This window comes from Camelus bactrianus, chromosome 18, assembly GCF_048773025.1.
Source record: "Camelus bactrianus isolate YW-2024 breed Bactrian camel chromosome 18, ASM4877302v1, whole genome shotgun sequence".
Lineage (NCBI taxonomy): Eukaryota > Metazoa > Chordata > Mammalia > Artiodactyla > Camelidae > Camelus > Camelus bactrianus.
This window is the reverse complement of record NC_133556.1, coordinates 28400417-28644223: the sequence shown is the minus strand read 5'-3', so window position 1 is coordinate 28644223 and position 243807 is coordinate 28400417. Positions and strand designations below refer to the sequence as shown.

The 243807-nt window shown below is 55.4% G+C and overlaps 5 protein-coding genes across 8 annotated transcripts; 2 read left to right on the top strand and 3 right to left on the bottom strand.

Annotated features, from left to right (window-relative positions):
- Positions 1-14321: 14321 nt before the first annotated feature.
- Positions 14322-105557, bottom strand: LMF1 (lipase maturation factor 1). Of its 4 annotated transcripts, XR_012500397.1 has the most exons (12): positions 105345-105555; positions 94636-94945; positions 86271-86281; positions 63190-63338; positions 49970-50035; positions 40180-40347; positions 24328-24511; positions 23818-23971; positions 23498-23681; positions 22652-22764; positions 22119-22390; positions 14322-21706 (listed from the first exon to the last, which is right to left on the bottom strand). XR_012500397.1 is itself a non-coding variant. In XM_074346630.1 (11 exons), exons 1-11 carry the CDS (start codon positions 105535-105537, stop codon positions 22216-22218), a joined length of 1707 nt encoding a protein of 568 aa, XP_074202731.1. In that variant the 5' UTR covers positions 105538-105555; the 3' UTR covers positions 14322-22215. The 4 variants fall into 4 exon arrangements, 3 of the variants coding, with proteins under 3 accessions (XP_074202731.1, XP_074202734.1, XP_074202733.1); XM_074346630.1 differs by having other exon boundaries at positions 14322-22390; XM_074346633.1 differs by lacking the exon at positions 105345-105555 and having other exon boundaries at positions 14322-22390; positions 86219-86281; positions 94636-94771.
- An 11617-nt stretch (positions 105558-117174) lies between these two features.
- On the top strand, positions 117175-122305 carry SOX8 (SRY-box transcription factor 8). Its single transcript, XM_074346634.1, has 3 exons — positions 117175-117919; positions 119100-119329; positions 120035-122305. The coding sequence occupies exons 1-3, from the start codon at positions 117498-117500 to the stop codon at positions 120772-120774; spliced, it is 1392 nt and encodes a 463-aa protein (XP_074202735.1). The 5' UTR covers positions 117175-117497; the 3' UTR covers positions 120775-122305.
- Positions 122306-201185: 78880 nt separating this feature from the next.
- Positions 201186-202684, top strand: SSTR5 (somatostatin receptor 5). Its single transcript, XM_010946659.3, has one exon. The coding sequence runs from the start codon at positions 201485-201487 to the stop codon at positions 202682-202684; it is 1200 nt and encodes a 399-aa protein (XP_010944961.3). The 5' UTR covers positions 201186-201484.
- Positions 202685-209851: 7167 nt separating this feature from the next.
- C1QTNF8 (C1q and TNF related 8) lies at positions 209852-211319 on the bottom strand. Its single transcript, XM_010946637.3, has 2 exons — positions 211115-211319; positions 209852-210453 (listed from the first exon to the last, which is right to left on the bottom strand). The coding sequence occupies exons 1-2, from the start codon at positions 211317-211319 to the stop codon at positions 209903-209905; spliced, it is 756 nt and encodes a 251-aa protein (XP_010944939.1). The 3' UTR covers positions 209852-209902.
- Positions 211320-215938: 4619 nt separating this feature from the next.
- On the bottom strand, positions 215939-222018 carry TEKT4 (tektin 4). The gene is made up of 6 exons (XM_010946627.2): positions 221403-222018; positions 219228-219298; positions 218707-218850; positions 217821-218043; positions 216989-217143; positions 215939-216224 (listed from the first exon to the last, which is right to left on the bottom strand). Exons 1-6 carry the CDS (start codon positions 221934-221936, stop codon positions 216008-216010), a joined length of 1344 nt encoding a protein of 447 aa, XP_010944929.2. The 5' UTR covers positions 221937-222018; the 3' UTR covers positions 215939-216007.
- Positions 222019-243807: the final 21789 nt, after the last annotated feature.

The window sequence follows — 243807 nt, the reverse complement described above, 5'->3', positions numbered from 1 at the left end:
TCTTCTTGGTTTCTGATGTTGATGGGGGTTTCTGCACTTTCACCGCTGGTTATTTTGTGTGGACACGAAGCTCTGGATTTCTGTGTGTTAATTTCATGCCTCGCTGCGCTCACCTATTGTTTGAGTCCGTTTTCCCCATTGATTTTCTAGGGCCGAGCCTCCTGTCCAATGTGATGGTCATGTGTGGCTGGGAAGTTTACGTGCACATAAAATAAAATGAAGTGAAACCAAATATTGGTTCCTCAGTCACAGGAGCCCCATTTCAAATTTCAGTAGCCGCCTGTGGTGGGGGTGTCCTGTATCAGACACGGAGGGTACAGAGCATTCCATCATCACAGAAAGTTTAACTGCACAGCATTCATTGTTCCAGGCTTTTCCAGGTATACAATCATAGCCTCTGCAAATAGAGACAGTTTCTTTTCTTTTCACTTTTTTTTAATGATCTTCACGAATTTTTCTTATCTGATTGCAGTGGCTAATGCCTCGGTACAATGTTGGCACTAGCATCTTTTTTAGGGGGGTGATGAATTTAGGAAAAGGCATAAATATTTTATTTTGTTAAGAAAATATCAATCAGTTCCTGTTTTCCTTACAGTTTTTTTTTTTTTTTTTTTTTTTTTTTTTTTTTTATTGGGAATGGGTATTAAATTTTGTCAGGGCTTTTTTGTACCTACAGAGGGAATCATGTGGTTTTTCTCCTGGAATCTATCAGTATAGTGAATTTTATGTGTGGAATTTCTGATAGTGAGGCAAATTTGAAGTCTTGGGATAAATTCCCCTTCGTTGTGGTGTATTATTTTCCTTACATGGGGTTGTATTCTATTGGCCAATGTTTTTGGTTAGTGCTTTTGCATCAGTATTCATAATTGATATTGACTAGTGAATGTTTTCTTTCCTACTGTCTCTATCATGGTTAGGTTATCAATGTTCTTCTTGCATTAGAAAGAGAATATAAAAGCATTTTCAATGCTGTGGGATAATTTGTAAAGCTTTGAGACCATCTGGTCCTTAAAGATTTGGTAGAAGTTATCTGTGAAATTATCTAGGGCTGTTGCTTTTTGGGGGGAGGACGGGGTTGTTCCTGGTAACTATTTCTTCCATGAAAATAGGTCTAAGTTTTCCATCTCTGATAGGGCCAGTTTGGGGACTGTATTTCTCTATGAAATTATCTGTTTCATCTAGGTTTTCAAATGTGTTTGTAGAGACTGATGCAAAGTAGCCTGTTTTATGATTTGTTTTGTTTTCATGGTTATTTCCCCTTATGTATTTTGTATATTTGGCTTTCTCTTTTCACAATTAAGTTGACTAATGCACGACCTATTCTGTTAATTTAAAAATCAGGATTTTGGTTTACTAATCAGGACCATTGTTTTTCTGTTCTTTACCTCATAATGCCTATCCTCATTTTTATTATGTCCTTATGTTCTTCACTGATTTACTTGGTTCTTTTTCTAAGCTTTTTGGGGTTGGGAATTTAATTTTTCATCTTTTTGTATAAAAATATTTGATACTATTAATTTTCCTGTGATCAGTGCCTTAAATGTATTTCATAGATTCTGAATAGTAGTGTTTTCATGTCAGTTTTTAGAAGTTCTGTAATTTTAGTTGTATTTCCCCACTCATCCAAGAGTTAATAGGTTAAAAAAATTTCCACATGAGGGTCTTTTTTCTCTCTGTTTTTTGACACTGTTAATAACTTGTGGTCTTACTGTATTGTGATCGGTTTTGTAATATTTCTAGTTCATAGAAATATTGCTGAGTGCCTCCTTTGTGACTGTTAGATTTCTGTGGCTGTGTAACAAATTTCCACAGCTTGGCCTCTTAAGCCATACCTGGTTACCATCATCTCTCAGCTCTCTAGGTAGGAAGCCCCGCCCACCTAGCTGGGGTCTCTGCTCACCTGGAACTCAGGGTTGCCTGAGGCTGTGTGGGCTTCTCAAGCAGGCTCAGGTGGACAGCGTGACGTCTTTAAGGAGCGTCACCACGTCCTGTTTCAGGCCCCGCCCACTCTTGGGGCGTGGTCACGACAGGCTGGGTCTCCAGGAGGGGCCCTTGGGCCTGGGCTGTGGTCGGCAGGGCTCCATCCCCCGGGCCACGCCCTTCCCCGCGCTTCTCACCCGAGTGTGCTCCTCGACCTGAGCAGAGAGGTGAGTGGTTCGAGGTGGACGCCTGAGTACGATGGTCCACAGGTAGTGGCCTTGGCTTTGTGCATGAGCGTGCAAGTTTCACGCGCCCGTTCCTAAGGGCACGTCAGCATCTCCTGAGCGAGGAGAGATCAAGTGGACTGGTGGGTATGTTCATGGGACTGCGTCAGGGTTAATTCACTGCACTGACGGGGTGTCAGGATGGTCCCCCGGGGAGGTCAGTGTGAGCAGCAGGCTGGAGAGCGGTGTACTTGGGGCCACAAGGAGGTGGGGGCCAGTGAGTGGGGTGGCTGGGGGACTAGGGGCCTCAGGCCCAGCAGCTGAAGCTGTGGTGGGGGACATGCTTTTGGTGGGGCGGTAGCAGTGGCTGGAGGTGGCTGTTGGGAAAGGGTTGGGACAGAGTTGGAGGGAAGCAGCCTAGGGGTCAGGAGGAGGCCGTGAGGTGCCTGGGCGGAGGGCCTGGCTGTGTCTGGGGTCTCCTCAGTTGTGAGGCTGTTGGAGTGGGGTCGCGGGCACAAGCAGACTCTGAGCGGGCCGGTTACATGCAAGAACTGGAGAGGGAGGGTCTCCAGAGGGTCACCAGAGGGCGGCCCAGGTGGAGCAGCAAGGGTTCATCCCCTGGGGATGCCTGCAGGGCCAGAGCCGGCCCATCCCAGTGGTGGCTGCACAGCAACTGTCTGGTTGGCCCTGGTCACCTTCCTGCAGGACAGAGACCGGGAGACATGGGTCATTGTTGCCATGAGCAGCGCCCCAGTGTCATCAGGAGAGGTGTTTGAGCCATGGCCAGGGAAACAGCCTAGAAGAAGGTGGGTTTCTTCTTGCCCTGTGTGAATGAGACCAGGACACTCCTATCTGTGTGGCATCTGCAGGCCCACCCTGGGCCCAGGCACAGCTCAGCACTAGACCTGGGGAAAGGTCAGAGGTCAGGGGCCCCCTCCCTGCTGAGCAGTGTGAGTGTGAGGGTGGGCCCTGAGCGGGTGTAAGAGGGGAGCAGGGTTGTGGGAATTGGCTTGAGGGTGGGCTCTCGGGGCCACTGTCCTGTGTGTGAGTATGTGAGGCCTCAGCTTCGTGGAGCCCTTGGGGTCACAGGTTATGGTGGGCTGAGTGGTGCCCCTCAAAGATGTGTCTTTAGAACCTGTGAAGGTGGCCCTGTTTGGAAATGGGGTCTTTGCAGGTGTGTTAAGAGTGAGGGTTGGGACCCTCAGAGCCATAGAGGTCACCTGGGCCGTACCCTCGTGTGCTGATGAGGAAACTGAGGCCCATAGAGGACCACAGCCTGGGGGCCCTGCTCCTGTTCTTTTTGCTCCTAAAACCAAGGTGTGATTGCTTAGTGTGAAGATGTGGTCTGGTGAGTTTGGCGGGTCACATGCCAGCCCTGAGGGCCACTCCGGAGGAAACTGCCAGGGTCCCCCACCAACCCCAGGGTGGCTCTGGAACGGCTTTCTCTGTTGGCCTCCAGGATGACACTGACAGGCCGATGTTCTGATCTTTTAGGGGAAGCACCAGCCTTTCCCACTAAGCAGCTGTGGGTGTGTAGACGTCCTTCCTCAGGCTCAGAAAGTTCTCATCCTAATTTGCTGAGAAGTTGTTATTTTTTAATCACGAATAGATACTGAATTTTGTCTAATTTTTTTCCTGTGTCTATTGATATGATTATGTGGTTTTTCTTATTTGGCCTTTTAACTGATTTTCAATTTTTGAAGCAGCCTTGCGTTCCTGGGCAGTTCATTTCCTATTTCACGAGGGATGTTGATCTGTGATTTTCTTGTTTGTCCTTTCTGGTGTTTGTTTCTGGGACCTGCTGGCCTGGTAACATGAACTGGGAAGTGGTCCCTCCTTTTCTGTTTTCTGGAAGAGATCAGAGAGAATTGGTGTTATTTCTTCTTTAATGTTTGGTAGAATCACCAGAAAAACTGCCTGGGCCTGGACAGTTCTCTTTCGTATTTTTAACTGCAGATTTGATGTCTTTAACAGTTACAGGGCTATTTAGTATATTACATCTTGGGCGAATTTGACTGTGTTTTGGTGGGAGTTGGTCCATTTCATCTGAGTTATCAAAGGAGAAGCACTTCTGCTTCTTACTTTGGGTATGTCCAGTAAAGCCGGGGCCAAGGTGAGTCTTGAGCTGTGAAGGTCTGCTGTACCCTAAGGGCTGCCCAGAGAAGTCAGAGGAGGTGGGGCCACCCCATCACACTGTCACTAAGGCGGGTGGTGGGTAGGTTAGTGTTAAATCACCAAAACCTGGTGGCTTGAACAGCAGACCCTTATCCTCTCACAGTCTGGAGGCCAGAAGTCTGAGATCAAGGTGTCCCAGGGCTAAGCTCTCTCCAGATACTGCAGGGGAGGGTCCTTCCTGCCTCTCCCAGCTTCCGGGGCCCAAGGCGCCCCTGGACTTTGGCTGCCTCCCTCTAGTCTCTGTCTTGTTCTTCATGGCTTCTCCTCTGTGTCTCTCCTCTTCTGTCTCCTGTGAGGACACTGTCATTGGATTTGGGATCTATCCTGGTAGGTCGGATGATCTCACCTCAAGATCCTTAATTTAATCACAACCACAAAGACTCTTTTTCCAAGTGAGGTGACATCCACAGGTTCTGGGAGTTAGGTTGTGGACGCATCTCGGGGTCCACTCCTGAGCCCTCTCTGATGGGCCCCTGGCAGCGGCGCTCCCACCGCCCAGCCCTGTGGGCAGTTCTTTGGTGTGGCCCTCTGTGCGTGGTTTGCCTGGCTGGTACTGGAGCAGGGGTGCCTTCCCTTCCTGGCCCCGATTTGGAACTGCAGGCCCTGAGAAGGCTGAGCTGGCAGCTCTCTGAGCCGAGGTTTCAGCTCAGAGGCTGGGACTGCAGGACCATTAGGGCTGGCGAGTCTTTCCACAGAGTCCCTCAGCTTCTGGCCCCTACCTGTGAGGTGCCCGTGGATTCCTTTCTTGTGGGCTGGTGGGGAGCTCAGTGCTGGCCCTGGGCACCTCTCTGGGAAGGAATGGGACCTCTGCACCTCATGCTGCTCGCAGGGACCTGGGCTCATGCCCCTGCCTTGTTTAGGGACCCATCCATGGGTGTCCGGCTGAAAGTGGACACTGCCTGCCTCTGGGCTTGCCAGCAGTGGGGTGCAGATGGGAGTTTTGGGCGCAGTGACTGAGCTTGCTGATCTGTCTACGCAACTGTGGTGTCTGGGCCTTGATGGTGACGGCCAGCTGCTCCCCGCCCGGGGTGGGGCCTTGTCCCTCTCAGCCCTCGCCGCAGCGGCTGCCACCTCCCCACCAACCTGCCCCAGGGATTCCACAGAGTCCAGGGATCCCAGCGTCTTCCTTTTCGAGGTGCCTGTGGTCTCAGGGGCCGTCCCCTCCTCTCTGGTCAGCTCTGCCCCCTGGCCTTTAAGGCATGACCAGGCTGGGGGCAGGTGGAGCTGACTCAGGAAGGCACAGAGCCCCTCCAGGACATCCTCTGCCAGCCCTGGGACGGAAGAAGGAGAGGAATGAGGTGATGTGTCTTGGTGGTATCAGCGGGCAGACCCATCTTGTGACCTCTAGAGCTTCTGTCTCCCTTGGAGGCCCCTCTGGGCTTTGCCGCCGTTCCTGCCCCAGCACTCGGGGGCGATAGAGGGGAGTACCCTTGATAACTGTGTCCCACCAGCCAAGACCTCATGACACCAGCACATGTGGAAGGAGCCGGTGGGCTGTGGGCAGTGGGGGCTGATGCCTGGGCGCATGGCTGCCACAGCTGCTCTGGATGGGCTGGTCATTGCAGCCCCAGGCCAGGCTGGGGGCTCTTACAGGACCCACCACAGCTGTGGGCAGAAGCCCAGGGGTCCTGCAGCCAGACGGGGTCCTCCTGGTGCCACCCTGGCTCCAGAGAGGGGCTGGTGGACACTGTGCTGTCGGACAGCGTAGGAACGAGTTGACAGGACTGCAGGTGTGGGTGTCAGACAGTGGAGGGCACCCCCACCCCTGGGATGTTGGACCTTCCTTTGGAAGAGGCTTCTGAACCTGGGTGTTCTGAGCTCACCAGAGCTTGTTTCCAGCTGCTTGGAGGCTGCCAGTGGGGCAAACACCCTTGCCAGTGTGTGGGACAGGCTGGTGTGGCTGCCTCTACTATGGCCCCCAGGGCAGAAGGTCAGGTCCTATTTCCAGAATATTTAGCTATTCACACAATTTATGAAACTGTTATTAGTATAACAAGTCATACACACAACTGCATACTTAAGATGAACACATGTGCCTGTGTGCACATCCATGTGTACATGGCTATGCCTGTGTTCACGCCTGTTCATGGGTGTGGACACGTGAGTGTGGGGCCCCACCAGCCTCCAGGATTCCACTGGCTCCTCTTTCTCTCCTAGGGAGGGGTCTCTCTTCCCCAGGAAAGTCCATGACAGGATGCTGCCTGCAGCCCTGAACTGCAATTCCAAACCCCAAACACTCTTGGAAACCATTCCTCAGACATTTGGCAAGAACACGCCGTGCTCTAGCCTGCCCTGCGTCTCTGCTTCCCCCGGGTCCCTGCAGAAACCCCGAGTGTTGATGCTGATGCCTGGGCTGCCCAGGTCCTGATTCCCTCTGAACCCCCAAGCTCACCTGGCCCCAAGGGTGGCAGGTAAGGGACCAGGTGACCCATGTCCTCAGCTCCTCAAGGGGTTGGTCCATCCAGCTCCCCCTGAGAGGGTGTCAGACAAGGTTGGTGCCCTTATGGGAAAGAAAGAGAGATGGGGCGGGTCCCCTCCCAGGCAGGGGGCTCTTCCCCTCCCAGAGTGGCAGCCTCTTGGTCTATCCCTGACCCATCCTTCTGGTCATGCCTCCTGGGAAGGGCCTGTGGTTCCATGGTGCCTGTTATGTCAGTTCCAGTGTCTTCCTGCCTGGACCTGCCAGCGATGGAAGCCCCTTCTCTCTGCACCGGGTGCAGGAGCTCCAAGAGCCTGACCCTGGGCTGCAGGCCTGCTGGTACCTCCTGGCATGGCCACCTGGGGGAGGAATTTGAGGATGAATCTGCGGAAGGGTGTCTTTCCTTCTAGACCTGCCCTGGGCGGGGGCAGCAAGGCACTGGGGGCCTGGGGCCCCTGCCCTCCCCAGTTGTCCCCCCAAGAACACCTAGCACCCCATCCTCCTAGGGATGCATACCCAAAGTCGCCTGTATCTAGGGCAGTGTGCTACCTGGGCAGGGGGGCAAGGAGTCTGGGGTGACTCCTGGCTGAGTGTGAAGGACTTTCGGGGGCAGGTGGGGTCAAGGGCCCAGTGCTTGGGAGGGGGCACTGCATGAGCTGGTGGGGCGGGACCGGCCCCCAGAGCAGAACCAGTAGTCTCGCTGCCCCTCACCCCTGACCTTTGGTGGGGTCACTGTCCCTGGAGGCACCTGCCCACCTGTGCCCCCAGGTTGGTGAGGATGGCGGCCATGGGGGCCACCCTGGGTCACATGCTCTGCATGGCTCTCCTGGGTCTAGAGGTGCTGCCTCCGCTTCTGCAGGGTGTGTGGGTCTCCAGGGTACCCAAAGCACAGGACCATAACCTGGGGGTGGGTCTGGAACACCAGGAATGTCCCATCTCACAGTTAGCCCGGACATCTGAGCTCCCAGGGGAAGAACCTTCCCGCCTCATCCAGCTTCTGGGGGCTCTGGCGTCCCTGGGTTGGGGCTGCGTCACCCGTCTCTGCCTCTGTCATCATGGTCTCTCCTGTGCCTCTGTGTCTCCTCTTAGTGTGAGGACACCAGACATTGTTTTAGGCCCACCCTCACTCAGCATCCCCTTCTCTTAGCTGACTACGTCTGCAAAGACCCTATTTCTAAGGTCATGTGCTAAGGTTCTAGGAGGATGTGAATTTCAGGGGACACTATTCAACCCACCACAGCTGACCTGCTGGCCCTCCCTGGTGGAGCTGACACCGAAGCAGGAAACACTGGTAGTACCCATCCCAAGACTTCCAGTGAAGGATGGGCAGGGGTGGCCAGGGAAGGCCTTTCAGGCGGACCTGTGCACTAGACCCAGGGGATAAGGGAGCCACCCTGCCCGGGACGGTGTACAGTGACGCGGGGGCTCACAGTACAGGCCTCACTTGGTTGATGAGATCCACCAGCGAGTCAGGAGAGGATCTGGGGATGCGGGTGTTGGCTGGGGCTTGTCCCTCCCCAGGACAGCTCATGAGCTCTGAACATGCTGTTCACTTCCACTGGATGGGATAGTGAAAGGGCTGGATGGCCACAGTGCCTGGTGGGGACGGACAGACTGGACGCAGGGACAGTCCAGCCGGCGGCTTGCCCAGCGCCAGCCCTGCAGCTGCACAGCAGCTACAATGGACTGAGGGGCATTGATGGGCACACAGTGGCCCCTGATAACGCGCTAATGGCGCTCCACGTTTTTTTCGTCCAGAAGAATTGTGTAAGTGTGAAGACCAGCGGGGAGATGGAGGCCACTTGATGAAGCGCCTCGAGCCACCCCTTAAAGGAACAAGGCGCGTTTCTCCCGAGGCTCCGACAGCTGGCTCCTTCAGCTCCAAGCAGAGTTATTGAGATGCAAATGTGTGTCCTCCGCAGAGCGCAGCTGCTGGCTGGCGCCGGAGCCCTGCGCCCAGGTGCAGCCCCGCGCAGCCAGCGGGGGTGGCGACTCGGACGAGTCTCCCGGGAAGAACGGAACCATGGACCCTGCGCGGCAGGAAGGCAGGTGAGAGGGTCATCTGGTCCTAAGACATGGTGTCCCTGCAGGTACATGTAGGCCACTGGGGCGGCTGCCAGCTTTGTAAACTTGTTCTGGTCCCTCTGGGTTCAAAAGTTGACTTCAGAAAGAACCAACCTCCTGGGATGGAGGGAGGGGCGTCTGTGGCTTTTGAGTTTCACCTAGCAGGTTTAAAACTTCGGGAACAGAAAACCCTTCCACACGCGGTGGCAGGGTGGGGGTGGGTGAGGGGTGGGCAACCAGCAACTGGAAAGTGACAGTCACAGTGCAAGAGGGAAACCCATCTGGAGCCCAGTGGGCGCAACAGTGTCTTAAACGTGTTTGTGAAGACACACAGCTTGTGACAAACAGTGGAAAGAAAGTAGGGTCTGACATGTGACGATGAAATCAGATTTCTGTTTAAAACATTTCAATTGTGAATTGGAACACATACATAAGTCCACAGAGTGTGAGCTCAGAAAATGTTCACAAACTGAATGTCAGTGTAACTGCCCCCCAGTGCCCCCAGTGTGCCCATGACGTGCCCTTAGCGCCGCGGAGCTGTCCTGCTCGCTCACGGTGCTGTGAGCGTCACATTGTGAATGGAATCATGAGGCGTGTATTCAGGTGTGGTCATGTCCCATCATGTGTGTGCACGACCCCGTCTGTCTCTTCACTCCTGATGGATGTTTTTGGATTTTAATGACAGTGCCGCTGTGACATGCAGTGCATGTCTCCTGGGGACATCTGTCCATGCTTCTGTCATGGATGCCCTACTGTGGCACTGCTGGGTCCTGGGCATGTACAGTGTGAGCTTTAGTAGATGCCGCCAACCTATGCTTTTAACCAGTGTTTCCATTGCTCTATGGCTTTGTCAACACCTGGCATTAAAAGTCTTACTTAGTTTAGCCTGCTGTACTCATATTTCAAGGTTTCTTTGTTTCCTTTTGTTTTCAAAACCCACTAGATTGAGGTGGGTGGTGTACCACAGCTGGCTTGTTCTACTGTGTAAGACCGACCATGCACACCCCTTCCCCATTCTTTGCCGAGTGATGTGGTGGGAGTATTTAGATCATGGAAACTAAAAAAAAATCTACAAATCAGGGCTTTATCCAGGAAGTCAGTTGTCATTTACACAACATAAAATGCACCTATTTTAAGTGTACAGCTTGATGGTTTTTGACAAATGTGTACACCAGGCACCTACCATACAGTTAAGATACAGAATGTTTCCAGCCCCCAAATATTCCCTTGTTCCACTTCCCAGTCAGCCCCAGGTCACCGTGGACCTGTTTTCTGTCCCTGTAGTTGAGACTTTTTTCCTCCCTAGAGTTCTGTGTAAGTGGAATCATATGCTATGTATTCTGTTTCTAAATTGATTAGCTCAGCACAATGTTTTTGAGGTTAAACGTCCATCAGTAATTTGATCTGCTGATGGCTAAGGATTATTTGTTGTGTGGATACAACACAGTGGGCTCATCTGCTTGCCTGCTGCAGACTCCTGGGCTGTTCTCAGCTCTTTGGTTATTATGAATAAACCTGATAAAAACACTGCTTAGTCTCTGTGTTTTCATACCTTGGAGGGGAATGGTTGGGTTGTATGGTAGTACATATTTAATGTTTTCAGAAATGCCAAACTGTTTTTCAGAGCAGTTGTACCTTTTTATATTCTGATCAGTAGTGTATGTTCTCTCCACCTCTGTTTTCTGAAGGTTTGTTTAGGATGATACCGTTTTTCATTCAGTGTTGGCTAGAACTCACCAATCAGGTCATCTTGGTCTGAAGTATTCTTTGTGAGAAGGTTTTAAATTATGAATTCAATTTCTTTCATTGTTACAGAGCTATTTGGGTTTTCTTTCTTTGTCAGTTTTAGTAATTTATATCTTTTGTGGAATTTTTACTTCAACTAGGATGTCAAATTTGTTAGAATAAAGTTGTTTACAATATTCTTATTATCCTTTCAGTGTCTATCGGATCTGTAGTGATGTTCCCTTTTTCCTTCTTGATATTATAATTGTGTTTTCTCTCCTTTTTGCTTAATCATTGCAACTAGAGGTTTATCCCTTTCACGGATATTTTCAAAGAACCAGATTGTGTTTCTTGATTTTGTCCTCTAATATTAGTTTTGGCCCTGCAAGGGTTCTAGTTTCATGCAAAGGCCTTTATTGGGAGTCCTCATGTCATCAGGACAAGGTGCCTCTTCCCTGCAGCCTCGTGTGCACTGCTCTGGCTTTCAGTTTCCCTTCTTGCACTGAATTATCTTTGTTGTGAGTTCAGATACAAAGTTTGTTTTTCCCCAACATTTTTATGTGGTTTCAGCCACAGGGTTTTTGCAGTAGACCAGCTTTATTATGATGAGATTTCTTAAAGAGACAACTTCTAGATTAGAGAAAAGAGAAGAGGTCATAAGAGAAATAGGGGGCCTTAACCTGGAAGCCAGCACAAGAAACAAGAGCCGTGGGCAGGAAGAAAAGAAACAACACCGTCCACTATCTGCACATAAACTACAGGCACAACTCAGAGATACTGTGGGTTCAGTTCCAGACCACCGCAATAAACAGAACATTGCATAAAGTGAGTCACACTAAGGTTTTGGTTTCCCAGAGCATTTAGAAGTTATGGTTACACTATACTGTAGTCTGCTGAGCGTGCAACAGCAGTATGTCCAAAAAACGTACAACCCTAATTAAAAATGCTTTATTGCAAAAAATGCTAACTATTACCTGAGGCTTCAGCAAGTTGTAATCTTTTCTCTGGTGGAGGGTCTTGATGTTGTTGGCTGCCGACTCACCAGGCTGCTGGTTGCTGACGGTTGAGGGGACTGTGGCAATTTCTTAAAATAAGACAATATTTACCACAGTGATTGACTTCCTCTCATAAATGATTCTTTGTAGCCTGCAGTGCTGTTTGACAGCTTTGTACCCATAGTAGAACTTCTTTCAAAGCTGCCATCAGTCCTCTGAAACCCTGCTGCTACTTAATCAACTAAGTTTATATAATATTCTAAATCTTTTGTGCCATATCAACAATCTTCACAGCATCTTAACTGGAGTTGATTCCATCTTAAGAAACCACTTTCTTTGCTCATCCATAAGAAGCTCCTCGTCCCTTAAAGGTTTATTATGAGATTAGAGCAGTTCAGTCACAACTTCAGGCTCCACATCTAATTCTAGTTCTCCTGGTACTTCCACCACACCTGCAGTGACTTCCTCCACTGCAGTCTTGAGCCCCTCAAAGTCATCCATGTGGGTTGGAATCAGCTTCTTCCAAACACCTAAATATGTTGATAATTTGACCTCTTCCCATGAATCACAAATGTTCTTAATAGCATCTAGGATGGGGAATCCTCTCCAGGTTTTCAATTTACTTTGCTCATATCCATTAGAGGAATCACGTCTATGGTAGCTATAGACATACAAAATGTATTTCTTAAATAATAAGACTTTGAAGTCAGAATGACTCCTTGATCCACGGGCTGCAGCCTGGGGGACGTGTCAGTGGGCAAGAAAACGGAATCTTGCTGTACGTCTGCATCAGAGCTGTTGGGGGGCCAGGTGTATTGTCAATGAGCAGTAATATTCTGAAAGGACTTTTTTCCCCCTAAGCAGTAGGTCTCAATAGTGGGCTTAAAATAATTCAGTAAACAGTGTTGTAAACAGATGTGCTGTCATCCAGGCTTTGTTGTTCCAGTTACATAACATAGGCAGAGAAGACTGGACATAGTTCTTAAGGGCCCTAGGATTTTCAGAATGGTAAATGAGCACTGGCTTCAACTTAAAGCCACCAGCTGCTTTAGCCCCTAACAGGAGAGTCAGCCTGTCCTTTGAAGCTTTGAAGCCAGGCATTGACTTCTCATTTCTAGCCATGAAAGTCTTAGATGGAATCTTCTTCCAATAGAAGGCTGTTTCATCTGCATTGAAAATCTGTTGCTCAGTGTAGCCACCTTCATGAATGATCTGAGCCAGACCTTCTGGATAACTTGCAGTGGCTCCTACATCAGCACCTGCTGCTTCTTGCACTTTGATGTTACAGAGACGGCCTCTTTCCTTAAACCTCATGAGCCAACCTCTGCTGGCTTCCAAATTTCTTCTGCAGCTTCCTCACCTCTCTTAGCCTTCACAGGATTGAAGGGAGCTAGGGCCTTGCTCTGGATGAGCCTTTGGCTGAAGGGAATGTTGTGGCTGTTCTGATCTTCTCTCCAGAACACATAAGCTTTCTCCACATCAGCAGTAAGGCTGTTTCACTTATCATCCATGTGTTCACTGGAGTAGCGTTTTTAATTTCCCTTAGAACTTTTCTTTCGCATTTGCAGCTTGGCTGACTGTTTGGTCCAAGAGACCTAGCTTTTGGCCTGTCTCAGCTTTTGGCATGCCGTCCTCACTAAGCTCAGTCATTTCAGGCTTTTGATTTAAAGTGAGAGACGTGTGACTCTTCCTTTCATTTGAACACTTGGAGGCCATTGTAGGGGTTACTGATTGGCCTAATATTGTTGTGTCTTAGGGAACAGGGAGGCCTGAGGAGGGAGAAATGGGGGACAGCTGGTCCGTGGAGCAGTTGGGACATACACAACATTTATCCATTAAGTTCATGGTCTTAGTTTGTGGCACCCAAAACAGTTACACTAGTGACATCGAAGATCACTGATCACACATCACCATAACAAATGCAATATTTCAAACTTTTTCATTATTATTATGAGAATTACTAAAATGTGACACAGAGACCTGAAGTGAGCAAATGCTTTTGGAAAATGGCGCCAATAGACTTGGTGGACGCAGGGTCGCCATAAACGTTCAATTTGTGGAAAACATGGTATCTGTGGAGTGCAGTGAAACGAAGTCTGCCTGTATTAGAACAAGAAACCGCACCTTGCTTTCAGCAAGACCAATGACAGTCAAGGCAGTTTTGAGTGGTGGGGGCCAAGACCACCAGGTACCAGGACTGATTATAAAGCTGTAATCTTGTGCACTGTGTGGACCACTTGTGCAGATATGACCCTAGAACAATGAGCCACCCAGCCCAGAGGCAGGGTTCAGCTGCACCCACCCAGTCAGGTCGGTCCCAGTGGATAGCTGGGACCCAGCAGAGAGAGGTTGGCTCATGAGGTTTAAGGAAAGAATATATATTATCAAAGTGGAGCAAGGCCACTGAGCACCTGAAGAGGAGGGGGCATGACCCCAGCTGTGCCCCAAGGCTTTGCTGAGAAGCCGGTCTGGGTAAGGGTGGGGAAGTGGACTTGCCAACCTGATGCAGCCACGGCCGCCAGTTCACTCGCTTGCCTTTTCTTTGGCTGACTGGTAGTTGCACGTGTGACTGTTGCTCCCTGACCATCAGTTAAGAGTACTCACGGGAGGTCATGTGCATGGACGCCCACTTTCCATCCCACTGGCTAATTGCTGCCTCACGTGAATCCAGACCTATGTACTCAGCAAATAAGGGATGAAACACTTTACCTGCCCCCATGCCCACTGTTCCCACTAGATCTTGGTAGTGGGAAGTCTCCCAGTCCCTGGGGCAGGGAAGTCCAGGGTCTCAGGACACTTAGGAAGCTTTTTTGGTTTTGTTTTATTTTTAAAAATTGAGGTGAAATTGGCTTAGCATAACATCAGTCATTTCACAGTGAACAACAGTGTCATTTAGTACATCACAGTGTTGTACAATCATCACCTCTGTCTAGTTCCAAAATATTTTATCACCTCAAAAGGAAACCCTGTACCCATTAACAGTCACTGTTAGTGAGGACGGTATAGCTTAGTGGTAGAGCACATGCTTAGCGTGCACGAGATCCTGGGTTCAGTCCAAAGTACCTCCATTAAAATAAATTAATAAACCTAATTACCTTCCCCTCCTCAAACAAAACAACAACAAAATAGTCATTCCCCATTCTCCGCTCCCCCAGCCTCTGGCAACCACAAGTCCACTTTCTGTCTTTATAGATTTACCTGTTCTAAATATTCTTATAAATGGAAGCACAAAATAGGTGACCTTTTGTGTCTGATTTATTTTACTGAGCATAATGTCTTCAAGGTTTATTCACATTGTGATTCCTTTTTGTGGCCTGCATAATGTTCCCTTTTATGTTTTATTTATCCATTCACCTGTTAGTGGACATTTGTGTTGTTTCTATCTTTTGTCTATGGTGAATAATGATGCTGTGAACATTGGCATACAAGTATTTGTTTGAGTCCCTGATTTCAGTTCTTTTGGACGTACATCCAGAGGTGGAATTGCTGGATCATATGGTGATTGATTCAGTGTTTAACTTTTTGAGAACTGCTAGACTTTCCCATAGCAGCTGCACCATTTTGCATTCCCAACTGCAGTGTACGAAGGTTCCAATTTCTCTATCTTCTCGTCAACACTTGTTTTTTTCTGTTAAAATAAATTAGAGCCATCCTGATGGGTGTGAAGTGGTATCTCATTGTGGTTTTCATGTACATTTCTCTCATTAAGGATTTTGAGCATCTTCTTATGAGCTTGTTGGCCATTTGTATGTCTTCCTCAGAGAAATGTCCATTCAAGTCCTTTTGAATTGGGGTGTTTGTCTTTTTGTTGCTTAGTTGTAAGAGTTCTTTCAATATTCTGGATACTAGAGTCTTGAGATACATGCCTTTTGAATGTTTTCTCTTGTTCTGTGGGTTGTCCTTTCATTTTCTTCAGTCTTTAGATGCACAAAAGTTCTAAATTTGATGAAGTCCAGTTTACCTATTTTTTGTGTTGTTGCTCTTGCTTTTGGAGTCGTATTTGAGAATCTACTGACAAATCCAAGGTCATGAAGATTAACCTATGTTTTCTTCCAAGAGTTGTAATAGCATTAGCTTTTATGTTTAGGTTTTTCATCCATTTTGAATTAATTTTTAAATATGGTGTGAGGTAAAGGCCCAACCTCATTCTTTAGCTTTTAGGCCCGTTTTTCCCAGCACCATTTGAAAAGACTATCCTTTTCCCATTGAATGGTCTTGGCATCCTTGCCAAAAATCATTTGACCATATATGCAAGGGTCTATCTCTGGGCTCTCCGTTGTGTTTTCTTGGTCTTTATGTCCTTGTGCCACTACCACAGTTCTAACTACTGTAGCTTCGTACTAAGTTTTTAAATCAGGAAAGCAAGTACCTCAACTTTTTTTTTTATTTAGTTTTTTTTGAGGGGAGAGGTAATCAGGAATTAATTAACTAATTAATTAAGTGGAGGCACTGAGGATTGAACTCAGGACCTCATTCATGCTGAGCACGTGCTCTACCACTGAGCTATACCCTCCCCCTCAACCTTCTGTTCAATTTCACTTTCATTATTTGGGGCCCCTTGCAATTCCATATGGATCTGAGGATTGCCCTTTCCACTTCTACAAAAAAGGCCATTGGACTTTTGATAGAGATCTGATCAACTCTGTAGATACTTTGTTAATACTGTCATCTTAACAATATTAAGTCATCAAATCCAGGGACAGATGCCTTTCAATTTATTTAGGTCTTCTTTGATCTCCTTCAGCAATGTTTTGTACTATTCGGTGTATAGATCATTCACCTCCTCGGTTAAATTTATCTCTAGGTATTTTATTCTTTTGGATGCTATTATAAGTGGTATAGTTTCCTTTTAGTTTCTTTTTCAGATTGCTTATTGCTGGTGTATAGAAACACACCTGAGTTTTGTGTGTTGGTCTTGTGCCCTGCAGCTTTGCTGAACTGGCTTATTAGCTCCAGTAGTTTTGGGTGGCTAACTGGCATTCTCTGTATTTGTGATTGTGTCATCTGTGAATATAGTTCTACTTCTTCCTTTCCAACTCCAAAGGCTTTAGGTATTTTCCTTGACTGATTGCTCTGGCTGGACCTCCAGTAGTGTAGAATGGCAGTGGTGAAAATGGGCATCCTTGTCTTGATCCTGATCATAAGGAGAAAGTTTTGTCTTGCACCATTAAATTAGCTGTGGATTCTGACTGATTGATGAATCACACTGACTGATGAACCACATTCCTGGGATAAATCCCACTTGATCATGGTGTATATACAATCCTATTAATATGCTGTTAGATTTCTTTTGCTAGTATCTTGTTGAAGATTTTTGTATTTATATTCATAAAGAAGAGTAGTGTCTTTGTCTGGCTTTGTTACCAAGGTAATACTGGCCTCATAGGATGAGGCAGGAAGTGTTCTCTCCTCTTCTAAATTTTTGGAGTTTGGGTAGGTTTGGTGTTAATTTTTCTTCGAATCCTTAGGAGAATGTGTTAACAAAGCCATCTGAGCCAGTATTTTTCTCTCTTGGGAGGTCTCTGATTACTGATTCAGTCTTCTTATTATAGATCTTTCTGCCTGACCTGAGTCACTTTTTTTTTTTAACAAATAATACATTTTATTTAAGTTACTCAACACACGTACGTTTAAAGTAAACCATTTAAATCAGATGAAATTCAAACTACAAAACCTATAAAACCTATTTAGAAATCAACTTAACTTCTCATGGACACATATTGTACATTATCTTCTAAATTAATTTATCCTTATTTTTAAAAACAATTTTATTAAATTTTTGTCCTTCCAGTTTTATTGAGATGTGATTGACATACAGCACTGTATGCTTTTTTGGCGGGGGAGGGGAGGTAGTTAAATGCTATTAACTTACTTATTTTTTAAATGGAGGCACTGAGGATTGTACCTAGGACCTTGTGCTTGCTAGGCAAGCACTCTACCACTGAGCTATACCCTCCCCCCCTTTTTTTTTTTGTGGGGGAGAGGTAATTAGGTTTACTTAGTTATTTATTTTCAGAGGAGGTACTGGGGATTGAACCTAGGACCTTGTGTGTGCTAAGCATGTACCCTACCAGTTGAGCTATACCCTCCCCTCCTAATCCTTATTTTTGACGGTAGCAACCCCTCCCTGTTGATGGGGTCTCGATATTGGTGGTGAATCGTCTCCGCCGGGTCCATGCTGGTCACTTCTGACTCATGCTGCCCAGCTGGCCGCCCCTTGCCCCCGACCCTCACCGGCGAGCTCTCCCGCTCGAGTGGGGTGCTGCCCCCAACACACCGGGTCCTGGGGGCCAAGCACGAACTGGGTCCCTGGCCTGCTCCGAGGCGCCGCCTGGCTAGGCCAACCTGCAGATGGACACGCTGCTGCCCCCACGGCCCCAGGGAGCAAGAACGCAGGTGGGAAGTGAGCTGGGTGATCCAAGACTCGACTTTCTGAGCTACTTTTAACAGTTGATGCGTCTTTAGAAATGTATCTAATATGTCTAGGCTACCTAATTTGTTGGCTACAATTGTTCATACTGTTCTCTTGTAATCCTTTTTGTCTGTAATGTTGGTAGTAATGTCCCCACATAACTTTTTTGACTTGATATTTACATATTTTCTTTTTTCTTCATCAGTCAAGCTAGGATTTTGTCAATTTTGTTGATTAGGAACTTTAAAGGTCAGTTCATTGGTATATGAGTTCTACCTTACTTAGTGGCTTTGGCACTGAATCCCTGAGGACAAAGGAAGGAAGGTCGTGGTATCCTTGGGCTGTGGGATACAGGGAAGGGGTGGATTCGGGGTCAGGAGAACGGTTGTCATGTTGTCAAGGGAACCCCTCAGCAGAGGGATGCAAGCAGCTGTCTCAGAACTGGGGAAGGTGTCCTTTCCACCAGAATCTATTCACTTCTGAAAGGGGTGTTTATTGATCCTGTGGGTGCTAGAGGCATGGGGTGAGGGGTGCTGGGAGAGGCCAACACAGCAATAAAATTAAAGAAAAAGGTTGCCTCCCAAATCCATTTATCTGGACATTTAAATCCCCACCTCTATCACATGATGTGTTAAGAGGAGATCACAACCTCCAGAAGGCCCACAAGAGCCAAACAGAGCCTGCAGGTTTGGGGGTGGGGTCCTTAGATGCGTCTGAGAAATCAGGAGGAACAGAAAGAAATAAAGCAAGTCTGCAACCTGAGAAGACAGGATGCAAACCTGAAAAAGGCGAAAGGAAATAAACTCATGTATGTGCATGAAATAGCAGAAGAGGGCAGTTGACTGAAGAACCCAAGGCTGGAGCTTCAAGGAGACTGGTGAGGGGCTGAGACAAAAGCCCTGGATGAACATCGGGAGTGGAGGCCCTCCGCCGCAGCAGGGGTCTGGAAGTTGTGGGGGCACCATGGACCAAGCACTCAACAACCGCCCTGGTGTTTAGTGCTGTGCTCAGGTTTTCTGAGTCTTCACAGGACAGTTGCAATAACTGGTGACATTCTTGGACTCAACATGAATTGATTTGGAGATCTTCCTGCTCCTGAAAGGCCACCAGGCCGGGTGGGTGGGGGAAGGGGCCTGACCCCGTCCCGCCAGAGCTGGGAGGCCTAAAAGCACAAAGTGTCAGGCCATCCCCATGTGGACGCAGAGGCCCAGGGAGCCGAGGGCTCATAAATTCTGCCCTCTCAGGGAAGAAGGCTCTGATCTGACCAGGGCTATGAGGAGGGCAGACCTGGCCTCAGCAGATGCTGAAGATGCATCAAAATCATCTCTGAGTGAAAACCTCAAGGCAAAGGAGAAGACACCCAGAGCCCCTAAGATGGAGGGAGGCTCACACACACCCTCCTCCTGGGGACAGGACCTGTGCCCAAGTCCCTCACCCCCTCAAGGTGGGTGGGACCTCCCAGCCCTGGCTCTGCAGGCCAAGCTCAGGAGAGATGGGGCACCTTCTGCAGCAGACAGGGCCCCAGCCAAGTCTGGGCATCACTGCCGTCACCAGGCAGCCTCCCCATCCAGATGTGTGACAGCTGCAGGGGCAGAACACTCTGCAGGGGAGAAGCCCCTAGGTAGGGTCGAGGTCTCAGGAGGGCCGGCATGTCAAGCAGCGGCTTCCAGGGGGTGTTGGCTTGAGAAAGAGTGGGTGGGAAGAACAGACCAGATCTTAAATCCCCAGCCCCTTGGGCAGGTCAGAAGGCCCCGGCCACCCACTGCTTACCCCTCTGGAAAGCCTACCCAGGGTCTGGTGCCCCCTGCCAGTGGGCTGTCCATCCTGTGGTCAGAGGAGACCTCTGCTGCCCCCCCACCGCAGGAAACTTCGACTGACTGAGTTTTAGAAGGTGAAGGCAGCACCTGAGCCAGACAGAAATGCGGTTTTCAACATGAGCCTCTGCTTCTTGTTGAGAAGCAAGGGGGACCCTTGCCCACAGCACCCCCCAGTGCCAGGTGGATGACTCGCCTGGATAAAGCTTCTGGGAATGGGAGCCCAGGCCTCACCTTGTGTCGCTGAGGGCCCCACTCCCTGTTTCTCTTGGGTTGACAAAGAAACAGCAGACTTGCGTGAGATGGGATGGAGAAAGTGTCCGGTGGAGCAGACAAGACCATGTCCGGGCCTTTCTTTCATCAGGTCCACAGTCTGTCCAGCCCTGAGGAACCAGGCCGAGGCCCCCACCAGCATGGAGTCCCACAGAGGCAGGAGAGGTGGCCCCGAGGGGCGTGGGTTGTGCAGGTGTCAGCACCAGGAGCTACCAGTGCAGAGGCTCTGGGGCCCGACTCAGCTGGTGAGTGTGTGGGATGGGGAGGATGCTGGGGAGCAGGCTGGGTGATGGGCAGGGACCCCAGGCTCACACTCAGTGAGACGGGGGCCACGGAGGCTTTGGGTGGAGGGATGCTGCCTGGCTGTCCTCAGCAGGAGGGTGTGGTCTCAGGACAGGTCCCAAGGGTGGGGCCAGTGCTGTTTCTGACAGATGGATGGGCCCTGGGGGACCCAAGCCTCTGTAGGGGTGAGGGGCTGCAAGAGGAACACATCTGATGGGGTCCTGGTTTGTCAGAGGGCCACATGCCCACCCAGGCCTAGAGTCACCTAGGATGTCCCTCTGGGTGAGAGGATGCTGTCTTGTTCCCAGGAGGGGTGGGACTGCCTGGTTCCTGGGGTGCCTCTGAGCCAAGGGAGCCCGTGAATGGGCTCAGGGACTCCTGTGTCACTCAGGCCACAGGCTCCAGCCTTGCCCCTGCTGAACCCAAAGCGGTAAGCACTGCCTGTGTGTCTTGTGGTGGAGTGGGTCCCAGGAGCCTTGGGAGGGGACAGTTGGACAGAGGCTCAGAGAGGAGCCCACACCAGGGGGTGCTGAGTCCTGGGGGCCTCCCCTCCCAAGCCCTGGGTGGCAGTGAGCCCAGAACATGGCAGAAAGGGGACCCACCATGGATCCTGGCAGGGAGCCACCTGTGGTTCTGGGGTTGGAGGGCCACCCAAGCCAAGGCGCAGCATCTCCTCAGGCCTCCTGCCCACCCTGGGCCCCACAGGGGCACCCGTGGTGCTCCCACCATTGGCAGGGCCCCCAAGACAGCCCCCTGGGAAGGGCTGCCCAGGCACAGCAGCTCCACTCGGCTGCCGTGGGCAGACTTGCTGGCTCCAGGCTCCTCATGTGAGGCCCCGTTTGTCCTGTGACAGACACAGGGCGCCTGTTTGCCTGTGAGCAGGAACACGGCCTCTCTGTTGGCACCTGGGCCGACCGGCCCCCCAGGCAGGTGTGGGTGCTCCACACAGACCTACACTTGTGCCCACCTCGGGCTGGCCTCCTGGCCTGAACCACCTCGTTCTCGCCGGGACCCTCTGCAGTGCAGCAGGCGCCCCAGACGGCCAGGGGTGGGTGAGAGTCTGTCTCCTTGCAGCTGCTGCCAGGCCGTAGAGGTTCAGGCTGCACCCCAGTTCTTCCTGCAGCAGGCCCAGGAGGGCCACCCAGCAAAACATTAATCCAGTTCAACCTGTGGCAAATGGGCTCAGAACCGCTGCCCTGGGGACTCATGGGCCCCCATGGTCCAAGCTGGAGGTGAGGGCTCTGCTGTCCCATCCCCTCTAATGCACATCAGGAAGCAGGAGGCTCCAGGTGTGAGACTGGGGGATGTGGTCACAAAGGAGAGGAGGACGTGCCTTGCTCAGGGCCCATGGAGGCGGCTGCCCAAGGAGGACAGAGAACTTCTGTCCATGCTTCTGGTCATGGGTTCTGAGGAGGGAGGCAGAGAACACTGGCTTTTCCGTCACACAGGCCCCTCCTGGATGTTGTGGGGCCCCCAGGAGAGCAGAAGAGAGGCAGACAGGGTTTCCTCTTGGCTACACCAGGTACACAATGGGGCTCAGCCACGGACCTGCCCCATAGATGCCCAGGATCCCAGGTGGGTGCTGGTGGGCACAGCCATGGAGGGGGGACCACGCGGGCAGGTGGTCCTGGGACAGACCAGGGCTGGGAGCAACATCAGGACACTGCTGTCTAGGGGGCCTGGTGACAAGGGCAGGCACCTAGGATGGGGAAGGGCTGGGGGCTTTCTGTGGTTCTCGCTGATGAACCCAGAGTGAAGGGACTTGGGAACCACGGGGACTGACTGTGGCGAGACAGGAAGCACAGACAGCCTTCTTACCGAGTCTGCTTCCCCGGACATCCTTGTGAAGACCCCACTCAGCAGCGGCCCACGGTCTTGCCATTTTATTTCTTGGGGCACAAGTCCTGGGCCGCCTCTAGCTGGGCTCTGGGTATGGCCACTCCCGTGACCTGAAGTAGCCCTTCAGGTCCTGGAGGCTGAGCGGTGGGAAGTAGGGGCCGAGCCTCTTCCGAATCCACCACTTGCCCTCGGCCGCATGCCGGCCCCCTGGGCGGCTGAACTTGTACCTGTAGTGCTCTGCCCGGACCCACCTGCAAGGTGAGGGCAGCACAGGTCAGCTGGCCCCACGCTGGCCAGGAGCCCTCGGAGGGAAAGGCTGCCCAGGGGAAGCCAGAGGGGACCCCGGCCAGATGATGGGGGGGCGGGCAGGGTGAGTTCTCATCCTTCTCAGGCCTCAGGGGAGTGGTGCCCAGGCATGTTTCCAGGGGTTGGGCAGGCCCAGTCCTGGAGCAGACCCCTGCATCTGGGGCAGAAGCCCTGAGAGGCAGCTGAGCTGTGGGGGGGAGTCTTACCTGGGGGGGGCCCTGCCCGCAAAAGGGTTGAAGGCCAGCAGGGACAGTGCCTGGGCGTCGTTAGTCAGGAGCTTGCCGGCCAGGTGGATGATCCACTCGTTGTGCTCGTAGGTCTGGGGGGTGGGAAGAGGACGGGGCACGCAGAGCAGAGACAGCTGGACATTGGTAGCCACCACCTGGGCCCTTGGAGAGCCCTCTGGACGGTGCTTTCTGCTCCCTCTCTCCCTTCAGCCCCACCCTGGCGCCGGCCATGAGTCTGCTGTCCCGGGTGCATCTGACTCAAGTGTGGTTCCTGGATGGGGGCAGCCCTGGGGGCCTGTGCCCAGTTTCTTTGGTCTGGGGTCGACTCCACAGGGGCCACCTGCTTCCTGCTCTTGCCGGTCAGCCGGACATCTGTGGATCGTTCATGTGTGTGCCTGGTCCTGCTCATGTGCCTGGGCACCCCCAGCCACTGTCCTGTCCTTGAGACCTAGATGGGGCAGGGCTAGGCCTGGCTGTTCCAGCACACCTGTCGGCTTCGCCACCTGCCAGCCCAGGGACCTCAGGCAAGTGACTGAGCTTTCCTGAGGCTGTCCTCCTGGGCAAGATGGGATGGCAACTGTCCTGCAGGTTTTAGCGGGAAGACCAGGAGCCTCCAGCCTCGCTCTGACCTGAGCAAACACTCCGGTGATGCTGGCTGCCCCTCCACCTCTGGGGAAGTGCTCTGAAAGCCGCTGTGAGGCCCGGACCTTGGCACCCACAGACCCTGGCAAGAGGCCTGTCCTGGGAGTCTATGAAGATTCCCCATGCTCCTCGTCCTGTGTCCCCGGGGGCCCCCCACTGCCTGTGTCCCCACCAAGTCCTTACCTGGAAGGCGGCGAACCACATGAGCCAGTCGAGGCGGTAGTGGTATGGGGAGATAAGGCACGGCCGCCGCCTCAGGTTGCCTGGCTTGCACTTGAACTCATAGTCCTCCCACTCGGCATCAGGCGAGCTGGCATTGGAGCTGGCCGTGCCCTGCAGGATGACCTCTGTGCGCTCCTTGGTGATGCTGGTGGGTGGGGGGACCAGTCAGGGCCACGCCTGCCCACCCTGGCTGTCGTCCCGAGCAGATCAGGGTAAGGCTGCAGGTGCGGGCTGGCCTCCCCCGCATATCCCCTGCCAGGGTCACTGTGGCCCCGAGGTACCTGCCGAAGGCCCCGTACGTGTTGACGATCCGCAGAGGGTTGAAGGAGCTGTTCATGACCTGCTGGGGGCTTAGCAAGTTGACGACCACAGGGATGCTGAGCCACGTGATCAGGACACCCAGTGCCAGGTTGGCAGTGCGCCGTGCCATGCGGCCTGCCGGGAGGAGGGAGAGAGCCGGGTAAGCTCCTGCCCTAGGCCTGGCCTCTGGGAAGACACCCCCACCTCAGCCCCCTTCTCCTTGAGCCCAAAAGACTTTCCAAGGCTGACGTAGAAACTGAGTCATGACAGTCCCCTCTCGGGCTCTCCTGGCTGTCCTGGGTCCTGGGACAGAGAAGCAGCACCTGAGGTTTCTTCCTTTCCCAGGGACCAGGACACACGGTCCACACTAAGCAGACAGGAGAGCTGCCCGGCGAGGAGTTGCTGCCCTGTCTCCCGGGCCTCTGGGTGGGAGGAGGGCTGGGTGCCATTGACTGGAGAGTTGACAGGCACTGGACACGAAGACCACCCACCACATGTCAGTGGGGCCTGGGGCTCCCGGGTTTCCTCCTCCTGCATCTTCAGGACTCGGTCCTTGAGACCGCCAGGCCCCGCGGGAAACAGGAAGCCCAGAGTGGCGTCATCGAAGCAGGCGAGGCTGGGCACGATGGTCAGCCAGTTCAGGAAGCTCAGGTTCCCGCTGATGATGAGGACCACCTAGGGGGATGGAGAGAGGGACCCTCCAGTGCCTGTACTGCACACACGCCAGTCATGCGGAGGCAGAGGGTCCCTCCCAGAAGCCTGTGCTGATCCCCGAGGTGCCCAGGTGGCTGTGGCCTAGGCCTGCTTCCCTCCATGGGCCACTGGCCCAGCCTCACTCCAGCCAGTCCCAGAGACGTCCTTGTCCCAGATGATCCTGGAGACAGATTCTCCCCAGAGCCTGGTGAGGACCCCTCTTGCCAACACTGGCGGAGTCTGAGCCACACAACTGTGAGATGACAGGTCTGTTTGTGGCAGTTGTTACAGTGACTGTTACTCAACACAGGCCCAGGGCAGCCTCACCCACGAGCCCAGAACTCCAGCCGGCTGGGTCAGCTGTCCTCCCAAGTGTCTGGACAAGGGCCAGACCTACGGATCCTGCAGTGTGTGTCCCTCACTGGGAGGGGTTCAGGACAGGTGAAGGTGAGGGTGTCTGGGGCCCCGTGGCCTGGCTGGTGTCACTCTGGCCCACTCCACAGCCCCTGGACATCAAGGCCGGTGCCCGGGTCCCATGGGAGGTGGACAGGGCTCCCGTTACTCTCCCGGACTAGGATGGGGAAGTCATCGGTGGACGTGACTGTCTGCTGCCCTGTCTTCCACGCCTGAGTGACCATGCTGGAGGCTGGCCGCCAGGTCTGGGGGTGGAGGGTTCCTGGAGGCCTGTGCAGCCCACTTTCCCTTTTTTTCTTAAAGCTTAAAATCCCCTCTTTTATTTAGGAAAAATTATTGGAATATTATTATAATTTTGTTCATCATTTTTTTGTGGGGGTGAGTCTTAGATGTGACCAAAAAGACTACAGAGAAGTTCATCACATAACAGTATTAAAATACATTATATCTAAAACTTTTGGCCAGTAATGTAACACAGAAACTATAACATTTGTTCTTTCGCCTTCTAGCTAAGATTTATCATGTCTTTTTTTTTAAATAGACTTTATTCTTTTAGGGCAGTTTCAGGTTCACAACAGAACTGAGCAGAAAATACAGAGTTCCCACACAGCCCACCCCACCCACACATAGATACTCCCCTACCCTCCACATCCCTCATCAGTGTGGCATATTTGGTACATCGATGAACCAACATGGACACGTTATTATCAACCAAAGTCCATAGTTTACATTAGGGTTCACTCTTGGTGTTGTACATTCTATGGGCTTTGACAAATGCATAATGACATGTAGCCACCACTATAGTATCATTCAGAATAATTTCTTGCCCTCGAAATCCCTTGTGCTCCATCTATTTATTCCTCCCCCCCCCCACCTCTCCCCAAACCCCTGGAAACCATGATCTTTTTATTGTTTCTGTAGCTGTGCCTTTTCCAGAATGTCATTTGGTTGGACTCGTACAGTTTGTAGCCTTTTCAGACTGGCTTCTTTCATTTAGTACTATGTCTTTTTAAGTTTCTTCTGTGTCTTTCATGGCTTGATCTTTTTTTTTTTTTACTGCACATATATTTTATAATTTACATATATGTACTGTTCATTGTTTCTAAGAATATTTAGAGCTTTAGCTTTTTAAACTTGCATAGTTATCAAAGGCTTAAAGCCAAGCACAAAATAAGAATTAACTAAAAAAGATATATACCCTGCTATTAACAGCAACATTTATAATTGCCAAGGTATGGAAGCATCGTAAGTGCACATCAGTAGTTGAATAGATCAGTCTGCTTTCCCTTGGATGCAGCTCAGATGGAGCTCGTTGTCCTGAACTCTCATAGCCACAGCTACCACAAGGATGGGACAGGCCCAGGGCCATCTGCTGGGCGGCTGCCTGAGAGGCCAGTCACTGACCCTCCTCAGAGACCTTGTTGGCCCTGCTGGTTCTGCAGAGGGTCTGGGGTGACCCTGGACGACATGGTCCAGGAAGCACAGATGTGCCCGGACCTGCTGGGCACAGTCCTATGGACTTGGCACTAACCAGATGACCCGCAGGAACTAAGGTTACAGCGTGCGTGGCTGCAGGGGTTTCCATGCCAGCATGTCGTCGGACTGTGTCCTGGAGCTGCCTCCCAGCCAGAACTTCTGGAAGGTTCCTTCTGGCCACTGCATATTTTTTAAGTTGTTTTAATGACTTGAAAATGGCACCTTCAGCCTGATTTTGACCCTACTGTCAAGGGTGTAGGTGGGAAAGCAGAGTGGGAGGGGTCTTCACTTGAGGGGAGGAGAGGCTGCCGGGTTCATGCCCCGCCTCCCTGCCAGGTGCCAGGCTCTCCTAAAGCAGAGGTGGATGTGGCTGAACGCAGCCCTGCTGGCGCCCCAGGCCAACGCCTCTAATCATGGAGCCCAGGGACCCCAGCGCCAGCAGTGTACAAAGCTTCTGGAGGCTCTGGGCCCCTAGAAGAGCCGACAGACCCAGGTGAGGCGACTCCCGGTGACCACAGTGGGAGGGTGAGCTTGAGGCAGGAGACCTTGGGCCCCATGGCCTCTGTGTAAGGGCACATACCGGGACACCCCCGGTGAGGCTGATGCCCCCAGCATGAGCTCACTGGGGATGAATATGGGGGTGGGGGTGTGACAAGACTGCTGAAGGTTCTATAAAGTGATACCACAAGTGCTGGAAATGAAGCTGGAACAGGAGGCCTAGAGGAGTTGGTGGCAACATGGATATAAGACGTCTTCCTTCTGAGTTATTGGTACAAAAGATAAAATGCACCCATTTTAAGTGTGTGGTTCAGTGCTTTTTGACAAATCGCACAAAACCCAGACTATCACACCCCATAAAGATCCCTGGGCCTGTTTGCTTCAATCCCCGCCTCCCACTTGCACTCTGAACCGACTTCTGTCACCCCACAATTCTGCCTGGTGGTGCTGGAACCACCAGTGTGGGCTCCCCTGGCTGAGCTCGAGGCTCTGAGAGGCGGGGACGTGCCGTGGGCGTCTCCTGTCCTCCTTGTGCACTGGCCACCCCTGGGCGTGGCTCTCAGGGGTCTGGCTTCTGTGGCTGCTGAGGCGTAGCTGCTGACTGGATTGGGGAGGAGGTGGTGGTGGAAAGGCCATGTGGGCGGTGGGTCTGGGACCTGAGTTGAGGCAGGGATGTTGAGGCCACTTAGTGTGCTCTCATCCCTTCCCATGTACAGAACAGCTGGAGCCCTGACGAGCCCGGATCCAGTCGTCTGCCAGATGCATGAGCTGCCAGCTGGTGGCCTTTTCCTGTTTGTTGTGTAGTTTTAGAAGAGGTGAAGTTTTACTTTTTCAGGAAGTCCAAGTTATCAATTTTTAAAACCTTTACAATTTGTGCATTTTGCGTCCCATCTAAGCAACGTTTTCCTACTCCAAGGATATAAAGGTCTTCTAAAAGTTTTACAGGTCTAGTATTATGGTTTAGTTCTCTGATCCACTTCAAACTAGTTTTACGAAAGGCACGTGGCAGGGATCACACCAGCTGGCTCCCCGCTCTGGTCCAGGTACCGCCTCTGGGAGGGGGAGGCGGAGGTAAAAGACTCTCAAGGGAGTGGGGCCTCTGGGATGACCTGGGGCCACCAGGGGAACCACAGGCTCTCAGTGCTGGGAGGTGAGAGCACACAGGTCCATGGCGGGCGTGGGGAAGTGTTCAGGGGGAGACAAGCTGCGTCAAGCACACATCTCAGGAAAGTCGAAGGGAAGTGGAGAACAGCACCCCGCCACTGGTCCCGCAAAAAGGTGTCCCAGACGGACTTGAGCAAATAAATAAAACCCACAATGGAAATGGTATAATAGCCTTAGCAACAAGGGGAATGAAGAGAATTTCATGAAGTTCAACCGTCCAACCAAATAGACACATTCCTAGAAAAGAGTAAGACCCAGGTTTTTCTGATCAAGATGGCGGAGTAGTAGGACCACGAGCTCGCCTCTCCTCACGACTACAGCAAAACCACAACTGACTGCTAAACAACCATCAGAGACTAGAACCTAGCAAAAAAGATCTTAAACTGGAAATATAGAGGGAACCACAGTGGGACGGTAGGAGGGGTGTGCTCGCAATATAATCGGGCCCCATACCCCTCAGGGGGAGTGACCCACAAGCTGAAAAATAATTGAGTCGCAGAGGCCCTCCCACAGCAGTGAGAGCTCTGAGCCCCACGTCAGGCTCCCCAGCCCAGGGTTCCGGCAGTGGGAGGAGGAGACCCCAGGACATCTGGTTTTGAAGGCCAGCAGGGCTTAACTCCAGAAGCCCCATGGGACTGGGAAACAGAGACCTCATTCTCTTGTGAAGTGTACACGGAATCTCACGTGCAGCAGGTCTAAGGGCAGAGGCAGTGATTCATAGGAACCTGAGCCAGACCTGCCTGCTGGTTTTGGAGGGTTTCCTGGGGACGTAGCGGGTGGCTGCAGCTCACTCAGGGGACATAAAAGCTGGTGGTGGACATTCCGGGAGTGTTCATCTACATGAGCTTTCCTGGAGGTTGACATCTTGATTGGATCATTAGCACCAAGACCTAGCCCCACCCAACAGCCTATATGGAAGCCTCAGGCCAAACACCATACAGGATGGGAACACAGCCCGCTAGAGGTCCAGGACCAAGCTCCACCCGGCAGTGGGCAGGCACCAGCTCCTCCTGCCAGAAAACCTGCATAAGCCTCTAGTCCAGCCCCATCCACCAGGGGGCAGATACCAGAAATAAGAAAACAACAATCCCAAAGCCTGTGGAAGGAATCCACACACACAGGCCAGACTCTACACTGGGACTGGCTGGACCTGGCCCTTGGGTGACAAGAGAGGAGTGTACTGCTGGGACGCATAGGGCATCTCCCACAGAGGGCCACCTCTCTAAGGTCAAGAAACGTAACTAACCTACCTAAAAATACAAATAGAAATCTAGACAATATGAGGCGGCAGAGGAATATCTTCCAGGCTAAGGCACAAGATAAAATCCCAGAAGAAATAAGTGATGAGGAGACAGGCAATTCATCTGAGAAAGAGGTTAGAGTGATGATGGTGAAGATGTTCAGAAAACTCAAGACGAGTACAGATGCACAGAGCAAAGTTTTTAACAAAGAGTTGGAAAATACAAAGAATACCCAAACAGAGCTGAAGAGTAAAATTACTGAAATGAATAACACACTAGAAGGAAGCAAGAATAAAGAGACTAAATGAGGCAGAAGAACGGATCAGTGAGCTAGAAGACCGATTAGTGGAAATCACTACTGCAGAACAGAAAAAAGAATGAAAAGAAATGAGGATAGTTTAAGAGAGCTCTGGGACAACATGAAGCGCACTAATGTTCACATTATAGGGGTCCCAGAAAGAGAAGAGAGAGAAAGGACCTGAGAAAATTTTTGGAGAGATTATCACTGAAAACTTCCCTAACTTGGGAAAGGAAACAGTCACCCACGTCCAGGAAGCGCAGAGAGTTCCACACAGGATCAACCCAAAGAGGAGCACACCAAGGCACATAGGAATCAAACTGACAAAAACTAAGGATAAGGAGAAAATATTAAAATTAGCAAGAGAAAAGCAACAAATAACACACAAGGGAACTCCCATAAGGTTATCAGCTGAATTTTCAGCAGAAACTCTACAGGCCAGAAGGGAGTGGCATGATTTATCTGAAGTGATGAAAGGGAAAAACTTACAACCAAGAATACTCTGTCCAGCAAGGCTCACGTTCAGACTTGATGGAGAAATCAAAAGCTTCACAGATAAACTAAAGCTAAAAGATTTCAGCACCACCAAACCAGCTTTACAACAAATGTTAAAGGAACTTCTCTAGTCATCAAACTACAAGAAAAGAGAACAAAATGAAGAGAAAAAAAAAAAGGCCTACAAAAGATTGCTTTGGCAATTTAGGGTCTTTTATGGTTCCACATAAATTTTGGAATTGTTTGTTCTAGTTCTGTGAAAAATGTTGTATTTTGACAGAGGTTGCATTGGATCTGTAGACTGCTTTGGGTAATATGGTCATTTTGATAATGTTGATTCTTCTAATCCAAGAGCGTAAGATATCTTTCCATTTCTTTGTATCATCTTCAATCTCCTTCATCAATGTTTTAGTTTTCAGAGTATAGGGTAACCTCCTTGGTTAAGTTTATTTCTAGATATGTTGTTGTTTTTGATGCAATGGAAATGTTTATGCCAGCCATAAAATTCTGGCTTTTGAAGTGAAAAAAAAAAAAAAAAGTGAATGAAGGGCCACAAATGGCAAAAATATCCTTTTTTATGGGTGAGTTGTATTCCATTGCATACATATGCTACGTTTTCTTTATCCATTCATCTATTGATGTGCACTTGGGCTGCTTCCATATTCTGGCAATTATAAATAATACTGCTGTTAATAGTGGGGTGTATGTATCTTTTTGAATTAATGATTTTGTTCCCGGCTATATGCCCATGAGTGGAATTGATGGGCCATATGGTGGTTCTGTTTTGGGGTTTTTGAGAAACCTCCATACTGTTTTCCATGGTGGCTGCACCAATTTACATCCCACCAACAGTGTACAAAGGTTCCCTTTTCCCTACACCCTTGCCAACATTTGTTATTTGCGTTCTTTTTGAGGATGGCCATTCTGACAGGTGTGAGATGGTGTCTCATTGTGATTGATTTGTATTTCCCTGATATTAGTGATGTTGTGCAAGTTTTCATGTTCCTGTTGGGCATGTGCATTTCCTCTTTTGGAAAAATGTCTGTTCAGTTCTTCTGCCCATATTTTAAAAGGGTTGGTTGTTTGCTTTTTCATTGAAGTACAGTTGATTTGAAATACACTAGTTTCTAGTGTACGGCACAGATGGACTTAGAGGGCATTATGCTAAGTGAAATAAGTCAGACAGAGAAAGACAAATACTGTAAGGTATCACTTACATGTGGAACCTAAAAATATATAACGAACTAGTGAATATAAGAAAAAAGAAGCAGACTCACAGATGTAGAGAAGGAACTAGTGGTCACCAGTGGGGAGAGGGGAGGGGGAGGGGCAAGATGGAGGTGGAGGAGTAAGAGGTGCAAACCATCAGGTATAAAATAAGCTACAAGGGTGTACTGTACACCATGGGGAATATGGCCAGTATATTACAATAACTATAAATGCAGTATAACCTTAAAAATTGTGAGTTACTATATTGTATACCTGTATACATATATACTATTGTACATCAACCATATTTCAATTTTAAAAATATGATATTGTAAAATAAATGCATAAAAAAAAAAAAGAGTAAGACTGGAAGGAGCCAACAGCCCTGGCAGCAGAGCAGCTGTCTCCCTGCCCAGGTCCCTCGGCTGGCACAGCTGCGGGGCCCAGAGAGCTCACGACTGACCAGAGCCACATTGGGGCATCAAGGCATGAGGCAAGACACATCTGACATCCCAGCCCCTTGATTTCTGGTTTTCAATTAAAGCTGGGTCTTGATCCCAGCGACAGAGAGAAGGTGAGATCACAGACACCGACCTAATGGGGGTCTGGCGGGAGGAGCCGGGCTTTCGATGGGTCGTGTCAGTTTCACGGATTACGATGGGTTTTATGATGTGTGATGTGAGATGCTGTGGATTCATGGCTCTCCCTGGATTAAGTTGGAAAACTACTTTTCCTGCTTCTGAGCCTCAAAATAATTTCTCATTCTTCACTGTCTATGATGTTAACAAACCGCTGGGCTGGCGGTCTCTCCCAGTCCCCACCAGCCCGTTGGGCCCTGGCCTCTGGTCTGGAGCTGACTGGGCTGCTCGTGGCTGACAGGCTTCGCCCTGAAGTTTGCCGAGAGCCGCTGGCTCCCGACAGTCTGGGAGTGTGGTGCCGCCAGTGGGGGCAGCTCAGAGCCCCCACCCTCCAATTCTCATCTCCCAGACCAAGATTCTGATGCTCCACTAGCTCCTTCAGCTGCGTCAGCAAGTGGCTTGAGGGGGACAGTCACTGAAGCTTGGCTGCCTCCTTGTGCCCCTCTTGACACCTCTGACAACTGCTTTTTGCTTGGTGAGTGGGCTGGTCAGCTGCAAGGGGTCCCCTCTCTCTGTGGCCCAGTTGTGCAGCTGTGGCCACTGAGATCAAGAGTGAGAGCTGGCTGCTCCTCAGAGGGCCTGCCATCCTGGTGTAGCTGACGGGCCACGAGGGTGCCCAGAACACCGCCCTCGAGTGCTCGTCTCTTGGCTGAGATGGTGGCCAAAGCAGAGAAGACACCTCGACCCCTGGCCTGGGGGTTCCTGTGAATACACGGCAGGAGTGTGGTTGAGGAGGACGCCCAGCCCTTACCTGCGTCCCACAGCCCTTGCTTGGGGCGGCGTGCAGAGACCAGCCCACCTGGTCGCCCATCACATGGCCCCTCAGGGCTGGTCTGCACTCAAGCCCTGCAGGCAGCTGATGGGCACCCAGGAGCTGCCCTCTTGGCCTGTGAAGCCATGTCCTCTGTAGCCGCCAGCACCCACCTGCTCCCTGGGATTGGTCTGGGCTGCATACTCGCTCCACCAACGCTCTACCCACTGGAGACACAGCCACCATCATGGTGCAGAGCAAGGCAGCCGGGGCTTCCCAGGGGAGCCCACCTGCCCGAGGTCACCCCAGATGGCCCGCTTGCCAACCGCTCCAGGTGTAGCGAGTGCAGCCTTCACCCCCTTCCAGCCACTCGCAGGCTCTGAAGATCCCAGAGGCATCCAGAGAAACCCAGGGAAGACGCTGCTAATTTGAAGGACCTTGATCAGCAAACAGCATCTATTCATCTATACCCTCATATGTAACATGTACAACATGAAAACCCTACCAGGTGAAAAGCAGAATGGACGAGGCTGAAGTCTGAATTCGTGATTTGGAAGACTGACTTGAGAAATCCTTCCAGAATGAGGTGCAGAAACAGGAGAAGCTTTGAGGAAATGATACAGATCAGCAGAGTCAATGGCTTCACAGTCGACTTCCCAGGACCAGGATGATGTAAAAAACAGAATCAATACTCTCGGGGCAGAAGGAGGCCTGGGCCTCGGGGGACAAGGGATGCAGGACCGGTCACCAGAGCAAGACCCAGGTCCACACATGTTCTGGCTGATTCTTGTTTTTAAGGATGAATCAGACATGAAACAATATAAGCATTTAGACTGAAAAATGTAAAAATGAGAAAAGGGAAGTGAGGGAAGGTGGCCCAGGGAGCGCTGAGCCTCGCCTGGGGGGGGGGTCACCTGCCTGCTGAGCTCCTAGACCCCCACGGTGGTCGCCACTCACCTCTGCGAGCATGAGGACAACAAGGACGCAGCCACTGGCCTGGCTTCCAACCAAGAGCTGAGCTGAGCATGAGGGCTGGTGTGGCCCCAGCACTGGCCGCCCCCACCCAGCATAAGGACCGAGAGCAAGGCCAGGGACAACCGCCCGGGGCCGTTTGCTCCCACATCTCGACCTCCCAGGCGCACACTCCCTCCTGCTCCGCCAAGACTGCACTGAGCGAGGGGGCTGGCCTGTCCCCGCCATCCTCCTTTACCCTTGAGAAGCAGGACTAGCACTCAGGGCCCGGGTCCATGGCCATCTTGCTGCACTGCTCAGTGGCCCCGGGTTGCTCTGACGTTAGGCTGAAACTTCACCAGTGACTTCTGCTTTAGGCCAAAAGGGAGACAGTGGGGCTGGACCCTTCACACAAAGAACTGGACGTCAAACAGATGAAGCAAGTGTCTGAGACCTGGCTGTGGGCACTGCAGGGCCTGACTCAGAGGGGGACCCCAGGAGGGAGAGCAGGGGGCAGAGCCTGAAGCTGGGAAGTTGAGGGGCACAGAGAAGGCGGCACACAAAACTAGGAACTGTGGGTCCCTGTAGCCACTGAGCTCGCAGCCCCGGGGCCTCCGAGAGGCCAGGGAGAACATGACTGGAGGCCAGGTCTCCACACAGGTCTGGAAGACCTTCGAGTTTCACAAACCCATGTGGAGAGCCAGGCATGCAGCAGAGCCTGTGAGGCCCAGACCTGCGAGGCAAGCCCTGTAGGGACAGCGCGTTTAGACCTGCCCAGGAGGGTCTGTGCAAGTCAGTTAGCTGCCGTCAGAGAGTCCAGCACCCAACCAAAAGTTAACAGACACGAAACTGGTAGTAAACAGCCTGCAAGGCACAGACAGAGACCAAACAGGCTGGCAGGAAAATTCAGAAAGCAGGATGTCTAGTAAATAAAGATGTTAAATCTGTCAAAAACTAAGGGATTTAAAAGAAAATGTGGTCATTAGTAAGAGAAATAAGAAAACTACAAAGAAGAACCAGGCAGTAACTGGAGCGTTTAAAAGGTAACACACGATGTGGACAGGCTTTCTAAAATTACTGCCCCTATAGAGGAAAGTCAGCAAATGTGAGGCCAGAACAACAGGCACTTTGTAAAGTGAAGCCCAGGGAGAGGCAGTGCGGAGCAGAGCTGGGTGCCCCCAGGGCCGGGGGGAGAGCCGGCACCAGTCTGACAGACGTGCGGTTTAAGCCCCAGGAAGGGAAGGGTGGCAGAAACAACATGAACAAAATTCTCCTCATTGATGAAAACTGTAAACTCACAGATTAAAGAGCCCAAGAAACCATGAATAGGATAAATGCAAAGAAAGCCACACCCAAGGCACATCCCATTAGAATGCTGAAAACCAGTGAAAAAGGAAAATCGTAGAAGTGGCCAGAGGGGTAAAGTCGCAGACAGAGGAGCGGAGGTCAGGGTCCTGTAAGTCCCCAGCAGAGCCGCTGCCGGGCAGCAACCACAGGCGGCTGAAGGGAAGGCATCCATCAGCAGCCCCTGCTAAGCAGTGTTAAAAACAAATGAAATGTTCTTCCAGCAGAAAGAACTGGACGCACACAGGTCAGGGCATTGGAAACTGTAAACATGGGGGTGGAGAGCGTTAAACAGACAGCTGACTTTAAGTAAAGAGCAGTCATGTGTCATGGCTGCAGCTGCTGGAGTGACGGCTGCGAAGATTTAACAGCCTGTGAGGACCTGTGGTTGCAGTCAGGCACGTGAGCTTGTGGCAGGAAGACCCCACGTGGGACCCCAGGGGCCCACGGGGGCCTTTCCTTCTCTTGTTTCTGTTCCAAACCAGTTATTTTCCACTCAAAACAAGAAATGCCATCGGGGGACTTCTGGCACCTCTGGACCCATGAGGGCCACACTGTGGGGTGTGGAAGCAAGGCTCCCACGGTGATGACGCCACACAGGCTCCCCTGGCTTTGGTTAGGACCCTGCTGTCTTGCTGGCTGTAACCCGAGCCTTCCTGGAGGGACAGATGCCCAGGCCACAACCCCATCTACCTATGGTAAACAGGGGGTGGCACACCCGGCCAGGGCCCTTGGGGGGCCAAGGCAGAGCCCCAGGGGAGGGGCCAGGTGGCTCAACACAGGTAGGGCTGGGACTCTGTGCTTTCCTGAAGGGGCTTCTTGGCCAAGCAGCCGCCCCCTCCCCACCCCTTCACCCCGCAGCCCCGATGCTCCAGCCAGCGCTGCAGCGGGGGCAGCACAGCCTGGGCGAAATGCAGCCTGGTCAGCCTTCTGTTGTGTGATGGGCACCTAGCCCTAAGTACGAAATACTGTGACCACTACGGACGACACTGTGATGTGACCCTATCCTCCCAACCACACGTTAAATACCACACTTGCTCAACACAGACACTTTCTGAAACTCGGCTCCTACCTGTCTAAGAAGACCGCGTGACTAACCTGTAGCCTCACCTCATGGGCATGTGCACTGTCCTGGCCTCATACCCACACACATGGCCCCATCCTCTAAGTAAGTAGCCTCGAAACACATACATGTCCTTCTGCCGTATTCAGGCCACGTCTGTAACAGCACGTGCTGCGGGAACGTCTTCAGTTCTGCTCTAGCAACATGCGCACGTCTGTCTCCTGCAGCCTCAGTGACAGGACTGCTCATACTGTCTCGTACCCGTTTGGAAGTACTGGTTGTCGCCGGCTCAGCGTCGTTTCCCTATACTCGATCCTGTCCCAGTAATCCTGTTATAATCAGGCACTACCAGCCTAGGAGGTGATAAAGCTAAAGGAAATCTGTAAAACGTGCTTTTGCTCACATAAAGGCATCAGGAGAGATTTTTTGTCCATCACGCTGGCGTCTTCATCAGAGGGAGGCCCTGGAGGGCGGTGGGAGGATGTGCAGTGAGGGTGGCACCCCAGGCCCAGGAGAGGCAGCTGCAGATGCCTCAGAGGGAAGGGATGGGCTTCTCCCCTGCTGGACTCTGAGCTCCCACAACCTCACAAAGGACATGCATGCTCGCAGGCAACTTTCTGCGGCCAGGAGCCCAGGGGCAGTTAGCCTGTGACCCAACTTCGGATAGGCCCCTCAGGGTCTGGTGGAGGCAGCTGTAGCGATGGCACCCACAGTGATGATCCCCGGACTCTGTCTGATGTCACAGAGCTAGAAAGATCAGGACGTGGTGGGAGGCGAGGGAGGGGAGCTTGGGATTTGAGCTGTGTCTCTGGACCGACTGGAAGGCACGGCCTGGCGAGTGCCCTGTCCACACTGGGACGAGGTCCAGCCGAGCTCCGACCACTGCCCCCCTAGGGTTCCTTCTCGGCGTTAGAGTGAGGGTCCAGGCAGCGGTGCTGAGCCTCTCCAAGTAGACGACGGCTGCCTCCAGAGGCCGTGCAGAACCTTCCGGAACAGCTGTGCAAACTGAGAGTGGGAGGGGGTGCGTGTGCTCACATCCGCAGCCCTCTCCTGAGGAGTGGGTGGGAACAAACAGAACCAGGGACCCTTGGGGTCATGGATGCAGAGACGGGCGCGCAGTGAGGTGTCCTGAGGAGACCCACGCGCCCCCACGCTGCCTGCAAGGGGCCACTGGCCCTCTCGGCTCTGGGCAGCTGAGGCCTGGCCCGTGGGGGCATAAGACTGGGCCTCAGAGAAGAGCTGCAGCCCGAGGCTGTGTCCTGCCTTGTTCTGGGCATGGTGTGGGTGGGGGAGGGTGGCGCCAGGGACACGCCTGGACCGGGTCTCCCAAGGCGCTGGGGGATGGAAGGTGAGTGTGTGGCTGGCCTTCGGGAATAATGTCCAGGGCTGCAGGTTGGCAACAAGGCCTTCTGAGGTCCAGCTCTGGCCTCCCTGCCGGGTGTTCCTGTGCCACCACTGTCCATTGGGCAGCAGATCCAGAACCAGGTCAAGACCCAGCCATGTGGCCTAAGCTGCTGGGCACTTATCTACACTGGAGCCCTGGGCAGGATACAGACTCAGCCGGGCTGTGTCGTGTTAGCTGGTCCTCGTCCTGAAGCACCATGAGACTTGTGCCAAATGCAGTGGGAACAAAGCAGGGCATTTCGAGGCGACTGGGTCAAAGGTCAATATAAATTCTTCTCAAATCCTATTTTCAAGCAGCTGAACCCTTCCACTTGCAGTAGTAACTCAAACTTCCTTCAGTTATTTTTTCAAGTGATCTGACAATTTGCTTTTTTTTGGCACTTGCCAAAGCCAGGCTTCGGATTATTTGGAGAGAAAGCAGTAGGCAGAAATTGGTCAGAGCAGCCTGGGGGTGCCTGGAGGGTCCCTGTAGGCCCGGTTGAGTTTACAGCCCTGAGAGGGTCCCCGTGGTGCAAGGCTTGTAAAAGCAGCTGAAGCAGCAACTAATTAACTCCCCGCAGCCTTGAGAGTGACCCTTGGTCACCGTGGTGACCACGAAGTCTGGGCAAACCCGGATTCCTGCTGAGACTGCGCCAAGCAGGTCCTCAGAGTAGCCTCAGGAACTGGACCCGAGTTCTCCATTGGCAGAGGAGGGCAGAGCCAGCGGGCTGGGCATCCTGTGACAGTGAAGGGAGGGCCAGCATGAGGTGCCTACAGTGGTAGACATATGCAAGGATGCTAAAGCCTCTGCCTGGAGCCTCTTGCCACCAGCTTGGGACAATGTAGCCTCTGGGTGAACTGTGCGGGGGGGCAGGCAGAGTGCCCCAGCCTCTTGGGTGTGTCCCTCATCAGAGGCTGTTGGGAGCAAGGATCTCCAGCCAGCCAGGGTTCTGCATTCCAGCCAAATCCGGATAGTTTATGGATAAACTGTGGCACATCCAGACAATGGAACAACCTCCAGCAATAAAAAGAAATGAGCTCTCAACCAACGGCAAGACATGAGGAACGTTAAATGCATATCACTAAGTAAAGAAGCCAGTCTGAGAAGACTATACTCTGGATGATTCCAACTATATGACATTCAAGAAAAGGCAAAACTATGGAGACAGTGAACGGATCAGTGGTTGCCAGGGGTTAGGGGAGAGGGAGGGATGAATCTGGGGAGCATGGAGGATTTTTAGGGCACTGAAATAAGTCCGTAAGAGATTATGGTGGACATGCCATTATACATTTGTCCAAACCCACAGAATAAACCACACCAGCGTGAACCCTATGTAAACTGTGGCCTTTAGTTAATAATAAAGAAGCGATATTGGCTCCTTAGTTGTAACAAATGTATCACACTAATGGAAGATGTTCATGATGGGGAAACTCTGTGTGTGTGGCAGTAGGAAGGATATGGGAACCTTCCATACCCTCTGCTCAGTCTTTCTGTAAATCGAAATTGTTCTTCAAAAGGTCTATGAATTTTAAACAAAACAGGGCTTAAAATACTGGCAGCGAAAGCAGGTGAGTAGGTAGGGGGAAACAGTCAAAGCACCTTGAGGCCACAGGTCCATCACGGTGGCAAGGAGGGGATTAAACTTAGACTTTCAGTTAGTTAAATGAGCACATACTCACCTGAAAGAAACAGGGTGTGTAACTTGCTAATTAGGAGATGGAAAATAAGTGGAAGGAGAAAAACCTCAAAAGAAAGCTAAAAGAACAAAAAGAAAACACAAAGATGTGGAAATAAAATGCAAACGCACGAACTAAGATACAGGGACTTGTTACTTAAAGAGTATCCACCCCGCTGGAAAAAGTATCCTGCTCTGTGCCGTCACAAGAGGCAACACCGAAGACAAGGACACAAATCCAGACTCTGCAAAACAGGAGATTACTATGGCTTGTTTCTTGGCCAATACATTTGAAAACAGATGAAATGGACAAATCCCCAGGAAAATACTTGCCACTAAAACTGCAAAAGAAATGGAGACTCTGCATGTCCGGCAGCCACAAGTTTGTCAGTGGCCACAAAGACCCACCAAGGCTGGGTGGTGATGCAGGAGCACCAGCTCCGTCCTGTCTGTGAGGGTGAGAGCGAAACCTGGAGCAGAACCAGGAAATGCCAGTGTGGGGCAGAAAACTGCAGACGAATCTCACTGATAACCATGAAAAACCAAAACAAAATCATAGCAAGTTACACCCAGTAATGTATTCAAACATACACAGCAAGACCAAGTTGATTTGTCCTAGGATGTAAAACTGGTTCAACGTTAGCAATATTAATGTAATTCACTTTACCAAATTAAGGGGAAAAAAGTGATCTCACAACCGATGGAGAAAAAACCATTTGCTAAAATTCAACACCCATTCATTTGGGATAAAAATATCCCAAACAAAAGAAAACAAAAAACTTCCTAGTAAACTAGAAACAGAAGAGAACTTGTAGAAGTGGCCACAATAAACAACCAACCAAGAGACAGCCAGGGCCATGAACCAAGGGTCACCCAGTCCTGCTGCTGTACCCGCTGCCTGGGACAGCACAGCACATGGACTCCCGGACAGCCAGGAACAAAGACGGGGCACTGCTGGGGGGCAACAAGGAACGACAAACACAGAGCGTGGGACATGGGAACTTATGATCCCACCCGAGTTTTCCTCGGGAACCGCAGCGGATGCTCACCTGGAACAGGATCTGTAAGGCCCCGTGGAGGACACACATGCGCCGTCCGAGAAAGACAAAGAAGGGCACCACAAGCTCCAGGAAGTGGTTGCTGAAGGTCTCAAAGTGGTGGAACCACCACGGGGAGCGGTGCAAGAAGTAGGCCATGGGGTTGGGCACCGGCTGTGTCTGTGGGAGAAAAGGAGGCCCAAGTGAGCTGTGCCTGGGGCGGAGCACCACCCCAGGGGACCTGCCCACCCTGGCCCTGCCTCGTGCCCACTGGCTGCCGAGGGCGAGGCAGGCTTCTGGGGAGAGGCGGTGTCCTGGCTGGGAAAGGCACAGGGCGACCTGCTCTCCAGCAGCTCACACACAGCTAAGATGAGCCACCAGGATGGTGACGGTGGGGCCACATCTCTCAACCTTCTCTACCTGCTTGGTTTCCTGTCATTCTGGCACTGACCCCTTCAGGGGACCCCAAGGGCCCTGGTGACATGGGAGCTCAGATGCTGAGAGTCTGTGGTCAGAGCCCTGAGCAGCATGGGCGCCCGAGAGGTGAAGGGACAGCACAGGGGGAGGATGTGGGATCATGGGATCCTCACATATGGTGGACATGGAGGCTGGGGCAGTGGCCCCATGTGTGTGTTCCAGGGAACAGCTTCCACATGTGTGAAGGGTAGGCGGGCGAGGCAGGTCCCCAAGGCCTGCATGTTGACTCAGCCGTGGTGCTGGCCACCAAGAGCCCAGCTGACGGGCCCTGCACCTCTGACCACAGGCTCTATCCTCCCTGCACATGGGGCAGTCCATGAGGGGCCAGCTGTGACACCATATGGAGTTGGGGTGGCCTCAGTGTGGACATCCAGATGTTGGTGAAGGGTACTGTGTGCAGGTACCCTCCACATTGAGCCTAAGGGCTGGACACCAGGCTGCGGCGGCCGCAGACCCAGTGGACCTTGGTGCCTACCCTGATGCTAACTGCTGGCTCCCGTCTGCAGGGAGTGCAAGCCCGTGAAGGGCGCCAGGGTCCGCAGGGTCCCCTCCCCCTAAGGCCTGGAGCCCGGGCCTCACTTCTTAGCTGCCACCACAGTCTGACACAGGCCTCTCGCATGCTGCCCTTCTCCCTCCTGGGGCCTCATGTTCTCCAACACACATGCATGCACACGCGTACACACGTGCGCAGACACCACGGCTGCCATCCACCATCGGAGGGAAAGGCTGGGGCCAAAGAGAGAGATGGTAATATCGGTGGTTCCAGCACGGTTCCAACTTTCAAACTTAGAATGTTTCTGATAATGTTTAAGTGACTTCACTTGAAACATGCTGTTTATATCCTAGCAGAAGTGCCCTCCTGCAGCTGCTGCTGGAGCGCCAACCAGCCCGAGCAGGTGGCGCCCAGCACCTGGCCCTGGGCCTGGCTGCAGCTGACCCTCACCCTCCACCTGGGCACTAGTCAAAGCACCTTGGCCTGGGTGCCCTGGAGAGGGCGGCCTCTGGTTTCACACTTGGGGCAGCGGGGGAGGGACACAGGCAGCAGGAGGAAGTCATGAAGTGGCCGCTGGTGAAGGGCCGCTGTCCCACCTGGGAGAGTTTCCCTGCCAGCTTCTCATTTGGACACGATCTCTGACTTAACAATAAACCCCAGACTCCCGACCTCCCAAACACCCCTGCCCTGCCAGGCCCGTCTCCTCTTACCACAGATGTGTTTTCTGCACCTTTTGAGAGCAGCTGTGGGGACCTCAGTGTGAGCCTCCCAGAAGCACAACACACTGGTCAGGACTGGGGACGGGGGCACGGGGGGGCTCTCCTACCACTGCCAACAATGCCCCTGTGAACAGGAAGCCTGAATCCGGGCCCTCAGCTCCCATCTCTCTACCCTCCTCCGCTAGGCACCGGGACAGACACTGGGGCACAAGCTCCCTGCAGGACATCCCAGGTGTGGGGGAGCCTCGCACTCCCCGTGTCAGGTCTGGGGCTCATACTTGGGGCAGGAAGACCCCAGGGTGGCAGTGCGTCGCAGTTCAGGGTTCCCACCCAGCCTGGTGGTTCAGGGGCATCAGCCAGGGGCTCCCCTCAAAGCTGCCTTTCTCCCCTTTGCAGTTGGAGGCTGTGAAAACCGCCCATCAAACCCAAGCTTCCCGGTTTCAGCTTCCTCTGAGGACATCCGCAGACTGGGCAGCTCCACTGGCCTCTGAGCAGTGGGTTCTGGGCCCGTTGTCCGTCCTGCATCTCGTAGCTGCATCCCCTGTGAGGAGGGTGTCTCTCCTCTGCACTCTGTGGCCTGTGTGGGTGTGGATGCATGGCCGCTGGACTCGCTGGCCTGTAACCTTCACTACCACTCCAGGTGTTTTTCCACTTTCTGGCTCTAAAGATGCTCAGGATCCCCCACCTGCTCCCTGCTGCAGCTTGGGGGCAGCCACTCCTCCAGGAGCCGGGTCCCTGTGCGGGGAGGCTGCCGTTAGAAACCCGGCCTGGGTGTCACTGTCTCTGGGCTCCTCAGTGGGGAGAGCTAGGAATGTGCAACTGCGTCTCACCTGCCCTGCGTGAGTGCCAGCCCAGCCTGCAAACTTGCATTCACCCGCCTTCTCTCACATCGTGGCTGCAGAGGCTCCCAGTGTGTGAATGTGGAGGGTGGATCAGACAGGGAGGGGAGCCCCTCTGGGGAGGGGGTCCAGGGCTACGAGGGTAATGGGGTGGGGGAGCAGGACTATCCTGCTCAAAGGCAAGTGTTTCCTGACGCCAGATTCACCACACGCCACTCAGCGCCTGACTGGAGTGAAACCACTGTGGTCCTAAAATTGGAGATATTCTGGTGGTTAGCAACAATTTCACTCAACAACAGGAAAACACAGCATCAAATCAGTTCCAAATGTTTCAGCAAACAGCACAGTGCTTTCTGAATACAGTGTGTACACGTGTGCACGTGTGTGTGAGAGTGAAAGCAAGGCTGCCTGAAGGTGCTGAGGTCCCTGGACAGGAGCGTGTGGTGGATGTGAGCGCAGACCCCTCTCCCAGCAGCACCTGGAAGGGCGCCCAGCTGGTTCCCCTGGGTCAGGAGCAGCCCCTCCATCACGTCTGGGAAGAGGGACAGTGGACCCTGCTTGCTCCTCAGGGCTGAAGACCTCACCGTCACCAACAGCCACGGGCAGCAGGGAAAGGAAGAGTGAGCTTCGATGAGACAGCTGCACCCCGTCCATGGTGAGGAGAGGCTGGGACCTCCACTCAGAAGAAAAGGGAGTCCAGGGCCCTCTGCACCCCCACCCCAGTAAACAAAGGCAGGCAGGGCCCACTCCAGGTGAGAGATGTGCTGCTGACGTGGATCTGTGGGCTTCCTTCTCCTATTCCCACCCCTTCCCAGACCCAAGTGAGGTGTCCCGGCCATGGGGAGGCAGCTTCTCTGATGGCCTGGAGGTGGGGGTCCCTTGGGCTGAGAGGGCCTGGCACCTGCCAGCCAGCAGGGAAACGCAGACAGTCCTGCTGTCCCCAGCCCTCGAGGCACCGGGGCCAGGAGAGCCATGTACCCACAGGCTGGGGTCCCTGAGGGTGGGAACTGCGGTGGGGTGGTGGTGGCCACTGTGGTGGCCCCAGTGAGGACCTGCAACCTACTGCCGAGGACATGCGTCCACGAGGCCTTTGGCCTTTGTTTTGCCCCTCCTGGGGTTTCTCAGGGCCAAGCCCTCAGCCCCAATCCTGGGACCCAGGAGTGGCTACTGCCCCTCCACCCGAGTGGACAGTGGCAGGCATGGGGGCAGGGCTCTCAGGTCACCTGCTCACAGGGAGCAAGCCCAGTGCAGATCCCAGGACTCGGTCTCCAGCTCACTGTCCCCAGCTGACCGGATGGTCACATCAGTCGAGCAGAAACGCTCCCTCTGATGGGCCCTTTCTGAAGACCCACTCGGAGCCTGTTGGCCTCGCTTGCAGCTCCTGGCGATTCAGGACGCAGATGAAAGAGAAGTGTGTGTGCGGGGGGCCTGTGGGGCAGAGTCTCCTGGTCACCAAGCCTGCTCGTCCTCCTCCAGAGCCGCGTCCTGAGGGGCTTCTCAAGGAACCTGTGCGGGATCCTGTGTGCGCCTCCCAATGGGCAGCCCCCGCTTCTTGCACTGCTTACTGTAAAAGTAAGAAAATACACGGCTCCCCATGCTCGTTCAGAGCTGGGAGGGAAGTGAGTTCCTGCTGGGGGGCTGCAGGAGCACGGGCTCCCCATGGCTGCGGCAGAGTGCGGAGCCCTTCTCTGGAGCCAGGCGGGCTTTGGCATTTCCATCTGTGGCTGGGGCGGGCATCACTGGACGAGGGACCCATCCTGGACTTGTTAGAACGACTCTGTTCTTCAGGGGCAAGTCTCCGTGGAAGGCGTGGACGCAAGGGACTGCAGACTACTGGCGACTCCCCAGCCAACGCGGCCTCAGGTTGGTGAAGGGCCTCAGATGCAGACCTGGGAGGGGTGGGGGGGCGAACATCAGACTTTTAAACAGGGGAAGGACATGACCAAGTTAATGGGCTAGGATTTCACTTCAAGGTAAGGTGGGCCTCCCTGAGCCTCTCTGTGCCACAGACATGAGAAGAGGTGCGGGGCTGTGGTGTCTGCATCTCCCGCAAAGAGGATTCCTTGCAAGGTTTCATTTCCAGAAGGCTGGTGCTGCTGGTCGAGCCATGTTCCCGTCTGCAGGTTTACGATCTGCCGAGAGATGTGTTCGCGGGGGTGGGGCCTGTTCTGTGCTGACCTGACGTCAGCAGGGTCCCCGGGCCTCCCTTCTCCAGCCAGCCCAGTACAGCTTCATTTTTGTTTGCACCGAAGCTGGAAAAACCACCACGCCGTGAAGTCTGGTTGTAAACCGTGGAAGTGGCGACTGGAACATCGCACCCCGTAAAGCTCGGCTGCAGCGCCAGTGCTGCCCGTGCTGCGTCCTCGCCGCGCTCACCTATGGGGCCGCAGCTCGTTAGAGAATAAGGCCCTGTGTCCAGGGCTGCCCTACCAGATCCCTGTAACATTTTACAATTGGTTTCCCTAAAAAGAGACGATTTAAAATAAGAAAAACGTCAGGAAAGTGTGGAGAGTGATAAAAATCGTGTAGGAATCTAGCAGGTACAAATCTGCAGGGAGATCTTCCTGTCAGGGTGCCAGTCCCCTCCTCAGGACAAGTCCAAGGACAAAAATGTTTTCCAGCCAGATTCCCATTTTAGGGACTATAAATAACGTGTCTGGGTTTGAATGAGAAAAGACACTCTTGTAACTCTCCTCTGAAGAACAAGTTTCTTCAAACTCTCAAGTCCCCCAAGCCCGTTTAACACACCCCTGGGCTGCACACCCTCTCTGTTGATGCACAGGGCTGGGAGGTGAGGGTCCGTGGCGGGGGTGGGAGGGGGCTTCGCTGGGCACAGGATGCCGGTGTGTGTCCCCAGATTGCAGGGGAGGGGAGACTGCACCTCTTGGGATGAAGAGGCCACATTGCTGTGTGCTCTCACGTGTGGTGGAGAGTGGCCCCATGGGCACTGGAAGGGGCAGGGCCTTTGGGTGTCGGCTGAAGGCTCCTCGCCTCTGTCTGCAACACGCACACAAAACACCTTCTCACAAACTCAGGAACTGCCCTTGGACACAGCCAGCAAGCTAGGACCCCCAGCCTCTCAGAGGTAACTTGGTCACGGTGTCTGCAAGTTCACATTCACTGCTTTCCCAGGAACGTCTGGATGAGGCAGAAGTTCTCTGGCTTGTACAGCTGTGCCTGGGCACTCAGTGACAGCTGGACAGGCTCAAGGGCCACAAAACCTGCAGGTCACAGGCGGCTGGGCTGGGCCAGTGTTCACACTCAGGTTACGGCAGCTCATCTAGAGCATCAGGACACAATGGCCAGTGTTTCCCTGGATGACGCCCTGTCCCAGGAGGGTGCCTGGCCCCTGGAAGGTGGGAGGGCTCTGGAGTCAGTGTGCTAAGAATGAGAACAGGTGGGTGGGGCCGGCTGCAGCTGGTCACCAACGTCTCTGGTGCTCAGCGCATGAGGTAGGTGTGTCTGGAGACCCAAATACAACCTTAAGCCAGGTGCCCCGTGTGTCCCCGGGGGTGCCAGTCAAACTCCGGGACGCCCCTGCCCGAGGACAGCCCCCTGCTGCTCTGTCTTCCATGCTGGGTGCCTCCTGAGCTGGTTCTTGGGGGGTCTCCTGCCCACCTGGCTCTGCCTGCAGCCCTAAGCTTAGCTGCTCCCAGGAGAGACAGTCCTGGTGCTGACCAACCATTGGGGAAGAAGTTCCAGACACTGCACAGGGAGCTGTTTGCCAGTGGATGTAACTGCTCTGCATGCAATTTCTGCAGATGAGCCCACCTCAGCCAGGCTTTCAGGGAGCCCCCAACTACAGGTCCTGAGGTGGAACCTCTCAGAAGGAAAGCATGGGGGACCCTGCTTCCCTGTGCCCAGTGTGGAAAGCCGGCTCCCCAGATCCCAGAGACTGGTCGAGGGTCCAGTTCAGGCTGTGGAACCGAAAGTCAGTGTTAAATTTCCCCGAATCTCCAGCAACACAATGGAGCTAGATGCCCCCAGAAGCACATATAAAACTGTTGGCAATGTTTGTAGTTGATTTACTTGAGACCCAGCTGAGAATGTTTCCTCTTGTATCAAAACCACGGGGGTCTGTGCCTGGCTCCTTCCTGATAATGGACCTCGTAAAACCTACGTGGACATGGAGCGCCCCACCGCGCAGCTGTTCCCAGCGAGAGCTGGTGTCCCTGCTGCCGGAGCTGGGCCGCGTCCGCGGGTGTTCTGAAACTAGCAGTTGCATGTGCGCCAGGGGACAGCTCACACGTTCAAGGCTTCTCCCTGTGGGGCTGTGGCAGACGGGGCAGAACGCGGCGAGGAGCACACTGGGGACACCGTCCTTGCCCTGTGTGGGCCTCTCGGGTACATCCCATGGGGCACGTGGTCAGCAAGTGCAACCCGACCAGACCTGCACAGAACGCGCTGCGTACTTGCCACGATGCTGGGTCTCCACACAGACCTCGAGGGTTCGCCATGATGCTGCTCAATTTTGAAAATTTCCATATAAAGACATAAAGTCACAACAGCAGAAAACCAGGTTTCAGCAGCAACTTGTGAGCAAACCCTGGGCTACAGGTTACTCCCAACTGCACATAACAGGTGCCCAAGACGCAGCCCACGATGCAGCCACATGCGGGCCACGCCCCGTGGTACCTGCCTCTTGGATGCCATGACGACCGCACCTAGGACTTGATGCCACCTTCAAAAGCTCTCCATGGATGTTATTTCTGTGAGACAAGCATCTCAAGTGTTTCACATAAAAACAGAACATGGTGCTGTCTTTACAAGTCTCAGAAACGACAGTTTGAGAGAATGGAAGGGAATTCTGGGATTCGTCAACTCGTCTTCCTTTGTGATGTGCCAAAGCCCGCCTAGTCCAGGTCCTTGAAATCACTGCCTTGCAAGCCACTTCCCCAGAGTTTTCACAAGCACCTGCCCTACATGGGATACACACAACAGTGGACAGATGGGAGACATGTGGTCGGGGCAGAGGCTCTGAGCATGCGTCCCTCGAACTGCTGTTGTGGACCAAGGGAAACAGGGCCTCGTGGAAGGGAGAAGCAGGGTCCAGCCCATGGGAAGGGGTGGGGAGCATTCCCTGACCAGCATCTGACACCTGCCCTCACAGCCACCAGGCTATGTGGATGTGTTGGGCAGAGTGCTTCCACGGATCGAGGTGGGGCAGGGACAGTGCCTGGACAGTTGGATCTCATGGTCACATCTGCATGGGGGCACCTAGCAGCAAAGGCCAACGAGTCGTAGGTCTGCTGTGGCCAGCAGTGTGGATGGCCAAGAGCGTTATGAAGAAGAGCAGAAGGGCGCTGCATCCCTCCCCCGATCCCAGCTCTCTAAGGTGGGCAGGCTCTCAGAGAGATGACCAGATACAAGCACAGAGCCAACTTCTGGCCCTGTCACAGTTGGGCACGTAGCTCCTGCTCCACGGTCGAGGCTCTGGGGTGGATCCCGACATGCCCTGCAGGTCAGTGGTCCCACGGTGAATGGATACAAAGGCTGCCTCTGTGGGCGAAATGCTGCGGGACTTTACAAGTAACAGGAGTGGAAAGTGATTTATGTCCTGGGTTAAAGGTCAGCTCTGAGTGCAGGACTTCGGAGCAAAACAACAGCGTCACTTGTTTACCTCGTTCACGCACTGGGGGTGGGGGAGAAAGACCAGGCCCAGACCAGCTCCCAGGGACACGGCAGACAGGCCCTCGGAGACCACCCAGCGGCCAGACCGTCTTCACAACCCAGTGACCAGAACACACCCCCTTACAAGCGAGTCGCCAAGGCTTGGGGTCACGGCTTTCTCATGCAAGTGATAAGTCCAGCACAGAGGAGTTTTAAGGTATCAATCTGCAGAATCAAAGTACTCCAAAGAGAAAAAGTTCAGTCTTGATCAGTCTGCACAGAGAAGAGGCACCTGGGAACACGAGTTTGCTGCTAAGAGCATTTTGTGCATCTTGAAGCTAAGTGGGCGAGATGTAAACCCGCTGGCACGTAAACCACTTTTACTTTTCATCCTTCCTGCAGCGTCTGACAGTGGCCATGTGCCCAGGGGTCTTCCTGGTGCCCTCACTAAGCGGCCGGGACTGGGAACAGCCATGCAGGCAGAGAACGGACAAGGACGGAAGCCATCGGTGCACTGCTCCAAGGGATTCCGACCTGTGCATGCTTGGGTGGCCTGTGTGTCTCAGCCACAACAATGGAGGCCGCCTACCTCTTCTCTCGTGGTGCCTGAGGATCAATGTTCCTTCTGATAGGACAGACTGAATTCACCAAAAACTGCCCTTCAGTTACGATGTTATTGCCCACGGGGAAGAGCCCCTAAGGTGGCTCTCAGGCCTGGGACTCACAGGGATGCCCTCTGTGAGACAGCTGCGAGACTCTGCCAGGTGCCTGGGCGCCACACAGGAGGCAGTGCGATGCCCCCAGACACGGTGCAGCCTCACCCGACCCTTGGTCCAGTTGGTGAAGATGAGAAAGACGGCACAGGCTATGGGCTGCCCACACCCCTCACAGCAGACCTGCCTCCCGCCGCCCCCAATGCGCTGCCGGGTCCAGGGTGAGTATGGGCCCAGGGCCTGCTTCCTCATTGCCTCTCAGGGTCAGGGTGCTGGGGCTTGGCTCCTGTGACCTCCCGGGGCCTGGTCGTAGTAATATACCTCAAGGACGGCATCCCCGTCAACAGCCAAGTTCAAGGTGAAACAGAAGCACCAGCAAGATGAGAGATGGGCCTGAATGCTCCTCTCACAGAGGCCCCTCCCTGCTGCTCACTTAGGGCCCCTGGTCCTGCCAGTGCAGCCTCCTCTCTCTTCTCACAGGCCCTGCGGTTCCTGTGGCCCCTGCTGCTGGTGGCCACAGACTGGAGTCCAGGTCACCTAGGACAGACCACGTGGCCCAACTGTCTTTGCCCCAGGGGCACAGACAACCTCAAAGGGATAAATCAAGCGGTTCTGCAATCAGCCAAGGGCACGAGAGAGTTCCAGCCCCTACTCCTGACATCAACCCAGTGCCCTCACTCCAGTTCAGTTTACAAAGTGGCTGTTGAAACAAGATTCCACTGAGGAAAGGCTTTTGGTGCTAGAAGGGGCCCACCCCTCCAAACGGCCTCTGAGGGCTGACAACCCCGCCTGACCCAGATGCCATGGGACCCACAACCTCGGTGGCCGACGCCCTGTCTTGCCAGCCCAGCAAACGGGACCCTCTGCAAGCCATCTGTGACCTGACGCCCGCCCGCCCCAGGAGACAGGCCCAGGAGCTGTGGCAGGAGTGTAGGTGGCCACGCCGCTCACCTCATAGTGGAAGTCCATGCAGGTGAGGTCCCGCCAGCACCGATCCCCACGGATCTTGATCAGACCCTGCCAAGGAGACAGAGAGAAGTGTGAGCCACTTCAGAACCAACACGTAAGAGATGCAATGTCACCTGACACCTGACGTGATATGAGACAGAAAGTTTGAATGATGCTTCAGGAAAGGCACCTTCAGGGTGTCTGATGACTAAAAGTAGCCAATGCAGCTCAAAAGAAGCACTGCCTCCTTTCTGTAGAGTCAGTTCCTCCTGTGTTTTCCTTAAAACCCCGTTTTTAGACTCTGACCTTCATCACAGTAGTGCAACCGTGAGGCTTTGGAAATGGGCAAATTTGCAAAAGCACAAGAACACAACCTGTCTCACACGTCTGGAGACGCCACCTGAAATGTGGAAGGGACAGCGTCCCAACTGCTAGGGTGATGACAGTTCAGAAGCTCTGGTGGCCTGGGAGAGAACACCCACCAGCTACGGCACAGGAGATCCTGGTGCTCAGGCCCGGGAGGGGCTCAGGGCGCTGCCGTGCTGCCCAGCCCACCGAGAAAGCTGCCGCGGAGAGCACAGCCTTGCTGAACGGCCCTCAGGCCAGCTTCTCGGGGACCCTGCCGGACTCCCTGCTGTGCAGTGTCCAGGGTGGCCTGGACAGGTGGCCTGGTCTGCAGTCGCAGGGGCACTCTGCTCACGTGCCGGCACGCATCCCCACCCGCCTGCCCTTGGGAATCACAGCTCCACACGATCCCTTCAGAGTCAGAAGCAAACTGCTCCCCGACAGGACCAGACTGGTGCTTGAGACGCAGAGAGCTCTTAACGTCTGTGTCTCATGTGACGGCTGGACTGGAAGGGGAGAAGCTGTGTCCATAACGAAGCAAGCCTGGATGGCAGTGGCTCCCTTGTGGTGCTGGTTTCTGCAACTGCTGCTGCTCCGGGGCAGGTCCCGTGGCTTTAACCCACACACCCGACCAGGCTGTCTGCGGGGAGCCTCCTCACCGGACGCAGCTGACCGCAGCCCGTGACCACGTCTGCACAAAGCACCTCATAGCAACACCAAGACCGGAGTTCGGTTGAAGACCTGGGGTGGCAGCCCCACCAGGCTGGTGCATACAACTGACCTTCCCGCAAGGGAAGGACTTGAGGGTGGTTGAGGGCTCTAATCCGAGGACAGGACAGTGTGGTGGCCATGGAGCCAGCAAGACAGGATGACTGTCCAGGATGTGAGTCACGGCCCTCTCTGGACTCATCTGGAATGTGAAGCCCACAGGATGGGCTGAGGGAGCAGCCAAGACCTCAGGCCTGGGCCCTGCTGGGCTCATGGACACAGCAACACGAAAAGGAGCAGGGATTATGAAACAACAGAGAAGGTGGAGCGGAGTGTGGCAGCCACGCTGGCTTCTACAGTGAGACTGAATGACAGTGTCCCTGCCGTGCACGCAGGCCAGACACGAGGTAACTGTGCAGCCTCCCAGGGGGTTCACAAATACATCCGAAAGAAACTCCACTATTCACTTCCGGGCACTGTGAAGACCCAGGGGCTGTTTCAAAGTTGGTTTTGGAGGGGCCTGCTGCCTATTTCAGCACCACCTCCCTGGGGTCCTGTACATCCTGCGGTGTAGGGCCCAATCCTAGCATCACGGGAGCGCGTGTGCTGAGGCAGACCTGTGCTCCAAGGACCTGAGGGTTGCTGTTTAGAGACTCACAGGATGAATCACTTTGAGAAGCAGAAAGTCACGTCTCCCTGGAAACTGGGTTTGCTTAGCCCACAGAAGTGCCAGAGAAGTGACTTCCAGTTTGAACTCTGCTATATAGTCCCGTCTGTATGAAAACAGCACTTGGGACAATCAAACGTGTCCTGCTGACCTAGATCTGACCAAGCCCCTGCCCTGCTGATGCGGATGAACCGCTGGTTTCTGATGAAAACGCACCTGCCCGTTCGGCAGGGAAACTCAGCTGCTGTCACACGATGCTCCCCTGTGGGTGCGGCTCCGCTCCCTGCATCCTTCAGAATCCGAGAGTGGTACTCTTTGGAGACTCAAACCAGGCAAAGGAGAAAAAAAACAAAATAATTAAAATGTCATTCAAATTCTAAGCTGATATGAGACACTTAAAAATCTGAAACATTCTTTTGGGAGCGGAAGATAATTACATTCCTCCCCATCTATTGATTTCTCCCTACAATGCAGATGTCAGATTTTCCACGGATTTTTTTTTCTTCCAGAGTAAGTGTCAAAGGAACAAAGCCTTCTTTGAGCCTTTTTCAGCCCAAAATTAATTCCAAAAAAATGGCACAGACAGGCCAGCAACACACGAGTGACCTACAGCTGTCCACACAACCCCTGCTCTCCCTGGGGAAGGGAGAGTGCTGGGATGCTGGAACATTCCGGGGCGACCGGGGAGACCTCAGGCCTTATGGGCAGCGTTTGGGGGCAGGTGCCCACGGGATGCAGAGGGGCTTCTCTGAGGCTCACAGGTCCAAGAACACGATTCTTAATATCTCCCATTTGGAAATGAGAGAAAGCAAGGCCCCACGCCACAGGAAGAACATCCATTTCTGTAACACTGCAGCAGTCCCATCACACCTAACTGGGTAGGGGGGGCTCCCAGACCTACAGCTGTGGAAGAGGGGGTGGCCCATGGGGTCCTGCACCAGCACAGGGGCTCCCTCCACAGCACCCCCATTTTGTAGACACCACACCCCGTTCTCTCACTGTCACAGCCTCTGCGTGATCTAGAGATCCTTTCTTCCTGATGCAAACACAAGTGACTAGTCCCATGTTCCTTTTCCACAAAGGACAAGCCTCTTTGACCTGGGGGTGGTGAGCACTAACAAAGGGTTTGCAGGTGCGGGAGGAGTGGTGTTCCACCCCGAAGCAGGCTTGCTGGTCTGGGACGCGCTATCAGCCACGCTGGGTGGGGGCCGGCGTGCCCAGTCCTGTCTGACCCGGCAGCACTCTGCATCTCTCCTCCGAGAGCTGAGCTGGGCCCATGGGACCCCACATGCTCTGTGAGCAGGCGGAGGGGGATCCCACGTCTCTGGGCACAGAGACCACTGTGTGTGAGGCTCACTACTTAGCGCCCCTATCCACGCAGGTGGTGGGCAATGCGTCAGCTACAGGGGATCCTGTGGGCTGAAACACGCAGTCGCTGATACTGTTTGTGTGAAATTTCACTGTGCCCACTCCCCAAATCCGGGAAAGCCTGTGACAGCTGCCATGACATCTGTCTGTGACAGCCCTGCAGGGGCTGTGCCGAGCAGGTGGAAGGGACTGTCGCAGGTCCTTCCTCGCAGCTATTTCAGGCCTCAGGCACGACCGTCCTCGTGCCATGGCTGTTCCGAAACCAGAAAGAACCACAAAGTGGGTGCGCAAGGCAGGGGTTGGGGTGGGGTCCGCTGAGGGCCACAGCTGGGGCCAGAGGTCAGAGCACTGCAGCTGGCGCTCTCCAGAAGTTCCTGGATGCCTTTGCCAGGCTGAGGAAGGATGACAGAGCCCAGCAAGAAAGTCCCTTTCTTTGGTTCTGCCCACGCTAATGCGATAAAGCAAATTAGAATAATCGCTCTCATCCCAGGACTGGGCTGGCTCATCAAGGAAGTGGCAGCGACGCCCACTTGACTGTGGTCTTGGTGGGGCACGTCGCATTCCAACACCGATTTAATTATGTTAATTAGATTTTACTGCAGGCACTGACTCTGAGAAAAACCCCCGACTGGAAGCCTCCTTTTCCTTTTTACTTAGCTCCTTCTCCTCGCTAACGGTGTCTGGCCTCCTTTGCTCACCTTTCAGCACCAGTGGCTGGAGCATCTCCAGGACCGACATGCCAGTGTGGAAACTGCTTTAAAGGAGTTCACCCACTCGGAGCAGTCCAGGCCTCCGAGGGAAAGCACAGGACCCAAACGCAGACTCCATGGGCTTCCTGGTGGCAGCCTTGATTCAGCCAGGAATTCTTCCCAGCAGAAGAAGAGAGACTCCGTGGGCCCAGCCCGAGGTCCCAGCAAAAATGGGTACAGGTCTGGACAAAAAGAGGGGTGCCTGCTCTCCAGCGGGGCTCCAAGGGCTGCAGTGAATTACGACCCACCTGCTCCTCATCCTCAAGGTGTCTGGAGTTCAATGGGCTGCATCTCACAGCGATCCTCGTGTGAAAAAGCAAACTCATGATGGCTGAGCTACAAGTCACGTGAAACAAAACACTCCCGTCTTAAATGTTCAGTTCCATGTGTTCTCACGGTTGTGCACAAGCAGGAATCCACCCAAAACAGGACACAGGCTTACGCCCCACAGGACATTCCCCATGGCCACTTCCATACCCGCTGGCCAGGAGGCCATCAAGGCCTGCCCCCACCTCCACTCTGTCCCTGGATCTGGCTGCCCTGGGGTATCACACACAGGGGCCGGTGCCCTGTGGGCTTTGGGTCCGTCTGCACTGCTGCCTTGGGGGCTGGACCCCTCTCCTGGCAGAGTGCTGTCCCTTGAGTGAATGCACCACAGGCTACCTGTCCTGTAGATGGACACCGGGTTGGTTCCCAGGGCTTCTGTTTGGGCAGGGCTGCTGGGGACATGTGTGGACAGGCCTCCGTGTGGACATGGGTTTTCACTTCCCAGGAGTGGGAGACGGGCTCACAGGTAGGTGCAGGTCTCGCCTTGTGGGAAACTGGCCAGTGGCTGTTCAGCGTGGCTGCAGCACCCTACACCCTGCCGAGGAACACACCTACGAGGAATCTTGCCACCCGCAGGCGCACCGACTCAGCGTGCTGACATCAGGGTTTCACACTCAGCCCCTCTTGGGCCAACACAGCTTTCCCATCCTCATCATTGCTCCTGTCCCTTCACTGGTGAGTATGTCCAAGGCCCACACCTGCCTTCCTATTGTGTTGTGCATGCTCTTAAGGTTAGTTTTTGGTCGAACCTCTGCACTGCAAATGTTTCCCAATCTGTGGTTTGCCTATTCCTTTTCTTCTTTTTTTTTTTTTTTCATTTTTCAGTTTTACTAGGTAGAATTGTTAACAATTTCATTGCACATATACAACATATTGCGTGTAAATACATATATACAATACACTGCACTTTTTTTTTAGTTTACATATATGTACTAATTGTTTCTAAGAACAGATTAGGGCTTTAGCTTTTTAAACTTACATAGTTACCAAAGGAATAAAGCCAACTACAAAATAAGAATCAACAGAATGTGGTAATACAATCATAAAGGACAGTCAAATGTGCTTACATATATTCAAGAAATTAATCATCTAAGTTATAAATAATAAGTAGTTCATTTGTGTCCTTTTTTTTTTTGGTTCCACGTGTAAATGATATCATATGGCATTTTTCTTTCTTTTTCTGGCCCACTTCACTTAGAATGACGATCTCCAAGTCCATCTATGTTTCTGCAAATGGCATTATTTTATTCTTTTTTATGGCTGAGTAGTATTTCATTGTGCATATGTATGTGTGTGTGTGTGTGTGTACACCACATCTTTATCCAGTCATCTGTTGATGGATATTTGGGTTGTTTCTCTGTCTTGGCTATTGTAAGCCTATTCCTTTTTTTAATGGTGTATTTTGATGATGGAAAAATTTAATATCAATGAAGTATAATTTATCAATTCTTTTTCTTAATGGTTAGTGCTTTTTTGTGCCCCATCCAAGAAATCTTTGTCTACCCCATGGTAATTACCTATGGTATCTTCGAAAAACTTTACAACTCTGGCTTTTATGTTTGTAAAAAAACAAAAAACAAAAAACAAAAAACAAAAAAACTTTTCTTGCCCCATTGATTTAGCCAAGCCCCTTCATTGAAAATCAATCAACTACGAATGTGGGTCTATTTCTGGGAGAGATTCTTTTATGTTTTCTGCTAAGAAATTTTGGTTTTGCTTTTATGTTTAGGTCCATGATCTACCTCAAATTAGAGTCTGGTATAGATGAAATAGCAGCCAAAGCTCATTTTATTCTTCTACACAGACACCCAGTTATTTCAGCACTATTCGTAAAAAATGACTCTTCTTTTTCCATTGACTTGACTTGGTACCTTGGTTGAATATCAAATGACAGTAGAGGTTTGGTCTATTTCTGGTCTCTATTTTCTACTGATCAATGTTTGTAGTTCAGATCAACACCAGACTTCAGTTTTAAATTAAGCTGTAAGATCAGGAAGTGTAAGTCCTCTAACTTTGTTCTTTTTCAAGAGTCTTCTCTTGTCTATGTAAATTTTGGAATCAGCCTGTCAATTCTCACCAAAAAAGATCACTGGGAGTTTGATAGGAGTTATCTTGAATCTCTATATAAAAATATGGGTGAAAGAAATATCTTACCATAATATGGTACATCTGTTTATCATGTAGGTCTTTTAAATTCATTATCAGCAATGCTTTACTGTTTTAATGTATGTCTCATACATCCTTAATCAGATTTATTATGAGGTATTTGAGGGGTTTTGATGCAATGGCAGGTAGTATTTTGAAAATTTTATTTTCTAATGACTTAGTAGTACATGAAGTACCATTTACATTTTGCGTTAACCTTGTATCCAGCAACTTGCTAAATTCATGTATTCACTTTAGAAGTTGGTTTTTAGATTCCACTAGGTTTTCTATATGCATAATCAAGTCTGTGAATAAGTTTCATTTCTTCTTTCGCAATCTTTACACGTTTATTTCTTTTTCTTGTTCTACTGCACTAAGACTTTCTAATACTGTGCTGAAGAGCAGCAGCAAAACAGGCATTGGGCCTGTTTCTAATTGCATGCGAATGCTTTCAGTCTCTCGCCATTCTGGAAGTCTCTGACAGAAGTTTGACTTGGTGCTGCACTGTACCATTTGCTTTTTGCATCTGTTGAGATGATAAATTGGTTCTTCATCTTTATTCTGTTGCTGTAGTGAACTGCATGCATTGATTTTCAAATATTAAACTGACCTTGCATTCCTGTGATAACTGATGTCTTTTTTGATTGCCAGGTTTGATTGGCCAATATTTTGCTAAGGGTTTCTATACCTCTGCTCATGAGGAACACTAGTGTCCACTTTCCTTTCTGTACTGTCCTCGTCAGGTTTTGGTATCACTCTTACACTGGTCACACAACACAATCTGGAAAGTGTTCCCGCCTCTGCTATGTTCCAAAAGAGTTTGTGTAGGTTTGCTGTTATTTCCTCTAAATGTTCAATAGATTTCACTGGTGAAGCCATCTGGGCCTACACTTTCTTTCTGGAATGGGCTTTGATTACAAATTCGATTTATTTACCAGATATGGAGCCATTTCAATTTCCTGTTTCCTTCTGTCTCAGTTTTGGTAAGCTGCATTTGTCAAGGAATTTGTCCATTTCACCTAAGCTGTCATATTTATTGGCCCAAAGCTTTCTTAATATTCCAGGTGACTTTGCAGCAGGATCTCAGTTATCTGAAGACCCTGTTTCCTCACAGCGCCCTTCAACACAGCCTGGCCGTGGCTCCCAGGCCTACTGAAATCTGACCTGAACAAGGCAGGTCCTGTAGGTCTGTATTTCCTCTAGCTGCACACAAGGAGTGTCAGGGCCCCATGGGGTGTGTAGGAGGTGTGAGCACACAGAGCTGTGGGCAGCACAGGTGGTCAGCAACCCTGCTGATGAGGGAGAAGGGACTTGAGGCCGCTGTAGCTTGCAGGTTACATGGAGGTTCACCAAGGTGTGAACAGGAACACACACCTTCGTGCCACCTCAGGGGGCTCGCAAGCTCATCCTCATGCCTGACTCTCCAGACCCTCCTCTTGTGCTGCCTCCCCTCCATTCACTTCTGCCCTGCGCCCGCAGGAAGGCACAGGTGAGGACCCTGTGCAGACCTGCGCCTCTGCTCCAAGGAAGGAAGGGGGAGGGCTCACTTGGGCCATGCCAGCCCTCGATGCAATGCGAGGAAGAAGGGGTAGCAGGGCCTGGTCCGCTTTCTCCCACCAAGAACTCGCTGCTCGCAGCCTGGCCTCAGGACACCCAATGCACAGAACCACCTGCACGTCCCTCAGGCCCCAGCTGAGGCCTGGAGCCACACAGACGGAGCACTTGAATTCCAGTTCCAGTTCCAATTATGCCAATGTGGGGTGACCACCCTGGCCCTCTACATCAATGGGAACAAATAACTAAACGAGAGGAAGCAAGACGTCCCATCACTCAGCGCAGGTGGCGGTCAGCATGGGTGGGCAGCCGCGCCTGAGGGGCTGTCTTGAGTTGCAGCATCTGGCTGGGCTGATGGTCTTTCCAGGGCTTGAAGGCACATGGTGTTTGTCTGGTGCTCAGTGGAGGAAAATCCAGCTTAGTGGGGTCTGCATGTCTCTGCTCTTTGTAGGGCTGATGGGCCATCACCTGAGGCTCCCCCTGCTGTGACCTCTTGTGAGGTTTCAGGAAATAACTTACGTCCTGCCCTGAAACACGTGACTTCTGTGGGACCCTCACCCCACTGCCCTGAGAATTTCCAAATTCCCCTAATCAACCCACACCCCATATCCCAGAGGTGACAGTTTCCCTGGCTTTGCTGGTTCCAGAACCTCCCATACAAGGACTCATAGGGACACCCTTCCGTGGCTGGCTCCTCTCACTCAGAGCGATGCCTGAGGGATCAGCACTGGGTCCCCGTCCTGCTGGCTGGTTTGCTTCTGGGGAACTTGGCACGGGCTAACCCCACCCTCCTGCTGGTGGACTGGTTGGTTGGGGTCTGTCTGCCCCATGTCGACACTCAGCACCCGCTGGTGGAAAGACTTTTCCTTCTCAGTTGAACTGACTTGCTGTCTTGTCTGTGATTTCAGTGTGGGACTTTTTCCAGACTCTGACTCACTCCACTGACACCACTCTTAGCCTTATGCCTCCCCAGCCACCTCGATGGCTGTGTCTTCTGGAAAGTCCTGGATCCAGCTGTGTGACACCCACAACATTACTCTCATTCAAGACTGTTCTGACTTTTCTAGGTCCTGGGCATTTCCACGTACACCTAAGAATCAGTTCATCAATTTCTAAAAAGAAATCCCTTCTAGATTATGTTTGGGGCTGCATGAAATCTACACATCAGTCTGGGGACAATTAGCTGTTAAGCAGTAATGAGACTGCTGATCATGAACATGGACAATCCATCTGTACAGGTCCTCGCTACCTCCTCCCAGCAAGAGCACACGTGGCACACTTCTGTGAAACTTCCCTAAGTATTTCATGGTTGTGGGTGTTTTTAGTGCTACATTTTAAAATTTCATTTTCTGACAGATTTTGCTAGCATGTGGAAATATACTGATTTTGTACACTGGCCTTGTAGTCGTGCACTCCAGTTAATTTCACTCACTAGTTCTGCCGACGCTTGTGATCTTCCACATACATGATCTTTTCGTCTGTGAACACAGATGACTTTACTTCTTCCATTCCAATCTTCAGGGCTTTTATAACTTTTCCTTGCATTACTGCATAAGCTAAGATCTTCAACACACTGTCAACTAGGCAGGAGGAAGGTAGACATCACAGCCCTGTTCCCAGACTTACAGGAAAAATGTTCAATCTTTCACCATTTACTAAGACATTAGCTGTAGGTAGTTTATATAGTCACCTTTCATCAGGTTGAAGAAGTTTCCTTCTATTCTGAGTTTGCTGAGAATTTTCTTTGTTAATTATGAATAAGTATTTAATTTTGTCTAATGTTTTTTCTACATCGATTGAGATGATCATATCATTTTATATCTTTTTTCCTTAAATCTGGTAACTTGGTGAATTACATCTATTCAGTTATACCCAACCAATCTTGTATTCTGGGAAAAAAATCCCACAAGGTCTTGACTGATTATACTTTTCATGTACTCTGGATTCATTTGCTAATAATTCCTTAAGAATTTTTTGGTTGTGCTCTTGAAAAATATTTCTCTGTAATCATCCTTTCTTGAAATATCCTTGTCTTCACTGGCCTCTGAAAACTAAGCGGGAGTGGTTCCCTCTCTCGTGTCCTCAATGAGTATGTGTCGGATTTGCATCGTTTTTCCTTAAATATTTTATAAACCCTCATCAGTGACATCATCTGGGCCTGGAGTTTTCTCAGTGGGAGGTACTTTCTGTTTGTTTTAATGACTCGGTTTATAAAATGAGTCCGCTTTTCTGCCCCTTCTGTGTCAGTGTTGGCAATCTACATCTACGTTCCTCTAATTGCCTCCTTCATGTGCTTAAAGTTGCTCACACTATTTCTCTTTAACTTTTTATCACTTCAGTTCTACTAAGCCACCAACCCCATTTGGATTTCACCAGCTTCCCAGTAGCATCCTTTCTATGAACCAGTGACAACCCAGGGTGATGACACTTAGCAGCCGTGCTCCCTGGCTGACAGCCCCTCAGGCAGTAACAAAATGCTTAACTTTATGACACTTGAGAACACCCATCAGAACGTTTGAAGGATGTCCCTCAACTGATGTTTTCTCACAATTAGATCAGAGGATGCATTTTTGTGACAGAAGTGATGCTGTGTTCCCGGAGATCTTTCTCTGCACCAATACCTCCTCTCTGTACTCTGCCCCCCGCCTCCAGCAGGAAGTCCTCCAGCCTTCCATCACCTTGACTGCCTCCACTTGGCAAGGTCCCCTGGCCCCCAGGCAGTCCAGGGCTCAGCTCAAGTGTTTCCCTCTGGACCCCCATCCCACCCTGTCTGTTGTCTGGTGTGAAAACAGCTGCATTACCACTGTGTCCAGTTTCCAGCTGCTTCCAAAGAAGGGTCACCTGGTTCCATCTCTTCAGAAGAGCTGAGCTCACAGAGGCCCTACAGATGGGGTGGGGAGGCCGCACTGACTCTACCCTGGGCATCTGGAGGACCAGGCCATCCACGGGCACAGTGGCCAGGAGGGCAGCTTCCTTTCTTTCTGCTCGACACCTCCACCTGCATGGCCCAGGATCCCCTCTGAAGCTTGAGGCTGAGCTCTGAAAGAGCCCATCTGTCCTTCAGGGGATGTGAGCCACCACCAGACCACAAATCAGCAGCAGGCCTAAACAGCCAGGACAGCCTGGCTGAGCAGCAGGTCAGGCCTGGCGGCGTGTCACAGGCAGCATCACACTTGCCAGGTCTGCTCACCATCTGTGGATGGACGTCCTGCTGCCGTCACTCCTTTTTATCAAGTCACCTCTATTCCTCTGCTTTCCAACGAAGGAAGATTAATAATATCCAACATGCAGACTGAATCGAGTAATTACACCTTTTAGTGCACCTGATAATTTTTCACCCAGCTGGCGCTAATAGTCAATCAAAACGCCATAAAAGGTGCTTTAGAACATGCTAATGACTTGCCGCCTCTGGGAGGCATGTGGGAGTTTGTGCTCCGCACAGTCTGACAGCTCTGTCACCCAGTGCTCTGCACCCAGCGGGCTGGTGTGCTGCTGGGGCCTCGCCTTATGTGTCCCACCCAACGATGCTGCTCTTCCAGCGGGGTCCCCGAGAAAGTTCTCTGAAACACTGCTGTTTAAAGCTCTCTGACAGAGAATCCAAAATTAAATCCTAGACAGACGAGGAACTGCACACTGCTAAGAAGATCTGTACGGCGACGAGACAGCTCACAGTTTCAATGTTTCATTAAAGGGAGCCATGAAAACAACTCCTATCTTCCTCACTAAATGGAAAAGAGAGTTTAGAGAAAGCATCACACTTTACTGTGGAATCTGGACCTCAGATCACCCGACATGGTACTTCCAAGTATGTACAGCTGCTCACACCCTACTGGGTCGGGAACCTTGCCAACTAGGCCAGTCCCTGATGGTGAGCTCTCCGACCACCATGCACACCTGTCCACCCCTCCTGCTGGTGCTGCCGCTGCCCTACACAGAGCTTGTCCCTCTGCACCCTAGCTGTCTGCAGCGTCCCTGGAGCCCTGGCCATATGGCACAGACGCAACAGTTAACCGAACCACGGCATGACAGCCAATGCCCTGGGTGAAGGGAAGCCCAGGAGCATGGGTGCTGGCAGAACTGATGGGAATGGGAGGCCCCTAGAGGACGCCCGACCTGCTCGAGGACCGGTGTGTCCCCTCCATGGGGCAGAGGCCATCAACTGCGAGCTGAGAGTTGGCACCGGCCAGGAAGCAGGCATGATGGGGGCAGCAAGACAAGCTCCCATGGGCCAAAGCAAAGACAGGGGATCAGATACAGACAGCAGCAGAGGATATGACAGTGTCGGAGGGACAGGGATCCAATGTCACATACAGAAGCCTGGAGTAAATGGGACGTCTGATGAGGAAGGGACGGCCTGTAATTTAGTAAGTAGCCCTTATTAATCACACAGTGAAAAAAAGCGACTTCCCAGGAGGACCAGCTGGGCCTGCCTGAGTTGTGACAGGACAGTTGGACGCTGCCCCCGAGGGGAGAGTGAGAAGGGCCTCCTGCTGGTCGGGACACCTCGGACGCCAGCGTCGGCCCTGGACAGGGATGCCAGCGGGTAGTTGGTCAGGAGCTCACCCACTGCACTGTGCCCTGCTCTTCCACAGGCTTGGGGCTATTCTTCCCAAGAACAACTTACAGCAACAGATAAAAGAAATGAGTATTTTATACTGATCCTAGTGTAAAAGTCAGGATCCTACAAATGAAGAGCAGAGGTGGGAGAAAATGTGCACAGTCACCAAGCCCTTTGCCTAGCGAAGCGCCTCACTCCTGATTTCAAGGTGATGTTTCTGAAAACTTGAAGGTGCAGTCAAAAGCGAGACGTGCATCTTCCAAGGCTGCTTGAATGTGGGAGCTGTGAAGCCTGGTCCCAGGGCCCAGGAGGAGGGTGTGAGGGGAAGAGGCTGAGCTGCCCCGAGCCCAGACAGCTGAGCACCTGGCCTTTAGGAGAGACGCCCCGACCACATGGTGAGGGGTCCGGGAGAAAAGACTCAGCCAGCAGAGGAACAGACAGAAAGGTGTGAGGCCACTCTGGGGTGGGGTCACAGACGATGTCATCTCCTGACCTGTTAACACGCATATCGATGTTTCAGACACTCCACACACCAGAGGAGGGCTGGCAGGGACAGGGCAACTGGGGGGCCCTCCTGCCAGTGTCCCCACGAAATGACTTGAGTCCTGGTTGTTTCCCACAGAAAAGGTCTGGGCTAAGGGCCAGAGGGGCCAGTGGAACATCAAGTGCTCAAAAATAGGCCTCGGACATCACGGAAGCTGCAGAAAGGGCACCACTGGCCTGGCCGGCGGGAGGACAGCAAGGCAGTGACTCGTTTCTAGAACATTTCCCTCCAAATATGAAAAACAGAGGTTCTACTTACCGCTCCGAGCATGATTCTGAAAATCAGCCACCGAAAGCCCCAGAGGACGATGCGGGACGTGGGGGTCCCCCTGGGCAATGGGGACAGAGTCCAGAGAGGGCACAGGAAGATTCCCAGGAAGCCTGTTTCCAGAAGCTGGGACTCCCATCCTAAAATGAGGAAGAGAGCATGACAGACACATGAGCAGCAGCCGGACACTTCCACAACAGCACCAAACTCAGCTTAACCCACAACCCTTAACACAGGACAGTCAGCGACCAAGCCACAGCGCCCAGTGAGCCCCGCAGCTCAGACCACAGCTGCTCTTGCAGAGTGCCCCCCAGAAGCGGCCCGGCCCAACCCTGAGGATTCATCAGGGTGGACACAGGCACTGAGGAGGCTGGATGACCTGGACGGGAGGTTCTGAGCACAGAGCAGGCTGTGGCCCAGGGGGCAGGGGAAGCAGGCGCAGGTGTGGAGCCAAATGTGCACAGTCACCAAGCCCTTTGCCTAGCGAAGCGCCTCACTCCTAGCGAAGCCGCCCCGCCTGCCCCACCCAGGCTCTGCTGGACGTGGGGGGCCAGTCATGCCTCTTGCTGGGAAGTGCACGTGAGGAACACTGAGCTCTCGCCCCCACGTGGAGACGCCCCTCACACCGCAACACCTGGAACACGGTGCTGGTCTCAGGCCGTGTCAAGCCGCCTTGGAAGGAGCCTGCACAACCTCCTCTCACTCCCATACTGACGAACCTCAAAAACATTCTGGTATGTCAAAGACACTTCAGACACACACTACGGTTCTATGGATGGAGGTTCCAGAACAAGCTGCACCGATGCAGGTGGAAGAAATTGGAACATGGCTGCCTGGGGCAGGCGGGGGGTGGTGTCTGCACCCTCAGTGGGGGTGCACTGGCCAGGACTCACCAAAGATACCCTCAGGTCTGTGCATTTCAGTGTTTAGGGCTGGATGTACAAATTTTGACATCTGCAACTTACTCTGAGATGCAGCGAATGCTGAGATGGGGAATGAGCAGACACGTGAGAAGCCGGTAGGGCAAAGGACCAACCTCACAGGATGTAGGTGGTAGTTTGTGGGTTTTCACTGTACAACTATTTGACACTTTTCTGTATTTGAGATTTTTCATAATAAAATGTCGAGGTAGAAATATCATTTACTCTTGGATGCTCTGTGGATTTCTGAAACCCAGTTCCAAATCAGTTCTTCATTTGGAGAGAAACAGGTGAGTCTGCAGCAAAGCAGTGCCTGGGAGCAGCAGTGACACCAGCGCTGACAGGCGACATCAACAGGTGGACCATCGCCCAGCTAGCGTCTCCAGGGACTTGCTGCTTTGCTGAGCCACATGCATCTGTGCTGGGTGCTCTGGGGCCGCCACAGTGTACTCTGCACCCATCTGAAGATGATTCCTGAAGCAGACATAAGCCTGGACAGGGGTGCCCTGAGGAGGGAGCCAAGCGAGGCGGCGGCCAGAGCCCACAGCAGCACCAGGCTGTGGCCAGGCCCCGACTGAGGGTGGGGGAGAGGGCCCTGCCAGCACAGCTGTCACTCAACAGAAGAGGGAAGTGCAGAGCCGAGACGGGGATGCGTCGGTGCCACCCTTCTTTGGGGACCTGGTGTGTGGGACGCCCCCGCCCAACACTGGGCACACACCTGACCTCCCTCAGACACCACGAGGGCAGAAAGCAGGAAACGTCGGTGTTTGGTTTGTTTATAAGACTTCAGACAACACACCCATCGCTTGTTTCGTCTCCTTCCTCCCTGTTCACGGGATGGGAAACCTTTGTGTCACAATATGCTTCAAACTCACCTTTCTTGTCTCAACAGGAAAAACTGAACTTAGTTCCTCATGTGACAGCTTCTCTAGTTTTATCCTGAGAGATCATTTTCATCAAATTTGGACTCCTTTCACATGGGGTGCACTTTACTACATATGTGATTTTATGAGAGCAGAACATGGAGTGACGATCACGGCTCTGAGTGGACCGTACACAAACTTCCACCTTTTGAGAAAGTACCTCAAAAGTCACTTGTTCCGACCCCTTCTCTACTTGGCTGTGAGAAAACTCAGGGGCCACAAGGCCCATGCCTGAGGCCCACATGGCTGCACAAGTAGGGCAGGTGGACACGGGTGTCCCGGGCAGAGCCAGACTACGGAGAAAGCATGGCTGGAACACCCCAATTGCCTGCCGCAGGCATGGGGACCCCGCCTCCCTCGTGCTCCCTGGAAATCCCTCAAGAGCTAGCAGACCCCACGTGGGCATGCGGAGCGGCCCCCAGAGCACGGGCCTGCCTTCACTGTCACCTCACTCTGCACAGACGTGGTGCACAGAATTTTAATGTGCAGCGTGAGTGACACTAATCAAAGTGACATGCAAGTGGCAGAGCCCAGAGACCCGCCTACATGCCAGGAAGCAGGTGCTGGGCCTGCTGTCACCTTAGGGATATACATGTCACCTGGCCCTCCTGCCTCCTTCTGAACTGGGGGAGCCTTCCTTACCCTGCTGGGTGCATCTCCCGCCACCCCGCCCCCAGCTCACCAGAGCTGTTTTCCAGGCCAAAGCTGAGGCTGCCTCCTCACTGGCCGCCCCTCCAGCCACCAGCGCTCGCTGGCACCGCTGGGGAGGAGAGGGTGGCCTGCACCCACCTGCTCTGCTTCCTCTGTTGGGGTCCCGCGGGTGTCAGCAGCTGCGCTGCCGGCACAAGGAGCACCATTGTTCTCTATGGGCCAGAAAAACAAACATGCGGGTGCTGCTGGGTGGTGCCGAGGAAATGCTGAGCCCTCCGCCAAGATGCGCGCTTGTGCACGGACCTCTCCGGAGGGATAGCATCTGGCCCCTTCATGGGGGCCCAGGAGGTTCCACCCATGGGAGGGGGCATCCCACCAGTGGCTTTGGGGTGACAGTGAGCCAGCGCCCAGGAGCCACACTCGCCTGCTGCTGGAACTCTCGCCTCTGTGGCTACTGGCTCTTTTTCCAGTAACGCAAACCAGCCTGGACCAGCCTTATCTGGGGAGCAACCACATGAATGGAAGCGACACCCCAGGGGCTGAGGACCAGTGCCCTGCCCTCCACGCTGGACAGAGGGGTGGCCTTAGGCTGAGGTACAGGTGTGGGCGGCCTCCAGCTTGCCAGCTGTCTCCAGGGACTGCCCCCCACAGGCAGCAGGGCGGAATGGGCCGTTGGGGACGTGCAGGGTCGCCCAGCCCCACCCTGAACAGAGCTAGGGGCTGGCCGTGGTCGGTGGCCTCCAGGTTTGAGGGTGGCCACAGCCCTTTACTTTGCTGTCTATGTGCAGCTTGGGTGCCTGCAGGCTAGACCCGCCGCGGCCAAGCAGACTCAAGCGGGTGGAGCTGGTGGACACTCGTTGCTCTCCTCCTTCTGGCTTGTGTTTCTGAACCCACGGCCCAGGACACATGGCTCGTGTCTGCCAGAGCTGCACGCCAAGTCTGAGGAAGGCCCACGATGTGCTGAATCTGGACTCCGGGTCTGACCTGTGACTCGCAACTCCCTTGCTCCTCCACGCAGCTCAGACACTTGCTCCCCAACTACTCCCACCTACACGTGGTGCTGACGTTCGGCTCTCTCCTTGGGGGCCTAGGAAGATCAGAGAATCCCCCTCCAGGAGGCCTGGCGACATGAAGCACTCAGTCAACGGGAAGCGGGTGCTGCGTCTCAAGATGGACGCGGGATGGGCCTGGCCGCTCCTCGTGGGGGAGTCTCACTGACTGTCTGCTCTGGACGGGGAAGCCGGTGCACCCACTCCGGCTGACGAGGAGGCTCAGAGCAGGCTCTCCAGGTGCCAGGCACTGTGGTCACCCAGAGTCAAGGCTGCACAGGCTAAGCTGCTGCTGAGCAGGGAAGAAATGTGGACTAAAACAAGGTTTCCATGGCGGAGACCACCTGATGGCCACTCTGATACCAACTGAGGCCTCACAACCTCCTCGAAACTCTCAGTTACTTAGAGAGAATAATTAAGTGTCGCAGGCGTGGATTCTTCAAAGATGACAGCACCATCCCCGTTATGAGCAGGAAACCCATTAGCTTCATGGTTAAAAATGGGAAAAGGAGAGAGCACTTCCCTCCTGATGGGCTGTCACTCGCCTGAGCCAGCCCCGCCCCCAGCTGCCCTGGGGAGCACTTGCAGCTCTAAGTCACTCTGTCTGTAAAGGGTATGTCTCTGTCACACCAGCCCATTTTGCAGTCACTGGTGGCAAAGGGCAGTTTTACACCTTGGGGACAAGAAAGTGCCCAGATGCAGTTCTGGGGCCACCGTGTCCCCACAGGTGCCAACACCTTGCTCTGTCGCCAGCATGCCACCGTTAAGCGCAGCTAGAGCCATGGGCAGGTGGGGCTCAGAGACCAAAGAACGAGGTGTGGGGCAGCAGTAGGGGTGCCGTCTGGAGGGATGACTTAGACTTTGGCCCTGGCAGAACCACTGTGAGGTTCTGCATCCTGCTCACGGCATCCGCAGGACCTCACAGTGGCCACATGCTTGGATCAGTGGGCCAGTGGCGGCACTGGGGGAGGGCTGGGAGGGAAGCCCAGGCAGAAAACATGGTCAGCAGTGGTGGGACATGGAGGCAGCCCCAATTCCCTCTGCTGTGACACCCACCAGGTGCTGTTTACCCACTCCCTGCTGCCGCTTGCCGACCTCAGGCAGCGGGAGAGGAGTGTAGACTCTGGGCTGGTAAGCTTGGGTCTGTACTCAACATGTGAGGCCCGAGTTACTGGAACATCTCCGGCCGTCGAGGTCCAGTAAAGTGACTTCTGTGAGTGATCAACACCTGAGAAGTCCCAGCTCCACAGAAGCGGCCGACCTTGGACTGGGCTCAAGTGGCAGGTGGAGAAAGGGCCCCTCTTCTGGGCAGAAGGTCCAGGGGTACAGGATGCGCCCTCCACAAACCCTGACAAGTCCGGTCCTGCTTCTGCTACTGTGTTCCCTCATGACACTCCTGTTCCGCAGAGCTGGGCCTGAGAGTTCTTACTATTGCCACTCGGTGTATAAGGGAGATTCCACTTGAGAAAAACTGTCTTGCGAGAGCACAGACGGTCAGCTGCGTGTGGAGGTGACCCCGCACTGGACAAGCCTGGAGCTCACTCCCTCAAGCCAGCTGGTGCCCTGACTCCCACTGGTGCAGAGCCACAGATTATGGAGAAAAGGACAGGCCTTGCTGTGTTGTGTCTCCCTGAGAGCTGGGCCTGGGTGGGGAGGGACCGCACAGCAGCCAGGAGTGGAGGGAGATACTGTCCCTGAACCGCCAGCCCACCTGTCACCCAGACAGGATCTGGGAGAGCCACAAGCTGCCAGGTGACTGCTACAGACACTGCTCTCCAGAAGGGCACACTCCACCAGACTGGCTGAGACACTTTCCTCTTTGGTTGAGACAAAGCACAACATGAGATCAGGTTTAAAAAAAAAAAAAAAAAAAAAAGGGAGGTTTTCCTTCAGACAAAATCCACCTGTCCTTCACCTGGAAGGGGCATTGGGCTACTGTAAGGTCAGGAAGCCCACCCGGCCTGCAGCCTTACATCCCCCTCCTAACAGTCACCAGGCCCCCAGCCACAGCCAGGATGGCTGCATGTGCACGGGGAGGGGAGGGCATCAGCTTGCCCAAGTCCACACACCCCTTCCGCTCGTCAGAACTGCTTGGCAGAGTTGTCCTCGCTGTAAGGAGAGACTGGGGCCCGTCCTCCACTGTCCTCAGGGCCCAGGAGATACTAACACCAACCCCGCCCCAGAGATGCGGCCACCTCCCCGTGAGAGCTTCTGCTTATCTCCTGCCGGGCCTGGTCTAGAGCCTCCTGTGCCTCCTGCCCCTAGGAATCCTCCAGAACCGGCATGAGGCGGGCAAGTCTCTTAGGACACAAGCCCCATCTGCCCAGTCTCCTGGTCACTTCTCAGGCACATGAGGATTTACACCAGAGATTAGATGGTAAACGGGAGCGCATTTTCCAGCAAGTAAGTATTTCTGAAAGAGTTCATTAAAGGCTTCACGCTCTAAATAAAATCATTGTAAATCGCATGCTACCAATTAGGAAGCATTTAGAAAATTGCCAGTCTATGTCTTAAGGATGTCCTTAGGCACTGCAGGCAATAGGAAGTGACCTGGTGACCCACACAGGAGCCCTCCTCCCACTGCACTTGGTCACGGTGCTGGATAATACTCAGTTGCTGTGGCAACTAGACTTCAGAGCCCCAGGTGTCCCCTGCTGCTCAGATCCACACAGGTGTCACTAGCTAGCCTGAAAACAAAATCCATAGTAATGACCTTAGCTGGCTTTATTGGTTTGGGATAAACACAAGAATGCTTCCTGTCAACGGAAATGAGACTTGGCAACAAAGGTTTTTCAGGATTAATATATTCCAAATATTTAACATATATCAGGCTGAAGGGCACAGGGCCTTACTACTTCTTTGTCTTTGTTTTCTGTGCATGAAAATTAGCTGAAGCTCGTCGCAAAGTGCCTTGTCAGACTCCTAATGAGACGCCAGGCAGTGCTGTCCCAGGGCTGCCTGTGATGACGGGATGTTCTGATTTGGCTTCTGCCTGTGCTGTCCAGGACCCTGGCCATGTGGGACGCTTGAGCTTGAAACACAGCTGGACATGGTCAGGGCAGATCTGGACCCTGCTCTTGGTCAACCCAGGAGGCACGTGTGTCCACAGGCCTTGCACAGAGTGGCCAGCCCATCCCAGTACCACAGAAGGGTGAGCTTCTGCCCCCTCCCCACAACCTTGTGCTGTGAGAGTGGGGGTCACCCTCACTCCTCTTAACCTTGGAGGATGACCCATTTTACCCACAGCTTCTCGAAAGTGTCTCCATATACTTGTGAACACGGTGCCAGCGTCCTCCCTGCTGCCCACAGCAGGCCCATCACACAAGGGAGGGTGGGCCTCGCTTGCAGGAGAGGCCGGCGTGTCTAGTTACTACACAGACACTCGGACTGTCAGAAATGACGGGGAGGGTCAGCTCATCTGGAAAGGAGGGAATTACGCACACTTCTCCACCCGGTAGGCGGTCAGGTCAGAGGTCATGGCAGCCCTTAGGCCTCTGCCTCACTTAGAATGGGGGTCAGTGCCAGGGAAACACCAGTGTTCGTCCTTCCCTCCCCACACCTCTGTTTGTCCCCATGCCTGAAAATAAGTGATCACAGCTTCATAGCCCTGGGAAGCTGGTTGTCTCTGGCCCTCCAGGAAGGTCAAGTGTGATGGGCACCCCACCCCACAGGCCTACAATGGGCAGTGTGAACACCCCACGAGGATGAGGAGGGGAGGGGCAGGCATCTTGGCCACCGAACCAGGACCCAGTAGGCACTTCTGGCAGCCACAGTCTCAATCAGGGTCTGTGTGGTGGCTCAGTGACCCCGGGATGGGTAGTGATGACCTCAGGCACCATGTCCTTGTTGCCACCAGAAGTTTCCAGAAGGACTGGTGTACAGGAGAGGATCAGGTTTCAGGTGAGTCAGCTGATGCATATCATCACAGGAAAATACAATGAGTGACCCACAGTAGAGAGGGTGAAGCCCCACTGACTGCCTCACCCACTTGCTCTGCCCTGGGGTCTCCTTCCTGGCAGGCAAACCCAGGCCCCATAGATCTCTGCCCCCAGTGCCCGTCCCGACTGCCCTCGGGTCAAGTGTCTGCTCAGACACCACCTTCTCAGGAAGGCCTTCGTAGATGTAATGTTTGCAACTAGGCTTCAGTCCACCCTGACACTGCCTCCCAACAGCACTCACCAAGCCCACACACTGCTTATTTCACTTCCTCCTGTTCTCCATTCCTTCTACATCCAGGACACAAGCTCCAAGCAGACAAGGCAAAGCGTCCATGATAAGTATGTTCAAGGATGTAAATGAAAATATGATCATAAGACATAAACAGATAAGAGAACTTGGAAGAGAAACAGAACTATACAAAAAAAAAAACAAATTCTAGAAGTGAAACTATAATTCAATAAAATAAAATTTAAAAAAAATTCCGGAAGTGAAAAATATTTGAAATTTAAATTCTACTTGATGAGCTTAATAGCAGATTGGAGAACAGAGAATAAAAAGGTGGTAAACACGAAGAGAGTTCAAAGTTATTCAAGCTAAAGAAAAGAGACTTAAAAATTGAATAACAAAAGAACAGACTTCCAGGAACTGGTGGAATAACATCAAAAGTTCAAACATATGTGTAATTGGAATGTGAGGAGAGGAGAAAGAAATGGGGCATAAAAAAACTTTGTAAAAAATACTGGCAAAAATTATCCAAATTTGATAAAAGACATAAATTACAAATTCAAAAACCTTAGGGAATCATAAGCAGGATAATATTCTTCCAAAATGCCACGTGTAGGCACATCATAGTCAAACTGCTGTAAACCAAAGGCAGGACCTCCAAAGCAGTGCCAGAAAAGACATTACATTCAGAGAGCTGACATGAGGAATAGCAGCCGACTCCTCGTCAGAAACAATGGAAGTGAGAAGTCAGTGAACCAAACGCAGTCTTGATCCTGATGGGCTGTCTGCTCCGAGATGGGAGCCAGGAATCCAGAAGCTTTTTAGACAACAAGAGACCTAAACTGCCTGCATGAGGAGGAAGTTGAGCGTAATCCAAGAACATTCTGGCGATCCCAGTACAGGTGTGAAGGGAAGAATCACTAATCTCTATTAGCAGCCTCTATCAGGCTGTTTGTCTAAGCAAGGCAAAGGCAGAATGCTATCTGTCATAGAACATGCTGAAAAGGCACTCAATAAAAACAGACCATTTTCTTTTGGACATAAATCAAAGAGGTAAGACTTTGACCTAAGTCCTTATACTAACAACAATGAATGGAAAAAATATTACCCATCATTATAAAAAACCTTGTGGCCTATGGATGAGAAAGCAGGAGAAACTTGTCTAACATTAAGTAAGATCTGCTTTCATTCCAGGCATTTTCATTTCATTTTCCAGAATACTCTAGCTGCCATTCACACCATTAACTCTGTCCTTCCCCACCAGCCACTGAAACCAAGGATCTCATGTGGAAAGGACAGGACACAAGGGTCCTGCGGAGTGGGATCAACTGAGCAGGCCCTCTGGGAAGTTATTGGAGGAGCTTGGCACGAAGCAAACCTTCCCTCCTCACAGGGAGCATCAGGTGGGGACCAAAAGTCCTGTGAGTTCTTACCCAGACTCAACCTTAGAATAGAACAGATTCAGTCTTACCTTTTCCCATTACCTAAATGGGAGTGGTGACTAGTTGGGAGAGAGCACAAGGGGACTTCCTGAGGTGATGGTAATTCTCTGTGCATTGATGAGGGTTTGGATTACCCAGGCACATGCATCTGTCAAAACTAACAACATCTACTTATGATCTGCACATTTCATTGTGGGTGAATTCTTTGTCAAGGCAAATACCTGAACATACACTGAGCTCTTGTTAACAGCCTGCACACTGAATCTTTTTAGGGGCAGAGGCACTGATATCTGGCATTTACTTTGAAATCCATCAAAATATATGATGGACTGACGGGTAGAGAGTTAAATAAATTAGCTAAATAACAAACTAGTAAAATATAAACTGTAGAATCTAGGTGGGTCCAGAGATAGGTTTTTTTTTACTATATAATTCTTTAAACTTTCTCTGTACGCTTGAAATTTTTCATAAATGATTTTAAAAGTCCTATTCAACACTGTAGTGGAGGTCCTAGCTACTGCAATAATGAGAAAAAGAAATAAAAGTTTAAGGTTTGAAGTGAGAAAAAAAAATATGACTGTCTACATAGAAATTAAAAAACAATAGGAAAAAAACCCACAAGAGAATCTACAGAAAATGAGCTCAGCTACTGAATTTAAGGCGTTAACAGAGTGATTGGAAGTGACATTAAATGGAGTCCTCTGGGATGCTTGGGACCAAGTCCTTCTGAAAATTAAGTAAAGGAAAGGGTGATGGGTTTATTCTGACTGCCCTAGAGAAACTGCATTTAGAGCAACTGAAGAGTTGATGAGGAAACATTACTTTGATTAAAAAAAAAAATCCAAGACAACAAATGCAAGCAGAACAACAGAGTTGGAACACCAGCACCCTGCAGGCCCTAGTGGGTGAGTTCAGGCAACGACCAAGGCTACCGGGGCCCAGCGGTGTGGCTGGTGGGGACTTTCTAAGGATGGAGCAGGCTGGGAAGGCCTTCCCTCAGCAATCTTACCACCACAGAGGGGAAAGGCAGGCTGTGCCCCGTGACTGGCTGCAACAAGAAAGTCTCTGACGTGGTCTGGTGCTCTCCAACCAGCTCCTGGGCGGTGGGGGGCCCGGGGAGGGAGTTAGCCCCGTGCAGCACGAGCCTGGCGCTCCCTGACTGCAACACGCTCGTGTCAGAGCTCATCAATGAAATGTGTCGAATCCTCATCTGGACAGATTGACTATAGACAGGGCATTTGTTTGAGACAACCGGCAACATTGGAACGCTGACTAAATACCTGATAGAACTGGTCCTAAGTTTTTAGGCACCATGATGGTACTGTAGTTACATTGCTCTTAAAGGCCCCACCCTTTAGAGGTGTTCAATGAAGAATTTCTAAACGAAGTGACACAATGTACGGGGTTTACTTCAGTAGAGGAGCGGAAGGGGAGTCGGTGAATGGAAGGCCAGTGTGTGCCTGAGGATGGTGGCGTCTTAGATGGCTCACTGGGCACATAAGGTCACTCTCTTTGCTTTCACATTTGCTTGAAATTTTTCATAATCAAAAGTTAAAGAAAAACAAGCAAGGGATTCCCTCATCTTCTGCCTGGACGTTTCAAACTGCCCGCTGGCGCTCTCACAAAACGTAAGCAAATTGTGAAACGCTGCTCTTTACGCTGCCATTTGTTCTAGAAGCCAAACTTACAGTGTATGTGGGGAAAAGTCTTCAAAATACGTATTTAAAAGCTTTCTGGAGAAAATCATTAACCATTTTGGAGGGACACAGAAGATAAATTAAAAAAAAAAACTCAAAAGAATGAGCATGAGTTCTACAGGAGAAGCCATCAGAACAGCTGTAAGTCATCATCCTGGCAGCTGGGGTGACCCGCCTGCAGTGGTTGAGTCTGATCAAACCACTCAGGCATAACTCTAAAAACAATTACAACTCTTTTCCAGGACAAGACAGGAGATGTGTTTTTCCGAGTGACTGGTTTCCCAAGGAGGCTCAGAACTGGAAGCTGAAATAGGGCTGAGACGCTTCTCTGACTGTTTGGACCCAGAGGTCCTCCAACCATAGCCTGAGGTAAAGCGGGATGTGGGCAGAGACCCTGGCTCCACACGCCTGATGCAGTGCAGTTGACCCAGAGCGTGGTAGTTCTGTAGGGCAGGAGGGAAGAAAAGCAGGACCCAGGATCCAGGTGCAGATGGCCACATCCTCAAAGAGAATGTTCTGCTCCAGTTCAATGTTCACATAAAAAAGAGGGTGCACCCACCCAAACGTCCAGTGGTATCAATTGTCCTGAACCCGGGTCCTGAACCAAATGGTCGGGGGGCAGGGGCCAGAATTTCAACACTGAAAATGGTGTCCTAGTGTTTATGCTGCAAGGCTGACACTTGTCCTGCTGTCACATGCAAATGAACTAGGGTGAGACCACCCCCTCCATCCTGCAACAGCCAGCGCTTCTCACCAAATTAGAACCTGAGACACACCGATGTGACAAGACCTTCTTGTGAGCCTCTCAACAAAACCACACACGCAGACTTGAATCGTAGGAAGAAGGGGCCGGGCCACCGAGAGTCCAGAGGAGTACGAGGCCTGGAGAAGTCCGCTGGCATGACCAGAATCAGGTCTTGTTTCCTGTGTCACTGCTTTCATCCTCCAAGCCCTGCTGCCTTTCTTGAGGCAGATCAAATAGCTCTTCCTCAGATGAAAGGACATTTCTTGCCATCAAAAAATACAAAACCCAAGACACAGCACAAATGAAACGGGTAGAAGGACACTGAACTCACCAGGCCCTGAGGAAGTGCCAAGCACCTGGCTGGATCCCGGTGACACCCCCTCCCCATGTCTGTAGACCTGCCGAGCACTGGGCACAGAAAAGGGAAAGTCTTGAGCAGCTTTCTGTCGCACCCCTCCGCCGCTCTCCTGTTTGGCCCACCGCCCGCAGCAGCACATCAGCGAAGCTCAGACCATGAGGCCATCATGACCCCTCCCTGTCTGCTCTACGGTGTGGATGCGCCCTCCAAGAAGCATTGTCTCCAGGACCATCTGTGGGTCCAGGAACCCTGGCCAGTGCCTCCTGCCAGGCAGCAGTGCAGAGAGCAAGTCAACTTTAAGACTGGGCAGAAACTGGCCCCTCCTCTGTGGCTCAATACCCTGCCACCCACCACAGACCTCCACCCTCCCAAGTCCCAGCACACTGGGTCCCCACAGCCCCCAACCCAGATGGGGCCTGAACCCTGCCTGCATTCTGCCTCCACCTACAGCTCACTGAGACCCCTCCCAGAGAAGGAAGCGCCTTTCCACGGGCAGAGGCACTCCTCCCACCTGAGCACCTGGCCAGCAAGTCCCTTGGCCTCAAGACCCCCCCACCCAACTGCCCAGGGTTCTCAGAAGCCTGCCATGAACACCGGCTCCTCATGTCTGAGTCCTGCTCATATATGTTCATTTTTATTTCATTTTGTTAAAACTAACATATTGACCCTTAACTGAAAGCGGAAGTGTTCAGTGAAGATAGATCAGAACTAGAAAGAAGAATAAAATTGTCTGCTCACCCAGAGATAAACCTGGTTAATACCTTGGTCTCAGATTTCAAAACAGATTTGACAGATTTTTAAAGAAGCAAAATGGAATACAGTGCATGTTGCTTAAAACCAATGTTAAAATATCACAAGTGTTTCTTCATATACTGAACGGCACTGTGGTCACCAAATCATATTGTACAAGGACCCACAGAGAAGAGACACACGTATATGGAACTAGTTGCCAGTGGCTGACCCTCTGAAACACCTCTTTTCCTCCCAGCACAAGTAGCCCTCGGTCTGGGCCTGGCCCTGCTGTAGCAGCCCTGCCGGGGAGATGGTGACCAGCCCGCACATGCACAACCATGCTGACGTCTCGTCCTCCAGGGAGGTCCCTACCAACTCATCTGCCCCAGTGGCACCTGTCCCCAATCCCCAACCCCCAACCCATCCAGTCATGAGAAAACACCAGATAAGCCCAACTGGAGGAACGTCCTACCAAATATATGACCAGACCTGCTCAAAACTATCAAGGTCATGAAAACCCAGGCAAGTCCAGAGACCAGAGGGGACGAAGGAGCCATATCGGCTAATGCAGAGCAGGGACCCTGGACTGGAAGGGGCACTGGCAGAATCCAACAGCATCTTAGTCCAGCTGTAGTGACTGGTGCTGTGGTAAGATGTTGACTAAGGGGCTGGACGAGGTGCCCTGGTGACTCTGAACCATCTCTGTAACTCCAAACCAACGTTGAGATCTTTTTAAGGTGTTGTTGACTCATTTCATCAGGATGAGCTGCCTAAAGAATCTGGGACACGGGGCTCTGTCTCGGATGACCTGGCTGAGGCCACTGCCCCTCTAGTAGCCCCCTGGGCTCAGGCCGAGGAGAGCAGACCCCAGACGGCCCTGCGGCCCTTGCTCTGTGGCTGCCTTCCACTCTGTGCTGCCTTCACTTGGGTTCAGGAACTAACTGTGAACGTTCTGCTTAGCAACTCCTGTGTTGGCTCAGGGTGCCATTCCCAGCCCGGGGGCTGATGCCCAAGGAAAGCTACTAGAGCGTCAGTGCACACGATCGCCCAGAAACACGGGAGCACACGCGCAACTGCACCAGCATTTCTGGGTTTGGAGATATGTGCACTGAAAATCAAAGAAAACACGGCATCAGGTTTCTTGATGCTGTGTGCACCCACTACCAGCATGGCCTCCCAAGCTGAGGGTGGCCTGGAATAGGTGTGAGGCTTCTCTCCAGAGTGATGACCGTCTGCCTTCTCATGACAGCTCAGAGGACCTAGAGTCCTCGATTTCAAACACAGGCTCCCCGTGGGCCAGCCGAGCTGTAATTAAGCTTCTCTGTCCTATTATCTGCAGGGACAGTGTGAACGGGGCAAAGCCCGGCCCTCGTGGGGCTGACAGACTGTGGGGGAGGGGCACACAGCACATTCGGAAGATCCAGGGCAGAGGTGACAAGCTGGAGAAGAACAGGACTGGGACTGGGGCTGGGGGAAGCCTGCCTGCAGGGGAAGGAGACTGGGGGAGCACACGGCTCCCCGGGGCACATCCCACAGCAGGAACAGCCCGTCTGAGGCCAATAAGTGTCAACGGACGTCACGCAAAATTGACCCCTGAATCCTGTTGGAGGTCCATCTTCTAAATGCCCAGAAGACAGTTACTGAGGCTGAAACCAAATGGAAAACCTCGTGAAAGGGACATCAATCTGAGACCAGTCAACACACTGGTGATAAATACAGGGGAACCTACTTTAAAAGAGGTAGAACATTTTTGGTAGGAGGATGACATAGCCATTAAGAAGGGATTTGTTATACGCACTTGGGAACCATTAATGATACTAAAACTGCATCGGTGTCTGTCTCCATTCAACGAATCCACACAGACAAGAGCTGCTATTGTAACAGCAACAAAGCATGGCTTCCTCGTTTAAAATTTCTGTTTTAAAATATCAAAGCATTTACAAAAGAAACTGGCACACAGCTGCTGCTCCAGAGCTAACCTAACAATGCTGCTCCCTGTTACTGCGCTGGCAAAGGTCAGGCTTGCCGACGCTGTTCCCCCCGTGCCAACAATGGGGCATTGGAGCCAGGAAGCTCCAGGGACACACACCAGACTCTGGAGGTTCCAGGCCAGCCAGTGGCTGAGATGGTGTCCGGTGAGACCAAGAGCCCTTCTCTGGCTCCTCAGCACTCACTGCAATTCAGGACACACAGGTGGTTACCTGGCAGGGAAGCCTGTCCGCCTTGCCTCAGACAGGCAAATGTTAAAGCTGAAGAAGTAGAGAGAAAGACCCATGTTACCAGCTGCTTTTAGCTGTTTTATATAAACATGATCAATAAAAGGGTTTAAAAATAATCCTCCCTGAGAATACTGCTCCAGACCACAACAGGGAGAAACGCAGTGGAGATGTGGCTGGGTCTCTGGCCTCACCTCCATCACAACGAGGCACCTGCCCTGCGAACCACAAGGATCCTTCAGATGGGGAGACAAACGAAACCTAATCTGGCAGAGGGTTAACCTGCCCACCATCTCCAAATCCAAGGCCTCAAAACCATGTGCTCCTGGCCAAAACAGAAAGCTCCATGAAAGGGGAGAAGGAACTGATAGATTATCTGATGTGTCTGATTCAGTAAAAAATAGTATTGGGAGAAGTCAAGCAGTTGTGCTGGTGAACTTGGAACAAATTGCTGAAACATGATCAGAGATGAAAAACAAAGCAAAACAAAAAAGGAGAGGCAACTATCAACTCCAGAAAAAACAAAGAGTTACTAGGAAAAAATTATTATACTTCATTATTGGCTCAGCAGTCAATAATATTTATGTAGTTATAATAATGTAAAGACTAAATACTAATTTCATAAAAATTGTATTTGTGACATAGTTCAACTGAGATGGTAAGGGGAAGAGTGTTAGAAATGTGGGAGAGTAATGACAGGAAGTACATGGATAACGTCTAAAGGTGATGCATTAAGAACGACTTGTGTAAACATATAACTCAGAAGTGTGAGGTAAATTCAGAAGTGCTGGAGGACACGAAGGAGTCACTCTGAGAATAGGACGGGGAGAGCAGAGGTAAACAAAGGTAAGCTGTTTCTGTTATAAGCTGTATAATACAACTGGAATTTATAATCCATTCACATGTCTAATTTTTCAAAAAAATACTTAAAAGAACAATCTTCAGGCCATATTATCTAGGTGTAGTGTAATAAAATCAGAAACTGCCCAACAAAAAGTAACCTATAAAACCTTAAGTGTTTGGGATTTTTGATGCTTGTCTCTAAACAGCACTTGGCCAAAGAGGCACCAGCATATGAGGGTTATAATACTACCTGCCACTGTCAGGGGACACTGAGGTCTTAGCGGACAGGGCCAGGGACACAGTCAGAGGGGAGTGACCACCTGTCCCCATGCTTTTGTTTGTAGATAAGAAGAATGGAAGATTAATGAGTTAAACAATCAGCTCGAGATCTTAGAAAATAATAAACCCCTTCCTCCTAGAAGGAGGAAGCAACCTGTAAAAAGTAAGAATTAATGAGCCGGAACACACTTAAAAAAAAATCTGATAAATAAAACCAGCTCTTTGAAAGGACCCACATGACTGCCGTGACACCGGAGAAGGGAGGAGACAAACACGCATCATGCAGGAGAGTCTGGGGGCGCCGAGAGGAGGGGGTTGGAGGGGGAGGGCCGGCGGGCGGCACACAGAGCCTAGTCTGTGGGACCAGCAGCAAGTCTCCAGAGAACAGGTGGTGATGAGACTGCCCTCAACACCAGAGAGCCAGCACCAAGAAACTCCATAGTCAACTGCGATACTAATATTGATTATACTATGAACTAAAAAGGAAACACTCATCAAACGTCTACTCACCTTAATAAAAATAAAAGATAAATTAGAAGCATTTCAGACAAAACCCACCTGAATGGGTTCAGGACTGGAAGTATGAGTTACAGCAACAAGATGCTTCTTCAGTATCTAAAATTCTGCATATTAAAGAGGTGAACATGTTTTTAGAAGCAGAAATGGGTAACTAGATGTGATAGAACAAATTAGAACAAGCCAAGTGTTAACCATACGAATAAGAAAAAATGGTCTTAAATACATTTTTTTCCCAGGTTCCACCAAGTAATTTTCATCAGCTATTACCAAGAGAAGAAAGGCCCATCTGGGAAACACTGACCCCAGTCTAATGCATCTGCTTGTGCGCAGATTTGAGCAGGCACCTAAGTAAAGTAGGTACAGACAGGGAGGCGGTTAAGGTGGGACTACCTTCAGTCTCCCCCAGCCCCTTACCTGCTGCTCCTCCTCCTCCAGCAACAAACAGTGACTGCTGGGCAGCACACTCCTGCAACTGGTGCTCCCAGTGACCCAAGAGAGGGGACAGAGAGGAGAGAGAAGGCCATAGCACCAAGGAGGAGGCCCAGGCTGGGGGCAGTAGTGGGGGGCGAGGGGGTTTGAGGCCAACCAGGGCCGCCGACGGTGAGACCATGGCAAACACGGTGACTGTTTCTCTCGCATTGGAAATAACCACCTCTGCTGGCTGAGGTGGTTCACACTCTCCATGTATCACGTGGTGGCCCTAAAAGTCACCCAACTCAGGCTCTCTGTCTGTCCTGAGGAACCGTCACGCAGAACTCACCGTCCCAGGGAGTTGGGTGGAGGGCTGGGGAGGGATCGAATCACCCAAGTGCAGGGACGAGCAGGTGGGTCTGCAGCCTGGCAAGCTCACAGGATGGGGCTGGCAAGGCTGCCTCTGATTATGGGAATAATTTAATCACAAGAAACTGCTTTCCTGGACACTGGGCTGGGGGGAGAATCAGACAAACCATGAATGAAAGCAGAGGATATGAGAACCAGGCGAAGCTTGGTGCCGGGGCTGACAAGGGTCTGGAAATGGTTTGGTGGACCTGCTGCGGCCAAGGCAGCTCAGGGTTGTGAGGCCGGCTAATCGCTTCCTGCAGGCAGGCTCCACTCTGGCACCAAAAGGTTTTAATAAAAACTCCCAATTGGGCCAGTAAACCCCTCATTAAGCTGTTTTTAAAGCATGAATTTAAGAGCGGTAAGGGTCACAGGGAGCATTTAATTTACAATGGCTGGCGAGAGGTGCTGCTGTGACAGGGAACGTAGGGTTCAGGTGTCCAGTCCGACATGGCCCTCGACCTGCCTGGAAGTGGAGTTTGGCGGAGTGAGGCGGCAATAGCAGAGCAGGGCACCAAAGGACAGCGGCAGGTGACACAGCTGAGACTCAGCCCATCCACTGAGGTCCCTACACGTAGCCCAGGCCCTCCATGCCTGCATACCTGTGGCCACCTGCACATCAACTCCCTGCCAGACACCCACCTGTCCAGGACACTGCCACCTGTCCCACTCCCCACCCCGGTTCACCTGTCTCACCTCCCTGGCATGGACCTCCCACTGCAGCCTTGGTGTGTTTAAACGCGGTGATTCACTCCCTGTATTCACTCCCTGTACCCACCACGAGGATGGCTCCTACAGGGATCCAGTGTGTTCCCAGCTCACACAGCATATTCCGGGTAACCCCTTGGATGTCTCTGCTGTGGGCCTGTTCCCTGGCCCTGCGGTTCACGACGAGACTCCAACATTCGCCCAGCCCTAAGGAACAGTCTGGACCAGCAGACACTTCGTTTTCACAATAACAGGATAAAACAGTAATTTGTCCATTGAGCTTCTCACTGAAACCAAGGATCCCTAAAATGTCCAATTCGTAGCCTGATGGGCCTGCAGTAAAACATGAATACTCCTTCCCTGAAAAGGAATATCCCAGGTGGAGCCTTTCAGAATCCTTCCCTAAAATTCCCTCCACACCTCTCCCTCCCCTGCAAGGATGAGAAATAGGGAAATAAGTCCCTTGAGAGAAAACTCCTAAGGAATAAATCAAATGCACTTACGTTGTGCCTTTTAGGAAGGCAAGGCTCCTGGGCTCCTGACAGAGGAGCATCAGTGCTGGGAGATAGAGACAGGGAGGAAGGTGCCCGGGGGTCACCTGCCTGGGGGCACCATCTGCATATACTGAGGTCCCTCAAGATAAAATTAAATCAAAGAAGTTACAAAACCCTCCCAAGGCCTCGGAAGCCTTGAAAGAAGATGGGAAGCCACAGGAAAGCACAGGCTTCCTCATATCTGTCTGTCTGGGTGTGAGGACACTGTGAAATGGCCAAGGCCTGGGGCCGGAAAGGACCCTCAACACAGCTTGGCCAGTGTGGATCGTTCAATGTCCCGCAGAGTCGGCCAACACAGCACCCTGGCCTGCAGCCTACCCCTCTGGCACTCTTGCCTGCCCAGGTCTGGGAGGGGCCTGCCTCTGGGCACAGTCACCCTCTGCTCACCCTGACTTCAGCACACACGGGCAGAGGGAGCCTGCTTCCTGGAGTGTTGACTCCCTGTCGCTTGGCCCGGGGCCCCACAGGAGCACTGGTCAGAAGGGCATGGGCCAAGAACAGCCTCATCCTGGCGGAAAAGGCCAGAAAGCCCTTCCCGGAAGCCCCAGAGCCACACCTGCCGGGTTCCTGCGCTGTTTTCAAATGCAAAGAGGCTGGCATAAAGTTCAAAAAAAGTTCATAGCCCCAGGGTCACAAATATCAAAAAGCACACTTCCTGCAGGGGAGCAGAAAATGGGCCACACTTATAGGGTGCAGAATAAAAGACGTTTTAGACCCATTCTTTGAAGTGAAAGTTACCAAGCCAGGGGCCTTCAAAGTACACAGCAGAGATGCAGCCACAGCAGAGAAGCGAGTCACACAGGACGCTGCGGTTTCCTGCATTCGTGTGGCCTCTCCTCAACCAGCATCACATCCACCTACAAGTGGACGGTGGCTGGGGACCCCATGGTGGAGATGTGGGATGTTCACAGAAGCTCGGACCTCCTGGGAAGTGTTGGTTCTGAATGGAGGGAGTGACCAGGAGGAGGGGTGGCTATGTGGACCCTCTGGGCAGGGACTGTGCCCCATGTCCAGATGAGGGGTCACACCTGCAGACTGCACCCAGGGAAGGTCAGAAAAGATGGGCTGGTGGAGGCCCCAGAAGAAATGACTGCAGGGACTCCTCCAAGCAGCGCTGCCAATGGAAATCTTTCTCCACAGCAGTGGACACCATCTGAGATCTGTGTGGCCATGGGGTGCCTGAGCCCTGGACGTGGCAGGGAGATTGTGGAGCTAGGGAGCAAGCCCCAGGGCCCCGTATTTCCTGCATCTCAGTGGCCTCACACCCATCAAAGAAGGAACAGAATGTAAATGGATGTAGAAAAATAAGTATAAACAAGACGATCGACTCACTGAGAAAACCCAGTTCTTGCTGGGGGCCTGAGGCAGCTGAGGGAGGAAAAGCCCCAAAGGTCCAAAGCCCCTTAGGTCTGGCTCCCCAGGCCCGGCCCAGGGGTCACGCCTGAAGCATCGGTTGCCTTCTCTCCTCTAGGCTTAGTGAGCAGGGCACAGACAGAAGCACGGCAGGTGAGGGTGAGAGGCTGGACCAGGCGTCTGGACGGTCAGTGGGAAACGACCAGCGAGCTGCTGCAGGGTAGACACCACACTGATCCAGTCATATCTCAGGGGCCTCATGAGGGAAAGGTATGGATGACCTCTGAAGTCACAGCCCATTACCACAGGGGCAGAGAAGACTTGTGAAAGACACCCCACAACACCGATGGAAGTGCAGACAGAGCCGCCTGTTTAATTCAGAGCTGGTGGCTGCGCCTCCTGCCAGTGATACCCCTGCTCCCACAAAGGCTCACATGCCACTTCCACGGGGATCCCAGGGCTGTGGAACCCTCGTGCCATGGCCTCACGGCTCGTAGCTCGAGACTCAATGAATGGTACCCACCCTCCCCCTTTCCCCTGCAAAACACAGGACTTTATAACTACCCAGGACCCAAGCCCGGAGGCTGCTCCCACAAGTCAGGCTCTGATACTTTTGTTCATCACAACAACTGGAAAGGAGAATCAAGTAACTTTTACTAAGCAAAGAGGGTTTATCTGAATGCCAGGCAAGGCCGCTTCCCTGAGGGAAGCCTGACCTCAGACAAGCTGGACATGGAGCTCGCACAGCCAGGCTGTGACCAACCATGCAGGCTGGACTTGCACTCAGGACAAGAGAACATTCCCAAGTCGTCCCACTGCTTCTTGCTTAAACCACCAAACCCTGAGCACAGAGACAGAGATCCAGGCAGCTTCCGGTGCAAGGACCGGCCATTTTGCCAACGCTCAACACTTGATTGTTTAATTCGGAAGGTGAGAAGCGACACCGGCCCACAACACCCTGATCACTGTGCTTTACATGTTAAATTAAAACTACTGCTTTGTTACCTGCTTTTCTAAGGCAATTACAAGTCAGAAAACTTTTTATTTACCGTTATCTTAAATCCCACTGCTCTACCTTCCTTCCATCAAGTGGACCCGAACTCCACTGCTGTCCCTCTGACTCCATCCTCTTGAAGAACTCGCTTTGCATGGGGGCTGTGGGGCCAGTCTGCCTGTTGCTGGACAATGGCTCTGCTGGGTGACAGTGGGGCCTCCTTCCTGGGACCTGAAGCTCCAGGTCCCTGTCCTCTGTAGGCAGAGCCTTAACAAGAGTGGGGATTATCATCTTTGTCCCTCTGGATGTCCCTCCTAACTCGGGTCGCAATTAAGATCTTCATGCTCTGCCTCTGGCAGTTTGCTATAATGTGTCCAGGACACGTTGTATGTTAGTGGTCTCTGAGATTCTAAGTCAGTGGCATTTTGCTTTTCATTCATTTTGGAAAATTCTTGGCCTTAACTTCTTCAAATATTTTCCTGCCCTTCTTTTCTCTCTTCTGCTCTGGGTTCCATTACCTTCATGTTAAGTTCTTCATTCTGTATTTTTCATTTTTTTCCATCTGTGTTGGATATCTCAGGTTCACTGATTTTTTTCCCTCAGCTGTGTCTGCTCTGCAGTGGGTACATTTTTGGGGCGTATGTATGTGTCTAGTAGTTTTTTGTCATGTCAACCACTGTGTGTAGAAGCCAGTAGCTACTGAGTTGCACATAATTACCCAGAAGTAAGCATGCACGGCGGGGCAGGGGGCAGGGCTGGACAGTCTAGCCAGAAAAGTTGTTCAGCCCCAAACACAGGCCATGCAGGGCCCGTGCTGAGCAGCCCTTGGCCCTCAGCTGTCTTCACCTCTGGCTGGGAGGCCTCACGTCTGCCCTGTACACGCGTATGCAGTCCTGGGTCATGAGACTGGGCCCAAGTCTGTGTGCAGAACTGTGGTTCCCTTCCCTGGCTCTCTCCTCCCGGACCCTCAGACCAGAGGAAGGCGGGCCTCCCTGCAAAGGACGGGATGCCCCACGCGAGCCTTCAGCCCTAACACGCCTTCCTGGCCTGTCCTTCCCCAGGGCCTCTGGCAGGGAGGCACACACATTCCCACAGAACCTTCTCCTGTCTGGAGCTTGGTCCACAAAACCAAAAGGGAGCTCGAAGCAGAATTAAAGGAAAAGTGACATGCGGATCTGTCTGTCCCGTGGCAGGAACAATGGTAGGACAGCACAGGAGTCCTATCTCCACCCTCCAGTCGATTCTACCAGCAGCAGGTCATCTGCCTGGCTTATCACTATGGCTGGCATGGCTGGTGCTCAACTGACGTGGAAGGAATGAAGAGAGAAGATGGAGGTGAGGCTGCTGCAGTGAGGGGAGCATCTGCAGGAAGCAGAGTCCGTGCACGAGCATCAGAGGTGGAACAGCCACCCAGCTCCCTTTCCGCCCTGCTCAGATCTCAGCACCGCAGACCAACGGGCCGCAAGAACTTCGCCCTGGAACTCGCAGTTCTGCTCTGCTCCCCAAGCTCCCCGAGAACCTGGGCCAGCCCTGCACTAAGCATGCCTGTCCGGGACCGACTTAGGGGAGGCCGTCCTCGCTGCCCCCAGTGGGAGCCCCGGTGCTCGATGGCTCCATGACTGCTCTGCCTGTAGCTTTCCCGCAAAGCACAGCCAGGACCTAAAGTCTACCCACCCAAAACCAAATGCTAGCTTGTACCTGGGAAACCTCCTCTGCACAGTGTGTCCACTGAGGAGGCAGGACCGTCTGGGAGGAGAATGTGGGTCCAGGGGACACTGAGGGGCTCACGTCACCAGCTGCTCCATTCCCCAAAGGGAACGACCTGTGAGGAAGCAATGGGACCTCCCGCACAGGATCCATCTCCTGAATGGAGACCACTGTTAGCAGGAAGGACCTGATACCTGAGGTCCCATTATGGCATGAGGCCCTCACCCCAACAGGAGGCCTGGGTGGGAGGCAGGTCAAGTGCAAACATGCTGTCAGACCAGACTGTGCACCGAAAGCAAATAGGGGGGCCAAGCAAGAAAAGCCAGGAAATGCAGGAAGATACATACCCCAGGTTAATGCTAAACTCGGCATGTGATATCCTAAATGACTGTCACTTACCAAATGAATACCTGAAAAACAAAAGAAAAATGTATCAATTTAGGCATGTTTTACCAAAAAACTTCCAATTTAAGCATCATGTTACCTCATTAAATACAAAGCAGCCCAGTGACTCCAGGACAGTGTGGGGACAGGCAAGAGAGCTTATGACACTACTGAGGCATGAGGTGAAGTGAGGGGAGATCTGCCCAGTTGAATGTAAGCTTAGGGTCCACCCTCTGTCTGTGATTCAACTGGCGGTGGGTTGTTAGTGGTGAGTATGATTTAGTGAAAAAACCTGGGAACAAGTGGACTCATAATTCTAACCTGTGTGTTCAAAGGTCAACTGTACTTGGTTTTCCTGCAGTGAATAATTTCCATCAAACACCATGAAAACGTCATACTCTGGAATCTCCAATTTCAAAGGAGCCCCCCATTATCCCAAGCACAGTTTTTAAGAGAAGCAACTCTAAATGAAGGACTTATCAGACATGTCTGTGGATCTGAGGGGAGTTGGGGGACTGGTCCAGGATGCACCCTGGGGTGGGAAGACGTACTGAGCACAAGAATGCTTATGGACCTGAGTCATGGAAGTAACCCCCAACGTAAGAGAAGGGGACCCGGATGGGACTGCACTGGCCCTGGAACAGCCACTCCTCATATTTGAAGCCTCCGGCCTGCAGCCCACATTAACACCAACGTCCACCAGCGCACTCCAGGGTAGAATTGCCATCAGTATCTTTAACTGACCCTGTGACTGACTATGCGGAATAAAAAGGAGCGAGGCACCGGCACTCACAACACCATGCATGAGCGTCTGCTCCGTGAGAGAAGCCGGACGCGAGGCCTCGCGCTGTGACCACACAACTATGAAACATCTGAGCAGGTGTGTCCAAACAGAATGGAAGCAGACGGGCGGCCAGGGCTGGAAGGGGACATGGCTGGGAGGGTATGAAATGTGTCAGACTAGACCGTGATGGGTCTTGCACACGTTAAATGGTTACATTTTATGGCACATAAATGATGACGTTAAGAAAAACAAATAGCTGTCTGATGAAGTACGTGTGAATGAAAGGGTGCGGGGATGGTCTATTGTTTTGTTTTTTAAAGAAACTCAAGTTCTCCCTGCTCTGAGAGACTTAGATTTTGCTCCCAAACAGTGTGTTAACGCCTTACCCCCACCTGTCTGTTAAGGACAGGCACTCCCTCTCGGAGATGGCCAGCTCACTGACAGCTCATGTCCATGGGAAGGACAGAAATCAGAGAAGCAAGAAGGGGTCTGTGCCGCCCTGCACATAAGCCAAGTGTCCGTAGCGCCTCTGCCTTGTCCTAGACAAGCGACTCCTTCACGAGGCTCTGATTTTCACAGGCCTCTGATTGGAAAATGACACCAGGATCCAGTGACTTCTCATTTTGTGAAAAGTTATCACAGATAAATATTTGTTAAATTACTCTCTCCTGGCTGGGACCGGTTAGTCGTGAAACTGCAGAATCCTCCCACTTCCTTGTCCGGTGCAGAGCTTCCCGAAGGCCTGCTCAGGAGGCAGGGAGATAGGAATTTGTAATGAAGTGTGTTCTAACAAGCCGCACAATTCCTGATGTGTGTATGAATGTCACGAGCCGACGGCCAAACAGCAGCAATACAAGATGGAAAGGCCGCCAGGACACCGCCCTCACCGGACGTGGGACCCGCCACGGCACTGGCAAGCCACATGCAAGGGCAGGGAAGCCTTTCTCAGTGTCTGACGACCACTGCCCCCTCCTGTGTCCCAGCTGAGGTGGCTCTGGGCAGCAGGTGGAGCACTCCCCTGACGAGGACGTGGGGATGAGGGGGCTTCCCTACGAGTGCGGGAACTGCACCCGACAACGCGCCTCAGCTCCGCCCTGCCCCAGGGGACAGGGCCCTGGCATCGCCAAACAATGGAGGGAACGGCACCTTCCTGCTGCCAGGAGCTCGTAAGACTCCAGCAGGGATTTATTTCTATGCAGCAAACATATTCACACCTGTAAGAGTGACTGGACCACAGGCAGGGGCAGCAGAGCGTGTCACTGCGTTTCAGGCCCAGAGCCAAATAAGGTTTTCATTTTCAACAGTCCGAATGCAGCAGCCAGGCAGAGCGTTCCCTCCATGTTTCTGCAGCTTCTGGCATCTGCTCTCGGCACTCTTTGAAATCGATACTCTGTCCCTTCTGCCAGATTGAAGTGCCAAGGTGGCTTCCTTTGCAGGAAGGGACCCCTGGAGCCCTCGACCTTGGTCCAAGTTTAGGGAGATAATCCTTTCCTCTTTGTGGGGGGCCGAGAAGGTAGGAAGAGGAAAGGGCAGCTATACAACCATCCTTAAGAGCAACAAAAAGGTCCTCTAGGATCACCGCCAGGCAGAGCACAGATAACAGAATCAGAAATCTAACTTTCTGGAAAAGTTGATGTTAACGAGAGAAACTGGAGCAGAAGGGACAATGAGGACTTCTGATGTTGTTTTAGCAGGACAGTGCCAGGCCCTGTCAGGTTCTCCTGAGACCACTCCAATTTTATGCAATAATAATTAATGAACTCTGGCCTTGTCTCTCTTTCAGGGTCACTGATTTCCAAGATGTTTAAACTCCTAGAGCAAGAGGACTAGCACCCAGAGCACCAGAGTAAATACGCATGAGTCCACAATGATATGACCAATGCTGAGTAAATATGGGACACGGGACAGACCTGTGCGGAAGAACCTACGTCACCGTGTGCACGCTCTGCCTTCAAGGATGGGCCAACTCCCCTCCCTGTATGTGGGCTGCGCGCCCACCAAATGCGACGTCCTCCAAACAAGAACACAGAGTTGACTTCGGACAAAAAGAAGACCTTGACAGTGGAGATACCTGAAGGCATGACTCCAGCCAGAGGTCAGAGTCACTGTCAGCAGAACCAGCTCCCTGATACATGTGTGGACAACAGCACTACACCTCTGGTTTTCCTCCCAAACCCACCATCACCCTGTCAACAATGAGGAAACCTCAGACAAATCCTGCCGGAGGGACATTCTACAAAATCCCTGTCTGGTCTTCCTCAACACCATCAAGGCACCAGAAACAGAAGAGTCTGAGATGAGATTGTCCCAGTCCAGAGGAGCCCAAGGAGGCATGACGCCAGAGGATTCCTTCCCAGGGAGGGAAGAAGCAAGCAGATGTGAATAAACAACTGTGTCGGTACTGGCTTGTTAAGTGTGACAAGTGCACCGTCTAACATAGAGGATGGTAGCAGGACCGGGAGTCAGGTACACAAGAACTCAGCACTGCTTCTGCAGTGATTCAGTAAATCTAAAACTATCCTAAAAATGAAGTTTGTGAAATTAAAAAGAAATTGATGGAGCTGGGCAGCAACGGAACCTGTGCCTCAGAAGAGCTGCCTCCAATTCCGCAAACAGAGCACAGACGTCACCGTGAGGCTAGCCCAGCATCCCTCCTGCGAGCGCAACACCCAGGGCTCTGGCAATGTCAGGTTCTGGCCAAAACAAGACAACTCACCCCAAAATGAGGAACCCAGCGAGGCACCTGGCTGCTGACCCAGTGCCCAGCTGCCTCCCGCCTCAGCCCGCCTGACAGAGCTGTGCCCCCAGCCAGCAAGGTTTCCTCTATAGAACCAGATGGAACTACATATTTCACAGAGTTGCCCACCCTCGGGGACGACTGTGACTACTGCCACCCCCACCCCAACCTCAGGTACCACTAAAACCCGCTCCTCCACGCTCGATTGTGAATGATGGCAGGGTGTGATCACCAAGCACTGGCTTGGCACTGCTGCACTTGTGTCTCCCTGCACGTGGCCCAGGGGCTCGGGGGGCTTCTCACTGATGGGTCACAGTGGCTAACACTTTCCTCAAGGAGGAAGCTCTTGGAATGGCCCATCACCTAAGCTAAGCGGCTCTTATGCTTCCGGTCTTCCAGAATACTGTCCAGTGTCATCGAGAAGACACCACAGGCACCAGAAAGGCTCCGTCTAGCAGCTGGCTGCCTCCTTCCCTCAGGGGTAGAGAGCTTGACCAACCAAGACGGAACAAAGTCACAGCCTAAGAAAATGCCTCGAAAGAAGTGGGTCTGCTCCTCCTTTTCCCTTCCACCAGCCAGTGAGGCCCCAATGAAGTCCAAGGAATTTTCTCATCCATCAAGAAGCTCTGAACTGCCGGGCCTACTATATGAGACTGTGGAACCTGGGCCCAACGGAGCCCCCCTCTGGGGGGTGGGGGTTGCTCCCATCTCCTATAAGGAGCCTGACAGTAGCCCTGGTTTGAGAGATGACAGGGCCTGAAAACCAAGACTGTGCCCACCCTGGTCCTCAACATGAGGGCAGCAGGTTGGGGGGATGGCAGGTGGGGTGGGGAGGGCTGCAGGTGGCAGGGCAGGTGGTGGGCGGCAGGGGTAAATGAAGAAACCACAACTCACACCTTAGACCTGCCCACACATGGAAACACAACCTTCTAGCTGCCACGCCTTGAATGTCCGAAACCCAAAGGATGCTGGCACATGTGTCCTTGACAAAGCACAGGGGCATGTGAGAAGGAGAGCTGACGGCCACCAGGGACTCAGGGCCACAAAGGTGCTGGCAGCAAAAGAAGGTTCTGGAAACATTTTGCAGGTAAAATCAAGAGGATATGGAGGTTGGTGAAACACAGGGGAAGTGGGGAGAAACATGAAAGAGTCCCAGGTCTCCCCGGGGTCCCACCTGGGGTAAACAGGCAACGTGTGGATGCAGTGACTTGTGGAACTGGGGACAAAGGCACAGCAATGACACAGCCCAGGTATTCACAGGGCCGGTACAGGGCCTGAGCAAGCTGCACAGACTCATGGGACCTGGGAGCAGACTGAGGGAGCAGCAGGGCAGCGCTCTCACTGCCATGGCGGCCCCATGCCTGCCCGCGTGGCAGAGGACCCGGGAGAGCAGAAACCCCGGCGGGGGCAGACCACCGGCGTGCCCCGTCTCGGTTCCCTTCCTCCTGCTAGAGGTGGGAACACTGGGATCTCACCCTCCCTCCCACTGCACCTCCTGCCACCACCAGACAAGGAGTTAATAAAGCCGTCTTTTCTGGCTCCTTTGAAAACACTCGCTTTCATGAATCTGAGGACCTGGGTCATCACCCTGTGAAGCACTGAGTGCATAACTGAAGAAGCCGCTCTCCCCGATACGAAGGTCTTCGACCAGCACCTCTGTGAAGATTCGTCAGGCTCCGCCTGCTTCGCAAACACTTATTGGGACCACATGGGGAAGGCCAGAGAAGGGCGGTCATGGTCCCAGAATGTGCAGGCTGTCGGGGAGAATTGTCTGACTCCGCCCAAGACACTGACATGGGGCCTCCCTTGGTCTCTCTGCAGCAATACAGGAGCCCACTTCTACTGAGGATGTCACAGACACTGGTCTGGGTCCGCAGGAGCAGAGAGAGCACCCACTTAAGAGAAAGGAGAGAGGGGGCCCTAAGCAAAGCACCGGCACACACGAGCAAGGCTGGGCAGGCGCCGTGAGGCCACGAGACCCCAGTGCAAGGGCTGTGGTGCAGGGAGAGATGTGCCTGGTGCCTCTGTGCCCCAAGGGGGCTTCCTGTCCCCACCGCAGAATGCCAGTTGGACAACACTTGAAAGACAGCCCATCAACGGTGTCCATTATCTGAGCATCTCATCCCAAACAGATATCCTTTTCTCTCAAGTTATAAAATAAACGGAATGTGAAAGAACAGAGTGTGTCTAACTTTCGTGCTGGGGTATCACAAAAAGGAAGCCAGACTTCATTTAAGGTGTCATCACTCTCGTAGTAAGTTTCCAGTGTCACTATGACAACCCAGAAACTATCATCTGTCAGGGGAACCCGAGTCAAGGGGGACCTGAATTTGCCTTCCAGGCTGAGGGGCCTGACCATGCTGACAGTCTCATCTGGGGCCCCATACCTGGGCCACAACCAGAGGCCTGCAGTTCAGCTAGGAACACGGACATTTGGCATCAGGAACATGGTAAATAATCCACTGGTCTCCACTGACAGATTATTTTTTCCTTTTACATTTTTCACCTAAAACATCTCATGCATCCTTTCTGAGAAGACATAGTTTCATTTTATTTTGCTTTAGTGAGCTTAAATTAATTTGAATCACATTTTTTTAATATACCCAAGTGAAGGGGAGCAGAACATCTTTTCCAGTGAAAAAATATGACTATTTTCGGCCACGTGTACTCACGACAGGTTTTCAAAACTCTTCCCTGACCAGTACATCCTAGATGTGATAAGGAAATGCTGTTTAAAGTAAAACTGACAGTGGATATGACTTTACTGGTTGCTAGGTGCAGGACGGCACCCCCAAACCACACGTCAAAGAGCCGAAGCAGCCTCCCTGCACCGGGCACTGCACTCCCACTCTTGGTAACTCCAGCTGTTCAAACGGGACACATGCACCTAGAAGTCTCCCTCCTCTGGCATGACTTAGAATCACATGTCCCAAGAGACAGTAGCCTCTTAGACATCAAGAAAAACCCACCCAGAGTCATCTTGTGCTGGTAAACACCCACTGACTGGAGAGGGGGCAGTGACCATGTGTGGCCGCCGTGGAGGTCAGACGCATTGAGGTGGCAGTGCCCTGTGAATCCCAGGTGGGCAGGAGCAGACGGGAGCGAGGGCAGCTTCACCTGCCTCGCAGCTGCCAGATGGGCATGAGGCACACTCCACCTCATGGGTGTCAACCCCTATTTCTACCCTACCCACCTGGGCCTTAGAAAAGAAAATATCATAAATCAAATGTAAATCTCCTCCCTTCAGGAACCCAGTGCAGTTTCTGTATGAACTGAACCCATGGTGCTGACACACAATACTACGTTGCCGGCGACCCTGTGGAAACCTGGTAAGTGACACCTGACACCTGTGGGTGTTTCTTCCGATAAATGCAGCTCATGCCACGTGGCCAATCACACTGAAGTTTCCCAAAGTCTTTGCATAAGTTAGAGCTCTCACCACCAGGTTGTTTGCTGGGCAACAGTAACATGTCCACACCAGGGCCCCAGGAAGCAGGGAGGGCAGCTGGGGTGACTGACGTGCCCTCCTACCTGCAGACTGGATTGGGAGGAGGTGCCTTCTGCTCGCACACCAAGTGTCACTCAGACTTGCTCAGGGACCAGGGCCCAGATGACAGGAGCTGGGAGGGATGCCAGATGGCGCCCAGCCCACAGGCACAGCCCTGGGACCACTCTAAATAAACCAGCAAGTGGCACTGAGGGAGTCAGGCATCTAAGTTAAAACCTACTCGCTGTCGTGGTCCAGGACCTTGCCAGCCCCACGGCCTGAGCCTGCACCCCAGACTGTCAGGCCACCAAATGAAGCTTTCCTCCCAAAGGGCAGAGGCCCCCAGTGGGAACATTGTTGCAGCAGGAGCCCCAGAGGTGCTTAACCTCCTGCTCATCTACACAGACATCTCCTTCTCTGCTTCCTGCTCGTCTACCCAGACACTACCCCCTCCATGTCCACACAGACCCTGACGTGTCTACAGAGACACCATCCCCAACCCCAGAACTTTCCTTACAGAGACCTCTGGTAAGTGATCTTTCCTGAATGCTGGCCTACAGCCTGAAAGAAGAGTGGCATTGCCCGCCCCTCCTGGTCTGACTGCAGCAGAGCACCGTACGGTCCCTCGACTTTCATCTGGGTCCATCCCAAGCCATATACTGTGCTGATGCCCTGTCTTTAGTCCCATATGACTTTTTTGGTTGTCTGGCCTCCTGGAGCCAACACCACCTCTGATCTGCCGGTACTGGAGCCTGTTCTCCCCAAAGGGCCAGCCTGACCTCTGACCTTTGGCAAAGGTTCCTTCAAACACAGGCTGGCAGTATGACCAAAGGTCCATGCTCTGGAGGTGACCTTGGTAATTGCTTATTTTGCAAATTGACATGATGTTTTGTAAACTTTTCTGAATCCTGCTGTTTGCATGTCACAATACATTGCAAAAATCAATCTAATTCAACTCATTATTTTAAGGTTCCTTTGGAACAAGGAAGGAGAGGTGGGAGTAGGAGCAGAAGCAGACCTCCAAATGAAGCCCCACCACCAGAGGGCTCCCAGCAGCCCCCCAGCCACTCCCCCTCCAGTTCACAGCCTCCCAGCTTAGCACACTGGCAACGCAGTCTCAGGTGCGGCCATGAAACTCCCAACAGAATCGAAATTATTCCTAAAGAGAAAGGCTCCTGGATTTTGGTTAACTATGTTCAGTAGCATTTACCATGGCCTAATTAAAATGGTGACATTTTCCGAACTGACATAAGAAGAAAGCTTGTTCAATCTCTCCTCCTGCCAGGAGGCCTCGGTGTGCTCTGGGGGTGACATCCCAAGACCCTGAGTGACCACACATCTGGACTATACGTGCCTCAACCTTCCCTCTTACCAGATCTGCCCCACGTTGACCAAGGACATGTAGAGGACCCAGAGAGCAGCCATGAGAATCATATTGGCGCAGCCGAAGACCAGGATGAAAGAGGAGATACCCAGCCCAAGAAGCGCAAGGGCGTCTAGGTTGGAGTCCATGTGAGACCAGTCCAGCAGCCAGAGGATGGTTGGGGCGTAGCTCACAGCATCCCAGCTGACCTGCCCCCGGAAGTGCCGCTGCACACTCCTCAGGTACGTGCTGCAGGGCAGCAGGCCCCTGTCTCCAATTAGCTGCTTGTTCTGGTGGAGGGCCACCAGGAATGCCACACCTGGAAGAAAAGAAGACAAAAGTAACATGAAGAGGAACACAGTCCTCTGTGGATACCAATGGGCACTTTTTAGATGTGTAGGTGGCTGGGCCAGGCAAGAAGATGAGGAACAATCTGACCAATGGTTTGGACTCCAGGTGTCTGAGCATTTCACAAAATCTTGAGGGTCTTAGAAGACCCAGCCTTAGAAGCCACAATGCACATGTATATGTACACATACCTATGTGTGTTATATCTACTTATACACAATGTATATATGTATATAAAATATACACATTTAAATAAAACATGTGCCTATTTACATAAAATGGTTAGTTAACTATCCCAGAATGAACTCTGCTTACAGAAAATTCACAATAAAACATTCATGTCAGAAAAATAAGAAGGCCTCAAATACAAACTTCCACCTTAAGAAATCAGAAAGAACAAATTACACACAAAATAAGCAGCAGAAAAGAAATGTTTTAAAGGAGGCGAACACCAAAACAAAAGAGAAAGTCAATAAAACTACAAGTTGATTCTTAGATAAGATCAACATAATTGATAGAATTCTAGCCAGACTTATCAAGAAAAGGAGAGAAGATATCAATATTAGAGGTGAAAAAGGGAACATCATTATGGATCCTACAGACACAAAAAGATAATAAAGGAATACCACAAATCTCTCTAGGGTTGTATATCTGACAACTTAGATGAATTAGACGAATTACTTGAAAGACTACCAAACTCAAAAACATTGATGGTTTTTTTCAAAAAACCATCAGTGTAATTCAGCATACTAACAAACTAAATAAGAAAATCATATGATAGTATAAATAGACACACAAAAAAGTACATGAAAGAATTCATCCCTTCATGATTAAAAAAAAAAACTTTCGGGGGGACGGTATAGCTCAAGTGGTAGAGCACATGCTTAGCATGCATGAGGTCCTGGGTTCAACCCCCAGTACCTCCTCTAAAAATAAATAGACAAATAAACCTAATTACCTACCCCCTCAAAAATAACTTTCAGCAAATTAAGAACAGAGGGAACTTCATCAATCTATAAAAGATAGCTATGAAAAACCTACAGCAAAGATCATACTTAAAGATTAGTGACTGAATACTTTCCCCCTAAGATTTGGAACAAAGCAAGACTCTCTCATTACTCTTATTCAGCACTGTATGGAAAATCCTAGCTAGTGTAGTGTGGTAAGTATAAGAACTAAAAGACATATAGATTAGAAAGGAAGACATAAAACTATCTTAAAAAAGTTTTTTTTAATTAAAGTACAGTCAGTTTCAATGTGTCAATTTTTGGTGTACAGCACAATGTCCCAGTCATGCATATACACACATATATTCGTTTTCATACTCTTTTTCATTAAAGGTTATTATAAGATATTGAATATAGGGTGATGGTGCCTTCATAGAATGAGTTTGGGAGTACTCCCTCCTTTTCAATCTTATGGAAGAGTTTGAGAAGGACCAGTATGAGTTCTTCATTGTATGTTTGGTAGAATTCCCCAGTGAAGCCATCTAGTCCTAGGCTTTTTTTTGCAGGGAGGTTTTTCATTGCTAATTGTATTTCGTTTCTAGTGATTGTTCTGTTGAAGTGGTCTATTTCTTCTTGAACTTACCATATGATCCAGCAATCCCACTTTTGGGTGTATATCCTTTAAAAGATACATGCATCCCAGTGTTCATAGCAGCACTATGTATACAATAGCCAAGACATGGAAGCAACCGAAATGTCCATCGACAGATGATTGGATAAAGAAGTTGTGGTATAGTTATACAATGGAATACTACTCAGCCATAAAAAGAATAAAATAATGCCATTTGTAGCAACATGGATGGAACCAGAGATCGTCATTCTAAGGGAAGTAAGCCAGAAAGAGAAAGAAAAATACGATATGATATCACTTATACGTGGAGTCAAAGAAAAAAAAAGACACTCATTCTATGAAGCCACCATCACCCTGATACAAAAACCAAAGACACTACTGAAAAAGAAAATTACAGGCCAATATCACTGATGAACACAGATGCAAAAATCCTCAAAGCTATCTTTATTAATAGATGGCATTATTGCCTATGTAGAAAATCCCAAAGAATCCACAAAAACAAACCCTGTGGCACAAATAAGTGAGTTTTTCAAGGTCACAATATACAAGATCAATATACAAGTCAGCTGTATTCCTATGTATCAGCAATGAACCACTGTAACCTAACTTTTTGTTTAAAATTATAATAGCAACCCCACAAAGTGCCTAGATAAAAAACTAACAAAATATACACAGAATCTATATGTAGGAAACTACAAGACATAATGAAAGAAATAAAAAAAAGATGTAAATAAATGGAGAGATTCATTGTGTTCATGAACTGGAAGAGTCAGCATTATTTAGATGTCAGTTCTCCCCAATTTGATCTATAGATTCAATGCAATCTCAATCAAAACATCCAATAAGCTTTTCACAGATACTGGCAAGTTGATTCTAAAATGTATATGGAAAACCAAAGAAACTAAAATAGCCAAAATAATTCAGATAAAGAACAAAGTTTGAGGACTCTTATTACTCAATTTTAAGACTTACTACAAAGCTACAGTAAGCAATAGTGTGGTACTGGCAAAAGGACAGACACGTAAGTCAACAGAAAAGACCAGAGAGCCCAGAAAGAGACCTACACAAAAACAGTCAACTGATTTTTGACAAGGGTGCAAAGACAGTTTAAAGGAGAAAGACGTTTTAACAAGTGGTGCTGGAACAACTGGACGTCACATGGACAAAGATGAACCTTGAGACATACTTCACAACTTACAGAAAAATTTATTCAAATTGGACCAGAGATCTAACTGTAAAACATGGAAGTATAGAACATCTAGAAGAAAATATAGAAGGAAATTTATGTGACTTGGGTTTGGCAATGAAGTTTTAGATACAACACCAAAGGCACGATCCATGAAGGAAAAAAACTGATAAATTCTACTTTATCAAATGAAAAACTTTTGCTCTGTAAAAGACATTTTTAAGAGAATGAAAAGACAAGTCACAGATTGGGAAAAATATCTCCAAATCACATTTCTGATAAAGTACTTGCATCCAGAATACTTAAAGTACTGTTAAAACTGAATGATGAAGAAAAAGAAAAAGAAAACAAAAAATTCAACAATGAGAAAACAAACAACCCAGCTTTAAATGGGCAAAAGATCTGAACAGACACTGAAAGTCATCTGCTGCACACAAAGAAGATACACAAATGCCAAATAAACACATGAAAAGATGTTTAATATCATTTGTTACTGGGGAAACGCCAATTAAAACCACAGTGCAGTATCACCACACACCTATCATAACAGCCCAAGTCCAAAAAATGAAAATACCAAATGCTCCAGAGGATTCAGAACAACAGGAACTCTCATTTGTTGCTGGTGGGATGTAAACTGGTGTGGCTACTCTGGAAGACAGTTTGGAAGTTCCTTATGAAGTTAAACATAGATTTACCATATGACCCAGCAATTATACTCTTAGGTATTCACCCAAATGAACCAAAAACTTACACTTACACAAAAGCCTGCATGCAAATGTTTACAGGAGCTTTGTTCATAACTGCAAAAACTGGAAACAACATAGACGCCCCTCAGCATTGGAATGGATAAATAAACTATGGTGCATTCATACAATGAAATGATATTCAGAGAGAAAAATGCAGAAGCTGCTGATTCACGCAAGTGCATTTCACTAAGTAAAGGAACCCAGACCTAAAGTCTACACACACTGTAGGATTCCATTCACCTGACATGGGGCAGAACACAGATCAGAGTGTGCCAGGGGCTGGCTGGTGGCGGAGGCAGCCGACTACGTGCACAGGAGAATTTTCAGAAGATGGAACTATTCTGTATGGTACTTGGGTGATGGATAACTATGCATTTGTCAAAACTCATAAAAATGTACATCACAAAAACTGAACTTTAATGTATATAAACTCAAAACAACCTAGCCAGGAGGTCAGGGAATGCCAGGATGGAACGCAGACTGTGACAAATGATCCAACGCCACTGCAAATGTATAGAACGGCCACACTGAATGGAAGGCATGAGGGAGACCTGGCCTAAGTAACTTTAGAAATTGTTTGAGTGAAAATTGTAAGTACAATGGCAAAAGGAACTGTATACAAACACTGGAGTCTAATTGATGTTCCTCTCAGGGGTGGGTGAACAATTTTGTAACTGCTTTGCATGTGCACTGGGGTTGAGCAAATAAACAAACCATGGGAGATGGCGGGGCAAGATTTCTCACTAGCGGAGAAAGGAAGTTCCAGACAAGCAAGAAGGGAAGGACAACACATATCCTGAGTACTGGATTAGAATCGGAGATGTGAGTATGATCGTGTTTACCCTAATATATAGTGAAATGGACACACAGAGAAATGGTCACATGTGACTGTGCACACACATGTATGTAACCTAGCTCTGTCTGCTAAGAGTCTGGAAGCAGTGACATGCAATGCAATGGGCACTCTTGGCAGCCAGATCTAGGTTCTTAACATCACTCTCCAATCAAAGGAACAAGGGCTCCCAGAGAAATGGCTGCTTTTAGAGCTGAGAAATAAGAGAGGAGACTGCAGCATCCTGCAGCACCCTGCAGCACCAGGAAGTAAGGAAGCACTCACAGAACGAAGAACAGAGGCACGGCACAAGGACAAGGGAGACAATTGGGAAGAACCACCACTGACTAGAGCCAGACAATTTGATACCACAATGGTAACAGTGTGGGACCATAACCCAGAGTGTAAACAAACATGGCGACTGCTAAATAAATTCCTTACAGAGGAAATCTAAGTAATACATGAAGATGCCCCCTTGGGCAGGGGGTGGCGGCGCTGATGACCCCTCCCCTGGAGAGCAGGCTGGACCCCATCACTGGCTTCCAGAGGACATAGAATGGATGGGAAGAGTAGAATCTGACGGGAGAAACACCTGGCACACACCTCAACCAGGTGATCCAGGTGAACATAATCCATGATGTGAAAGGGACCTCACCTCTGTGGGACTCTCCTCAAATCACAACCTGTCCAGTCATGAGAAAATACTGGACAAACCAATTGAAGGACATTCTACCAAATATATGACCAGACCTGCTCAAAACTGTCAGGGTCATCAAGAACCAGGGACGTCCGGAGACTGCGAGTGTCATCGCATGTTTACCCTAATATATATTTAAATGGACACACGGAGAAATGACCAGAGGGAGCTCAGGAGTGGTGAGGGCTAACGTCAGGCGCTCCTGGGAGGGACCCAGAACCAGAAGGGGCACTGGTGGAAGTCTGACAGTCTGGAGTTTGGTTAGTAGTTTTAAAAATAAAAGGGTGAATGTTTCTTGAAAGCCTACTATGGGCAGCTCACTGCCCTGTAGGAAGAAAACTGAGACCTGAGCCCACCTGTGAGAGAAGACATCCAGGACGTCATGAATAAAGACAGAGTGCTAGACACCTGGTCTTCTCCCTGCCCCCTTCTTCCCACACCCCTCCTGCTGCCTCCACCACTGGGCAGAAACTACCCAAGTCCACGTGCCACTGACTTTCCTGGTAACGTCGAGGCCATCCCACCGTGGTGCCCACCCAGCCCTGGCCCTATGTGTGTGTGCACGCACATGCATCCAGGTGGAGCCTGTCTCTCCTGACTCAGACTGCTCCTGCACACTCCAAAACCCACTCTGGGCTCTTCCACACAGGGGGACCTAATCAGCAAAGGCTGAACAGCTGGATGTCCCCCCTCCCCATAACCACAGTTCACAGTTCAATGCCATGAAAGAAAAATGAGATTTGGCTTCGCCAATTAAATAGTTTAAAAAAGTAAACTGAAGACGAGCAGCATAGGAAACTTCCAACCTTACCTACAGGAAAAAATGAATATAGAAGGGATTTAAATTTCAGAAGAAAAAAACCTATTTTTCACTCCTGTTACAGAAATGGCTAAGTAGAAAGAAAAAACAATTCAAAAAAAAAAAAAATCACAGGATCTCAAAGCTAAACCAAACAACCAAACTTAGAAAGGCTCAGTCACCCCCACCCTACTCTAGGAAGGAAGGAGACAGCTCCCCCAAGACTCAGCTCTAAGAAGGAAGGAGTCAGCCCCCAACCCAGCTCTAGGAAAGCTTCTCAGCTGCTCCTTGAAGGGGTAACTCAGAGACTGATCTAGAAGAGGGGACCAGGTCACCTTACGCATTATCAAAGATGTCTGCAAATATTTTCTTCAAAAATCAAAAAGAAAAAATTTAGTCTTCTCTCCCCTTCAGATAAAATGCATTAAAATTAAAACAGAATCATCTGCAAAATGTCACTCTCCACTGGGTGGTTTTATTGACTGCGGTTAAAATCTGGGACTTGGCACAATAACCACCAATACTTTTTCTTTAAAGGCGTGTACTATACAGAGCTCAGAAGTAGGGCAGTGTTTGTTTTTTAAACAAACTGGAAGCATTTTACAGAGAAGCTTGTAAAACCAAGCAGAGCATTTCATTAGAATTCATGGGGCCTGGAGGAAAGAACAAGAACTAACTTCCCATGAACTCTCAGAACCGCTGAAAACTTAGAACAGAAAACTACACAAGATTCCAGTATTCTTTTGGTTCCATTTTTTCCCTCAGATTTTCCAGAGAACAGCTAAGAGTGCAGCAAATGCAGGTGTAGGTGGGTCTGCTGGGCCCCGTCAGTCCTGGGCTTGGGCACTGACCCCACCCGACCCCAGGTGACACTCCTCTTGACCACGAGTGTGACAAGGTGCCACCTTTAGAGGGTGCGGTCTGGGTTCATCTCAGACTCTCCAAGAGATCATTAGCTGGCGGGAAAGACGTAATAAACTCCACTACATGTAATGTTAGCAAGGAAAGATGACAAGCATGACACCACACAACGCATCCAAACCAAAAGGACAGTACCGCGAGCTGGCAAATCCAGGAATTAAGAGTTAGGCTGAAACTAGCTTGAGATCCTTTTGAAGTAGAATTTTTAAAGAAACATTATCCCGGGGACTCCACAGTGACAGTCTGGAACCAGGGAGATAAATAATTTTACTGATGCATCAAAAAAATCTTCCGCTGGCTCCAGTGCTCACAGCTCCTTCTGGAGAGCCCTGCAGTGGCAGTCACCTTCACACGGCTTCTGACGATCACGGCAGTCACAGAGGTGCGTCCACGTTGGGAGTAAAACTCCAGGGCCCAGGAGGAGCTCACCTCCTTTTCCATCACATCCTCATTTAGCTTCAGGCTCTGGCCGGAGCTGGGAGTCTTGGTGGGCTGGTGGTCCCCAAATAGGGTGCAGCTGGGACCCACTGGGGTATCTGGACAGACATGAGCCTAAAGTCAGCAGACTGGGCAGACCCAGAAGAGCTCGTCCAGAATGAGGGCAGGAGTCTTTTAAGTCCAAGTGAGCTCACTGAGGCCCTGAGAAGGAATGAGGGAGGGAGCTCACAGAGCCATGCTATTACATGACAGGGACAAGGGTGGCAAGGCAGCAGGCTCGAAAAGCTCCCAGAAGGAAAGCAAGTCCCTATGGTACTGTAATATCATAAGAAATATTTATTTGTTCTTCGTCCTGGTTCCTGGCACAGAGCTCCTAAAATCCTGGGGATTTCCTGAGTGATGGGGTGAGAGGAGCATCTGTCATTCATAACAAGCCCCATTCAACCTCACCCGGGTTTATACCAATAGGCTCTCGGGGGATCGGAGGATGAGGACTGGTTCCCAGGGGAACTTTCAGCCCCACTCCTGACCTCCAAACTCCAGAGGGGGAGGGGCTGGAGACAACTACTCTCCAACTACCAGGGATTTAATCAGTCATGCCTATGTACTGGAGCCTCCCTACAAACCCTACATGAAGGGGTTCAGGGAGCTTCTGGCTGTGAACATGTAGAGGTGCAGGGAGGGTGGCTCCCACAGGGGGTATCAGGGCTCCACACCCCTTTTCTGAGCATCTCTTCCATCTGGCTGTTCCTGAGTCATGTGTCCTGTATGATAAACCAGTAAACAGAAGCAAAGTGTTTCCCTGTGTTCTGTGAGCCATTCTGGTACCCTGAGGTCATGGGCACTCCAATTTACAGCTGGTAGGTCAGAAGCACAGGTGACGACCTGGACTTGTGACTGGTGTCTGAGGTAAGGGGTCTGTGGGACTAAGCCCTCAGCCTGTGGGGTCTGCACTGACGCCTGGCAGTTAGCGTAAGAACAAAGTGATGTGTGGGACACACAGGTGGTGTCTGGACAATGAGAGGATTAGTCAGTGTGAGACAGAAGCCACATCTGGTGTGAGCAGAAGAGATGACAGTGTTTCCCTTTAATCACCTGCAAAAGAGCAGGAGTCAGACTGGGTAAAGACTCCTCAGCACCACAAAACTCCAAGGAACACTGCTCAGACTAAGAACCACAGACCCAGGCATATGGATACTTCCCATGTGTGCAAGGAAGGACAGGACACAGAAGGTTCACCTCTCCACATCCTTTTTTGGAAAGCTGTTTGGGGATACACACCAGCCAAGAGAGAGAACAAACTAAAAAAATAAGATGTGAGATCAGAGGAATCATGACTACAACTCCGAGAGAACCAGGGACCTCAAGGGTGGGCACTCTGTGAACTGAGTGATCAGCTGGGGCACTGACTGGAGAGGGAGGAGGACACAGTTGGAAAGGTATCCCGTGGTGACACAGAGTGATAAAGACTGCAAAAAGTCCAGGAAATTTTACGGAGCAGGAGCTGCTTCCAGAAGACAGAGGATGGAGGTATTAAACACTGTCCCTGAATGCAAGGAGCTTCCGGGGAGATGCACAGATAGGTAGGCTAACAGCAGTAAGGACGCTGTTAGATGTGCAGAGGGTATAGGAAGCACAGGACTGGGGTCCATTATTCAGCTTCCTGGTTAGCAGGCCATGAGAGCAACGATAACCTCCAACATCAAGGGAAATGTGTGAAGAGCCGAAGGGATTGTGGGAAATCCCTGGAACTTAAAGGACTCTGAGGTACCTCTCAGCCCCCATGAGATCTGGAACCCTCTAGAAAGAGATCAATGCAGGATGACTGCCCACCTGCCTGGGCCATCTCAGCCACAGAATCTCATCACTGGAAGATGGGAAACTGGTTCCTTTGCAGAAAAACACTGATTCTACCCCAAATAGAGACAAAAGATAGGGGGGAAATGCATCTACCAAAGCAAATCATTCTGTTCTCAGCACCAGGCTTAAAATACATGCTTGCCCCGGTGGTGCAAAACAGGTTTCATCCTGAATTGAATAGAGCATTCCTATGGAGATCAAAGGCTGGCCCACTCATCGGAGAGCTGAGCTGGGTTTTATAAACTGTGCTCTCTCCAAGCAAAGCCACCAGGGTCTTTCCACTGTTGCGGGGCCAGTTTAAAGGTCCATTGGAGTCTCGCAGATCAACTTTGTCTTGACTCCGTCTTTTGCTAAGAAACAGCTCAAACGTTTAGAATGACTATTTAATCCTGCGGGGGATAAAGCAATACTGGCAAGAACTATTTTTTTTTTTTGCAATAACTTAGCACAACAGGAAGAGCTGAAAGCCGGTACCGGAGATCCCCCATTTTGGTGCAGAGGCCCTCCGAAAGTCTCGCGGCGACAACTGGCCTCCACCACCACGGTGACCCCACAGTGTTTGCTGAAGGTCGCTGTGCAAAGAGCTACATCCTCACCCCTCCTTTCGCGTGCGCGGGAAGGGGCTTAGACTTGAAGCTGGCACGTTTGGTCCCCGCGGCACGCAACCACGGCCCCCGCGCCAGGGACCAGAGCCCTCCGGAACCCACAAGAAGGGGAGCTGCCCACTCGCTCCAGGCCGTCTCAGCCGGGGGCTGCCCACCATCCCCACTGGCCCCCGCACTTCCAGGTTCCTTTGAGCAGCCCAGTTTGGCTTCAGGCACCGCTGCTCGGCTCAGGGAGTTTGAATACTCCGGGCGTGTGGGCCGGACCAGGGAATGCACTCCGCGCTGGGTGGGAGTCCAGCGGTGTTCTGGGAGGTGGGCCTCGGGGCAGGCCACGCAATTCTCTGCCTGGCTAGCACCAAACCCCGCAGGTGAGAACGAACCTGCTAACCAAGCTTCAAAGCTGCCATACGAGGGGAGGACGCCTGAGCCTCTCAGCCGGAGTCGCAGGGGCCGCAGCTCGTGGAACCTGCAGGCGGCAGAACGGAGTCGCGGCCGCACAGACTCCTGGTCAACGCGGGGTCGCCGTGGGGGCCCCACCGGCCCTGCGCTACCTTCATCTCCCCGCCTGGACCCGCCCGATCCGGCAGGGCGAGGAACGCGCAAAGCCGCGGCTCGGCGGCGAACCGGCTCCGGGGGCGGTAGGGGGGTGGGTCGGGGGCAGGGCGCGCGCAGAGGAGCCACACAGGGGGCCCAGCCCGGCGGACTTACAGTAAACGAAAGCGAGGGCCCTCAGGAGCACGATCCTGGTCAGCCAGAAGGTGCCCGCACGAAGGCGAGCCGGGCAGCCCGCGGGGTCGCGCCCCGGCCCTGGCGGAGACCCATGCACTGGGCCCGCTGCCTCGGCCTTCCGCTTCCTCAGCGACTCCTCGGGCGCCGCCATCACCGGGCGGTCAGGACGCATGCGCGAGGAGAGCCTCGCGCCGGAACGCCCCGCCCACGCCGAGAGGCCCCTCCCGCAGCCGGAGGTCACGCCCACTCCGCCGGTCACGCCCACGCCAGGGGGAGTGCGGACCAGGCCCGATCGCTCGCGCGCCCCCCGCAGGCCTCGAGGAGCGTTGCACCCGTGAGGTGGGTGCCTGGAGGACCGCGCAGCGCCCTACCGGAAGCTGGATTGACCCACTCACTCACTCACTCACTCACTCATTCGTTCATTTACTCACTCACTGACTCATTCATTCACTCATTCATTCACTCACTACATCAGCCAAGGTTGCAGAGGCCCTCGATGCACTCCCCTAACCATGTGCCTGTCTTCTTGGGAGGGGCAGAAGGTACTTCAGAAGCAGAAATGCAATGTAAAGGAGACTGTTGGAAAGCGAATGTCTGACCACAAGCCTGGTCAGCGTCCAGGGCAGCTGGGATTTGGTAGCCAAGGACCCCGGAGGGTACTGCACTCCCTCTGCGTGCCCTGGCTGTGTGTGGACTTGAGTTCCTGCAGAGGAAAGGCTAGAGCAGCAGCTTCATCCCGGAGCTCTAGGCTGTCACCCCTTGTATGGGATGTGTGGCCAGGTACCTCACAGGTATCCCCTCACCAACTCCCCATCTCTGCTGTCTGAGGAGGATGCCGGAGTGATGGTCACACAGCTAGTGAAGGACAGTGCAGGCAGCAGCTGGGCCCTAAAATTCAGATCCTCCAGCTTTTTTCCCTCTTCCCCATCATGACCTCACAATTTATCCTCACAGGACAAGAAAGTTCCCTTAGACAGTATTCCTACTGGCTCTCAAGTCTGGGCATCCAGCCACAGGGGAGAGTGATGCACTGAGGATTCAGAGGAGGGAAGAACTTACTGACTAATGACCCAAGCAGAACCCTAGTGAGGACACCAGCAACTCTACATTTTGAAGATACAGGAGAGGTGTCTCTAAGTGGGTGGAATCATAGGCATTCCTCAGAGAAAAGAGGAGGTGTATAAGAGAGTAGGCATTAGAGTTATTAGGTAAACTGTGGGACACTGGAAGCAGATCATTGAGGTAGGTGTGGGTTTTCTTATTAATTTTTTAGAACTCTTTAAATATTAAATATCCTATTCTTGTAGGTATATTGCAAATATCTGTCCTGCGTTTTTTGTTTGTTTTTACATCTTGTTCCTAGTGTTTGACATATAAATTATCAATATTTATGTGGTCAAATGCTCGGTCTTTCTTGCTTGTTTAATTACATCTTCACCACCTATAGTAGGAGCCCCATGAAGTCAGAGACTGGCTCCGGACATAGGATCTCCCAAATTAGGCTGGACCAGCAACTTCTAGAACCCCTCTTCAGCCTCCAGCTCCCACCCTTATTGTTGGTGTAATAGCGTTTATGTGCATCTTAGTGTGATTGTTTTTTTAAAGCTCCCCTTTCTTTCTATGAAAAATCCTTCCTTTTGACCTCATCTGTGAAGTGGGACTTGTGAAATATTTTCAGTGCAGGGTGCAAACACCTTCTGCATCCTGGTGAGCCCCCAGCAGGGAAGCGTGTGCCCTAGGGCTTAACACTTAGCCTTGGCAATGCCCTGCTTCCAGGTCCTTCCACATGAACCTACAACCTGCACCCCCACCCCCATGTTGTTCGGGCGCTGCTTTCGGGATGGGCCCAAACAGCCATTTGGGGAAAGTGGGGAGAATCCAGCACCCCCAGCCCATGCCTGCCCAAGCTTCCCTGGGTCCCCGCCCGGATGTGGGAGCTGTGCAGAGGATGGACTGGAGGCAAGGAAGGACAGCTCTGCTGTCAGGTGTGACCCTGGATGCTGCTTTTCAGGTGGGGACAGTTCTTACAAAGGGCCCTTTGTCCTCAGCTTCCCCTGGCCGGGGCTGCATTGTTCCCCCACCCCCGGAGAAGGGCACAATGGGACATTGTGTAGAGCAGAAAGGGGCCCCTTGTCCAGCTTCCAGCTCACTGGGCTCCGGGCTCTGGGCTCCCTCCCCGGGTTTGCCCAGGGTGGGCGAGGCCATCAGAGAGGTCTGCTGGGAGCTCATGTTCTCATGTTTCCTCTGGGGTCCTCCTTCCTGGGAGCTGACTGCAGAGGTCCAGTCCATCTGAGGGTCTAGAACCATCATAGGAGTGAACCCCATGGAGCAGGGCTTGGCAGAAGAAAGACTGGCCAGTGGCTCAGTTCTTGCCTGTTTCAGCCTGAATTTAATCAAACAAGCTTGGGTGTATTATTCAGCCATAAAAAGGAGTAAAGTATTGATACAGCATCAAGCTCAGTAAGAGAAGCCAGACACACAAAGCCGTATATTGTATGATTCCATTTATATGAAACGTCCAGGATAAGAAAATCCACAGAGACAGAAATTAGATCAGTGGTTCCCAGGAGCTGGGGATGGGGGGTTGAGGGGTGATTGCTAACAGGGACAGCCTTTCCTTGTGGGGAGATAAAAATATTGTAGAATTAGACAGAGGTGATGCTTGCCCAACATGGTGAGTGTACAAAATGCTACTGAATTGTACACTAAAAAGTACTTAATTTTATGCTATGTGAATTTCACCAAAATTAAAAAAATAATCTGCCCTAGTCCTTGTTTTGGAATCTCCTAAGAAAGCACTGCTTTTACCTATTGGAATAGATCACGTTATTTACACATAACTTACACCTTCATCTATAGCAGGGAGCATCCAGCAGTTTTAAGATAATATTTAGATATACGTACATCTTATGCTCCATGAAGGTGCTCCACTCAAAAACAAACCTTTTCTGCAAACCCTGAGCCTCAGGGCTGGAGGCCTGGTGCTGGGATTGCAGGGCAGGGGTGGGGAGACAGAGATGCTTTCCTCTCGCCCCACAGCTCAGCGCCTGCCAGCCACAGGCACGCTGGGGTCTCTACCAAGCAGCCCTTCACCAACACCAGGGACCTGGGGGAGCCTCCTGAGCCTCGATTTTCAAGCCAAAAACTACATGAGAATAAGTCAAGCAGATACAGAAGAGGCCAGAGGTGCCCAGAGTGGGCCTGACTGCCCTCGGCTCTGGTTGCAGGAGGACCCAGAGCTGAGCTCCAACTGGACAGAGCCAGAAAGGGTGGAGACAGGCGGGGAGGGAAAAAAGGGGGTTTCCCTGAGAGGAGCCACTAGTTCAACATGGGCTGGTGTCCTGGGAACCCCTAAGTGGGCTCGCCTGCAGCTCCCCCAGTGCAGCCCTCCCACTCCCAGTGTGGCCCCAGAGCCAAGGCGCACAAGCTCTGGCTGGCGGCACTCCCAGCAGCTGCGGGATGGCTTCACTGACGAAGGAGCCCCATGTCGGCACCTCGTCCAGCTGTCCCTAGACACCCGGGCCTGGCAGCCCCCACTGCATCAGGATGATTGTCCCCAACGTGCCTCTGCAGCTGTCTCTGGCACCCACCAGAACCCAGCGTGGGCCTAAGTCTAATCATGCACCCTTCATTTACCTTCATTTTTCATGTCTTGACATCTGTTGATTGTGGGGGGTGGGCAGGACCTGCTCGTGTTAACATCTGTCACTCTCTTTTGGAGAGGTGGTCAGTTTGGGCTGGCCCTACCCTTATGGTCCAGTGGCCAAAACCCCCTGGTGAGGCTGGCAGGTGTGGGCAGGGGTGGGCGAGCAGGTGCAGACCATTTGCTGGTTGTTCTGGAACCGTGACTCACGGACGGCTGTTCTGCTTGGCTCGCCCATCTCCTCTCCTAGCACCTCAGCTCCACGCCATGACCACTCCCAAGCCTGTACCCCAGAAGGAGATGTTGCCCCATGTGGCCCTCATGACTACAAGGTAGAGAAGAAAGCAAAAAAAAAAAAAAAAAAAAAAAAAATCCCCATGCAATTATATTCTCTGGTTGTAAATCCCAGTGCGGGTAAAGAACAGACAGTTCAGTTATTTTCATAGAATCATATTATGAACTGGAATAAGTCTTGGAAACTGCCTAGGCCAGGAGTCACAAACAGGCCTGCAGGTGAATTTGGCCCACAGAGCTGTATCAATTACCAATTGCCACAGTGATGCCACATAACAAACAAACCCGCAAACCACAGGTCGTTGTGTTGGTGGGCAGTGCTTTCCATCCAGCTGGGCTCAGAAATGCCTCCGTGGTGAGCTGAGGTCTGGGTGGCAGCAGGGCCGTGGGTTGCCGTTAGGATGACTGTGGCCTCTATCCAGCCCCCCGCAGGCCCCACCATTCCTCACAGCCTCTCCCACAGCAGCTTCCACACCCTCTCCCTGCCTGGCTCCTGAAGGTAGCCGCATCCAAGACCCTGGATTTGGCCCAAACCTGCAGGTGCTGAGGGCTAGGTTGGGGAAGCTAGTGCCCAATGCCATCCATCACTAGGTCTTACCTTCCTGTGACCTTTGCCCAGTGATTAAAGCAGACGATTCATTAAAGAGTGGGCAGCATTGCTGTTACAGGCTCTCCTGAAGTGGGAGATGTGCTCTGAAAGTTTCCAGCTTGGAGTGGTGGTGAGCTCCCAGACAAAATACATGACACATCAGGCATTGGCTACTACACACCCAGCATCCTGCATAGGTCAACTCATGAGGGTCTGGTGGGGCCCCTCCAAAACAGATAGGCACTCTGGACTCTGCTGCCCAGAGTCACCCCATAATTTGCCCAAAGCTACAGGCCACAGAGGACAGCATCTGGACCTGTGACCTCGAAATGCCTTCCTTTCCAGAACTCCTTCTTTGAGGAGCCCCACAACCCCCTCCTACACTTTCCACACCCCAAGGGCAGGAGGCAGGGGCAAGGACCGGCACACAGCCCCAGTTCACAAAGCAGCCAGGGCACCTTGTTTTACTTTATTGGAATGCTTTGCTGGCACAAGCTTCTGGAGGGCAGGGTCCCCAGGAACTTCACCTGCTGTCCCAGCACCAATGCAGGCTTGGCCTCAAACCCCAGAAGTTTTTGCGGAATGAGCCAGAGGATACAGAACGCTCTAGGATCTCGTCTCATGGACCTGCACAGAGGCTGTGGGGAGGTTCTTCATCATATAATAGTGATAGGTAATGTTGGAAGCTGCCAGAAATTGCTTCTAACCCCTCGGGTTGAATCATTGCTTTTTTTTTTAATGGCAGTAATGGAGAGTGAACCCAGGACCCTGTGTATGCTAAGAACTTGCTCTACCACTGAGTGTACTCTCCTGCTGAATCATGACTTCTAACTGATGCCCAGGGGTCATGTAATCAGGAGCTTCCAGAGCTGGCTCATCAAGGCCACTTCTGCACCCACCTCTGCACAGCCCACTCAGCGCCTCTGTCCCAGGGAATGGTGGAGGGAGCAATGGACTCTTAGCCATTGCTCCCAATCCACTACCCCCAAGGTCCCAGCTACCTCCTTTGATACTGGCCAGGGCATGCAGCCTGGACAATGGGTGCTCCTGCTCGTGCCGGGCTAGGGAGCCAATTTCTTCTCAAACCGGCACCAGGTGAAGGGGTGGGAAATGCCAGTTTGAATGGCAAAGTTGGCCCACATCTCGATGTCCTCAGGTTCTGGGGCCCAGGAGCAAGTGACTGATGGTCCCGTTTTACACATACCAGGTCCCACAAGGAAGAGGGCCTTAGGGTTTGTAGCCAAGGAGGCTGGGTCTCCAGCCCTTCCAGCTTCCCACGCCAGGCCCAGAGGAACCAAGGAGGAAAAGAATTTCCTGCGGCATCTCTGCCCCAGCCTAGTGCCTCTGGAGGCAAAGCTTCACCCCAGCTATGTCTGAACCCACCATGCCAGCTCTCACCTCACTGCAGAACCACCCAGCTCCATTCCACGACCCTAACGTGCCTGCCTGAGAGCATCTTAATTAAATTGTCCTTCACCATGTTCAGAAAGTCAGTAACTAGGAGATGGTGGAAATCTTTTGACAGAGTGTGTTTTAATTTGCCTTCAACACCACTGGGTCTCTGGAACCTCCCATCGTGGCAGAGGTGGCCAGGGCCTAGCCGGCTGGAGCTCCTTACTTGGAAAGGGGATTTTCTCTGTGACACGTCTATTTCCAGCCATGTTGTTCCCTCCCAGTCACCCTCAACACAGGGCTCGAGCCAAGGGGTTCAACTTGGACAAGAGGCCTCATAAAACCTGAGAGTCGAGCTTGGAAGGAGGAGCACAGGTCTCAGCAGCCTGTTAAGGCTCAGAAAGCTACTTTTCTGTCGTGAGAGTCAGTTTCAACGTCCTGTGTCCCCTCCTGTAGGTGGGCCAAGAAAGCCTTTCCAGGCCCCTTTTCTTCTCAGAGAAGCTTGAGGCTGGGGTATAGGAGGCGAGTAGGGCCCGGGGGTTCAGGAGACTGAGTGTTCAAAATGAGAGTGGAGTCCAGGGCCTAGGGGAGTGTGGGCCCAGAATGGAGCTGAGGTTCAGGGACCCAGGATTCTGGTATCCCCTGGAGCCCTTCTGCATGGACAAGGAATGGAATTTATTGGCCTGTGGGGTCGAGATGTCCAGAGGGAGAGATAGCCTGATGCCGCAGGCATAGCCTGAGTCTGCAGCCCTGGCCTTGGGCCGCTCAAACTTTAGCACTCAAGTTTCCTTTGTGGAAGATGCTGCATGTGCCTGGCCCTGACCTTTTGGTGCTTCCTCTACCCCTGGGACTCTGCCTGGAGATGGTCAGTTTTTGGCTGCAGAGTCACCCTCTGCCCACAATGGCCGCTGGTGGAGTCAGCTCCAAGCCCACTGGCTGGAGAGAGACGGACGGGCACAGCCGGAGGCTCAGGGACTGCTACCAGAGGGGGTGAGTGGAGGCCAGAGCAGAGACCACAGCTGTTCCAACACATCTGTGCAGGCATATCTCCCTGGGCAGACAATGTGCACTTGGGTTAAGCATTGCCCTCTCCCTGAATCCTTTCAAAGGAGAATGTCCACAGCCAGGGATCCGACCAGCTGTCAGTGACTGACCTCAGGCAGGGTGGGTTTATTTATCAGGAGGCCTCAGAACTGGTGAGAAGGTGCAAAGGGATAGCCTGGGGCAGGTTCACCCTTACCTGAAGGCAGGAGGCAGCCTGTGGATGGGCCCACAGAAAGCAGTGACAGGGCTCTGGAACAAGCTGCACGGGGCCAGCACCTGCCACAGACTGGCAGAGAGGGAAGGAATCTGGGAGTGATTGTCCAGTATCCTCTGCATGGAAGGATAAGAAACAGACACACGGCCAGCTTCTGAAGGGACATCAGCCCAACCAAGGGGACGGCTTCGGCTCAAACTAGAACTTCCACGCCAGCTGGCAACTATGTTGGGGAGGGGAGTTTCAGCAAAAGGCCTGGCCCAGAGCCCCAGGAATATGTTACCGGGGATGCTGGACCCCTGGAGACCCCAGGAGACCCCTCTTCTCTTTCTGGAGACCTGACGGGCCCGAATGAGGCTGTCTTTATGGAGCTGCTGCTCAGAGCTGCTCCCTCATCTCTGGCTTGGATGTTGGGTTTCTGAAAGACCGGCCGGTAATTAAAAGTACCAATTAATCTCCGAGGTCAAGCAGGGGTTCCCAGGATGTGATGCCAACTGCCTCAGGCCAGCTTGCCAAGAGGCCCAGGCCAGGGCTGTGGACACACAGGGGACACACCGGCCCTGGGGCTTCTGGGCTCACGTGACCTGCCCTCAATGCCTTTCTCTTAGAGACTGTAGTAACTACAGACATGGCCTCCCTGACTGTCCAGAAGGAGGACCAGGCAGGGGCCAGGCAGAGGACGGACAGGGCAAGGAGTGAAGGCAGGGTGCCCTCCTCTGTCGTGGCATCTAGCCCTCAGCAGCCCCTTCACACACTGACTTCTTGAGCTGGCCTAGCAGCCAACGGGTGGGAGGGCTGGGGGGTTTTGCACCTGGAAAAGGTTTCCATGGAGCTCTCCAGCCCTAGACTGGTCAGATCTCATAGTTACGGGGGGTGGGGGTGCCTGCCACCCCACATCTCCTCTGAAGATACCCTTGGAGCCTCTGCCAGGGGTGTGGGTTGAGAAACATTGTTCACATCAGCTTTCTCAAGCCCCAGGCTGATGGTCCAGGAGCAGGGACCTGGTCCAAACTTGGCCAATTAGATCATCTCCCTGACACTGCAGAGCCCACTGGATGAAGACAGGCGCAGTGGACTGGGGAAGGAGATGACAGGAAGGAAGAGCTAAGAGAAGAGGGGAGCCAGGAGGTGGACTGAGATGTGGTCTAAAGAGCCATCTCTCAAGTTTAAAGTCACTGTGGCCTTGCTCTGTTCTCAGATACCCTGTGCTCTTTGCTGCCATGGGGCCTTTGCACATGCTCCCTCCCCTTTCCGAATGCTTTCTTCTCTGTTCAACTGGTTGGAAGCTTCAGGCCTCAGCTTGCCACATCCTCAAAGCTGCCTTCCTGGGCCACCATACCCTCGGCCTGTGGTAAATGTCTCAGCCTCTTGGTGTGCTCACTGTTGGCCCCCTCCTCAAACTCCAGCATCTCCTGGGCACTGTGTCGTGTGGTTCTGTGCCGTGTTGCCCAAAAAAGCCCCAGCACACAGCAGGAACTTCAATATGGGTGAACACTCAAACCAACCATGGCCACCTCCTCCTCTGAAGGCTACGTCCTAGTGTACACTCAGGGGCTCCCTAGTGACTGAGGATATGAACCGAGGTCAGCACTAATGGATGGGGCCAGATAGTACACTGGCGAATTTTACAGACCTTCAAGACTGCCAGGGGGCTTTGAGGCACTTCTGGGCACCACCTCCCATGTCAGCAGCCAGCCTGAGTCAAGCCCTGCAGGAATCTGCCTTCCCCAATTCTGTGGGTGTGGTAGCCTGCACACATATGATGAGGCTGCCCACCAGCACCCCAATCAGTCCCTGGGGCCATCACTGCAGCCTGGTGGAGTCAAGAGTGGGGCCTAGGACCACAGATGCCACACACTGTGACCCAGGTCTGGCACTGGACTCCCCGAGCTTGGCCTCTATTCCTCTAAGAGTCCTAGCAGTCATCTGTCTGTGTCCTAGGGACTAGGGACACAGCTGTGTAGTGGCCCTGTACGGGTTGGTGGGAAGCAGGGAGAAGCTGCCCTACCTGGGGTACCCAACACAGCCTGTGCTCCGTTTTCCTCAGCAAAGCAGAGCTCTTCGTGGAAACACAGACCCAGTGCCTGATGGCATGCCAGCACAGGGAGTGGTGGGATCTGCTCCCCAGGGCAGGGTTGGGGGCAGGACAGTTTGGACCAGGTATGTCATCCCCGCCTCTGTCGACTGAAATAAAGGCACAACCTAAAAGTTGAGAGTTACGTTTATTTGGTGGACATTTCTGAGGACTTGAACCCCTTCAAGCCCAGGGTGACAGCCTCTCAGATTGCTGAGGGACTGGTCTGCAGAGGCAGGGGAGGAGCCAGGATATATAGGAGCTTTACAACCAAGACCAGGTAGTCAGAACATTAAAAGATTACTGTTAACTAAAGAAAACCAGACATCTCAAGTTAAAGAATTGAGTACTTTTCTATGTGTGGGAAGGCACAAACATCTAGGCTCGTTGAAATCATTCCTTTGATATGCACCGTAGCTATCTAGGGCCAGTGTCTTGTTCTTTGACGTCCTTCAGGGGGCACCACTGGGGGTGGCAGTAGAAGCCAAGCTGCTTGCTTGTCTATATCCTGAGTTGGCAGTAATGGCTGATGACTTGATGGCCACAGCATTCTTTGTTTACTGATACGGCTTGCAGTATTTTTGTTCATACCTACTTCCACCACTTCCACCCTGCTTTTACTTGTATGGGTTCCCAGAGGCCAATAAGTTTGGTGGTGGTTGCCCCTGGGGCAGCCCCTACTTGGGCCTCCCTCAGCATCCTCAGACTGCAGTGCAGGACCCCAAGAGGAGGGCAGGACCTCCAAAGGAAAGCCACTTAAGACCAGCAGGAAGGGTGTTCCTGGCACGTGATGGAGCAAAGGCAGGCAGGCAGGCAGCAGGAGGAGAGGCAAGAGAACAGGCCACTCTTTAGAGGCTAGCTCTTCCTCTGCCGTGGAGGGGGTTGGGGGGACTCCCAGCGCATTATTTACCTTAAAGAGTAAGGCTCCTCGTGGTGGTGTTTTCCTGGAAGGTTGGAGGTCAGGTTCAGACTTGGGGCAAATGGACTAGCCCAGTGGCAAAGAGAGCCCTTCCATCATCCAAAGTTGGTAGGGACCTGGGCAGCCTGGGAGCTGGCCCCTCCCTCTTAGGCCTGGGTACCAGCAGTTTCAGATGCAGGTCTGCAGCATCCTGGGCAGCCCCAAGAGCCAGTTCAGCATCCAGCTGAAACTGGCTCCAAGACCTAGTCTGCAGAGTACTCATTTCTAAGGAGTTCACTGACCAGGCTCTGGGGTACTGGGATGGAACTAGCAAGGGGATACTGTCTCCCGTGAAGGTGGAGAGGGGTGAGGGGGCAGGAGACCCTTCCTGCGAGGTCAGAGCCTTGGTAGCAACCCTTGGATTGGTAAAGGTGAGAGGGGGAGGCCCTTCAGCACCACCGGCCCCTTTTACTAAGGCTGTGGGAGGCCACTCGCCCGGGTATCCATAGCTCTGCGGGAGGCGCGCAGTTGGGGAGCTCAGTGCCCTGGCCTAGGCTCCCCCGGGTCACGTGGGACACAAGCTCGGAGTTGCGCGTGTTCGAGTTGGCCGCCGAAAGAAGGAAGTCTATCGAAGCTCTGGGCCGCCGGTCCTTCGCCTCCCGGCGGGTTTGGCGAAAGAATTCAAGCTGCCCTCGGGGACCGCCGGGCCCACGGCCAACTCGCGGGGGCGGCCTCGGGCGGGGACTCGGAGCCTCGTCCCGGCGCTTGCCTCCAGGGAAATGTCCCCTCTCCGACCCCACCGCCCCCACCAGGGCGGCACACCCCGCCCCCTTCCCTCCTCCGCGGGCGCACCCACCTCCTCCACTCCAGGCGCCCGAAGTGGCCTCCGCCTCCGCCAGACCACCCAGGACCGCCCCGCCGGGCGGCCTCTGTGCCCCCACCCCCCGGGTCACGCCCGGAAAGCCTCGGGCCCCCGCGTCCGGCCACGCCATCCGCTGGGCCGCCCCGGGGACTCCACAGCTAGGGTCAGCCTAGGCCCCGCCCAGCGCTCCCGCCCCCTCTGGCTGCCCTGGCTCATGGAGCCGCGACTCCGCTGCTCTTTCCACGCTCGTGCGGAGACCGGATCGGGGTCCTGGGATCGCCCAGCTCTGAGCCGTGGCCCCTGGGTGCGCGTTACCTGGACGTGCGCGGCCTGCTGACTGGCGCGCTGGAGGCTCCTGCACGTCGCGCCTGCCCTGTGGGCGGCGAGCCGGGCTTATGAAACTACGCGCCGAGCCGGCCCACTCTGGGCCGCAGGCTGGCAGTAGTTGACCCCGGCGCCTCTGGGCTGCGGGCAAGACGTCGGGGCTCAAGGCAGCCTGGTGGGGAGGCTCTTGAGGACCCGCCTCCCTACGCAGCGGGCTGCCAGAGGCCGAGTGATGGGACCGGGGGCGGGACGCACAGGAGAGAGCGCGCAGCGGAGAACCCCGGCAGGCACAAGGCACTCCGGAGCTCCCACCGCTCTCCGTCCCTGCCCCCTTTTTCCTTCCCGCCCCTCCTGGAAGAGGGGCCCTCGGCTTGATGCACAGCCGGGACTCGGGTCCTCTGCTGCTGGGCGCGCCGGCCCCACGTGGTGCGGCGCCGGGCGGGGCGGGCGGGGGCGCAGCGGAATCGCGGCGCTTTCTTTAAGGTGGGGGGAAGGGCGGGGGCGACCAAGCTCCGCCCCCGGGGGCAGTGAGGTGCGCGCCGGCGAATTGGGAGCCGGGAGGGGGGCGGAGCCTTGCGGCCGCCGCTTAAAGAAACTTGTTGCGGGTCGCCCCGCGGGGACTGAGCTCCAGCAGCGGCGGCGACGGCGGCAGCGGCGGGAAGAGGGCCGGGGTCGAGCGGCGGCAGGACGCAGGTCGGGCCACCGCGCGGCGTAGTCTTGTCCCAGAGCGGCTGCAGCGCAGCCGGGCATCGGACCCAGTACACGTCCCTGGTGCGCGCTTCCCAGCGCGCGGCCCCGATGCTGGACATGAGCGAGGCCCGCGCCCAGCCGCCCTGCAGCCCGTCTGGCACTGCCAGCTCCATGTCGCACGTGGAGGACTCGGACTCCGACGCGCCGCCGTCGCCCACCGGCTCCGAGGGTCTGGGCCGCGCGGCGGGCGCTGGGGGCGGCAGCCGGGGCGACGCGGCGGAGGCGGCGGATGAGCGCTTCCCCGCCTGCATCCGCGACGCCGTGTCGCAGGTGCTCAAGGGCTACGACTGGAGCCTAGTGCCCATGCCAGTGCGCGGCGGCGGCGGTGGCACTCTCAAGGCCAAGCCGCACGTGAAGCGGCCCATGAACGCCTTCATGGTGTGGGCGCAGGCGGCTCGCCGCAAGCTGGCGGATCAGTACCCGCACCTGCACAATGCCGAACTCAGCAAGACGCTGGGCAAGCTGTGGCGGTGAGTGCACTCCCGAGGCCAGGGGCGGGGAGTGGGTCCTGGGGTGCGCGGTGCTGGGACGTGGCGCAGCGCCCGGCCTCGGCCCTGCTCCCAGTGGCTGTTCCTAGGGCGAGTCCTAGTGGAAAAACCCGATCTGGCCAGGCGGGACGATCGCGGGGTACTGGGCGGTCTGGGCAGGCAGAGGGGAGTGGGAACGGTGTGCAGCCCCCAGCATATCCCCCAAGTCCAGGAACAGCCTACTCTAGACCAAGCTTGGCAGGCAGAATTGGAGACCCCAGCTGTGAGTGGTCCCAGAGCCCGGAGGCCTGTCTTCCCACAGAGAGGTGGCTTCTGTTTGGAAGCAGGACACAGCTCTCCCTCTACTCTGCCACCCCTGCACCCTCAGCAGGGAAGGAAGGGGATGGCGGAGTGTCCAGCACTTGTGGACACTTTGGCATGATGAGACTGGCCATTTTGCAGGATCTAGGGCAGCAGTAGTGATAGGGTTGCTGCTCTGGACAGCTGGTCCCTACCAAACACTTGGATTTAAAAGGCACAGCTCTTGAGTTCAGGGTCCTGGTCCCTGTTCCCTGCTCCTCACCTCATGAGTGCGCTCTCAGAGCTTCTGTGAATGACTTCAATGCTCCTGTCTTTGTCCAGAGTGGGTGTTGCGGATCGTGGCAGCCCCATGCCTCTGTACCCCTATACCCTGTCTCACAGGCAGTTAGAGGTGAGCTTCTGGAAGGCTATGAGGGGCCAGTGTGTGTTTTGAGCCTCAGTGAGGACTGCTGGGTTTTGCCAGTGTTTCTGGAGGTCTGGGAAGCCCAGCTGCCCACAGAGTCCCAGCTTGGTTCCTGGGAGCCTCACTTTGTCCACAGGGTATTCTCAGCTAAGTCCTGGCCTCTTTCCCTGCCTGCCTTAGAAAGTCCCAAAGGGAGAGGACAAACACAGGCTCACAAAGGAGGGAAGTAAGAGGAGGAAGAAAAAAGTGGGAAGGTTAGGGTCTTGTTCTGGTTTGTTCCTCTGACCTCACTGAATGGCCCCTGTGGCTTGAGTCCTCCAGTCCTTCGAGATGGGGAACGCCTGTCTGATGACCGTCGAGGCTCCCTGGTCCTCCCCAACACCTCACCTAGTGCACAGGCCAGCCCCCTGGAGCATCTCAGGCCCCCTTGCCACCCTGCTTTTGCCCTTCCCCCTGCAGCTTGCTGAGTGAGAGTGAGAAGCGCCCATTTGTGGAGGAGGCAGAGCGGCTGCGGGTCCAGCACAAGAAGGACCACCCAGATTACAAGTACCAGCCGCGCCGGAGGAAGAGCGTGAAGACTGGCCAGAGCGACTCAGACTCGGGCGCTGAGCTGGGCCACCACCCTGGTGGTGCTGTGTATAAGACTGATGCCGGCCTTGGTGACACACACCACCACGGTGACCACACAGGTGAGCTCCTGTGGGTGGGGAGCAAGGGCTCACTCCCAGGGAAGATCCCCTCGAGAGAGCCAAACCTTCCCCATGTGCCCCGAAAAAGCCCCCATAACCCTGAGAGGCAGTCGTTTCTGACGCCCACAGGGGTCTCTTTAGCCTCCTCTGAGAATGAGGGTCTGATAGCTTTCCTTGGTCCATAGTCCTGTGACCTGGGTGTTTTTGTCCTTCTTCTTGAAGATGTTTCTGCTCTCCTCGCCTTTTTGCTGGTTCTGACCTAGGACTCACTCATGCCACCAGCAAGGTGGTCAGCAGCGCAGTTTCAGGGTCAGACTGACCAGGGTGGAGTCCTGGCCAGCCGAGTAGTCTCAGTCAAGCTGGCTAAAGCCATGGACCTGGGGAGACAGGTTTTGTGTGGATAGCATTGCTGCTGGAGACGCAGGGCTTGGCGCTTCCTCTCCTTTCCCCTACCTTGGTCTTCATGATCGGGCCTCCTGGGCCCCAGGTCCTCCCCTAGAACAGCGCTTAACGGAATTTCCTTGGACGAGGAGTGAGGTCTGGGTCTGGCTTTGCTGGAATTTCTGGGAGACATGCGGGAACAAAAAGCCGTTGATTCCTACCTGCGGCAGTTAGCGGGGCTGGTTTTCCTCCTGTGTGCATGTTGCCAGCCCCGCCGCCCCCCACAGAAGGGGCATTCATCCCTGAAATGTGCTCTGTCCCCAGGGCAGACCCACGGGCCGCCCACTCCGCCCACAACCCCCAAGACGGACCTGCACCACGGGGGCAAGCAGGAGCTGAAGCTGGAAGGGCGCCGCCTGGCGGACAGCGGACGCCAGAACATCGACTTCAGCAACGTGGACATCTCTGAGCTGAGCAGTGAGGTCATCGGAAACATGGACACCTTTGACGTCCATGAGTTTGACCAGTACCTGCCCCTCAATGGCCACTCGGCCCTGCCCTCAGAGCCAGGCCAGCCTGCGGCCACTGGTTCCTATGGAGGTACCTCCTATTCGCACTCCGGGGCGGCTGGCGTCGGGTCGTCCCCCGTTTGGGCCCACAAGGGAGCCCCGTCGGCCTCGGCGTCACCCACTGAGGCGGGCCCCCCGAGACCGCACATCAAGACGGAGCAGCTGAGCCCCAGCCACTACGGCGACCAGTCGCATGGCTCTCCAGGGCGCACTGACTACGGCTCCTACAGTGCCCAGGCCAGCGTCACCACGGCCACGCCTGCTGCGGCTGCCAGCTCCTTTACCAGTTCGCAGTGCGACTACACTGACCTGCAGGCCCCCAACTACTACAGCCCATACCCCAGCTACCCGTCTAGCCTCTACCAGTACCCCTACTTCCACTCGCCCCGCCGGCCCTATGCCTCGCCCCTGCTGGGTGGCCTCTCCGTGCCACCTGCCCACAGCCCCCCCAGTAACTGGGACCAGCCCGTGTACACCACCCTGACCAGACCCTGAGGGCACACAGCCGCGCGGAGGGATCAGCTTCTGGGGAGGACAACCTTTATCTCAGCAAAGACAGAGCCTCCCTCTGAGGGCTTCCAGAAGGTGTGCGAGGCGAGGGGAGGAGAGGTGGCGCCTACGTGTGCCACGGCTCCATCAAGTGCCTGCTGGAGTCTGCGGGAAGCCATGCTTTGTAAACGACTCCCTTCCGCTTCCAGATTTCCAAACTCTTATCCACGGACAAAGCCCTCTTTCCCTTCTCTCTCTTTGTGGCAACTGCACCTCTGAAGGACAGCCGTTGGGTCCCTCTCTGAGCAGACCCAGCTTCTGGGTTTTGCATCCCAGTGGATGCAAAGCGGCAGCCACAGCACAAAGGACAAAAAGAGGGAAGAGGCGTGAGGTCTCCAGGTCGCCCGAGTTCTGAGGTCCCAGCCAGCCTTGGCACTGAGAACTCCCCAGGACTAACAACCTGCATTCCCGTGGCGAATCGGCAGCCACAGCCCAGCGGGGATACAGGGATGCGTCCGCAGGAGCACCTCTTGGGACCAGCCTGTTAGACCTGAGGTGTTCCTTATAGTTAGGGTTCTTCCGAGCAAGGTTTGGCTGTGATTAACATTTCTTTTTATTTTATTTTTTTAATTTTTATTTTTGAAGCTTAAATGTGTTTGATTTGTTTGGGAAGCCATTAAAATGTATTTATGTTCTGTATTATTTTATCTTTAATTAATGAAGTAATCTGTGCAGAGAGTAGAATTTAAGACAAAATGGAAGCCAGAGGGCCTAGGGTGAGGGGGCTGGGGCCGGTGTGGGGCCGGTGAGGGTGGAGGCCCTGACTCTGGGTGTTTTAGAGGCTGGCTGCTGGAAGATGTCAGGGAGAGCCCTAGCTCTAGGCCCCCAGGTGGTGGCCAGGACCCCAAGGCAGAAGAAGGGATTTGTCTTATGGTGTCTCTGATCAGGCTGGGGTGCCCTGGCACCCAGCATTAAGTCAAGGCTTAGAAGGCAGGGCACCATTGAATTTCATCCCTGCCCACAACCAACTGTGCCAAGTGGTGGAGGCGGGAATTTCCTGGGACGTGGTGGCTTCAGAAACGCATTAATCTCGGCTCTTAGGAACCAGGCGCCACCTACAAGCTGTGAAACTAAAACCTTCTCCACTAAGCGTTTTTAGAGTCTTAGTTTTAGAAGAATAATACCTGATTTACCTGTCCTGCTTCCGCTGTTTGCTGAGCAACGATAACTGCCTACTTCCTGGAAACTTGTGCCTTTAAAACTTTGTAAATTTAAGTACATCTCAGAAGTTGCTTCTTTTTACTTTTTCTACTTTTTCCTACCTTTTTCTAGAAAAAAAATTTTTTTTTTGGTGTATCTCTTCCTGGGGGTGGGGGCAGGGAACTGCAGCAAACTCATTTTTATGCAATCTATTTTTCAGTGTTGAGTTTGGACTTTCGCTGTCACTTACCTGCTGTGTTTCGCTACTTTCTGACCAAGCAACGCTAACTTTTGTACAGATCAATTTGATAAAATTAAAAAATACATTTTATCTACATGGGCTGCGTGGCATGTGTTGCTTTCTGTAAGCCTGGGGAATGCGGGTCTCTGAGACTGTGGGGTTTTGTTTTGAAGGGGCTTGGCCAAAGCAGGAGTGAGCTCTTCGAGGGTTAACCCCAGGCTCCCCGGGGAGGGTATGGGGTGGGGGGATGAGGCCAGACCACCCTCCCTCTCCTGTGCTGTATCTGAATTTGAACAGGACAGATCTCAGAAGCCAGCGCTGCGTCTTCCTTCCCCTGGGCCTCCTCAGTAGGCAAAACGGGTCCAGATGGGCCAGATTCGGGGCCGCGGTTTCCTCCCAGGCGAATCCCAGAGCTGGTTTCTGGGTGGCTGACGGCATTTTTCGGGCGCTGGCTCAGGGCCAGGCTGGGAGCTGGATAAAAGCCGCCCTGCAGGCACCGGGCAGGGCTGTCTGGTTGGTGGAAAGGGTTTCTAGGGAGAAACGGTTGTGGGAGCAACAGCAAGTAGGGGCAGCCTTGCTCCCCGGCTGGGCCTCCCCAGCACACGTGGCCGGTTCGGGGGCTTCACGGGCCTGGAGGGTGGTGCCCACCTCTGAGCTGTGCAGATGCATCTGGGGGTGAGAGGAAGATTATGCTTCTCATGAGAACCCAGATATGCCAGGCAGCTGCCTCTGCAATCTTAATGGGGTGGCCCCGGTAGGGGGGCATGCACCCCGTCCCCTTGCCTGCCCAGCCGCCTGCGTGGCTGCAGTCCAGGGCGCGTCCCTCGTCCCGCGCTGGGGAGCCATGACCAGGGCCTGCCAAGAGCAGTGTTTGGAAAGAGCTGCCCGGATTTATGAGGGTTCGTGAGGCCAGTGTGTGCCAAGCATCCCGGGTGAGGCGGGCCTGGGAGGGGGCTGCAGAAAGCCGGACTCATGGATGCCCGCAGCCTTTGCAGCCCGCCGCCTGCGTGGAACCAGCCCAGCCTGTCCTGCATCCAGCCAAGGGCTGTCCATGTCCATATGGCCCTCTGAATTCTCACATTGACACCCCAAACCAAGGAAAGCCCCCGGCGTCTAGCTTGCTGACAGAGGAAGCAAGGCCTCCCTTTGCTGCTCTGGGATCTCTCAGGCCTTGCCAGGTTCCCGAGGGCTGGCAGCTCTGCCAGTGTTGTTTGGACTTGGAGGGGCTCCTGCGTGTTAACTCCCGGGGGCCCGGTCTTCTTCCTACTGACCCACCCTGTGTAAGAGCCCCTACGGCCCTGGGTGAGATTTGCGTGGGTTTCTTACATCTGAGCTTTTGAAGCCCCAAGGGAGAGGAAGGACGGCTACACCCATGCCTGGGCCAAGGGCACAGAGATGCCATGCCCCACACTTTGCCCCTCCAGGGCCCTCCCATCTCTGGAGGTTGTGTTGGTGTCCTTCCCTTTGGGAGCATTTCGGGTATTGTGGACTGACCCCATGGCCAAGAGCCCTGGGAGTTGTGGAGTCTCTGTCTCCCCAAATGCTGAATGCCCTGGTTACACTTTGAGAAGGGAGCCAGGGGTGGATGCCCCAGGGGTTAGGGCGGCTGGGATGGGTCCCTGGGCTGCCCCAGTCTTCAGGTTGGCGAGGGTTTTTCCAGCAAGCTCCCAGCTGACAACGTTACTCACAAGATTGGCCTTGCCCCGCCTTGCCCCAAGTCCAAGGGAGCATTTGCTCAAGCTTGTTCAGAGTCCCATTCTCACTGAGACCATTCTATCTGCCCATCCCAGGGACAGGCTGGCAGGAAAAGTTCCTCATTTTTCATTTCCTCACCCAGAACAGAGCACGTTGCCTCTGATCTCTCCTGTTCACGGAGAGAAAGGAAATGGCATTCAAGATCCAGGCCTGCTCCGATGCATCGGAAAAGCCCCTCGGTTCACAATCAGTCTTCCTGGGATATCAGCTTTCAGAAGTGGATTTTCTGTCTGGATGTGCGTTCACGGCTGGTGTGGCTGTCGGCTCCAGAGAGGGCCTATGTCCTCTGAGCAGCTGCCTGGGGGAGGCCCATAGCCCTGCTCACCAGGCCTGTCCCAGGGGTCAGATTCAGGACCCACCCAGCTTGCTGTGACTATGGGCCGTATTTATCGGGACAGCACCCAGGCTGGGCATCACAGACTTGGGGTTCTGGCCTGGTGTGGAACTCAATCTTTCCTCCCCAAAGTCCAGCCTGACCCAGGACTGAGGGTCTCTGTGGATGCCATCTCTGGCCCACCAGGTTTGCAGGGGCTATGGTCCCCAGCATTGGGCAAGCCTGGGGGATGTGTTTCTGGGTGGTGACTTGATGGCCACTGGACAGTAGGCAAGCCCTCACACCATGTGTGGATCGCCTCCTTGGGCATAATCCAACAGGCTTCATGGAGAACCCATGCTGACCAGGACTCTGGAGGCCACAGAGCAAGCAGTACCAAATCCCCTACTCTCACCCTAGGGCCAGTGTAGACCCCAAGACAGGAGAGTTGGGCTGCCTTGCCTGGCACTTGGGACAAGGAATCATTCTCAAAGAAGGAAACTTGTAACCATATGATGCCCTCAACTACAATCACTGTGGCCCCCCTGGCCCAGACACTGCTCCTCCTGGAGGGAGCAGATCTGCAGACATCTTTCCAGGATGGGGCTGCGGGAGGCTTCCAAGGGGACAAGTCAAAGAGGGGAGGAGCAAAATGGGGAGACGCACCTAGGGTTCGGGCCCCACCTTCAAGTGAGGAACATCCTGGAGGAGAGAGTGGGGCGGAGGCCTGACCCTGAGAGCCTGGTGCTGCCTCGCTGGCCCCAGCCATGTGCCTGGGCATCTGGGCTCTGAGCACTGCCCCGTCTTCTGCTTCTTCTGGCTGGCATTGAGGCAACTGGCCTCCCTCTGGGAGCCTCAGTTTCTCCACCTGTAAGATGGAAATAACCCCCTGGGGTGTTGGGGGTACTCAGTGAGATAAGGACCTGTCTGTGACCGAGTATTTGCACAGCAGGGGAGGGTATGGCTCATGATAGCTTAGCAAGCATAAGGTCCTGGGTTCAATCCCCAGTACCTCTGTTAAAAAAATAAATAAATAAACCTAATTACCTCCCCTCAAAAATTAAAAAAAAATTAAAAAGAAAATGGTTAGCAGAGTATTTGCACAGATGCCTGAGAGTAACTCTTGGTGCTGTTATTAGCACCTCCAATCGCGTGATACTGCTTCTTGCTGTCTGCAGAATAAGCTGGTTCTGCTGGTAAGAAAATCAAGTAAAAGTGAAATGGATAGAGAATGTGTATTCAAAGGGCGGGATGCCCTCCTCCCAGCCTCACCTCTGGGACCCCTCCTGCTGCACCCATGTGTCCTCCAAGCTTCCCCTCAGGAAGGCAGGCTGGGCTGGGGGCTGGGAGTTCTGGCACTTGCCCGTTGACCTCCCTGTGCCTCAGTTTCCCCCATGACTATGTGATGGTGACGGCCTCACAGAGGCACCCTGAGGATCAGCACAGGGACACAAAAGACAGGAACCCTTCCTGCTGGCAGACTTGTCCCCAAACCCCTGGGGTCTTCCCTCTGCTCATCTCACTTCAGCCTCACAGTGACTCCCTCAGCCCATCCCCAGAATGGCTGGTGGAGACCTGGGCAGCTTTCCTGCCTCCCCTGCCCAGACTAGGGGGTCCTGTGTGAAACAGATGCCTCTCTCTGCACCCCCCAATCCCTGCTCTCCATAGCCCCTGCCTCCCCCAGGGGGCTGGGGCCAGAATGTGGGGCTTGGTCCACTGAGGCTGCCATGGGAAAAGCGTGGGAACCCTCACAAAGCTCCAGAGACTCCTTAACCGGGGCAGACTGGGAATCTCTCCGGGCAGGAGCTTTGCTCGCCCGGCTCCTCGTGCCAGGGGGCAGCCAATGGCCTCCCCCAGGACCCCGCAAAGGGTTAAGGTGCTGGAGGCCTGGTGGGAGTGTGGGCGTCCCGGGCGGGCGGGCAGAGCAGCCGGGCTGGTGCAGGGCCAAGAGCTCCAGCGAAGGCGCTGCATTTTAATGAATCATTATTGCCGGGGAGGCCTTTGTCTTGCTTTATCCGGTGCACAATAAAAGAATTAATTAGACAGAAAATGGCAGGGCAAGGAACTGACAAGTCATTAAGGGCTGCTGAATGACCGATGAGATGCACGCCGGGGTGGATTTCGGCTCCGGAATGATAATGGCCGGGCGGGTGCTTTGTATGCGCGACCAGCCAGCCTCTGTGCCGCATTGTGGGCGCTGCCATTGTGGCCGGCCAGGGCGGGCCAGCGCGGGCCTGACTCTCCAAAGGCCAAGCAGGCAGCGGGGATCGGCCGACGAAATCGATGTATTAATTTTTGTGTGCAGACACAGCGTAAATATTTGGACGCAGAGGGGACTTCGGGGTGGGCCTTTTGGCCCTGGGACTCGACTTCTCAGCTCAGGGGACAGGGCTGGCTGTGGGGGTGCTCCCCACCCCGTGAGAGGCAGAAGGCAGGGATGGGGGTAGGAGAAGGAGGGAGACGAGAGGAGAGGAAAGAGGAGGAGGTAGGTAAGGCGAGGAGGGGAGAAAAAAAAGAGAGGAGAGGGGAACAGGAGGGGAGGGAAGGAGGAAGGGGAGAGGATAGGGGGAGGGGAACCTTGAAGACCCAGAAGAAACTCTTCCCAGAGCCAGGCTCCGCCATCCTTAGCTGCTGCTGTCATGGTTATTTAGACGTCACCAGGGGAAAAGTGCCACCCACAGATCCGGCTCTCCCACCCAGAAAAATCCAGCTCCTCCAGGAGGGCAGGAGAAGAGAGCCTGTGAATTAGGCCTGCATCGCAGGGCCCGTGGGAGACCTGCCCCTCCCTGTGGTCCCCCTGGGGGCTGGGTTTGGAAACTGCCCAGCTCCCTGGTTTCCTGCTTCTTTACAGCAACTCCAGTGACCCACCCCAACTCCCGGTGTAGTCTTAGGGACAAGAGGGAGGGGGGTCTCCCCTGCCCAGAGTGATAGGAATGTGGGAGAACGAGCAAAGTGTGTCAGCTGGTCAGATGACGCCCCTTCCCCGGCTGGATGTGGAGGGACAGGTGAACACACTGCTGGGACCCTCTGACCAGCTTGAGATCCTGGCAGGAGGCAACGGCAGCCCCAGCTGACAGAGGATGAGAGTGCGAGGATGTGTCTCTTGTCCCAGGACTTAAGCCCAGGCTGGGTGGCAGGGCTGGGTCGCAGGCACTGCTCCTGGGCTACTGAGACCCTCAAAGGATGGGGACTCCTCTGTCCAGAGGGTAGCCTCTTGTTCATGAAAAGGGCGAGTGCTGGATAAGGGGGACTCCACCAAGCCAGGGCTGCAGAGAGCAAAGGCCACACTTATTTCCAGATAACAAGTGTCCTGTTGGTTGTCAGGGCATCCAGACACCACTGAAAAGCACTGCTGATGCTTTTGCAACTTGCCATCCTATGCATCCTATGGTTGTGTGTCCTCCCTCCCCATTTGAGCGCGAGACTAAGGTGGGCCTGACAGCCTGGATATCACCCCTGAGGAGGGGGAGCTTCCCCTCCCTTCTTCCCACTTCCTGGGACCACTTGGGTTCTCTAAGGGACTTGTTAAATAGTCAGGGAGGGAGGGATAGATGAAGGTGGCCAGAGGGCCTGGGTGACCCTGGCTCTAGAAACCTGAGTCTTCTACCTTTTCCCAGGCAGGGAGAGGGCTGTCAAGGCAGGGTCATGGTGCCTGATGTCTGGGGGCTTGGGCCCCCCAGGGTGCACAGCCCTGGACAAGTTAACGGTCTCTCTGGCCCCTCTGTAAAATGGGAAAAATAGTCCCCAACTCCACAGGAACTGTATTCAGGAGCGTGGGAGATGCATGTGGGCAGCGCTTAGCACACAATTTGGTTAGAAGCAGTCACTAAAGACACATCACCCAAAGTTGTCATTGAGATAAAGTGATAGGACTCACACCTCAGCAAGGAATCAGCCTGCTGTACAGGACTGATGTGCTCTCCATCCCTCATCCAACCATCCTTCCTTCCATCCATTCATTTGTCCTTCTTTCCATCCGCCTGTCTACCCACCCACCCTTCCATCCTTCCATTTTGCCATCCATCCTTCCTTCCATCCATCCAGTGACCATCATACACCAGGCACTGGGCTATGAAGGAGAAGGAGACTGACCTGGCCCTGCCCTCTCTCAGTCTGGCAGGAAAGAGTCACACAGGACAAGTGCAAGGGACTGTAGGAACCTATACAGGGAGCAGCCTGCTCTGTGGGTTGTTAGGGAGGTTTCCTCAGAAAGTTGCTTCTCCCTGAGATGTTTCCACCAAGTCTTGCTTCTGAGCAGGGGTCTGGGAGCTGAGCCCTCACCTGGTTCCAGTCCTGGTAAACCGCATCATCTTTCGCTCTTTCACTCAGCCCTTGGGAGAGCTCACCTGGTCAGCTTTGGCTGGCTCTTTGCTTGCTGGACCTGACTGCACAGCAGCACTGAGGAGACCTAAGTCATGCCCAAGGCAGGCTGAGCTGCAGTGGTGAGACGCAGGAGCAGCCCCTCACAGCTATGGGTCCTGGGGCTTGGTGACCAGTAAGATGCCTGATTCACTCCAGTTTCTCCAGACATTTCCAGTTTTAGCACTGACAATCGTGTCCTGGGAGGCCCTCTGTCCGTAGAGAATGAGAACAGTGGTCACTCATTAAACAGGTGTGGGAGGTTCCACACTGCCCAGGACTGTCTGTGAAAACACACACTTTCGGGTGGGAGTGGGGGTGGGGGCAGGGATGGGGCAACCACATCCCCATATGGGCGGCATGCCCCTGGGTGGCCTTACAAGCTCAACAGGGTCAGGGCCATGACTGTGCTTGACCTTCACCCATGACCTCGGCTGTCCTGGACAGAGACCAGATGCTCAGGGAGTGTCTGCTGAGTGAGTGAATCTGTGAATTAATGAAAGAGCAAGATAAGGCCAGTCTCAGCTCTTCCAAAGAGTGAAGCCGGATGAAGGCCCAGTGGTCACAGAAGGGCAAGGCAGCAGGAGGGAGGGAGACCCAGGGTCCTTACTGCTTCCTCTTTCAAAATTTCCCAGGTGGTGAGAACAATTTGTACAGGAGTGGCAGGGAGTGAAAAGGGGTGGCTGACAATGTCAGAGGCACAGAGGAGGCTTCAGGAGCCCTGGGCATCTCTGGTTTGCAGTCTAGTGGTCCATGCATGGTGAATTGTGAAATAGAGATGGTGGTGGTGCTAAGTGCATGATATGGGGAGGGCTGGCTTTCTCTGAGCTATGTAATTTAGGACAGTGACTAACATTAGTGATGGTAACCTTGAGTTATCAAGAAATAGCTGAAGCATTTGCTGAACTCCCTTCTCCAGAAGGGGTAGCACCTGACAGAAAGGCCAAAATTAAGGAGGGAGAACTTCAAGTGCTGGAGAGGACGTAGGGAACCAGGTCCTTATCCTTCAAAATTGCTCCAGTTCCACCTGCTGCTGACATGTGGGGTGCACTAGGTTCTCTGTAGGATGCAAATGCCCTTCGAGTAAGAAAATAAATTATGATCTTTCCAACTCGGGGCCCAGTGCAGCTAGGAGAAGGAGCCAGGCATTGAGGAACCTCCCAGAGGCAGAGATCACCATGAAATACCATCCATATCCAGGACAAGAGTTTCTGTGTCTTGTTTTGGTTTTGTTTTTTAAGGCAGGGCAGTGAGAAAAAAAAATTAGGGAGATTTCTTCCAAAATCAGTTCAAAGTTCTGTTGATTGCTGTCTGGAAAGCAGAGTCTCTGGAAATTTTCTCCCCAGAGTCTGGGGACTCATGTCCTGAAGTCTCCACATTCTGGAACATTCTTTTCTATTCAGCAAATGGAAAGAAAGTGTCCCCAAGACAGGTAAGTGGCTGCAATGAGAGCCTTTTGTCAATTCTCAGGTGTCTGGGGGCACTTTTCCTCCACTGAGGGTGAGGAAGGCAGGAGCCCCCTCGCAGTTTTCCAAATCCCCAGAGAGGATATTGGGGTGGGAAGTGTGGGCCTCTTAAAAGGGGAAACCTACACTCTCTCTGGGGACCTTGGGAGATGCCCATTTAGTAAGGGGCTGGGGAGCAGGCAAGAGTACAGAAGGAGGTAGGGGTCCTGAGGACAGCAGTCATGTATGCAGTGTGCACAGGGCCCCAAGCTGGTCTGTGCTCAGCCAGCATGATCTCAGCAAAGGTCTGAAGGGTCTGTGATTTCCCCACGGTCACCCTGCTGGCCAGGACCCCAGGTTAAGCCCTGGACAGAGGAGCAAAGTGGGACAAAGACCCAGCGGCAGGACGAATTAATGAAAGGCTCTGCTGCTGTAAAGAAGGGCGCCCCACACCTGTCTGCCCTCTGAGCAGTTGGGGGTGACTGGCCTTTGCCATGTCAACGGACAGAAGGGACTTGTGGGCCCAGATGTTCCTCCTGGGCTCTGCCTCCCCCTGTCATGCCGCATCAACCCCGAGCTGTCCTGCAGGGGGACCAGAATGTACTGGAGTTGCCCACTGAGGAAGCATTCTTGAATGTCTCAGTTAGAGGACAATCCTGAAGCTGAGAGAAGTTCTGGACCCCTCTGAACGCCCCCGGGGAGGGCAGTGGGCACATTTGGATGCGCAGGCTGGCCCTGAGGCCAGGGAGGCCCCATAGGCACCCTTGGGAGCTGGCTTGGTTGGTGGGTGAGGGTCGAGTGCACACAGGGGGCTGCTGGACGCAGAGTCTGGCCCAGCCCTGCACCGTGACCACCAGGCTGGGTGGGAGGTGCAGGGACACCAGGCACCCTGAGCAGGAAGCCCTGGCTGGAGTATTTCCTTCCATGAAACACCAGCCCCAGTCCCACAGGCTGGGCAGAATGATGTCACAGGCCAGGCTGAGCGGGGGTTTTCATCGCCTTGGGAATGCCTACGGTATCGGGGATGGAGCAGGCGCTGTCGCGGAGGAAGACAGAGCTGGAGATTTGGGGAGGTGGACGACCTGCTCCCATCTGGCAGGAAAGTTGATTTCTTGCAGAGCAGAGACACAGCCAGCTCGTGGTGCCTTTGGAAAGGAGACAAATCACATCTCAATTGTGATGGGGTGATGGGGTCACGGAGCCCTCGCCCCCGCCTCCCGCTCCGCACAGCCGGGTGTGCATTCGGCGGGGCTGATTCCCCTCACGCGGGCGCCCCGTCACCTGTTCCTCCCATTTGCGAGCTAATTCCGCAGAGTCCGTGGGCGGCGGCAGGCGCGGCAGATCCGGAGTGTGGGCGCGGCCGCTCCCTGCCGTTACAAAACAGCCCAAGCGGAGGTTCATTTGCATGAAGCCCCGGAGAGAATTCCCACCCAAATCCTTCTTGATTTTGAGCCCCTGAAGCTCTAGTCTGTAAAATGACTCCCCACCTCTGCCACCCGGATGGATACTGGGACCCCAGCCAGAGGCCGCTTCCATGATGCCTCCTGGTTCCCCTGGGCCAGGCACATCAGGGAAGGCTCAGACTCAACTTACCTGTCTGGGAAATGGGCACCCAAGTCTGTCTGCCCGGGGCCCTCAGAGGGGCGAGAGAACCACTGGGGAAGAAGAGTGGCTTCCCCCACCGGCGACAGGCGATCCTGGTGGAGCCTAAGCAACAAGATTGAAATGTTGAGTGTGAGATTTGTCTGCAGCCATGGGGTGGAGAAATCAGAGCCAAGAATGCTGGGGCCATGATCTGAGGCTAGGTGGCCCTGGGGGAGGATGCCTATGAAACAAAGACTCGTCTGCCCAGTGGTCCCAGAGACCCTACCCTGGGGCCCTTGGAGGTGCACACAGGCCCCAGGAGCTCTTGGAGCAGGCAGGGGAGGGCACCCTGGGGGAGGTGCCGGAAACAATGAACATGGTGTAGGGACTGGTTCCTGGGTGGGAGTTGAGCACGACACAAATTGCCTGGCCCAGTGGGTGCTCCAAGAAGACATCCCTGGGTGGGGACCACGAGGAGGAGGGTGGAAGAGATGGGCAGGGAGGGAGGATTCAATGGGGAGAGCCCAGCCCAAGACTTTCCTGCACCCAAGACTTAAAGGGAGAGAAATGGGAGAAGAAGGAAGCAGTTGGCTTGGCTGGAGCGGCTGGCACAGGCATTTGCCACTTCCCAGGAGACCTGATGTGGACAGAGTGGGTTACCTGTCTGTTTCCAGAGTGGGGGAAGAAGGGGATGACGCTTCAACCAGATCATCCTACAAGCTGCTACCATTAACAGGGCATCTCTTCTGGGAGAAGGGGCGAGTGGTATCCTCGGCCCCGAATGTGCCCACCCCACCTCTCCCTGGCTGGCCCCTCTCACCGATGGCTCACACGCCTCCTCTTCCAAAATGCCTCCTACACTGCCTCTAACAATAAGCCCAATTGATTATTTCCCCTGGAGCCCAGGTCCCCATCAGCAGTTGTCACAATGGGTGGGACTCCTGCCCACACCCCGTGAACTTGGAGAGTGCAGTGGCTGACCCCAGCATCTCATGCTGGGCACAGGAGCTGCTCATCAGCGCTGGATGGGGGCTCTGGGGGCAGAGTCTGGGTGGGAGGTGCTTGGGCACATCCCTGGCCCCACCTGCAGGCTGAGTTCTGGCACCCTTCACCCCTTGTGATATCTCTCAGATTCCCTGCCTAGGCAGGCGTCTCCCCATTTGGCTGATGGAGGACTGAGGTCTCCAGGTCATAAGGTATAAGGTGGCAGAGACTGGTAAATCCTCTTGGGTTGCTGTCCAGATGATGTAGGGTACAGGGAAGTGTGTAGACCTCCAGGGAGCAGGAGGGCCTTTTCCTTGTGACCCCAGACCTGGAAAACCAAAGTAGTCTTGCAGACTTCTGAGAGCCTGGCCTGGGAGAGACAACAGGAGCCCCCTGGGGGACTCCTGCCATGAACTCTGGGTGACCAGACCCTTCCTGCTGCCCATGGGCTTGGAACCCTCCACCTAGAGGTGGGCACAACTGACACCTCTGACCTCAGACAAAGCAAGAAACGGGCCCAGGTGCTCAGGAGGGCCTCACCTCGGTCCACAAGCCTGGCTGCTCCGGGATCCTCCCTGTGCAGGGGAGCTTACTACCTAGCTGGGCAGTCCCAGGGAAAAGGGAGAACCTGTGACACCAGGCTGGGGCAAGATCTCCCAGAAGCTCCGTGGGGTCCATTCTTTCCCTGCCCAAGTTTCTTAGTGACCTTGATAAGTGGCCAGTCCAAGCTCAGATGCTGGCTCTGTCCAAGGCGAGGCCGGAGGGAGCAGCGCCCTCGGATGGGAGCCCCAGGCCCTGGAGAGAGGCCACCTGTCAGCAAGCTCCTGCTCCTGGACACGCCGTGTCTGGCTGAGAATCGGCGGGACTGGCTCTCAGGCCACGTGGGCTGAGTTTGGGGGTCTGGCTGCTCCAGAAAATCAAAACCACATTTTCTCCCCTGGAGCTACCCAGAGCGTTTTAAACTAGACTCGGAAAACTCATTTGGACATATGCCGTTTCCACCCCGGAGGATTTGATTTCCCCTGGAATGCCAGCAGAAAATCAGCTGGAAACTGAGTTCAGGACAGTGGAGAGGGAAGGCCCGGATCCTGGGCGGGCTGGGGGGCTCGGCAGTCTTGGACATGCCTCTCAGCCTGTCTGGGCGCTGCTCCTCACCTGCAGATGGGGCTCCATGGGGATCAGGCCACAGGACACAGGTGGTCCCTTTATGCCTGGCTCGAAGTCTGCTTCTGGAATGATGGGGACTGCCCCTCCGTGGGGACAGTAGGCGTGGAGTGACCTCCGAGAACAGGGAATTAGTGTTTCCACACAGAGGGGCAGCTGGTTCAGCCACCAGGACCTGCAATGTGACACCTGGGCTGTTAAAATTAGTGAAATCCAAAGCATCCCTGGAAAGCCTGTCCCCAGAATAAACCGCTTCAAAGCTGATGCCTGGTGTGCAATGGCTGGAGATGTGGGCTGGAGCCAAGCATGGAGGCTCAGAAGCCCTTACTCCCCTGGTCCTGGGAGAATAGGTGACAAGGGTCAGACTAATGGGTGACCAAATGTGGTCCATCCACACTTGGCATATTACTCAGCCACAAAAAAGAATGAAGCACTGACACAGGCTACAACACGGATGCACCTCGAAAGCATGATGCTCAGTGAGAGAAGCTAGACGCAGAAGGCCACATAGTGTGGGATTCCGTGTGTGCGAAGCATCCAGAACAGGCAAATCCACAGAGACAGAGTGCGGAGGGGAAGGGGCATGGGGAGCGGCTGCTGATGGGGACCGGGTTTCTTTTGGGGCAATGGAAAACTTCGAGAACTTGATAGAAGTGGTGGTCCCAGCACGTTCTGAATGTACACTTAAAATAGTTAGTTCTATGTTATATGAATCTCACCTCAATAAATTAAAGTAGAAAGACTCACAGCAGCCAAAATGACTCAGATTTGGGGGTGACTCATCCAGACTATTTGCATTATGGTCATTTAGAGAAAAATCTGACCTTTTCCCAAAACTGAAAGACCAAAGTGACATCACCCGGGTGGCAGAGGGCAGAGGCATGATGGATAAGCAGGGACCCCTTCCGCCAGGTGGTTGGTGTCCCTTCAAGGAGGGAGGTCCCCCAAGCAGTGGTGAGGGAGTGGCTTTCCACTTGAAGAAATGAAAGTCCTTGTCAGGGCTGGACCCAGCAAATGCGACCAGAGGCCTGGACCTGGCCAGGGTTGTGGGGCCAGGAGCCTGGACAGCCTTGGCCTTCTCGGGAGAAGTTGGCCTGGAGAAGATGCTACAGAGGTGTGCGAGGGCATGTGGCCTCCCTGGGGGCGTGGACGCGGCTTGGCGAGCACCCAGAGGACCCTGCTCAGAGCCGAGGTCTCAGAGTGAGGAGATGATACTGGAACCAGAGCCTCCTCAATCCATCCCCCCATGTCTGGCCCCACGTGCTGTGTGCACCCCTGGTGAGCACCTCAGACACACACACCCTGCACCTGTCTACCCAGTCCTGTGGGGCCCAGGGGCTTCGTCCTCCTCCCCAAGTCACTCTCCGAGGAGTGGGCAGACCCCAAGGAAATTCTCCAGGCTTCATGGAAAGGGCTGCCTATGGCTGGAGTCCGAGATGGGACCCCTCACACCTCTCAGCTAGGCTGGAAGCCCAGACGTGGCCCCTGAAAGGACTGGAGTAGCCGCTGGTCCCTTAGAGTTCCACTTGCCCTGCTACCCAGACAGCAGCATGAGATAACTTCCTCCCAACCAAAGTTTGCCCATGTAACGTGTCTTTTCACTGTTGTTGGCTGTCAGGCCCCATTAACAGTCTAACAGTCAGGTGGGACGCTGGTGGATCCCCAGGGGGTGCAGGAAGGCCTTGGTCTCCAGGGAGTACTGGCCCAGGGCAATGGCCCCTGGTACTCCAGAGGCTGTGGCATCTCAGGGAGCAGTGGCTCCTCTGTGGCCAGGCCTCAATTTTGCCAGGGTGGGCAGATGGGGCTGGCCTGCATGGCAGAGATGGGCACAGGGGCCACTCCTGCAACAGTGGCAGCGGTGGCCCCTGGGGGCAGAGAGGGAGGAGAGGCTTTCTGGGCACAGGTCACTCATGCCTGTCTGGGAGCTGCCTCTGGTGGGCAACTGTGTACCCTCTGCCTACCTCTGCTCCTGAATGTGGTGTCCCGATCCATCACATCGCTGGTAGTAGTGATGGCTGCTGTGGAAAGGAGACCTTCTCCTCCAGCACCAGCCAGAGCACTTACACTCATGACCTCAGGTGGGGACTTGGTTGTACCCACTTTATAGGTGGGGATACTGAGGCTCAGAGAGGTGATGCACCTGGCCTAGGTGTGGCCCTAGCACTCCCAGGGGGTGAGACAGTAAGTTAAAATTCTTCTCCAGCATCTCCCCACACCCTGCCGTCCTGCATGCCCCCTGGGGTTCCCATGAGCAGAGGCCTGGGATCCCTGGACAGTGAATGTGTCCCCATCTGCACGCCCTGCCCCAGGCCTGGGAATGGGGGGATTATAAGTGCCCTGTCCATGGGGCCAAAGGGGGATGACGGACCTGCAAAGCTCTGAGCCCCTGGTCGGTGATTCTTTTTTTCACCATCACCTGGGATGATTGTCAGAGATAAGCTCTCACAGGCAGAGTGTGTCCCTGAAATTCCTGTGTTGAAGTCTGAGCCCCTCTTCTTCAGGACTGACTGTATTTGGAGAGGAGGATCTTTAGAGAGGTGACGAAGGTAAAATGAGGTCCTTAAGGTGGGACCTAATGAACGTGACTGATGTCCTTAGGAGATCAGTACACAGATACGCAGGGAAGACCACAGAGGACACATGGAGAAGGCAGCCGTCTGCTTGCCAAGGACAGAGGCTCAGGAGGAGCCAGCCCCGCCGACACCCTGATCTGGATGTCCAGCCTCTGGGACCAGGGGAAACACATTTCTGCTGTTGAAGCCACACGTCTGTGGGGCTTGTTTCTGGCAGTCCAAGCAGACAGAAGCCACTGAAGGATTTGCATGTCAAGTGCAGTGTGACTTAAGGCAGCTGCGTCCACATTCTGGGAGAGGTTCCAGAAGCGTCTGTGATCTTGACGTCTACCCATCAGGGTTCCACGCTACCTGTGCAGACCCCCCTTTGCAAGAAGCACAGCGCGGACACACACGGCGCCTGGTCTCACGCTGGCCGTCCCCCAAACCAAACCTTGGCATCAATACCCCAAGGAGAAGCCGCCCCGGAATGTTCCGCCCTGGCTCCACGCCTGCCTGGGCTGCATGGCAGGCACAACGGTGAGGTTCACACTCCTGGTAGGTTTAATACCAAGGTTTCAAGGCTTCTTTCCCCCTCAGAAGCCATTAATGAACTTTTCATGACAAAAACCCTGTTATTTTTCCTAATGTAAAGATGGTGCCCCACGTGGAGCCTCAGGTGGTTTCCAACCCTGCACAAACATTTCAGGGGCCCGCGAAGCGTGGCAGGCATGGGCGACTCCACAAGCCCCCTGTGGGCCACTGGGCCCCCCACTCTTGGGCTGGGTCAATATTGATGCAAATTGAAGCGGGCCCTGGCCAGGACTTCACGGCGGAGGGAGCTTGCAAGGCAGCTGTGGGGCTGCCGCCTGAGGTCTCGGGCCCCGAGCTGGACGGAATCCCAGAGACAGGCAGAGATGGGGTGCTCTGGGCAGAGATGAAGGTTGTGACAGAGATGGAGGCTGTGGGCTGGGATGCGGCTCCAGCACCTGCGTGGGCACCACCCCTAGTCTCACAGAGGCTGATTCCTTTTCTTTGCAAAATCAAGTGAGGGAGAACTTCCCTACCTTATCTCAGTTAAGGCTCAGTTTATAAAATGTCAGTTTCAGATGGGCATCTGGGTTGGTGAAACTGTCCCCATTTCCCTAAGCACCCTGCTTGTCCCAGACCCTGCAGCAGCCCCTGGCCACAGAGGGATGGTCTCTCCAGGGGATGGTCATCCTGACCCCAAATGCGTTTTGGAGCTGAAAAGTCAGTCTCACAAATCCAGGGCTGCGGGGCGGTGAGCTGGGAACTCTCAGTGAACCTCTCTGTCTCCAGTGTGGACATGTGTGTGGGTTCAAGTTCTACCCTTCTCGGCCTGCCCACTGCCTCCTTCCAAATCCTTGCTGTTGGCAGGAAGAAGCAGCCCGGCCCAGTGGCTGCAGACCCAGGCCCATGGAGCACACTGTTACTGTCATGGAGCAGGATGTCATGGGGCATCCTGGAGAGGCCTCAGGTCCACCTGACCCAGCCTGCTCTCTGGGACTCCCCATCTTCTCCTTGCTTACAACCAGAGCTGGAGAGCTCACCCTCTGTGGTGGCAGGCACACTTGGTAGGATGGCTTGAAGCGCAGCAAAGCTTCTCTGATGGCTTCTTCCTTCAGCTGGTCCTCCTGGACACGTTACAAGGCTCCCCGCTCCCTATGCCTGTCTCACCAAGTTGGGACATTCAGGGGCTGGGGGACAGGTGGAGGCAGTGTCTTCAAGGTCCTGTCCAGCAGCAGCCAGCCTGGCTAGAGAGAGAAGTGGGCCTGTGAATGAATGAGTACATGAGTGAATGAATGTATGAATGAATGAATGAGTTTGCCGCAGAGACCGTGAGGCTTCAGAACTTTTTCTGAGGAGCCAGCCAGGGAGCGGGCCCACCCCTGCAGCAGCTCCGATTGGTGGGTTTCTCCAGCCTCCCAGGCGGCCTTGCCAAGTGTTATAAAAATACATCAGTGCGCCAGGCCGCCCAGCGTCACACTTACTGCCGTGGGGTGATAGGTTAAACAAATTCCACCTCAGAATTTACTGCGCCCGCTCGTTCTTGCCTCAGCGCGTGGACCGTATTTCATACAGAAATACCTCCCTAAGTGTCCAAGGGGGAGGGGCCCGGCTTGCAGAAGGCAGCTTCCAGATTTTTATATGAACAAAGGTAGCTGTATAAACGCGCCAAAAACAAGTCTTTTACAGAGGGCCGTTTGTGAACCTTGCTTTCCAGTAACCAGTACACTGGGGGGTAGAGCGGGAATTGTAGCAATTTCATTCGATAAATTCTGTGCAGATTTGAATTTTTGGAAAACGGTGTGGTGAGGGAGTGGAGGTGGCCCGGGGGTCTGTGGTCAGCTCTGCCTCATGGGCTGACCCCTGTCCCTGTCAGGAATGGGGTACCCGTGTGCCGCAGTGACTGTCACCCACGGTTGTCCCAGCCTCATGGACAGTGGCTGTGGGCCCTTTGCTCAATCACCTGGCAACGTGGGAGCTTTGAGACCTGGCCCAGAGCAGGGTGGTGTGGACCCTGAGAGAGCATGAGGATAGTGGTGCAAGTCTCACTTCCCTCTTCTGAGTGGGGACACGGCTTGGTGTCTGGAGACAGAGGGCTGGGCTTGGGACCCTAGAAGGGGAAGCTGATGGTCCCGACATGGGGATACCCAACACGGGGGACCCCTGCCATGGGTCCTGGGGGAGCAGAGTCCCTGGGGGCCACCTGTACTGAGACAGTTGGCGGCCCGATGGCGGACATGAGTCACTGAGGCTCACAGGGCCAGGGCGCCCTGGCAGGGAGGGCCCAGTGGGCGGGGGCCATGCCCTGGCCTGGCCAGACGGGTAGTGTCTCCACCAGGCGCCTGAAATAGCTCTAGAGGCGTCTAGCACTGGGAGGAGAGCATGGATGCCTAGCGGGATGGATGTGCCGGGAGCCGTGGGCAGCCCTGCCAGGCCAGGTAACCAGAGCCTGGCCCGGGGACACCCCTCTGGCCTAGGGACAAACAGCAGGGGGTAGGGGCAGTTGGCTGTCTACACTCCTCCCCATGGGGTTCCATGTCTTCCTCCTACCCCTGCAGGCTCTGCCAGGCCCTGAAGGGGAACCTGGCCAGCTTTGGCCAGACTTCTCAGAACTCCATATTGCCTCCTTCCCCTGGGGCCCTGGGGCGAGGGGGCTCCTGGAATCCACAGTGCTCTGCCGGTCATCAAAGCCCCAAGGGTCTCCCTGCAGATAGGCCCCCGCAGACCCCATCACCCACGGCGCCCATCTCCACCAATAGCTGGGACGACGTGGCTGGCACCCTGCCCTCCCTGCCCCTGGCCAGTGGACTCTTGATCCTCATAGGGGATGAGACAGTGATGAGGTGCCTGTGTCAGTGTCCTGGGGCCATGGAAACCACCCCCACAAACTGGGCAGCTTGAAAGAGCAGCAATTTACCATCTCCTGGTTCTGTAGGCCAGAGCCTGAAGTCAGGACCCCTCACCACAGTCTGGCTCTGTCTGCCTGTCTGTTCTCTCCGCTGAGAACACATGTCAGTGGATTAAGTCCCTCCCTAATCCACGACGACCTCTTCTAACTTAATTAAGTGGGTGAAGACTATTTCAAGGGTCTCATTCTGAAGTTCCGATGGAGGTGAATTTGTGGGATGCTATCCCACCGGTGCAGTGCTTACCTGTAGCCCAAGCAGTTGAGGGAACCCCCAGGAGCTGAAGGAAATGAGCTGGTTGGAGGAGGATGCCCAGGGACCTGCCTCCTGGGGGACTGTGGGGTCTGGGAGGTGGGGCAGCTTGAGGGGGTCCAGATGGACCAGGCAGTCCCAGAGCCCTGTCCTGAACAGAGGTTTGGGCTGTGATTTTAATAAAGGAAGGGGGCAAGTGAGGGCAGAGCCCCCGCGGGGATGAGGGCAGGAGATCACAGGTCTTGCTCGGGGAGGGGGAGGCTGGCAGGCAGCACAGAGAGTTCTGGGGTGGAGTGTGCACAGCTGGTCTGCGGGCTGAACACACAGTAGGTGTTCAGACAATGTCTACGGAAAAGGCTTTGTGGAAACAAGACAGAAGTGTCCGTTTCTAGGCTGGCAAAGGGAAACTTGTAGCCCCAGTAGCCTCTGCCACAAAGTCTCCATTCTCCTAAAACACCCGCAGGACACGTGCCCACAGCTGGGATGCTGAGAACCCGGCCTGTGGGGCGCTCTTGGAGGGACAGGTCGGCACAGCGTCCGCCAGGCGGGTCTATCAGGAAGCAGTGCCTGTGGTGAGGGGTGGGGCAGATGGTGGGGGGGCGTGGGGGCTACACAGGTTGAGGCCCTGGACTGCCCTGCCCGTCCCAGCCCTGTCTGGGCTTCCCTGGCCAGCAGCTGCTCCAGGGATAGCTACTGGCCAGCAAGGCCTGGCCCGAGTCATGCTTCTCCAGGTGACCACTGCCCCATCCGGCGCCCATGTCCAGGATGCTGTTCCCCCAGCCTCCCGGGGGAGTGGGGTGGGCGTTTCATAAAAAAGGCTGGGCATGGAGGGACCTCAGAGGGCTTTCCACTATAAACTCTCAGTGCCGGGTGCCAGACCGTGGCATTAACCCTGTATTTAAAATGCTGCCTGTCACCAATCAGGGCAAACCAGCATCTCCTTGGTCTCTGGGCATTGGGGAAGATGCCTGAGCCCAGCGTATCCCAGGCCAGGTTCTGAAGACAAGGATTCCAGGAGGGATATGATCCCAGGAACACCGGGGAGCAAGCAGGTTAGAGCCATGGGCACTGGGCTCCATCCGTCTTGTGGGAGGAGTGGGCACAGCCCGGAGTTGTCCTGCCTGAGGGAGACGTTGAGGAGACAAAGGAAGAGGCCGGGCCACTGAGGCCACAAGCCCAGGACCACCCAGGGTCCTCAGGAGCTGGACGAGATAGGAAGGATCCTCCCTGGAGCTTCAGGAAGAATTCAACCCTGCTGACATGTTGATTTCTGACTTCTGGCCCCTAGAACTGCGAGAGATTAAGTTCCTGTTTTTTTAAGCCTCATTTATGGTCCTGTGTTCCTGGGTCCTCATCTGCATTGGTTTCCTGCAGCTGCTAGTGGTCACATCCCTCTGGCCTCCCCCTTCATTGCTGGCCCCTTGTCTGTCCCGTGTGGTGGGGGAGGCTCCCAGGGGTTGACTCTGTCTTGCCTCTCAAGGGCCGTAGGCTCCTGGGGAGGAGAGGTTAGCCGGAGGGTGGAGATAGTGGGAGCGAGGCACTTAGCTGGCCCTGGAGGAGCCTGAGAAAACCACCTCCTTGCCAGCCCGACCAGGTGTCCATGAGACCAAGGGCATGACTCCTTCCCTTTCGGGCCAGCGACCTCACTTCCTCTCCCCTTGACTCGGGAAACCCTGGGGCTTGTCTTGCCTTCCCTGCTCACCCTCCTGAGGGTATCACAGCTCCCAGGTTTCAGGGATGACACGCTCTTCTCTGCTTGAAGCTGCTCACCTGGCAGCATAGGCCTGGGCACAGTGTAGGTGCTGAAAGATGCCTGCTGACCTAATTTACCTCCCTGACCCCTATTTGGACGTGCCGACAATCAAGGGGGACGTTGACAACACTGTTTGCCGTGCTGGACCCATGGCCACCTGCGCCACTAGTGACCTACTTTTCTTCAGAATCCATCCATCTTTGAGCTTCAAGTCTGTTTGAAAGAAGACTTTCTAAGGTGGGTTTGTGATGCGCATGTTCTCTTTCCAGTCCATACACACTGAAAGAAGCACAGACCTGCCAGCAAGAAGGGTTCTTACCTGAGGCACCGAATCCTCAGTGTGGGGCTCATTTTGGGGCGATGGAGAAGACTTACTTTTCCCCTCAGTTCACTGATACCCAGGAGACCCTCACAGGCAGGTGGGGCCAGGTCTCAGGGAGGAGGAGGCCCAGAGTGACTCCAGACCCCAGCACCTGAGGCTACAGCGGGGGCCATGCTGGGAGGAATAGTCGAGCTGGTTAAATCAGGTGGAAAATCAGTCTTCAGTGCTCTCCGGTGGCCACCGTGTCCCCAGGAAGGCGAGGATTACCCCGGCGCTGCCAGGCAGCGTCTGTCTGTGTTTTCCAAGGTGATTCGATAGCTGAACAGCTGCTCTGGAATCCACACTTTCAGGAAGGCAGCCCAGGGTCCCCGCAGAGCGCTGGGAGGGTGCTGCCCTGGGTCCTAGGACACGTGAGCTCAGGCCACCGTCCTGGTCATGGCTGTTCGGCCTTGGGGCATCTGGCCAATGCTGCCCAGTCCTGGGGACAGGCTATGCTGGGCCCCACTTCCCTGCCTTTGTCTGTGAGGTTGCCCTGCCTGACATGCCTTATCTACAGTCACAGAGCAGGAGGGGGCCATCTGAGGTGGTGAAGGCCAAGGGGACTGCTCAGTGCCACCCCAGGCCCAAGGCCAGGCATCAACAGTGTCCCAGAGGGAACAGATGGCTTGGCCATTCACGGCTCCCAAAGCTCACAGGAGCATCCCCCAAGTTAGATGCATACACATACACATGCATGTGCACGTGGCCACAGATGCACACACACCTGCACACACTGCCATGCTCCCAGATACACACATGTGTGCACGCACAACAAGGACGTGCACTGGATAGGTGTGGTTCTCATGCCCCTGTGCAGGTTGCAGGCATGTATGCCTGGTTCTTACATGTCCTGTTTTCCCACTAATATGCCTGTGAAGCTGATGCCAGGGTCTTCCTGCCCAAGTGCCCCACCTCCTCTCAACCCACTCAGCCTCCAAGTAGCTCCTCCAGGGCTATCCCGACCTCCAGCGGCTCCAGCGCAGTCCTGGTGGCGCTGGGGACAGAGAGCTGCAGGAAGAGCTGTCCAAGTGCTGGGGGAGCAGAGGCTGATGGGGTGGAACCCAGTCCAGGGCAGTGGTCCAGCTCTGACTGAAGTCCCAGTAGCTGGGGAGGGGCTGCTGCAGCTGACCAGGAACCCCTTACTCCACCTGCATTCAACAGGTGTTTAGAGGGGCCCCACTGTGCTCAGGGCTCTGAGGCAGCTGTGCTGGGAGGCAGGGCCCTGGGTCTGCGGTCATGCTCTGTCTCTGAGCAGCTGTAAGGCCCTGGGCACCGTGACCTGGAAGGACTCTGGGGTGACAGAGACAGGCAAGGGCTGCAGGGATGGACAGCGGCTGGCTTGAGGGACCCACTCACCCTGCAGTGCCCCCAGGGGAGCACGTTCTCACCTGATGAGGTGTAGGCCCTGGAGACCTACCAGGGCTGGGCTTCCTGGAGGGAGATGCAGTGGCCTGAGGGCTGAGATGGGCTGGGAGTCTGGGGTTCTTCCAGGCCTGACACTGCAGTGACAGTTCTCACCGGCAGCCATTCCTAGCTCCAGGGAAGATGGAGGTCAGGGTCCAGACTCCCCACCCCCATGGCAGCCTGAGCCTGGGTGAGTGTCTAGGCCCCTCCCTGGGTCTGTCCACAGAATTGGAAAGGCGAATTGTCCCTGAGTGTAGTCCAGGCATGGGCTTCAGAGCTGGTGGCCCCTGACCTTCTGAGCCTCAGTCTGCCCATCTGAGCAGTGGGATGGCACAATACATGCTGTCCAAGTGTAGGGACAGTGATTAGGGGGTGTCATGATCCCATCAGCCTCAGCAACAGAGACGGTGTCCTGGATGCCTGGTAGCTGCTCCCCCTGGGAGGCTGCTCCCGGCCAGAGCTCTGGGCTGTATGTGTTGGGGCCGGGCCCACTCTCTGTGGCTGAGTCTGCTCAGAGCAGCTGGGCAGGCTGGCCACTCAGGCCAGGGTCGGCGGAGGACAGAGGCCTCCAGGGCCCAGGATGGGACAGGCAGGCATGTAGCCCTGTCGGGGTCCCACGGGCCCTCCATGAGCCCCAGGCCCTGGGCCATGTAGACAGGAACACCCAGAGCTCCCATCACCCATCAGAGCAAGCTGTCTTTCACTGAGGTGGAGCTCACAGGGCGTGGCCTTTTGTGGCATCAGGTGTATGGCATCTGTCATGGGTGTGACTGTGCTGTGTTCCTTCCTGCCCCTCTGTGGAACCCTCTGTGGCACTAGACCCGAGCTTGGTCAAAAGTTTCTGTGGCCAGTTTGCTAGATCCACATGGGCTGCGTGGGGCTCTGGGTCTGGTTCCTGGGACCCCATGTTCCGGGGGGTGGGGTGGGTAGCATATTAGTGTCGTGTGGCTGCTGTACCAAATCCCCAAAAACTCAGGACCTAAAAGCAGAGACATTTTATTCTCTTACAATCTGGAGGTAGGAGTCCCACACAGATCTCATGGGCTGAGATCATGGTGTCTGCAGGGCTGGCTCCTTCTGGAGGCTTCTGGGCAGAATCTGTTTCCTGCCTTTTTCAGCTTTTGGAGGCGGAGGCGCCGCATCCTCGGCTCGTGGCCCCCTCTCCATGTTCACAGCCTGAAATGGCCGGTCGAGCTCTTTTCATGGCATTGCATCTTCCCGGTCTCCTCTTCCACTGCTGAGGCCCCTGGAGATGCTGCTAGACCCAACTGGATAACCCAGGAGAATCCCATCTCAGGTTAGCAATTGGCAAACTCTGTTCCACCTGCAATTTAATTCCCTTTACCACGTTGTGGCATGTAACCCGGCCCTGGGCCCCACACGGCAGGACCCCAGAGACCCCATCCTCTGTGTTCTTTGTTCCCAGTACTACCCATCGGGCCTTGGCACCCCTGGGAACCGCCTCCCCTCCCCCAGCCAAGCCCTGGAGAGACGCCTTCATGCCAAGAACCTGCACCCAGGTCAACAGTGGTGTCGGGTGTGGCCCCCTCCCCAGCACGCATTTCTGTCTTCCACAAGTTGTGTTGCTGTGCAATTCCGGTAGGGGGTGTTAAGGATTGAATTGCATCTCCTTAACATTCCTGTGTTGACGTAGTGACCCCCAGTACCTCCAAATGGGACCTCATTTGGAAATAGGGTCATTGCAGCTGTAATCAGGAGAGGTAAGATGTGGTCATGCTCAAGTAGAGTGGACCCGATCCCAATGGGACTGGTGTCCTTTGGAGGAGGGGTTGTGGACACAGCGCACTTAGGGAGACCACCGGTGAAGACTGATGATTCACTGTAGGGGGCCTAGGAACCACCAGCGGCCAGAACAGATCCTCTGGTGCCCCGTGGGAGTCCCCGGCACTCCGATCTCCCCTAGGGGCCTCCTGTCCAGGAGGTGAGTCTGTCTGGAGCTCTGACATCTGGGCCTGGGCCTGACCAGTTGTCTAAACTCCAGGCAGGAGGGGTGTGGGTAGCTCAGTGGTAGAGCATGTGCTTAGCATGCACGAGGTCTTGAGTTCAATCCCCAGTACCTCCATTAATTAAAAAAAAAAAAAAAAGAGAGAGAGACACTTCTGGCTAGGTTACTGCAGGGCCAAGCAACACCTTCTCTCCAGGTCCAGTAGAGGGAAGTGGGGTGCAAGCAGCCTTGCATCCTTTTGGCAAAGGGCCTCAGGGTTTGCAGGGGTACAGACCCCTGGCCTCTGAGCCGCGCTCCGCAGGAGACCTGAGGCAAGCACATTGATCGCATGATTGGATGCTGGCGTTTGATAATTGGGCAGAGTCCACTGCAGAGGTTCCCAGGAAAGGCAGCAAGCAAGGAGTAGGCTACAGGGACCCTTGGGCCTCCCCCTTCTGGTGGAGCCCCAGCTGGTGGGGAGGAGGCCTCTGATGGGGCGCTAGCCATGGGAAATGTGGCCTCAAGGCGCCTGCTTCCCCCTCGACTTCACCCCAGGAAATAGTGGTGAGGAGGAAGACACCGCAGAGACCACAGTCCGGAGCCCTCAGGGCCTAGGGCTTCAGAGAGACAGGCGCATCTGGACAGTTGCCCAAATCCATGGCATGCATGCTCCTGTGTGCATGGAGCCGGGCCAATGACCGGGAGGGCCCAGGGTCGGGCCAGGAGGAGGGCCAATGACCGCAGGAGCCAGGGTCTCCCCATCCAGGGGCCAAGACACTCCCAAGGCCCTTGGGAAGGCACGCTTCTTCCATAAAATCCTCAAGGCTTCAAACACTCTTTAAACTTTGGTCACGGTGACAGCCAGAAGTGGCCTCTCTGGCCAGCATGCTTCTGTGATGAGCCCTGGACATGCTCCCTGGGGCTGCCCCCAATCCTGCAAATCAGGGGACACCCAGCTGGTCCTGGTGAGAGTCACCCTGTGGGGGAGTCTCCCTCCATCCCCCACCGCCTGGCCTTCAAGAACAGTTTACAGAACATCTTTTGGAAAGGCCATGTATGGCCACTTTTGCTGGTGGTGACTGCTCACATCTCCATGGACACAAATGGGCAAGTGGGGAGGGGGCAGTATGTGAGGAGAGCAGGAAGCCTGTCTGGGTTCTACCATTCACCAGCTGGTGATCTTGGGCCTGCCTTGGTTTCCTCATCTATAAAGCCAGCCGCCAGCCCACATCTGATGGGGACAAACTTGGCTGACACACGAGAAGTGTCTGTAATGGGATCATGTAGCAAAAGTACTGTTATGTGTATGTTTCCATCTTTGCTCTGCCTACTGGGAAGGTCCAAGCAGAGGGTATGACCGAATGGTTCTGGGTGCTCTCTGAACTTCTTGTGTGTTTTTTTTTTTTTTTTTTTTGGTATTTCTTCCTTTCTTCACTCTTGATTCATTTTTTTAATAATCACTTTTCTTAGATAGACTTCACCTATCATAAGGTTTGTCATTTTAAATTGTACAACTCAGCGGTTCTTAGTATACTCACTACAGATCCTGGACCTGAGCAACCATGATCAGAATCAGTTTTGGAACATTTCATCACCCCCTAAAGGAAACTCCATACCCCTCGGCCATCACTCCCTGATCCCTCTTCCCTGGACAACCACTATTATACTTCTGTCCCAGTGGATTTTCCTGTTCTGGACTTTTCATGAAGAGGCAATCATACAGTGTTTCTGTCTTCCTGTATCTGGCTTATTTCACTGAGTGTGATGTTTTTGAGGTTCATCCATGCATCAGTGCTTCATTCCTTTTTATGGCTGAATCGTATTCCATTGTGTGGATGGACAACATTATGCATATGCATTCCTTTGTTGGTGGACATTTGGGTTGTTTCCACTTCCGGCTGTTGTGAATGCTATGAACACTGGTGTGCAAGTTTTTGTGCAGACATATGTTTTCAATTATGTTGGGGGTCTACCTGGGAGTGGAATTGCTGGACCTCATGATGATTCTGTGTCTAACCTTTGGAGGAACCGCCATGCTGTTTTCCCCAGTGGCTGAACCATTTTACATTCCCACCAGCCATGCTCAAGTTTCCAGAACCCACATCCTCCTCAACACTCATTATTTTCTGGGGTTGGTTTGTTTGTTTTGGTTTTTGATTCTAGCCACCCTAGTGGGTGTGAGGTGATATCTCACTATGGGTTTTACTTTGCATTTCCTTGATGAGGGGCAGCGTTGAGAATCTTTTCATGTGCTAATTGGCCTTTGGAGAACTGTCTGTTCAACTCCTTTACCCATTTTTTAAAGTTGGTAATTTGTCTTCGTATTGTTGAGTTGTAAGAGTTTTCTGTACGTTCTGGACACTAGTCCTTTATCAGATACTTGATTTGCAAACATCTTCTCCCGATTAGAAGGCTGTCTTTTCACCTTCCTAATGGTGCTTTTGAAGCACAAAAGTTTTTAACTTTGGTGAGATTAATCTATTTTTAATTCTGTTGCCTATGCTTTTGGTATCTTTATTCATTTTTTATTCAACTGCAATGGACACATTTTGCAAGGTGCCCGAGTCCTTCGTGGGTCCTTTACTGAGGGTGGTAGGGAGGGCAGGCTTGGCTTTGGGCACACATTGTAGTTGTCAGCGGAGCTCAGGGAGGTGGAAGCAATCAGGGAAGGCTTCCTGGTGGAAGAGGCTTGTCCTTCACGCTGCTGGGTGGGACCTTGCTCCTTCAGCCTGGCTGGGTTCCTTTGTGTGGAAGTAGGACCCCAAAGCCTCCCCCACGTGTAGGACTGTCTTCCTCTCCTTCACCTGCCTGCCTCCAAGCCCCTCTTTCTGAGCCTGGCCCCAGAACGGTGAATGGGAGACCATGGGGCTGGAAGCATACAGGGTAATTAATTTTGACTTACAGAAGCTGTATTAAATTGGATAGAAACTGGTGAAAATAGGATTAGGAGAGAAGCTGAGCCAAGAGCAAACAGAAGGAAAACTCCCCGGGCTGGGCCGCCCGGCAGTGCTCTTGAGGCAGGAGGCGGGAGAAGGCCTGGACATTTCTGGGCGATCGCGTCATGTCCAAGGCTCGGCCTCCCCACGCCACCCCACTGAAGGGGCGGCCAGCCCGGGGCCGGGAAGATGGGAACGCAGCAGCTCCCCTCCCTGCGACCGGCTTATCTGTGCTGAGCTCACTCCAGTCTGAGGATTAATTTGGAAACAATTAAAATTCTGTGCAAAACAAGCCGCAGGCTGGGCTGCCCGGGGGCTGGCACGCATGGGGCCCTTTCACCACCAACGCAGAAATCTAATTAGTGCGGGATTAGGTCGGCTACAAATCAGCAAGCAGGGGACTGCTCTCGGAGGGCAGCTGAACCTCAGCGAGGCCCGCCGATCAGGGCCGGCAACAGACCCAGCAACGGTCTGTCCAGGTCGGGCTGGCGTGTCCGGTCTCTGGCCCCCGGCCGTGCCGACGGCTGTGCCCACAGGCACCGCCTGGCCCCTCGGTTGTTCCGCTGCCTCAGCCCACAAGGCTCAGCCATTCGCACCCATATCAACAGGAGGCAAAGCCGTTCAAGTCCCAGGCGGAAGGCGAAGGAGGGGCGGAGGTCCCTGTGGGCTCCCTGCGCTGGTTCCTTGCTCTAGTAAATCCTGCCCAGGCTGGCCTCTTGCTTTCTCTTAAACTGCATTTTTGGGGTCCCCGTCACTCTTTGTTGGGCCACTGAGATACTTGTGGTTGTTTGGCTGGTGTCTGGAGGGGCCAGGGTTTGGCTGTGACAGAGCTCAGTGCTCCTCCGTGGGCATGTGGGGCAGGTCCTCAGGTTTCCTGCCATCCAGGTGCAGACACAGCCAAAGGGATGCCAGAGCAGCTGTCCAGGATCGGCCTCCTGGAGCAGTGGCTGCAGTTCCCTGTGTCCTGGAAGTCCTTGGAGACAGTGGCCCTCTCTAAGGTTGGCCAGAACCTGCCCTGCACTGCGTTTGGGCACATCACAGATCTGGGGCCAGATATGTGGGACTCATTCCTCTCCATACATGAGAACCCCTAGCAGCTATGTGCTTACCCTGTCAACCTGGGACAGAAATTCTGTGAAAGCGCAGACTCTCCCTCTAGGCGAGTGCCTGCCCACCCACATTTTCTCTGTTCCCTCAGGCTTTTCACACAGGTCCTGGGTGTCCCCTGTCAGAATAATGGCCTCTGCACTAGGGTTCGTGAGGCGGAGTGCAAGGACATTCTTCTTTTAAAAAGAACAAAACAAAAACCTTTTTTAAAAAATGGCGGTACTGGGGATTGAACCCAGGACCTTGTGCATGCTAAGCATGACTCTACCACTGAGCTACACCCACCCCTGCAAGGACAGTTTGCAGCTCTGCTCTCGCCTGCATGTGCATGCATGTGTGAGTGTGTGAACACGTGAGCTGCTGTGTTGGGGGTCAGCAGGCCGAAGATCTGTGTGCAGATGTCTCCTTCCCGTCTCGGGGGCCTGAGGGCACCATCTGGGGTGGGGGCGGGGGGCAGTTTCCAGGCATGGCAGCTGGAGGCAGAGGGCTGGGGGCGCTGGAAGGGGGATGAGCAGTGAGGGAGCTGGGACACCCTGTGTTGCCAGCTTCTCCCCTCACCTCTGGGGGCCACACAAAGCTAGTGGGGGATGGTGCTCCTGGTGGCAGGGGACCAGGGCCAAATGACGTCTCAGTGACCAGAGCAGGGTGAGGAGGGAGGGCTGGTGAGAGGTAGGGAGGTCAGGGTAGGAGGATAGCCTTAGATTCCCATTTTGTGTGTGCTAATGAGTTTGAACTCTGGCCCGGGCTCCAGCTCGCTGGAGGGGTCATCCTGGGAGGGGCTGCATTATCTGCATGCCTAGGGGCTCCAAGCGAGCATCTATTGGTCCCTCTGCTGTTTGGAGCCAGACACCACTGGCTGGGGCCAGGGCACACCAGGAACTGATAGATTAATGCAGCTAGCAGCCCCTCCCCACCAGGCTGGCCCAGCGCCAGGGGTGGCGGAGGGTGGACCCAGCAGATGCTACCCCCAAGTTGAGAGGGAGACCCAGTTAGCTGGGTTTGCAGCCAGGCCAATGTGGGAATAGGGGCATGGGAGGCCTTGATCACTGGCTGATACGTGCCTTCTGTGACCTGGTACTCTCTCCACCCAGGAGGAAAACTGGGCTATGCCATGGAGACACCCCCTCCCCCAGGTTTTGCTTCTGAGCTGGGGTGTTGGGGGTTCCCCAAACTTCCACTAGTGACTTATGCCCCCAGGGGCCGGGCGAGGGGTTGACTGGGAAGGCTTCATGTCCCTCACCCTGTGGTGACCTTCACCGGGGTTTCAGGTGATCTAACCCACTTCTGCTTCTGGGTGAATCCCTGGCAGAGTGAGGGAAGTGGGGTTTTCCTGGCTGGAATGCAGGGTTCAGACAGGGGTCTGGTGGCCTAGGGCAGGGCTGACAGAGGCCACCCTGAGCGGCCTTCTGGCTGCTGTGGGGACAGGCAATGGGCGTTGTGTTGAACCACATCCTATCAGGTGGCTCCAACTCCAGCACGAGCTTGTGGGTCAGATTTCTGCCCCGAGAACTGGGGCCTCTGCAAGTGCTCGCAGTCTGACATATCACTCACTCCCACCCCACCCATTCTGCTCTGCAGGCACGGGCCACACCTAGAAGGCATCCTTTCCTCTTCTCCCCTGCCTGCTCCCCCAGGAGCTGGTGTGTCTGGTTTCCTGACTGCCCAGCACAGGGTGCCTGGCAGCAGGAAGATGGGGTGGGGGTCCAGGGGTCGCCGCTGGCAGGGGTCCTGCTGAAAGTGAGCCGACAGTAAAGGGTCTGCCCTCCCTCCCTGGGGGCCGGCAGTCCTCCCTCTCCCACCCTGCGAGGGGCTGGATGAAGAGCTATTTCACTTCCTGATCAGCCTGGAAATCACCCCGGAGTCCACTCGGCCAGTGGCCAAGGCCCCTCTGCATGACGTTCCTTCTGCTTCCACAGAGAGCAATGGGGCCTGGAGGCCCTACCCTGCCGGACATGTGGGTGGAATTCCCTGGGGTGACTAAGGGGTATCCGGCTCCCAAAATGATGGGCAGCTCCCCTATCTGCGGGGCTGGGGGTGGGGATGCAGAGCTGGTGGCCAGGCAGCTTCTCCAGGTGGGCGAGCACCCATTGTCACACCTGCCAGGCCAGACATGCTGGTTTCTGCTTCCTGGGGGAGGCAATGCAGCTGGGGTGCCCCGACTCCCATCCCAGGGCATCTGGGTTGAGGGAGCAGCTCAGATAAGACTCTTTCTTGTCCCTCAGCCCTGGGACTGCAGTTGGGCCTGGAGGCCGCTGACTCAGCACGTTGACTGGCAAAGTTTGAGGCCCCGCTTTGGACACCTGGCCTGATGGAGAAGCTGTGGGGGTGGTCCTGAGCACCAGCTCAAGCAAATGCAGGAGATATACCAGCCAACTGGGTGCTGCAGGGCCCTCCCCAGGCCTCCATTTCCTCCCTGGCAGGGCTGCCCCACCACAGTGCAGGGAATCCATCCTCTTGAACCTAGAGGCTGGCAGGTGGGTGGTGGGGAGGACCCTCCTCACAGCTAGTGACTCAGAGGATCCCTGCTCTCTTAAAGCTTCAGTCCTCACGTATGTGACATGGCTGCACCTACTTTCACCCTTGTTGAGGGCAGAACAAGATGCTGTGAGTGCTTCGCTCTGCGCTGTGTGTAAAAAGGGGTCTGTGCTTGAGGAGTGGTCACTATGAATATTAATTAGTGGGTAGAGAAGATTGGAGCTGGAAAACCTGGGTTTGGGTGGCAGCCCTGTCCTGGTCACCAGGGTTGGGCACTGACCTGATCCCAAGGCCGTGTTCAATCCAGAAGGTTAGTGGGAACATCAGCAGGGAACCCTGCCCTTGCTGACCCTCCTTGGGGGCCGACACAGTTGAGGGGATAGTGGTGATTCGGACAACGCAGCTGAACAACGCAGACCTCAAGGTGCTGGGGGACATTGTCAGTGGAGAATTGGCTCCAACCGACCTCACTTCCAGGCAAGGAGCAGAAGGCCATGATGGCAACTTGCAGGTAAAGTGATCCTGTGGGGCAATGATTCGCTAGGAGCAGCTCACCAGCCAGGTCCCGGGGCATCCCAGAGAAGGTTACCTTCCCCGAGCAGTGAGGGTGGTGTTGCCATGGAGATGGCGGAAGGCACAGGAGGTGCCCTCTGAGGAGGGGTGTGGGTGGGGTTTCTGTGTTGGGAGCATTACAGTGGCCGCTGGCTGAGGGCTGGCCTGTCCCAGTGACCTGGCCCCTTACGAGCAGCAGCACGATGTGGTCAGGATGCGTTGCCTGAAAGGATTTGACAGGTTTCCCTCCTACCTTCCTCCAAACATTCAAGCTTGTTCCATTAGAAAATGAATTGTGAGGAGCTTGCTGGAGGACACCTTTGGAGGACAATTTCCTTTCTTTCTTTCTGAAACATCAGAGCCCTTGACTTTTCCTTGTTTCAGTGCAATCTCGCTAAGGAACAGCATGGTCAACAGTCAGAATGCCGGGGCTTGTGCCCTCCAGCCCTGCACTGGCCAGCTGGGGCTGCTGGCCATAAATGTGGTTGGTCCAAATTGAGATGAACCATCAGTGTGAAATGCCAGATTACCAAGACCTAAAAAAAGAAAAAAAAAAAAAAAAAGAATGTGATGTGGTGGGTCAGTCTGATGGAATATTATGTAGCCATAAAAGCGGAGGAAACACTAACTCAGATGAACCTTAAATATATAATGCTCAGTGAGAGAAGCCAGACACAGAAGACCATATCCTGTGTGAGTCCATGGATGTGAAGTGTCCAGAACAGGTAAATCCACAGAGACAGAGTGATTCTGTGCCTGCTGGGATCTAGGATGGGAGAGATTGCTAATGGAGACAAGGTTTCTCTTTGTGGGGAAGAAAATTTTCTAAAATTGACTATGGAGATGGTTGCACAACTCTGAATATATTAAAAGCCATTGAAGTGTAGACTTTAAAATGGATGACAGTGTGTGGCATGTGAATTATATCTCGATAAAACTGGTTCTACAAATGTAAACCATCTCATTAACAATTTTAATATTAATTTCAAATGGCAATGATAATATCTAGGATACATGGGGTGATGGAATCTCAGTTTGGGAGGAAGGGAAAGTCCTGAGAGGGTGGTGGTGATGGTTGCATAACAACGTGAACGTGCTTAACGCCACTGAACTGTGCCCTTAAACTTGGTTAAAATGGTAAATCTTATGTTATGTGTATTTTACCACAAGAAAGGGAAAAAACTCAGTCATACAGCCGTCTGTCGCCAGGTTCTCACGCAGGTGTTTTGTCTTGGGACAAGTGCCAGGGCTATGCCGTGAGCTGGACAGCCTGACTGTACAAGCCCACTTTGTTTAGGATGAGTCTGAGGGATGACCGCCGAGCAGAAGGGCAGCACCCTTTCCTAACGGGTTAGGGGTTTGGAAGCCCAGTGCCCCAAAGGGCCATGCCAAGGGGCTTTCCATCTTGGGGGTGGGGATCCCCACACACAGCAACAGCCTCTCAGTCTCTGGGGGGCCTTCTTTCCGGGCAGCATGGGGTCTCAAGAGACCCCAGGCCTCATGTGCAAAACCGCAACCATGGACAAGGGGCTGAAGTGCCAGTGGGCTGTCGTGGGGGTGAGGGTAGTGCTCTGGAGAATTGGGGAGATCCTGCTGCCACCCTATTCCTGCCTTGAAACCTTCTGGGAGTCTCAGCCTCCTTGCCCACTGGGGTTTAGCCAGGACAACAGGGCCGGCCCATGTTAAGCACGGCACAGGCGGCCCAGCTGCCTCGTTCATTCTCCTATTTCTGCACGCGGAGGGTGGGGCAGGTGTGCAGAACGCCCCACCTGGGTGGGTGGCCCCCAGGCCCGAGGGGGCAGCCCCAGACTGTGCTCCTGACACTAAACAGATGGCCCTTTTTCCCCTGGAGCCCATGGACCAGGAGCCCAGGGGATACTCTGTTCAGGTCCGGGGAGGCCGGGATCCCTGCTTTGCATTCTGAGACACATAACTGTTTCCTCAAGTCTCAGCCCCAGGAAGGCAGTCTGGTGTCCTTCACCCACTGCCTTCCTGTGTTCCCGCCAGACTCGTGGCCGCTACTGCCCCAAACACATCGCTTTCTCAGCTGACTCTCCCTGTGATCCCTCTCCTGACAGGCCCCTCATCCCTGCCGGACAGCTCTGTCTCCCCTCAGCACCATGGACACCGGTCACCAGGGAAGGCCAGCTGTGGCCACCCAGTCCCCTAGACAAGTGTCTGGCCCCAAGGACTGCCATCTCTCCCCCAGACTCTCTGCACCTCTCCTCCAGGCCTGCATGTGCCCCCCCCCAACCTGCCTGGGTCCTGCAGACCCATTTTCTCTGGCTTCGGTTCTTCTTCATTCCACAGTCCTGCTGCCTGCTCCCTTCTGGTCACTCTGTGAGCATCTACTGACCACTGCGTGTGCCACACACACATGGTGAGCCAGCTGCACGGCCCCATTGGGCCCCCATCCCAGAAGTCCCATTTCCTCTCCCACTCCCAACCTCCTGGCCTACCCCAAAGCCTCCAGCAGCCCTCCTGCTGCTTGGCTGCATTTTGGCCCCAGGACCTGGGCACCACCTGCCCTGGTGGCACCTACACTGAGCTCTGTAGGTGGCTCCTCTTTTGTCAGACATATACCCCGCCCCCTGGTGTCCTGATGCGTAGGCCTCTGCTTACATCCTGGGGCACTGTACTGGGTCCCCTCAAAGTTCACATCCTCCCAGAACCTTATAAATTGACTTTATTTGGAAATAAGGTCTTTGCAGATCAATTAAATTATGATGAGGTCAAACTAGAGTGGAGGGGACCCTAATTCAGTGACTGGTGTCCTTATAATAAGAGAAAGCCAAGACACAGACACTGGGGGAGGACGGCCGAGTGATGACGATGAGGTGGAGACATGAGGGATGCGGCCACAAGCCCAGGATTGCCAGCAGCCCCGGAAGCTGGAGGAGGCAGGAAGAAGCGTCCCCTGGAGTCTCAGAAGGAGCCTGGTCCCACAACACCACGATCTCAGGCCTCTGGCTCCAGGTTGTGAGGGATTGACTTTCATTGTGTCAGGCTGTCTAGCCTGTATTCTTGCACCGCAGTGGCCCCAGGACTAAGTGGCTGCCCCGCCCACCCCTGGTCTGTCCACTCTGCTGGCAGGGCTCCCAGATCCAGTCCGGATCTGGGCCACTGGGTTGAGTGTGGCCACGCTGCTGTGGGCCCTGTGAGCATCTGTCTGTAAGATGGGGTGAGGGTGGGCCTGAGGGCAGGGCATTACCCAACGGCGGTGCTGGATGAGGCCACTCCTTGAGGGGTGCCCCACCTGGCCCCGACAGCCCTCTCCCCTGGCAGCCGATGGGCTGAGCCTCCTGGTTTAAATTGCCGCCTGGTTGGGTTCCCGGTGGCCCCTCTGGCTTGGCAGTGAGGTGTCCTGGTCTCTTTTTCCAGCAGGCGTGGGCTGAGCGGAAAATGACCTCAGAGGGTGGGGAGGCCGGGGAGGCCTGTGGAGCTCAGAGGGCATCCTAGGGGCCGGGCTGGGGATCCACCGGTGGGTAAGAGCCCTAGCATTCCCAGCCCCTGAGAAGAACCCTGGCCACTCAGGCCGGCCCCTGTCCAGCTTGCACTGTGGGCTGTGCTGACAGAGGCCTGTCTGGGAGGAAGTGGGGGAAGACATAGAGGTGGGCGGCACTCCCACAACCCTGGACACCCAAGCACTGGCTGCACGGAGCAGGAGGACTCGGCCGGGGCTGGGCATGAGTGCTTATCTGTGCTCACAGCGTCAGCAGGGCTGTCTGCGACCACTTAGCCAGGTGGGTGGTGGGAGGTGGTGGGTGAGTCAGGATGCGGCTCTGGGCTGTGGGTGGGAACTGGTGGCTTCATAGCAGGTTGGCAGTATTGATAAGAATGGCTTCTCAGTTGGGGAATTGCCAAGAAAGAGAACCCCTTCCCAAGGCGTTTATACCAGAGGGTGTGGAGTGACCCCTGATGGGGGCGTGGAGGAGGGGTGCCATGCAGGGGTGGGCAGTGTAGGGGTGGGTGATGGAAGGGAGCTGGGGCCCAGGGCTGTAATGCTGCTGAGACACCGTGGGCAGGGGGTCCGCAGTCTCTCTCAGGCCCACTTCCCCAGGGGCAGGGGGATTGGGTTGAGTGGGGCAGGGAGGGGAACTCCTGCACTGTGGGCCTGAGGCTCAGGGAGGTCAAGAAGATGCCCAAGACAGTGTTCCACATGCAGCCAGGTGAGCCAGGTGAACCAGTTGTCCAGCCTCCCCTGCCAGGGCGCTGGCTTGGTGGGCAGGGAACAAATAGCCCACTCAGGTGGAGGGAGTGGAGTGCCAGCCTGAGGTGGGCTGGCAATTTTTTGATGCTCCTTGGCCAGTGGCATCATCACTCCATCTGTGCCTCTTCCTCTGTGTGTCTCTCTTCTGTCTCTTACAAAGACTCAGCATTAGATTTAGGGCCAACCCTGCTAATCCAGGATGACCTTACTTAGAGATCCTTCACCTAATTGCATCTGCAAAGAATCTTTTTCCAAATATAGTCATCTTCATAGGTTCTGGTGGCATGAACTTTGGGGGGGCACCATTCAGCCCCCTGTAGACAGGCACAGACAGGTCTAGAGACAATGGGGTTTGGACCCACCCACTGCTTTCCTGTCCCTCTGCCCTCAGCATCACCAGGCAGAGGCTGATGCCTGACTAAGTCCTTGAGAGAAAGAGCCCAGGCAAGCTTTTGGGTCACATGGGATTTGCCCGCATGTAGAATTAACCACCAGTTTCAAGGGTCAGGGTCAGGATGACTCGGGTTTCATGAGTCCCTCAGGTGAGGACCAAGGCTGGGCTTAGCATCCTGGCTGGTGGTTCTGCCCCCATGAGCCCTTGAGAAAGGAATTGAAGGCTCTGTTTGCCCTCCTAGACCACTGCCTTCCAGGCCCTATTAACTCTGTTCATTTATTCAACCATCCATCCTTCCATCCATCCATCCACCCATCCATCCATCTACCCATCCATCCATCCATCCATCCGTCCATCTGTCCATCCATCCACCTACCTATTTATTAACCCATCCAATCATCTATTTGTCTGTCCATCTATCTGTCCATCCTCTGTGTGTCTGACCTTGGGTGATTGATGAAGGAGAGGGGAGGGGAGCCCCAGACAGGCCTCACGGTCCACCCTCCTCCCCAGGGCCTTGGCCTTCCCGCCGGCCGCCAGGCAGGCAGCCCAGCCTGCAGCTGTGGGCTCCGGGTGGGAGTCTGGACCTGCTGGCTCATGTCGCTGCAGCTGAGAAGTGTTTCCAGTTTGTAGCAGCATAATTACTCACCCTCCTTTGGACGAGGAAAACTCAGGGAGAAAGATGTGTGTCTGCTGGTCCAAGCTGATTCAGACCAGGAAGAGGACAGAAAGGCTAGACAAGGGTGGTTTAGGCACGAGTAGAAGGGCATGAGGAGGGGGCTCTGAAGAGGGAGAGACTCCTGCGTGCTCCCAGTGTCCATGGGTCCAAACTTTGCTAGGGCCTGAGGGTGCCCAGCCTTGGGGTAGGGGCTTGGCTGAGAAGAGGGAGTTGTTGGCCAGGGGGTGCAGGCTGCCAGGGCTCTGGGAACTCAGTGCGCGGGGCTGGCTTCATGGCATGGCTACATAACTGGGGCATCTGGAAGATGCCCAAGGGGACACCGCCTGGGGTGCAGTGACCAACACCCTCTGACCCCAACTTGACAGCATCTCCACCAGGCTCCTGAAGCAAGCAGGGATGGTCCAAGGCTGCCAGCCTTGGAAGTGACCCTCAGGGTGCCCAGAGGAACCTGTCTGGGGCTGTGGGAGGAGGGTCAACCACAGGCAGCTGCAAGGAGTTGCAGACTTTGCTTCGGATGAGACCCTGGTTTCTGGAGGGATGTGAGGAGGAGAGGACGTTTGGTGAGTGCTGGCCCCATGCCAGCACCACCTGCATCACCTCCTCATGCTCCCAACCTCCCCGAGAGGTACAAGGGGAAACCGAGACCCAGTTCCACACAAGTGGGAAGTGAGGGGCTAATGTTCTTGGCTGGCCTGTGCTGCCACTGTGGACAGATCCCCATCCTGGAGGCCCTCAAGCTGGCCACCAGTCCTGAGAGTTCTAGTGAGCATGGCAGTGGCCTCCCCTGTGGTCCTGCCAAGCCCACGTGTGCACTGGACAGTGGCCTGACGTCCCCCCCAGCCCCTGGCGTGGGCTGCAGTAGACAACGGGGCCCTGTTTGGAGCTGGATGAGTGGGCATTGGGGGAGGGGAAGAGTCCAAAGGGTGGGGAAGGGCCAGCATGGGGCGCTTCTCACCTACCAGCCTGCCATTAACCCCTTGAGGCCTGGCCAAGAGTTGGGGAAAGGTGGGCCAGCTCCGCACACAGTGGTTCCCTGTGGGGCAGATCTTAGCTCAGCACCTACTGTGGGCAGTGCAGGCTACGCTAAGGCTGGGAAGGGAGCAGGATCCCCTCATTTGCTTTGCCAGTTCTTCCTAAGAGGGCATCTGCATTTATTAAGCACCTCCTATATGCCTGGGTGCACAGGAATTGTCCCATAGCCCTGTATGCTGGGCCATGTTCTCTGCCCTGCACAGGAGACCCAGAGGAGACACAGTCAGCCCCACTGTGGGGCTTCCTATCCATTCCCCCAACAGCCCACAAGCCCCAGCACCCTCTGGACACTGGAAAGGCCCCAGGAGTTGGCACATAAACACCTGGCTTCCCGCCCCACAGATGGAGCCAGGAGCCTCCCTCGATGGCTGCTCCTCCCTGTCCATCTCCTTACATACCTGCAGACAAGCCACAGGCACTGGGGCCTTGTCTGGAATCTGACTCTGGGTGGGGGATGGGGCCCATCTCTTGGACCCCTGTCCAGGGGCTCAGAGGGCTAAGTGGGAGTTCCCAATGCCCCCTTCATGGCTGCTTTGCCTGGGGTCTTGGAGTGGGAAGGGGGCCGGGAAGCTTTGCCTTCTTCCCCTCCTGTCTGTGGGTCCCCAAGTCAGGGAGGGGTGGAGAGACCACCCTCAGAAACCTCAAAGCTGAGGGAGAGGGTCCCAGCCAGGAAGGGGCCTGTGTATCCCGCAGCTGCCCCCTGCAGCCGAGTTTCCAGGGGAAGTCACCCAGTGGCCGTAATTCATTTCAGATTGCTGTCTGCAGTGCTGCCAGCCCTGAGCGTGTAATCGTCCTGTTTCCGACGGCCGGTGATTTCCGCACACTTATAATTAGGAGGACTCACTCCCCTGGCCGCGCCAACCTCAGGCTCCAGCCGAGCAACTTCCGAAGGAAGCCCCTGCCGTCTGCGGGAACAGCGCGGCTTCCCGCGGGAGAGCCTGGAATCCCGGAGGCGCCAAAATGAGGAGGGGGCCCGGAAGGCAGGGGGGCCAGCCCGGGGGACGCCTCGGGAGGGGCTGTGCTGGCGGACCATCCTGGGGGGCCCAGGAGGGGCCAGACGAGAGATCCCACGGCAGGGAGACAGGATCCGCCTGGAGACACCCCTTGTCCCTGGGAGGCTTGTGCGTTTGCTGCTTTGGGAATTTGGGACAATTATGTACAGTCGTTTGTGGTTTTCTTCTGTAATTGCTGGTTACGGTCTGTGACTGCCAGGGACTGAGGCCAGAAGGCCAGAGGCTGACGGCACCTGGTCGGTGGCTCCGGAAGTGTCCCAGTGCAGGCCGGGGCTCCCTGCTGCCCCCCTCCCCCTGCAGGTGGTTTCTGCTGCGAGGCAGGGGCTCGGCCCAGGGTGTCTCCCATTCCACCCTTCCAGTCAGGTGACCTCAACATGCCCCTTCATCTCCATGGGGTCACGTGTCCTCCCTGTGCAGCTAGTGGAGATCTGGGGGGCCTCTGAGGCTCCCAGACATATCAAAACACAGCCACTGTGTTGGGGTCTAGGGCTCTGTTGGGACCTGGGTTGGGGTGCGTGGGTGACAATCCTGTGAAGTGGCACCCCGCACACGCCCTGGGTGCCCACCATGTGCTCAGCCCTCTTTCCCAGGCTGCCGTTATGGTCACCAACACTCAGGGGACCCCACCAGGGCCTTCTAAGTGAGACAGGCGCCCCCCTCCCCGACCCCACTGCAGCCCTGGGTGGCTCTGTGACACAAGGGAAGATGGACGTCCCTTTCGTGGGAGGTGTCAAATATTAGCCCAGAGCTTGGCTGGAGAATCCTCACGATGGCCAAGCTTCTCCCTCCTATTCGTGACTTTCAGTCAATAATTCTGTGTATATAGTCAGCCCAGGTGACCAAAGAGCCCACCAGAAGAAACACGCCTTGATTCCTTCAATAATAAAGGAAAGAGTAGCTGAGAGCCAGACCTCAGCGATGACTATTTGGGATGAGAGCCTTTGCCCGGGAGGACCAGATTATCTCCTGCCTTCTCAGGAGGCTGGACACAGGGAGGGGTGGTCTGACCCGCCAGGCAGCCTTCAGTTCCAAGGTCAGAACTCAGAAATCTCTGGTCTTGCCCACATTCTTTATCTTTTGCATAAAATTTTAAACATTATGATACAAATAAGGCATGCTCATTGCAAAACTCTTAAGAATGTGCCACTGCAACAGACAGAACACCAGCATTTCTACTGTGGCCCCCAATACACAAATATCCCCCCAGGAAATTTTGGGCCACACGTCTCTCCAGACGACTTTCCTATAAATGCAGGTGGAATGTATCCATCCGTTTACTGGTTGTAAAATCTTATACGGCAAAATGGAATCAAATCTCTGTAATCCCATGTGGATGGCCAGCCTCCAAGATGGTGCCAATGGTTCTCATCCCTGGGTGTGGTCCTTGCCTCGACGAGTAGGGCTGGCCTGTGTAAGTGGTAGGATACTGCAAAGTGACGACGTGACTTCTGCAGCTGGGTCCCTAAAACCTCTTTCAGATCACTCACCCAGGGAGATGCCAGCCACCCTGCTGGAAGGATGCCCATGGGTGCTGAGGCTCCCTGCCTGCCATCTCTGACTTGCCACCCCCAGAAATAAAAAGTGGGCCCCCTTGGAAGTGGACCCTCCAGCCCCTGACAAGCCTCGAGGTGACGCAGCTTGACCACATCTTCACGAGGACCCAAGCCAGAACTGGCCTGTGAAGCTGGGTTCCTGGGCTCAGAAGCTGTGTAAACAGTTAAATGTTTGTAGTTGTGTTTTGTTTGGGTTTCTTTTCTTTTTTCTATCTTTTCTTATCTTTTTTTTTTTTTGTAGCTGTTTTAAGCAGCTAAGTGTGGGGGCAATTTTTTTGCACAGCTACCCTCATGTGCTAAGGCCACCATAACAAAACACCACAAACAAAGACGGGATGGCTTGAACAGCAGAAATGTGTCTCTCACAGTCCCAGGATATACAGAAATCCTGGATGTCCAAGATTAAGGCATCGGCAGGGCTGATTCCTTCTGAGGCTTCTCTCCTTGGCTTGCAGACGGCTGTTTTCTCCCCGCACCCCCTACATGGTATCCCTCTGTGCATGACCATATCCTGAACTCCTCTTCTTATAAGGACATCAGTACATTGGACTATGGTCTACCCATATGGCCTCATTTTACCTTCATCACCTCTTCAAAGCCCCCATCACCAAATATGGTCACATTCTGAGGACCTGGGGATTAGGGCTTCAACATAGGAGCTTGGGAGACACACTCAGCCCACAGCAGCAGCAGTGGAAAATACACCACACTAAGCTGTTTTGCCCTTGCCCTGGCCTTTGCCCTATTGAAGCATCATTTTGCCTGGTGAGGCCTCATCATTGGCTGACATTTCCTGCAGGTGCACCTCCCCTCTACAGGCATTTGGGTTGTTTGTTGTTCTGCACTGTGGCCACTGTTGGGTGGCAGGCCACAGTCTTGTAACCAACCCCCTGCCCCGTGAGTTGTTCAGGATCGCTTCTGGGGAATGCGGGTGCTATGGCAACAAGTGGAGGGCATCTTTGGGTTTTCCCTCCAAAACCCTACACCCTCCTCGGAGCAAGAGGGAGGCATTATTCCCACTTCTATCTTTCATCACCGGTCACCTCAGGACCATTTGCCAGTGAGGCTGAAGGTCATGCCCCCAGCAGCCTTGGCAGAAGCCCTTCCCCTCCCACCCCCTCTCAGGTGTTCAACAGAAGCTTTGGCTGCTGGGGGACTTTCAGAAGAACAGCCACCCTACTGGGGGAGAGCACACATAGAACCTGGGGCCGGAATGGCTCACCTCCTTTCTACTTCCCAGCAGAAGTCTCACTCATGAATTCACACATTCATTCATTTGTTCATTCACACATTCATTTGTTCGCTTACAAAGCTCCTGCTGAGTCCTCCCTGTGTGCTGAGTCCTGGGGACACACGGTGAACACAATCCCCAGAACTTGCTTCATGTGTGTGGCTGGACCTGGTCCCCCCTGCCCTGTCCCACTTCCTGCCTGCAAACTGGCTCCCAGGGTCCCTGAACTTAGTGGAACTCTCCAGACAGCTCGCTCCAGACACCTCAAGCTCCAAGGAGTCATAGTCCAGGTTTCCTCACGACAGCCAGCTGAGGCACAAACGGTTGGCCTCTCCCTTCTCAGGGTGGGTAACCGAGGCAGAGGGGGCTGAGTAACTAGCCTGGTATCACAACCAGAAAACCGCAGAGCCAGATTCAAACCAGGTCCCCGGCGAGTCTAGAGACTTAAGCTCCTCGTTTCCCAGGCCTGGGGCCTTTGCCCGCTCTACGAGACGGGCAGTGGGGTTTTGGGCTCCCAACGCCATCCCTGATTTCTCCTTCAGGTCAGGGGAAGGCTGAAGAGAGTCCAGAGGAAGGCCCCCTCCCTGGGCAGTGCTGCTGCTCAATGTGGGACCCAGGCCTGCTGCCTGGAGAAGTCCTCACTCCTTCTCCCGCGTGGGCAGGACAGGCCTCACGGCAGCCACATCCCAGCCATGTGCTGTGGCCCCGGCTGCACAGGAATCCTCTCTCTCAATCTCCATGGCTCCCCCAGGAAATGTGAGTACTATAATTCCCTCTTTGTGTGCAGAGACAGGACTCAGAGAGGTGAAATGACCTGGCCAAAGTCACAGCCGGTGGCTACGCTTGGATGTGGACCCCAGTCTGAACGGGGCTGCAGCTGAGAAAGGAGTCTCAGTCTGCAGGCCGTAGGGAAAATGGCTCTTGGGAGGGAGACCTGGCCTGGCCGTGGGAGCCTGGCCTGGGACCTCGGGGCATAGCCGTTCCCACCCTGTGGGACTGAGGACGTTCCTGGGAGCCTGCAGGGTCCCTGATCTCCTGGGGCCCAGAGGCTGGAACCCTCTGTCAGAGACGACAGCCAGGCCAGAGACTGCCGCCAGGCTGGCCCACCGCGGCCCCAACGTGTAATTAGGGAAGTGGGCTTTCGGCTGGGGCCGCGGATCCCTGGGTAGACTAGCGGCCCGGAAGCCCCAGCTCTGGCTCCGAAGCGAAGCCGAGTCAGCAGCCGCCTGCCAAGCCTGGAGGGCGTTTCCACCCGACACCCTGTGCTGAGAGGGCCGCGCCCGGGCTGGGGCCTGAGGATGGGGCTCCCGGCTGGCCGCCAGCCTGTGACAGCCAGAGCCTCCTGCTTGAGCTCAGGCAGCCTCCTCAGCCCTGGGCACCCCAGCCCCACCTCCCCACTGAGGACCCCCTCCAGCCCCATCTTCCCTGGGGACCCCCCAGCCCCTACCTTCTCCTTCCATCCTCCCCGCCCCCTTCTCTCTGTAAGTCCCGGAACTGAACTCTGTCTTGCCTGGTGGTGAGCTCGCTGGCTCGCTGTGTGAGCACAACTGGGACACCGAGCTGTAAATCAGACCAGTCCTGTCCCCTCGCCCAAGCTGCTGATCCCAGAGCATTTTCACTTCTTCCTATTCTCTTCACCATTTGGCTACAATCCTCCCAACCAAAGTTTCTGATTTCCTTCCCTCTAGATCACTCAGCTTCACCATAAACTACCACCTGACCACCTGGGACCCAGGACCGGATGGTCCCTGGGGCCTGCAAACTGGACTTGGTATGAAGTTCATAGGACTCAGCCCCGCACTGGCCAGACTCTCCCACACATGGCCGCCTGGCCACCGTAGAGGGCACGCGTGCTCTGTGCCTGTGTGTCAGTAGAAGCTCCCATATAGTGGCCCAAGAGACGCTTCCCTCAATAAGCCTTCCTGAGTCCCGGGCTCCCTGAAAACAGTAACAGTTAAGAACCCCATCCTTTCCTGTTCCCACTAAGGACCACCTGTCCTCCAAGGACCACCTGCCCTCACATCTTCCAAGCTAAGACTGTGTCCTCTCTCTCCCACTGGCTCCTTTGTTACTGAGGCAATGTCACCTCTGCCACCATCTGTTGCTAATTTTTAACCTTGTCCAGTGCAGGTGGCAGTGTAGTTCCTGAGGTATTTAACATGTCTATGAAGGAGCCTTGATGATTTCTGGCCTTGGCATCAGGCTAACACAATTTTACTGCAATGCTATCATTTTCTTGTTCATGTTAACAGCTTCCGCAGACTTGGCATTCATTTTGTGTGTGGTGTGAGGTAGGGATCTGACTGTACGTGTATTTACTGGTAAATGGTTGTCCCCACACCAGTCGCTGTAGAATCCACACTTCCCTCCACTGATTCCGGGTGCGCTAAGTTCCCCGATGTGCCACGTCTGTGGCTGAACTCTCTGTTCCAATCCATCAACTCAAATCAACCTGCAAAAATGAATTTAATCAGCCTGGTTATGCGTGACTCTGAAACAGCTGGTTAATTCAGTGAAAAGAATCACATGCCAGATGTAGGCAGATCATGTAACCAAAAGGCTGGGTCACTATTTTCAGTTTCGCTGAGGATTCGGATGGCCGCTTATTCACGACTCATGCAGCATTACGCCTTGAATGCCTCCTGGGTTTCAGGGCTGACTGGGCTGTGGGGCCATGGTAGTGAATGGAGCTCACATCCAGACCACCTGGAAGGAGGAGATGGACAACCAGGGAGGCAGACACACAGGAAGTCACTGAGGGTCAGTGCTGGGAGAGGACAGCACAGTGTGGGCATAGTGGCTGGTCAGGAAGGACTTCTCAGAGGATGCTATAGACCAAATGTTTGTGCCCCCAAAAACCCTTGTCTTAAATCCTAACCCCAAATCATGTGTTGGGAGGTGAGGACTCCAGGAGATAACCAGGTCATGAGCCTCGTAACTGGGACCAAGCTCTTCTAAAAGAGACCCAGAGGGCTCCCTCACTGCTTCTGTGAGGAGGACACATCTAGAGGTCAGCCCTCTATGAACCAGGAAGCAGGGCCTCACCAGACATGGAATCTGCTGGCACCTTGATCTAGGACTTTCAGCCTCTGGGGCTGTAAGAAATCGAGTTTTGCTGTTTAAAATGCCCAGTCTGGGACAGTTTGTCACAGCAGCCTGAGGGGACTAAGACACAGGAGGTGGCCTCTTTGTCTGGATTTGATGGACAAGACTGAGCCCACGTACAATGCTCTGGGGTGGAGACATTCCGGGAAGGCTAAGTGTAAAGGCCCTGGGGCTTCGTATCACTTGGTTGGTCTACCTGCCCCTGTCGGGAGGGAGTCAGAAAGGGGCTGTCGGAGAAGCAAGAGGCCTTGACCACAGATGGGGCCCAGGTGCGAGGAGGCTGAGCCGCCTACCTGGGTTCACTGACCCAAGTCGGGGGGTCACCCTCTTGCACAGATGTCTGCAGCAGCACCCCTTGGTGGCTTTGTGAAGCCCAAACGTCTGAGCCTGCTCCTCGGCCCCCTGCATCGAAAACCAAACCACCTACTACACGTCTGCTCAACTGCCAACATCCAGTTTTCTTTTCTTTTCTTTTTTTTTAATGGAGGTACCGGGGCTTGAACCGAGGATGTCGTTCATGCTAAGCACATGCTCCATCACCGAGCTATACCCAATGTTCCTCAGTGTGCAGTTTTCTGTTACTATTGTCCTGGCTGGGGATGTGCACCCGACCAACTCACTCAAAAGCCAAATCCAGTTGAGTATTTTAAAATGTGAGAAGACCTGGGGACAAGCCATGTGGTGTCATTCCGTAGCCCTGAAGCCCAGTTTCAGAGAACACTTACAATGTCCAGACAGACAGACTGTCCCACCAGGACCAGAGCTCATGGGCTGGGGTGGCTCTGAGCAGCCACCAGCAGAACTGCTGGAGGGAGGGGCAGAGCCCAGTCCTTGATGGGATGGCGAGGTCCCTACCTGGGGTCCAGCTCCTGCCTGTCTTGGCATGGGGGCAGTTGGCAGACGGAGATGCAGTCTGGGTGGGGGTGGGGCACCCGGGGCCTCTAAGGGCATCAAGCTGCCCCCTGACCAGAGCCGCAGGGCATGACGTGAGGGAGTGGGTAATTGGGCTCTGGCTGTGATTTGGGCTGGTGGGGGGGTCGGTCGGGGAGCGGGTTTGTTCAGCATTAAGCCTGGCTCCGCTCCGCCGGCTGTGGAATTCCTTGTCTGATCCAGCTCCAGATTGGCCCAGGAAGAAATTGGGGGAGAATTGATTTGTGCCACGTCCAGGCAACCGCGGGCAGGGAGCCCCCCTGCCGTCCCCACTCTCTCTGCCTTCCGCATTCACCCCTGGCCAGCCTGCTGGTGCCACCGGGAAAGGTGGAGCCAGGAGCGATGGTTTGGGCCCACCCATAGGAGGTCCTGGTCACCCCCAGAGGCAGAAGCCCAGCAGGATCTGCCAGCCAACACTGAGCCAGGCACGGGACCCAGGGATGATGGGCTCGCCCTGGCCTGAGTCCCCCAAGGACAGAGACATGCCTGTGGGGAGTGTCAGAGGCTGGGGGGGCATTCCCAGACCCAGGTAGCCGAAGTGGAGGATGAATGGAGAGCACCTATGCAGCCCAGTTCCCTTCCTTTGGCTCTCTCACCCTCTGTGAGCCACAGGGAGGAGAGGGTGGTCTTAGGCTTCCTAGAGGAGGCAGCCCTGAGTTGATACAGTGGGGACGGGCAGGGTTTGGATGGGCAGGGGCAAGATGGTGAGGCCTGTAGCCCTGGCCAAGCCAAGTGTCCCCCCGGTTGGGCCGCAGTGAGGTGGCTCCGTGGGCCAGACCCTGGTGGGCAGCCCTCTCCTGGCTTTAGCTTTGGTGAATCCACGTGCTCTTCCCAAGGGCCCAACGGTGACTACGGCTTCTCACGCCCAGCTGAGCACTCTCAATTGCCTGGAACATCTCTCCCTGACACTCCGGCTTCCCCAAGTGCCAGTCAGCCCAACAGACTGGCATTATGCACCCAACCCCTTCTGGAGAGCCAGCCCTGGGGGGCCTCCTCCGCTGGCCAGCCCAGGGGCAGGAGGAGTCGGGCAGGGGCCGCCAAGAGGCCGGGCCAAGATACTGTAGAAGGGGAGGCCCCAGGAGGGTCTGGCATTCAGAAGGGAGCTCAGCAGAGACCTGGCCCTGCTGGCAGCGCAGGAGACTCTGAAGAGATGGTTCCTCCTTGGAGGGGGGCCGTGGTGGGGCTGGTCCAGGAAGTGCCATCCCACACCGACTCTGCCAGCGCCAGCCCAGAGGCATCGGTGGGCTCTGGGCCTCAGTTTCCTGTGAAGTGGGGTTGTCTGTGTTCTGCTCAGCTGCCCAAGGCCGTTGTACGGAGGTCACAACGGGCAGGTGACCTCTCCCCACCCCGCAGCTGCTCGTGGGTCTCCCTCGGTCCCCCACTCCCTGTGGCTTTGTGTCCACGACAGGGCCTGGGCTGCCCTTAGGCATGAGTTAGTATCCACACCCCTGCAGTCTTGGGGGAGCCCAGGCCCGGGGCCAAGTTTTATTTTGACTCAAATCCTGCTCTTGGGACTGGCTATTCCCGCCTTTCATTTCTGTCACATCCTGTACATTAAAACTGTATTAACATGAACCTCTTGTTTTGAAGGACAGCTGTGCCAACAGCAGCCGTGAGGCCCCTGATGGCCCCAAGTGTAGGGCCGCCTGCCCGCTGGTCTGGGCCCCGGGCAACCCTTTCTGACGGCCTGGGAGGGTGAGGAGGGGTGGCCTGACCCAGGGCCCTAGGCCGGCCAGGGAACCATGGTGAAACCAGCCCGGTGTCTAGTTGCCAGAGGCCTGCCTGACCCTGGGGCCGGCCAGCCTCCCCGGCTGGCTCCAGCTGTCCTTACCTAATGCCGCTGTGGGGAGGGAGGCTGGGCGGCCGCCCCCACATGTGTTCCCGGCCGACGCGGGGTGGGGGACCGGGTGGGAGCCAAGCCCCAGCCTTCACTGGAGCGGCCTGCCCAGTGTCCAGACTGGGGCGGCCAGGCGCCGGCACGCTGCCTGCATGACAGGCCCCTGGGGGCAGGGCTGGGAGGAGTCAGGGCCGAGGAAGGCGGAGGGCAGAGCCCCTCCTGGTGTCCGACCCGCCAGCTGCCGGAAGACGGCCCAGCGAGGTGGGGAGGGGGCTTCCCAGGGAGGGCCCATGGAGGGAGGGCTTTCTGGCTTGTGCCTTGGCTCTGAGCGGAGAGATACCGCTTACCCCAACCTGGCCTGTCCATGGGTTAGTTTATGTCCTCCTCTCTGCCACCTCCAGGGCAATTCCAGGGCTCTCTGCCTTCCATGGACAGGGGGAGCCAAGGCATAGAGAAGGAATGTCCACTGTCTGAGGATGTAGGTGGCCAAGAAGGGGTGTGTCTGTGCTCAGCTTGCCCAAAGGTGCCCAGCGGTTGCCCTTGGCCTTGCCTGGCCCCTGGGGGCCTCCTTCTCAGGCTGGACACTCTTGTGGCCCACTTCCTGCCCCTTTCACCTCTCACCACCTCCAGGAAGCTGCCTGGACTGCTCTGCTCAGAACCAGCCCTGTATTGCCAGTCCCAGCCACTGCCCAGGCCACGGTGCCAGCATCCACGTCCTAGGTGCGGCCAAGCACTGGCCTGGGGCCTGTTGAGGGGTGGGGGCTGCCTCACCACATGCTGTCCAGGCCGAGCAGGCGGGGCCAGGGCAGGGAGAATAGGCACCTTCATGCTGCAGCCTGGGCTCTGTGTGTGCTGTGCCCTGGCCCAGCTCGGCCCACCCGCTCTCCCCACCCCACTGGTGCCCGCGGTGCCCTCCTCCGCTCGCGCGGCTGGCGGCAGGGCCTCCCCGTGTGGGACCGGGCAGCCACCTGCTGCCCACAGCCGCAGCCACACAATGGGGCCCTTGTGCGCCTGCGGCCAGCGGGTGGCGGGCAGCGCCTCCCGGCCCACCCCAGGCTCAGAGCCCCGTTGTGTGGGGCGGCTGCCCTGGCTGGGCAGCACGGAGCCGGACAGGCGGGCCGCACCCGCCTTGGGCCACAGAGATGCCGGGCCCTGTGCCCCCAGCCCCGGGTGGTTCCTCTTCCAGCACCGTGCTGGGGAGAGGTGGGGTTACCCAGACTGAGTTCCATTCCAGGGCCCCTTCCTGGGTGTCTGGGGTAGCCTGGTGCTGAGCAGCCCCTGTGTGCTGCCATCCACTCCTGGATTTACCTTGGCCCCCAGACCTCCTCTCCTCCAGGCCAAGCAGGGCAGGAGGTGGCAGGAAGTGCTTTGTCGATGCTAAAGCTGCCCCAGGCATTGTCCTGGGGAGGCCCATGGACATGTTCTGTCAGGGAGAGGTCCCCAAAGATCTTGCCAGGTGCTACTCTGGGGGCAGCCACCAGACTGAGGAGGGCTGGCTGTGTCTCCACGTAGGGGTGGTGGGAGGTCAGGCAGCAGCCGGCCCAGGACACGGCGTTCAGGGGTTCAGAGCTAAGTTGCCTCTCGTTGCAGCCGCGTGGACTGTAGGGAGCTTATCTTAGGCACAGAAATGTCCAGCCCCCAGGCTGGAGATCAACAGCCTTGAGCGCCAGCCCTGAAATAAGGTTCTTTTAGGCTCAGGCCCCAGAAGTCCTCCGATTGGACAGTGGCCTCTCTTCCCCTGGCTACCTAGGCTCTGTGGAGTGGGCAAGGGGCTTTATCACAGAGTTGTCTTTTCCACCGTGGATGTGACATGTGACTACAGGGTCAACTTGAGCCACCCCTGAGCTGGACAAAAGAGGGACAGGCCTCTCATCCCCAGAAGCTCAGGGCACAGAGGAAGCCATGTTCCCTGGGAGAGTGAAGGCACAGAGAAGCTGAGCTGAGAAGAGAGACAGGCAGAGAGCTGAATGCCTGGATCCAGCCATGCCTGAAGCTATAACCCCAACTTCATGATCCAAGAAACTTGTGCTTTTCACTTAAGTCAGGGAAATTGATGTTTCTGTTATTTGCTTCAGAGGCCTTCAGGACACTAGATGGATCCTTAGTGGGGACAGGAGCACAGAGACGAGCTCAGGGCCTGTGACAAGTGAGCCCCATTCCTTTCCCTTCTCCTGGGGAGCCAAGGCTTCAGAGGCCAGGTCTCACCTCAGCTGCCTGTGCCTACACCCACGTGTAGCCCTGAGGAGCATCACTGCCTCTCTCTGGTCTGGAGGACACAGTCGGCCCACCCCACCATGGGGCCACCAAGCAGCCCCTCCTCCTTGGGGACCTGGAGACAAGGTGCCTGCCTCTCAGAGCAACGCATACCGGCAGGGAGATGCTGTGGCTGTGAAGGGCTCTCGTGACAATGTTGCCATTCAGCCAGGCCTATTGGGGGTCTCAGAGCAGTGGCCTGCTCTGCCTCCAGGTCACACATAGTCACTAGCTCCCATGCCTAGGGTGTTGTCCTGTGTCTCCCGGTCACACCAGACTACGGCCTCATGGTCCACCAGAACTGCTCCAGGGATGGCTGGGAGAGGGGGCCACACCTCCCCTCAGGCTCAGGGCCCTACAGTGTCCCTTCCCGTTCCACCTTTCCTCCCTCAGTCCCTGGCTGTGCCCAGAACTCTGCATGTCTCAGAGATAACTTGGTGATACAAATTCCTAGGGTTGTTTCCTGGCAAGGGGAAGTCAGGGGGCTGGATCTTACACTGGGAGCTGTCACAGCCACTCAGGGGGGACTGTCCCTGCCCAGAGGTAGGGGGTGGCCTGAGGTCCCAGCGCCTCACCTGGTGCAGCCCTGTGAGGGCAGCAGTCCCCACCCAGGGAAGAGGATACAGACCCCACGACCCAGGTCTCCTCAGTGGGAGGAGGTAGATCCTTGAACTTGGGGGTACAGGTTCCCTGGTGGAGGGTCTCCGAAGAGCAGCCCTGCCCCGCCCACCTCTTAAGAAACGGTGCCTCCAGCCCCCCAGGAGTGGGAGAGCAGCCCAGTGATCGCCCCCACCATGAGCCTTGCTCCCTCCCAGCTGTTCCAGACGAGCAGCGTGTCCCCGGGGGCCTGTGCAAAGCTGAGGATTTCCTCCGGCCCGGGGGCCCACAGCTGTGCTCACACGTGTGGGAGGAGATGAGGAGTGAGTCGGGGTTGCAGGCGGGTGCTTGCTGGAGCCCCTCCCGGCCCAGCAGCTCTGGGGCCTCGGTGGGGGGAGGCGGGCTGGGGCTGACTCGGGTCCCAGAGCCTCATAGCCTGCGTCTATGGGGCTGAGGAGCTGGTGTGCCCACATCTGAGGCCAAAGCCTGGTACTTGCTGTCTGGGGGACCCCAATGGGTGCCAAGAGGCTACTCCACAGCTGCCTCCTGAAGTTCCCAACCATCTGTGCATGGTTCACTTTGCACTAGGCTCCTCAGACCTGCATTGCGTCTGGATATAGGGAAAGGTGGGGGAGGGTGGGGGACGGCAGGAGGCATTCCCACTGTTGGCACAGGGTCCTAGGGTGGCCGCAGCCCCCTCGGGCTCCCCCCTAGGGCGGCCACCTGCATCAGTGCAACGTGGTGCCTGCTGTCATCAAGTGCCAGAGACAGACTGCAGCAGTCTCAGCAGGGCTGAGGGGGGCGTCCCCATCACATCATCCCAATAACCCCGGCTACTGTGCTCCGGCCCCTGGAAGAGCCGACAGAGGGCTCGTACCTGCCCCCTTAGCCACCCAGGTGCACATCCTGGGGGTCCTTCAGGGGGGCCCCACTCCTATGAGGCCAGCCATCCACTCTGCCGGCCTCAGGATCCAGGTAGGGAGGGGAGGCTGGCCGGGTCCCAGGCCGATTGGTCCTGTACGGGTGGGCTGGGGAGCTGGTCAGGGGCAGACAGCACGGTCACCGCAGGGCTGAGTAAATTAAGGATCCCTCCCTCTCCCCCGAGAAGGAAAGGCTGAGTGAGCCCAGGAGCATAGGCCTGCTCTCTGAGCTCTAGGACCCAATTTTGTTGGCGATTAGCCAAGTCAGTCACAAGACAGGGAGGGGCTCACAGATGGGAGACCCAGAGAGGAGACAGTCCCCTCAGCCTCCTCTCTGCCCCACTGAGGCAGCACACAGGAGGGGCAGGTCTGGACCCCCAGGTGCCCTAAACCTGCTCAGTCAGCAGGTCTTCCTGAAGTTGCCCCTGAACCCCTCCTGCTTCATTCAAACCCCCTCCTCCAGCACAGACACCAGGTCCAGCCCGATGTTGCCAGGGACAGCTAGTGTGGCCCTCTTCCCCACCTGCCAGCTCTGGCCCATTGGATGAATGCTTGGCCTCTCTGGGCCTCAGCTTCCTTGTCTGGGGAAAGGGGCTAATAGTCATTCACGTGTTGAATTGTGGTGTAGAGAACAGAGCTCACATTTGTGCAGCTCTTCCAATACTGTCTGGGCACTGGAACATGCTAAAAGTTTGTTAAATAACCACCACCTCTCAGAGCCACATGCCCTCTCCGTGAGGGAAAGGCCACTAACGTCAAGTTTAGCAACAAACTGAGACAAGCCAGTGGCACACAGTCGATACTTAATGAGGGCTCAATCTTCTTAAGGGTCTTTCTGGGGAACACTGGCCCTTGCCAGAGCCAAGAGTCCCCAAGAGGTGACAGCCACCCCGGAGTCTGCCCTCCAGGGTGGTGAAGTGCCTGAGGGGCTCATGTAAGGCCCAGCTTTGCTCCCGAGCGCCTGGCCCTAGTGTGTAGCCATAGCATGTGGGCTGAGCCTTGGACAGGCGTTTTGGGACCAGGGGTGCCGGTCAAGCCCCATGGAGCTGCTGCTGGCCCGGGGCAGCTGGGTCCAAGACGAGGAATGGTAGAATAATCTAGCTGAAATAAAGCTCTTAATAGCAAAACCACTTCTTTCGAGGGAAAACATGATATTCGGCCAGCCGGCGCAGGCACATGGGGGTCTGGAAAAGAAGAGAAATCTGCGCAGAGCTGCCCCAAACCTGCTGCTAAATTATTAAACTCCTGCATGGGGAGAAGCGATAAAATAAACATCCACCGCTTCAGTCTCTCTCAGAAGTGAAGTGTTCCCGGAGATGGGAAATCCAGACCACGCAGAGAGTCGTTCCGTTGAAATAAAACCATCAGACGTTGGTTTGAAGATGCTGGGGAGAAACAAAGCCCAGATAAATCACCCACTTAAAGCCAGCTAGCCGCCTCGCCCCTGGGATGGGCTGGGCTGGAGGGGCCTGTGCCTGGAGGGGCAGCTGATGGATTGGGTGCTGAGGAGCGGAGGCTGCAGTAACCGACGCGGGATACGCCTGGGGCTCGGAAGGGGCATGGGGACTGTGTCTTCCAGGCCAGTCATGTCTGGCCCAGGCCTCCTTTCCTAGGGGGTCAGGAGAGGACCAGCCTGGGGGAGCTGGTGTGCCCACGCCCTCCTAGTCTTGTCAGGCAGCCCAGAGAGTCAACTGGAGACCTGAGGCCCTGGCCAGTTCACTCCAGTCTGAATGTTTGAAGTTGACCCGGAGTGGCCTGGAGCCCTGTTCCGAGGCCCTGAAAAACCCCAGGCTGCGGGCTGGTTGGGAAAGATTTTTTTTTAATTGAAGTATAGTCAGTTTACAATATAGTGTCAATTTCTGGTGTACAGTGTTATATTTCGAGCATACGTGTACATACATATATTCCTTTTCATATTCTTTTTCATTATAGGTTACTCCAAGATATTGAATATAGTTCCCTGTGCTATACAGTAGGAACTTGTTGTTTATCTATTTTATATATAATAGTTAGTATCTGCACATCTTCAACTCCCAGTTTAGCTCTCCACCCTCCCATTTCCCCCCCGGTAACCATAAGTTTGTTTTCTATGTCTGTGAGACTGTTCTTTTGTAAATCATCTCATTTGTGTCTTTTTTTTTTTCTAGATTCTACATATAGATATATGGTATTTTTCTTTCTCTGTCTGACTTAACTTCACTCAGTATGATAATCTCCAGGTCCATCCATGTTGCTGCAAGTGGCATTATTTTATTCTTTTTTATGGCTGAGTAGTATTCCATCATGTATATATACACCACAATTTTATCCAGTCATCTGTTGATGGGCATTTAGGTTGTTTTCATGTCTTGGCTATTGTAAATAGTGCTGCTATGAACATTAGAGTGCATGTATCTTTTTGAATCAGAGTTCCCTTTGGATATACGTCCAGGAGTAGGATTGCTGGATCATATGGCAAGTCTATTTTTAGTTTTTTTAAGGAATCTCCATACAGTTTTTCATAATGGCTGCACCAAACTACATGCCCAGCAACAGTGTAGGAGGGTTCCCTTTTCTCCACACCCTCTCCAGCGTTTATCATTTATGGACATTTTAATGATGGCCATTCTGACTGGTGTGAGGTGATGCCTCATTGTAGTTTTGATTTGCATTTCTCTGATAATTAGCAATATTGGGAAGGACCTTTAGAGGTTGCCTGGTTATCCTGATCCCTCTCAGCCAGGTGGCAAGCACTGGCATGCATAGTACCACTTCTCAGATTGATGCCCGTGGCAGATATCACTAATCAAGCCTCACACTCACTCTTGCAGAAATGGCCTCCTGACTTTTGTAGCACATCCTGGCAGCTGTGTATGTGTGTGGGGATTGGGGGGCGGTAGGGGGTGGTCTAGTGGCTCTGGACTGAGAGGTCCACTAACTCGGCCCTCTGTCTGTGTCGGACCTACCTACAGCTGGTGGGCTGTCCCTGTGACAGGAGAAGCAAGCAGTCTTCTCTCCACCCCAGAACTCCCAGTCCTGACTCTGTATCTACCTCAGGGCTGACGCTGCCCTCCTCGATCCGAGGGCTCCAGCTCTGTGCCCCAGGGTCAGTCTTGTTGGGAAGAGGACAGTCCTGGGGAGAAGAAGTGGATGTCAGAGGTGCCACAGTCTCTCCCACTGTGGGGTGAGGGACTGTGACCAGGGCCCTGTGTCTCTGAGGCCTTGCTGCCCAGCCCTCTCTGCAGTCCCACATAGACATTTCTCTTCCCTAGCCCTGTCCAGCATCCTCAGGTCCTGTATGCGGATCTCAAGCTGTCCAGCTGTTTCACTGTCTGCCCTCCAAGTCCCTAATGGCCACTGCCCCGGGATTTGTTGGAGACAAAGACTTAGCCCTGCATGTAACCAGAGGCCTCCAGGGATGTGGGCTGATTGGAAACACATCTCTCCGGGCACATGTGGCAGTCTGACCAGGCACAGTCAGAGGCCACACAGGTGGGCTTCTGATCTCGGAGCCCCAAGATGTCCCGAAGGCTAACCTTCTCCCACAGGTCTGCTCCCGATTTGGGGTCTCTGCCCCACCCTGGCCCCCCAGGATGAGCAATTTCACTGACAATGTAGGTTTAAACCCAATGCACAAGCCCAGTGACACAGTCCATGAGCGAGGGCCCCGGAGCTGAGCCTTCACCTCCAGGGTCAGGAACCACAGCCACAGGCCGTGCCCTGGGTGAGGGTCTTGGCGATGAGGCAGGGACAGGAGGACTGGTGGAGTGTCCAGAGGTGACTGCTGGGCACTGGACACTGGGCACCAGGCACTGGGCACTGAAGGACAGCTGGGTCACAGCCAAGAAAACAGTAAGTCCCTGCCCCTCATCCCTGCCATGTCCATGGATGGGGCCCGTGTTAGTTAGTGTCCTGGGGCTGCTGTACAAATGTTCACATTATGTGAACTTAAAACAGCAGGAAGTTACCCTGTTTCAGTCTGGAGTCTGGAAATCAAAATCAAGATGTGGGCAATCCCTCCCTCTCTCTGGAGGCTCCGGGGAACCTCTTCCTGCTCATCCAGCTCCTGGTAGTCCCAGATGTCCTTGGCTTGTGGCCACGTCCCTCCAGCCTTTGCCTGATCATCACCTGGACTCTGCCCTGTCCTGTCTCCTTATCTCTAAGGACGCTGGTTATGTTATCTGTGCTCACTCAGCCCAGTGCATCCTCATCGCGACTTAATCACACCTGCAAACAGGATCACAGCTGAGGGTCCTGGTGGACGTGAATCTGGGGGGACACTATTCTGACCAGGACAGGCATCAAGTGTACAAGGAGGGGTAGCCATGTGAGGCAGCCTGGCCTGGCTCATGCCCACCCGTGGCACAAGAGCCTTCTCAGAGTCCCAGCCTCTCCTCTGTAAGGTGGGGCCAGCTGCCCTTGGGAGTCCCTCAGCCAGCACTCCCGTGCCGTGTGTCCTAGTTGGAAGCAGCTATCTGTCCTTGGAGGGTGTGCTGGTGGTAGGCCCCAAGGGACAGAGACAAAGTGCTGGGTGGGGCAGAGAGTCAGTGCCTAGCGCTGGTTCAGGGGGCGGAAAAGGGGTTCCCCAGGTTGGCCTCTGGTTTGAAGTCTCAGTCTCTTTTTCCTGTGGCCATGGACGGCCCAGGAAATAGGCAGCCAGGACAGGTGGAGCAGAGCCAGACACCTGCTAGAAGCACCCCAAGGCAGGGGGGAGACCCCTTGACAAATGTTCACAACTGGCCTGGACAGCTCTGGGGACCCCTCTCTTGGAATTGGAGTGGACAGTGGGGAAAGGCTCACAGGTCAGGGGTATTGGGGTCTCGAGGGAAGGGAGCAGCATAGGGCAGGGCCCGGCTGAGTCTGGGCAGGGGTTGTGGGGGTGGGTTCCCTGGGCTACTCACTGCTGCCCACTCAGGTGGCTGGGAGTAATGACACACCCTGCCCCAGGGACCTTCGACGAAGCACCTGTTCCGGTCTGCATGGCTGGCCCTGCAGTGTCGGTGGGTGTGACCACAAGGCAGGGCCCATTCTTGGCTCTGGCCACTGCCCACAGGCTGGCCACAGGGGTCCTGGCCTCTGCTGCCACAGGCCTGAGCACCCTGGATGCCAGTCCCGGCCCAGGGTAACCCCAAAGCTGAGCAGATGAGGATGAGGTGCTCCTGGTACCTCTGGGATCTGCCCTTGGCAGGCTAGGCTGGGCCATGGGGGGCACACCTGCTCCAGGGTGGGGGTGGGGGGCTTCCGGGCCTGCAGCTGTTGGTCCCTAGGACAGACACGGCCTCCCCAGCAACAGCTGGGCCGGAGGCTAGAGAGCCAGGAAAGCCCAGAGCCCAGGCTGCTCCCGCCCAGGGATCGGTTACGGTGGCTGCAGACGCTTGGGGGAGGACAGGGAAAGGCGAAGAAGGGGTGGTGAAGGGGGGCGGGAAGAGAGCACAGGGCTGACCTCAGACCATCCCCCCATCCCCCACCCTCCCCTGGGTGGGAGGCCTCATGTACATGACCACCCAACCCCCAAAGCCCAAGAGTCCTGCTGTTCACAGGGAACTGCCTCTTGGTCTCCCTTGGTCTGGGTCTGATTCTGTGTTCAGTGGCAGACCCCAGCCTCAGATGCAGGAAAACTGCCTCCCATTAACTAACCCCCTGGGCAATGCATAGCAACACCCAGAAGCGGCCCCCATCCCCATCAAGGGTGACGGCCACACACCAGCATCCTGGGGCTGAGTGAATTTGGGGAGGTCAGGAGGCAAGAGGCAAGATGTGCAGCCTTGGTGAGAGACATCCCAGGGGGTGGGGGCCAGGAGGGGGCTTCCCTGTGTGGGCACAGCTGGGCGCATGGCATAGAGCAGGAGTCAGCAGGGCCAGTGTGGTAAAGCGCTGATCACAATCTCGTAAGTCACTTCCATGGGTGCCTGTCTTGCTTCCCACAGTCTGAGATTTAGGGAGTCAGGGCAGCACCCCACCCTGAGCAGGGGGCTTCACCCCAGATGTCAAGCACCGGCCAACAGGCTCCCTACAGGGCTGGACCCTTCTCTCCCAGCCATGCTGGCCCTGCGGTCCCTGTCATGACCGTGGGCCAGGGCCTCCCACTTGCCACTGGACCACAGAGGGACGATGCCTCAGACTCTCCTTCCTTCTGGTCCAGGTAGCGAGGTGGTCAGACTCTTGCTCCAATGTCTCTATTACTTTTTCTGTTGAAAAGTGGGTCTGCAGACCCCCAAGCGTCACTCCAGCAGTGGGGACATGTCTACCCCACCAAAGGCCCAGGGGTCTGCACAACCTGGCCTGCCTGGAGCTCCTGGCATCTCTGGGCACTGGGGCTGTCTGCCTGCCTGCCTGGCTGCAGTCCCTGACAGCCAGTTCAGCGAAGGACAGGCCAACCGTTGAGGCCAAGGACTCCCTGGCCTGGCCAAGCAGGACCGGTTTTCGGGATTTGGGGATTTTGAACCAGCTGCTGTGTGCTGTGACAGGTGTGGCCGGCCCGGCTGAGCAGAGTCCACTGGCTGCCGGGCAGGTTGCCAGCCAGCTGCTGGAGGGTGTGGGGTGGCCAGGCTGGCCCCTTGCCCATACAGCAGAGCCAACAGAGGGTGAATGGGGCTGGGGGCAGCAGGAGGTGCCCGCGTAGTTCACCCCTGTCCCAACCAGAGACTACAACCCAGCTTCTCTGGACCCTGCAGTCAGCCAGGGTGGTTGGCTGGCTCTTGGTCTTAGCCTGAAACCCCAGGTTCTCAGTCCCACGTGGGAAATCCTCACCATCAATCAGGGAATAGGCACTGCATGGACATCCCCTACCCCAATCCTCAGGTCTCAGCTGTGGCTAGACAGCTTCTGTTTTGTGTCTGGAGCGTTCGTGAGCCGCTCGCACCCTCTAGTGGCGAGAGCCAGCTTTGTTCCAAGTGATTCACAGAGGCTGATAGAAGCCCAGAGATCCAGGGAGCCACCAGGTGGCGCTGTACTGCGATCCACTGAAAGCACAGGATCAGAGAGGGGTTCTGAACTCTCTTGGTGGTGGCAGGTTTAGGGGACTGAGGTAGAGGAGGGGACCAAGAAGAGCTGCCTTGAATTGGGATCCTCAAATCAGACAAGGACCTTAATGCCAGCAGGAAGCCTAGGGAAGGTGGAGGGCTTAGGTGTGGGTCCGAGAGCACCCTTGGGCCTTGGGGGCAGCTGTGTGGGGTGTTTGTGGCTCCTGTCCCAGCAAATGGGTATGCCAGTCACCCAGGTGACTAGGCACTAGCTGTCCCTGTGTAGGAATCGTGAGCACTGCATGAGCACTGCAGCCTGGCCATGGACCAGTGGACACAGATCTTCAGGCAGATCCCTGAGGAGGGGGCACAGGAGTGACCTGCCCCCTCCTCTCCTGCTCTGTCCATGCCACCCACACTGTCCTGAGCCTTACAGCATTGATCCCCAAGAGAAGGGATCCCCATGGAGGGCTGTCTGGCAGGGAGAGTCACTGAGGGAAGCACTGGGGAGGCACTGGGGAGGGGCCCCAGGGACCCCAGCACAGGCTGCAGGAGGTCTGGGGGACTGACTTAGGCCTGGGGACAGACCCTGGGGAGGCCCAGGGCAAGGCTCTCTTGGAAACTTCCAGTGGACTGGACAAGAGCAGTAATTATGACCCTTATGTTGTTGAGTTGGACGTTGAGGCTCAGAGAGGTTGAGTGACCTGTTGAGGCCACACAGCTGACACAGCTGCTAGGAACAGCGCGGGGGTGGTGAGGACTGGGGGTGTTGGGGCAGCAGGAAGGACCTTGGGGACCCCAGGTCTGGTCACCCCTGCTCTCACCTCAGTAAGCACCAGGGCTGGAGAGCCACAGTTGCTCTGCAGCTCCCCCTACCCCATTGCTGCAGAGCCCATGGGATCCAGCAGGTGGCGCCAGAGGCCAGCTGTTGCATCAGGCCACGTCTGCCTGTGACCCTCCCAGCGTCTTGTCCCTGGGTAGAGCCCAGCATGGGAAGGAAGGGCTAGCCCCATGGTGCAGGGTCCAGGCCTTGGCTCCCGTACCCCTTCTGTGCGAGCATGGGGTTGGTTTCTCTTGGGGAGCATGGAGTCAGAGGCTGCCTCCTCCCAGGAACCCAAGGGGGAGGGGAGGTGGGTCCTAGCCTCCTTGTTACCGTCCTTTCCCCATAAACCTTCCCTTCACTGCACCCCACTGGGGGGTCCTGGCAGGGAGCAAGGTGGTGGGAGGAAAGGGAGAGCTCCATGGGGTCTAGGACAGGTGGAGGAAACATGGCAGGGGAACTGGGGGTCCCAGGAAGAAAACCCTTGGCGGGGAGCAGTGACAGGAGAGGACAAAAAGGCCTGAATGCCCTCAGGAACAATTGAGAAAGGGTGGGGTGGGGGCTGGGGCCCTTGACCCCCTATGTCCATACCTCCTCCCCTCCCCCTTCACTGTCCCACTTTAGCTCAGAACTGGCCCCGCCCTCAGCCCATTTTCCTCCCAGCTGTGTTGAGAGCCTCTAATTTGTCCTTGCCTAATGCCTTAATTTGTCTTTTCAGCCAATTATCACAATGTCAATTTGATGCTCCAAAGACCTACGTGGAAGCACAGGCAGGGCCAGCCAGTTCTCAGTGGTTTTGAACATTTCCTGCTGAGGCCTGAGCCCTGCTGTCCTGGGAGGGGGTTCTCGTCAGGGTGCCCTGGCATTTGGGAGCGGGCACTGCAGGGCTGGGGGGCTTTATGCCTGTATCTCGCCCAGCTGTCACAGCTGTGGGCACAAAGCCTGGGGGTTTCCTGATGTTTCCCCCTCCACCCCTCTCCCTGCCTCCACACCCTCCCTCCCCCAAGTCAGCATCCAGGTTCCAGGTTAGGCCATCACATCTTGCTGGAGGCTTGGCCTGTCTCTTCACTGTGAAACCCTGGTTTTTTCTGCACCTCATTCCCTGTCTGGGTCTGGGGGATTCCGTCAGGCCTTCCCCCCAGCTCTTTTATTCTCTTTTGCCCACAGACAAGCTGCTATGCCAACCATCCCTTGAGGTACTTATAGCTGTAACCACACTTCCCGTCCTGAAGGTTCTGTTTGGTTGTTTCCCAAATCTGCTGTGCCTTTTTTCATGCTATTGTATTGGCTTTTACTTCCTCTTTTGTCTCTTTAATCATTTTATGCTTATTGTAGGATCTCTTTTGAATTGTTCTGCTATTATTATTTCTAGTTCTTAAAGTGCCAATGTGTCTGCTGTCTCCCCCTGTGCTGTGAGCTCATCTTCGTCAGGGATCATATCTTCCCTGGAGCCCCTGCCCTGGGGTGGACACTGGGGACATTTGCCTTTGCTGGACCCTGGGTGGTCTCTGTGCCCCAGAACAGCCCCTGCAGCCCTCATCCCCATCCCACCCCTACCGCTTGGTGTTGGTGGTGGTGCCCTGCTGATGCCAAAGACCTCCGGTGAGAGAGAGGCAGTGGGCACCATGGTACAGACACAAACCTCAGTGTCCGCGTTGGAGTTCAGCCCTGTTGCTTATCAGCTTCATGGTTGTGGGCGGGATGTGTGGAGGTGGTAGCCAGCACCTCCCTCATGGGTGCCGAGAGGACAAAACAGAGTAATCGTTGTCAAAGGCTTAGCTCAGTGAATGCTGGTTCCCCTAGGCACTATTACTCCATTTTTCCAGCAGCCCCTCCTGTCCAGGGCTGGATGGAACAGACTTGAAAGCCAGTCCCCAGTATCTGCCTCATGGCGAGGCCAGAAGGCGGTGAACTGTGGGCCTTCCCAATGAGTTGACGGCTACTGACAGCCACACAGCTCAGCCCACCGGGACGGGGTTGAAAATACTTACGGCTTTTTGTTCAGTGATCGGACAGTGTCCTCGCAGGGCAGGGCAGGGCAGCTTCCCGGTAGCAGCTTCCAGTCTCACTACCTGGGGATTGGAGGGCAGGGTGACCCTTGGCCGGCAACACTGGTGGCCCCTTCTCGGTGGGCAGGATGCCCTCCCCAGCCTGAGTGCCTGAGACAGGAGAGGTTTCCAGAGACAGGGGAGGTTTCCAAAGCCAGGGACAATGTGTGTGGTGGAGTGCACGGGTTTTACAGCCACCTCCATCCTCAGGCCAGTCCTGCATGGCAGGCAGTGGGCAGCCAGCTCGGAGCTCAGGCCACTTCTGGTCGGCCACCCCTAATGAAGTTAGAGGTGGTGGCTCTTAAATGCCTTCAGGAAGCCGCTGAGAGGCCCCCAGTCTCTGGGGAGTCTACCCAGCCACCCAGAAGAGCCCTCCCAGGGCCCCACTGAGGCCCAGAGTGGACTCCTGGTTACTCTCAGCCACTGCCTCTTTGCCTTGGGTCACTGGGGGTGGGTGGGCACAGGTCCTACCCTCCTCCTGGCGTTCCACATGGTCCCTTCATGGAGGTGGAGGAGGGCCCAGCACTAGGCCTGGGGAGGAGTTTGCTGACGAGCAGGACTGCCCAGTGGTCACTGTAGCCAGAGGCCTGGGGCTAAATCCATCCCTGATGCTAGAAGCTGACAGTATGCGTTGAATCATCGAATCATGTCTCCCCAAAAGATATGTCTCAGCCCTCTCTCCCAGTAACTGCAAGTGTGACATTATATGGAAATTGGGTCCTGGCAGAGGTGACCAAGGTACGTGGAGGCTGTATCGGGTGAGGGTGGGCCCCCATCCAGTGACTAGCGCCCTGGTTAGAGGAGGGAAACTTGGACACAGACATGCAGGGAGATGGCTGTGTGACCAGAGGTAGAGATGGGGGTAAAGGAGAACTAAAGAGGTGGGTGACACCAGCGCCAGGACAGTGCAGGGGGCCCCCAGAGCCTGCAGAGGGAGCATGCCCTGCCTGCACCTTGAGTTTGACCTCCAGTCTCCAGACTGAGAATCCGTTTCCATTGTGTTAGCCCTCACATGTGGTCCTTTGTTGCAGCAGTCCTGGAATGTAAGGCCCTGGACTGTGGTCAGTGCTTCGCCCTCAGGGCCTAAGTTGCCTCATCTCGTCCTTTGCCACAGGGGTGACTGACATTTGGGAATGGCACTAGGATCCAGAGCCTAGCAGGTGCCTTGTGAATTCTGGTTTCAGCCCTGGTGGTCCTGCCTCACATGGGTGCCCCCCACACCAGCCTCCTGAGACATCACGAGGCAGCTGGACACTCTGGCCCTGGCCACTGCCACTGGGGCCTTGTCACAGCTCCAATTCTGATTGAATCAGGTCCAATTTAGTCACCATTTAAGGGGCTTTGGCCTCGGCATGGGGAACTAAATGGTGGTTCAGGACTGCTGGGCACAGAACTGGTTCCACGGCCAGGGTTGCCGGCCACCAGGCACCTGCACCATTGGTGGGCACTTCCTGCAGCCCGTCTGTTCTAGGGCCTGGCTCTAGGTCATCTGAGTGGGGCTTGGAGGTGGGACATGTTTGTGGCCTCCCTCGGCCCCTGCGATGTGAACCTCAGTCCACACAGCGGTGTCCCCATGATGTGATCTTCGATGCTGCAGCCATTCCTTCCTTAGGAAGCCTCAGTCTTCTGCTTGGACGAGGTCCGCCCACCTGAGGGAGGTCTGTCTTTACTTAAAGCCACCCAGTGGCAGATGTAAAGCACCCACTGTGTGTGTGACTGAGCAGCTGGGTAGAGCCTCGCCAAGTGGGCCCAGAAAACTTTTCATCACAGTTGGTACCATTAATTTTTATTATTTTTATTGCCGACCTCTTACAGACAAGGAAGCAGCAGAGAGGTGACCACTGCCCTGTATCCACAGCTGGTCAGTGCAGAGCCAGGGTCCCTCAGCTGCCACCTTACCTGGGCCACCCCAGGGAGGCTAGACTGCCTGGTCAGGTGTCAGAGAAAACACAAGGCCCAGATGCACTGGGAGGCTTGGCGGATGTCGTGGCTGGAGTTTGCTGATGGCGTCTGTGATTTGGGGCAATAACAGTTTTTCTCTTGAAAAAAAAATCAGAAGTTCTGGTGATGCCGGGCCTGTGTTCTTGAATGGTTACCATCAGCTGGAGCTGAGAGGGGACCCTGGCTTAGACAGTGGCTCACAGGTGGCCCAGCCCCACCCCTGACACGGGTGCTGTCCCTCATCCAAGTTCCCGGCCAGCCCCTGAGGACGAGGCGTTTGGGAGTGCGGCAATTGCTCCTCTGCTGGGGGCTCAGATGCTCTGATGAGGTGGGGTGGGGATCCATCCCCTAAATCCCAGCACCCTAATTTGCCGCTAAAACAGAGCAATGTGTGTTCTGTGTTTTCATGCTGACTTCTTCATGACTTTGTCTCTGATGGTGAATTCTGCCTCCAAATGCCCTTTGAGTCTCAGATGTAAACTGGACACAAATAGGTTGATGAATCACTAAATTCTAACTTATCAGAAAAGAGCACTCCTTTGGCATCTAATGAGCGAAATGGACATTTTAACTGATGTAAAAGCTGGTTGATGTGAACAAATCAAGGCCAATGCACTCCTTTTGATTTGCATCCAAGTAGGAAATTAAGAGACTCGAATGAACTTTGAATGTGCCAACATCAGAACATGTTAAGTGTGGAAATGCAAAATCCCACAAAACTCTCGTATTTGGGGGGAGGGTGGGGAAGGTGTGCCTCTCCCTGCCTGGGGAATGCAGCCCTTCCTTCCCCAGGGGGAGCTGGGGCCACAGAGGACATCCGACCACAACCAGCAAGGTTTCTGAAGGGAAACCAGAGTCAAGGGGATAAGGCCAAGACGAGGGTCTCCGGGGGTTATCAGGGAGAAAGATAGGGAATCTGTAAGGGTTGATCCTGTCCAGTGTCCTGGGACCACCAAAATCTGGTGACTCGGAGCAACAGAAGTTCATTCTTTTACAGTCAGGAGGCCAGAAGTCCAAGGTCAAGTTGTAGGCAAGGCCATGTTCCCCTCTCAGGCTCCAGGGGAGGATCCTTCCTGCCTCTTTCAGCTTCTGGGACCCTAGGCAATCCTCGGCTGTGGTCACATCCCTCCCGCCTCTGCCTCTGTCTTCACCTGGTGTCTCCTCTGTGTCTGTGTCTCTCTTCTGTTGTCTCTCATAAGGATTTAGGGCCACCCTCATCAAGATGATTTCATCTCAAGATCCTTCATTTAATTACATCTGTAAAGACCTCATTTCCAATTAAGGTCACATTCTGAGGTTCTGGGTGGACATGAATTTTGGGGAGACACTGTTCAGCCTACTATGGGCTCTTTGACACTTGCGAGCCCACGATGGCCACAGAGCTTCAAGGAGGAGGGCTTCCTGGAGGAGGTGGTAGGGCTCTGCTGCCCAGAGAGCTGACATATCTCCCCCTCAGGTTCCAAGACCAGAGTTTTTTGGGCAAGACCTGTTTGGCCATCCAAAACTAGCTGTGACCCCCGATGTTTGCCTGGCTCCGTACCAGGCCTGGTAAGGGTGAGATGGGCCCAGGGCAGTTTCCAAACAATCTTGTTCTGGAAGGGTAGATTCCTGAACTGACCCCTGCCAGGCCATGTGGGCAGTGAGAGTGCACTGTTTGGGGATTTGAGTGTTACGTTTCGGGTCCCTAAGAGGACAGAGGGCTGGGAGCAACCCAGATGTCCTTCAGTGGATGATGGATAAATAAACTGTGGTCCATCCAGACAATGATACATTATTCAGAACTAAAAAGAAGTGAGCTATTGAGCCATGAAAAGACAGGGAGATACCTTAAATGCACTTGACTAAGTGAAAAAAGCCAGTTTAAGATGGCTGCAACTGGATGATTCCAAATACATGGCATGCTGGAAAAGGCAAAATTATGGAGACAGTAAAAGAATCAGTGGTTCCCAAGTGCTGAGGGGGAGGAAAGGATGAACAGGCCGAGCACAGATGATTTTTAGGGCAGTGAAACTATTCTGTATGATTATGTGATGGTGAATACATATCTGTATACTTATCTGAATACATATTTGTCCAAGCCCATAGAATGTACAGCAAAGAGAGTGAGCCCTAATGTAAGCTATGGACGTTAGTTAATAATGATGTGTCAATATTATCAATCATTGTGATGCTCATTGTAAAAAATGTATCACAAATGCAACACCGATAATAGAGGAAATTGTGTGCAGGTGGAGAGCGGTATATGTGAACTCTCTGTACATTTGCTCCCATTTCTGTAAACAAAAACTACCCTAAAAGTGCATTAATTAAAAAAGAAAAAAAGGCAAAGAGCCAGTTCCTGGGTTTCGGGCTGCAACCAGGCCACAACAGGCTGGCCAGAGAGGTTCAGGTGGGAGCCCCCAGTCCCTAGGACTCTCTGTCAGGTACCCTGCCCCCTGGGGCCCCTCCAGGGTGTGTGTGTCACCCTGTCCTGGATCATCACTGCCCCAGGTGCCCCACGTCACTCTCGCAATCCTCTGGGTTGATTGCTTTGTGGCCACTGATGTTACATCACACTTGATGGGAGACCTGCAGGCTGGCTCCACGGTGTCCCTGAGGGCACTGTGGGGAGATTAACTTCAGCCCAGGCTGCAGAGAGGCTCCAGGTGCTGGCCGCCCATTGTGGTTTTTGCAGACACAGTGGTCCTGCCTCCTCTCGGCTCTGGGGTCTGAGGCCATCATTTTGGCCTAGAGGAGTGGTCACTCCTGGCCCAGCATCTCCTTCCAGCTAAACCCAGGCTCTGAGTAAGGCAGTGACTTCATAGCTCTGGTCACTGGGCATTGAGAACACAGTGCAGGGAGGAAGGCACCACAGGTGACTGGTGTCTGCTGGGGCAGGCCTTCCCTGGTTGGGGTCTGCCCACCAGCTTTGTGGGGCACTGGGTTTGCGGGGCCGGTGCAGTGGATGGGGCGTGTGCAGCCTGCTCTGGGGCTGAATCTGTCCCTCTGCTATCTTTGCAGGGCTCACTCTTTTTTGCGGGGAGGAGGTAATTAAGTTTATTTATTTTTAATGGAGACAACGGGGATTGAACCCACGACCTCATGCATGCTAAGTGCAAGCTCTACTACTGAGCTGTATCCACCCCCACCCTGGGCTCGCTCTTGCTAAACACCTCTTCCATGTGCCAAGGTCCTGCGCAGTGCCGGGCAGGGGCCAGGCAGGAGTACGAGTCAGTCTCCTCTCCCTTCTTGGTGGTCCCTCCTGTCTGTGCTCGGTTCCCTCCTCCCTCCCGTCTTCCCTGGATGAACAGACCTGGAGCAAGATGAGAACACAGGGCCTATGTTCAAAAATCGGGGGAGAATTTCTATCAATGGTCCTAACACAGAAGATGTTTTCCTTTCCTCTGCAGTCTCTGCCAATTTGTCTTGGTGTTTTCGTTTGGTTGTTTAATGTTGTTTGAAGTGGGGAACAGTTTTTAAATTTAAATTATGAACGTGAACTCTACCGTTCATCTCCGTATTGTGTGATGTCCATTGTAAGTACAGCTGTAAGACTCTTCAGGGAAACCACCCAAATTGCCAGTTCGTACTTCATGGTGAGTCTGCGCATGTGCATTTGGTTGTTACCAGATTAGTGGAAACAGCCACCCGAGATTCAGGCAGCTCTTCTGATTTTGCTCCTGGATCTTCACGTTCTGCAGCCCTCTGCCTCTGTGACCCCCGAGATGGGACGGAGGTGAGGCCTGGGTGCTTTCTCTTCCCTTTCCTTCTGTGTCATCATTTCAGTGTAGCAGGGTGTCTTGTAGGGAAGAAACATGGGTGAGGAAGGATGTGATGGGGTCCCTGCCTGCGTGGGTTCTCAGGATGATACAGGAAAATGAATGTGGGGCAAGAGGATGGCTATGTTCCAGGCCTCGGTTGAGTCCCTGGGACGTGCCCTGTCGAGTGCGGGTCCTTGACTTCGTGCAGGAAAGAATTCAAGAGCGAGCCACAACTGAGTGAAAATAGGTTTATTCAGAGAGATACCTACTCCATAGACAGAGTGCAGGCTGTTTCAGAAAGCAAGTGAAAGGCCAGGAGGTACGAGGGTCGAGTGCTCAGTAGATACACTCTCCACAGACAGAGTGCTGGAGGTCTTGGAAGGCAAGGGAGCAAGAGGCCACCAGGCGTGGTGTGGCTCATTTTTATGGGCTTGGTAGATTCACATGCTTACAAGAGGGAGGATTGTTCCAACTACTTTTGGGGAAAGGGCTGAGAGTCCCAGGAATTGGGCCCCCACCCACTTTTTGACCTTTATGGTTAGCCTGAGAACTGTTGTGGCCCCTGTGGGAGTACCATTCACCATGTTACTATATTGCAATGAGCGTATAATGAAGCTCAAGGTCTCCTTGAAGTCAAATCTCCCACCATCTTGGGCCTCAAGGCCTGTTGGGAGTTGAATTTTCTGCCACCTCGGTGTTAATTGCCATGTTTTTCTTGAATGGCTGTGCCCTGCCCCCTTCCTTCCTGTCTCAAGGACGCTGGTGCCTTCATTCCGGTTCCAACAGAGGGCAGGGACCCTCCACTGTCAGCTGCCTCCCCCGTCAGCTGCCTCCCCCTCACCTGCGCTCACCCAGGGTACCAGATTGAAAAGGATCCTCCCAAAGTCCATGTGACCTTATTTGCAAATAGGGCCTTTGCAGATGTGATTCAGGATCTCACACTCATCCTGGGTTTGGACCTACATCCAGTGACTGCTGTTGTTATCAGAAGAGGATGTAGAGAGACACGGACAGAGAGGAAGGACAGTGTGAAGATGGAGGCAGAGGTTGGAGTGATGTGGCCACAAGCCAAGGGATGCTGAGGCTGGCCAGAACACCGGAGGCTCAAGGAGACAGGAGCAGAGTCTCCCCTACAGCCTTAGGAGGGAGTGTGACCCTGCTGGCACCTTAATTTCAGACTTTTGGCCTCCAGACTGTGGGAGACCACACCTCTGTTGTGTTAGACCCTTCAGTATGTGGTCCTTTGTTACGGCCACCCCAGGAGACCTTACACTAGCTCTGGTCTTATTGAACTCCATGCATGGTGGGTCCAGAATTGTGTGCTCAGGGCATCATGGGTCCTACATGCACACCGGTCGTGATGGACACACACACTGCATGCATGTCCCCTGCTCCCACACTTGTACCACTGTGCCATCAGATGTCACTTACAAATCACTGTTTCAAAGATCAAATTATTAAGAATTTCAAGATGGCCAGAGCAGAGGGTTCAACCAAGTAAGTGACCACACGAATCAAACAGTATGTAGGGAAAACACCCCTGTTTTTCTCTCCTACACCCTTCTTCTCCCAGAATACTCTCAAAACTTCAGTTCTGACACCAGATGTATCTACACATCAAGTGATTCTCAGACACCTGCTGGGTGTCCTACAATTTGACTCTGGTCTACCTGGAGATCGTGCCAGAACTCACAGGATAAGAGCTCAGTCCCCACAAGACAGCCTCCACTTGCAAGCAAGTCCTGTGCTTCTTACCAACCAACCAGCTGTAGATCCACGGAGAACAGAGGCTGTTTTTCCAGAATTTGCTACGTTTAGCAAGTGTCAGCCACCGCTGGCTGCAGGTATGTCCCATGGAGGCTGGGGCAGCTCTGAGAGGTGGGCGCCCTGTGTGATGGGTCTGGGGGGCAAACTGGACTTTCTCTGACTGGTCTCAAGTTGGGAGTGGGGACCATACAGGATAGCTGCCATCTCCGACCAAGTCCTGACCGTTCTGGGTGGAGGAGGCTTCCAGCCTGGTTGCTGCACGTTGTAGGTCAGGGTCCCCTTGTCACATGTGACTGGCCACTGTCTGTTTGTACATTCAGTCTCCAACCCCTGGAAGGCACTGCCAACCAGGGGCTCCCCATGTCTGAAGCTCCCTCTCCCCACCTTTGGGCATTTCTCATCCGTAACCATGGGGGTTCAGGGTGCTGGAAGGGGACAGCAGCCCAAACCCACCAACATGGCCGGGGTCACAGGGGAGGCTGGTCCATGCAGTCTGCCCCCCTGAACAGGGCTGCTTGGCCTGGCCACATCACCACCTCCCGGCCCCCAGGGCACAGCATCCTCACCCCTCCCACATTCCAGCACTGCCATCTCCTCATCCCTGGGCTCCAAACTACAGGTCATCTCCCCCATATCTCTGCCTACCCCTTTGGTAAGGCAGCTGGAGAAGCCCGTGGCCTTGGCACTGGGCAGGGTTGGATGTCACTCTGCTGTCTACTCCCAGTGACCTCAGGAAAAGGGACAACCTCTGTTCACTATGTCCAGGAAGGCAGTGCTAGAATGTTTGTTCCCGAGGTCCCAGCCCCTAAACACCTCTGGGCTCAGGGCCAACACTTGGTGAGTCTCCACTGATCAGTGATGCTGTCTGTAAATGAGCAACAACAGCCCCCACTTCACATCTGCTAATTTGGGAAGCTCGCCGCCCGCCTCCTCCCCGGAGGCCTGCCTTCACACCCGCCGCTGAGTCAGTGCCAACAGCCGCACCCGATGCCTCATGCCCTTTGGGCAGCTGTTCCTTACACAGGCAGGGTGGCCCTGGAAACGGCCACGCAGCCTGCATGGATGGGCCTCGCCTGCCTTCCCCACCCTGAGCAGGTGGAGCCCACAGCCCCCATAAGCAATGGCCTGAGGAGTTGAAGGACGAGGAGGACCAGTCCCCCTTCTGGGGAGTCTTTGGCAAGAATGGGGCTTCTGAGTCACCCTGGGAGGCCTCTCCTGGGTGATCCAGGCCCTGCCTGAGCCCCTCCATTCCAGGGACAGGAGGGCAGGCATTCTGACCAGGCCCTGGGCTGGATGTCCAGACCCTGGGATCCAAGTCCAGCTTTGCCTTGCATCCAGACAAGCCCCCTAGCCTCTCTGGGCCTGTTTCCCCAACTTCAGATGAAGAGGTAGAACCTGTAGAATTCTGCCTCTCCTGTCCCCTGGGGGCCACAGAGGGGCCCACGTGTGCAGGGCAGCTGTGTCTGGCCCGGACAGGTGCGCCCCCACCCGGTGTCCCCCTTCCTTCACACATCCATGTCTGGTGGTGAGTGCCCTCCGCTTGGTGGTCTAGACTCGTGGGAGCGCACACCTGCCTGGCCCTGACCTGAGGCTCCAGCTCCTTTACTAGGCCTGGGAGGGGCCAGGCTCCCCTCAACAGAGGGTCCTGCCCCTCTCTCAGCCCAGACAGTCGGGGTGCTCTGGGCAGGCACTCTGGGCGGGCACGCGGCCTCACCGGGGCAGGTGAGGGGAGGGCAGCCTTGGAGGCGGTAGGACTCTGAGGGTCCCTGTGATTTCCCAGGAGGGCCGATTTTTCACCCCAGTGCAGATGCCAAGGCTCCCAGGGGGCCTTGCACCCAGATTCCTCGTCCTCCTTCCCTCTTTACCAGGAGCTGGGTCTTGGGGCCCCCTCTGTCCCTGCACCTCCATGGTGCCCAGCACAGCACGGTGCCCATAGAGCCCTACGATGAAGCCCCATCCCCACCCTACCGCCCAACCTGAAAGCTGGGAAGCAGCATCTTAACAAGTGCGGGCCTGAGACCACAGCCGGGAGGGTCAGCCCAGCCGCCTCCAGCTCCCCAGGGGCTCAGCCCCTGTAGAAGGCCCCCTGTCTCCCGCAAGCCCATAGTGGTGTCTACAGGCTGGTGGGTGGCAGATGCTCACTCACCAACATTCACACCTTCTGCAGCCAGGATGGATGTCACAAGGGGATGTGGTCTGGGAGCTGTGGGCGGCTGAGGGATAAACAACCTGAATGGGGCAGGTAGCTGGGGTGTGGCTTCCTGGAGGAGGGGGCATTTGAGCTGACAGGTGGGAAAAAGGAGGCTGAGTGTGCCAGGCAAGGATATGGCTGGGGCAAAGGCTCTGTGGTGGGAGGCAGTAAGGCCCATCTGGGGAGTGGAGGGAGGGCCAGCTTGGGGGGAGGACAGAGGGTGCCTCACAGCCCTCCAGGACCTGCCCCAGCTCTGGGGTGTTGCCAGGTAAACTGGAGTCAGCCTCCCTCGTTTTTGAATAATCATGGGGAGCCTCAGCACTGGTGCCTGAGTACAGGCGGGGGCAGAATGGCTGGTGAGGGGAACGTCGTGTCCAGCAGCCACTGGCCACAGCCTCAGGAAAGTGGGGTTGGCAGACCATGGCAGAGCTGCAGCTTGGGTGGGTCTCTGCGGGAGGGGTCCAGAAGTCATCCGTGGGGAGCCCATCAGGCATTGTCCTGTTGCCATGGCTCCCGAGTGCTGCTAATCCTCACCCTCCTTGTTGGTACTGGCGTGACCTCTGCACAGTGTCCCCAGGCTTCACCTCACTTGATCCTCCTGGGGCTCAGGACCAGGGCTGAGAGGCTAGTGGATGCCTGCCAGGAGCCAGGGTGACAGAGGAGGGGCAGGCAGCCTTGGGGTGGACAGGCTGCCTCTCTGGGCATCTTCTCTCCTTTCACATCAGAACCCCCAAGAGGGCCCAGGTGAGACTACCCAGGTGTTAGGGTGTTGGGTGTGTCCCAGCCTGATGCTGTAACTGACCAAGCACCTGCCCACCCACGGGCCACGTCCCTGCTGTGTGACCTCCCACTGAGGATGGAGGAGTTTGATGGGGGCCTTGGGGTCTGGATAGCAGGAGTTGAGCCAACACAGCCTATCACCAAACGTGAACCCAGAGGATGCCAGAGGTTGCGGGAGGCTAAGCGGAGGGCCCAGCACATGAGGGTGGGCTGGGAGGAGTTTGGGAGGTCACACAGGGGTTCTGGAAGGATCTACCTGGGGAAGCTGCTGCTGTGTGTGGGCAAGGGGGAGCCTAAGTCTCTCCAGAGAGAGCAGAAAGGCAAAGAGCTGACACGGGGCAGATTCTGGGAAGGGGCCTGGGGCCTAGCTTCCAGCCCCCAGAGCCTGGCCTGAGTCTGGGCAGGGGAGGGGCCCAGAGCAGGAGGTTCAGCCTGGGCGGGGTGAGCAGGAGTTCTAAGTGGGCCCAGGAGTGAGGGGGGCCGGGGGACACTGAGCTGAAGTGGGCAAGGGGGTTTTGGGTCCTGCCTTTGGGCTAGAGGATCCTCCCAGGCTGCTCTGTTCCCACAGCCCCAGGGGCCCAGGACCAGGTCCTGGCTGGGAAGGATCATGGTGTCTCTGGAAGGGACCAAAGTGGCCGAGGGCCTCAAGACAGAACATCCAGCACCCACCATGTCCCAGTGCAGCGCCCTCTAGTGGCTCATCCCCCCACAGGGTCCCAGGAAAGAGGATGTGGCCCCCCCCATAGCTTCACCAACACGAGCCCTTTGTCTGCATCCTCAGTTTGCCTGACTGCACAATGGGGTGGTTAGACTGGCCGCTGTGGTTGGTTGCTGGGTGGGGAGGGCAGACTGGGGGCTCAGCAAGGACTCGGGGTGCCCACACATTCCCTCTCCCCTCTTCACTGGACGCTAGAGACCTGGGCAGGTGCTCAGGAGTCCACGCTGTTGCTCTGAGATGATGGGTCCACCTCTCATCACCCTCTCTTGCTCATGGCCTGGTTAAAGCCCCAAATCCTGGCCTGCATCACTTGCCTGGCCAGGCCCCGGGGCACCCCAGTCCCAGGCTGGCCAACCTTAGGTTCTGAGCACAGAAGCCCATCCCAGGCCAGCAGCCAGGCTGGGAGCAGGGGTGAGGCTATACCTGGAGCAGAGCAAGCAGCCAGATGGAGGGGATCAGCCTCTGGGAGGGGGCTGGGTAGAGAGCTCCAAGCCCTCCTGGAGGGACCTGAGACCTGAGAGGGCAAGAGGCAAGATGGACCACTCATCTGGGATGAGAGCTGCCTGCTCCCCTGGCATTCCCACCCTGGCCACCTGGCTCAGGTGTGCACACCACGGTGCAGCCATGTGTGCCAGCTTGCTTCCCTGCCTTGCTGGCAGTCCCCGAAGCACAGGCTGAGTCTGGGGTACAACTCGAGAGGTGACCCTGTCATGCAAGAGAGAGGAGTGGGGAGGGTGAGACTAAGAGGGTGTGTGCACAGGGTGGACTCAACCCACCAGGACAGGTGGCCTCCCCAAACTGTCCTTCAGAAAAATGGGGCTGGTACTTTTATACTGGCTCCTGTCCCCCACTGGTTGGGGTCCCCCCAGGGGATGAGCCTCCTATACTTCTGGGCTGGCTTCTTGTGGGGGCAACAGAGCCTTCCCTGCACCAAGGAGCCCTGGGCAAATCGTACTGGGAACAGATCCTGCCTGGGGTTGGCTGGGGTCCTCTAGGAGCCAGAGGTCACAGACCCCACTTACAGGGGAGCCACAACCTGACCCAGGGCACTGCCATGGACCTTTGCTGGCTCTGACTCGAGACACCCTGAGCTAGTGCATGGGGAGGCCAGAGCTGACTGCTCAGGCTGCAGTGGCCCCTGAGTGTGTTCTCAGGATATGAATCCAGTGCTCTCCATTGTCCTCAGCTCCCAAGTCCCTCCCTCTGGTCACTCTCGGGGTCAGGTCACACCCCTTGCCGCGGAGACTACTTCTGCTGTTCCTTCTCTTTCTCACCTGGAGACTCCTTGCTGGAGTCAGGCCCCTTCTTGGAGAGTCTATCCCAGCCTTCCTGTCCCCACTGCTCTCTTTCTTGTCACCCTGATCCTCTGCATATATTATCTGCAAAATTTAAAAGTGCCTCTGTTAATTTTTTCTTTTTTTTTTTTTTTTGGTTTATCACCCCCTCTCCGCCAGTCTTGGAGCTCACGGGATACAGCCTTGTCTGCACAGCGTCTGCATCACCCAGTGCGGGCGTGGTACCTGGGAACACAGGGAACTCTGTGTGTAATGCATCCAGAGGGTGTGCGAGACCACCTTCCCACCTGGCCAGCCAAGCAGGACATGCAGCCCGGGCCTGGCTGGCCACCCTGTCCTGTCTGTTGAGCCCAGAAGGCCTCCCACACCAGCACATGGGGACAACTGGACCTCAGCATGGGCCGTGCCTGCTTCAGTACCAACATCAGGCCCGTTGTGCTGCAGCCACTGTTCCCAGCAGGACGTCAGGAGGGACACCTGCCTCTTTGTGGGCAGCCAGGCCTCCACTGCAGGCCAGGCTGGCAGCTGCCCATCGGATGGCCAGCAGGTCTCCTCAGCCTGTGGATGGAATGGGCTGAGAGGGGCTGTGGGGGAGGGCTGCACCCCTAGGGGGTGGTTTTCCACTCCCTGGTTCCATTTTTCCTTGACTTGGCTCCTGGCCTCATGTCCTTGGGGGTAGGGGGAGCTGGGGGATAGCTGGGAGATAGGTGGGGGAGGGGAGCTGGGTGACTTCTAGAGCATGGGAGTCGGAGTCTGGCTGGGAAGGGGGTGCTCTGTGCTCCAGGGAGCCTCCAGCCTCCCCAAGTGGAGCCTGCATGAAGACAGACACTGGCCTCTGGGCTGGGATGTTTGGATCTCTAGGTGCTTTTTCTTGATTAAATCATAAGCCACAATCCTGGTAGAAAATGTAATATCACAGAGAACCACGAAGAAAAGAAAGGGTCCAGGCACACAGCCCCACTGAGTACCCCAATATAACAGGTCAGCATGACACTATCCCCTCGGGCGAGGGGCTTGGTGTCTTGGGGGTCTTGCCATCATCCGGGAGCACCTCATTTCATTCAATTGGGAGCTGAGCTCCCCCAGATGGGGGCAGGGTAGGAGCACTGGGGGCTGCATCCCAGGGAGGGACTGTCCAGCCACCCACCCAGCTCTCCCCGCCTGACAGAGCCCAGGTACTAGACTATGGTTAAAATCAGAAGCTGTCAAGGTGGGGCCTCTGAAGCAACAGCACTAGCATCACCTGGAAACTTGGCAGAAATGCAGATTCTCAGGCCTGCCCACTATCAGAGTCAGCATTCCCGGCCTGAGAGCTGGGAACCTGTGTATTGATGCCTCTATTCAGACGACTCTGATACCTGCTAAGGGGAGACCCCACGGAGTGACCCACCCAACCGGCTGGGCCACCTGCTGCCTCTTGGTCACAGTCTTGACCCCCATGTCTCCCTCGAAGCCCCACCCATCAGAGGCATAGACCTCCTGCGCTTCGTGCCTCCGAGTGAGAACTTCGGATGGATTCTTCGGGTCCCCTCCAACCCCTGCTGGGGTCAGGGCCCCCAAGCTCTGGTTTGCGGACCGAAGAGAATGAGGTGGGGGCGCCGATGTCATTGGAGTTGCCGCCAACTGGACAAGGGCTGAGAGCGAACGTGCGGAGGCCTCAGGAAGAAAGAGGCACAGACGGGGCGTAGGGCTCACGGGGAGTCGAGTGCCCGCCCCCTGCCCCGCCCAGGGCACCCCACCTCCCTCCGACGCGAGCCCCGCCCCGCCTCCCCGCCGGCGCCCCAAGCCCCAGCCTGGAGCCCTGAGTACCAAGGGACAGCAGCGCAGGCACTCGGCGGCTCCCCGAGGGCCGGAGGGCACAGCCCCGCCCGGGTGAGTGCCGCGTCCCTACCCCTTACCCACTCCCGCATCCCTGCCCGCGCCCCTTCCCTCCGCTCTCACCCGGCCCCGCGCAGATCCCCGTTATTCTCTCCGGGAGTCTCACCACACTGCGCGCAGTCCTGCGCCGCCCCGTCCCCGGGGCCCTCCGCGGGTCCCCCACCTGTGGTCGCCCTGTCCCTCCACGCACCCCCTGTGCACCCCTGGGATCCACCTGCGGCTGCCCTGGGTCTATCGTCTTCCCTTTCGTCTGCTCCTCTGTCTCCCCCGCCCCGTTCCCTCCGACCTCCTAGTTCCCGTATCCCTCGCCATCCGCTGGCCTCTGGACCCGATGTGCGAGTCAGGGCAGAAGCCGCAGGGAGACTGGGTCGACCTGCTCTCCCCACTGCGCCTCTCTGGGCCCGACGTCCCCGCGGTGGGCGCTGCAGCTGGGCTTGTCCAGGGGCTGGCAAAGGTGGGCGGCTCGCCCGCGAGGGTTTGCTGGGAGGCTGTGGCTGGGGTGGATTTGGGAAGCAAGCGGGGTTGCGAGCGAGCAGGAGTCTCAGGGAGGGGGTGGGGCACGCGGGGTTGGGGGGCGTGGCAAGAGCCGAGGTCTGCCCTTTGGCCTGAGGGGAGGATGCGGGAAGACTGTCCAGGGTTCTGCCAGTAGCACACACAGAGTGCCTGGTCCTAGGGTTCCCAGGGTGTTTCTCCTGGATTGGGGAGGAGATGCGGTGCTGTCCTGCCGGCTAGGAACAGAGGCCCTGCCTCCCCAGGGCTTGGCACCTTGGCCCACTTGCCCCCTCCCCAGAAGGGAGAACACACCCTGGAAATTCACCTGTGTGCCATCTCCCCACCTAGGGTCCAGGTAGGGCCCTAACCTGCCCACCTGCCTGGCCCACTGCCCCTGGTCCTCCAGCCAGCCTGGGGTCCTGGGAGAGGGCAAGGTCCTGGAGCCCCTGTGGCTAACCCTGGGGACAGTGGCCACTTGAGGGGAGGACAGGGGAGGACAAGGAGCCTCCCAGGCAGACAGTAGTTGATGGCACCAATGACAGTGACCCCCATTAGTTCCTAAGAATCACAAGAAAGTGTGCTGGGGGTGGAATGTGGCCTTGGAAACTTCTTGCAGGATGTGCAGACCCGGGTGTGCAGACCCCGATGTGCCCCTGAGGAGGGGCCTCTGCCAGGCCAGCCTCCTTGTTGCTACACAGAGCCCCCCACACCCACCTCAGTTCTCCCCTCGAGGGGAAGGGATACCCCAAGACCAAGGCTGCCTTAAGGACAGATTGGGGCTTATTTAGGGGAAGGATAGGAGTGGGGGTTTCCATGGGCTGTGTGCACGGGTAAGGGTGGGGGAAGGCAGGCCTGGATGGGGCCCTTGGATGGTGCTGGGGCCTGACCTCTTAGTCATGACATCCCTGAATGTCTGCCTCTACCCTGTGCAGATGAGGCATGAGCCCCAGAGCACCAAGATTTGACCTTGGTGGTTTCCACAGCTGCCCTTGGGTGGAGGGGGCCAGTTCCCTCTTGTTGACCTCAAACCAGGCCAGCCTGGAAGGGGTTGGAGAGCCGAGGTACCTCCCCCAGGCATGGAGCCCTCGAGCTCCAAGGCTCCTCCCTTCTCCCAGGCCCAGCGGAGCATCTGGTCCCTTCTCTGCAGAGCCCCAGGCAGGTGACTTTCCTGGCCCTGGGGAGGAGACGCTGGCCACCTAGGCAGGCGGATCAGGAGCAGTGATTGAGCACCTATTGTGTGTCAGGCACCGAATGCAGCCTCTTGCTCACCTGAGCTCATTCCTCTGCTCAGCAACTTTGAAGGGGTCACTTAGCATGGAAATCCAGGGTTCAAAGAAGTGGCGTGACTTGCCCAAGACTACTTGGCGAGTGTGTAGGGGTGGGCTGGGCAGGGACAGGGACAGGGGCCAGCATCTGTTCCTGTGCTGCAGCAGTGGGTGGGCAGTCCCTTCCTGGAAGAGGGGATCTGGGTGAGAAAGCTAGAGTCGGCCTTTGGTCCTTCCACAGACCCTCCCCCACTGAATCCCCCAGCTGCAGAGGAAACAGACCAAGGGGATGATTTCCCCATGAGTGTGTGATTTCTGTAACTAAGAAGATTGCTGCCTCTGAATGAATAATGGCTTGGAATTACGTTCCAAGAGGCGGGTGCAGCCATGTCGACCTAATTTTGTTTACTGCTCTGAAGTTTAACTCAGGAGTTGGGGTGTCCAGGGGATGGTAGGGAGCCCCGACCATCTACTTGGCCCACTCTGGGTTCTGGGCAGTGGGGAGACCTGGCAGCGGCCTCAGAGGAGCCCTGAGCGGTGGAGAGCTTCCTAGAGACAAGGTGCTCATCTGCTTTAGAGTCAAAATCACATTCAGGTGCTCTGAACCCTTCTAACCCCTTCCTTCAGAGGCTCATCATTCTTCACCACCCAGCCCCGTGAAAGCCCCTCTTTGGGCATTTTCTGGGGAGGGTGTAGCCCCTGGGACTCTCCACCTAGATGCCCGTACAACTAACCCGGCTGTCTCCAGACCACTGTCCTAGAATTCATTCCCCACTAGCGCCTCAAGGGGGCTTGAAACCTTATTTTATGTTTTTTATTTTATCTTTTAAAAAATTTATTTTTATTTTTTTTTTTATTTTGTGGGGGAGGATAATTAGGTTTATTCATTTATTTTTAATGGAGGTACTGGGCATTGAACCCAGAATCTCGTGCATGCGAGGCATGCATTCTCCCACAGAGCTCTACCCTTCACCTCTTTTATTTCTTTTTAAAATGTGAAGGGAGCCCCCTCTGTGCCAGGCCCCAATCATCAGACCGATCCTGCCTGAGGGAGCAAGCCTGCCCCAGGAGGCCCTCCTCCCAGCTGGGTGCAGAGGCTGAATGAACACCGGGGAGTATGGGCTCAGCCCTGCCCTGCCTCCACCCCAACCCAGGCTCACCCCTTCCTGAGGGCCCAGAGCTCAGCCCGAGGGACCCAGCTTTGTCTTGAAATGCAGTCATCCCCAAACATCCTACCTTGGCCTTTTTTGGGTCACACACCTCAGATTAGGTCACAATATACAGAGCAGCAAATCCAGTGAAACACAGAAAAAGTTCTCTCTCCCTTCTGGCTGCTGGAGCCCCTGTGGCCTCAGCTACCCCCACCTCTGCTCCTGCTCTTCCAATCCCCCAATTCTCTCTTCAGCTGTATCCAGACGGCAGTTGATCCTGACTTCTGTGGGGCTTTTTTTTTTTAACCCAGATGATGATTTTTCACACCCAAGAGTTGTAATTTTCAAAAATAGGCTCTTGTTCATTTTACTTCTTTGACAGAAGCCAAATTCATTTCATAATATTTTTATCCATGCCTTTTGAGGACCTTAAACATTTCAAAGTGTCTAAGCATTTCAGTGTTTATTTACTTTATTTCACCTGAAACAAGTCCACTGATCCACCTTTTTATTGCTGATTTTCTGGGTCTTGTTTCCCAGGGTCAGTTAGCATGAATTTGGACGTCCAGGTGTGTCTGCCCATCCGGAGCGGAGGGCTTCTCTCTATCACTGTCAGCATTGTTTATTCTGCTTCCCACATTGTCTACCAGATTTCAGTTTCCCCTCAACCCAGGGGTCCCCAGTCCAGGCCTGGCAGCTGCAGGAGTATCATCTACGTTGAGGTGGCTCGTGGGCATGGGGTCAGCCGACCCTGGCTGGTCATCACAGCCCTTTCCAGCCCTGCTCAGGCCCTTATCGGGCCCCCTGGAGGCACTTAGACTCCCTGCCAGCCCCCATCCCCTGTGTAGTGCTTTCCGAGAGTTCAGCCCCCATCTTCCCGTCCTCAACTTCTCATCAACGGAGGTGTTTATTTTCTCTTCTGTGTCACCAGTTTTATGAACTATCTCAAACACACAGAAAAGTCCAAAAATGATGTAACAGATCCACGTGTGCCTGTCATCTGGAACCACAGATGCCAAGATTTCCCTCTGCGTCCTGGCTCTTTCTCTACAAACACATCACACAGCTGAAGGCTTTCTCTCCATCCACTCCCCAAGATGATACACTTTCACACTCCCTCCTCCCAGTTTCCCCCACACACATGCATGTCCTCCTGGCCTGTGGCTCAGGCAATAATTCATCTGTGCCTGTCATGGGTTCGCTTGTTCACGGTGTGTCAGGGTCTTCATCTGCCTATTCCCACTCCAGGTCCTCTGCCTGGGGCTTCAAACGTGGTGTCCTTGGGGTAGGGGTGATGGACCCACCCCCGAGTGTGTGCCCTCATGCAGCCATGTCCTGGATCATCTCTTTGGCCCAGCGACATCCATGCTATGGGCAGGGGGTAGCCGTTGGGGGCAGGGAAACCAACTCATCGTGGCCACATGGCCAGGGCTCACTGGAGATGGCACAGACATGGCTCACCAGGGTACTGTGTTCTTGAGAGCCTGGTAGATGCTGGCAGAACCTCTGCAGCCTGGGTCTGCCTTTTCAGCCACATGGGAAGCCTGACACCCTCCTAGAGGTTCCAGGAGACCACCTGGAGTCCAGCTCTGGGGTCACCCAGGAGAGCGGGTCTGGCAGGTGTCACTGCACTTCTGGCTAGCATGGGCTAGCCATGTCTGGCTGATGTCTCAGCCTCCTTATCATCCCTCCACCCCACTCCACCACCCTACAGGTCTCTAAGGAGGTGACTCCCACTGTCCTCAGTCCCTTACCTGCAAGTTGGGGGCTATCAGGTCCACTCCCAGGACTCCACAAGGCCTCGGTGAGAGGGTGCTAGCCAGAGGCTCGAGGATGGCTGTGGCTGAGTGGAAAGGGAGGCAGCCAGGGCGGGGAGGGGCGTGGGGGTGGTTGGGTCTCTGGGAGCCATCATGGTATCGACAGACGGTGTCGGCTCATGGGGCTGCCTGCCCATGGCCCCCACAGCTGCTGCCCCGCTGCTCCTTCCTCTCTGGGCTTGTTTTCCAAACAATTTGCTTAATGTGATTCCTGGTCCAGTTGAACATGAGTAATCGTGTTTACCTGACGCCGTGGGGTAATCCTGTGCCACCCAGGGCAGGTGGGGCTGGGCACACGGGAGATGCCCTCCAGGTCAGTCGCTCCGTGTCCTTCATTCTCTTGCAGAGGACGCGTCCAGCGCTCCCGCTCGCCCTGCCCTGCCCTGCCTGCAGCGGCTGCAATGGAACCTCTGTTCCCGGCCTCCCTGCCCACCAGCTGGAACGCCTCCTCGGCAGCCACCAGCAGCGGCAGCAGTGAGAACGGGACGCTGGTGGGGCCAGCGCCCTCACCGGGTGCCCGGGCAGTGGTGGTGCCCGTGCTCTACCTGCTGGTATGCACGGTGGGGTTGGGCGGCAATGCACTGGTCATCTACGTGGTGCTGCGCCACGCCAAGATGAAGACGGTCACCAACATCTACATCCTCAACCTGGCCGTGGCTGATGTGCTCCTTATGCTGGGGCTGCCCTTCCTGGCCACACAGAACGCCATCTCCTACTGGCCCTTTGGCCCTGTGCTGTGCCGCCTGGTCATGACTCTGGATGGCATCAACCAGTTCACAAGCATCTTCTGCCTGACCGTCATGAGCGTGGACCGCTACCTGGCCGTCGTCCACCCCATCCGCTCTGCCCGCTGGCGCCGCCCCCGGGTGGCCAAGCTGGCCAGTGCCGCGGTCTGGACCTTCTCGCTGGTCATGTCGCTGCCGCTGGTGGTCTTCGCGGACATCCAGGAGGGCTGGAACACCTGCAACCTCAGCTGGCCGGAGCCCGTGGGCCTGTGGGGCGCCGTCTTCATCATCTACACGTCTGTGCTGGGCTTCTTTGGGCCGCTGCTGGTCATCTGCCTCTGCTACCTGCTCATCGTGGTGAAGCTGAAGGCGTCAGGTGTGCGCGTGGGCTCCACGCGGCGGCGCTCGGAGCGCAAGGTGACACGCATGGTGGTGGTGGTGGTGCTGGTGTTCGTGGGCTGCTGGCTACCCTTCTTCATTGTCAACATCGTCAACCTGGCCTTCGTGCTGCCCGAGGAGCCCGCCTCTGCTGGCGCCTACTTCTTCGTGGTTGTGTTGTCCTATGCCAACAGCTGCGCCAACCCCCTGCTCTATGGCTTCCTCTCTGACAACTTCCGTCAGAGCTTCCGGAAGGTTCTGTGCCTCCGCAAGGGCTACGGCACAGAGGATGTGGAGGCCACTGAGCCGCGGCCTGGCCACAGTGGCCGGCCACAGGAGGCCACGCTGCCTGCACGCAGCTGCGAGGCCAACGGGCTCATGCAGACCAGCAAACTGTGAGGCCGAGGGCGGGTGGGGCGGGTGGGGCGGGTGTGTGGGGAGGGGCAGACAAGGGCGCAGAAGCCCACAGCCACCTCTTCAGCTTTTAGTCCGGAGAGGGAGGAGGACTGGAGTAGAAGAGGGGAAATATCCAGACAGCAGCAGAGGGGGGCGGGGGGCAGCCTCGCAAGGCAAACAGCAGACTGGAGAGACCGCGTGGGCGTACGCAAACGCCAGGTCCCCAAAGAATTCTGCTTCCCAGTCCGCAGCTAGAGCGGTCCTGTCCATACCCCAGAAACGCCGGCTTCCCCCGCCCCCAGTTCTGAAACAGGTCCTGGAGAAGATGCCCGCCAGCCTTGCTGGGAGAGGCCTGTGGGATCCTGGGTGCCTGGGCCTCCGCGAGGCTGGAAGGAGAACCAGAATGTAGGGGTCAGCTGGCCCACTTGGGCTTCCCAAGTCTGCGCAGAGCCAGACGCTGACCCCAGGAGGGCGCGGGGAACACACAGAGCCGTGTTGGGCAGGAGGAAGGCCAGCACTGCCTGGGCCTCGGCAAGGACCCCAGACAGAGGCCAAGCCCTGGAAACGAGATCACATAATGAGGGCGCTTGTGTTTGACAACCGCTCCCTGAATAAATTAGAGAATAAATGTTTGACTCTTTCCCAGAGCAAATATTGTCCCTGGAGCCGATCGAAGCCAGTGCAAATCAGAGCAAGTGGATCGTCCGTGGCTGGGAAGGGGGTGGGCAAACACCCAGCTGGAAGTGGGCAGCAGGGCGCTTAGACGATAAGGCGGGCAGCGTGTAAACAAGTGGCCAAAAGAAGTGACAGGCGGGGCTGTCCCATCACCTCCTGGGGGTGGCAGGATCAGCATTTGTCCTGGAGGATGTGGGGTGGGGGTGAGGGGTGTCTGCTCCTTCCATGGCTGGTGGGTGAGGGGAGTGGGAGGCTCATTTGGGACCCCTACTCCCATCCCTGGGTGCTTGGGGACCCAGCTGCCTCCCTGGCCCCAGGCTGAGTCTCCTCCACTCCTGGGCTCTGTCCTGGGTAGTTGCGGCCACAGAGCCTGGCAACAGAGTCACCGGGAGCTGGTGACAAAACCCACCCCAGCTGGGCCCTGGGGACCAGCATCCAGGGAGGGGCTTGTTCCCTGGGAGAAACTGAGGCCTGTTCAACCAGCCTTTCCCCAGTGCATGGTCAGGCCACCCCTGGGTTCAGATTCAAAGTGCATCCGCTCAAAATGACTTTGGCGAGCGAGCAGATGGCTCGGAAATATCTGCCCGGGTCAATTTCTCCCAACTGATCTGACATCCCGAGCTCCCTCCCCAGGGCGGTGCCCATGTGGGGACTGCAGACGCCAGCAGCGCCCTTACCAGTTCCTGCCTATGAGGCATGTGAGTGTGTGGGCGTGCTTGTGTGTGTGTGCGTACATGTGTTCTTGAGTGAGAGTCTGTGTGCATGTGCCTGTGTGTGTGAGAGTGCATGTTATGTATCTGCGTGTGTAAGTGTGTGTGCCCAGGGCCTGATGGACCCAGTGGGTGGAGGAGCCTGTGGGATGTTCTGGGCGATTCCAGGCAGGCTGTGTACCTTGGGTCTGAGTGGGAGCTGGGGACCAGGCTTGGCCAGTGTGAACAGTCTCCGAAGTCCTGGGCACCCCGAGGGCCTGTTGAGGAGCAGGGACAGGAGAGTCCCAGGAGGAACGTGAGCCCAGAGAACCAATGGACATGGCCCGGTGGGCCTAGGGATGCAGCCTGGCCTGGCTACCGCCCTCCACACCCAGCACAGGTTAGGGACAGCTGTGGGGGCCACAGAGCTACCACACTGCTTGCAGGTCCCAGGTCTGCAGGCCCTGAGTTGGGGGAGCTCAGAACAAACACCCTCGGCGGCGGCGGGTGGGTGACCGACCTGCTTTACCGGCTTTCTCTCCGCATCAGTGGGTTTTATTGGCCACTGGGCTCCAGTGGCTCCCAGAGTGACCCTGCTCAGGAAATCCGGCCTGGGGGGCAGGGTGAGGCAGCATCTGGGATTGGGATGGGGCAGGGTGGGGTACAGGGTGGGAGGAGCAGGTGACTGTGGTGCAGCCCCCACAGGCAGAGCCAGTGTTGCAGCCTACCATCAGGGAAAGTGAGGCTGGCCCACCCTGGGGGCTGAGTGAGGGGTGCCCTGGGTGGGACTCAAAGGAAGGGTCAGGAAGGGCCCACCCTCTTGGGTGTCTGGGGCAGGAGGAGGGCAGACCATGGGTAGACACCAGGTAGAACTTCCCACGGGAACCTGGAGGCTGGGAGTTGTGATTCCCTTTGGGGAAGTCAGGGAGCTGATTAACATTGAGAAGGTCTTTGTGGGTCACTTTTCAGGGCCCCACAGAACCCTGGATCTCAAGGGCTTGGTGGACTGAGGACCTGGAGGGACCACTGGGTCTGTGACCGCCTCCTCCACTCTGGCTGATGGGGGAAATCAGCCCCCACACCACCACCTCCCCTTCATTGCAGGCAAATGCACTGTTCTGTCCTGTACAGACTGTCTGGTGCCATCCTGACTCCTGAGGGCTAGTCCAGCCACCACAGCTCTGAAGCATGTTTGCTGAATGAATAACTGAATGGCATTGAGTGATGGGGGAAACTGACCACTGGGCAGTGGGGACTGGCCACAATACACTTATGCTCCACACCTACATGGTTCCCCACGCCCCTCCCACATTTCCCCCCCACCACATGCACAAGGAAACAGGCGACCCCTCCACTTGGGCAGTTGGAGGAGGATTTAGTTAAAGGACATTTTGCAGAGCGGTGGGCGAGTGGTGCCTGGTGGGGGGTGTACCACCTGAAGGGTGGGGTCAGAGTTATAAGAACAAGAAGACTGAAGCCCCTCCTGCAGCTGAGGGCAGCAGCTGCCTTGGGGACTGAATGCCCACTCTCCCCTCTCCCTTCTACATGCTGTCAGGCTCCTGTTGCCGACACCTGGAAGGTGGTCTGGTCCTTTGGGGACCATGTTCTGGAGGTCATCAGGCCTGAGTGCAGAGGGGGAGGGGACCGAGGCTCACCTGAGACGGGACTGCGCTGCCTGGGGTCTCTCCTCTTGATGCCTGGCTATGGCCTCCCTCTGTGTGTCCTCTGGAGCTACCTGCTGGGGCCCACGAGCCCTGCCCATGGGTTCCCCAAGGATCAGGGATGATGGTGGTGACCAGACAGCTTGGAAATAAGAATATCTGGTCACTGACGCCCTTGGTGGCGAGGAAGGAGCACTCCGGGCCCACAGCCACCAGGATGATTTTCACCCCTTCCCTCAAAGATGAATCTCCTATCTCCTCTCAAGTCTTCTTTGTCCATCCTGGGGGCTCCTTTAGACAGCATGAGCACCCTCACTCTCCCCAAAGCAGAAGCACTTCCTAGGGTTCTACATTTTGGCTTCAGGACTGATGTAAAGCAATATTTTCTATTTTTACAAAGTCAAACCTGTCATTCTTCTGCTTAGGAAATTCCTACACTTTAAAAAAAATTTTGAGAGGTCTTTCCCATCAGAGGTTAGCTAAGTATTCCTACATATTTTTAATTGTGGTAGAATACACACGACATAATATTTTCCATAACCATTTAAAGTGCACAGCTCAGGGGCGTTAAGTGCATTCACACTGTTATGTGACCATCTCTACCATCACCTCCAGAACCTTTTCATCTGCCCAAATGGAAGCTCTGTCCCCATTTTCCCTCCCCAGCACTCTGGCAACCTCCATTCTACTTTCTGTCTCTAGGAATTTGACTCCTTCAGGGCCCTCTTGTAAGTGGGATCAGACAGGATTTGTCGTCTTCTGTCTGGCTTATTTCACATAGTATAATGTCCTCGAGGTTGACCCTTAGTGTAACCCGTGTCAGAGAGTCTTGAATAATATCCTAAATTTACAGATAAATCACATTTTCTTATCTATTCATCATCAGGGGGTTGGGGGGTGATGGCTTGTGGGCTTGGGGTTTCTGTGGGGGGCTGAAAACGTCCTGGAACTAGAGAGATTTGTGGGTTGCATCACATTGTGATTGGAATAAACGCCTCTGAATTGTTCACTTAAAAATAATAAATTTTACGGTGTGTAAATTTCACTTGAATTTTTAAAGTGGATGTTTTGTTGGAGTTCCACTAAATGGATAAACTGAGGTGGAAAATCGGCTCCTTGCAGGATTCCGGCTCTTGGGCTGCCCTGTATTCTTCTCGAGCTTTCTTCTCCCTGAGCAGGCACGTTCCTGATTCCATCCAAGGCCACTCAGCAGGAGCTTCATGGCTGCTATTCTGACTGGGGCCATTTCTCTCTTATCTCCTAAGTGGTCGAGGCAGCCGACAGGGCACATTGATTTCTGCCTTCACTGTGCCGGGCGCAAGGCTGCGTCTCAGGTGTTCATCACTTTGCAGAGATGATGACTTCACCTCATTCCCTAGCTCTCAGTTGCTGTTTTTAAATAAACCTGGAGGGTGAGTGGGGGACGCAGGAACTGCCATCTCCTCCTGGACCCCCCAGCAGTGTCCCCTGGTATATCTCCCAGAGCGCCTCCACGGGGAGGCCCCCAACCCACCCCTGGTTCTCTGAGGATGTGGGTGGCCTTGGACTTGGAGTTTATCAGACACCTTTCTTAGCCTGACCTGCTTGGCCCTCCTGGGTCAGCAGCTGGGAGCAGGGCTGTCCTGGGAGGCTCAGCTGAGCTGCCCCAACTCCCCCCAGTCCAGGCACCCTGGACAGTGAGGTGACAGGGAGACCAAAGAGCCACCAGGTCTGCAGGCTTCCCTGGTATGCCTGCTTTCAGCCCTGTAACCTCAGGGCCCCCAGAGAAGCACGGAGGGGCTCTGTAGCCAATGCTGGACAGGGGAGCTGAGGCCACATGGGAGGCTGGGAAGAGCACAGACTTTGACTGGAGCCTTTGGGCAGGGGCTGTCCACCTGGCCTCGCCCAGCCAGGCTGGCCTACAGCAGCACACAGGGGTCTGGGATCCCAGTCAGAGTGCGAGGGGAGACTGGGACCTGGGAGGACAGAGGGAGGATGGGGTCCTTCCAATCCCCCATAGACCCCCACTCCTGTTGGGGCACCACTGTCTCCAGTGGAGCCCTCCCTGCTGCTGCAGCCCCGTTAGTGCTCCGAGGAGGCTCCTGACGCCCTGCTGGTTGCCAAGCGCCCTGGGCGTGACCAGCTATCCCAACCATAAAAGGACACAGACTAAAGGGCCAAAGTGCAGCCTCAGGTTTCTCGGCCCAACTCAGCTTCCCAGGGGGGCCATGTCCTGGGGTGGAATCCCACCGCCCTCCAAGTACAGAGCTGGCCTGAGACCCAGACCCTCATAGCCCTCAAGGGCCAGGCCATGGGTGGGCAGCTGTGGGTAGACATCCGCTGGGCAAGACCCACCTTGGTCCACGGGGGATGCCTCCTGCCCAGGAGGCTGCAGGTCCAGGCCTCAGGGTGGGCTGCTGGCAGAAAGCCCCCTCCCCCTATAGACAAAGGGATCCAGCAGACCTTCCCCAGTGGGAGCCCCCTCTCCTGCCCCTCCTTTGTCTGGGGACACACTGATGGGGGGGACAGCCCAGCCCATGGTGTGGGGGCAGCTCCCAGGATCACACATGCTCAGGGGTTCTACATACCCTTGCCAGGCCTCAGTTTCCCCACCTTCAAGGGTGTGGCCTCTGTCCCAGGACAGGAAGCCCCAATCTGTGTATCTGGGAGGGTGGTCCCTGCTGTCCATAGGTGGGTGTGGAAAGTTCCTGGCTCCAGCCTTACTCAGGGTTGATGTTCCTGAGGGATAACTGAGTTCCGTGGAGGCAGGGGAGGGTCTCTATGTTCCTAGCGTCTCCTCCCCCTGCATGGAGATGAAGGCGTGTGTGTTTGCAAAATGGATGAAGGGGCCTCTACCCCCTTCTTGCCTCTCCCCATCAGCTGACCATTATCTGGAGAAGTCTGTCCAGGCCATGTGGGGGCCCCAGCCAGTCAGAGATTCATCTCAGGATGGGCTGGGCTCCTGCTAGGAGGGAGCGGGGCAGGGCAGGCTGTGACAAGGAAATAGGACCAGCCAGGCCAGCAGTCTTTGGGCTCGGGACCCCAAGGTGGCTGAAGACCAAAGAATCCCCTATGCCTGTCTAGCCCCCATAAGCCCCGGCCAGTTCAGCCCAGCCAGCCTGCAGCTCCAGCCCCCTCAGTGCAGCCCAGGACCTCGGCCAGCTCTGCGGGTGCTGGTGATTCCAGACGCTGCTCCTGCCAGGGCCCTGGAGGCCTCACTGCCCCAGAATCCTCACTCGGGAGGGAGCAGCCCAAGGAGGAGATGCCAGGGGAGGTCCCAGGAAAGAGGCAGCAGGGGATGGGGACACAGGGGCTAGACAGAAGGTCCCAGAGTGGCCAGAGGGCACATAATAGGAAAGGAACAGACTCATAGTGGACATGAGGGCGGGGCAGCCTGGTGGCTCCAACCATGGGTGGACAGAGGCCTCCTGGGATGTGAGCATGGCCAACCTCCACCTCCATCTGCCCGCAGGGACCAGGCTACCCAGCTCGCTGCTCATCGCCGCCAGGCCCAGCTTCAGCACATCTAAGTACATGGTGATACTGTCAGCATTTGGGGCCCCGCAGGCTCAGGTACACATCAAGATGTGAACTTCCTCCACCTTCCAGCCCGTTCCTGAAAAACAAGGGGATGCTGGGAGCAGAAAATGGGCCCAGCAGAGCTGGCTGCATGTTCACCAGAGGATGAGTCACACCTAGGCTGGGGCCAGCACCCCCCAACTCCACTACTTCCTGTCTTGTGGCCTCTGCTGCCCTCTGACACCCTGGAATTCAGCCTGTTTCCTGCTAGAGTCTAGAGTCGGCTCCAGGCGGGCCAGCCTCTGTGTTTGACCCCCTGGACTCTCCAGTGTCCAGCCTGGTACTCAGTAGGCGCTTTGTGAAGGTCTCCACGGCGGTGTTGCCTAGCACAGCCTTTATAAGCAGAATAGGTAGCTCAAACACAGGGGCAAATTCCACTGCATTAGAAGTGCCCCCCCGCCGCCCCTCATGTGCCCAGAACACAGGTCTGTTTCCCGAACCCTTTGGTGTGAACACTCAGTCCGCGTCCGCCCCTACCACGGCAGGCCTGGTTTGTCTTCCTGCTCCTCCCACATGCCTGGCGCTCAGCTCAGCACCCGCAGGCAGCGCTCAGTCACTGCTGGCACTGATCTCAGCTGGGAGGGCTCAGGGGTGAGGGCCACCAAGGGCTGGGCATGGCACAGGGGCGTCTCCGCAGGCTAGAGTTCAGCATCTGGCTTGACCAGGTGGCCGCTGAAGGTGATGTAGAGGTCGCCATGCTCACCGTAGATGGCGTTGTCGCGGTCCCGCTGGAACATGCGCACCCAGACAGTGTCGCCAGTGGCCAGCGACAGCAGCAGGCTCTGGGTCTGCATCACGCTGCGCTCGCTAGGCTGCGCGTACAGCACAGCCGTGGCCTGCCGGTTGCACATGATGTGCAGGTACGTCTCCTTATAATTCCAGGTGTGCACATTGAGGCTCAGGAAGTAGACACCAGGCACAGTGCAGAGGAAGCGGCCGGAGGCCAGGTCAAAGGCACCATCCAGGTTCACCAACTCCGTGTCAAAAGGCACAGCCTGGAGGGCGTCGGAGCTATGCAGCCCCTCCCGCCGGCCCACCGAGAAGGCTGCGTAGGCACGCTGGCATGGGGTGCCTGGTGGCCCCACCTGCCCCTTCTGGCCCTTGCGGCCCTGGAGGCCCTGGGAGCCTGGCGGGCCCTCCTTCCCGCTCCTGCCTGAGCGACCTCTGACCCCTGCCTCGCCCTTCTCACCTGCAGGGGGCAAGGGGAAGCTGCCAGTCAAGGTTTAGGATCCAAGGTCAGATTCTCCAGCCCCTTGGCCTTACCAGTGACCTCACCCTTCCGAGCCCCAGTCTCATCTGTCAGGTGAGTGCTAACCCGCCCTCACACACTGAAGTTGTGGCCCTTCTGGGACAGTGGGGACAGTGGGGTCAAGCAGCTTCCAGAGGAAGGGTCTAAAATGGGCTTTGAAGGACAAGAGGGCTGGGAAGTTGGTAGCCAAATCCAAGTTCAATGTGGCCTCCGGGTGGTGCCCTCTTGGAGCTCAGCCTCACTGCCCTCTCCCAGGAAGATGCTGCTCATGTGGCCTCAGGGACCTCAGCCCCCTTTTCTGCCTCACCCAGGGGCTGGGCCAGCTGCCAGCCAGTGAGCAGGATTAAAGGGAGCCTCAGGCTCCACTCTGTTCACAGCCCCCTCCCCAGGCCACCTTGCTTCCCAATTGTTGGGGTGGCCAGAGGGCTGAGGCCTTCACAAGGCTGCGAGGAGCAAGGAACAGCCACTCGGTGTGTCCCTACTCCAGGCCCCAGCCTTCCCAGAGCCTACCCAAATCAAGGCCTCTTCCCTGTGCTTCTCAGTGTGGGGTGTTCCTGTAGGGACAGGGGTGGGGAGGGGCTGCCTTTCCAGGGACACTCACCTTTGAGGATTGAGATGTTGATGGTCGGCTGCACTCGGGGCAGGCGCACCCACTCGTCTCCATCACTCCTGTGGGCAAACGAGCCGGGAGCAGCTGGGGGCCAGGCTGGGCGGCAGCAGTGCACACACGGCCGGCGGGGCAGCCCCAGGCCCGGCCAGGCCCCTGCAGGCAGCACCAGGAGGAGCAGGAGGGCAGGGGCTGCCATCTGGGCCAGAGTCTGGTAAAGTGGACAGGAGGGGAGGGAGAAAATGGGACAGGAAGACAGGGAGCGGAGGGGGCATGTAGGAAATGCCCCAGCTGTGCTGCCTTGTCTGTGAGAGACAGTAGGGAGACCAGGGAGCTGCCTGGGTGGGGATGGACCATTGGGACCAGAGAGCTGCATCCTGGCTGGCCCTCCTGGACACTCAGGTCCCCACCCCAACAGACATCACTAATGGATCCCCACACATTTTCACCTGGACTGGATGCCTCAGAATCCTCCTCAACATAGCACTTGGGGATCACTGCTGATCCGAGGGGCCAGCACAGGGGACCACTCACACTCGCCCTCCCAGGGCCCCAGCAACTGGCCAAGGCAGCCCCACTCTGTCTGAGCTGGCACATCCAGGCTCCTCTTCAGAGGCTGCTCCCTCCTTGCACCCTGCCTCTCCCCAGGGCCGGGGCCTTCATTCTGGGCTATAGCAGGCACCCTAACTGCCTGCAGTTGGGGAGTCCTGGTCCCCAAAGCCCCCATGACTGGAGACCCAGCACCCAGCAGATGCAGGGGGAGCAGTGAGGGGATGGGGGCTGTGAATCAGCCCTCGAAGGCCCCCACCCACCTGGACCAGGCAGACTCCTTGGGGAGGGGCAGCTAGGCTGCTTCAGGGAAGGGTAGCCTTGCCCCCCGCCGCTCCCCACCTCAGCAGCTGGGCCTGGGGCCCAGGTTGGGTGGGGCCTTGCATGAGGCACAGTTTCTGCCTAGCTAGGCAGAGGGTGGCACCCACATCCTGACCTCCCAGTGGAGGGAGGGCAGCAGGGGAGGCTACCCTGTGTGGCCCCCCAGCCAGCAGAGGGGAAGAGGATCTTTAACCCCTACCAGTCCTGAGCCTCCTGCTTCCACCTTCTCTCCCCCGGGAGACCCTGCCTGACACCTGGCCATCCGTGCCAGGTGGAGGCACCACTTTCCAGCTCAACCAGCTACTGCAGGGCCCTGGGTGAGCTCCACATAGACCTGGGCCTAGTTCCCCCGGCAAGTGGGCCCTGTCTACCCTGGTCTCCCCATGGCTATATCCCAGAGGCTCAGCCAGGTTTGGTCTCCAAGGGCAGGCATGTGAGGTCGGGTCCTCACTCTTCCCTGTAGCCTGGTCATGCTGGGCAAAGACCCAGGCCCTCTCCTCCAGGAAGCCCTTGGGGACTGCAGCCCAGGGCGAGGTCCCTCCTCTTATATAGTGGGTCTGAGACCCACTCCCAGGCTGAATTTCCCTGGCAAATGGGAATCTTTCTTTCCACTACCTTTCCCTCAGAGCCCAGCAGACCCTTACCTGCCCCTCTAACCACACTGGACCCTGCAAGACCCCCTTGAATTCCTCCCGTGGAGGGATCCGGCAGGAGTGACTATCTCCTGGGGATCCCACCCCATAGGCAGGGCTGTGTTGCTGAGGCCCCTGGAGTCTGGGGTCCCAGGCATTCTGGCCACCTGGCCCTGCCCAGGGTGGCTGTGAAGACCCTCATCCACCCCCACACACCCTGTTACCATTTCACGATCCGGTGCTGCTGTCTGCCTGGCTGTCTCCGGCGTCACTGCCCCAGCGGCTTGTGAAAGAGCCCTTTCATGCCTTCCCCAAGCGCCCGTGGCTTCCCCCTGGGCCATCCAAGACCAACAGGCCTCAGGCCAGCTTCAGAGCTCCCAGGCAGGAGGCTCACCGGGCCCCACTGCCCGCCGCCCAGCCTGCCCTCTGCCCGCCACCTGCCGCGACTGTGCAGTCCTGCCATGGGAGCTCCAGGGTCCTCCTGCCACGTGTGGCTCTGGGGACCTGGGGCATCGGGGACCTGGGGCATCTGGGACTGGCTGAGGGTGGCACCATGAGCTGACCACCGTCCTCCAACTGGGGTGCAGCAAGTGGAATCCTTAAGGGGGAGTCGGGGAGGTTGGAGCTGAGTCTGAGTGGAGACTGGTGAGGTGGCTGGAGACCAGAGCAGGGGGAGACGCCTTCCTGTCTCTGAGTGGAACGTGAGGGCTGGGCCTGGCAGGTGGAACCCTGGAGAGCCACGTGTAACCAGGCCCATGGTGAGCCGGCCCCAGCTGCACCCTCCCAGTGTCACGCTGCCCAGTGGAGTGAGAGGCCTGCTCTGACACCCTGTTGGAGGCCCTCGGCGTTCACCCAGCTTTTGAGTGGATGAGAGTTGTGTCCCTGGGATGCCAACCCCCCCAGCAGGAATGACTCACAGTGTCCTCAGGCAGTGGCGGGTGGGGGCTGTGCCCACACCAGGGCCTTGCCTCATCCTCCTCTGGGCCTGGACAGCTGAACACTAGGCCTGGGGCAGGGTCTGGCACCTCCGCCTCTGAACATGGGGACGTGTGATTCCCTGGGAAGTGTCCGCAGCTATCCCCGTCCCCATCACCACCACCAAGCCAGGCTGCCTGGCTGGGAAAGGCACCAGAGGTGGCCTGGGGAACTGTGGCCGCCTTACCGGGAAGGCAGCTGGGGCCGGTTCACTCGTCTCTGCCAATCTGTGCACAGCCCAGGGGCCAGCTCTCCCGTCAGGCTCCCCTCGCCAGCCCTCCTCACTGATGACCAGGGAGGGGGCAAGGACAGAGGTAGAGGGGGCTCTGCTTTTGGGGGTTCCCATGCCAGGCTAAGGGGAGTGGATTTTATGATGGCTGTGGGCGGAGGACCACACCAGCTGGAGCTAGTTCCCAGACATCCACCCCCTACCCGCCCCCACCCCCTGGAGATGACAGCTCATACTCCAGCAGGGCTCAGCGACCCCTATGCCTTGTCAGCACTGCTGGAATCTGGATTCAAGTGGGTCTGACTCTGTGTGGCCTAGATGCAGGCTTCTGCAGGCACCACCCAGGGCGGGCTAGCCCAGGCTCCTGCGGGAGTCACTGGGCCAAGGAGCGGGCTGGGGGCTCCTCTCTGCCCACCCTACTGTTGTCTCTGGGGGCTCCTGGGGCTCCCAGAGAAAGGCAGACACCAGAGCTCTGCTGCCCCCTGCATCTGAGCCTCAGTTTCTCCACCTGTAAAATGGGCACTAACGGACTAAGAAGCAGCCAGTGTCCCCCATAGTGGATGGAAACACCACAGGCTTCCGCCATGCTGCAGGGCCCTCATGTCCCTCCCCCGGCAGGGGCTGAATCCCTGCTGGTGGGTGTAACCATCTGTCCTGGCTTCAGGCTCCCCAGGGAGACTGATTCTCCAGCGTGACTGACGCAGCCAAAGCCTCAGGAATTTGCTGTGTGGCCTGGAGCCACCTCTCAGATTGCTCCAGGGCCTGGTCATTTGTCTCTACATGAGGACAAAATTTCCCCTCTCACAGGTGGCCATGAGACAATGCAGATAATGAATCCCCGGCTGGTGCAGCGGCCCCTGGGGACCGTGCTGTGCCCTCCCAGCCTATGGAGATAATGACCTTCACACAGCACCCCACTTAGCTCCCCATCAGCTGCCACTCTCCAGGGGGCTGGGACGAGGAGGCCCTCAGCGCTGATGGTGACACTGCACAGCCTGCCTCGGCCTCGGGCGATAATGGGGGTCTGACGTGCATGAGGCGGAGTTATTAGCCTTTTTAATGGATGCTTCCCACTTCCTGTTGATGAGCTGCTGCGGGGGGTCGAGGTGTAGGAGGGTGGACAGTGGTTGAGAGCTTGTCTGTGGGGCTTGAGGGGCACAGAGAGAGGGCCTCATTGCCACCCGCCCCTCCTCAGTGCCCGGCCATCCTGGAGGAGGCCCCGATGCTGCGTGCAGGGGGGCTGCAGTTTTGCCCAGAGCCGTGGACACAAGGCGAGGGCAGGGTGGGGCTGGGTGGGCAGGTGGGGGCTCTGTGGCCCCCCTACACCCTCCTGACTCACTTGCTGAGTGAATGCAGGAAGAAACAGTGGAGCACAGATGCTCCCCGGGAGACATCACTGAGGAGCCACATGGTCCCCTTCTAACTTGGAACATACTCTGTCCCACCCTGGTTGGGCTCCCTAAACTCACTGGAAATTTATGAACTTGAAGTTACTTGAAATGGTTTAATAAATGGGATGAAGGTATAGACAGCAGAGACATCTATGAAACAGTACACCTTGGAACTTAAAAAAAAAAAAGGGAGGGGTTGGACAAGGAGCCTGGCCACAGAGGTGACCAAGGTGGCTGAAGGTGGAGGCCCCCTCCAGCCCTGACCCCGCCTCCTGGCTCAGGGTCTGCCCTGAGTGCCGGCCCTGTGCTGGGTGGGGTGGGAGGCAGAAGTCCGAGGTCCTGTCTGGTGCCCTCAAGGGGCTTGGAGGCACTGCATGGACACCCGCAGCCCTGGGGCCAAGTCCCTCAGGGCAGAGCCGGGCCAGCAGTGTGTCCTGACAACTCTGCTCCAGGCTCGCCTCCTGCTTTCCCGCTAATGGGGGAAGTGCTTGGCCGGCCTCAGGTGACAGCATCAGGGCACGAGGAAGAAAAGGAACAGGGCTTCAGTTATCACTGTGGTGACCAGAGCTGTGATGAGTGATGGGGGGGCCTCGACTGCCCTTGGCTGACCCCTCTCTCCAGGTGGCGACTGGGTGGGCCCCAGGCTCTGACCCCTGGCCTCCCATGGCTGAGATGATGGGATCCACAGGTAAAGCCCACCTGCCCAGGAACAAGCCCCAAGTAGAGAGCTCACGCGTTCTTTATTTGAGTAGGGGGACTGGTCCCTGCGCCCAACTGGATGCCGACACTGTCACTGGTAGCCAGCCAGCTGGAGGACGGTGGGGTAGCGGGCACGGTGAGTCATGCACTTCTGGCGGTCGATGAAAAGGCTGTTGGTCTTGATGGCAATGTCCTTCTCCAGGCTCATACGCGTGTCCTCCAGGTTGCGCAGGGACTGCTCCGCTTCCAGAAGCTTCTCTCTCAGTGCCGCCAGGGACAAGTTCAGCTCCTCCACCTCACTCACCAGCCTGTGGGGTTGGGAGGGGCCGGTGAGCTGGGACTGAACAGGGATGCCTGGCCAGCTGAGGGGGAAGGTGAGGCCCAAGATTCAAAGTCTGGGACCCCTGGTGGGGGGCCCTGGCCAAGACACTAGGCCACAGAAGGGCCACAAAAGGCTGGAAGGGACACCCAGCAGCCCCGGGGAGGGGGCTGGGCCAGGACGTCACACGAACTTCTATTCCTTCTGGTCTTGGTCCCTCAGCTCCAGGGGCAGGCCCCAATTTCCTGAAGGAATTGAGGGGCAGGAAAGGAGGAATGCCCAAAGGGGGCACTTCTGCTTACAAGGGTGACTGGGCGCTTAATAAATTGGAAAAACGGAAGATGCGACCCCACCTACACCTCAGGCGGGAGACGTGGGTCCACTGCGACATCAGCGGTGTGAAGAGCCGTGAGCAGGGTGGGCAGGGTGCCCATGTGGCCTAGGGGCCTTGGCCTCCCAGACCCGGAAGGCCTCACCAGGGAGGTCACACAGCATGGGGGGAAGTGGGAAGTCCCCCTGACACTCAGTGTTCCCCAAAGAGCATCCAGCGTCCCGTCATGCTGGGGCAGGAGGGGGGATGTGGGAACCCCAAGTGTGTAAGGCGTGCTTGCGTGGGGCCCAACATCTTTCCTCTTCACGTCTGCAAGGCTGTGTGTTGGGGGGGTTAAGGGAGCCCCAGAGGCAGGTGGATGGCATGTGGACAGTGGATGGTGACTGGGCCCAGCCCAGAACAGCCATGGCAGCGGCAGTCACCTAAACTGGGCAGAGTCTCGGCACAGCTCCACGTTGGGCCGCTGTGAACGCTGGTACAGGCGGGTCTGGGACACCTTCAGAGGTGCCTCCTTGTCCCTGATGGCCTGCTTCAGCTCTGCAACGTTGTGCTCCTGGTCCGTGATCTCCTGCAGTGTCTGCACACAAAACAATCTCCATGGGTCTCCGCACACACCCCAAGCCCTGGGCCGTGTCAAGCAGGTGGCCCTGTCTGCTGGCTTGGGGGGAGGTGTGGAGGGAGGGAGGATGTGCATGGCCACCTCCGGCCTCCCATCGGCACCCAGAGGGCTGGGGTGGGACAGCAAAGCCTGTGGGACAGCAGCTCTGGCCTGAGAGCCCCTAGCCCCGGGGTCACCAGCCCCTGAGCCTGGTCAGGGGTTGAAGAGACAAAAGCAGCAAAGGTCACCCTGAGAGCCTTGGGTCAGAGTCCTGCCAGGCCAGGACCAGAACCGGGGACACCCAACTAGGCAGCGGAGCCCTTCCACCTTCTTGCACCTTCATGCCTCCTGCTTGCAACTGGTCAATCACTGATGGCAATGCCACCAACCCCAAATGTCACTTGGTTTCCCAGGGAAGAGCGGCGGCCCTGCTTCTCGGGTCCCTCAGGATGGGCAGGCAGAGGGGGAGCAGGGGCCAGCCCAGGTCGTGACCAGGGCATAGTGGCCAGTGAGGCGGGAGAGGGCTGGGCTATGCTCTCTGAGCCTGGTCTTTCTCTGTGCTTAAGGACCTCGGCCTCTGGGGCTGCCCTAGGCGTGGCTTGGTGGTGGGCTGGGCGTGGACTGACGTGGGTTGGGTGAGGCCAGGGCTGCCCCACCTTTCGTAGATGCTGCTCCAGCTTGTGGCGCGCATCCTCCAGCTCCTCACAGCAGCGCCCGAAGGCCAGGTTCACGGCGTCACACTGTAGCCGCAGGTCCTCGGCCGTGTCCTGCAGGATGCAGTTGATGAGCTCCCGCAGGTTGACTGAGGCCAGACGTTCCCGCTCTGTGCGGTACAGGTTGTCCTGGGTGAACTTGGCCCAGGTCTCAGGCGTGGAGGCACTGCGAGCGGGGAGTGGGCCGGCACCGCAGTTGGTGGGGGTACCTGCCAAAAGCTCTGGTGCCCACCAGAGCCTTCCTCGCGCCCCCTACGCCCAGTGTCCCTTGCGCCCCAGCACAAATGACCAACCCCAGTCCTAGTGTCACCCCTTGCCCCCACGTCCCGCCAAGCTCCCCACGCCTCTCCGTGCGCCCCTCCACGCGCTCCCTGTGCCTCTTGTACCCCCAGGTCTGCCCCGCTATCCCGCGCCCCAAGTTCTCCCAGTGTCTCTCATGCCTCCTGAATCCCTCACTTGGTTCCCGCGCCCTGTGTCCCCAAGGGCTGAGCTGCGATGAGCGGTGGCTGAGCGCCCCCTGCCGGTCGCTTGCGGAGCTGCATGTCAGCGCCCCTGCTTCCGGCCACCTTTGAGTCTGGGTCCTGCTCCCTCCGCAAACCCCAGCCCCTCTAGTGAATTGTGTGTGCTGGGCACTTGCGCAGGGGTCCTGCTCGCCTGTCCATTTTTAGGAGCAGAAGAGCTACACAAGGCCCCCCTGTGGTGAGGGCCTCGGGGAGCCCCTGTCCCCCGCAGGTGTGGGCTAGGTGGAGGGGCGTGAGAACAAGGGCGGGGGACAGGGCGATTGGGAACACTTCCTAGCGGAGGGTCCCTGGAGGGGCTGGGGGCCCACCTCTCCTCGAATGTGGCCGAGTGCGGGTAGAGCTGCACCTCCGTGCTTTGGTTGTGGTAGCGGCAGCAGGTATCATCGATGTTGTAGGCCTCCACCTTGTCAGACCAGTCCATCTCGCAGGTTTCCTTGTGCTCCCGGTTGAGCCTGGGGGAGGCGGGCAGTGCCTGCGTCTGTGTGGGAGGTGGGAGGGGAGCTGGGCCCACCCAGGAGTTGGGCAAGGCAAGGCCTCCCAGCAGCAGGGGTGCCTCATCTGCCCAGGGTGGACCCAGAGATGCTGGCCTGGGTTCTCAATGCCAAGTACTTTCTGCTCCCTCCCACCCTCCCTCCCATCCCTGTGCATAATCTTCCACCCCTCTGCCCAGTACCCCCACCCAGTCCCACGCTCCTGGCTGTGACCCAGGACAATCCCTCACCTCTCAGAGCCACAGGGCAGGGTCACCCTGACTTCCTGCCCATAGCTGGCCTGAGGGGTGGGGTTAGGGGTCATCCCGAGGGCAGCCCTGGAGGCTGCCTAGACCCACCGAATCTGGTTCACCGCCTGCATGATGGTCCTCTTCAGGAGCTCCTGAATGTTCCGGATGAGCTCGGCCTCCTGGGGGAGAAGACCCCCATCCTTGGTGAGGATCTGAGGTCTGCCAGATCCTCACCGCACCTCACCGCCCACAGTCAGCTTCCTAAAGGGAGGGGCTGAGATTTGGGGCAATGCCCCAGGGAACTAGGGCCTCAGCCAGCACCTGACCCCTGCTGGTGGCCTTGGGCCAGATGCCCACCTTGTTGACCCCCAGCCTCTTTCCTGGAAATGGGGGACAAGCCCAGCTTTCTGGCTGGGTTTAATCTGGGGGGTTGAATATCCTCACTGCTGTGAGTCTTTTCTTCTGGGATGATGGGAGGGGCACCTAGAGGTGGTTCCCACTTGCAGGGCACTCGGCACCCCCTGGGTTCTGGGGGCCATCCCTGCAGCCTGCCCAGGACACTGAGGGCACCAGCCTGCCCCTTGGCTCCTGGATAGACAGGCAACAGCCTCCGAGGACTCTGGCAACTGGGAACCGGGAGCTCTCCCAGGGCTGCACCTTGGGGCCTTGGGCTCAGAGAGGCCTTCCCCACAGGGGAAACTCGGTGCTTCTTCCTACTACCTTGACAGTTCCATTTTCTGTGTAGCAACAATGCTTTCCCTTTGATTTGAATTTTCGCCTCCATCCGGCTCTAAACCCTCGTGTATCGGAGTCTGACCCATAGGTCTGTCTCCCTGTCCCGGCACTGTTGTCATCCATGTACCGCTGGGGGAGGGGAGGCTGGCTCAGGGCGGAGGGGTTGTTCCTGGAGCCTTGGGAGGTTCTTGAGCAGCTGAATGTGAGGGCGAGTGGCAAGGGGCAGAGGGTCGGCCTGGGGCCAGAGGGGAGTCCAGGAGGGGGAGGGGAGACACTTGAGGTTCTGGCCTGAGTTTGGGGGATGCAGGGATGCCAGGGATGCCTGGGCTCCTGGGCTGGCTGTTTGTCTCCCCGACCTCTCATGAGTTCCCACAGCCTGCAGCCTGTTCACAGGTGAGGCTCTGAATGGCGCAGGAGCTCTGCCCTGCCAGGGGCAGGGGCCTGGCCTGGCTAACTGCCTGATCCTTTTGGAGGCTGCCCCAAGGACAGGTCCTGCCAGGTTCAGAGAGGATAAGGCTCCTTGTGAGATGCCTGTGGTCTCCAACCCACCTTCACCCCGTCCACACGTGTGCTCTGGTCTGTGGCTGGATTTCCAACACAGGCATCAGGGATGGGGGGTGGGGCGTGGTGGGCTCAGCCTCTGGGAACTCAGGGTCAGGCTTAATTTGCATGACCCAGGGTGACCAAAGGGACTGTTCAGCAGGTGCCAGGATCCAGGGATGACTAAGGGACCGCCCAGTGGGTGGTACAGGTGCCACCAGGACCTGACCAAGAGGGTCTCCCCTTGCCCCACCTCAGGCAGCTGCTCTTGGGGCTCAGCTCAGTCCCTTCCTGGTTTTCACGGGGGACTGTGGAGGGGTGTCAGGGCTTGGGGGAACCAGCCAGGCACCCCCCCACCTCAGTGGCCTCTGACTATCCCATCCTCAGGCAAACATCCCAACACTCATTCCAGATGTGGCTGCTGCCATGGCCAGGGCCCCGCCTCACCCCCAGGTGTGAGCCTTAAAAGGGGAGGCCCTGGACACTGGGCTGGGACAAGTGGACAAGCACCAAGATCCAGCCCCAGCCCCAGCCCCCAGACGTGCTCAAATCCCCATGCTGGGACCTGCTCCCAGGCCATGGGGCCCCCAACCCATCATGTCGTGGCTGGGTCCAACTTGCAGGGAGCCCAGCCTTGCCTACAACCCGCTGTAAGTCCCAGGCTGTGGGCAGGTCAGACCCACACCCTCCTGGAACCAGGGACAGCACCTCCTTCCTGGGCAGCCTGAGCCCTGACTTGGCTCCCACCCGGGGCTACCCAGCACCTAGTTGGTTCCGGTCCCTGACCAGCCACGTGTCAAGGTGCAGGAGCAGGCATATGGACTTATTAAATTTATTTGTTTCTCAGTGCCTGGGCGTGTGCCTGGGCACATGTGCTACGTGTGCCTGTGTGTCCCTGCGTGTGCAGCCACACAGTGCACGTGCACCAAGGTCTCTGCCAGCCAGGTGGGGGCACACACGTGCCCACCCTCGGCCCAGGGGAGGTAATGGGACCGGAAGGGGTTGAACCTTCAGCAGCTCCATCTCCACGCAGTCGCGCACGAGGTCGGGGTGCTGGCGGCGCTCCCGGCATTGCAGGTTGTCGGTGGCGATGGAGAACGGCACAGCCGTGGCATCCAGGGCACGCTCCAGCCGCTGCTTCTGGGCCAGCAGCAAGTCAGTCTCTGCAACCAGCTCTCCCACCTGGAGCTGCAGCTCCGACTTCCAGTAGTGCATGTCCTGCAGGCGTTCGCCGACCTTCCTCGTGGAGTCCTTCTGTGTGTGCTGTGCCAGCGCTTCTGTCTCGGCTGCCAGCTGCTGGCTTTCGTGGCGCTGCCTCTCTGACTGGTCGCGGTCAGCGAAGGCCTGGTGGTAGCGGGCATAGCAGTTCTGGAACCACTCATCCACCAGGTACTTGGCCGTGCGGAAGCCGGCGGTGGCCAGGCCCGAGGACGTATGGGCGCCTGTATTTCGGGCCACATCGTACAGCTTGCGTGGCAGCTGGCATGCCGGCATCGTCTGCGGGGTGGGCTCCTTCGTCAGGAGTACATCCGTTTGTGCCATGGTGCCACCTGGGCACAGGTTGGGGGGGGGATGGAGGAGGGCCACTCAGCACAGTCAGCAGGGCAGCTCTGGCCACTCTGTTCCCAAGCAGGATGTGGCTCCTGGTCTCCTGGAGACAGGTATACACCAAGCCTTCCTGTTGCTAAGCAATGGGGCCCCCTCCCCCACCTCACAATGACCTTCTTAAAGGGCCAGGTGGGCCCCAGCCCCACCTGTCCTGGCCATGTCTGGCACCTACCTGGAGGAACTGCACCCAAGGTCAGGCCCTTTGTCTCCTGCTTCTTGTCCCAGTGGATTGCTCCCCTGGGGCACACAGGCGTCTTTGATGGGGAGTTGAATTCAGCCTTCACTGGGTACCTGGAATCAGAAGCCTAAATCTTCCTCACATGGAGGAGGCAGGTCTTGTCCTGGAGACAGTGTCTCCAGGGCCACCCAGAGTTGGGTTCATGTTTCCTAATCTCCAGGGGTACATCTGCAGGTGCCCCATCCTGGGCAGGGAGCGTGAGTGCCTGGGCGATGTCCAACATGGCCAGCAGAGGGCACCATTGGCCACAAAATAGTGTGTCTCGATGGGGAGGGGCAGAGGCTCCTTCGGTTCTCCTGAGTCAGTCCAGCTGGAATCACTCTGGTCTGGATGACCGCTGCTCCTCCTGCCCTGACTCCTCCCATGGGACCCTCCAGTCCTCAGCAGGACATCTGCACCCTGCTCCCAGTACAGCCCCATGGCCCCTGCCCCTTTGCCTCTTTCACCACTGCCTGGTTCCCCGCTCAGGCCTCAGGAGTCCCCGGACGTCACTTGGCTGATGGCATTTACACCACCCACCACACAGCATGTGCTTCATAAACATGGACTTTGGACAGCAGCCAGAGACCTCTTCCATCCCAGAGCCCACCCTTGAGGGCAGGTCAGGGGACCCCTAGGGCTGGCAGTCTGAGGAACACCCTTGAGCTCTCTGTGCCTTGGTTTCCCCAGGTGGCAGCAGACATACAGGGGTGGGTGGGGACCTGTAGCTGGGACCACTGTCCACCTTTTATTAGAACCTACTCTTCACACATCATCTTTCCCCCATGGCCAGAGCAGAGTGGACCTACTGGGGTCTGACCCAGGAAACCAGCCAGAACACTTGGGGCTGGAACCAAGCTCCTTGACCTTGGAGGACTCTGTGGTATGGCAAGTGGGCCGGCAGGGGGCTCTCTTCGCGTGGGGGTCCTGTTCTAACTTGCCCCATGACAGGACATGGTCCCCAAAGCAGGAGCCCCAGGCCAATCTGGCCATGACCTTGGACAGCGGCAGACCCTATGGCCTCCAGCCTTCAGTCCAGAGGTGAGTGGTATTTCTGGGGTGAAGATGCCTTGGGACACCCCTTAGGTTGGAATCCGGCCCTGCCCTTTACCACTGGCCAGACAGAAGCCTCCCCCACCCCATCCTCAGTTTCCCCATCCAGGGAGGGAATGGGGTTATACCGGCCACTGCATGAAGCTGCTGTGGACATGGCCTGAGTAGAGACCAGTAAGTGGCTGGCCTGATGCCCGGTGCTGATAGTGACCAGTACCCCACTGGGCCCCTCCCACCCCACACAGCTCCCCCAGCCTCTCAGGGTCTCTGGGCGTGAATCCCCAGTCAGGCCCATTGCCGGGACCACTGTGAGTGAGGCCTGTGTAGGTGAATGGGTCCAGCCTCGTATCAGGGTGCAGGAGCGGGCGTAAGGACTTATAAAATTTATTTGTTTCCAAATTGCATTTGCATGGAGAAAATTGAGTCTCAGGACACGCCGGGATTGCCCAGTGCCCTTCTCCCCGGCAGCGTTCAGACAGCGACTCAGAGCCTGCAGTGAATCTGCAGGGCCCTGAGGCCCCAACCCCCCTCCAGACTCTGCTTGCCTGCCCCCAGGATGGGGCGCTACCTTTCTCCTAGGGCAGCTCTGCAGGACAACCCCCGCGTGCTCCTCCCTTGAGGTCAGCTCCTCTCATGAACCCTCCCCAGACCTGGGCCTGAGCCTGCAGCCCAGAGCCCAGATGCTTTAGGGTAAATGGAGGCAGGAGGAGGGAGAGGGTGGTGAGGTCATGATACCCCTTCCTGAGAGCTTGCCCATGGGCCTCTACCGGCACCCTCAGGCCTCCTGCTCCTGGCTCTCTTGGGCCCCCAAGCAGCTACTCTCCCTTCGTACAGAGAGCACACTGAGCCCCAGACAGGCAGCCACCGGGAGGCCGCAGGCAGAATTCTCACACAGGCCACCTGCTCAGCATCAGCTCCAGGGCCCAGAAGTGGGAGCAGCAGCTCAGAGAGGATGGGGGGTCCCAGAGGTTTGGGGGAAGCCCTCCTCAGGAAGGGGGCAAGGCCAGGGTCCCCAACTTGGGCCTTCTGACCCCAGGATCCCCTTTTATGACTCAGAGTAAGATAGGTATCTGGGCCCCTAGCAGTTGGGGGTAGGTGTCTAGGTAGCTGGGGGTCCCAGAGGGTGCTCTGCCTCGATAGAGCCCTGGGGTCAGGACCCAAACATGGGGAGGGCAGGGCTGAGGTCATCCTGGCTATAGTTGGGGCTCCTGGTGGTGGAGGCAGGGGCAGGGGGGGAGCAGGGGCAGGGGCACATCTCCATTTTGGGTGTCCCTGTGACAAGGATGATTAGGAGAGAGGGCCCACCTGGGGCCTGGAGGATGGTCTGGAGGCCACCCCAAGCTCCCAGCAGGTGTCCTGCAGCACCTGGCTCAGGCCACCCTGGAGGTGACTGCAGAGTGTGATCCCGGCTCTGCAGAAGGATGCCCGGGACTCTGCACAGCCCAGAAAAGGCATCCCCCACCCTGTCCACTTACAGAGGGCTCAGGGCCTGAGGTTCCACCCCACACAGGGCTTACACACAGCTGGGTCACTCTGCAGCGGCTGTGACCTGTGCATGCCACATCACCGCATGACAGTCCCTGGGGTGAGAAAGGGCCCTCCTGCTGGGTCCAGCCCGACCCACCTCACGCTCTAGGCCCCTCCTCACTCTGTCTTGCTCGGGAAGTTGCCAGATGGGGAGACAGGAGCCTGTCACTTATGCTCAGCCTCACAGCCTCCAGCACCCCAAGAGGCCCAGGTGGCCGTGACGGGCCCAAGGTCACTCAGATGCCAGAGGCAGAGCCTCAACAATCTGGCCTCCTCAGACCCCCCCCCCCACTGTGCCCTCCCCACTCTCCCACCTGAAATGACAGCTCAAGGTGCCTCTGGCCTCCAACAGACTACTTGCCAGGCGCCGGCAGGAGGCACCTCCCTGCCTGTCTTTCCTGGGGCCAGCGGAACATTTTAATAACGGGAGGATTTGAAGAGGCTCAGACAGCCCTGAGCCCAGCCATCGCTACAATCACAGAGGATGCTGGGGAAGCCAGGATGCAGGGAGGGGCCCTTCCTCCAGGTCCAGCAGCCCAGAGTATGGACAGGAGGCCAAGAGGCAGTTTGAGGAGAGGGGTCTCAGGAGGGCTCCCTGGAGGAAGAGTCCCCTGAGCCGAGGCTTGAAGGGCACCCAGTCCAAATGAGGGCGGGCACCTCCAAGGCTGCCAGGCGGGTGAGGGCATGAGGATAGTCTGATCCCCCAATGCAACTGTGGAGCCCCTTCCCTGGGGAGGCATGAGGCCCTGCAGAGGCGCTGGTGCTGCAGGATTGGACGAAGAGATGGAGGATGTGAGTGTGGGCAGGCAGGCCAGATGGGAGCGAGGTTGCAGCCAGAGGCCTGACCCTTGGCCCAGACAGGCTCCGGGCCGTGTCCCTCCACCAGGCAGCCAGGCGGGTGGGAGGGAGTCTGACTGGCTGAGGACTGGCCCATGGCAGTGGGGGGAAGTGGGGACTGTGGACCACGGGCTGCCTTGTCCACACGTCACCCAGGGAGGACATCACACATGGGACTCAGTTCACCTGCTTTAGGGTGGTGGCTACTTCTCCCTTAAGACCCTGCCTAGCCCCTGACAGCTGTTGACACCATGACCTGGTCACACAGAACATCCCCTACCCCACCCAACCAAGGCCTGGCTTTGCTGTGGCGTGGCCGGCAGATCTAGACCACAATCCTGAGGCTGCACAGCCAGGAACCATCATGTGATCGTGCCTCAGTCACCCCATCTGTGAAACAGGGATGTGGGCAGCCTCTCTCTTGTGGTGACGGACAGGGACGGTGTGTGTGCAGCTCCTGGCACAGCTGGCCCCTCTCTGAGTGGCCTGACCCCTGGCTGCATTCCCACCCTGAGCCCCTAACACAGGTCCTTTCTGGGCAAGTCTGTGGCCATCTTAGTGGGGAGGTGGCTGCAGGTGGGAGAGAAGGCCAGGAGGGCCCCGAAACAGGAAGGTGGGGCTCCCCGGTCCTGGATGTCCACCCAGGAGGGGCGGGCAAAGAGCTGATGAATGTCTGAGCAGCCGGGGGCTGGGTGCCAGACATTGTGCTCAACTCCACTGCCCCTAGGGGCCCTCACCTTCCGGAACTAACTGCACACACATCCAAGTTAAACGGGTTTTAGAAGAGGCTTTAAAACTCCAGAATGGAACCAGATAGCATGTAGACCCCAACTTTGGGAGGCAGATGGATGGCTGACTATTGACGGAGTAACAGGAATCACTGGGCACAATATGGACTGGAATGGAGTTACTAAAGCAGCTTCACAAAGAAACCTCTGCCCAAGAAAATGGAATGGGACAGAGCTGAAGACGCAGGAGGAATGAGCCTGGAGGGACCCCCACCAGCAAAGCGGCTTGGGAGTGCCGCCCCTCGGGCCCTGACCCCTCTGTAAAATGCAGGAGAGAGACCCCACGAGAGGTAAGAATAGTGCCTGTAGTAAGCCCTGCAAAAGCGCTGCTATTGTCACTACTTTTTTTTTTATTGTGTATAATACACATAATAGAAAATTCACCATTTTCAAGTGTACAACTTGGTAGCATTAGTACATTCACGAGGTGGCACAACTACCGCCTTCATCTAGTTCCAGAACATTTCTGTCACCCCAAATGGAAGCCCCGTCCCCGTTAGTGCTCGCTCCCCACTCACCTCCCCCAGCCCCTGGGAACTCCCAATCTGCGTTCTGTCTCCTTGGATTTGCCTGTTCTGAACATTTCAAGTAAATGGAATTGTATGATATTTGTCCTCTGGCATCTGCCTCCTTTCACTGAACAAGCTGCTTTCAAGGCTCATCCAGGTCACATGTAGCCTGTGTCAGCGTCTGCTATTCACGGCTGAGTAATACTCCACTGTTGGATAGATGGCACTGTGTTTATCCATCATCAACTGATGGACAGTTGGGTTGTTCCACCTTTTGGCTCTTGTGAATAACACGGCTGTGAACACAGGTTTCAAGGGTTTATTTGAATGCTGTTTTTAATCCTCTGGGTATTTTTTGTTGTTGTTGTTGTTACCCAGGCACCACTTGAAAAGTCTCAAAGACCATGAATTTGAAAACATGGCAAGTGCTTGAGGGGCTTTCAAACTCCACCCTCCTGGTGTCTTGAAAATAATAAAAATCTGGAGGACTGTCAGCCCCCACCACACCCCCATCAAATCAGAGGAAATGATAAAGTTTGAAGCCCAGCATGGGCAGGGCTGTGGAGAAACCCACACGTATTCACCCCGTGGGCTCGGCCAAGCGGGTCAGCTTTTGTGGAAGCAGTTTGGCCGATGACATTGAGAATTGGTCCTGCACCCAACCTGACAATTCCAGCCCTTGAAGTCCAGCCATAGGAAAGGATTGCAAATAAGGGGGAATCTTTAAAAGAAAAAAAAAATTGCTTGTACCAAGCTGCCCAGCAGTGAAATTTACAACCTGAACAAAATGGAAAGAGGTGGTGTATCCACCAATCAGGCCAGGAGAGCCACGGGGAAGATTCAGTTCCAGGGACACAGATGATCAATGCCTGAGTCATGTCCGTGAAGCAGAGGGCACTAAGACATGGGGAGATCTAATCACAGCATGGAGCTACAAGGCTGTGTTTCCTGCGGAGAGTGAGCTCCCCATCTGTGGAGGAGTTCAAGCAGCCATGTGTCAGGATGCGGTAGAGAAGTCTGGGACCAGAACAAGACAGGCTGTCCATGACGCCTGGGAGACCTCAGGTTCCCCATTCCAAGGACACAGCCCAGAGCAGGTAAGGTAAGCTGGGTTTGCCTACAGGAGCTGAACAGAGGCTAGGCAGCTAGGAAAGACCCTGGTCATCCCGAGGAGGAGGCAGCACCAAGTGAGGACTTGCCCTGATCTCCATCAGAGACTAGTCCCTGGGGCCCTCCACCCACTGTCCAATGGGTCTGGACTCCATCCACCAGCCCTGCGGAATAGCAGAGGGTTCGGGGATGGCCAAGCTGCTCATGGAGCAGTCACCGTCCCTGTCAGGTGTCTCCTCACCAATGTACCCGATACTTGGGCAGCTTGTAGCTGGTCCTGTGCACGTGTGTGCCTTGCTCTCTGAGAAACCCAGAGCAGATGGTGGAACATGGGGACCAGCTTGAGATGCAGCACCTCACTCCATTTAAGGAGGAATTTTGCTGCGCTGGGCCCACTGGCTCCGCAGGGCCAGCGTGGGGTGAGGTGGACATCTCTCCCGGGGGCTCTGGGGTAGCTGCTTGTCCCTAGTCATCGAGAGCTCTGCTCTGTCCACTCCACCATGTCCTCTGCAAGGACACGTGGCCATCAGAGACCCAGGTTCTGACGAATGTCCCTTGAGTATGTTGGCCAGTGGAATTTTCAGGGAGCCTTGAGGGTCCAAAGCCATGCTCCCTATTCTCGCCTGCTTCTGCCTGTGCCCGCTGACCCCCTATGCCAGGACCCCAGGGGCCCTGCTCCAGCATCTGTTGGACACTCACCCTGAGTGCTGTTGGGTCCCCATTTACATATGAGGAGACTGAGGCCCAGAGAGGAGCAGTCAGTCCATCAAGGCCACATAGCAGGCATCGTCGAGGACTGGAAGACTCTGGAGCCATCTCCAGAGCAGAGGCTGGGGCATCTCTGGGGACTGCCCTGCTTCTAATTCCTCAGCCTTCCGGGGATGGGGGTCAAGGGGCAGACCCTCCCTGGGCAGGCTGGGGTCCCGACCCTCCCTGAGGGCAGCAGACCAGCTACTGTCCATGCTTGGTGGCTGCACATCACTTCACTTCTGTCTCCAGAGGCAATATTAGAAGAACATTAACAGCAGGAATTTCAAGGCAGATTTTAAATTATGTCTCTTTCCAGGAAGTTTCCCTCGCCAGGCATCTCGTGCTCGCTGACCTCAGGGGCCAAAGGCTGGTTCCACTCCAGATGTCTGTCCCTCTGGGCACGCCCCCACCTGCTTTTGCTTCTCAGTGAGGGAGGGAACCTGCAGGTTCTGAGGTCAGGGGTCTGCCCATGGCCCCATGCACCTGATGGAGGGCACCTGTCCCCTCCACTGGGGCCCAGGACCCAGCCCGCTGCACAGGGAGCCTGGATCCTGGCTGGAGCCAGACCCCAAGTGGTTCCATATTCTCTGTTCAGCAGCAGGCTGTGGCCCCGCATCTGTCCACAGGGGAGGCCCCCAGCAACCCCTTGAAACTAGGTGAAGCCATGTGCCCCACTCTGGTCAATGACATGGAGCAGAAGACCCATGTTACTGACAGGCTGAGTGTTCAAGAGGTGGTGCTGATTCTCTGTCTGCCCTGTGCCTGCTAGGTGGCCGGGGATGCTCCATGTCCCTCAGTAAGGCTGACACGGGGCAGACCCTGGACAGACTCCCAGGGACCTGGAACACCTTTGCTGTGGGAGGCTACCAAGACAACCAGACCCCTGTTACTGCACCAAAACCTGGCCCAGCGAAGACCTGGTTCATCCCAGGCTGCAGCACACCCACCCTCCCCACATCCACACCCATCCTGGAATATCCTCCACCCTACTTACTGTTAGCTCACCCCTCCTCCAGGAAGTCTGCCCTGATTGCCTTCTGCAATCTCTGAACTGACTCAAGGCCCTCCTCCCTCTGCCTTCTGTAGTTCAGAGCACAGGGGCACACAAACCTGGCCTTCACAAAACTTTGTATGAATAAAAGGAACTCAGATCCAGCTAAGGAAATGCAAGAAACCAGCTTGAGGTGTGCACAAAAGAAAGGTGAGAGGCTCCAGAGACAAGGAGAGAAAAAAGAGGCTGGGTGAGCAGCTCTCATGGTCGGGTGCCCAACACCGAGCATGCTCGTGGGTTTGAGTCATCACCTGCCCACTGGCTGAACACCACTGCCATTAAAAAGACAAACTCAACAATAATGAGCAAATGAGACAAAAATTGACCTATCCACTAGGATTTCTGAGGCCCCTGGTGGATATCAGCCAATAGGTTTCAAGGTAGACAAACCAAATGCCACCAGGGATCACATTAAAAGAGGTATATGTTCCCAAATGAGGGAGGTGATCATCCTACTCCACTCTACACTGGACCTAAGCATGCTTGGGAGATTGGAGGACACTGTTCCAGGGATGGGGGTGTTGGCTAAGTGGGGCATGCCCAGGGCAGAGCAGCCAGCGAGGGCAGGGACTGACACCACACCCCTGTGGGGAGGGTCTTCAGAGGCACAAATTTGAGAAGAGAATTCCAGCTAACTGAGCATCAGCAAACCCCCACCCCACAACTCAGCCCCTCAAGCTTTGCAGTTCATGGGCCCACCTTCTAACAGTGCCTTGGGGGTATTCCTTGGGGTTTGACCCCTGTGTGTATCATGCTCACCCTGGTGTCCTTCACTCCCATCACACTGGGGAGCCAGCCATAGACTCTCTTCAGTCCTACTTGGGGGAGGCCCTGTTGGTGCTCCAAGGTGGGGCTCCTAAGCCAGGTCTGGCTGTCTTGGGCATCCTGGGCCTGCCTCCCGCCTCCCAGTCCAAGTGTTTCTGCAAGAACAGCCAAATCCCTGATTTATCAGCTCAGCTTTATCTCCAAAACCTCCTACAATTTCCCAGAGAACAAAATTAAATACAGGATTTAGGAGAGATTTTGCATCTGCCCAAGCAGGGCCAGGAACAGGCTGACATGACGAGGCCGCTGATGCCCGGGGCTGAGGGTGGGCGGGCAGGCAGAGGGTGCCCAGCCTAGCTCCTATCTGGCCCTGGAGCTCAGCGGCCAGGAGCCATGTGCAGGGGTCAGAGGCCCTCTACACCCAAGTTCCCCATCTCTACCGCCCCCCCATCATTTCTGGAGACCCTTTCAGAACCCCATAGAGGCCCCGTCATCGGGGCCCCAATGCCCAGCTGGGGTGGATACACATGTGTTCGTGCTGCGGGCAGGGCAGGGTTTCACGTACCTCCCACGCAGCCCCTTTACAGAAGAGAAAACAGGCTTGGTGAGATCAGGGCACTTCTGGGCCCTCAGGCCCCAGGCAGCAGTGGAGGGTTGGGAGGTGGCCTCAGACATAGCACCTGAGCTGCATGGGTCTCAGAGGCTCCCACCGGGACCTCCCACCTGCCCACCCACAGGGCTGCCCCAACTTGCAGCATCCCCAATAAAACCCTTGGACACTGGGGCTTGGGGAGCTCTCCTGGTTGGCGCTGCCCATGTGCCCTCACACGTCCGTGCAGGGAAGGCAAGGTATGCTGGCTTTGAGGGGAGATGACAAAGGGTCTGTGGCCTGGACCCTGCCCCACGGTCCCTGACCCTCTTCCACTTGTACCCTCTCCCCATAACTGTGCCCGTGAGCATCACGGCTCCTGGTGCGTCCCTCTGGAGAATCACCGAACCTCAGGGTGGTCTTGGTGACCCCTGGGCTTGAAGTTAGGGTCAGAAGGGAGGGCCTTGGGGATGGTCCCTAACTTCCCAGCCTCCTACAGGCTGAACAGGTGGAAGCCAGTGGGCTAGGCAGAGGGAGTCTGAGGGACACAGGGCAGGGCAGGGAGGGAGGGAGTGGGGCTGAGGCTGGAGGTCTCACATCTCCCTGTGCTGTCCCCTCCTCCACCTGCCCAGCCTGACCACCCACCTCCTGTGCTGTCAGCCCAGGCACCTCACCCCCCAGGCTGGTGTTCACCACCAGGCAAGCTCTGCTGGCCTCAGAAGGGCCTCGGGAAATGACTGCACTGAGGGGACCAACAAGTTGATGTCCACGTCTGCATCCTGGAGGCCCTGGTCTAAGGTGGCAGGTCTGGGTGCCACAATGGGTGTGGTGGGGGTGCTGGGCATTGAGCCATGAGCAGGTCCGGGGTCTGCCCAGCCCCCCATCTGTTGGGTGACTTTGTGGGCGTCTCTTGCTGCCTCTGAGCCTGTCCTCCCTGTCATGGAATAACGAGACATGAAGGCCTTCTCGTGGGGGCGAGGATGGACAGGGCAATGCGAGTGGGGCTGGCCCAAGGCGGGTGCTGGGCAGCTTGGGGCCTGGCTAGAGGTCATTCTTAGTGGGGCATTGTAGGGGATTGGTGAGGTCAGGCCCCATCTAGGGGATAGAGGGGCCATTTTGACACTGTTGGTGTTTGGGCCTGAACCCCAGCTCTGCCCTGTGTCCTGGGCCTCAGCATTTGCCGTCCTGGATGCTCTGACACTGGGACCCAGTTCTGCAGGTGTCAGCAGCTCCTCACAACACCCCACCCCCACCATCTTATTTCCTGATTGGACCTTTGCTGCTTCTGCAGCCCCAGGTGGAAAGATGAGAGGGGTCCTGGCGCAGCCTAGGGCCACGTGGCAGTAACACATCCTGGGCCAGCTCTAAGCTGCAGACCATGGGATCCGGGGGACCGGGCCTGGAAGGGGCCTTGGGGGGTCCCCTCTGTTTCACTGCATGGGGGGCTCCTGAGGCCACAGCAGGGATGCCTGCCTCCCTCTCTGGCCTTGGTTGCCTCTCCTGGCCCCCCAGCCTCTCCTGGCCAGCACCTGGAGCAGCTACACTCCTCAGCCCTGGTTCTCCACACCCCCAGTAAGTTGTGGCCCCAGCGACCTTGGGCTGTCCCAGTAGGGTAGCGGGGAGGGCAGCCGCTTCTGATGTTAAGAAGCTCCAGCAACATCCTTTGCAAATGCTCCTGTAGGCAATCGAGCCGATTAGGGGTGTGCAGTCTCCAGATAAGAGCCTGGAGGGTCATTTGGAGGGCAGGCACAGAGGACCGGCAGAGACCGTATTCTCTCCACCCAGCTCCTGCCTCCCACCCACCCCTCCCTCTCGTCCAGCCCCTCTGAAGGCTGTGGTCGAGGGCACGGAGTTGCCCTGACGTCAGGCCTCCTGGGTGAGCCCTCATGCCGTCTGAGCCCTGGGTGACTTTTGGCAAACCCCTAACCTCTCTGTGCCTTGTCTGCAAACTGGAGATGTGGTCTGCTTCCCTGGGTGTGGGGTGTCCATGATGTGGTGTCCATGATGCGGTGTCCAGCATTTTTGGTTATCACAGTGGCAGGAGAAGAGGTTCTCTTGGCGTCTGGAGGGTAGAAGCCGGCGGTGCTGGCCTATTCCACACAGCACCTGGGGACCCCTCTGTGGCTGGGGAGGGAGACCCTGCCTTAGAAGGGGCATCAACTCTTCCTGCTGGAGATCCTGAGAGAAGTTTCTGTTTCTCTCCAAGACAACACTTCACCAGCCCAAAAGAGGAGATGGTGCCCCTGCAACCCACCAGCATCCCTGGCCAAGGGCATCCCAAGTTCATCTGATGGGATGTCAGGCCCGCAGCGGCTCCAGGAGCCCAGGGGCCCCCGAGAGGACGCAAATAGCCCTGAGTGCAGCCCCTCTGGGGGCTCCGCCCAGCACTTAGCCCAAAGAGGTCCTGAAAATAGACAGAGGACGGTGGCTGGACGGCACTCCGTGCCCCCAAGGCCCTCACGGGAGTGGTGGACACGGCGTGGAGCCACTTAGCTGAGAGCCAGGGCCACTCAGAGTCTCTGAGAGGGAGTCAGCAGCCGGTTAAGTGCTTGGAGGAGAAGGGCAAGGCCACCAGCCAGGCTCAGCCTTGAGGGGCAGGTGCAGCCCTTTCCGCCCGCCCACCGGCTCCATTCCTCAAGGCCTCTGATCTCTGTGGCTGTGGGAAGCAGTCTCAGGTGTAAATGTATCTCCTGGGTGTTGCTGTCCCTCCCCAGGCCAGCAGGCAGGCCCAGGAGAACTGGGACACTTGGGTCGCTGGCCTGGGCTGGCCAAGTGGGGCTCCAGAGGTTGATGCAGCCAAAGTGCCCCAACAGGGGTAGGGACCCCAAGAGGCAGGGGTTCGGTCACTGCCCTCTGAGCTGCAGGGGATCCCACAGCTAGGGGGACTGTCCTGGAAGCTGTCATAGAAGGCCATGGCACAGGGACCTTGAGGTCAAAGGGAGGCCCCCCTCCCGGGTCCTGAGTCTGCTGGAGGCCAAAGGGAGGCCCCAAGATGGGCCAGGCCAAGGCCAGAACCCTCTGTGTGTGCTCTCTGCACAGGCACAAGTCTGTTGAGCCCAGGCGTCTCTGGGAGCTGACAGTCCTGAGTCTGGGAAGGAAGGCGGGCAGTAGAATCCCAGTGGGACTCCCCCAGCACTCGGTGACCCTTGCCCACCAATGGCAGTAAGTCACACCAGTTTTCTAAGACCTTACTAGCACCCAGTGTGTACCAGGAACTCCAGGGAGTTAACAACGAAATTAGACGGGCCCTAAACCCACCAGCCCATCAGAGACCAAATTTCTGTCTCCCCGTGTACCTTGTTGCCTGGTTCTGTTGACCACAGAGCCACTAACGTCCACCCTCCTGGGCCTCCAAGAAGGGCAGGGAGGTTCCTGGGAAGTGGGGTCTTCTTTGTGGCTAGGGGTTAGATGCAGATGCGGGCTGCCGGGAAGACGGGGGAGACCTCCCCACCAACCAGGCAGGCCCACGGAGGGAGGGGCACGCTGGACCACGGGGTCGTGGGGAAGCAGCTTCTGTTGGCTCTCCCAGCCCCCGATCAGTGCTGCTCCCCCCTCACCACCCCACGCAGCTCTAAATAGCCATCAGCCAAGCATCGACCGCAGCGCCACTGCCGACACAAAGGCCAGTAAGGAAGCCCTGCCGCCTCCAGTGGGATCAGACCCTCTCCTGCCGAGCTAATGCACTTGCATTATTATAAATCTTGCTTTCCTGAGAAGAGAGGGAAGGGTGCTCTGGGGACTCTGCCTCTGTGAGGGACCTGGCGCCTCATCTGCACAAACACAATTTGCTCACGATTTGCAGAAAGTCCCTTCCTGGTGGGTTCTATGTGCCCCTCACCAGAACAACCCCTGCCAGCCCGCCCCCACCCCCGCCCCAGTCTGCTGCTCAAGCTGACCTTGTGGATACTCAGAGCCCAGGTCATTCTGCCCCCAGGCATTCCCCAGGCTACTCTTCCTCTCATCCCTCTCCATCCTCAGGACCAGCCCCGAGACCCCTCCTCCAGGATGCTCTCCGGGTGCTCAGCTCCTCCAGCGAGCGCCCTCCAGCTAGGCCCCCACGGCTGCCCACACCTCTGCCTCCCACAACAAGTGGCCCCATGAGTACACAGGTTGACCAAACAGAGGGACCCCACCATGCCAAGCCAGTGTCCCTCCTCCAGGTGACGTAACTGCTACCAGAGGGGCCACTGCTGTCTGGATGGTCAGTGCCAGCCCGAGCTCCACCCTGGAGAGAACTGGAAGAGCCACCAACCCAGCCCAGCCCAGCTGGCCAAGCCCCAGCCACCCCACAGCCAGCTGATGGGCAGGCCCATCATCACAGCCAGAGTGAGACCCCAGGCAGAGGCAGTGAGCCTCACCTACTGCCCCAAGAGCTGGCCCTGACGTCCTGGAGGAGCCTGAGGGGCTGTCTTATGTATAGGAGGCTTCTTTTGTATGTTACAAACCAAGAAAATCAGCAAAAGATGTAAAGATCCGTGTATTCCCATTTTACACAAGACATTAACTGTCTGTATTGGAGAGTAACATGATAAACCTTATTTAAGCTTCCAAGGGCTATTGTAACAAAGGACGAAATACTGGAGGCTCAACGCAGAAATTCATCTTCTCCTAGTCTGGGAGCCAAAAGTTCTAAGTCAAGGTGTCTGAGGGCCATGCTCCATCCAGGGTCTCCAGGGGAGGATACTTCCTGCCTCTCCCAGCTTCTGGGGGCTCTCGGTATCCCTTGACTTATGGCTAATATGAGTTCTGAGGATGAGCTCAGACTCTGTGACCGCTGGCCAGCTAGGGTCTGGGGCCAGCAAGGCATGTTAGGGGGACAGGGAGATGGAGTATGGGGAGGAGGGCCTGCAGAATTTGATTCCTGCATGATGGGAGGTTGGCACAGGTGGGCAGTGCAGTTGGGGACCTGATCCTATTTGTTCCATTAACAGATCCGGGGAGGAGAGGCCCCTGTCCCCACCTACTCCTGGCCCTGGCCAGAGAGGGACACAGATGGCCATGGTTTACTCTGGGAATGTGGTCTGTTTCTATGACAACAGGGCCTCCAGGACTTAGTGGAGAACTGTTCACCAGGTCTTGGGAGTAGGGGTGAGGGGTGGGGACCACGCCAGTCCCCCCTCTCTGAGCAAAGGGCAGAAGCTTCTCACCGGGCACACCCCACTTCCTGGCATCTCGGGTGCCCCCATGAGGTGGGGATTGGGACCAAACAGAGCAAAGCTTCCTGGGCTGCCAGTGGGCTCGAGCTCCCAAGTAGAGGGTCTGTCCCTCCTTGACCGTCTAGGGAGACAAGTGCCCCCATTGGGGGACCAGATGCACAATATCCCTGCCACCATGTCCAAAGTGGCACCCTCACACAGTCAGGAGCACAGCATCCTGCCCTGAACCTTGGCTGTGGCAAAATAAAACAGTGATAAACTGTTATTTTTAAAGTCTTTAATGGTGTGTGAGGACCTAATGGGTTTGCCATCAGGTAACTGTCCCAGATCAATATGGAGAGTCAGGGTTTAACGGAGCCACCATCAGGCAGCCCCCAACTTAACCCCACCATCCGTCTGGTGAGCTCAGCCTGGACACTTCAGAAATTTCCAGAGACTCGGTGGCTGGGAAATTGTTTCTGGAAGGACAGAGTTGTGGGGTTGGGAGCAGGAGGGTTTGGCTGCATCCCAGGGTCCCCAGGAGGGCTCAGGGGCTGAGCTGCCCTGAGATCCCTCACAGCCAGGTCAGTGAAACACTGAAACAAACTGCAAACACACAGGCAGGTGGGTACCAGGAAGGCACCGATGAAGACAAGTGCCCATCTGAGAGAGGAAATAGGGCTCCGAGGCTTGTGGGCAGCTCTCGCTGGACCCGCAGCCATATGAGGCTGCCAGATGCTGGGGCTGGTTTACCCTGAGCACAGGTATGAGGCATCGCCTTTTCCTTCACCAGGTCGGGAGGCACAGGCCTGCCCCACAGTCTCCAGGTGGGGCTCGGCTGGAGAGTCTCAGCCTGGAGGGAAACCCTGAGTCCCCTACCCCAGCAGGCAAAGGCTGGCCCAGCTCTCAGGTGCCAGGGATTGTGCAGGGGGCTTCCCAGAGGCCCATGTGAGCAGAGGCACCGAGTGGGGAGCAAGGACCTGGATGCAAGAGGGCTGGGGACACACAGCTTGGCCCTGTCTCCCTCTGAGGGCACCTCAGGTAGGCCCAGCTCTCAGGGTCTCAGCCCCAGGGTCCCCCACCAACTCTTCCTGGGCCCTGATGAGACTGAGACTAGGGCCCACATGCCTGGTCTCTCTCACCCAGACTGCTCCCAGGGCCTTGGACGAACCCAGCTGTGCTCAGTCAGCTTTTGTCCTGGAAACAAATAAACCCACGGCAGCCTGGTCTTGCACAGATGGACGGTGTGGGGCTGTGAGCCTCCTCAGTCCAGAGGCTGGAGGGAGGGCTGCCCCCAGTGTAGGGTGCAGCAGGGCAGACCCCGTCCCAGACACAGGCTGAGAGAAGCTAGGGAGGGAGTCCTGGCTGCAGGATGGGAGCCCCAGGTCCAGGCCCCAGGCCGGGTTGGGGGCTGGCTGGGGGCCTCTCCATAGACACCCCCCCCCCAACTCTGAAGGGCAGCCACAGCTCCCAGCACTTGGGACTAGGCTGAGCGTACGTTCTTCTCTCAGAAATCTTGTGTGTGCATTTTATGCTCAATGACGGGAAGGTCCCCAGTCTGTCAGACTCATGTGTGTGAATCTGCACATTCACAGCTGCCCCACCTCCTGAGCCCACATCCATCTGCTGGTTAGGGCTGCTACTTCACAGGCTAGGGAGGGCCCTGGTCCCCTCAAGGGGTGCCTCAGCTGAGGCTGCCAGCCTCAAGGGGGACCAAGGCCTGGGGTGTCCAGATGCCCCAACTCCCAGCTGCCCTGAGCCAGTGGGGGTAGGACTGTGCTTCCAGGACCCTTGGAGGGAGAGTCGGTCCACTCAGCTGCCTGAACCCTGCTGAGGGATGCCCCCTACACCAGGGCCTGGATGACCCTCGAGACCTGAGGGCCCTCATGATGCAGAGACCCCAACATGGACCATGGAGATGGCCACTTGCTAGCCAGGCCTGGAGTTAGGGAGTACAGAGATTCCCCACACTCCAGGGCCCTGATCTAGAAGCCCCAGGGCAAGGAGGTCATCACATCACTGCCCTCTTCAAGGCTAACCCCCCCCCCCAACGCTGCTGCTTTCCTTGAAGTTCCCAGGCTGAGGGGAGGGTCTGGGGCTCGTGGGGCCTGAACCAGGCCCCCCGTTGGGCTGGATGCTGAGTACAAGCAATGGGGAGCCTGAGAGCCAGGCCCGGATGGCCTTGCCTTGCTCCTCAGCTGGGGTGCCTGGGTGCTCAGCACCTGCCTGATGGTCACCCTCAGACCAGCGATGCCCTGGTCTGTGTGATGATGTGGAGTGGAGAGGTGGGCAGCCCAGGTGTGCAGCCCATCACAGACAGCCCAGGGCCTGGGAGACATCCTGGCTGGGGCAGATCAGGGCACTGCCAAACTGCTTAGAGGGGGTGGGCCCACATGACAGGCGGGGGGACCAAGGCTCACTATTGCTGGCAGGTTGGGGGTGGTCCTCCTCAGTGATGCCCATGGAAGGATAGGTTCACAGCCACTAAGACCCTCCCACAAGAGCCACCTTCTCCCTGACCCAGCCCCTGATGGTTCCCAGTGGGTCAGCACACCCATCCCAGATTGGCAAGAGGCCCCAGTGAGGGATGGAACAGGGCCACAGAAAATGCTGGAAAACCCAGCCACTCAGAGAGTGGACCATCCAGTTCATCTGGCCAGGTGCTGGCATTTGGCCCAAGAAGGGTGGACCAGGCTGTAACCTTGGCAGACAGTGTCCACATCCTGCTGTCCCCAAGTGTGGATGGATACCCACTCTGTCCTCAACCCTCACCCCCAAGGAAGCCTGCCAAGCAGTCAGTGCCCCAGGACAGTGCTGGGCCTCCAGGGAGGGGCTGTCTCTGGTCCTGCCTCCCCCATAGCCAGCATCTTCTCTCCTGGAGCCCGGGGCCATAGGTCACCCAGAATCTTCGAGGAGCAACCAGCCCATTGTATTTACAGGAAAACTGAGGCTTTGGGAGCCTGAGGACCACACCCTGGTCCCCCACCCATTATGGAGTTGAACCCAGAGCACCACACAAGGATGCTTGCCACTGAGGACAATGAGAAGCGGCTGGATCCTGGGCTAATTCTGTCCCTCACTTCGGCCAGTCAAAGGGGACAGGCCTCTGGTGTCACTTTGGGCTCAGCAGGAAGGCCCCATGCTTGGAGTTCCATGATCACAGCTTCTTGGTCTGCAACTCTAAGCTGCTTGGAGAACTTCTGAGAGCAGAATTAGGGGCATGGGGCACAGCATCCTCCCCTCTGGGGACCGAGGGCGTGGGGATCCCCACTATGCACTGTGATGGACATTATACCCTCCTGCTGCCTTCACAAGCAGCAAAGCATGGCTACTGGAACCTGGGACTCCTCTACTCCAGGGAGCCCAGACACAACCAGATGCACATGGCAGTTGCCTGGCAACCCTGCTGCCAGCACCGCGCCCCCACGCCCACACAGGCGGGTCCTGCCTCCTTCAGTACCTCCAGCTCTGCCAGTCTGAGGGAGGGAACAGTGGGTGGAGACACCCTCCATGTCTCAGCCCTGGCTGCCCCTCTGCAGGTGAGCCAGGAAGCCCCTCCCCTGTGCCCTGAGCATCCCCTGGGCTGGGCTCTGGGCTGCAGGTCCTGGGCCAGCTGGGGCATCTGCTGGTCCAACCTCCATGCTCAGCGTCTGATGCCCGACCCCAGAAAGAGGAAGAGAACAAGATCCTACCCACCAGGAGTGCCCTGGCCCCCTTAAGCCTCTGTGTGATCCCTGGCGCTCGGGCGTCTGGGCCGGCATCAGACCAGGAAACTGAGGCCAAGAGGCTGTGCTGGACCAAGGTCTTGAGCTACTTGGCCCTGATCAGAGGCTGGACTGACTTTCCTGAGAAGTGGAAACCTGATTTTAGGCCAGAGGGTGATGGGCACCCCCCAAGTGTGAAGTGTGATCTGAGTCTCACCTGGTCGGGTGTGATGCTCCCAATTAGAGCCAATGACGTCTTCAGAGTGAGAGGGTAAGGCCCCCTACCCCCGTCGCACCTGGAGATGGAGGCCACATGCCCTGTGTCACCTGAGGTCACCCACTGGGCCAGAGCTGGACTGGGACCCAGGTCCACCATGTCTCACCCGTCCCCAGATCTGGGGACAAAGGAGACCCCTCCCTGTCCTGGAACTCACCCTGGCCCAGGGGCTGCCTTTGTGCCGTTTGGTCTCTGCAGGGTCTCCCCAGCCCCAGGGGCCCAGCTTTGCTCACTCAGCCGCCCCAGCGGCCTGCCAGCCTAGCTGAGCCCTCAGGTGGCCCTCTAGCCCCTGCTAAACCCCGGGGCCTGGGGCTCCCCTTCCCTGCAGCCCCAGCTTCTTGCTGGGAGCTGAGGGGTTTGCTGCTGTCCACTGGAAGCAGGCTGACCACAGACACCAACTCTTCCCTCCCAGTCCCAGGGCAGCCTTCTAAGCATCCTGGTTGAGACCCTCCGCGTCCCCTGAGCCAGGAGGCGCCCGGCCCGGCGCTCTCCTCCAGGCCCACACGGGCTGCTCTGTGGGACTGGGAGGGGCAGGGCTGGGCTGGGCTGCTCCTACCCAAGCCCCACTGACCCTGCCATGTCGGGGCACGTGCCACCCAGTGTCCTATTTATCTCTCTTCTGATGTCCGTGCTCCAGACTTGGCTGAGGGGCTGTTAGACTTAGCCGTGGAGGACACCTCAGGTGCGGCAGGGGCTGTGGAGAACGCTTGAATGGGCCCGGGCACCCTCTCAAGGGTCCCCTGCCTTTCCCATGGGGCCAGGAGGCCAGCCTGTTGGCCTTCCTATCCCTCCCTGAGCAGGGCCCTTCTCAAGGAGCCTGAGAAGGTGCTCCAGGCTGGGACCCATGCAGCTGCCGAGGGCTCCTGGGGTGTGGAATTTCCAGGAGGCCCCTTCTCCTGACAGCTTCTGCCCCTCCCCCTCTGCCCCTACCCACTGGAGGCTGCCAGCAGGGCCGGACTGGGCCGCACCAAGCCATTCCGTTATTCTGAGATTCTCTGCGGAGTCCCGCGTGGTGGGAAAGCAGTATCTCCCTTGGCAGGACCCCCGGGGCCCGGACAACGGAGATCTACACCTACTCGCTGATTTTGACACTTACACTTGCCTAAGGCTCCCCAGTCTCCTTTGGAGAAAATACAGTGGGTTTTGGCCATGGAAATCTCTGCGGCATCTCTGAGTCCTCGCTGGCAGAGCCCACATGCTTGAGCTTCTGAGGATTCATCCACACATGGCCCCCCACTATGCGGCCCCAACCCAGTGGGGAGGGGCCGCAAAGCACGACACACAACACAGCAGCGTGGACTCAGAGAGTGGCTGTGCGGGCAGGGGTGGGATGTGATGAGACAGAGCCGGGGAGCCCAGGGTGCCCTAGCAGTCTCAGGGCCTCTGTGCCGGCCCCACAACCTTCCTCACCGGCCCTGTGCAGGGCTGACCTCTGCCCTCAGTGGGCTACCTCTGGTTCCTGGAGGAGAGGGGTGGGGTGGGGGCTCATTCCTGCTCCCATCTGCCAGTCACGAGGGCTGTGCTGCAGCACCCCACTCTGTGTCCTCCCTTAGTGTCCTGTCCCTGACGTCCAGGCAGATATTGAGCTGTCATCAGTGGGTCGCCACTCCTCCCACTTGTGCACTGGGGCCTCTGGCCAGAGTGGACCAGTGTGGCCAGTGTTCTGGGCAGAGGCGCCTGGGGACAGGCAACCCCCTCCACTGTGGGCCTCTCCTCAGAGCCTGGGGGGTCCTCAGCAGATCTCAGGGAGCCCAGGGTGGCCCACCCTGAACTGGGGGCTCCCCTGGGCCCTGGAGCTTGGGCCTCCATTTCCTTAGCCACGAAACGGGAGATGGAGAGTTCTGTTCCCACTTGAAGGTTGTTAGGGGACAGAAGGGACTGCCTCTGCCTGGCTCTTAACAGGGGCAGTGGACACTGGTTTTCATGGCTAGGAGCCGGCTCAGGGCTCCAAGGGCCCAAATGTGACTGTTTGTTAGAAACAGAGAAGCAATATTTGCATTTCAAGGCCATCTGCCCTGGAAACCAAATATTTTGTTTGGGGATCAGGACTCATGCACCGTGACAAGCAGACGCCCAGTGTCCATTTCAGGAAGGAGGTGAGGACAGACTCTGACCGCCCACCCCGCAGATATGAGGGGGAGATGCCCACATCCTGATGGGCAGGTGGTGCCCCGTGGCCTTTTGCTGGCCCATCCTGTCCCCCCATGGTAACTCTCTGGACACCAAGGTAGGGCTATCCACATGCTGGGAGACAGCCCTTAACAGCCCTGGCCCAGGACACTGGGTGTGGCCCCTGATGTCTGCAGGGCTCCTGGAGTCCCTGCCTCCTTCCCTTCCTGGTCTGCTCCCCACCATGATTTTCCTGGGAAGCCTTCACTTGAACTCTCTTCTCAGGGACCAAGGGACCAAGGGACCAAAGGACTCTAAGCCTCACGGACCCTCAGTTTCCCCTCCCTCTGCTCTTCTGACTCTTCTCAGAGCCCACCAGGCACCAGCCTGTGCTGATACGTTTTCTCGGGTGTTAGCTCACTTAATTAATCCTAAGGATGAATTCCTGAGACTCAGGGACACCGTAGTAGTTTAAGGAGCCTCTCCCGTGGGATGGCTGGTAGAAGCAGTGACTTCTAACCCGAAGGTCCCGGCCCAGCCTTCACTTCCTGCTGTGTGTGTTTGGCGGGGGGGGGGGGCAGTCCTGGCCATCCTGCCTCACTTGATTCTGCCTCTCTTCCTTGTCCCTGGACCCTGTCTGTCCTTGTCACCACATTCCCTGGCAGCTGTGCAGTGCCTGGCACACCCGGGCATTCACTGTGAGCTTGTGGATTTGGGAGCCCTGCCCCAGGGAACTGTAGCCAGGGGGTCTCTCTGGCCCCTGAGAAGCCTGAGTTCTCCTCTCACCTTGCCCTCTTCCCACTTTCCACCAGAATCCAAGCTGAGCCCAGCCCAGCCCTCCACCTCAGAGGCTGGCTTTGCCCACTCCCTGGGGCAATGGACAGTCTACCTCTGGGAGCCAGACCACAGAGTCCTGGTCCCCGAGCCTGCAGCAGCCACGGCTGACCATGAACCCTCCTAGGGAGAACCCTGGGTCTGGGCTGGGGCCAGGTCACCAGGAAGCTCTGCCACAGAGTTGGCTGAGACCTTGGCCTTTGTCGGCCTTGGATACCCCTTTGGGAGGAGGGGTGGGGCCCCCACATCTCCATGGGGTCCATTCATCCGGCAAGGCCACCAGGGCACCTTCTGGCTTCCAGGAGCCTCTGGAGCTGTCTCTGCTCTCCAGACCCTCACCTGCCCTCAGATGGCCTCTGGAGTGGGCACACTCACTCTCCCCAAGGCCTGGCCTCCCCGCCCTGTCAGGCTGTCTGGGGGCAGCTAGGAGTCAGGGGCGGGGTCTCCATCCCACTGCCCATCACTGGGTGATGGGCCTCAGGTGGGGCCCTCCTGGAGTGGCTCAGGGGCTCCCAGAGGCTGGTGCTGCTACCCCAGAGTGCTGGGCCAG

Excerpts from the sequence above, each read along its gene's own strand:
- LMF1 (XM_074346630.1), bottom strand. The coding sequence starts at position 105,537 with ATGCGTCCTGACCGCCCGGTGATGGCGGCGCCCGAGGAGTCGCTGAGG. Across the intron at positions 40,348-49,969 it reads GCATGGACTTCCACTATGAG|ACACAGCCGGTGCCCAACCC; the intron begins GTGAGCGGCGTG and ends TTTCTCCCACAG. Across the intron at positions 22,765-23,497 it reads TGTGGTTCGCCGCCTTCCAG|ACCTACGAGCACAACGAGTG; the intron begins GTAAGGACTTGG and ends CCCACCCCCCAG.
- SOX8 (XM_074346634.1), top strand. The coding sequence starts at position 117,498 with ATGCTGGACATGAGCGAGGCCCGCGCCCAGCCGCCCTGCAGCCCGTCT. Across the intron at positions 117,920-119,099 it reads ACGCTGGGCAAGCTGTGGCG|CTTGCTGAGTGAGAGTGAGA; the intron begins GTGAGTGCACTC and ends TTCCCCCTGCAG. Across the intron at positions 119,330-120,034 it reads CCACCACGGTGACCACACAG|GGCAGACCCACGGGCCGCCC; the intron begins GTGAGCTCCTGT and ends CTCTGTCCCCAG.
- SSTR5 (XM_010946659.3), top strand. The coding sequence starts at position 201,485 with ATGCCCTCCAGGTCAGTCGCTCCGTGTCCTTCATTCTCTTGCAGAGGA.
- C1QTNF8 (XM_010946637.3), bottom strand. The coding sequence starts at position 211,319 with ATGGCAGCCCCTGCCCTCCTGCTCCTCCTGGTGCTGCCTGCAGGGGCC. Across the intron at positions 210,454-211,114 it reads CAACATCTCAATCCTCAAAG|GTGAGAAGGGCGAGGCAGGG; the intron begins GTGAGTGTCCCT and ends TGCCCCCTGCAG.
- TEKT4 (XM_010946627.2), bottom strand. The coding sequence starts at position 221,936 with ATGGCACAAACGGATGTACTCCTGACGAAGGAGCCCACCCCGCAGACG. Across the intron at positions 219,299-221,402 it reads TGGAGATGGAGCTGCTGAAG|GAGGCCGAGCTCATCCGGAA; the intron begins GTTCAACCCCTT and ends CTTCTCCCCCAG. Across the intron at positions 216,225-216,988 it reads CGAGACTCTGCCCAGTTTAG|GCTGGTGAGTGAGGTGGAGG; the intron begins GTGACTGCCGCT and ends CCAACCCCACAG.